Here is a 288,358-nt window from a genome sequence, read left to right on the forward strand (position 1 = left end):
TGCCCTCCTTTCACCCTCCTGCATGTTCAGGCCCCGATCACACAAAATCTTTTTCACTCCATCTTTCCACCTCCAATTTGGTCTCCCTCTTCTCCTCGTTCCCTCCACCTCCGACACATATATCCTCTTGGTCAATCTCTCCTCACTCATTCTCTCCATGTGCCCAAACCATTTCAAAACACCCTCTTCTGCTCTCTCAACCACGCTCTTTTTATTTCCACACATCTCTCTTACCCTTACGTTACATACTCGATCACACCACCTCACACCACACATTGTCCTCAAACATCTCATTTCCAGCACATCCATCCTCCTGCGCACATCTCTATCCATAGCCCACGCCTCGCAACCATACAGCATTGTTGGAACCACTATTCCCTCAAACATACCCATTTTTGCTTTCCGAGATAATGTTCTCGACTTCCACACATTTTTCAAGGCTCCCAAAATTTTCGCCCCCTCCCCCACCCTATGATCCACTTCCGCTTCCATGGTTCCATCCGCTGACAGATCCACTCCCAGATATCTAAAACACTTCACTTCCTCCAGTTTTTCTCCATTCAAACTCACCTCCCAATTGACTTGACCCTCACCCCTACTGTACCTAATAACCTTGCTCTTATTCACATTTACTCTCAACTTTCTTCTTCCACACACTTTACCAAACTCAGTCACCAGCTTCTGCAGTTTCTCACATGAATCAGCCACCAGCGCTGTATCATCAGCGAACAACAATTGACTCACTTCCCAAGCTCTCTCATCCCCAACAGACTTCATACTTGCCCCTCTTTCCAGGACTCTTGCATTTACCTCCCTTACAACCCCATCCATAAACAAATTAAACAACCATGGAGACATCACACACCCCTGCCGCAAACCTTCTGGAAGGAGGTAAATAGGGTGCGTAAGACAAGGGAGCAAATGGGAACTTCAGTGAAGGGCGTAAATGGGGAGGTGATAACAAGTAGCGGTGATGTGAGAAGGAGATGGAATGAGTATTTTGAAGGTTTGTTGAATGTGTCTGATGACAGAGTGGCAGATATAGGGTGTTTTGGTCGAGGTGGTGTGCAAAGTGAGAGGGTTAGGGAAAATGATTTGGTAAACAGAGAAGAGGTAGTAAAAGCTTTGCGGAAGATGAAAGCCGGCAAGGCAGCAGGTTTGGATGGTATTGCAGTGGAATTTATTAAGAAAGGGGGTGACTGTATTGTTGACTGGTTGGTAAGGTTATTTAATGTATGTATGACTCATGGTGAGGTGCCTGAGGATTGGCGGAATGCGTGCATAGTGCCATTGTACAAAGGCAAAGGGGATAAGAGTGAGTGCTCAAATTACAGAGGTATAAGTTTGTTGAGTATTCCTGGTAAATTATATGGGAGGGTATTGATTGAGAGGGTGAAGGCATGTACAGAGCATCAGATTGGGGAAGAGCAGTGCGGTTTCAGAAGTGGTAGAGGATGTGTGGATCAGGTGTTTGCTTTGAAGAATGTATGTGAGAAATACTTAGAAAAGCAAATGGATTTGTATGTAGCATTTATGGATCTGGAGAAGGCATATGATAGAGTTGATAGAGATGCTCTGTGGAAGGTATTAAGAATATATGGTGTGGGAGGCAAGTTGTTAGAAGCAGTGAAAAGTTTTTATCGAGGATGTAAGGCATGTGTACGTGTAGGAAGAGAGGAAAGTGATTGGTTCTCAGTGAATGATAATATATATATATATATATATATATATGGAAGCGGAAGTGGATCATAGAGTGGGGGGGGGGGGGGAATCCTGGGAGCCTTGAAGAATGTGTGGAAGTCGAGAACATTATCTCGGAAAGCAAAAATGGGTATGTTTGAAGGAATAGTGGTTCCAACAATGTTGTATGGTTGTGAGGCGTAGGCTATGGATAGAGTTGTGCGCAGGAGGGTGGAGGTGCTGGAAATGAGATGTTTGAGGACAATGTGTGGTGTGAGGTGGTTTGATCGAGTATGTAACATAAGGGTAAGAGAGATGTGTGGGAATAAAAAGAGCGTGGTTGAGAGAGCAGAAGAGGGTGTTTTGAAATGGTTTGGGCACATGGAGAGAATGAGTGAGGAAAGATTGACCAAGAGGATATATGTGTCGGAGGTGGAGGGAACAAGGAGAAGTGGGAGACCAAATTGGAGGTGGAAAGATGGAGTGAAAAAGATTTTGTGTGATCGGGGCCTGAACATGCAGGAGGGTGAAAGGAGGGCAAGGAATAGAGTGAATTGGATCGATGTGGTATACCGGGGTTGACGTGCTGTCAGTGGATTGAATCAGGGCATGTGAAGCGTCTGGGGTAAACCATGGAAAGCTGTGTAGGTATGTATATTTGCGTGTGTGGACGTGTATGTATATACATGTGTATGGGGGTGGGTTGGGCCATTTCTTTCGTCTGTTTCCTTGTGCTACCTCGCAAACGCAGGAGACAGCGACAAAGAAAAAAAAAAAGAAAAAAAATATATATATATGTGTGTGTGTGTGTGAAAGAGAAAAGAGAGGCATTTGGATGATACAAGAAAGGAGTGCAAGTGATGGAGAGATGTATAAAAGAAAGCAGTACGAGGTCAACTGGAACGTGCAAGGGTTGAAAAAGAGGGCAAATGAGAGTTGAGGTGAGAGAGTATATTTAAACTTTAGGGAGAATAAAAAAGATGCTTGAGAAAGAGGAAAATAGCATGTGCAAAACGAGAGAACAAGTGGGAACATTGGTGAAGGGGACAAGGGGGAAGTGATAACAGGTAGTGATGAAGTGAGAGGGATTTGGAGTGAGTATCTTCAAGGTTTGTGGCATATGTTTGATAATACAGTGGCAGGTGTAGGATGTTTTGGTCAGGGTGGTGTGCGAAGTGACAGGGTCAGGGAGAATGGTTTGGTGAAAAGAGAAGAGGTAGTGAGAGCTTTGTGGAAGATGAAGTCTGGCAAGGCAGCAAGTTTGGATGGTAGTTCAGTTGAATTATCAGGAAAGGCATGACTGTGTTGACTGGTTGGTATGGATATACAATGTATGTATGGATCATGGTGAAGTACCTAAGGATTGGTGAAATGCGTGCATAATGCCACTGTACAAAGGCAAAGGGGAAAAAGGTAAGTGTGTGAACTACAGAGGCATACGTTTGTTGAGCATTACTGGGAAATTGTATGGGAGGGTATTGATTAAGAAGGTGAAGGCATGTAACAGAGCATCAGATTGGGGAGGAGCAGTGTAGTTTCAGAAGTGGTAGAGGATATGTTAGAAATACTTAGAAAAACAGATGGATTTGTATATAGCATTTATTGAATCTGAAGAAGGCATATGATAGGATTGACAGAGATGCTTTATGGAAGGTCTTAAGAGTATATGGTGTGGGAGGTACACTGCTAGAAGTAATGAAAAGTTTTTATCAATAATGTAAGGCATGTGTATGAGTAGGAAGAGAGGAGAGTGAAGGTTCCCAGTGAAGGTCAATCTGCGACAGGGTGTGTGATGTCCCCATGGTCGTTTAATTTGTTTATGGATGGGATGGATAGGGAGGTAAATGCAAGTGTTTTGGAGAGAGGGGCAAGCATACTCTCTGTTGGGGATAAAAGGGCCTGAGAAGTGAGTCCGTTGTTGTTCGCTGATGATACAGCGCTGGTGGCTGATTCTAGTACAAAACTGCAGGAGTTAGTGACTGAGTTTGGAAAGTGTGTGAAAGAAGAAAGTTGAGAGTAAATGTGAATAAGAGCTAGGTTATTAGGTCCAGTAAGGTTGAGGGACAAGTTAGTTGGGATGCAAGTTTGAATGGAGAAAAATTGAAGGAAGGGAAGTGTTTTAGATATCTGGGAGTGGACTTAGCAGCGAATGGAACCGTGCCAGCAGAAGTGAGTCATAGGGTCAGGGAGGGGATCAAGGTTCTAGGAGCAATGAAGAATGTGTGGAAGGAGAGAGTGTTATCTAAGAGAGCAAAAATGGATATGTTTGAAGGAATAGTAGTTCCAACAATATCATATGGCTGCAAGGCATGGGCTATAAATAGGGTTGTACAGAGGGTGGATATGTTGGAAATGAGATGTTTGAGGACAATATGTGGTGTGAGGTGGTTTGATCGTGTAAGTAATGAAAGGGTGAGAGAAATGTGTGGAAATAAAAAGAGTGTGGTTGAGAGAGCAGAAGAGGATGTGTTGAAATGGTTTGGACATATGGAGAGAACGAGTGAGGAAAGGTTGACAAATGGGGATATGTGTCAGAGGTGCAGGAAACAAGGAAAAGTTGGAGGCCAAACTGGAGGTGGGAAGATGGAGTGAACAAGATTATGATTAATTGGGGCTTACATACAGGAGGGTGAGAGGCATGCAAAAAAAAATAGAGTGAATTGGAATGGTGTGGTATACTGGGGTCAACATGCTGTCAATGGACTGAACCAGGGTATGTGAAGCATCTGGGTTAAACCATGGAAAGGTCTGTGGGGCATGGATGTGGATGGGGAGCTGTGGTTTTGGTCATTACACAAGAAAGCAAGAGACTGAGTGTGAACTTTCAAGTGAAAGTTGGTCTGTGACAGGGGTGTTGTGATACCACCATGGTCGTTTAATTTGTTTATGGATGGGGTGGTGAGTGCGGTAAATATTAGTCTTGGAGAGAAGGGTGGGCATACAGTCTGTAAGGAAAGAGAGGGCCTAAGAAGTGAGTCAGTTGTTGTTTGCTGATGGCAGATTCAAGTGAGAAATTGCAAAAGTTGGTGACTGAGTTTGGAGGAGTGTGTGAATGAAGTAAGTTGAGAGAGGAGAATGTGAATAAAAGCAAGGTTATAAGGTTTAGGAGGGTTGAGGGACAAGATGGTTGAGAGTTTGAATGGAGAAAAATTGGAAGAAGTTCAGAGTTTTAAATACATTGGGGTGGACATAGCAGCAAATGGAACCATGGAAAGAAGCAAATCATGGAGTAGATGAGGGGGCAATGAAGAATGTGTGGAAAGAAAATTATTATCTGGGAGGGCAAAAATGGTGTCTAAAGGTATAGTAGTCCTGACAATATTTCCAATATGGTCATGACTCTTCATAAGATAGCAAACCATACTTTATTAACAAGTAGATACTATGATGATGACAAGCTACTGGAGGTACCAAAGTTTCAAAAGGAAAAACTACTCACCAGGAATCTGTACTAGAATACATAGTGGAGAATTTGTCATTAATGTCAGATTTATAAGCCCATCAAATGATCCTGTGTATCAGATGAATTACTTCTTAGTTCTGGCAAGTTTGAGCAACTGGATATGTTGTTTCCAAAACTTAAGGATGAAAAGGGGCCCATATATTGATATTTTCAGTTTGTTATACTTCTTAATAGTTTAGAGCAATATTCAATACCTCAAGTCACAACTATCTCAGATTTAATGGCACAACACAAGTTACTGAAAAATAAGAACTAATTAACCAGTTAACAGATGATATCTTCATCCTCCTCCTGTCAATAAAGGCAGAGGAACTTGGCATCAATCTTACTCCTGCAAAAATATTCTTCATAACACTGATTTCAATCCACATGATAACAAACAAGCTGAAGATCAATGTCATGAGAGTTGGACAGGCTTGAACTGTGAAGGTTATCCTTCTGACTACTGAAGAGGGTATGCTGCAAATTGCCCAAGATAAGCTACAACTGCAGCAAGATGTTACTGGCTTTGAAGATGACCATCAGAAAAAGAGTAATGTCATAATATGTTTGAGGGATACTTTAGGAAGAGCGAAGACAAATCGGCAAAGTAGTTCATCAACTTCACACAGGCCATCATAGTCATATGGAGCTATATTTCTTATGTCAGATATCATGGTTATTACAGGCACTTAAAAAACAACTACAGTCATAAAGTTAGGATTAAAAATCATTGGCATCATTTACATTCATGTAATTATGAGGTTATGAAACTACTGTTCATTAACATTTTTAGTCTTTATAACAAACATACTTCAGCCACCTTACAAATTTTTTCAAGTAACTTTTTTGTAATATTAAGAAATCTAAACAATACCAAATGTCTTGGAAGACGAATTTATATTTGGTTCCAAATAAATTTGTTGTTAATTTACAGCTGCTCATATTTCTATCTAAACAGAATAGTTTGTCTTGGTTGAATAAATCAATAGTTTTAAAGTTGAAGACTACCTCTCTGTCTGGACAACAGTTCACTGAATTTTTTCTTTATTGTTTACTTTTTGTCAGTGCATAACATGCTGATTCATTTCCCAAAACCGCAGTCTATGCAGATCTTTTGCACATTCTTGTATATTAACATCTTTCACTCACAAAATCTTCACTGTTTCATTTTATCTTATGTCATCTGTATCCAACTTTTTTTTCAGTTTTCTTTATCACACCCCTTTTCTGTCTAGCCTACTTTATTTTTAGCTTTCTTTTTCACAGCCATCCTCAGGTTTTCCAGATTTATACTCTGTGTACAGTACTCCACTTTCATGTTTGGGGAAAAGATGATACTGAAAACTTTACTGAAACATTAGGCAGAAGTACAAGGTAGTAATGGCAGTTGGGAGCATTAGGCAAAGTAGTAGGTGGGAACATTAGGCAAGAACATAAGGTATAATTAGTTGGCAGGAGCATTAGGTAGGAGCCTTAAGAAACACTGGGCTTGAGTTGCCTTCTGCCAGTGGCCTGTTGAGGCTAGGAAACAGCACTGGGGTTCACCAATTATGGAGGATCTTCTGCTGTGGCCAGCCCCTTAAGGAAGTTCCTAGAGGGTATGGGCATGAGAGATTCTGATAGATACATAGAACAATCTCTGGGGATAGGGGAGAAAGAATACTTCCTATATGTTCCCTGCATGTCATGAAAGGCAACTAAAAGGGGAGGGAGCAGGTTGCTGGAAATCATCCCCTCCTGTTTTTTTACTTTTCCAAAAAAAGGAACAGCGAAGGAGGCCAAGTGAGGATATGCCCTCTAATGTTCAGTCCTTTGTTGCTAACATACCTCATTAATGTGGGAAATGGCAAATTTGTATAAAAAAAAAAAAGATATATATAGAACATTATTATATGGATGGAAGGCATGGGCTATAAATAAGGTTGTGCAGAGGAGGGTGCATGTGTTGGAAATGAAATGTTTGAGGACATAAGGTGTGAGGTGGTTTGATCATGCATGTAAAGAAAGGGTAAGGCAGAGGTGTGATAATAAAAAGAGTATGGTTGAGAGTGCTGAAGAAGGTGTGCTGAAATGGTTTGGACACATGATGAGAATAAGTGAGAAAGGTTGACAAAGAGAACATATGTATCAAAAGTGAAGGGAACAAGGAAAATGGATAAACCAAATCAGAGATGGAAGGTTGGAGTGAAAAAGAGTGATTGGGGCCTGAACATGCAGCAGGTTGAAAAGTGTGCATGGGATAAGGTGAATTGGAATGATGTGGTATATGGGATTAATGTGCTGCCATTGGACTGAACCAGGGCATTTGAAGCATCCAGGGTAAACTATGGAAAGGTCTGAAGGGCCTGGTTATGGATAGGGAGCTGTGATTTTGGTGCATTACACATTACAGGTAAAGAAAGAATGCAAGCAAATGCGGCCTTTCTCTGTCTGTTCTTGGTGCTACCTCGCTAAAGCACGAAATATACACATGTATGTCTTTGTTAACAGACTCCTCCTGCTTCTGGTTACCCTGCAAGTGAAAAGTCACCTTCAGCAGAGCTGTATTATCACCAAGAAAAGAAAAGTATAGATTTGTTAAGGAACTTCTAATTCCAAAGAAGTCCATTATTTTCCTGCTGTTGATTAGGGCAAAGGCTGGAAACTGAAGAAAAAGAAGATCAATGTTACTAGATGCATGAAGATCTTCACTTAATGAGTTTTCATAAGTTTAATCATATGAAATATCTGACAAGTGTTTATGAAAATTCTGTGCAAAATTTACAAATCTTAGATTACCATAAGTACAACTTTGTCAACAGGGCAGTAACAGTGATGTAAATAAAAGCAAAGATGCCCCTATAAATCATCAACCTCTCTTTTTGGGTATTAGTCAACACTTGTTTACTGGTAACCACAGCCTCACAAAATGCTCTGATGAACTCTGCTAATTATGGTTTACATGAAAAATGTGTGGAAGTCGAGAACATTATCTCGGAAAGCAAAAATGGGTATGTTTGAAGGAATAGTGGTTCCAACAATGTTGTATGGTTGCGAGGCGTGGGCTATGGATAGAGATGTGCGCAGGAGGATGGATGTGCTGGAAATGAGATGTTTGAGGAAAATGTGTGGTGTGAGGTGGTTTGATCGAGTATGTAACGTAAGGGTAAGAGAGATGTGTGGAAATAAAAAGAGCGTGGTTGAGAGAGCAGAAGAGGGTGTTTTGAAATGGTTTGGGCACATGGAGAGAATGAGTGAGGAAAGATTGACCAAGAGGATATATGTGTCGGAGGTGGAGGGAACGAGGAGAAGAGGGAGACCAAATTGGAGGTGGAAAGATGGAGTGAAAAAGATTTTGTGTGATCGGGGCCTGAACATGCAGGAGGGTGAAAGGAGGGCAAGGAATAGAGTGAATTGGAGCGATGTGGTATACAGGGGTTGACGTGCTGTCAGTGGATTGAATCAAGGCATGTGAAGCGTCTGGGGTAAACCATGGAAAGCTGTGTAGGTATGTATATTTGCGTGTGTGGACGTGTGTATGTACATGTGTATGGGGGGGGGGGCATTTCTTTCGTCTGTTTCCTTGCGCTACCTCGCAAACGCGGGAGACAGCGACAAAGTATAAAAAAAAAAAAAAAAAAAAAAAAAAATGAAAATAGAGTATTCATTTCATATTATGATCATAACCAATTGGAAGAAAGAAGAAGAAAGGGAAACATTATGTCACTAACACAGAACATTTCTATGATGTTAAAAGAGTCCAGAATAAGAGGGCACAACCAGAGCTTAGGCAAAAGAAGTCTTGATAGAGGTACTTTTTTAAGCAAAAGAGTTGTGGACTCATGAAATGCTAAGCTAAGAGGGAGTGAGTGTGACTGTTTTCAGAAACTTCAAAATATCATATGACAAAAATAGTTAGACAGAAGAAGGGTTCCTTGAGTGTAAAACTCCCTCTCTCTTTACACAAATAGTTAATAACACTCCCTGTTCAGTATAGCTCTGCCTAAATATTGGGGCAATTACCATAATAACAAATGCAGTGGCCATGAGCCTTGATTTAATTTTCAGTCCTATTAATACTTATACAGTTTCTGTAAACTATAATGCTTAAATCTACTTCATCTTTCAATTCATTTAAACATAAAAATCTGCCAAAAATTTGTTTGCTTTCCTTTGCACCACAGCACTTCTCTTTGTTTGTTTCTCTGTCCCATATCATTATTAGATCTATGAGGAGAAATGCCCATGTGATGAAACAAACAAATTTACTGTCCACAATCGGTCTATAAACATTACTGATTCTTCCCTTGCAATGATAACATAATTTCTGAAATTGTACAGATAATGAAATAATTAGGTACATGATAAAAAATTTACATTTGTTAACCAGTTTATTTGATTCTCTTGGTTTGCTCTGTGCTTCTCCAGTCTCTCTTTCATCCATACCTTCAGTTATCATACCAAATCTGAAAAGAAGATATACATGAGGTAAATTGCATAAAAATTTTCATCAGCATTTGATAATGGTTATCAAACTATATGCTTCATGCTCTTGTCATTTATGCTTAGACATGTATTTAATATTCTGTTAGTATTCAAGAAAAAATCTGATCTCTCTCTCTCTCTCTCTCTCTCTCTCTCTCTCTCTCTCTCTCTCTCTCTCTCTCTCTCTCTCTCTCTCTCTCTCTCTCTCTCTCTCTCTCTCTCTCTCTCTCTTAGGAAAGGTCACTCCAGAGTACATGCTGTCAACAGCAGGGACTGTCCAAACTTTTTTTTTGAGAGGGAGCCAGACACAAAATGCATGACAGATAATTGCACTAAATTCCCACTTCCCTCATAATAATACCAGTCTACCTTCATGATCACACAGGAAAGCTGTTCTGGGTTGGTTGAATCTATCCAATCATGAGTTACATATGCAGGAGGAAGATTTTCAGAGTTATGACCACTTACACGTTTAACAAATAGACTCTGCTATCACGGCAAGTTTCCTATGTAAATACGAAAGTTGCTCCAGAAGACCTGAGTATGCCTGCATACAAGAAAAAGTGGATGATAGACACCATACCCACAATCAGAGGCCAGATCTACAATAGAAATTTTGTACACGAAAGATTGAGACAGTACCTTGAACTAGCAAAAACTGTCAAACTGAACTACAGCTACTAACTATCCATCTATCTATATCTCTGATGCTTGTTCCCTTGTGGAATTCCCTCAAGCAAGTGACCACAGCAATAGAGTCTCCACAACTAGTGAACTCATTTGCTGCTTCTTAGCCTTTAGTGCCTCATCCTTAACAGGCCAATGGCGGAGGGCAAGTCTAGGGCAGTGTTTGCAAAGGCTCTTACCTAATGTTCCTACTCACTACTTCTAATCAATGCTCCTGCTTAATGTTCCTACCAACTACTTCACTACTTCTACCTTATTTTTCTAACTACTGCTCCTACCTACTACCTACTACTTCCATCTATTGCTGCAACCATTTTGCCAAGACAGGTATATTACATGAAGCTCCCCACAGGGAAATCTAGAGTTACAAAGAATGAGCTATGTGAGTTAAGTGTTGTCAAGTGTTGTGTGACAAGGAAAGATTGTTTGTTTGTTGACAGGATGCCAGTAGTCCAAATGTAGGTGAGGTAGAAAGGAAAGATAGCTCCACGGGTCAGAGGAGACCAACTTGACAACTACTGAAGTGCAGGCTTACTATGCAACCATTACTAACACTCCCAATATGCAGGTGGGTTGTACAGGTAGAATACCTTCCTGATCGTTGGATGCTTACCAACTACTACATGGTGAAAAAATGAATCAGGTCTGCTCAATCATCTAAAATAACCTAAGCAAATTCTTACTGGCAAAAATATAAAGACAATACAAAAGGCAATACCTACCACATTTCCTGATCCTTTCTTTTTAATACCTACTTGCTTTTTCGTGCCTAAGCACACTATTCCTTTTATTCTTTTTAATACCTACTTGCTTTTTCCTGCCCAAGCAAGGTAGCTAAAGGCTACTGAGCCCTTATGAGAAAAATCTTCTTAGTTTCTTCTGGTTCTAATGTTTAACAAGATAATACAGGATGGCATGATTTCCTGCCACTTATTCTCTCCTATAACATGCAGGAGAAATGTAGATAGTATCATTTCTCCCCCAAACCCTAAAAATAAGGAGAAATATGTATGACATATGAATTTCTCTTATGCAAGAATAGAAAGCTGATGTAGCTGACACACAAACACCAACCTGGGAATTACTACCTCCTGGGTATCAAGAAAACAAGTAACTGCAACACAGTAAGCCAGAACTAAAGTTGCTGTCACTTCTTTCAACCTCACAGACATGATAGTTGCTGGCATTCAGCCCACAAACTCTCTCTTCTCTCTCTCTCTCTCTCTCTCTCTCTCTCTCTCTCTCTCTCTCTCTCTCTCTCTCTCTCTCTCTCTCTCTCTATCTATCTATCTATCTACAACATAACACTCAAAAATGTGTACTCAACTCTTATCATTAATTCTAAATTTTCCTGTAGTGAGTGCTTCACACTATCCCTGCCTGTGGCAAAATCTGGTCAAATGTAAAGAAAGTTCTGGAGATGGGTTCCTTCAAGTGTGGAAATCATTCTTCATGCTGTACAAATAGGTAATTACACATGAATATCACATATATACTCTAAACACATATTGCAAGTTAATGTAGACAATGTTAATGTGCCTCTATGCACAACCACTCTGTATATCACTGGGTAAGCCAACTACTCAACTGTCATGTAAAAAAAAAAAGCTACATTGTCAAAACTTCCAAAACTGGTGAGTTTTGAAGATTGAAAAACTGATTCTCTCAAGGGTGGTATTCAACAAGCTTTGAGAAAATCTCTAAAATCCCTTGGGTTTTGGGACCTCTTGCCTTCTGATGAGGTAATGCCTCTCACACCTTGCTAACCACATACTCAGTAGTTGCAGCCGACAGCTCATCCTGTTCCACTCTTCTACCAATCAGTACCCCCACTCAGTGAGTTCATTGTCTCACTAGCTGTTCATGATGGTTGCATAATTCTTCAAACACAGACATCAACCCAATGGTAGTCATGACTGTTACGAGAAAAGTCTTTCCAAAGAAAAGAGAAGGCAAGGTAAGGTGAAAGAAAGCAACCTTAAAAATTTGCTCAACACTCTATCTAAGGTCAGTTTGCCCCCATACACTTTGAAAGCACAATAACATGGAGGAGATGGGTTAAAGAAAAATTTTTTAACCAAGATTAAAGTAAGGCAAAATCAGTTACTTTAAAGGTTATGCGTATTGCATGATCCTCTGTCTCACAGGTATGAGAGGTTTCAAGCTTCTAGGACAGACAAAAAAGTGTATCCCTTGATAATCTCTAGTAATCCCAATGAATTCTGCAGAAACAATCACAGTAACAGTACAGGTTGAGTATCCCTTATCCGAAATGCCAAGGACCAGGAGCATTTCAGATTTTGGATTTTTTTGGATTCTGAATTATTTGCACATATACATAATAAGATATCTTGGGGTTGAGACACAAAATCCATTTGTGTTTCATATACACCTTATACACATAGCCTGAGGGTAATTCATTGTATTTTCAATGATTTTGTGCATGAAACAAAGTTTGTATAACAATGAACCATCAAAAAGCTAAAGTGTCACAACCTCAGCCACCCCTGTGAACAATATGTGGTTGTTTGGCATCACCTTCACTGCCAACACTGATTCTATATGCTACTGATAAGCAATCATTTTTCTTACACTTATTAAAAAAATACATACTTAACAATAAAATATGAAATACCATTAATGGCTATGTTTTTCTTTTTTTTTTTTTGCTTTGTCGCTGTCTCCCGTGTTTGTGAGATAGCGCAAGGAAACAGACGAAAGAAGTGGCCCAACCCACCCCCATACACATGTATATACATACGTCCACACACGCAAATATACATACCTACACAGCTTTCCATGGTTTACCCCGGACGCTTCACATGCCCTGATTCAATCCACTGACAGCACGTCAACCCCGGTATACCACATCGAACCAATTCACTCTATTCCTTGCCCTCCTTTCACCCTCCTGCATGTTCAGGCCCCTATCACAACAAATCTTTTTCACTCCATCTTTCCACCTCCAATTTGGTCTCCCACTTCTCCTCGTTCCCTCCACCTCCGACACATATATCCTCTTGGTCAATCTTTCCTCACTCATTCTCTCCATGTGCCCAAACCATTTCAAAACACCCTATTCGGCTCTCTCAACCACGCTCTTTTTATTTCCACACCTCTCTCTTACCCTTACGTTACTTACTCGATCAAACCACCTCACACCACACATTGTCCTCAAACATCTCATTTCCAGCAAATCCATCCTCCTACGCACAACTCTATCCATAGCCCATGCATCGCAACCATACAACATTGTTGGAACCACTATTCCTTCAAACATACCCATTTTTGCTTTCCGAGATAATGTTCTCGACTTCCACACATTCTTCAACGCTCCCAGGATTTTCGCCCCCTCCCCCACCCTATGATCCACTTCTGCTTCCATGGTTCCATCCGCTGCCAGATCCACTCCCAGATATCTAAAACACTTTACTTCCTCCAGTTTTTCTCCATTCAAACTTACCTCCCAATTGACTTGACCCTCAACCCTACTGTACCTAATAACCTTGCTCTTATTCACATTTACTCTTAACTTTCTTCTTTCACACACTTTACCAAACTCAGTCACCAGCTTCTGCAGTTTCTCACATGAATCAGCCGCCAGCGCTGTATCATCAGCGAACAACAACTGACTCACTTCCCAAGCTCTCTCATCCCCAACAGACTTCATACTTGCCCCTCTTTCCAAAACTCTTGCATTCACCTCCCTAACAACCCCTTCCATAAACAAATCAAACAACCATGGAGACATCACACACCCCTGCCGCAAACCTACATTCACTGAGAACCAATCACTTTCCTCTCTTCCTACACATACACATGCCTTACATCCTCGATAAAAACTTTTCACTGCTTCTAACAACTTGCCTCCCACACCATATATTCTTAATACCTTCCACATAGCATCTCTATCAACTCTATCATATGCCTTCTCCAGATCCATAAATGCTACATACAAATCCATTTGCTTTTCTAAGTATTTCTCACATACATTCTTCAAGGCAAACACCTGATCCACACATCCTCTACCACTTCTGAAACCACACTGCTCTTCCCCAATCTGATGCTCTGTACATGCCTTCACCCTCTCAATCAATACCCTCCCATATAATTTACCAGAAATACTCAACAAACTTATACCTCTGTAATTTGAGCACTCACTCTTATCCCCTTTGCCTTTGTACAGTGGCACTATGCACGCATTCTGCCAATCCTCAGGCACCTCACCATGAGTCATACATACATTAAATAACCTTACCAACCAGTCAATAATACAGTCACCCCCTTTTTTAATAAATAATGGCTATGTATGTAGCATTTATGGATCTGGAGAACGCATATGACAGGGTTGATAGAGATGCTTTGTGTAAGGTTTTAAGAGTATATGGTGTGGGAGGTAAGTAGCTAGAAGCAGTGAAAATTTTTTCCAAGGATGTAAGGCATATGCACAAGTAGGAAGAGAGAAGAGTGATTGGTTCCCAGTGAATGTCGATTTGCAGCAGGGGTGTGTGATGTCCCCATGGGTGTTTGATTTGTTCATGGATGGGGTAGTTAGGGAGGTAAATGTGAGAGTTTTGGAGAAAGGGGCGAGTATGCACTTTTGTGGATGAGAAGGTGTGGCAAGTGGGTCAGTTGTTGTTCGCCGATGATACAGCTCTAGTGGCTGATTTGGGTGAGAAATGCAGAGGTTAATGACTGAGTGTGGAAAAGTGTGTGAAAGAAGAAAGTTGAGAGTAAATGTGAATAAGAGCAAGGTCATTTGCTTCAGTAGTGTTGAGGGACAAGTTAATTGCGATGTAAGTTTGAATGGAGAAAAATTGGAGGAAGTGAAGTGCTTTAGATATCTGGGAGTTGATTTAACAGCAAATGGAACCATGGAAGTGGAAGTGAGTCACAGGATGGGGATGGGGGCAAAGGTTCTGGTAGGGATGAAGAATGTGTGCAAGGAGAGAACATTATCTTGGAGAGCAAAAATGGGTATGTTTAAAGGAATAGCAATTCCAACAATGTTATATGGTTGCAAGGCATGGGCTACAGATAGGGTTGTAAGGAGGAGGGTGGATGTGCTGGAAATGAAATGTGGTATGAGGTGGTTTGATCGAGTAAGTAATGAAAGGGCAAGAGTGATGAGTGGAAATAAAAAGAGTGGTTGAGAGAGCAGAAGAGTGTGTTGAAATAGTATGAACACATGGAAAGAATGAGTGAGGAAAGATTGACAAAGAGGATATATGTGTCAGAGGTGATTGGGAACAAAGGAAAGTGGGAGACCAAATTGGAGGTGGAAGGATGGAGTGAAAGAGATTGGAAAAAATGTAGCTTAGATATTGAAGCTTATTGATACAGTGGTCAAATTGATGAGAACTACTATTGACGTTTGTGTAAATAAATTATACATTTCCTTTTTCCATAGCCAGAGGTTGAACCATTATGTGACATCCATTTTTTCATTGCATTTCAAGCTAGAAGTTTCAGTTTTCTAAATTGTTTCTTACATTTTTCATATGTATATATATGTATGTCCTCAAACATCTCATTTCCAGCACATCCATCCTCCTGCGCACAACTCTATCCATAGCCCACGCCTCGCAACCATACAACATTGTTGGAACAACTATTCCTTCAAACATACCCATTTTTGCTTTCCGAGATAATGTTCTCGACTTCCACACAATCTTCAAGGCCCCCAGAATTTTCGCCCCCTCCCCCACCCTATGATCCACTTCCGCTTCCATGTTTCCATCCGCTGCCAGATCCACTCCCAGATATCTAAAACACTTCACTTCCTCCAGTTTTTCTCCATTCAAACTCACCTCCCAATTGACTTGACCCTCAACCCTACTGTACCTAATAACCTTGCTCTTATTCACATTTACTCTTAACTTTCTTCTTCCACACACTTTACCAAACTCAGTCACCAGCTTCTGCAGTTTCTCACATGAATCAGACACCAGCACTGTATCATCAGCGAACAACAACTGACTCACTTCCCAAGCTCTCTCATCCCCAACAGACTTCATACTTGCTGGAAATGAGATGTTTGAGGACAATGTGTGGTGTGAGGTGGTTTGATCGAGTGAGTAACGTAAGGGTAAGAGAGATGTGTGGAAATAAAAAGAGCGTGGTTGAGAGAGCAGAAGAGGGTGTTTTGAAGTGGTTTGGGCACATGGAGAGAATGAGTGAGGAAAGATTGACCAAGAGGATATATGTGTCGGAGGTGGAGGGAACGAGGAGAAGAGGGAGACCAAATTGGAGGTGGAAAGATGGAGTGAAAAAGATTTTGTGTGATCGGGGCCTGAACATGCAGGAGGGTGAAAGGAGGGCAAGGAATAGAGTGAATTGGAGCGATGTGGTATACCGGGGTTGACGTGCTGTCAGTGGATTGAATCAAGGCATGTGAAGCGTCTGGGGTAAACTATGGAAAGCTGTGTAGGTATGTATATTTGCGTGTGTGGACGTATGTATATACATGTGTATGGTGGGGGGGGTTGGGCCATTTCTTTCGTCTGTTTCCTTGCGCTACCTCGCAAACGCGGGAGACAGCGACAAAGTATAATAAAAAATAAAAAAAAATATATGTATGTGTGTGTGTGTGTATATGTGCATATGTATGTGTGTGTGTATGTGTATATATACATATATATATATATCATCCCTGGGGATAGGGGTGAAAGAATACTTCCCACGTATTCCTCGCGTGTTGTAGAAAGCGACTAGAGGGGACGGGAGCGGGGGGCCAGAAATCCTCCCCTCCTTGTATTTTTTTAACTTTCTAAAATGGGAAACAGAAGAAGGAGTCACGCGGGGAGTGCTCATCCTCCTCGAAGGCTCAGATTGGGGTGCCTAAATGTGTGTGGATGTAACCAAGATGTGAAAAAAGGAGAGATAGGTAGTATGTTTGAGGAAAGGAACCTGGATGTTTTGGCTCTGAGTGAAACGAAGCTCAAGGGTAAAGGGGAAGAGTGGTTTGGGAATGTCTTGGGAGTAAAGTCAGGGGTTAGTGAGAAGACAAGAGCAAGGGAAGGAGTAGCAATACTCCTGAAACAGGAGTTGTGGGAGTATGTGATAGAATGTAAGAAAGTAAATTCTCCATTAATATGGGTAAAACTGAAAGTTGATGGAGAGAGATGGGTGATTATTGGTGCATATGGACCTGGGCATGAGAAGAAAGATCATGAGAGGCAAGCGTTTTGGGAGCAGCTGAATGAGTGTGTTAGTGGTTTTGATGCACGAGACCGGGTTATAGTGATGGGTGATTTGAATGCAAAGGTGAGTAATGTGGCAGTTGAGGGAATAATTGGTATACATGGGGTGTTCAGTGTTGTAAATGGAAATGGTGAAGAGCTTGTAGATTTATGTGCTGAAAAAGGACTGATGATTGGGAATACCTGGTTTAAAAAGCGAGATATACATAAGTATACTTATGTAAGTAGGAGAGATGGCCAGAGAGCGTTATTGGATTACGTGTTAATTGACTGGCGAGCGAAAGAGAGACTTTTGGATGTTAATGTGCTGAGAGGTGCAACTGGAGGGATGTCTGATCATTATCTTGTGGAGGCTAAGGTGAAGATTTGTATGGGTTTTCAGAAAAGAAGAGTGAATGTTGGGGTGAAGAGGGTGGTGAGAGTAAGTGAGCTTGGGAAGGAGACTTGTGTGAGGAAGTACCAGGAGAGACTGAGTACAGAATGGAAAAAGCTGAGAACAATGGAAGTAAGGGGAGTGGGGGAGGAATGGGATGTATTTAGGGAATCAGTGATGGATTGCACAAAAGATGCTTGTGGCATGAGAAGAGTGGGAGGTGGGTTGATTAGAAAGGGTAGTGAGTGGTGGGATGAAGAAGTAAGAGTATTAGTGAAAGAGAAGAGAGAGGCATTTGGACGATTTTTGCAGGGAAAAAATGAAATTGAGTGGGAGATGTATAAAAGAAAGAGACAGGAGGTCAAGAGAAAGGTGCAAGAGGTGAAAAAAAGGGCAAATGAGAGTTGGGGTGAGAGAGTATCATTAAATTTTAGGGAGAATAAAAAGATGTTCTGGAAGGAGGTAAATAAAGTGCGTAAGACAAGGGAGCAAATGGGAACTTCAGTGAAGGGCGCAAATGGGGAGGTGATAACAAGTAGTGGTGATGTGAGAAGGAGATGGAGTGAGTATTTTGAAGGTTTGTTGAATGTGTTTGATGATAGAGTGGCAGATATAGGGTGTTTTGGTCGAGGTGGTGTGCAAAGTGAGAGGGTTAGGGAAAATGATTTGGTAAACAGAGAAGAGGTAGTAAAAGCTTTGCGGAAGATGAAAGCCGGCAAGGCAGCAGGTTTGGATGGTATTGCAGTGGAATTTATTAAAAAAGGGGGTGACTGTATTGTTGATTGGTTGGTAAGGTTATTTAATGTATGTATCACTCATGGTGAGGTGCCTGAGGATTGGCGGAATGCGTGCATAGTGCCACTGTACAAAGGCAAAGGGGATATGAGTGAGTGCTCAAATTACAGAGGTATAAGTTTGTTGAGTATTCCTGGTAAATTATATGGGAGGATATTGATTGAGAGGGTGAAGGCATGTACAGAGCATCAGATTGGGGAAGAGCAGTGTGGTTTCAGAAGTGGTAGAGGATGTGTGGATCAGGTGTTTGCTTTGAAGAATGTATGTGAGAAATACTTAGAAAAGCAAATGGATTTGTATGTAGCATTTATGGATCTGGAGAAGGCATATGATAGAGTTGACAGAGATGCTCTGTGGAAGGTATTAAGAATATATGGTGTGGGAGGCAAGTTGTTAGAGGCAGTGAAAAGTTTTTATCGAGGATGTAAGGCATGTGTACGTGTAGGAAGAGAGGAAAGTGATTGGTTCTCAGTGAATGTAGGTTTGCGGCAGGGGTGTGTGATGTCTCCATGGTTGTTTAATTTGTTTATGGATGGGGTGGTTAGGGAGGTGAATGCAAGAGTTTTGGAAAGAGGGGCAAGTATGAAGTCTGTTGGGGATGAGAGAGCTTGGGAAGTGAGTCAGTTGTTGTTCGCTGATGATACAGCGCTGGTGGCTGATTCATGTGAGAAACTGCAGAAGCTGGTGACTGAGTTTGGTAAAGTGTGTGAAAGAAGAAAGTTAAGAGTAAATGTGAATAAGAGCAAGGTTATTAGGTACAGTAGGGTTGAGGGTCAAGTCAATTGGGAGGTGAGTTTGAATGGAGAAAAACTGGAGGGAGTGAAGTGTTTTAGATATCTGGGAGTGGATCTGGCAGCGGATGGAACCATGGAAAGCGGAAGTGGATCATAGGGTGGGGGAGGGGGCGAAAATTCTGGGAGCCTTGAAGAATGTGTGGAAGTCGAGAACATTATCTCGGAAAGCAAAAATGGGTATGTTTGAAGGAATAGTGGTTCCAACAATGTTGTATGGTTGCGATGCGTGGGCTATGGATAGAGTTGTGCGCAGGAGGATGGATGTGCTGGAAATGAGATGTTTGAGGACAATGTGTGGTGTGAGGTGGTTTGATCGAGTAAGTAACGTAAGGGTAAGAGAGATGTGTGGAAATAAAAAGAGCGTGGTTGAGAGAGCAGAAGAGGGTGTTTTGAAATGGTTCGGGCACATGGAGAGAATGAGTGAGGAAAGATTGACCAAGAGAATATATGTGTCGGAGGTGGAGGGAACGAGTAGAAGAGGGAGACCAAATTGGAGGTGGAAAGATGAAGTGAAAAAGATTTTGTGTGATCGGGGCCTGAACATGCAGGAGGGTGAAAGGAGGGCAAGGAATAGAGTGAATTGGAGCGATGTGGTATACCGGGGTTGACGTGCTGTCAGTGGATTGAATCAAGGCATGTGAAGCGTCTGGGGTAAACCATGGAAAGCTGTGTAGGTATGTATATTTGCGTGTGTGGACATATGTATATACATGTGTATGGGGGTGGGTTGGGCCATTTCTTTCGTCTGTTTCCTTGCGCTACCTCGCAAACGCGGGAGACAGCGACAAAGCAAAAAAAAAAAAAATAATAATAATAATTTACCAGGAATACTCAATAAACTTATACCTCTGTAATTTGAGCACTCACTCTTATCCCCTTTGCCTTTGTACAGTGGCACTATGCACGCATTCCGCCAATCCTCAGGCACCTCACCATGAGTCATACATACATTAAATAACCTTACCAACCAGTCAATAATACAGTCACCCCCTTTTTTAATAAATAATGGCTATGTATGTAGCATTTATGGATCTGGAGAACGCATATGACAGGGTTGATAGAGATGCTTTGTGTAAGGTTTTAAGAGTATATGGTGTGGGAGGTAAGTAGCTAGAAGCAGTGAAAATTTTTTCCAAGGATGTAAGGCATATGCACAAGTAGGAAGAGAGAAGAGTGATTGGTTCCCAGTGAATGTCGATTTGCAGCAGGGGTGTGTGATGTCCCCATGGGTGTTTGATTTGTTCATGGATGGGGTAGTTAGGGAGGTAAATGTGAGAGTTTTGGAGAAAGGGGCGAGTATGCACTCTTTTGTGGATGAGAAGGTGTGGCAAGTGGGTCAGTTGTTGTTCGCCGATGATACAGCTCTAGTGGCTGATTTGGGTGAGAAATGCAGAGGTTAATGACTGAGTGTGGAAAAGTGTGTGAAAGAAGAAAGTTGAGAGTAAATGTGAATAAGAGCAAGGTCATTTGCTTCAGTAGTGTTGAGGGACAAGTTAATTGCGATGTAAGTTTGAATGGAGAAAAATTGGAGGAAGTGAAGTGCTTTAGATATCTGGGAGTTGATTTAACAGCAAATGGAACCATGGAAGTGGAAGTGAGTCACAGGATGGGGATGGGGGCAAAGGTTCTGGGAGGGATGAAGAATGTGTGCAAGGAGAGAACATTATCTTGGAGAGCAAAAATGGGTATGTTTAAAGGAATAGCAATTCCAACAATGTTATATGGTTGCAAGGCATGGGCTACAGATAGGGTTGTAAGGAGGAGGGTGGATGTGCTGGAAATGAAATGTGGTATGAGGTGGTTTGATCGAGTAAGTAATGAAAGGGCAAGAGAGATGAGTGGAAATAAAAAGAGTGGTTGAGAGAGCAGAAGAGTGTGTTGAAATAGTATGAACACATGGAAAGAATGAGTGAGGAAAGATTGACAAAGAGGATATATGTGTCAGAGGTGATTGGGAACAAAGGAAAGTGGGAGACCAAATTGGAGGTGGAAGGATGGAGTGAAAAAGATTTTGAGCGATCGTGGCCTGAACATGCAGGAGAGTGAAAGGTGTGCAAGGAATAGAGTGAATTGGAGCAATGTGGTATACCGGGGTGGATGTGCTGTCAATGGACTGATCCAGGGCATGTGAAGCATCTGGGGTAAACCATGGAAAGGTCTGTGAGGCCTGGATGTGGAAAGGGAGCTGTGGTTTCAATGCATTACACATGAAAGCTAGAGACTGAGTGTGAACGAGTGTGGTCTTTTTTTTTTTTTGCCTGTTTTCCTGGCACTACCTCGTTGAAGTGGGGGTTAGCAATGCTGTTTCCTGTGTTGCAGGCTAGCGACAGGAATGGATGAAAGCAAGCAAGTATGAATTTGTGCATGTGTATATATGTATATGTCTGTGTATGTATATGTATGCATATATTGATATGTATATGTACGTATATGTGTAAGTATGGACGTTTATGTACATATATGTGTATATGAGTGGATGGGCCATTCTTCGTCTGTTTCCTGGCGCTACCTCACTGACACAGGAAACAGCGATTAAGTATAATGAATAAATAAATATGCAATGAAAAAATTATGTTTTTAGGGTAACTTGCAATGTTATGTCGCTACTCAAAAGGTTTCAGATTTGGGAGCATTACAGACTTTGGATTTTTGGATTAAGGATGCCCAACCTGTATTACAAAACTTGCATCTCTCTCTCTCCCTCTTTCCCCCACAAAAAAAAACAAAGCTAAGGCCTGGAGTGATCTTGACTCAGGATAAGTCAAGATATGATATCAATTAACCATGGAAAGATCTGTGGGGTCTGGATGTGGATAGGGAGCTGTGGTTTCAGTGCATTACACATGACGGCTAGAGACTGAGTGTGAACGAATGTGGCCTTTTTTTTGTCTGTTTTCCTGACACTACCTCTCAGAAGTGGGGGGTAGCAATGCTGTTTCCTGTGTAATGGGGTAGCAACAGGAATGGATGAAGGCAAGCAAGTATGAATATGAACATATGTATATATTGGAAAGGATCACAATTTTGCGCGTTATCAAGATATTCCTATGAGTCCGAGGGGAAAATGAAACACGATAAGTTCCCAAGAGCACTTTCATGTAATAATCACATCATCAGGGGAGACACAAGAGAGAAATATAAGTCAGTTGATATACATCGAAGAGACGAAGCTATGACGCCATTTGGTAAACATGCCAAGACTGACAACAAGCGTTCATAAACTTATCATCTTACAAATTTCATCAATAATAAAGTTATCTAATTTGTATAGACCATCACTAATATTAAGATTATAATTCTTTGTGTATTTAATAATAGAAGATTCAATGGCATTTCTCGTGGTAACAGAGTTAGAGTTAATAACTGAGATGGCATTACTCCAGTCAATACAATGATCATAGTTTTTAAAGTAACTAAACAAGGCATTTGATTCTTGTCCCGTTCTTATACTATAATGACGTTGCTTAAGTCTAACAGAAAGATCCTTACCAGTCTGCCCAACATAAAATTTATCAAATTTTCCACATGGCACTTCATGGATGCATTCATTTATTATTTTGCTTTGTCGCTGTCTCCCGCGTTAGCCAGGTAGCGCAAGGAAACAGATGAAGGAAATGGCCCAACAAACCCACATACACATGTATATACATACACGTCCACACTCGCAAATATACATACCTATACATCTCAATGTACACATACATATACACACACAGACATTTTTTTTTTTTTTTTTTTTTTTTTTTTTTTTATACTTTGTCGCTGTCTCCCGCGTTTGCGAGGTAGCGCAAGGAAACAGACGAAAGAAAAGGCCCCCCCCCCCCCATACACATGTACATACACACGTCCACACACGCAAATATACATACCTACACAGCTTTCCATGGTTTACCCCAGACGCTTCACATGCCTTGATTCAATCCACTGACAGCACGTCAACCCCTGTATACCACATGACTCCAATTCACTCTATTCCTTGCCCTCCTTTCACCCTCCTGCATGTTCAGGCCCCGATCACACAAAATCTTTTTCACTCCATCTTTCCACCTCCAATTTGGTCTCCCTCTTCTCCTCGTTCCCTCCACCTCCGACACATATATCCTCTTGGTCAATCTCTCCTCACTCATTCTCTCCATGTGCCCAAACCATTTCAAAACACCCTCTTCTGCTCTCTCAACCACGCTCTTTTTATTTCCACACATCTCTCTTACCCTTACGTTACTTACTCGATCAAACCACCTCACACCACACATTGTCCTCAAACATCTCATTTCCAGCACATCCATCCTCCTGCGCACATCTCTATCCATAGCCCACGCCTCGCAACCATACAACATTGTTGGAACCACTATTCCCTCAAACATACCCATTTTCGCTTTCCGAGATAATGTTCTCGACTTCCACACATTTTTCAAGGCTCCCAAAATTTTCGCCCCCTCCCCCACCCTATGATCCACTTCCGCTTCCATGGTTCCATCCGCTGACAGATCCACTCCCAGATATCTAAAACACTTCACTTCCTCCAGTTCTTCTCCATTCAAACTCACCTCCCAATTGACTTGACCCTCACCCCTACTGTACCTAATAACCTTGCTCTTATTCACATTTACTCTCAACTTTCTTCTTCCACACACTTTACCAAACTCAGTCACCAGTTTCTGCAGTTTCTCACATGAATCAGCCACCAGCGCTGTATCATCAGCGAACAACAACTGACTCACTTCCCAAGCTCTCTCATCCCCAACAGACTTCATACTTGCCCCTCTTTCCAGGACTCTTGCATTTACCTCCCTTACAACCCCATCCATAAACAAATTAAACAACCATGGAGACATCACACACCCCTGCCGCAAACCTACATTCACTGAGAACCAATCACTTTCCTCTCTTCCTACACGTACACATGCCTTACATCCTCGATAAAAACTTTTCACTGCTTCTAACAACTTGCCTCCCACACCATATATTCTTAATACCTTCCACAGAGCATCTCTATCAACTCTATCATATGCCTTCTCCAGATCCATAAATGCTACATACAAATCCATTTGCTTTTCTAAGTATTTCTCACATACATTCTTCATATATACATATATATATACACATGTACATAACTCATACTGTCTGCCTTTATTTATTCCCATCGCAACTTCGCCACACATGGAATAACATCCCCCTCCCCCCTCATGTGTGCGAGGTAGCAGTAGGAAAAGACAGCAAAGGCCCCATTCATTCACACTCAGTCTATAGCTGTCATGTACTAATGCACCAAAACCACAGCTCCCTTTCCACATCCAGGCCCCACACAACTTTCCATGGTTTACCCCAGACGCTTCACATGCCCTGGCTCAATCCATTGACAGCACGTCGACCCGGTATAGCACATCATTCCAATTCACTCTATTCCTTGCATGCCTTTCACCCTCCTGCATGTTCAGGCTCCAATCACTCAAAATCTTTTTCACTCCATCTTTCCACCTCCAATTTGGTCTCCCACTTCTCCTTGTTCCCTCCACCCCTGACACATACATCCTCTTGGTCAATCTTTCCTCACTCATTCTCTCCATGTGACCAAACCATTATAAAACACCCTCTTCTGCTCTCTCAACCATACTCTTTTTATTTCCACACCTCTTACTTACCCTTACATTACTTACTTGATCAAACCACCTCACACCACATATTGTCCTCAAACATCTCATTTCCAGCACATCCACCCTCTTGCACACAACTCTATCCATAGCCCATGCCTCGCAACCATACAACATTGTTGGAACCACTATTTCTTCAAACATACCCATTTTTGCTTTCCGAGATAATGTTCTCGACTTCCAAACATTCTTCAAGGCTCCCAAAATTTTCGCCCCCTCCCCCACCCCATGATTCACTTCCACTTCCATGGTTCCATCTACTGCCAGATCCACTCCCAGGTATCTAAAACACTTTACTTCCTCCAGTTTTTCTCCATTCAAACTTATCCCCCAATTGACTTGACCCTCAACCCTACTGTACCTAATAACCTTGCTCTTGTTTACGTTTACTCTTAACTTTCTTCTTTCACACACTTTACCAAACTCAGTCACCAGCTTCTGCAGTTTCTCACATGAATCAGCCACCAGCGCTGTATCATCAGCAAACAACAACTGACTCACTTCCCAAGCTCTCTCATCCAAAAAAGACTTCATACTTGCTCCTCTTTCCAAAACTCTTGCATTCACCTCCCTAACAACCCCATCAATAAACAAATTAAACAACCACGGAGACATCACACACCCCTGCCGCAAACCTACATTCACTGAGAACCAATCACTTTCCTCTCTTCCTACACGTACACATGCTTTACATCCTCGATAAAAACTTTTCACTGCTTCTAACAACATGCCTCCCACACCATATATTCTTAATACCTCCCAAAGAGCATCTCTATCAACTCTATCATATGCCTTCTCCAGATCCATAAATGCTACATACAAATCCATTTGCTTTTCTAAGTATTTCTCACACACATTAAAGCAAACACCTGATCCACATATCCTCTACCACTTCTGAGACCATACTGCTCTTCCCCAATCTGATGCTCTGTACATGCCTTCACCCTCTCAATCAATACCCTCCCATATAATTTACCAGGAATACTCAACAAACTTATACCTCTGTAATTTGAGCACTCACTCTTATCCCCTTTGCCTTTGTACAGTAGCACTATGCAAGCATTCTGCCAATCCTCAGGCACCTCACCATGAATCATACATACATTAAATAACCTTACCAACCAGTCAACAATGCAGTCACCCCCTTTTTCAATAAATTCCACTGCAATACCATCCAAACCTGCTGCCTTGCCAGCTTTCATCTTCCACAAAGCTTTTACTACCTCTTCTCTGTTTACCAAATCATTTTCCCTAACCCTCTCACTTTGCATACCACCTCAACCAAAACACCCTATATCTGCCACTCTATCATCAAACACATTCAACAAACCTTCAAAATACTCATTCCATATCCTTCTCACTTCACGACTACTTCACTGATGCATCCAGGAGAATTTTCTGGTGAATTCCTGATTAAGATATTCTTTAGAGTATTATTGTTGCTGAAGGCAACATTTACATTAGACGATTTAAACAACATGGGAAGTAAAGTAAAATTATTATTAAAAGGGAGAACTAAAAGATTCTTGGTGTCAATGGGAGGTTTGGGCTCAACTCTAAAAGATGATTTCTTTGCTAACTCAAGGGATTTATCAATGAAAGACCTAGGGTACTTTAACTTAGATCCAATGGAATATATCTTCTCAAACTCATCCTCTATAAACTACCAATGTCTGCTCATACATCCATTATTACTCATCTCAACATGACAAAGTTAAATTATCATCATTTCAATCTATGTTCCTTAGGGCATTATGTATTTGCGGTCCAAAGTGTATTGATGATCAGTTTGAGAAGCTATATTCTATTGGATCTAAATTAAAGTACCCTAGGTCTTTCATTGATAAATCACTTCGGTTAACAAAGAAAGCATTTTACAGAGTTGAGCCCAAACCTCCCATTGACACCAAGAATCTTTTAGTTCTCCCTTTTAATAATAATTTTACTTTACTTCCCTTGTTGCTTAAATCCTTTAATGTAAATGTTGCCTTCAGCAACAATAATACTATAAAGAATATCTTAATCAGGAATTCCCCAGAAAATTCTCCTGGATGCATCTATAAAAAGCCATGTGGAAATTGTGATAAATTTTATGTTGGACAGACTGGTAAGAATCTTTCTGTCAAACTTAAGCAACATAAACAATCACATGTTTACCAAATGGTGTCCTAGGATCGTCTCTTCGATGTATATCAACTGACAGAATATTTTTCTCTTGTGTCTCCCCTGATGATGTGATTATTACACGAAAGTGCTCTTGGGAACTTATCAAGCTTCATTTTCCCCGTGGACTCATAGGAATATGTATATATGTATAGGTCTGTCTATGTATATGTACATGTACATATATATTGATATGTATATGTAGACTCAGATTGGGGTGTCTAAATGTGTGTGGATGTAACCAAGATGTGAAAAAAGGAGAGATAGGTAGTATGTTTGAGGAAAGGAACCTGGATGTTTTGGCTCTGAGTGAAACGAAGCTCAAGGGTAAAGGGGAAGAGTGGTTTGGGAATGTCTTGGGAGTAAAGTCAGGGGTTAGTGAGAGGACAAGAGCAAGGGAAGTAGTAACACTACTCCTGAAACAGGAGTGGTGGGAGTATGTGATAGTGTAAGAAAGTAAATTCTCGATTAATATGGGTAAAACTGAAAGTTGATTGAGAGAGATGGGTGATTATTGGTGCATATGCACCTGGGTATGAGAAGAAAGATCATGAGAGGCAAATGTTTTGGGAGCAGCTGAATGAGTGTGTTAGTGGTTTTGATGCACAAGACCGGGTTATAGTGATGGGTGATTTGAATGCAAAGGTGAGTAATGTGGCAGTTGAGGGAATAATTGGTATACATGGGGTGTTCAGTGTTGTAAATGGAAATGGTGAAGAGCTTGTAGATTTATGTGTTGAAAAAGGAATGGTGATTGGGAATACCTGGTTCAAAAAGAGAGATATACATAAGTATACGTATGTAAGTAGGAGAGATGGCCACTGAGCGTTATTGGATTACGTGTTAATTGACAGGCGCGCGAAAGAGAGACTTTTGGATGTTAATGTGCTGAGAGGTGCAACTGGAGGGATGTCTGATCATTATCTTGTGGAGGATAAGGTGAAGATTTGTATGGGCTTTCAGAAAAGAAGGGTGAATGTTGGGGTGAAGAGGGTGGTGAAAGTAAGTGAGCTTGGGAAGGAGACTTGTGTGAGGAAGTACCAGGAGAGACTGAGTACAGAATGGAAAAAGCTGAGAACAATGGAAGTAAGGGGAGTGGGGGAGGAATGGGATGTATTTAGGGAATCAGTGATGGATTGCGCAAAAGATGCTTGTGGCATGAGAAGCGTGGGAGGTGGGTTGATTAGAAAGGGTAGTGAGTGGTGGGATGAAGAAGTAAGATTATTAGTGAAAGAGAAGAGAGAGGCATTTGGATGATTTTTGCAGGGAAAAAATGCAATTGAGTGGGAGATGTATAAAAGAAAGAGACAGGAGGTCAAGAGAAAGGTGCAAGAGGTAAAAAAGAGGGCATAAGAGAGTTGGGGTGAGAGAGTATCATTAAATTTTAGGGAAAATAAAAAGATGTTCTGGAAGGAGGTAAATAAAGTGCGTAAGACAAGGGAGCAAATGGGAACTTCAGTGAAGGGCGCTAATGGGGAGGTGATAACAAGTAGTGGTGATGTGAGAAGGAGATGGAGTGAGTATTTTGAAGGTTTGTTGAATGTGTTTGATGATAGAGTGGCAGATATAGGGTGTTTTGGTCGAGGTGGTGTGCAAAGTGAGAGGGTTAGGGAAAATGATTTGGTAAACAGAGAAGAGGTAGTAAAAGCTTTGTGGAAGATGAAAGCCGGCAAGGCAGCAGGTTTGGATGGCATTGCAGTGGAATCTATAAAAAAAAGGGGGCGACTGTATTATTGACTGGTTGGTAAGGTTATTTAATGTATGTATCACTCATGGTGAGGTGCCTGAGGATTGGCGGAATGCGTGCATAGTGCCATTGTACAAAGGCAAAGGGGATAAGAGTGAGTGCTCAAATTTCAGAGGTATAAGTTTGTTGAGTATTCCTGGTAAATTATATGGGAGGGTATTGATTGAGAGGGTGAAGGCATGTAAAGAGCATCAGATTGGGGAAGAGCAGTGTGGTTTCAGAAGTGGTAGAGGATGTGTGGATCAGGTGTTTGCTTTGAAGAATGTATGTGAGAAATACTTAGAAAAGCAAATGGATTTGTATGTAGCATTTATGGATCTGGAGAAGGCATATGATAGAGTTGATAGAGATGCTCTGTGGAAGGTATTAAGAATATATGGTGTGGGAGGCAAGTTGTTAGAAGCAGTGAAAAGTTTTTATCGAGGATGTAAGGCATGTGTGCGTGTAGGAAGAGAGGAAAGTGATTGGTTCTCAGTGAATGTAGGTTTGCAGCAGGGGTGTGTGATGTCTCCATGGTTGTTTAATTTGTTTATGGATGGGGTTGTTAGGGAAGTGAATGCAAGAGTTTTGGAAAGAGGGGCAAGTATGAAGTCTGTTGTGGATGAGAGAGCTTGGGAAGTGAGTCAGTTGTTGTTTGCTGATGATAAAGCGCTGGTGGCTGATTCATGTGAGAAACTGCAGAAGCTGGTGACTCAGTTTGGTAAAGTGTGTGAAAGAAGAAAGTTAAGAGTAAATGTGAATAAGACCAAGGTTATTAGGTACAGTAGGGTTGAGGGTCAAGTCAATTGGGAGGTAAGTTTGAATGGAGAAAAACTGGAGGAAGTAAAGTGTTTTAGATATCTGGGAGTGGATCTGGCAGCGGATGGAACCATGGAAGCATAAGTGAATCATAGGGTGGGGGAGGGGGCGAAAATCCTGGGAGCCTTGAAGAATGTTTGGAAGTCGAGAACATTATCTCGGAAAGCAAAAATGGGTATGTTTGAAGGAATAGTGGTTCCAACAATGTTGTATGGTTGCGATGCGTGGGCTATGGATAGAGTCGTGCGCAGGAGTGTGGATGTGCTGGAAATGAGATGTTTGAGGACAATGTGTGGTGTGAGGTGGTTTGATCGAGTAAGTAATGTAAGGGTAAGAGAGATGTGTGGAAATAAAAAGAACGTGGTTGAGAGAGCAGAAGAGGGTGTTTTGAAATGGTTTGGGCACATGGAGAGAATGAGTGAGGAAAGATTGACCAAGAGGATATATGTGTCGGAGGTGGAGGGAACAAGAAGTGGGAGACCAAATTAGAGGTGGAAAGATGGAGTGAAAAAGATTTTGAATGATCGGGGCCTGAACATGCAGGAGGGTGAAAGGCGGGCAAGGAATAGAGTGAATTGGATCGATGTGGTATACCGGGGTTGACATGCTCTCAGTGGATTGAATCAGGGCATGTGAAGCGTCTGGGGTAAACCATGGAAAGTTGTGTGGGGCCTGGATGTGGAAAGGGAGCTGTGGTTTCGGGAATTATTGCATGACAGCTAGAGACTGAGTGTGAACGAATGGGGCCTTTGTTGTCTTTTCCTAGCGTTACCTCGCACACATGAGGGAGGAGGGGGATGGTATTCCATGTGTGGCGAGGTGGCGATGGGAATGAATAAAGGCAGACAGTGTGAATTGTGTGAATGGGTATATATGTATGTGTCTGTGTGTGTGTACATTGAGATATATAGGTATGTATATTTGCATGTGTGGACGTGTATGTATATACATGTGTATGGGGGTGGGTTGGGCTATTTCTTTTGTCTGTTTCCTTGCGCTACCTCGCAAACGCGGGAGACAGCGACAAAGCAAAAAAAAAAATAAATAAATAAATAAATAAATATGCAATGAAAAAATTATGCTTTTAGGGTAACTTGCAATGTTATGTCGCTACTCAAAAAGTTTCAGATTTAGGAGCATTACAGATTTTGGATTTATTGATTAAAGATGCCCAACCTGTATCACAAAACTTGCATTTCTCTCTCTCTCTCTCTCTCTCTCTCTCTCTCTCTCTCTCTCTCTCTCTCTCTCTCTCTCTCTCTCTCTCTCTCCAAAAAAAGGCTAAGGCCTGGAGTGATCTTGACTCACAATAAGTCAGGATATGATCTTAATTCATGTGACATTCATTTGTTCATTTCATTACAAGCTAGAAGTTTCAGTTTTCTAAATTGTTTCTTACATTTTTCATATGTATATATATGTATGTGTGTGTGTGTGTATATGTGAGTATGTGTGTGTATGTGTGTGTATGTGTATATGTATATATGTATATTATCCCTGGGGATAGGGGTGAAAGAATACTTCCCACGTATTCCTCGCGTGTCGTAGAAAGCGACTAGAGGGGACGGGAGCGGGGGGCCAGAAATCCTCCCCTCCTTGTATTTTTAACTTTCTAAAATGGGAAACAGAAGGAGTCACACGGGGAGTGCTCATCCTCCTCGAAGGCTCAGATTGGGGTGCCTAAATGTGTGTGGATGTAACCAAGATGTGAAAAAAGGAGAGATAGGTAGTATGTTTGAGGAAAGGAACCTGGATGTTTTGGCTCTGAGTGAAACGAAGCTCAAGGGTAAGGGGGAAGAGTGGTTTGGGAATGTCTTGGGAGTAAAGTCAGGGGTTAGTGAGAGGACAAGAGCAAGGGAAGGAGTAGCAGTACTCCTGAAACAGGAGTTGTGGGAGTATGTGATAGAATGTAAGAAAGTAAATTCTTGATTAATATGGGTAAAACTGAAAGTTGATGGAGAGAGATGGGTGATTATTGGTGCATATGCACCTGGGCATGAGAAGAAAGATCATGAGAGGCAAGTGTTTTGGGAGCAGCTGAATGAGTGTGTTAGTGGTTTTGATGCACGAGACCGGGTTATAGTGATGGGTGATTTGAATGCAAAGGTGAGTAATGTGGCAGTTGAGGGAATAATTGGTATACATGGGGTGTTCAGTGTTGTAAATGGAAATGGTGAAGAGCTTGTAGATTTATGTGCTGAAAAAGGACTGATGATTGGGAATACCTGGTTTAAAAAGCGAGATATACATAAGTATACTTATGTAAGTAGGAGAGATGGCCAGAGAGCGTTATTGGATTACGTGTTAATTGACAGGCGTGCGAAAGAGAGACTTTTGGATGTTAATGTGCTGAGAGGTGCAACTGGAGGGATGTCTGATCATTATCTTGTGGAGGCTAAGGTGAAGATTTGTATGGGTTTTCAGAAAAGAAGAGTGAATGTTGGGGTGAAGAGGGTGGTGAGAGTAAGTGAGCTTGGGAAGGAGACTTGTGTGAGGAAGTACCAGGAGAGACTGAGTACAGAATGGAGAAAGGTGAGAACAATGGAAGTAAGGGGAGTGGGGGAGGAATGGGATGTATTTAGGGAATCAGTGATGGATTGCGCAAAAGATGCTTGTGGCACGAGAAGAGTGGGAGGTGGGTTGATTAGAAAGGGTAGTGAGTGGTGGGATGAAGAAGTAAGAGTATTAGTGAAAGAGAAGAGAGAGGCATCTGGACGATTTTTGCAGGGAAAAAATGCAATTGAGTGGGAGATGTATAAAAGAAAGAGACAGGAGGTCAAGAGAAAGGTGCAAGAGGTGAAAAAAAGGGCAAATGAGAGTTGGGGTGAGAGAGTATCATTAAATTTTAGGGAGAATAAAAAGATGTTCTGGAAGGAGGTAAATAAAGTGCGTAAGACAAGGGAGCAAATGGGAACTTCAGTGAAGGGCGCAAATGGGGAGGTGATAACAAGTAGTGGTGATGTGAGAAGGAGATGGAGTGAGTATTTTGAAGGTTTGTTGAATGTGTTTGATGATAGAGTGGCAGATATAGGGTGTTTTGGTCGAGGTGGTGTGCAAAGTGAGAGGGTTAGGGAAAATGATTTGGTAAACAGAGAAGAGGTAGTAAAAGCTTTGCGGAAGATGAAAGCCGGCAAGGCAGCAGGTTTGGATGGTATTGCAGTGGAATTTATTAAAAAAGGGGGTGACTGTATTGTTGACTGGTTGGTAAGGTTATTTAATGTATGTATGACTCATGGTGAGGTGCCTGAGGATTGGCGGAATGCGTGCATAGTGCCACTGTACAAAGGCAAAGGGGATATGAGTGAGTGCTCAAATTACAGAGGTATAAGTTTGTTGAGTATTCCTGGTAAATTATATGGGAGGGTATTGATTGAGAGGGTGAAGGCATGTACAGAGCATCAGATTGGGGAAGAGCAGTGTGGTTTCAGAAGTGGTAGAGGATGTGTGGATCAGGTGTTTGCTTTGAAGAATGTATGTGAGAAATACTTAGAAAAGCAAATGGATTTGTATGTAGCATTTATGGATCTGGAGAAGGCATATGATAGAGTTGACAGAGATGCTCTGTGGAAGGTATTAAGAATATATGGTGTGGGAGGCAAGTTGTTAGAAGCAGTGAAAAGTTTTTATCGAGGATGTAAGGCATGTGTACGTGTAGGAAGAGAGGAAAGTGATTGGTTCTCAGTGAATGTAGGTTTGCGGCAGGGGTGTGTGATGTCTCCATGGTTGTTTAATTTGTTTATGGATGGGGTGGTTAGGGAGGTGAATGCAAGAGTTTTGGAAAGAGGGGCAAGTATGAAGTCTGTTGGGGATGAGAGAGCTTGGGAAGTGAGTCAGTTGTTGTTCGCTGATGATACAGCGCTGGTGGCTGATTCATGTGAGAAACTGCAGAAGCTGGTGACTGAGTTTGGTAAAGTGTGTGAAGAAGAAAGTTAAGAGTAAATGTGAATAAGAGCAAGGTTATTAGGTACAGTAGGGTTGAGGGTCAAGTCAATTGGGAGGTGAGTTTGAATGGAGAAAAACTGGAGGAAGTGAAGTGTTTTAGATATCTGGGAGTGGATCTGGCAGCGGATGGAACCATGGAAGCGGAAGTGGATCATAGGGTGGGGGAGGGGGCGAAAATTCTGGGAGCCTTGAAGGATGTGTGGAAGTCGAGAACATTATCTCGGAAAGCAAAAATGGGTATGTTTGAAGGAATAGTGGTTCCAACAATGTTGTATGGTTGCGAGGCGTGGGCTATGGATAGAGTTGTGCGCAGGAGGATGGATGTGCTGGAAATGAGATGTTTGAGGACAATGTGTGGTGTGAGGTGGTTTGATCGAGTAAGTAACGTAAGGGTAAGAGAGATGTGTGGAAATAAAAAGAGCGTGGTTGAGAGAGCAGAAGAGGGTGTTTTGAAATGGTTTCGGGCACTTGGAGAGAATGAGTGAGGAAAGATTGACCAAGAGGATATATGTGTCGGAGGTGGAGGGAACGAGGAGAAGAGGGAGACCAAATTGGAGGTGGAAAGATGGAGTGAAAAAGATTTTGTGTGATCGGGGCCTGAACATGCAGGAGGGTGAGAGGAGGGCAAGGAATAGGGTGAGTTGGAGCGATGTGGTATACCGGGGTTTTGACGTGCTGTCAGTGGATTGAATCAAGGCATGTGAAGCGTCTGGGGTAAACCATGGAAAGCTGTGTAGGTATGTATATTTGCGTGTGTGGACGTATGTATATACATGTGTATGGGGGTGGGTTGGGCCATTTCTTTCATCTGTTTCCTTGCGCTACCTCGCAAACGCGGGAGACAGCGACAAAGCAAAAAAAAATATATATATATATATATATATATATATATATAGGGGCAGGCAGTGTGAATTGTGTGCATGGGTACTTATGTATGTTGTGCCATTTCTTTCTTCTGTTTCCTTGCGCTACCTCGCAAACGCGGGAGACAGCGACAAAGCAAAATAAAATAAATAAATAAATAAATGATATTAATTAACTCAGGATATGAACATAAGCACTCATATGATAACTCCCAGTGCCCTGCCACATAAGTCATCATATGATGATTCCCAGGATTCAGTAGCTAAATCACAAGGAACACTTTATCAGACTTTAAATAAACATTATGTCACAAGCAACTGTACTTTATATAAAAAAAAAAAAAAATTCATCACACATATATACAGTTCACCCAAAACATATCAAAAAATGTATGTTCTTCCATGGTACTATGGAAAATCAAGAATAAGGAAGCCTTGCTCATGCATCCAAAAAATCACAGGGCAACCAGCAAGGCAACCTGAGGGACAGTGATGTAACTGGATTGACAAGTGGCAGTTACTGACTAACACAAAAGACCTAAACTGAGCGGTTGGTAGCAGCTACTGAATAGGCGATTCATAAGGGGTGAGAGGTATTTACATCACCAGAAGGCAGAGAATGTAGAGATCTTTCATTCTCTTGATTCTTATGGATTCTATCAAAGCTCCAGGGACAAATCAAACCTGAAAAGAAATAACATCCAACCAAAAACATTCCTCTGTGATAAATAAACTTTCTTTATAAACGAAAATACAGAGGAACAAGAAAAGGAGAGTGCTGTAGTGTAGTTCGCAGTACAAGAACAGTGAACTCATGAACACCTGACTTGTATAGTTGGTCAATGATGACCCAAAAATAGACCAGAATACTAATAGTGAGTATATACTGATCTGACATCTCTAGGAGCCAAAAGTGAAAATCAAAAGGTAAAAACATCACAATATGGCAAGATCAAAAGCAGAAGTCAATAATACTGCATAATGACAATAAGCGAGTCTATGGATTACTTGTTGGAAGAAGCCACCCACAGCTCCATGCCTGTATTGTCCTAGGCCTTGGCTAGCTCCTGTGTGGTTGCTAGGTCTCTACAAGGAAATAGTAGCCAACCTCATTTGCACAATGGTGGTCAAAGAAGATAAGATCCTTGTGGATACTCCCTATCTAAGGATAAAAAGTTTCTCTTTTTCATGTTAGAGGCCTTGGTTGTGGATAAAGGTCCATATCAATGCTTGGCAATATTAATATGATAAGGGATAAAGAAAGGGAGAATTAAGAGACAAACATTATTTCAAGAGTTTTAAAAGAAAATAATCTATTCTTTACAAAAGGGCAGGTCTTACTTGTTATGAAAGACATGAAGGCATAAAGAGTTCCAAAGCTTTGCAGTATATGGAAAGGAACAGATACCATAATGTCCCATCCTTGAGATGCCAATAGCCAATCAATAATCATGCAGTGGGGGCATACAAGCTGCAAGCTCTTTGGAGCAGAAACTACAGGAATATCTACAGAATAGGGAAAGTGAAATAACACCAAGACATAGGGGAAGTGGGTCAAGTCAGACTAGCAGAGTTGGTAAGTCAGACTGCTTTGATTAGATTGTCTGATAAGTATATCGAACTAGAACCTTCCCAAATGTGAGAGCAGTTCCTTGTACAAGAATGGATCAATATCTTCTTAAGTGGCGCAACTTCAGTGGAAAAGAAGTTACAGCACTTGAACGTGACTCCAATTTCTTTAAAGGAAGACTTCATTATTTGTGTAATGTGGAGTTTCCAAGATGGGTTAGACTTTACAAAGATATGAAGAATGCTCATTAACCCCATTAAGAGCAAGTGCTATCTCTGATGACCACAGGGCTCTATCTAGAGGTGGAGAAAGTCATCTGTGAAAATTTAATTTCTTTATCTTATTCATTGAAGTACTTCCACAGGTAACCAAAGCTAACTGGATTACCATATACATACGTTAAATAACTATGACAGAAAAAATCCAGTAACATGCCTCAATATACTTACCAAGCAAGTATTGGTTCCACCTTTCGGTATCTTCATGTACAAGATAAAAAGAGGATTATACCTGCAAAATAATCAGTTCATAATCTGCACACCTTACGTACACAACTTTTCCTCAAAAAATATTTATTTCTAAACTTTCAACTGAAGTAACTTGTTTTACAGTAACTAAAAGTTACTAATATCACAGCTTAACACTGATATTTCTTTATGCATGATTTTATAAAGTCATATACAATTGCTGATTAGGTTAACATCCTACACAAAAAGTCATCCGTAAATAATATTGGATGTTAATATTTTTCATTTAATTCCTCTCACAGCTGAAATCCTAAATGAGAATAAATCAATAAATTCAGTCAATATATCCCTACAAATGAGAAGAATATACTCACAATACAGCATTCAATCATTACTAATCTTCATTCTATGGTTTTCCTTATTGAAGTTTTTTATCATGGACACGAATCATCTGGCATTAGTTCAGTATATGCCTGCAAACATGAAACAGCAAAAGAAGCTGTCTTTCTAACCTGTGGCACAATGTCACTCTCTAGGTTTATCAGGTCACAAATCAGTTTGTGCTGACCCTCAAATAGTTTAGAAACTACGGGACAACACTTAGCCAAGTATCCAATGAAGGTACACAGCCTGGCTCGCACAAGAGGTACCTTGTGAGTGATCAAAGTCCCCAAAAGTAGGATTACTGAATCATTTGTACCAATGATTTGTTCAACGACTGATCGGTTCTCTGGGGTAAACCTTAAAATTTGGTTTAGTATGGCTAGCATGTCAGCAACTAAATCTGGGAGCACATTGTCTAAGGTAAGTATCTTACCAATGACTCTGAAGGCATTTAGTACACAAACACAGTCACAAAATTGTAAAAGGAAATCCTTTTCAACGTGAACAAGGTGACATACCAACACAGTGAGCTGGCCCATAGTATCAATTTGATCCTTGTCAAATTCAACTGTTTTCTGGACCCTCTGAGTCTCAACCTTGAATATCAGTTTACAAGAATAGACCAAATTTGGAACAATTTTACACTCTAGATACACTTTAGCTACATCCACAATTTTGTGCTTCATTTCCTCTAAAGTGAAGGGTAACTGTAGCAAAGTGACTATTTTGTTTGTAACTTGTAGGGAGCATGTTTGATTTCTCAGTGGGGAAATAAACATTGACAACTCATTTTGTTTAAGGAAAATGCTGTAGTTACCATTGAGAGAATCAGCCAATGTTTTATCCAAAAATCTGCACCATTCTTCAGTTTCAATTGGTTTATCATCAGAATTGAAGCTATGAAGTGTAAAAACAGCAGCACTACTAGTCTTGCCACTTATAACTGTTAAAGCCCTATCCTGGGTAAATGGGGTAAAACTTTCTTCATTTATATTTGGCAAACTCGGTCGCCCATCCTGCATTAATTCTGACATTGCATTAGAAGGCCTACTCTCACGCCTAGATGAGTCTGTGGAATTTGCCAAATAATTTACCATGCTATCCTTACGGTCTTCAATAGGTAAGGGACCAAACATCTGAAAGTCTCTTACATCCTCTTCCCTGAATCCAGGCTCCTCAGATAACCTACTCAGCTTTCTAACAGATGCACCAATTGCACATCTGGCATCAGTCTCCATGACCTCTATACCAGCAACAGGAACAGACTCTGCAGATGAGGCACTTTTATGAACTTCTACTTCCACAACAGTTGTATGCAAGGGATTTTTAATTAAGTCTCCTACACTCTTATCTGTACCATCACTCAGACTTGATAAATCAACTTGAATCATTTTCTCTCTTCCTCTAAGCTTCATATGGTATGGAGATGGAGATCTGGAACCAGAATCCTGAGGATTACATGCACCACTTTCAAGATGAACTACAGCAAGTTTCTTGAGAACATGTACATCAATGAGGGGTAGACCACAACTCTCTTCTCTGTCATTCTGACCCTGAACACTCTTAACCACAGTTGATTCAGCTTCTGTACTGGCTCCAACAGCTCCATGCAGATTCAATACTGGTCCAGAACTTAGCTGTGGAATATCTGTCTTTGTGGGAGATACTTTTTTCACGATAGACTTTCCAACCATTCTTGACTGGCCAGCAGCTCTCTGCACAAGTTCTTTGCATTGCTGCTCTTTAACCTGTTGCTGGGACACAGTTAAAGGTTTTGTCAGTGGTGTGTCATTTAAAGACTGCTGAACAAATACTAATCCTTCATGAACCCATGGGTGCTCTAGCAAGTAAGGCCAAGTTAGCCTTTTTCCTGGTTGCTTCTCAAGGAGCCCATGAAGAAAGGTAGAACACTCTTCACTCCATCCCTGTGGCCATGACACTGGCTCTGTTCTCACCATTTTGATAAGCTGAACAATAGATGTAGTGCAGAATGGTGGTTTCCCAGTCAGTAATTCAAAAAGAATACAGCCTAAAGACCAAAGATCAGCAGTATGGTCATAAGGTTTTTCTTCAATCAGTTCTGGTGCCATATATAATGGTGTACCCTTAACAGAAGTAAGTACATACGTGTTGATTCCCATTTTCCTGGAGAACCCAAAATCACAAAGTTTTGCTTCACCAGCTGACGAAAGAAGAATATTCTGAGGCTTTATATCTCTATGGAGAATTCTATGAGCGTGCAAATAATATATGGCAGAAACTAAGTTGCAAGCAATTTGTTGAACTCTCTCTTCTTTTAAAGGCCCATTTGATTCTAAAAGCTGGAAAAGTTGTCCAGGTACATATTCACTGACAGCTACAACTTCATTCTCTGTCTCAAAAGAATCAACCATACGAACAATATTTGGATGTGCCAAACCTCTTTGTATTTCGCATTCACGTCGCAAGCTTCTGAGCTCTCTCTCTTCTTTGTTCCTCTTGGGTATAAATTTCAGAGCCACAATTTGTCCTTTGGCTAAGCACTTTCCTCGGAACACTCTGCCAAAGGAGCCTTGTCCTATAGCTTCTAAAACCTTATACTTGTCCATTCTGAGTAACAACACAATCTGAAAAGAAAATGGGATTTATGTTCCAGGTGACTTTCTGACTTTAAACAAAACAAACAAAGTATGCAAGAGATCACACTTCCTATGCAAGCTCTAATTTAGCAGCACTGTAAATGTAAATATCAAATACCAAACATAAGCTTCCCACAGATTCCATTAATGCTAGTACAATGCTCACGATCATGATAATTTTTCTAACACACTTGACCTCTTTTCACTTTCTGAATTCTTCATTATGAATACACCATTCGTACCCTTTTAGAGTTCTCTGACTATCATCTTATTTCTATCTCTTGTTTTGAGCATGCCTACCCTTTACCTCCCAATGAAATGCCAACTTTGGAAGCTTTACTGACTTTCCCTGGGATGGGCATTGTTTCACTGACTGAGATATCTACCTCATGTTGTACTGAACACAAATGTTATCCTGGCTGGGATAGAGTCTCATGCCCCATCTCCCAATAAACCTGTCTCCATCCAGGCAAGTTTGATCATTCCTGCTTTGATGCCTGTCACATTGGGGAAAGTGCATGCTAAGCCGTGAAACTCTTCCCTTGCCTAAACCTAACTTCACTTTCATTTCTGCCTGGAATCACTGCAAAGCTCTTCTTTGTTAAGTCAAGCTTGAAATCTTTTTAAAGCAGGTCTTTGAAAAATTAAGAGCACCTTCTTAAAATGAAAGTGTGGCGATTTGACTGCTATGGACAAAGCATTCAGGTCCTTATCCAAAGACATTTCCAATAGCTTTTGTGATTCAATCTTTCTTTTTCTCTTCAGATCTGATCAATCCACACCAGTACAGCTACCTCCCTCGTCAACAGAGCAACTCTTTTTGGTACATTAATTTCCTATGATTCAACTTAAGATGATTCTCCAACTAATCCTCTATGCCCATCACCTCCCATAGAAGCTATGCCGTCTTCAGCATTTTCCTTGTGCAAGGTCTTCAAAGTGCTCACTCAGCTCCAGAACAAAACATATGGCCCTGATGGCAAATCTCTCCAAGACCTATGGCTTGTGCTTCTCAGCTGGTTCTGATCTTTGTCTGCCTATTTCACCCATATCTAATAATAGAAATCCTTCCTCATGGAAACATGCCTTGATGCAGCACTGCTTTAACCCTATCCAACTATCTCCCCATTGCTCTTACTTCTGCTATCTGCAAGGTCTTTAAAACTCTCCATAACCCTCATTTTTTTAAACACTTACAATCCTATTCCATTATCTCTTATCACCAGTATGGATTTCAGAGTGCATGGTATACTGGTGATCTTTCCAATGTCACACATCAATGATCCTCCTCACTCAAGGATTTTGGTGAAAAGTTTGTCCTAACCCTCAACATCTTGAAAGTCTCAGACAGGTTATAGTATAGGTTATAGTATGAGTCTTTGCTTTCTAAACCCCATTCCTTTGGTTTCTCTGCGTATTTCTGTTCCCTAACAAAGTTTCCTCTCTGGATGTTCCTTTGCAGTAGTCACTGACAGAGAAACTTTCCCTTCCTATCCTATAAACACTGGTGTTCCAAGGGGTTGTGTACTATTACCTACTCTTTCTGCTTTTTATATATAATATACTTTTATCTACTTCTATTGCTATTCTGATTATTCTACTGTACACACCTCAACTCACTTTCTCTACCCTCCTAATACTCATTTTCTCTCTAGTATCAAAACACATTTCCTATCTCAGTTCAGACCAGCTTCTCAAAACAAGGAAACAGTAACCTAATTAAACCTAATAGTCCTACAATGCAGCTTCACCCAACATCTCTGTCCAAGAGTTATTTGTCTGTTTAACTTCTACAGAATGAAGTTCAACCATGTAATAAAACGGCATGTTAATCATAATCATATTCTCCACTCTGTCCTGGAAACCCCACATAATCACCATCATCAAGTCTGCTTCCCACAACTGGGGCTGTTGCATAAGTCTTACAGAGGACTGATCTATCTTTCATACTGAATAATATTCAATGAAGCAAAAATAGTATACCAAGAAAAAATGTGAGGTTAAAGTAATAGGTAATATTTACTATCTATTATACTTAATCACTGTTTCCTGCGGCAGTGAGGTAGCGCCAGAAAACAGACAAGCAATGGCCCATCCACTCATATACACATATATATACATAAACATCCATACATGCACATATTATACTATTATTCATTTGTTATACTTTGTCGCTGTCTCCCGCATTAGCGAGGTAGCCCAAGGAAACAGATGAAAGAATGGCCCAATCCACCCACATACACATGTATATACATACATGTCCACATATGCACATATAATACCTATACATTTCAGCATATACATATATATATATATACATACACAGACATACACATATATAACATGTACATAATTCATACTTGCTGCCTTTATTCATTCCCGTTGCCAACCCGCCACACATGACATGACAACCCCCTCCCCCTTCATGTGCACAAGGTAGCGCTAGGAAAAGTCAACAAAGGCAACATTCGTTCACACTCAGTCTCTAGCTGTCATGTATAATGCACCGAAACCACAGCTCCCTTTCCACATGCAGGCCCCACAAAGCTTTCCATGGTTTACTCCAGACGCTTCACATACCCTAGTTCAATCCATTGACAGCACATCAACCCCAGTATACGACATCATTCCAATTCACTCTATTCCTGCACGCCTTTCACCCTCCTGCATGTTCAGGCCCCAATCGCTCAAAATCTTTTTCACTCCATCCTTCCACCTCCAATTTGGTCTCCCACTTCTCCTCGTTCCCTCCACCTCTAACACATATATCCTCTTTGTCAATCTTTTCTCGCTCATTCTCACCATGTGACCAAACCATTTCAAAACACCTGCTCTCTCAACCACACTTTTTATTACCACACATCTCTCTTGCCCTTTTGTTACTTACTCGATCAAACCACCTCACACCCTTATTGTCCTCAAACATCTCATTTCCAGCACATCCACCCTCCTCTGCACAACTCTATCTATAGCCCACATTATTTCTTCAAACATACCCATTTTTGCTTTCCGAGATAATGTTCTCGACTTCCACACATTTTTCAATGCTCCCAGAACTTTCGCCCCCTCCCCCACCCTGCGACTCACTTCCACTTCTGTGGTTCCATCCGCTACCAAATCCACTCCCAGATATCTTAAACACTTTACTTCCTCCAGTTTTTCTCCATTCAACCTTATCTCTCAGTTGACTTGTCCCTCAACCCTACTGTACCTAGCAAGCTAGCTCTTATTCACATTTACACTCAGCTTTCTTCTTTCACACACTTTACCAATCTCAGTCACCAGCTTCTGCAGTTTCTCACCCGAATCAGCCACCAGCACTGTATCATCACCGAACAACAACTGACTCACTTCCCAAGCCCTCTCATCCACAACAGACTGCATACTTGCCCCTCTCTCCAAAACTCTTGTATTCACCTCCCCAACAACCCCATCCATAAACAAATTAAACAACCATGGCGACATCACGCAACCCTGCCGCAAACCGACATTCACTGTGAACCAATCACTTTCCTCTCTTCCTACTTGTACACATGCCTTACATCCTCGATAAAAACTTTTCACTTTTCAGGAAAACAGACAAAAAAGGCCACATTCATTCACATTCAGTCTCTGCTGTCATGTGTAATGCACTGAAACCACAACTCCCTATCCACATCCAGGACCCATATACTTTTCCATGGTTTACCCCGAGACACTTCACATGCCCTGGTTTAGTCCATTAACAGCACGTCAACCCCGGTATACCATATCGGTCCAATTCTCTCTATTCCTTGCACGCCTCTCATCCTCCCATATGTTCAAGCCCCGATCGCTCAAAATCTTTTCCACTCCATCTTTCCACCTTCAATTTGGTCTCCCACTTCTCCTTGTTCCCTCCACCTCTGACACATATATCCTCTTTGTCAATCTTTCTTCACTCATTCTCTCCATATGTCCAAACCATTTCAAAACACCCTCCACCACTCGCTCAATCAAACTCTTTATATTTCCACACATCTCTCTCACCCTTTCATTACCTACTTGATCAAACCACCTCACACCACATATTGCCCTCAAACATCTCATTTCCAGCACATCCACCCTCCTCTATACAGTCCTATCTATAGCCCATGCCTCACAACCATACAACATTGTTAGAACCACTATTCCTTCAAACATACCCATTTTTGCTCTCTGAGACAATGTTCTCTCCTTCCACACATTCTTCATCACTCCCAGAACCTTCGCCCCATCCCCCACCCTGTGACTCACTTCCGCTTCCATGGTTCCATTCGCTGCTAAGTCTACTCCCAGATATCGAAAACACTTCACTTCCTTAAATTTTTCTCCATTCAATCTTACATCCCAATTTACTTGTCCCTCAACCCTACTAAACCTAATAACTTTCTTCTTATTCACATTTACTCTCAACTTTCTCCTTTCACATACTTTTCCAAACTCACTCACCAAACTCTGCAGTTTTTCACCCAAATCAGCCTCTAGAGTAGTATCATCAGCAAACAGCTGACTCACTTCCCAGACCTTCTCATCCACAACAGGCTGCATACTCACCTTTCTCCCCAAAACTCATGCATTTACCTCCCTAATGACCCCATCCACAAACAAATTAAATAACCATGGGGACACTACACATCCTTGCCGCAAACCAACATTCACTGGGAACCAATCACTCTTTCCTCTTCCAACTTGAATACAAGCCTTACATTCTTTGTAAAAACTTTTCACTGCTTGTAACAGCTTACCTCTCACACCATATACTCTTAAAACCTTCCACAACCTTGTCATATGCCTTCTCCAGATCCATAAATGCTACATACAAATCTCTGTTTTTCTAAGTATTTCTCACATACATTCTTCAAAGCAAAAATCTGATCCACACACCCTCTATCACTTCTGAAACCACAATGCTCTTCCCCAATCTCATGCTCTGTACATGCCTTCAGCCTCTTAATCAATATAATTTCCCAGGAATACTCAACAAACTTATGTCTCTGTAGTTTGACCACTCACCTTTATCCCCTTTTCCTTTGTACAGAGACACTATGCATGCATTCCACAAATCCTCTGGCACCTCACCATGATCCATACATACATTGAATATCCTCACCAGCCAATCAACAACACAGTCACCCCTTTTTTTAATAAATTCCACAACACCATCCAAACCCAAAGCCTTGCCAGATTTCATCTTCCACAAAGCTTTCACTACCTCTTCTCTCTTTACCAAACCATTCCCCCTGACCCTATCACTTCGCATACCATCCCAACCAAAACACCCTATATCTGCCACTCTATCATCAAATACATAAGCAAACCTTCAAAATACTCACTTCATCACTAACTGTTATTATCTCCCCACTTGCCCTCTTCTGTATGTTTAGGCCCCGATGAACGTAGATGTTCCCATTTGCTCTCTTGTCTTATGCACATAATTTACCTCCTCTTAAAATATCTCTTCATTCTCCCTAAAGCTTAATGATACTCTCTCACCCCAACTCTCAATTGTTCTCTTTTTCACTTCTTGCACCTTTCTCTTGACCTCCTGCTGCTTTCTTTTATATATCTCCCAATCATTTGCATCATTTGCACTCCTTTCCTTCAACTGTTTCCCTTTTTAGACATCTAAATATAAGGAGGGGGGTTTCCAACCCCTAGCTCCCAACCCCTTTAGTCGCCTTCTTCGCGACATGGGGAATACATGAGAAGCATTCTTTCTCCCCTATCCCTAGGGATAAAGGTAATAGGTAATACATTTATAAAAAAAAAAAAGCAAAACCAATGAAAACCACACCTAGTAGTCAGTTTTCAATATTCTATCATAAATATACCATGCAAACTCTTTACTGAGAACTATGGCAGGGGTGCTGCATATCAGCCAACAGGGAACACAGCACCTGGACATGCAATCTATGGCAGCTTCCGAATTAGATGCTGGTATGTTTCAAATATAGCTCCATTAACGAGGTGAGGTTAGGAGAGGATCTGATAAGTTCTCATGATCTCTTTACATTGTACCATATTTTACATATTCTAAAAGGGGAAACAGAAGAAGGAGTCATGAGGGATGTGCTAATCCTCCTTCAAGGCTCAAATTGGGGTGTCTAAATGTGTGTGGATGTAACCAAGAGAGATATACATAAGTATACGCATGTAAGTAGGAGAGATGGCCAGAGAGCGTTAATGGATTACATGTTAATTGCGTAAGTGAGTAAGTGAAAGTAAGTGAGCTTGGGAAGGAGACTTGTGTGAGGGAGTACCAGGAGAGACTGAGTATAGAATGGAAAAAGGTGAGAACAAAGGGCGTAAGAGGAGTGGGGGAGGAATGGGATGTATTTAGGGAAACAGTGATGGCTTGTGCAAAAGATGCTTGTGGCATGAGAAGCATGGAAGGTGGGCAGATTAGAAAGGGTAGTGAGTGGTGGGATGAAGAAGTAAGATTATTAGTGAAAGAGAAGAGAGAGGCATTTGGACAATTTTTGCAGGGAAGAAATGCATATGACTGGGAGATGTATAAAAGAAGGAGGCAGGAGGTCAAGAGAAAGGTGCAAGATGTGAAAAAGAGGGCAAATGAGAGTTGGGGTGAAAGAGTATCATTATATTTTAGGGAGAATAAAAAGATGTTTTGGAAGGAGATAAATAGAGTGTGTAAGACAAGGGAACAAATGGAAATATCAGTGAAGGGGGCTAATGGGGAGGTGATAACAAGTAGTGGTGATGTGAGATGGGGATGGAGAGAGTATTTTGAAGGTTTGTTCAATTGTGTTTGATGACAGAGTGGCAGATATAGGGTGTTTTGGTCGAGATGGTTTGCAAAGTGAGAGAGTTAGGGAGAATGATTTGGTAAACAGAGAAGAGGTAGTAAAAGCTTTGCAGAAGATGAAAGCTGGCAAGCTAGTGGGTTTCGATGGTACTGCAATGGAATTTATTAAAAATGGGGGTGACTGTATTGTTGACTGGTTGGTAAGGTTATTTAATGTATGTATGACTCATGGTGAGGTGCCTGAGGATTGGCGGAATACTTGCATAGTGCCATTGCACACATTGGTCACATGGAGAGAATGAGAGAGAAAAGATTGACAAAAAGGATATATGTGTCAGAAGTGGAGGGAACAAGGAGAAGTGGGAGACCAAACTGGAGGTGGAAAGATGGAGTGAAGAAGATTTTGAGCAATCGGGGCCTGAATATGCAGGAGGGTGAAAGGCGTGCAAGGAATAGAGTGAATTGGAACGATATGGTATACTGGGGTTGAAGCACTGTCAGTGGATTGAACCAGGGCATATCAAGCGTCTGGGGTAAACCATGGAAAGTTTTATGGGGCTTGAATAAGGAAAAGGAGTTGTGGTTTCAGTACATGATACATGACAGCTAAAGAAAGAGTGTGAACGAATGTGGTTTTTGTTGTCTTTTCCTAGCGCTAGCTTGTACGCATGCGGGGGGAGGGGGTTGTTATCTCATGTGTGGCGAGGTGGCAACAGGAATGAATAAAGGCAGTAAGTATGAATTATGTACATGTGTATATACGTGTATATCTGTATATATATATATATATATATATATATATATATATGTATATATATATATATATATATATATATATATATATATATATCATACAAAGCTCCAACAGCCAGGATTGAACCTGAGACCCCTTGTGCAAGAGGCAGACATGCTAACCGCTAGGCTAAGGGACTGTATAATAGGAAACAACTATTCGAAATACTAAGTACTCGAATACCCTTCGTCTCACAATGGTGAGCAACGGGGTCTATCGGTTGTTTCCGAACAACAAGGGGTCCCAGGTTCGATCCTGGCTGTTGGAGCTTTGTATGTTCTGTGAAGGTGCGCGTTCATATACACTTTATTCGTATTCATATAACTCCGTGTTGTACAGTCAGTTTCGGTAAAACGCTATCAGCTGGGTATGTGTTCTGTTCGGAAACAGCCGATAGACCCCGTTGCTCACCATTGTGAGACGAAGGGTATTCAAGTACTTAGTATTTTGAATAGTTGATTCCTATTATACAGTCCCTTAGCCTAACGGTTAGCATGTCTGCCTCTTACGCAAGGGGTCCCAGGTTCGATCCTGACTGTTGGAGCTTTGTATGTTCTATGAAGGTGCGCGTTCATATACACTTTATTCGTATTCATATAACTCCGCGTTTTACAGTCAGGTTCTGTAAAACGCTATCAGCTGGCTATGTGTTCTGTTCGGAAACAACCAATAGACCCCGTTGCTCACCATTGTGAGACGAAGGGTATTCGAGTACTTAGTATTTCGAATAGTTGTGTCCTATTATACAGTCCCTAAGCCTAGCGGTTAGCATGCCTGCCTCTTGCACAAGGGGTCCCAGGTTCGATCCTGGCTGTTGGAGCTTTGTATGTTCTATGAAGGTGCGCGTTCATATACACTTTATTCGTATTCATATAACTCCGCGTTGTACGGTCAGGTTCGGTAAAACGCTATCAGCTGGCTATGTGTTCTGTTCGGAAACAACCGATAGACCCCATTGCTCACCATTGTGAGACGAAGGGTATTCGAGTAATTAGTATTTCGAATAGTTGTTTCCTAATATACAGTCCCTTAGCCTAGCGGTTAGCATGCCTGCCTCTTGAACAAGGGGTCCCAGGTTCGATCCTGGCTGTTAGAGCTTTGTATGTTCTATGAAAGTGCGCGTTCATATACACTTTATTCGTGTGTGTGATCGGGGCCTTAACATGCAGGAGGGTGAAAGGAGGGCAAAGAATAGAGTGAATTGGAGCGATGTGGTATACCGGGGTTGACGTGCTGTCAGTGGATTGAATCAAGGCATGTGTATGGGGGTGGGTTGGGCCATTTCTTTCGTCTGTTTCCTTGCGCTACCTCGCAAACGCGGGAGACAGCGACAAATGTACCCTCCATCATCGTTTTCCAGCACTTCACTTATCTATAAGACCAGTGACGTCAGGAAGCGTTGTTCACCTTGGGGTCACGCTGGCAAAAGGTGGACTTGGTGGTGATGTGGGACTACCTTCACTGGTTTGAATGTGAACCAGAGGGCCTTGTCGGGGAGATGCTTCAGATCTTCGTCAAGCAGCCACCGAGGACATAAGGAACTCGAGGACGGCGAAGGCTGACTCGAAACTGTGCGCGCGAACGCAAAAGAAAGTGAACTACGCGGGAAACGGCGATCAAATTTAAAGAGGGAAGTCAGCACCACGAGTAAAGCATCCTCCTCGAAGGCTCAGAGTGGGGTGCCTAAATGTGTGTGGATGTAACCAAGATGTGAAGACCGTTACTGGAAAAACAATCACTCTTGAAGTAGAACCTTCAGACACAATTGAAAATGTGAAGGAAAATAGTGAAATTGGAAAAAATGTAGCTTAGACATTGAAGATTAGTGATACAGTGGTTAAATTGATGAGAACTGCTATTGACGTTTGTGTAAATAAATTATACATTTCCTTTTTCCATAGCCAGAGGTTTAACCATTAAGTGACATTCTTTTTTTTCATTCATTTCAAGCTAGAGGTTTCAGTTTTCTAAATTGTTTCTTACATTCCTCATATGTATATATATGTATGTGTGTGTGTGTGTATATGTGCATATGTGTGTGTATGTGTGTGTATGTGTATATGTATATATATATGTATATTATCCCTGGGGATAGGGGTGAAAGAATACTTCCCACGTATTCCTCGCGTGTCGTAGAAAGCGACTAGAGGGGACGGGAGCAGGGGGCCAGAAATCCTCCCCTCCTTGTATTAACTTTCTAAAATGGGAAACAGAAGAAGGAGTCACGCGGGGAGTGCTCATCCTCCTCGAAGGCTCAGAGTGGGGTGCCTAAATGTGTGTGGATGTAACCAAGATGTGAAAAAAGGAGAGATAGGTAGTATGTTTGAGGAAAGGAACCTGGATGTTTTGGCTCTGAGTGAAACGAAGCTCAAGGGTAAAGGGGAAGAGTGGTTTGGGAATGTCTGGGGAGTAAAGTCAGGGGTTAGTGAGAGGACAAGAGCAAGGGAAGGAGTAGCAATACTCCTGAAACAGGAGTTGTGGGAGTATGTGATAGAGTGTAAGAAAGTAAATTCTCGATTAATATGGGTAAAACTGAAAGTTGATGGAGAGAGGTGGGTGATTATTGGTGCATATGCACCTGGGCATGAGAAGAAAGATCAAGAGAGGCAAGTGTTTTGGGAGCAGCTGAATGAGTGTGTTAGTGGTTTTGATGCACGAGACCGGGTCATAGTGATGGGTGATTTGAATGCGAAGGTGAGTAATGTGGCAGTTGAGGGAATAATTGGTATACATGGGGTGTTCAGTGTTGTAAATGGAAATGGTGAAGAGCTTGTAGATTTATGTGCTGAAAAAGGACTGATGATTGGGAATACCTGGTTTAAAAAGCGAGATATACATAAGTATACTTATGTAAGTAGGAGAGATGGCCAGAGAGCGTTATTGGATTACGTGTTAATTGACAGGCGTGCGAAAGAGAGACTTTTGGATGTTAATGTGCTGAGAGGTGCAACTGGAGGGATGTCTGATCATTATCTTGTGGAGGCTAAGGTGAAGATTTGTATGGGTTTTCAGAAGAGTGAATGTTGGGGTGAAGAGGGTGGTGAGAGTAAGTGAGCTTGAGAAGGAGACCTGTGTGAGGAAGTACCAGGAGAGACTGAGTACAGAATGGAAAAAGGTGAGAACAATGGAAGTAAGGGGAGTAGGGGAGGAATGGGATGTATTTAGGGAATCAGTGATGGATTGCGCAAAAGATGCTTGTGGCATGAGACGAGTGGGAGGTGGGTTGATTAGAAAGGGTAGTGAGTGGTGGGATGAAGAAGTAAGAGTATTAGTGAAAGAGAAGAGAGAGGCATTTGGACGATTTTTGCAGGGAAAAAATGCAATTGAGTGGGAGATGTATAAAAGAAAGAGACAGGAGGTCAAGAGAAAGGTGCAAGAGGTGAAAAAAAGGGCAAATGAGAGTTGGGGTGAGAGAGTATCATTAAATTTTAGGGAGAATAAAAAGATGTTCTGGAAGGAGGTAAATAAAGTGCGTAAGACAAGGGAGCAAATGGGAACTTCAGTGAAGGGCGCAAATGGGGAGGTGATAACAAGTAGTGGTGATGTGAGAAGGAGATGGAGTGAGTATTTTGAAGGTTTGTTGAATGTGTTTGATGATAGAGTGACAGATATAGGGTGTTTTGGTCGAGGTGGTGTGCAAAGTGAGAGGGTTAGGGAAAATGATTTGGTAAACAGAGAAGAGGTAGTGAAAGCTTTGCGGAAGATGAAAGCCGGCAAGGCAGCAGGTTTGGATGGTATTGCAGTGGAATTTATTAAAAAAGGGGGTGACTGTATTGTTGACTGGTTGGTAAGGTTATTTAATGTATGTATGACTCATGGTGAGGTGCCTGAGGATTGGCGGAATGCGTGCTTAGTGCCATTGTACAAAGGCAAAGGGGATAAGAGTGAGTGCTCAAATTACAGAGGTATAAGTTTGTTGAGTATTCCTGGTAAATTATATGGGAGGGTATTGATTGAGAGGGTGAAGGCATGTACAGAGCATCAGATTGGGGAAGAGCAGTGTGGTTTCAGAAGTGGTAGAGGATGTGTGGATCAGGTGTTTGCTTTGAAGAATGTATGTGAGAAATACTTAGAAAAGCAAATGTATTTGTATGTAGCATTTATGGATCTGGAGAAGGCATATGATAGAGTTGATAGAGATGCTCTGTGGAAGGTATTAAGAATATATGGTGTGGGAGGAAAGTTGTTAGAAGCAGTGAAAAGTTTTTATCGAGGATGTAAGGCATGTGTACGTTTAGGAAGAGAGGAAAGTGATTGGTTCTCAGTGAATGTAGGTTTGCGGCAGGGGTGTGTGATGTCTCCATGGTTGTTTAATTTGTTTATGGATGGGGTTGTTAGGGAGGTAAATGCAAGAGTCCTGGAAAGAGGGGCAAGTATGAAGTCTGTTGGGGATGAGAGAGCTTGGGAAGTGAGTCAGTTGTTGTTCGCTGATGATACAGCGCTGGTGGCTGATTCATGTGAGAAACTTCAGAAGCTGGTGACTGAGTTTGGGAAAGTGTGTGGAAGAAGAAAGTTAGAAAGTTAAGAGTAAATGTGAATAAGAGCAAGGTTATTAGGTACAGTAGGGTTGAGGGTCAAGTCAATTGGGAGGTGAGTTTGAATGGAGAAAAACTGGAGGAAGTGAAGTGTTTTAGATATCTGGGAGTGGATCTGGCAGCGGATGGAACCATGGAAGCGGAAGTGGATCATAGGGTGGGGGAGGGGGCGAAAATTCTGGGGGCCTTGAAGAATGTGTGGAAGTCGAGAACATTATCTCGGAAAGCAAAAATGGGTATGTTTGAAGGAATAGTTGTTCCAACAATGTTGTATGGTTGCGAGGCGTGGGCTATGGATAGAGTTGTGCGCAGGAGGATGGATGTGCTGGAAATGAGATGTTTGAGGACAATGTGTGGTGTGAGGTGGTTTGATCGAGTGAGTAACGTAAGGGTAAGAGAGATGTGTGGAAATAAAAAGAGCGTGGTTGAGAGAGCAGAAGAGGGTGTTTTGAAGTGGTTTGAGCACATGGAGAGGATGAGTGAGGAAAGATTGACCAAGAGGATATATGTGTCAGAGGTGGAGGGAGCAAGGAGAAGAGGGAGACCAAATTGGAGGTGGAAAGATGGAGTGAAAAAGATTTTGTGTGATCGGGGCCTGAACATGCAGGAGGGTGAAAGGAGGGCAAGGAATAGAGTGAATTGGAGCGATGTGGTATACCGGGGTTGACGTGCTGTCAGTGGATTGAATCAAGGCATGTGAAGCGTCTGGGGTAAACCATGGAAAGCTGTGTAGGTATGTATATTTGCGTGTGTGGACGTATGTATATACATGTGTATGGGGGTGGGTTGGGCCATTTCTTTCGTCTGTTTCCTTGCGCTACCTCGCAAACGCGGGAGACAGCGACAAAGTATAAAAAAAAAAAAAAAAAAAAATATATATATATATATATATATATATATATATATATATATATATATATATATATATATATATATGTCATAGAAGGCGACTAAAAGGGAAGGGAGCGGGGGGGCTAGAAATCCTCCCCTCTTCTTTTTTTTTTTTTTTTTCCAAAGGAAGGAACAGAGAAGGGGGCTGGATGAGGATGTTTCCTCAGAGGCCCAGTCCTCTGTTCTTAACGCTACCTCGCTGACGCGGGAACTGGCGAATAGTATGAAAGAAAAGATATATACTTATATATATTATCCCTGGGGATAGGGGAGAAAGAATACTTCCCACGTATTCCCTGCGTGTCGTAGATGGCGACTAAAAGGGGAGGGAGGAGGGGGCTGAAAATCCTCCCCTCTCATTATTTTTTTTAATTTTCCAAAAGAAGGAACAAAGAAGGGGGCCAGGTGAGGATATTCCCTCAAAGGTCCAGTTCCCTGTTCTTAACACTACCTCGCTAATGCGGGAAATGTCGAATAGTTTGAAAAACAAAAGAAAGATATATATATATATATATATATATATATATATATAATAAATAATAATATATATATATATATATATTTTTTTTCTTTTTGCTTTGTCGCTGTCTCCCGCGTTTCGGAGGTAGCGCAAGGAAACAGACAAAAGAAATGGCCCATCCCACCCCCATACACATGTATATACATAGGTCCACACACGCAAATATACATACCTACACTGCTTTCCATGGTTTACCCCAGACGCTTCACATGCCCTGATTCAACCAACTGAAAGCACGTCAACCCTGGTATACCACATCGATCCAATTCACTCTATTCCTTGCCCTCCTTTCACGCTCCTGCATGTTCAGGCCCCGATCACACAAAATCTTTTTCACTCCATCTTTCCACCTCCAATTTGGTCTCCCACTTCTCCTCGTTCCCTCCACCTCCGACACATATATCCTCTTGGTCAATCTTTCCTAACTCATTCTCTACATGTGCCCAAACCATTTCAAAACACCCTATTCTGCTCTCTCAACCACGCTCTTTTTATTTCCACACATCTCTCTCACCCTTACGTTGCTTACTCGATCAAACCACCTCACACCACACATTGTCCTCAAACATCTCATTTCCAGCACATCCATCCTCCTGCGCACAACTCTATCCATAGCCCACGCCTCGCAACCATACAACATTGTTGGAACCACTATTCCTTCAAACATACCCATTTTTGCTTTCCGAGATAATGTTCTCGACTTCCACACATTCTTCAAGGCTCCCAGAATTTTCGCCCCCTCCCCCACCCTATGATTCACTTACGCTTCCATGGTTCCATCCGCTGCCAGATCCACTCCCAGATATCTAAAACACTTTACTTCCTCGAGTTTTTCTCCATTCAAACTTACCTCCCAATTGACTTGACCCTCAACCCTACTGTACCTAATAACCTTGCTCTTATTCACATTTACTCTTAACTTTCTTCTTTCACACACTTTACCAAACTCAGTCACCAGCTACTGCAGTTTCTCACATGAATCAGCCACCAGCGCTGTATCATCAGCGAACAACAACTGACTCACTTCCCAAGATCTCTCATCCCCAACAGACTTCATACTTGCCCCTCTTTCCAAAACTCTTGCATTCACCTCCCTAACAACCCCATCCATAAACAAATTACACACCCATGGAGACATCACACACCCCTGCCGCAAACCTACATTCACTGAGAACCAATCACTTTCCGCTCTTCCTTCAAGCACAAATGCCTTACATCCTCGATAAAAACTTTTCACCGCTTCTAACAACTTGCCTCCCACACCATATATTCTTAATACCTTCCACAGAGCATCTCTATCAACTCTATCATATGCCTTCTCCAGATCCATAAATGCTACATACAAATCCATTTGCTTTTCTATGTATTTCTCACATACATTCTTCAAAGCAAACACCTGATCCACACATCCTCTACCCCTTTTGAAACCACACTGCTCTTCCACAATCTGATGCTCTGTACATGCCTTCCCCCTCTCAATATATATATATATATATATATATATATATATATATATATATATATATATATATATATATATATATATATATATATTGAGGTATAAGTTTGTTGAGTATTCCTGGTAAATTATATGGGAGGGTATTGATTGAGAGGGTGAAGGCATGTACAGAGCATCAGATTGGGGAAGAGCAGTGCGGTTTCAGAAGTGGTAGAGGATGTGTGGATCAGGTGTTTGCTTTGAAGAATGTATGTGAGAAATACTTAGAAAAGCAAATGGATTTGTATGTAGCATTTATGGATCTGGAGAAGGCATATGATAGAGTTGATAGAGATGCTCTGTGGAAGGTATTAAGAATATATGGTGTGGGAGGCAAGTTGTTAGAAGCAGTGAAAAGTTTTTATCGAGGATGTAAGGCATGTGTACGTGTAGGAAGAGAGGAAAGTGATTGGTTCTCAGTGAATGTAGGTTTGCGGCAGGGGTGTGTGATGTCTCCATGGTTGTTTAATTTGTTTATGGATGGGGTTGTTAGGGAGGTAAATGCAAGAGTCCTGGAAAGAGGGGCAAGTAGTCTGTTGGGGATGAGAGAGCTTGGGAAGTGAGTCAGTTGTTGTTCGCTGGTGGCTGATTCATGTGAGAAACTGCAGAAGCTGGTGACTGAGTTTGGTAAAGTGTGTGAAAGAAGAAAGTTAAGAGTAAATGTGAATAAGAGCAAGGTTATTAGGTACAGTAGGGTTGAGGGTCAAGTCAATTGGGAGGTGAGTTTGAATGGAGAAAAACTGGAGGAAGTGAAGTGTTTTAGATATCTGGGAGTGGATCTGTCAGCGGATGGAACCATGGAAGCGGAAGGGGATCATAGGGTGGGGGAGGGGGCGAAAATTCCTTGCGCTACCTCGCAAACGCGGGAGACAGCGACAAAGTATAAAAAAAAAAAAAATATATATATATATATATATATATATATATATATATATATATATATATATATATATATATATATATATATATTATTTATTTTTTTTATTATACTTTGTTGCTGTCTCCTGCGTTTGCGAGGTAGCACAAGGAAAGAGACGAAAGAAATGGCCCAACCCCCCCCCCATACACATGTATATACATACGTCCACACACGCAAATATACATACCTACACAGCTTTCCATGGTTTACCCCAGACGCTTCACATGCCTTGATTCAATCCACTGACAGCACGTCAACCCTGGTATACCACATCGCTCCAATTCACTCGATTCCTTGCCCTCCTTTCACCCTCCTGCATGTTCAGGCCCCGATCATACAAAATCTTTTTCACTCCATCTTTCCACCTCCAATTTGGTCTCCCTCTTCTCCTCGTTCCCTCCACCTCCGACACCTATATCCTCTTGGTCAATCTTTCCTCACTCATTCTCTCCATGTGCCCAAACCACTTCAAAACACCGTCTTCTGCTCTCTCAACCACGCTCTTTTTATTTCCACACATCTCTCTTACCCTTATGTTACTCACTCGATCAAACCACCTCACACCACACATTGTCCTCAAACATCTCATTTCCAGCACATCCATCCTCCTGCGCACAACTCTATCCATAGCCCACGCATCGCAACCATACAACATTGTTGGAACCACAATTCCTTCAAACATACCCATTTTTGCTTTCCGAGATAATGTTCTCGACTTCCACACATTCTTCAATGCCCCCAGAATTTTCGCCCCCTCCCCCACCCTATGATCCACTTCCGCTTCCATGGTTCCATCCGCTGCCAGATCCACTCCCAGATATCTAAAACACTTCACTTCCTCCAGTTTTTCTCCATTCAAACTCACCTCCCAATTGACTTGACCCTCAACCCTACTGTACCTAATAACCTTGCTCTTATTCACATTTACTCGATGTGGATCGATGTGGTATACCGGGGTTGACGTGCTCTCAGTGGATTGAATCAGGGCATGTGAAGCGTCTGGGGTAAACCATGGAAAGTTGTGTGGGGCCTGGATGTGGAAAGGGAGCTGTGGTTTCGGGAATTATTGCATGACAGCTAGAGACTGAGTGTGAACGAATGGGGCCTTTGTTGTCTTTTCCTAGCGCTACCTCGCACACATGAGGGGGGAGGGGGATGGTATTCCATGTGTGGCGAGGTGGCGATGGGAATGAATAAAGGCAGACAGTGTGAATTGTGTGCATGGGTATATATGTATGTGTCTGTGTGAGTGTACATTGAGATATATAGGTATGTATATTTGCATGTGTGGACGTGTATGTATATACATGTGTATGGGGGTGGGTTGGGCTATTTCTTTTGTCCGTTTCCTTGCGCTACCTCGCAAACGCGGGAGACAGCGACAAAGCAAAAAAATAAATAAATAAATATGCAATGAAAAAATTATGCTTTTAGGGTAACTTGCAATGTTATGTCGCTACTCAAAAAGTTTCAGATTTAGGAGCATTACAGATTTTGGATTTATTGATTAAAGATGCCCAACCTGTATCACAAAACTTGCATTTCTCTCTCTCTCTCTCTCTCTCTCTCTCTCTCTCTCTCTCTCTCTCTCTCTCTCTCTCTCTCTCTCTCTCTCTCCAAAAAAAGGCTAAGGCCTGGAGTGATCTTGACTCACAATAAGTCAGGATATGATCTTAATTCATGTGACATTCATTTGTTCATTTCATTACAAGCTAGAAGTTTCAGTTTTCTAAATTGTTTCTTACATTTTTCATATGTATATATATGTATGTGTGTGTGTGTGTATATGTGCGTATGTGTGTGTATGTGTGTGTATGTGTATATGTATATTATCCCTGGGGATAGGGGTGAAAGAATACTTCCCACGTATTCCTCGCGTGTCGTAGAAAGCGACTAGAGGGGACGGGAGCGGGGGGCCAGAAATCCTCCCCTCCTTGTATTTTTTAACTTTCTAAAATGGGAAACAGAAGAAGGAGTCACACGGGGAGTGCTCATCCTCCTCGAAGGCTCAGATTGGGGTGCCTAAATGTGTGTGGATGTAACCAAGATGTGAAAAAAGGAGATAGGTAGTATGTTTGAGGAAAGGAACCTGGATGTTTTGGCTCTGAGTGAAACGAAGCTCAAGGGTAAAGGGGAAGAGTGGTTTGGGAATGTCTGGGCAGTAAAGTCAGGGGTTAGTGAGAGGACAAGAGCAAGGGAAGGAGTAGCAGTACTCCTGAAACAGGAGTTGTGGGAGTATGTGATAGAATGTAAGAAAGTAAATTCTTGATTAATATGGGTAAAACTGAAAGTTGATGGAGAGAGATGGGTGATTATTGGTGCATATGCACCTGGGCATGAGAAGAAAGATCATGAGAGGCAAGTGTTTTGGGAGCAGCTGAATGAGTGTGTTAGTGGTTTTGATGCACGAGACCGGGTTATAGTGATGGGTGATTTGAATGCAAAGGTGAGTAATGTGGCAGTTGAGGGAATAATTGGTATACATGGGCTGCAACTCCAGCAAGGACATGGTCACACCCATCGACAACGGTAACCTCCAGAAGACCGATTTCGACGATGAAGGCCTGCACTGTGGCTGAGAGATTGACTTGAGGAGGCAGAAGTGATATTGTGACAGTGATTGTGTCAGCGTCGCGTCGCCTCGCCGCAGTGTATCGAGACAGACTTCCCCAGAACTTTTAAAGGGGAAGTAAATGTTTATAGTTGTGTTAATGGAGTGATAGTTTTCATGCATGGTGTTTTTGACAAGAAAATAGTGAAGTTGGAGAAAAATGTAGCTTAGACATTGAAGCTTATTGACACAGTGGTGAAATTGATGAAAACTGCTATTGACGTTTGTGTGAATAAATTGTACATTTCCTTTTCCATAGCCAGAGGTTGAACCATTATGTGACATTCATTTTTTTCATTCATTTCAAGCTAAAAGTTTGTTTTCTAAATTGTTTCTTACATTTTTCATATGTATATATATGTATGTGTGTGTGTGTGTGTGTATGTGCATATGTGTGTGTGTGTGTGTGTGTATATGTATATATATATGTATATTATCCCTGGGGATAGGGGTGAAAGAATACTTCCCACGTATTCCTCGCGTGTCGTAGAAAGCGACTAGAGGGGACGGGAGCGGGGGGCCGGAAATCCTCCCCTCCTTGTATTAACTTTCTAAAATGGGAAACAGAAGAAGGAGTCACGCGGGGAGTGATCATCCTCCTCGAAGGCTCAGAGTGGGGTGCCTAAATGTGTGTGGATGTAACCAAGATGTGAAAAAAGGAGAGATAGGTAGTATGTTTGAGGAAAGGAACCTGGATGTTTTGGCTCTGAGTGAAACGAAGCTCAAGGGTAAAGGGGAAGAGTGGTTTGGAAATGTCTGGGGAGTGAAGTCAGGGGTTAGTGAGAGGACAAGAGCAAGGGAAGGAGTAGCAATACTCCTGAAACAGGAGTTGTGGGAGTATGTGATAGAATGTAAGAAAGTAAATTCTCGATTAATATGGGTAAAATTGAAAGTTGATGGAGAGAGGTGGGTGATTATTGGTGCATATGCACCTGGGCATGAGAAGAAAGATCATGAGAGGCAAGTGTTTTGGGAGCAGCTAAATGAGTGTGTTAGCGGTTTTGATGCACGAGACCGGGTTATAGTGATGGGTGATTTGAATGCAAAGGTGAGTAATGTGGCAGTTGAGGGAATAATTGGTATGCATGGGGTGTTCAGTGTTGTAAATGGAAATGGTGAAGAGCTTGTAGATTTATGTGCTGAAAAAGGACTGATGATTGGGAATACCTGGTTTAAAAAGCGAGATATACATAAGTATACTTATGTAAGTAGGAGAGATGGCCAGAGAGCGTTATTGGATTACGTGTTAATTGACAGGCGTGCGAAAGAGAGACTTTTGGATGTTAATGTGCTGAGAGGTGCAACTGGAGGGATGTCTGATCATTATCTTGTGGAGGCTAAGGTGAAGATTAGTATGGGTTTTCAGAAAAGAGGAGTGAATGTTGGGGTGAAGAAGGTGGTGAGAGTAAGTGAGCTTGGGAAGGAGACCTGTGTGGGGAAGTACCAGGAGAGACTGTGTACAGAATGGAAAAAGGTGAGAACAATGGAAGTAAGGGGAGTGGGGGAGGAATGGGATGTATTTAGGGAATCAGTGATGGATTGCGCAAAAGATGCTTGTGGCATGAGAAGAGTGGGAGGTGGGCTGTTTAGAAAGGGTAGTGAGTGGTGGGATGAAGAAGTAAGAGTATTAGTGAAAGAGAAGAGAGAGGCATTTGGACGATGTTTGCAGGGAAAAAATGCAATTGAGTGGGAGAAGTATAAAAGAAAGAGACAGGAGGTCAAGAGAAAGGTGCAAGAGGTGAAAAAAAGGGCAAATGAGAGTTGGGGTGAGAGACTATCAGTAAATTTTAGGGAGAATAAAAAGATGTTCTGGAAGGAGGTAAATAGGGTGCGTAAGACAAGGGAGCAAATGGGAACTTCAGTGAAGGGCGTAAATGGGGAGGTGATAACAAGTAGCGGTGATGTGAGAAGGAGATGGAATGAGTATTTTGAAGGTTTGTTGAATGTGTCTGATGACAGAGTGGCAGATATAGGGTGTTTTGGTCGAGGTGGTGTGCAAAGTGAGAGGGTTAGGGAAAATGATTTGGTAAACAGAGAAGAGGTAGGTAAAAGCTTTGCGGAAGATGAAAGCCGGCAAGGCAGCAGGTTTGGATGGTATTGCAGTGGAATTTATTAAGAAAGGGGGTGACTGTATTGTTGACTGGTTGGTAAGGTTATTTAATGTATGTATGACTCATGGTGAGGTGCCTGAGGATTGGCGGAATGCGTGCATAGTGCCATTGTACAAAGGCAAAGGGGATAAGAGTGAGTGCTCAAATTACAGAGGTATAAGTTTGTTGAGTATTCCTGGTAAATTATATGGGAGGGTATTGATTGAGAGGGTGAAGGCATGTACAGAGCATCAGATTGGGGAAGAGCAGTGCGGTTTCAGAAGTGGTAGAGGATGTGTGGATCAGGTGTTTGCTTTGAAGAATGTATGTGAGAAATACTTAGAAAAGCAAATGGATTTGTATGTAGCATTTATGGATCTGGAGAAGGCATATGATAGAGTTGATAGAGATGCTCTGTGGAAGGTATTAAGAATATATGGTGTGGGAGGCAAGTTGTTAGAAGCAGTGAAAAGTTTTTATCGAGGATGTAAGGCATGTGTACGTGTAGGAAGAGAGGAAAGTGATTGGTTCTCAGTGAATGTAGGTTTGCGGCAGGGGTGTGTGATGTCTCCATGGTTGTTTAATTTGTTTATGGATGGGGTTGTAAGGGAGGTAAATGCAAGAGTCCTGGAAAGAGGGGCAAGTATGAAGTCTGTTGGGGATGAGAGAGCTTGGGAAGTGAGTCAGTTGTTGTTCGCTGATGATACAGCGCTGGTGGCTGATTCATGTGAGAAACTGCAGAAGCTGGTGACTGAGTTTGGTAAAGTGTGTGGAAGAAGAAAGTTGAGAGTAAATGTGAATAAGAGCAAGGTTATTAGGTACAGTAGGGGTGAGGGTCAAGTCAATTGGGAGGTGAGTTTGAATGGAGAAAAACTGGAGGAAGTGAAGTGTTTTAGATATCTGGGAGTGGATCTGTCAGCGGATGGAACCATGGAAGCGGAAGTGGATCATAGGGTGGGGGAGGGGGCGAAAATTTTGGGAGCCTTGAAAAATGTGTGGAAGTCGAGAACATTATCTCGGAAAGCAAAAATGGGTATGTTTGAGGGAATAGTGGTTCCAACAATGTTGTATGGTTGCGAGGCGTGGGCTATGGATAGAGATGTGCGCAGGAGGATGGATGTGCTGGAAATGAGATGTTTGAGGACAATGTGTGGTGTGAGGTGGTTTGATCGAGTAAGTAACGTAAGGGTAAGAGAGATGTGTGGAAATAAAAAGAGCGTGGTTGAGAGAGCAGAAGAGGGTGTTTTGAAATGGTTTGGGCACATGGAGAGAATGAGTGAGGAGAGATTGACCAAGAGGATATATGTGTCGGAGGTGGAGGGAACGAGGAGAAGAGGGAGACCAAATTGGAGGTGGAAAGATGGAGTGAAAAAGATTTTGTGTGATCGGGGCCTGAACATGCAGGAGGGTGAAAGGAGGGCAAGAAATAGAGTGAATTGGAGTCATGTGGTATACAGGGGTTGACGTGCTGTCAGTGGATTGAAGCAAGGCATGTGAAGCGTCTGGGGTAAACCATGGAAAGCTGTGTAGGTATGTATATTTGCGTGTGTGGACGTGTGTATGTACATGTGTATGGGGGGGGGGGTTGGGCCATTTCTTTCGTCTGTTTCCTTGCGCTACCTCGCAAACGCGGGAGACAGCGACAAAGTATAAAAAAAAAAAAAAAAAAAAAAAAAAAACATGGGGTGTTCAGTGTTGTAAATGGAAATGGTGAAGAGCTTGTAGATTTCTTCTTTTCTTTTCTTTCGTACTATTCGCCATTTCCCGCATTAGCGAGGTAGCGTTATCAACAGAGGACTGGGCCTTAGAGGGAATATCCTCATCTGGCCCCCTTCTCTGTTCCTTCTTTTAGAAAGTTAAAAAAAAAACGAGAGGGGAGGATTTCCAGCCACCCGCTCCCTTCCCTTTTAGTCGCCTTCTACGACACGCAGGGAATACGTGGGAAGTATTCTTTCTCCCCTATCCCCAGGGATAAGCTTGTAGATTTATGTGCTGAAAAAGGACTGGTGATTGGGAACACCTGGTTTAAAAGGCGAGATATACATAAGTATACGTATGTAAGTAGGAGAGATGGCCAGAGAGCGTTATTGGATTACGTGTTAATTGACAGACGCGCGAAAGAGAGACTTTTGGATGTTAATGTGCTGAGAGGTGCAATTGGAGGGATGTCTGATCATTATCTTGTGGAGGCTAAGGTGAAGAATTGTATGGGTTTTCAGAAAAGAAGAGTGAATGTTGGGGTGAAGAGGGTGGTGAGAGTAAGTGAGCTTGGGAAGGAGACTTGTGTGAGGAAGTACCAGGAGAGACTGAGTACAGAATGGAAAAAGGTGAGAACAATGGAAGTAAGAGGAGTGGGGGAGGAATGGGATGTATTTAGGGAATCAGTGATGGATTGCGCAAAAGATGCTTGTGGCATGAGAAGAGTGGGAGTTGGGTTGATTAGAAAGGGTAGTGAGTGGTGGGATGAAGAAGTAAGATTATTAGTGAAAGAGAAGAGAGAGGCATTTGGACGATTTTTGCAGGGAAAAAATGCAATTGAGTGGGAGATGTATAAAAGAAAGAGACAGGAGATCAAGAGAAAGGTGCAAGAGGTGAGAAAGAGGGCAAATGAGAGTTGGGGTGAGAGAGTATCATTAAATTTTAGGGAGAATAAAAAGATGTTCTGGAAGGAGGTAAATAAAGTGCGAAAGACAAGGGAGCAAATGGGAACTTCAGTGAAGGGCGCAAATGGGGAGGTGATAACAAGTAGTGGTGATGTGAGAAGGAGATGGAGTGAGTATTTTGAAGGTTTGTTGAATGTGTTTGATGATAAAGTGGCAGATATAGGGTGTTTTGGTCGAGGTGGTGTGCAAAGTGAGAGGGTTAGGGAAAATGATTTGGTAAACAGAGAAGAGGTAGTAAAAGCTTTGCGGAAGATGAAAGCCGGCAAGGCAGCAGGTTTGGATGGTATTGCAGTGGAATTTATTAAAAAAGGGGGTGACTGTATTATTGACTGGTTGGTAAGGTTATTTAATGTATGTATGACTCATGGTGAGGTGCCTGAGGATTGGCGGAATGCGTGCATAGTGCCATTGTACAAAGGCAAAGGGGATAAGAGTGAGTGCTCAAATTACAGAGGTATAAGTTTGTTGAGTATTCCTGGTAAATTATATGGGAGGGTATTGATTGAGAGGGTGAAGGCATGTACTGAGCATCAGACTGGGGAAGAGCAGTGTGGTTTCAGAAGTGGTAGAGGATGTGTGGATCAGGTGTTTGCTTTGAAGAATGTATGTGAGAAATACTTAGAAAAGCAAATGGATTTGTGTGTAGCATTTATGGATCTGGAGAAGGCATATGATAGAGTTGATAGAGATGCTCTGTGGAAGGTATTAAGAATATATGGTGTGGGAGGCAAGTTGTTAGAAGCAGTGAAAAGTTTTTATCGAGGATGTAAGGCATGTGTACGTGTAGGAAGAGAGGAAAGTGATTGGTTCTCAGTGAATGTAGGATTGTGGCAGGGGTGTGTGATGTCTCCATGGTTGTTTAATTTGTTTATGGATGGGGTTGTTAGGGAGGTGAATGCAAGAGTTTTGGAAAGAGGGGCAAGTATGAAGTCTGTTGGGGATGAGAGAGCTTGGGAAGTGAGTCAGTTGTTGTTCGCTGATGATACAGCGCTGGTGGCTGATTCATGTGAGAAACTGCAGAAGCTGGTGACTAAGTTTGGTAAAGTGTGTGAAAGAAGAAAGTTAAGAGTAAATGTGAATAAGAGCAAGGTTATTAGGTACAGTAGGGTTGAGGGTCAAGTCAATTGGGAGATAAGTTTGAATGGAGAAAAACTGGAGGAAGTAAAGTGTTTTAGATATCTGGGAGTGGATCTGGCAGCGGATGGAACCATGGAAGCAGAAGTGGATCATAGGGTGGGGGAGGGGGCGAAAATTCTGGGAGCCTTGAAGAATATGTGGAAGTCGAGAACATTATCTCGGAAAGCAAAAATGGGTATGTTTGAAGGAATAGTGGTTCCAACAATGTTGTATGGTTGCGGGGCGTGGGCTATGGATAGAGTTGTGCGCAGGAGGATGGATGTGCTGGAAATGAGATGTTTGAGGACAATGTGTGGTGTGAGGTGGTTTGATCGAGTAAGTAACGTAAGGGTAAGAGAGATGTGTGGAAATAAAAAGAGCGTGGTTGAGAGAGCAGAAGAGGGTGTTTGAAATGGTTTGGGCACATGGAGAGAATAAGTGAGGAAAGATTGACCAAGAGGATATATGTGTCGGAGGTGGAGGGAACGAGGAGAAGTGGGAGACCAAATTGGAGGTGGAAAGATGGAGTGAAAAAGATTTTGTGTGATCGGGGCCTGAACATGCAGGAGGGTGAAAGGAGGGCAAGGAATAGAGTGAATTGGATCAATGTGGTATACCGGGGTTGACGTGCTGTCAGTGGATTGAATCAGGGCATGTGAAGCGTCGGAGGTAAACCATGGAAAGCTGTGTAGGTATGTATATTTGCGTGTGTGGACGTATGTATATACATGTGTAAGGGGGTGGGTTGGGCCATTTCTTTCGTCTGTTTCCTTGCGCTACCTCGCAAACGCGGGAGACAGCGACAAAGCAAAAAGAAAAAAAGAAGATATATATATATATATATATATATATATATATATATATATATATATATATATATATATATATATATATATATATACCAGTATAATAAATAAATAAATATATATATATATATATATATATATATATATATATATATATATATATATATATATATTTTTTCTTTTAAACTATTTGCCATTTCCCGCGTTAGCAAGGTAGCGTTAAGAACAGAGGGCTGGGCCTTTTTTGGAATATCCTCACCTGGCCCCCTCTGTTCCTTCTTTTGGAAAAAAAAAAAAAAAACGAGAGGGGAGGATTTCCAGCCCCCCGCTCCCTCCCCTTTTAGTCGCCTTCTACGACACGCAGGGAATACGTGGGAAGTATTCTTAATCCCCTATCCCCAGGGATAATATATATATATATATATATATATATATATATATATATATATATATATATATATATATATATATTTTTTTTTTTTTTTTTTGCTTTGTCGCTGTCTCCCGCGTTTGCGAGGTAGCGCAAGGAAACATACAAAAGAAATGGCCCAACCCACCCCCATACACATGTATATACATACGTCCACACACGCAAATATACATACCTACACAGCCCTCCATGGTTTACCCCAGACGCTTCACATGCCTTGATTCAATCCACTGACAGCACGTCAACCCCGGTATACCACATCGCTCCAATTCACTCTATTCCTTGCCCTCCTTTCACCCTCCTGCATGTTCAGGCCCCGATCACACAAAATCTTTTTCACTCCATCTTTCCACCTCCAATTTGGTCTCCCTCTTCTCCTCGTTCCCTCCACCTCCGACACATATATCCTCTTGGTCAATCTTTCCTCACTCATTCTCTCCATGTGCCCAAACCATTTCAAAACACCCTCTTCTGCTCTCTCAACCATGCTCTTTTTATTTCCACACATCTCTCTTACTCTTACGTTACTTACTCGATCAAACCACCTCACACCACACATTGTCCTCAAACATCTCATTTCCAGCACATCCATCCTCCTGCGCACAACTCTATCCATAGCCCACGCCTCGCAACCATACAACATTGTTGGAACCACTATTCCTTCAAACATACCCATTTTTGCTTTCCGAGATAATGTTCTCGACTTCCACACATTCTTCAAGGCTTCCAGAATTTTCGCCCCCTCCCCCACCCTATGATCCACTTCCGCTTCCATGGTTCTATCCGCTGCCATATCCACTCCCAGATATCTAAAACACTTCACTTCCTCCAGTTTTTCTCCATTCAAACTCACCTCCCAATTGACTTGATCCTCAACCCTACTGTACCTAATAACCTTGCTCTTATTCACATTTACTCTTAACTTTCTTCTTTCACACACTTTACCAAACTCAGTCACCAGCTTCTGCAGTTTCTCACATGAATCAGCCACCAGCGCTGTATCATCAGCGAACAACAACTGACTCACTTCCCAAGCTCTCTCATCCCCAACAGACTTCATACTTGCCCCTCTTTCCAAAACTCTTGCATTCACCTCCCTAACAACCCCATCCATAAACAAATTAAACAACCATGGAGACATCACACACCCCTGCCGCAAACCTACATATATATATATATATATATATATATATATATATATATATATATATATATATATATATATATTTTTTTTTTTATACTAATCGCCATTTCCCGCATTAGCGAGGTAGCGTTAAGAACAGAGGATGAGGACTGGGCCTTTGAGGGAATATCCTCACCTGGCCCCTTTCTCTGTTTCTTCTTTTGGAAAAAAAAAAAAAATGAGGGGAGGATTTCCAGCCTCCCCCTCCCTTCCCTTTTAGTCACCTTCTACGACACGCAGGGAATACGTGGGAAGTATTCTTTCTCCCCTATCCCCAGGGATATATATATATATATATATATATATATATATATATATATATATATATGAGAGTTGGGGTGAGAGAGTATCATTAAATTTTAGGGAGAATAAAAAGATGTTCTGGAAGGAGGTAAATAAAGTGCGTAAGACAAGGGAGCAAATGGGAACTTCAGTGAAGGGCGCAAATGGGGAGGTGATAACAAGTAGTGGTGATGTGAGAAGGAGATGGAGTGAGTATTTTGAAGGTTTGTTGAATGTGTTTGATGATAGAGTGGCAGATATAGGGTGTTTTGGTCGAGGTGGTGTGCAAAGTGCGAGGGTTAGGGAAAATGATTTGGTAAACAGAGAAGAGGTAGTGGGGGCTTTGTGGAAGATGAAAGCCGGCAAGGCAGCAGGTTTGGATGGTATTGCAGTGGAATTTATTAAAAAAGGGGGTGACTGTATTGTTGACTGGTTGGTAAGGTTATTTAATGTATGTATGACTCATGGTGAGGTGCCTGAGGATTGGCGGAATGCGTGCATAGTGCCATTGTACAAAGGCAAAGGGGATAAGAGTGAGTGCTCAAATTACAGAGGTATAAGTTTGTTGAGTATTCCTGGCAAATTGTATGGGAGGGTATTGATTAAGAGGGTGAAGGCATGTACAGAGCATCAGATTGGGGAAGAGCAGTGTGGTTTCAGAAGTGGTAGAGGATGTGTGCATCAGGTGTTTGCTTTGAAAAATGTATGTGAGAAATACTTAGAAAAGCAAATGGATTTGTATGTAGCATTTATGGATCTGGAGAAGGCATATGATAGAGTTGATAGAGATGCTCTGTGGAAGGTATTACGAATATACGGTGTGGGAGGCAAGTTGTTAGAAGCAGTGAAAAGTTTTTATCGAGGATGTAAGGCATGTGTACGTGTAGGAAGAGAGGAAAGTGATTGGTTCTCAGTGAATGTAGGTTTGCGGCAGGGGTGTGTGATGTCTCCATGGTTGTTTAATTTGTTTATGGATGGGGTTGTTAGGGAGGTGAATGCAAGAGTTTTGGAAAGAGGGGCAAGTATGAAGTCTGTTGGGGATGAGAGAGCTTGGGAAGTGAGTCAGTTGTTGTTCGCTGATGATACAGCGCTGGTGGCTGATTCATGTGAGAAACTGCAGAAGCTGGTGACTGAGTTTGGTAAAGTGTGTGAAAGAAGAAAGTTAAGAGTAAATGTGAATAAGAGCAAGGTTATTAGGTACAGTAGGGTTGAGGGTCAAGTCAATTGGGAGGTGAGTTTGAATGGAGAAAAACTGAAGGAAGTGAAGTGTTTTAGATATCTGGGAGTGGATCTGGCAGCAGATGGAAACATGGAAGCGGAAGTGGATCATAGGGTGGGGGAGGGGGCGAAAATTTTGGGAGCCTTGAAGAATGTGTGGAAGTCGAGAACATTATCTCGGAAAGCAAAAATGGGTATGTTTGAAGGAATAGTGGTTCCAACAATGTTGTATGGTTGCGAGGCGTGGACTATGGATAGAGTTGTGCGCAGGAGGATGGATGTGCTGGAAATGAGATGTTTGAGGACAATGTGTGGTGTGAGGTGGTTTGATCGAGTTAGTAACGTAAGGGTAAGAGAGATGTGTGGAAATAAAAAGAGCGTGGTTGAGAGAGCAGAAGAGGGTGTTTTGAAATGGTTTGGTCACATGGAGAGAATGAGTGAGGAAAGATTGACCAAGAGGATATATGTGTTGGAGGTGGAGGGAACGAGGAGAAGAGGGAGACCAAATTGGAGGTGGAAAGATGGAGTGAAAAAGATTTTGTGTGATTGGGGCCTGAACATGCAGGAGGGTGAAAGGAGGGCAAGGAATAGAGTGAATTGGAGCGATGTGGTATACCGGGGTTGACGTGCTGTCAGTGGATTCAATCAAGGCATGTGAAGCGTCTGGGGTAAACCATGGAAAGCTTTGTAGGTATGTATATTTGCGTGTGTGGACGTATGTATATACATGTGTATGGGGGTGGGTTGGGCCATTTCTTTCGTCTGTTTCCTTGCGCTACCTCCCAAACGCGGGAGATAGCGACAAAGCAAAAAAAAAAAAAAAAATATATATATATATATATATATATATATATTCCTATGAGTCCACGGGAAAATGAAACATGATAAGTTCCCAAGTGCACTTTCGTGTAATAATCACATCATCAGGGGAGACACAAGAGAGACATATAACAGTCAGTTGATATACATCGAAGAGACGAAGCTAAGACGCCACTTGCTAAACATGTGATTGTCCAAAACATACAACGAGCGTTCATAAATTTATCATTTTACAAATCTTATCAACAATAATGTTATCTAATTTGTACAGACCATCACTAATATTAAGATCATAATTCTTTGTGTATCTAATAATAGAAGATTCAATGATATTTCTCTTGGTAATAGAGTTAGAGTTAACAACTGAGATAGCGTTACTCCAGGCAATACAATGATCATAGTTTTTAACATGATTAAACAAGGCATTTGATTCTTGTCCTGTTCTTATACTATATCTATGTTGCTTAAGTCTAACAGAAAGATCCTTACCAGTCTGACTAACATAAAATTTATCACAGTTTCCACAAGGAACTTTATAGATGCAAGCAAGAGAATTTTCTGGTGAATTCCTGATTAAGACATTCTTTACAGTATTATTGTTGCTAAAGGCAACATTTACATTAAAGGATTTAAGCAACATGGGAAGCAAAGTGAAATTATTATCAAAAGGGAGAACTAAAAGATTCTTGGTGTCAATGGGAGGTTTGGGCTCAACTCTATAAAATGATTTCTTTGCTAAGGGATTTATCAATGAAAGATCTAGGGTACTTTAACTTTGATCCAATAGAATATATCTTCTCAAACTCATCATCAATAAACTCTGGACTGCAAATACGTAATGCCCTTAGGAACATAGATTGAAATGATGATAATTTAACTCTGTCATGTTGAGATGAGTAATAATGGATATATGAGCATACATTGGTGGGTTTTCTGTATATGCTAAACTTAAACTTGTTTCCTTGTCTATGGATCATGCAATCTAAAAATGGTAACATACCATTATTTTCATTTTCTACAGTAAATCTGATGGAAGGTACTAAATTGTTAAGTAAGGGGAGAAATATTTGTAAATTTTCATTTGTTGGCCAAACACAAAGAACATCATCTACATACCTAAACCAAATTACATTAGAAGGTAAGATATCCTTTAGTAATTTTGTTTCAAAAAATTCCGTATAAAGATTACTTAGTACAGGTGAAAGATAGTTACCCATTGTCATACCAAATTTTGAGCATAATAATCTCCATTAAATTGAAATACACAGTCTTTTATACACAATTTTATCAGTTCAATGAAATCAGACTTTGAAAAAAGGTAAATGAATATCATCCAAGACATCAAATAAATATTCTAAAAGGTCATCAACTGGAACTTTAGTCAAAAGTGAGGAAACATAAAGCTAACTAGTTTGAAATCAAAATTAATATTGATATTGTTTAACTTGTTGACTAAATCTACATTGTTCATGATATTAGAATTTGATACCTTACCCACAAAAAGGGCTTAATAAGGAAACTAACCATTTTGATAATTTATATGTGATGGAGCCTACTGAACTCACTATAGGGCTTGCTGGAGTTAAGAGCAAGGTTATTAGGTACAGTAGGGTTGAGGGTCAAGTCAATTGGGAGGTCAGTTTGAATGGAGAAAAACTGGAGGAAGTAAAGTGTTTTAGAGTGGATTTGGCAGTGGATGGAACCATGGAACTATGGAAAGCTGTGTAGGTGTGTATATTTGCGTGTGCATATGCATGTGTATGGGGGTGGGTTGGGCCATTTCTTTCATCTGTTTCTTTGCGCTACCTCGCAAACGCGGGAGACAGCGACAAAGCAGAAAAAAAAATATATATATATATATATATATATATATATATATATATATATATATATATATATCTTTCTTCTTTCGTACCATTCGCCATTTCCCACGTCAGCGAGGTAGCGTTAAGAACAGAGGAATGGGCCTTTGAGGGAACATCCTCACCTGGCCCCCTTCTCTGTTCCTTCTTTTGGAAAATTGAAAAAAACGAGAGGGAAGGATTTCCAGCCACCCGCTCCCTCCCCTTTTAGTCGCCTTCCACGACACGCAGGGAATACGCGGGAAGTATTCTTTCTCCCCTATCCCCAAGGATGACTATATATATATATATATATATATATTTTTTTTTTTTTTTTTTTTATACTTTGTCGCTGTCTCCCGCGTTTGCGAGGTAGCGCAAGGAAACAGACGAAAGAAATGGCCCAACCCCCCCCCCATACACATGTACATACACACGTCCACACACGCAAATATACATACCTACACAGCTTTCCATGGTTTACCCCAGACGCTTCACATGCCTTGATTCACTCCACTGACAGCACGTCAACCCCTGTATACCACATCGCTCCAATTCACTCTATTCCTTGCCCTCCTTACACCCTCCTGCATGTTCAGGCCCCGATCACACAAAATCTTCTTCACTCCATCTTTCCACCTCCAATTTGGTCTCCCTCTTCTCCTCGTTCCCTCCACCTCCGACACATATATCCTCTTGGTCAATCTTTCCTCACTCATTCTCTCCATGTGACCAAACCATTTCAAAACACCCTCTTCTGCTCTCTCAACCACGCTCTTTTTATTTCCACACATCTCTCTTACCCTTACGTTACTTACTCGATCAAACCACCTCACACCACACATTGTCCTCAAACATCTCATTTCCAGCACATCCATCCTCCTGCGCACAACTCTATCCATAGCCCACGCCTCGCAACCATACAACATTGCTGGAACCACTATTCCTTCAAACATACCCATTTTTGCTTTCCGAGATACTGTTCTCGACTTCCACACATTTTTCAAGGCTCCCAAAATTTTCGCCCCCTCCCCCACCCTATGATCCAGTTCCGCTTCCATGGTTCCATCCGCTGACAGATCCACTCCCAGATATCTAAAACACTTCACTTCCTCCAGTTTTTCTCCATTCAAACTCACCTCCCAATTGACTTGACCCTCAACCCTACTGTACCTAATAACCTTGCTCTTATTCACATTTACTCTTAACTTTCTTCTTCCACACACTTTACCAAACTCAGTCACCAGCTTCTGCAGTTTCTCACATGAATCAGCCACCAGCGCTGTATCATCAGCGAACAACAACTGACTCACTTCCCAAGCTCTCTCATCCCCAACAGACTTCATACTTGCCCCTCTTTCCAGGACTCTTGCATTTACCTCCCTAACAACCCCATCCATAAACAAATTAAACAACCATGGAGACATCACACACCCCTGCCGCAAACCTACATTCACTGAGAACCAATCACTTTCCTCTCTTCCTACACGTACACATGCCTTACATCCTCGATAAAAACTTTTCACTGCTTCTAACAACTTGCCTACCACACCATATATTCTTAATACCTTCCACAGAGCATCTCTATCAACTCTATCATATGCCTTCTCCAGATCCATAAATGCTACATACAAATCCATTTGCTTTTCTAAGTATTTCTCACATACATTCTTCAAAGCAAACACCTGATCCACACATCCTCTACCACTTCTGAAACCGCACTGCTCTTCCCCAATCTGATGCTCTGTACATGCCTTCACCCTCTCAATCAATACCCTCCCATATAATTTACCAGGAATACTCAACAAACTTATACCTCTGTAATTTGAGCACTCACTCTTATCCCCTTTGCCTTTGTACAATGGCACTATGCACGCATTCCGCCAATCCTCAGGCACCTCACCATGAGTCATACATACATTAAATAACCTTACCAACCAGTCAACAATACAGTCACCCCCTTTTTTAATAAATTCCACTGCAATACCATCCAAACCTGCTGCCTTGCCGGCTTTCATCTTCCGCAAAGCTTTTACTACCTCTTCTCTGTTTACCAAATCATTTTCCCTAACCCTCTCACTTTGCACACCACCTCGACCAAAACACCCTATATCTGCCACTCTGTCATCAGACACATTCAACAAACCTTCAAAATACTCATTCCATCTCCTTCTCACATCACCACTACTTGTTATCACCTCCCCATTTACGCCCTTCACTGAAGTTCCCATTTGCTCCCTTGTCTTACGCACCCTATTTACCTCCTTCCAGAACATCTTTTTATTCTCCCTAAAATTTACTGATAGTCTCTCACCCCAACTCTCATTTGCCCTTTTTTTCACCTCTTGCACCTTTCTCTTGACCTCCTGTCTCTTTCTTTTATACTTCTCCCACTCAATTGCATTTTTTCCCTGCAAAAATCGTCCAAATGCCTCTCTCTTCTCTTTCACTAATACTCTTACTTCTTCATCCCACCACTCACTACCCTTTCTAAACAGCCCACCTCCCACTCTTCTCATGCCACAAGCATCTTTTGCGCAATCCATCACTGATTCCCTAAATACATCCCATTCCTCCCCCACTCCCCTTACTTCCATTGTTCTCACCTTTTTCCATTCTGTACACAGTCTCTCCTGGTACTTCCCCACACAGGTCTCCTTCCCAAGCTCACTTACTCTCACCACCTTCTTCACCCCAACATTCACTCCTCTTTTCTGAAAACCCATACTAATCTTCACCTTAGCCTCCACAAGATAATGATCAGACATCCCTCCAGTTGCACCTCTCAGCACATTAACATCCAAAAGTCTCTCTTTCGCACGCCTGTCAATTAACACGTAATCCAATAACGCTCTCTGGCCATCTCTCCTACTTACATAAGTATACTTATGTATATCTCGCTTTTTAAACCAGGTATTCCCAATCATCAGTCCTTTTTCAGCACATAAATCTACAAGCTCTTCACCATTTCCATTTACAACACTGAACACCCCATGCATACCAATTATTCCCTCAACTGCCACATTACTCACCTTTGCATTCAAATCACCCATCACTATAACCCGGTCTCGTGCATCAAAACCGCTAACACACTCATTCAGCTGCTCCCAAAACACTTGCCTCTCATGATCTTTCTTCTCATGCCCAGGTGCATATGCACCAATAATCACCCATATATATATATCTTGATTCACAAACGTAGTAGCACGGGGGCGCCTCGTGATGGAGGTCCGTGAGCAGTGTCGGTATGGTGGTGTGGTCTCTACTTCCTCCTGACGGAGTGCTGTCATATTGGCTGACTGTCACTGGTGACGCCAGCTGACAACGGAGGCTGACTGGTCTGTGGGTAGTTACAAACTACCTACTCCCAATTCCGGGGTTTCACTGGAACTCTGCAAATGACCATCTTGCTGGTTTCCTTCAGCTGTCGAGCTTCATCTTCTCCTCCTCTCCCTCACACTTCTACGTGGAGGAGGTACCACCCTCCTTGAGGCAAGACAGCGGGAGACAGCGGCAAAAAAAAAAAAATATATATATATATATATATATATATATATATATATATATATATATATATATATATATATATATATAGGGTATATATATGGTTATGTTTGAAGGAATAGTGGTTCCAACAATGTTGTATGGTTGCGAGGCGTGGGATATGGATAGAGTTGTGCGCAGGAGGATGGATGTGCTGGAAATGAGATGTTTGAGGACAATGTGTGGTGTGAGGTGGTTTGATCGAGTAAGTAACGTAAGGGTAGGAGAGATGTGTGGAAATAAAAAGAGCGTGGTTGAGAGAGCAGAAGAGGGTGTTTTGAAATGGTTTGGGCACATGGAGAGAATGAGTGAGGAAAGATTGACCAAGAGGATATATGTGTCGGAGGTGGAGGGAACGAGGAGAAGAGGGAGACCAAATTGGAGGTGGAAAGATGGAGTGAAAAAGATTTTGTGTGATCGGGGCCTGAACATGCAGGAGGGTGAAAGGAGGGTAAGGATAGAGTGAATTGGAGCGATGTGGTATACCGGGGTTGACGTGCTGTCAGTGGATTGAATCAGGGCATGTGAAGCGTCTGGGGTAAACCATGGAAAGCTGTGTAGGTGTGTATATTTGCGTGTGTGGACGTATGTATATACATGTGTATGGGGGTGGGTTGGGCCATTTCTTTCGTCTGTTTCCTTGCGCTACCTCGCAAACGCGGGAGACAGCGACAAAGCAAAAAAAAAAAAAAATATATATATATATATAAATATATATATATATATATATATATATATATTTTTTTTTTTTTTTTTTTTTTTTTTATACTTTGTCGCTGTCTCCCGCGTTTGCGAGGTAGCGCAAGGAAACAGACGAAAGAAATGGCCCAACCCCCCCCATACACATGTACATACACACGTCCACACACACAAATATACATACCTACACAGCTTTCCATGGTTTACCCCGGACGCTTCACATGCCTTGATTCAATCCACTGACAGCACGTCAACCCCTGTATACCACATCGCTGCAATTCACTCTATTCCTTGCCCTCCTTTCACCCTCCTGCATGTTCAGGCCCCGGTCACACAAAATCTTTTTCACTCCATCTTTCCACCTCCAATTTGGTCTCCCTCTTCTCCTCGTTCCCTCCACCTCCGACACATATATCCTCTTGGTCAATCTTTCCTCACTCATTCTCTCCATGTGCCCAAACCATTTTAAAACACCCTCTTCTGCTCTCTCAACCACGCTCTTTTTATTTCCACACATCTCTCTTACCCTTACGTTACTTACTCGATCAAACCACCTCACACCACACATTGTCCTCAAACATCTCATTTCCAGCACATCCATCCTCCTGCGCACAACTCTATCCATAGCCCACGCCTCGCAACCATACAACATTGTTGGAACTACTATTCCTTCAAACATACCCATTTTTGCTTTCCGGGATAATGTTCTCGACTTCCACACATTTTTCAAGGCTCCCAAAATTTTCGCCCCCTCCCCCACCCTATGATCCACTTCCGCTTCCATGGTTCCATCCGCTGACAGATCCACTCCCAGATATCTAAAACACTTCACTTCCTCCAGTTTTTCACCATTCAAACTCACCTCCCAATTGACTTGACCCTCAACCCTACTGTACCTAATAACCTTGCTCTTATTCACATTTACTCTTAACTTTCTTCTTCCACACACTTTACCAAACTCCGTCACCAGCTTCTGCAGTTTCTCACATGAATCAGCCACCAGCGCTGTATCATCAGCGAACAACAACTGACTCACTTCCCAAGCTCTCTCATCCCCAACAGACTTCATACTTGCCCCTCTTTCCAAGACTCTTGCATTTACCTCCCTAACAACCCCATCCATAAACAAATTAAACAACCATGGAGACATCACACACCCCTGCCGCAAACCTACATTCACTGAGAACCAATCACTTTCCTCTCTTCCTACACGTACACATGCCTTACATCCTCGATAAAAACTTTTCACTGCTTCTAACAACTTGCCTCCCACACCATATATTCTTAATACCTTCCACAGAGCATCTCTATCAACTCTATCATATGCCTTCTCCAGATCCATAAATGCTACATACAAATCCATTTGCTTTTCTAAGTATTTCTCACATACATTCTTCAAAGCAAACACCTGATCCACACATCCTCTACCACTTCTGAAACCACACTGCTCTTCCCCAATCTGATGCTCTGTACATGCCTTCACCCTTTCAATCAATACCCTCCCATATAATTTACCAGGAATACTCAACAAACTTATACCTCTGTAATTTGAGCACTCACTCTTATCCCCTTTGCCTTTGTACAATGGCACTATGCACGCATTCCGCCAATCCTCAGGCACCTCACCATGAGTCATACATACATTAAATAACCTTACCAACCAGTCAACAATACAGTCACCCCCTTTTTTAATAAATTCCACTGCAATACCATCCAAACCTGCTGCCTTGCCGGCTTTCATCTTCCGCAAAGCTTTTACTACCTCTTCTCTGTTTACCAAATCATTTTCCCTAACCCTCTCACTTTGCACACCACCTCGACCAAAACACCCTATATCTGCTACTCTGTCATCAGACACATTCAACAAACCTTCAAAATAATCATTCCATCTCCTTCTCACATCACCACTACTTGTTATCACCTCCCCATTTACGCCCTTCACTGAAGTTCCCATTTGCTCCCTTGTCTTACGCACCCTATTTACCTCCTTCCAGAACATCTTTTTATTCTCCCTAAAATTTACTGATAGTCTCTCACCCCAACTCTCATTTGCCCTTTTTTTCACCTCTTGCACCTTTCTCTTGACCTCCTGTCTCTTTCTTTTATACTTCTCCCACTCAATTGCATTTTTTCCCTGCAAAAATCGTCCAAATGCCTCTCTCTTCTCTTTCACTAATACTCTTACTTCTTCATCCCACCACTCACTACCCTTTCTAAACAGCCCACCTCCCACTCTTCTCATGCCACAAGCATCTTTTGCGCAATCCATCACTGATTCCCTAAATACATCCCATTCCTCCCCCACTCCCCTTACTTCCATTGTTCTCACCTTTTTCCATTCTGTACACAGTCTCTCCTGATACTTCTTCACACAGGTCTCCTTCCCAAGCTCACTTACTCTCACCACCTTCTTCACCCCAACATTCACTCTTCTTTTCTGAAAACCCATACTAATCTTCACCTTAGCCTCCACAAGATAATGATCAGACATCCCTCCAGCTGCACCTCTCAGCACATTGACATCCAAAAGTCTCTCTTTCGCACGCCTGTCAATTAACACGTAATCCAATAACGCTCTCTGGCCATCTCTCCTACTTACATAAGTATACTTATGTATATCTCGCTTTTTAAACCAGGTATTCCCAATCATCAGTCCTTTTTCAGCACATAAATCTACAAGCTCTTCACCATTTCCATTTACAACACTGAACACCCCATGCATACCAATTATTCCCTCAACTGCCACATTATATATATATATATATATATATATATATATATATATATATATATATATATATACATATATATATATATATATATATATATATATATATATATATATATATATATATATATATATATATATATATGATAATGATAAAGAGATAAAGACGTTGCTAATCAAAACTAATGATGCTGGTGTAGTGTGTGTTGTTGCAATGTTGATCATTGCTTCACAGCCTTGGGGTCGCTATCCCCCCCTCAGTGTGGGTGGGGGGGGTCAGGAATTCATGGGTGGAGGTGGGTCAACACAAGGGGGGTTAGGGGGGGAGAGAGGGAGGGAGAGGACGCTCTGAAGTGAGTTTGATCTGTTAATCTATCTATCTATCTATCTATCTATCTATCTATCTATATATATATATATATATATATATATATATATATATATATTTTTTTTTTTTTTCAAACTATTCGCCATTTCCCGTGTTAGCGAGGTAGCGTTAAGAACAGAGGACTGGGCCTTTGAGGGAACATCCTAACCTGTCCCCCTTCTCTGTTACTTCTTTTGGAAAAAAAAAAAAAGAGAGGGGAGGATTTCCAGCCACCCGCTCCCTTCCCTTTTAGTCGCCTTCTACGACACGCAGGGAATACGTGGGAAGTATTCTTTCTCCCCTAACCCCAGGGATAATATATATATATAATATATATATATATATATAATAATAATATATAATATATATATAATATATAATAATAATAATAATATATATATATATATATATATATATATATATATATATATATATATATATATATATATATATAAAATGATATATATATCATCCCTGGGGATATTCCCTGCGTGTCGTAGAAGGCAACTGAAAGGGGAGGGAGCGGGGGGCTGGAAATCCTCCCCTCTCGTTTATGATTTTCCAAAAGAAGGAACAGAGAAGGGGGCCAAGTGAGGATATTCCCTCTAAGACTCACTCCTCTGTTCTTAACGCTACCTCGCTAACGCGGGATAAGGCGAATATGTATAAAAAAAAAAAAAAAAAAATATATATATATATATATATATATATATATTGGTGCATATGCACCTGGGCATGAGAAGAAAGATCATGAGAGGCAAGTGTTTTGGGAGCAGCTGAATGAGTGTGTTAGTGGTTTTGATGCACGAGACCGGGTTATAGTGATGGGTGATTTGAATGCAAAGGTGAGTAATGTGGCAGTTGAGGGAATAATTGGTATACATGGGGTGTTCAGTGTTGTAAATGGAAATGGTGAAGAGCTTGTAGATTTATGTGCTGAAAAAAGACTGATGATTGGGAATACCTGGTTTAAAAAGCGAGATATACATAAGTATACTTATGTAAGTAGGAGAGATGGCCAGAGAGCGTTATTGGATTACGTGTTAATTGACAGGCGTGTGAAAGAGAGACTTTTGGATGTTAATGTGCTGAGAGGTGCAACTGGAGGGATGTCTGATCATTATCTTGTGGAGGCTAAGGTGAAGATTTGTATGGGTTTTCAGAAAAGAAGAGTGAATGTTGGGGTAAAGAGGGTGGTGAGAGTAAGTGAGCTTGGGAAGGAGACTTGTGTGAGGAAGTACCAGGAGAGACTGAGTACAGAATGGAAAAAGGTGAGAACAATGGAAGTAAGGGGAGTGGGGGAGGAATGGGATGTATTTAGGGAATCAGTGATGGATTGCGCAAAAGATGCTTGTGGCATGAGAAGAGTGGGAGGTGGGTTGATTAGAAAGGGTAGTGAGTGGTGGGATGAAGAAGTAAGAGTATTAGTGAAAGAGAAGAGAGAGGCATTTGGACGATTTTTGCAGGGAAAAAATGCAATTGAGTGGGAGATGTATAAAAGAAAGAGACAGGAGGTCAGGAGAAAGGTGCAAGAGGTGAAAAAAAGGGCAAATGAGAGTTGGGGTGAGAGAGTATCATTAAATTTTAGGGAGAATAAAAAGATGTTTTGGAAGGAGGTAAATAAAGTGCGTAAGACAAGGGAGCAAATGGGAACTTCAGTGAAGGGCGCAAATGGGGAGGTGATAACAAGTAGTGGTGCTGTGAGAAGGAGATGGAGTGAGTATTTTGAAGGTTTGTTGAATGTGTTTGATGATAGAGTGGCAGATATAGGGTGTTTTGGTCGAGGTGGTGTGCAAAGTGAGAGGGTTAGGGAAAATGATTTGGTAAACAGAGAAGAGGTAGTAAAAGCTTTGCGGAAGATGAAAGCCGGCAAGACAGCAGGTTTGGATGGTATTGCAGTGGAATTTATTAAAAAAGGGGGTGACTGTATTGTTGACTGGTTGGTAAGGTTATTTAATGTATGTATGACTCATGGTGAGGTGCCTGAGGATTGGCGGAATGCGTGCATAGTGCCACTGTACAAAGGCAAAGGGGATAAGAGTGAGTGCTCAAATTACAGAGGTATAAGTTTGTTGAGTATTCCTGGTAAATTATATGGGAGGATATTGATTGAGAGGGTGAAGGCATGTACAGAGCATCAGATTGGGGAAGAGCAGTGTGGTTTCAGAAGTGGTAGAGGATGTGTGGATCAGGTGTTTGCTTTGAAGAATGTATGTGAGAAATACTTAGAAAAGCAAATGGATTTGTATGTAGCATTTATGGATCTGGAGAAGGCATATGATAGAGTTGATAGAGATGCTCTGTGGAAGGTATTAAGAATATATGGTGTGGGAGGCAAGTTGTTAGAAGCAGTGAAAAGTTTTTATCGAGGATGTAAGGCATGTGTACGTGTAGGAAGAGAGGAAAGTGATTGGTTCTCAGTGAATGTAGGTTTGCGGCAGGGGTGTGTGATGTCTCCATGGTTGTTTAATTTGTTTATGGATGGGGTTGTTAGGGAGGTGAATGCAAGAGTTTTGGAAAGAGGGGCAAGTATGAGGTCTGTTGGGGATGAGAGAGCTTGGGAAGTGAGTCAGTTGTTGTTCGCTGATGATACAGCGCTGGTGGCTGATTCATGTGAGAAACTGCAGAAGCTGGTGACTGAGTTTGGTAAAGTGTGTGAAAGAAGAAAGTTAAGAGTAAATGTGAATAAGAGCAAGGTTATTAGGTACAGTAGGGTTGAGGGTCAAGTCAATTGGGAGGTGAGTTTGAATGGAGAAAAACTGGAGGAAGTGAAGTGTTTTAGATATCTGGGAGTGGATCTGGCAGTGGATGGAACCATGGAAGTGGAAGTGGATCATAGGGTGGGGGAGGGGGCGAAAATTTTGGGAGCCTTGAAGAATGTGTGGAAGTCGAGAACATTATCTCGGAAAGCAAAAAAGGGTATGTTTGAAGGAATAGTGGTTCCAACAATGTTGTATGGTTGCGAGGCGTGGGCTATGGATAGAGTTGTGAGCAGGAGGATGGATGTGCTGGAAATGAGATGTTTGAGGACAATGTGTGGTGTGAGGTGGTTTGATCGAGTAAGTAACGTAAGGGTAAGAGAGATGTGTGGAAATAAAAAGAGCGTGGTTGAGAGAGCAGAAGAGGGTGTTTTGAAATGGTTCGGGCACATGGAGAGAATGAGTGAGGAAAGATTGACCAAGAGAATATATGTGTCGGAGGTGGAGGGAACGAGGAGAAGAGGGAGACCAAATTGGAGGTGGAAAGATGGAGTGAAAAAGATTTTGTGTGATCGGGGCCTGAACATGCAGGAGGGTGAAAGGAGGGCAAGGAATAGAGTGAATTGGAGCGATGTGGTATACCGGGGTTGACGTGCTGTCAGTGGATTGAATCAAGGCATGTGAAGCGTCTGGGGTAAACCATGGAAAGCTGTGTAGGTATGTATATTTGCGTGTGTGGACGTATGTATATACATGTGTATGGGGGTGGGTTGGGCCATTTCTTTCGTCTGTTTCCTTGCGCTACCTCGCAAACGCGGGAGACAGCAAAAAAAAAAAAAAAAATATATATATATATATATATATATATATATATATATATATATATATATATATATATATATATATATATTTTCCTAGCGCTACCTCGCACACATGAGGGGGGAGGGGGTTGTTACTCCATGTGTGGCGAGGTGGCGATGGGAACAAACAAAGGCAGACAGTATGAATTATGTACATGTGTATATATGTATATGTCTGTGTGTCAGTGTGTACATTGAGATGTATAGGTATGTATATTGAGCGTGTGTGGACATGTATGTATATACATGTGTATGTGGGCGGGTTGGGCCATTCTTTCGTCTGTTTCCTTGCGCTACCTTGCTAACGCGGGAGACAGCGACAAAGCAAAATGAATAAGTATATATATATATATATATATATATATATATATATATATATATATATATATATATACTATTGACGTTTGTGTAAATAAATTATACATTTCCTTTTTCCATAGCCAGAGGTTGAACCAGTATGTGGCATTCATTTTTCATTTCATTTCAAGCTAGAAGTTTCAGTTTTCTAAATTGTTTCTTACATTTTTCATATGTATATATATGTATGTGTGTGTGTGTGTATATGTGCGTATGTGTGTGTAAGTGTGTGTATGTGCATATATATATATATATATTATCCCTGGGGATAGGGGTGAAAGAATACTTCCCACGCATTCCTCGCGTGTCGTAGAAAGCGACTAGATAGGATGGGAGCGGGGGGCCAGAAATCCTCCCCTCCTTGTACTTTTTTAACTTTCTAAAATGGGAAACAGAAGGAGTCACGTGGAGAGTGCTCAACCTCCTCGAAGGCTCAGATTGGGGTGCCTAAATGTGTGTGGATGTAACCAAGATGTGAAAAATGGAGAGATAGGTAGTATGTTTGAGGAAAGGAACCTGGATGTTTTGGCTCTGAGTGAAACGAAGCTCAAGGGTAAAGGGGAAGAGTGGTTTGGGAAGGTCTTGGGAGTAAAGTCAGGGGTTAGTGAGAAGAAAGGAGCAAGGGAAGGAGTAACACTACTCCTGAAACAGGAGTTGTGGGAGTATGTGATAGAATGTAAGAAAGTAAATTCTCGATTAATATGGGTAAAACTGAAAGTTGATGGAGAGAGATGGGTGATTATTGGTGCATATGCACCTGGGCATGAGAAGAAAGATCATGAGAGGCAAGTGTTTTGGAAGCAGCTGAATGAGTGTGTTAGTGGTTTTGATGAACGAGACCGGGTTATAGTGATGGGTGATTTGAATGCAAAGGTGAGTAATGTGGCAGTTGAGGGAATAATTGGTATACATGGGGTGTTCAGTGTTGTAAATGGAAATGGTGAAGAGCTTGTAGATTTATGTGCTGAAAAGGGACTGATGATTGGGAATACCTGGTTTAAAAAGCGAGATATACATAAGTTTACTTATGTAAGTAGGAGAGATGGCCAGCGAGCGTTATTGGATTACGTGTTAATTGACAGGCGCGCGAAAGAGAGACTTTTGGATGTTAATGTGCTGAGAGGTGCAACTGGAGGGATGTCTGATCATTATCTTGTGGAGGCTAAGGTGAAGATTTGTATGGGTTTTCAGAAGAGTGAATGTTGGGGTGAAGAGGGAGGTGAGAGTAAGTGAGCTTGGGAAGGAGACTTGTGTGAGGAAGTACCAGGAGAGACTGAGTACAGAATGGAAAAAGGTGAGAACAATGGAAGTAAGGGGAGTGGGGGAGGAATGGGATGTATTTAGGGAATCAGTGATGGATTGTGCAAAAGATGCTTGTGGCATGAGAAGAGTGGGAGATGGGTTGATTAGAAAGGGTAGTGAGTGGTGGGATGAAGAAGTAAGAGTATTAGTGAAAGAGAAGAGAGAGGTATTTGGACGATTTTTGCAGGGAAAAAATGCAATTGAGTGGGAGATGTATAAAAGAAAGAGACAGGAGGTCAAGAGAAAGGTGCAAGAGGTGAAAAAAGGGCAAATGAGAGTTGGGGTGAGAGAGTATCATTAAATTTTAGGGAGAAAAAAAAGATGCTCTGGAAGGAGGTAAATAAAGTGCGTAAGACAACGGAGCAAATGGGAACATCAGTGAAGGGCGCAAATGGGGAGGTGATAACAAGTAGTGGTGATGTGAGAACGAGATGGAGTGAGTATTTTGAAGGTTTGTTGAATGTGTTTGATGATAGAGTGGCAGATATAGGGTGTTTTGGTCGAGGTGGTGTGCAAAGTGAGAGGGTTAGGGAAAATGATTTGGTAAACAGAGAAGAGGTAGTAAAAGCTTTGCAGAAGATGAAAGCCGGCAAGGCAGCAGGTTTGGATGGTATTGCAGTGGAATTTATTAAAAAAGGGGGTGACTGTATTGTTGACTGGTTGGTAAGGTTATTTAATGTATGTATGACTCATGGTGAGGTGCCTGAGGATTGGCGGAATGCGTGCATAGTGCCATTGTACAAAGGCAAAGGGGATAAGAGTGAGTGCTCAAATTACAGAGGTATAAGTTTGTTGAGTATTCCTAGTAAATTATATGGGAGGGTATTGATTGAGAGGGTGAAGGCATGTACAGAGCATCAGATTGGGGAAGAGCAGTGTGGTTTCAGAAGTGGAAGAGGATGTGTGGATCAGGTGTTTGCTTTGAAGAATGTATGTGAGAAATACTTAGAAAAGCAAATGGATTTGTATGTAGCATTTATGGATCTGGAGAAGGCATATGATAGAGTTGATAGAGATGCTCTGTGGAAGGTATTAAGAATATATGGTGTGGGAGGCAAGTTGTTAGAAGCAGTGAAAAGTTTTTATCGAGGATGTAAGGCATGTGTACGTGTAGGAAGAGAGGAAAGTGATTGGTTCTCAGTGAATGTAGGTTTGCGGCAGGGGTGTGTGATGTCTCCATGGTTGCTTAATTTGTTTATGGATGGGGTTGTTAGGGAGGTGAATGCAAGAGTTTTGGAAAGAGGGGCAAGTATGAGGTCTGTTGGGGATGAGAGAGCTTGGGAAGTGAGTCAGTTGTTGTTCGCTGATGATACAGCGCTGGTGGCTGATTCATGTGAGAAACTGCAGAAGCTGGTGACTGAGTTTGGTAAAGTGTGTGAAAGAAGAAAGTTAAGAGTAAATGTGAATAAGAGCAAGGTTATTAGGTACAGTAGGGTTGAGGGTCAAGTCAATTGGGAGGTGAGTTTGAATGGAGAAAAACTGGAGGAAGTGAAGTGTTTTAGATATCTGGGAGTGGATCTGGCAGCGGATGGAACCATGGAAGTGGAAGTGGATCATAGGGTGGGGGAGGGGGCAAAAATTTTGGGAGCCTTGAAGAATGTGTGGAAGTCGAGAACATTATCTCGGAAAGCAAAAAAGGGTATGTTTGAAGGAATAGTGGTTCCAACAATGTTGTATGGTTGCGAGGCGTGGGCTATGGATAGAGTTGTGAGCAGGAGGATGGATGTGCTGGAAATGAGATGTTTGAGGACAATGTGTGGTGTGAGGTGGTTTGATCGAGTAAGTAACGTAAGGGTAAGAGAGATGTGTGGAAATAAAAAGAGCGTGGTTGAGAGAGCAGAAGAGGGTGTTTTGAAATGGTTCGGGCACATGGAGAGAATGAGTGAGGAAAGATTGACCAAGAGAATATATGTGTCGGAGGTGGAGGGAACGAGGAGAAGAGGGAGACCAAATTGGAGGTGGAAAGATGGAGTGAAAAAGATTTTGTGTGATCGGGGCCTGAACATGCAGGAGGGTGAAAGGAGGGCAAGGAATAGAGTGAATTGGAGCGATGTGGTATACCGGGGTTGACGTGCTGTCAGTGGATTGAATCAAGGCATGTGAAGCGTCTGGGGTAAACCATGGAAAGCTGTGTAGGTATGTATATTTGCGTGTGTGGACGTATGTATATACATGTGTATGGGGGTGGGTTGGGCCATTTCTTTCGTCTGTTTCCTTGCGCTACCTCGCAAACGCGGGAGACAGCAAAAAAAAAAAAAAAAAAAATATATATATATATATATATATATATATATATATATATATATATATATATATATATATATATATATATATATTTTCCTAGCGCTACCTCGCACACATGAGGGGGGAGGGGGTTGTTACTCCATGTGTGGCGAGGTGGCGATGGGAACAAACAAAGGCAGACAGTATGAATTATGTACATGTGTATATATGTATATGTCTGTGTGTCAGTGTGTACATTGAGATGTATAGGTATGTATATTGAGCGTGTGTGGACATGTATGTATATACATGTGTATGTGGGCGGGTTGGGCCATTCTTTCGTCTGTTTCCTTGCGCTACCTTGCTAACGCGGGAGACAGCGACAAAGCAAAATGAATAAGTATATATATATATATATATATATATATATATATATATATATATATATATATATATATATATATATATATACTATTGACGTTTGTGTAAATAAATTATACATTTCCTTTTTCCATAGCCAGAGGTTGAACCAGTATGTGGCATTCATTTTTCATTTCATTTCAAGCTAGAAGTTTCAGTTTTCTAAATTGTTTCTTACATTTTTCATATGTATATATATGTATATGTGTGTGTGTGTATATGTGCGTATGTGTGTGTAAGTGTGTGTATGTGCATATATATATATATATATATTATCCCTGGGGATAGGGGTGAAAGAATACTTCCCACGCATTCCTCGCGTGTCGTAGAAAGCGACTAGATAGGATGGGAGCGGGGGGCCAGAAATTCCTCCCCTCCTTGTACTTTTTTAACTTTCTAAAATGGGAAACAGAAGGAGTCACGCGGAGAGTGCTCAACCTCCTCGAAGGCTCAGATTGGGGTGCCTAAATGTGTGTGGATGTAACCAAGATGTGAAAAATGGAGAGATAGGTAGTATGTTTGAGGAAAGGAACCTGGATGTTTTGGCTCTGAGTGAAACGAAGCTCAAGGGTAAAGGGGAAGAGTGGTTTGGGAAGGTCTTGGGAGTAAAGTCAGGGGTTAGTGAGAAGAAAGGAGCAAGGGAAGGAGTAACACTACTCCTGAAACAGGAGTTGTGGGAGTATGTGATAGAATGTAAGAAAGTAAATTCTCGATTAATATGGGTAAAACTGAAAGTTGATGGAGAGAGATGGGTGATTATTGGTGCATATGCACCTGGGCATGAGAAGAAAGATCATGAGAGGCAAGTGTTTTGGAAGCAGCTGAATGAGTGTGTTAGTGGTTTTGATGAACGAGACCGGGTTATAGTGATGGGTGATTTGAATGCAAAGGTGAGTAATGTGGCAGTTGAGGGAATAATTGGTATACATGGGGTGTTCAGTGTTGTAAATGGAAATGGTGAAGAGCTTGTAGATTTATGTGCTGAAAAGGGACTGATGATTGGGAATACCTGGTTTAAAAAGCGAGATATACATAAGTTTACTTATGTAAGTAGGAGAGATGGCCAGCGAGCGTTATTGGATTACGTGTTAATTGACAGGCGCGCGAAAGAGAGACTTTTGGATGTTAATGTGCTGAGAGGTGCAACTGGAGGGATGTCTGATCATTATCTTGTGGAGGCTAAGGTGAAGATTTGTATGGGTTTTCAGAAGAGTGAATGTTGGGGTGAAGAGGGAGGTGAGAGTAAGTGAGCTTGGGAAGGAGACTTGTGTGAGGAAGTACCAGGAGAGACTGAGTACAGAATGGAAAAAGGTGAGAACAATGGAAGTAAGGGGAGTGGGGGAGGAATGGGATGTATTTAGGGAATCAGTGATAGATTGTGCAAAAGATGCTTGTGGCATGAGAAGAGTGGGAGATGGGTTGATTAGAAAGGGTAGTGAGTGGTGGGATGAAGAAGTAAGAGTATTAGTGAAAGAGAAGAGAGAGGTATTTGGACGATTTTTGCAGGGAAAAAATGCAATTGAGTGGGAGAAGTATAAAAGAAAGAGACAGGAGGTCAAGAGAAAGGTGCAAGAGGTGAAAAAAGGGCAAATGAGAGTTGGGGTGAGAGAGTATCATTAAATTTTAGGGAGAAAAAAAAGATGCTCTGGAAGGAGGTAAATAAAGTGCGTAAGACAACGGAGCAAATGGGAACATCAGTGAAGGGCGCAAATGGGGAGGTGATAACAAGTAGTGGTGATGTGAGAACGAGATGGAGTGAGTATTTTGAAGGTTTGTTGAATGTGTTTGATGATAGAGTGGCAGATATAGGGTGTTTTGGTCGAGGTGGTGTGCAAAGTGAGAGGGTTAGGGAAAATGATTTGGTAAACAGAGAAGAGGTAGTAAAAGCTTTGCAGAAGATGAAAGCCGGCAAGGCAGCAGGTTTGGATGGTATTGCAGTGGAATTTATTAAAAAAGGGGGTGACTGTATTGTTGACTGGTTGGTAAGGTTATTTAATGTATGTATGACTCATGGTGAGGTGCCTGAGGATTGGCGGAATGCGTGCATAGTGCCATTGTACAAAGGCAAAGGGGATAAGAGTGAGTGCTCAAATTACAGAGGTATAAGTTTGTTGAGTATTCCTAGTAAATTATATGGGAGGGTATTGATTGAGAGGGTGAAGGCATGTACAGAGCATCAGATTGGGGAAGAGCAGTGTGGTTTCAGAAGTGGTAGAGGATGTGTGGATCAGGTGTTTGCTTTGAAGAATGTATGTGAGAAATACTTACAAAAGCAAATGGATTTGTATGTAGCATTTATGGATCTGGAGAAGGCATATGATAGAGTTGATAGAGATGCTCTGTGGAAGGTATTAAGAATATATGGTGCGGGAGGAAAGTTGTTAGAAGCAGTGAAAAGTTTTTATCGAGGATGTAAGTCATGTGTACGTGTAGGAAGAGAGGAAAGTGATTGGTTCTCAGTGAATGTAGGTTTGCGGCAGGGGTGTGTGATGTCTCCATGGTTGTTTAATTTGTTTATGGATGGGGTTGTTAGGGAGGTGAATGCAAGAGTTTTGGAAAGAGGGGCAAGTATGAAGTCTGTTGGGGATGAGAGAGCTTGGGAAGTGAGTCAGTTGTTGTTCGCTGATGATACAGCGCTGGTGGCTGATTCATGTGAGAAACTGCAGAAGCTGGTGACTGAGTTTGGTAAAGTGTGTGAAAGAAGAAAGTTAAGAGTAAATGTGAATAAGAGCAAGGTTATTAGGTACAGTAGGGTTGAGGGTCAAGTCAATTGGGAGGTGAGTCTGAATGGAGAAAAACTGGAGGAAGTAAAGTGTTTTAGATATCTGGGAGTGGATCTGGCAGCGGATGGAACCATGGAAGCGGAAGTGGATCATAGGATGGGGGAGGGGGCGAAAATTCTGGGAGCCTTGAAGAATGTGTGGAAGTCGAGAACATTATCTCGGAAAGCAAAAATGGGTATGTTTGAAGGAATAGTGGTTCCAACAATGTTGTATGGTTGCGAGGCGTGGGCTATGGATAGAGTGGTGCGCAGGAGGATGGTTGTGCTGGAAATGAGATGTTTGAGGACAATGTGTGGTGTGAGGTGGTTTGATCGAGTAAGTAACGTAAGGGTAAGAGAGATGTGTGGAAATAAAAAGAGCGTGGTTGAGAGAGCAGAAGAGAGTGTTTTGAAATGGTTTGGGCACATAGAGAATGAGTGAGGAAAGATTGACCAAGAGGATATATGTGTCGGAGGTGGAGGGAACGAGGAGAAGAGGGAGACCAAATTGGAGGTGGAAAGATGGAGTGAAAAAGATTTTGTGTGATTGGGGCCTGAACATGCAGGAGGGTGAAAGGAGGGCAAGGAATAGAGTGAATTGGAGCGATGTGGTATACCGGGGTTGACGTGCTGTCAGTGGATTGAATCAGGGCATGTGAAGCGTCTGGGGTAAACCATGGAAAGCTGTGTAGGTATGTATATTTGCGTGTGTGGACGTATGTATATACATGTGTATGGGGGTGGGTTGGGCCATTTCTTTCGTCTGTTTCCTTGCGCTACCTCGCAAACGTGGGAGACAGCGACAAAGCAAAAAAAAAAAAAAAAAATATATGGAGAAGTCATATGATAGAGTTGATAGAGATGCTCTGTGGAAGGTATTAAGAATATATGGTGTGGGAGGCAAGTTGTTAGAAGCAGTGAAAAGTTTTTATCAAGGATGTAAGGCACGTGTACGTGTAGGAAGAGAGGAAAGTGATTGGTTCTCAGTGAATGTAGGTTTGCGGCAGGGGTGTGTGATGTCTCCATGGTTGTTTAATTTGTTAATGGATGGGGTTGTTAGGGAGGTGAATGCAAGAGTTTTGGAAAGAGGGGCAAGTATGAAGTCTGTTGGGGATGAGAGAGCTTGGGGAGTGTCAGTTTGTAAGGTTGAGTTGTCAGGAATGAATACAGATCTTCTTCGTGGATGGTAGTCAATGAAGATCAAGCGGCCTTTGTAGATTTATTACAAAAGAATATGTACATACATCTGTAGTACTCTGGGCTATAGTCTTATGACACACTACGACACACTCTAGTGAACAGTGTGACGATGCTGGCCAGTGTGTACCTCGGGTCACACTGACAGGAGTTATATGGGAGTCTGTCAACACCCATTCAACAACATGTTCAAATAACAGATCAGCTCTTACATGTTCAAACGTCCTGAGTAACAGTAGCCCGTGGGAACAGTGGGCCCGAGGGAACATGCATCTAACTCTATGTAACTCACAGTAAAATGATAATAACAAATAGTTAATGAAAAATTAATGGTTGTATGCGTGAGTCTTACATTTTGTTGTTCGCTGATGATACAGCGCTGGTGGCTGATTCATGTGAGAAACTGCAGAAGCTGGTGACTGAGTTTGGTAAAGTGTGTGAAAGAAGAAAGTTAAGAGTAAATGTGAATAAGAGCAAGGTTATTAGGTACAGTAGGGTTGAGGTTCAAGTCAATTGGGAGGTCAGTTTGAATGGAGAAAAACAGGAGGAAGTAAAGCATTTTAGAGTGGATTTGGCAGTGGATGGAACCATGGAAGCGGAAGTGAGTCAAAGGGTGGGGGAGGGGGCGAAAATCTTGGGAGCCTTGAAGAATGTTTGGAAGTCGTGAACATTATCTCGGAAACCAAAAATGGTTATGTTTGAAGGAATAGTGGTTCCAACAATGTTGTATGGTTGCGAGGCCTGGGCTATGGATAGAGTTGTGCGCAGGAGGGTGGATGTGCTGGAAATGAGAGTTTGAGGACAATATGTGGTGTGAGGTGGTTTGATCGTGTAAGTAATGTAAGGGTAAGAGAGATGTGTGGAAATAAAAAGAGTGCTTGAAAGAGCAGAAGAGGGTGTTTTGAAATGGTTTGGGCACATGGAGAGAATGAGTGAGGAAAGATTGACCAAGAGGATAAATGTGTCGGAGGTGGAGGGAACGAGGAGAAGTGGGAGACCAAATTGGAGGTGGAAAGATGTAGTGAAAAAGATTTTGAGTGATCGGGGCCTGAACATGCAGGAGGTGAAAGGCGGGCAAGGAATAGAGTGAACTGAATCAATGTGGTATACCGGGGTCGATGTGCTGTCAATGGATTGAATCAGGGCATGTGAAGCGTCTGGGGTAAACCATGGATACTTCTGTGGGGCCTGGATGTGGAAAGAAAGCTGTGGTTTCGGGCATTATTACATGACAGCTAGAGACTGAGTGTGAACGAATGGGGCCTTTGTTATCTTTTCCTAGCGCTACCTCGCACACATGAGGGGGGAGGGTGATGTTATTCCAAGTGTGGCGAGGTAGCGATGGGAATAAATAAAGGCAGACTATGAATTATGTACATGTGTATATATGTCTGTGTGCGTATATATGTGTACATTGAGATGTATAGGTATGTATATTTGCGTGCGTGGACGTGTATGTATATACATGTGTATGGGGGTGGGTTGGGCCATTTCTTTCGTCTGTTTCCTTGCGCTAACTCGCAAACGCGGGAGACAGCGACAAAGCAGAATAAAAAAATGAATAAATAAATATATATATATATATATATATATATATATATATATATATATATATATATATATATATATATATATCCCTGGGGATAGGGGAGAAAGAATACTTCCCACGTATTCCCTGCGTGTCGTAGAAGGCGACTAAAAGGGGAGGGAGCGGGGGGCTGGAAATCCTCCCCTCTCACTTTTTTTTTTAATTTTCCAAAAGAGGGAACAGAGAAGGGACCCAGGTAAGGATATTCCCTCAAGGGCCCAGTCCTCTGTTCTCAACGCTACCTCGCTAATGCGGGAAATGGCGAATAGTATGAAAGAAAAAAAAAAGATATATATATATATATATATATATATATATATATATATATATATATATATATATATATATATATATATGTCCCTGGGATAGGGGAGAAAGAATACTTGCTGATGCGGGAAATGGCGAATAGTTTGAAAAAAAAAATATATATATATATATATATATATATATATATATATATATATATATATATATATATATATATATATATATATATATCCCTGGGGATAGGGGAGAAAGAATACTTCCCACGTATTCCCTGCGTGTCGTAGAAGGCGACTAAAAGGGGAGGGAGCGGGTGGCTGGAAATCCTCCCCTCTCGTTTTTTTTTAATTTTCCAAAAGAAGGAACAGAGAAGGGGGCCAGGTGAGGATTTTCCCTCTAAGGCCCAGTCCTCTGTTCTTAACGCTACTCGCAAATGCGGGAAATGGCGAATCGTATGAAAAAAATATATATATATATATATATATATATATTTTTTTTTTCTTTGTCGCTGTCTCCCGCATTTGCGAGGTAGCGCAAGGAAACAGACGAAAGAAATGGCCTAACCCACCCCATACACATGTATATACATACGTCCACACACACGCAAATATACATACCTACACAGCTTTCCATGGTTTACCCCAGACGCTTCACATGCCTTGATTCAATCCACTGACAGCACGTCAACCCCGGTATACCACATCGCTCCAATTCACTCTATTCCTTGCCCTCCTTTCACCCTCCTGCATGTTCAGGCCCCGATCACACAAAATCTTTTTCACTCCATCTTTCCACCTCCAATTTGATCTCCCTCTTCTCCTCGTTCCCTCCACCTCCGACACATATATCCTCTTGGTCAATCTTTCCTCACTCATTCTCTCCATGTGACCAAACCATTTCAAAACACCCTCTTCTGCTCTCTCAACCACGCTCTTTTTATTTCCACACATCTCTCTTACCCTTACGTTACTTACTCGATCAAACCACCTCACACCACACATTGTCCTCAAACATCTCATTTCCAGCACATCCATCCTCCTGCGCACAACTCTATCCATAGTCCACGCCTCGCAACCATACAACATTGTTGGAACCACTATTCCTTCAAACATACCCATTTTTGCTTTCCGAGATAATGTTCTCGACTTCCACACATTCTTCAAGGCTCCCAGAATTTTCGCCCCCTCCCCCACCCTATGATCCACTTCCGCTTCCATGGTTCCATCCGCTGCCAGATCCACTCCCAGATATCTAAAACACTTCACTTCCACCAGTTTTTCTCCATTCAAACTCACCTCCCAATTGACTTGACCCTCAACCCTACTGTACCTAACAACCTTGCTCTTATTCACATTTACTCTTAACTTTCTTCTTTCACACACTTTACCAAACTCAGTCACCAGCTTCTGCAGTTTCTCACATGAATCAGCCACCAGCGATGTATCATCAGCGAACAACAACTGACTCACTTCCCAAGCTCTCTCATCCCCAACAGACTTCATACTTGCCCCTCTTTCCAAAACTCTTGCATTCATCTCCCTAACAACCCCATCCATAAACAAATTAAACAACCATGGAGACATCACACACCCCTGCCGCAAACCTACATTCACTGAGAACTAATCACTTTCCTCTCTTCCTACACGTACACATGCCTTACATCCTCGATAAAAACTTTTCAATGCTTCTAACAACTTGCCTCCCACACCATATATTCTTAATACCTTCCACAGAGCATCTCTATCAACTCTATCATATGCCTTCTCCAGATCCATAAATGCTACATACAAATCCATTTGCTTTTCTAAGTATTTCTCACATACATTCTTCAAAGCAAACACCTGATCCACACATCCTCTACCACTTCTGAAACCACACTGCTCTTCCCCAATCTGATGCTCTGTACATGCCCTCATCCTCTCAATCAATACCCTCCCATATAATTTGCCAGGAATACTCAACAAACTTATACCTCTGTAATTTGAGCACTCACTCTTATCCCCTTTGCCTTTGTACAACGGCACTATGCACGCATTCCGCCAATCCTCAGGCACCTCACCATGAGTCATACATACATCAAATAACCTTACCAACCAGTCAACAATACAGTCACCCCCTTTTTTAATAAATTCCACTGCAATACCATCCAAACCTGCTGCCTTGCCGGCTTTCATCTTCCGCAAAGCTTTTACTACCTCTTCTCTGTTTACCAAATTATTTTCCCTAACCCTCGCACTTTGCACACCACCTCGACCAAAACACCCTATATCTGCCACTCTATCATCAAACACATTCAACAAACCTTCAAAATACTCACTCCATCTCCTTCTCACATCACCACTACTTGTTATCACCTCCCCATTTGCGCCCTTCACTGAAGTTCCCATTTGTTCCCTTGTCTTACGCACTTTATTTACCTCCTTCCAGAACATCTTTTTATTCTCCCTAAAATTTAATGATACTCTCTCACCCCAACTCTCATTTGCCCTTTTTTTCACCTGTTGCACCTTTCTCTTGACCTCCTGTCTCTTTCTTTTATACGTCTCCCACTCAATTGCATTTTTTCCCTGCAAAAATCGTCCAAATGCCTCTCTCTTCTCCTTCACTAATACTCTTACTTCTTCATCCCACCACTCACTACCCTTTCTAATCAACCCAGATTGGGGAAGAGCAGTATGGTTTCAGAACTGGTAGAGGATGTGTGGATCAGGTGTTTGTTTTGAAGAATGTATGTGAGAAATACTTAGAAAAGCAAATGGATTTGTATATAGCATTTATGGATCTGGAGAAGGCATATGATAGAGTTGATAGAGATGCTCTGTGGAAGGTATTAAGAATATATGGTGTGGGAGGCAAGTTGTTAGAAGCAGTGAAAAGTTTTTATCGAGGATGTAAGGCATGTGTATGTGTAGGAAGAGTGGAAAGTGATTGGTTCTCAGTTAATGTAGGTTTGCAGCAGGGGTGTGTGATGTCTCCATGATTGTTTAATTTGATTATGGATGGGGTTGTTAGGGAGGTGAATGCAAGAGTTTTGGAAAGAGGTGCAAGTATTCAGTCTGCTCTGGATGAGAGAGCTTGGGAAGTGAGTCAGTTGTTGTTCGCTGATGATACAGTGCTGGTGGCTGCTTCATGTGAGAAACTGCAGAAGCTAGTAAAGTGTGTGAAAGAAGAAAGCTAAGAGTAAATGTGAATAAGATTAAGGTTATCTGGTACAGTACGGTGGACGGTAAAGTCAATTAGGAGGTAAGTTTGAATGGAGAAAAACTGGAAGAAGTGAAGCGTTTTATATATCTGGGAGTGGATTTGGCAGTGAATGGAACCATGGAAGCGGAAGCGAATCATAGGGTGGGGGAGGGGGCAAAAATTCTGGGAGCCTTGAAGAATGTGTGGAAGTCGAGAACATTATCTCAGAAAGCAAAAATGGGTATGTTTGAAGGAATTGTGGTTCCAACAATGTTATATGGTTGCGAAGCATGGGCTATAGAGAGTTGTGTGGAGGAGGGTGGATGTGCTGAAAATGAGATGTTTGAGGACAATATGTGGTGTGAGCTGGTTTGATCGAGTAAGTAATAATAGGGTAAGAGAGTTGTGTGGTAATAAAAGGAGTGTGGTTGAGAGAGCAGAAGAGGGTGTTTTGAAATGGTTTGGTCACATGGAGAGAATGAGTGAGGAAAGATTGACCAAGAGGATATATGTGTCAGAGGTGGAGGGAACAAGGAGAAGTGCGAGACCAAATTGGAGGTGGAAAGATGGAGTGGAAAGGATTTTGAGTGATCGGGGTCTGAACATGCACGAGGGTGAAAGGAGTGCAAAGAATAGAGTGAATTGGAATGAAGTGGTATACCGGGGTCGACATGCTGTCAATGGATTGAACCAGGGCATGTGAAGCGTCTGGGGTAAACCATGGAAAGTTCTGTGGGGCCTGGATGTGGAAAGGGAGCTGTGGTTTCAGTGCATTATTACATGACAGCTAGAGACTGAGTGTGAACAAATGTGGCCTTTGTTTTTTCCTAGCGCTGCCTCGTACATATGAGGGGGGAGGGGGTTGTCATTTCATGTGTGGCGGGGTGGCGATGGGAGTGAATAAAGGCAGACAGTATGAATTATGTACAAGTGTATATATGTATATGTCTGCGTGTGCACATATATGTATATGTTGAGATGTATAGGTATGTGTATTTGTGTGGGTGGACGTGTATGTATATACATGTGTATGTGGGTGGGTTGGGCCATTCTTTCATCTGTTTCCTTGCACTACCTCGCTAATGCGGGAGACAGCGACAAAGCAAAAAAAAAAAAAAATATATATATATATTCTTTCTTCTTTCATACTATTCGCCATTTCCCACATTAGCGAGGTAGCGTTGAGAACAGAGGACTGGGCCTTTCAGGGAATATCCTCACCTGGCCCCCTTCTCCGTTTCCTCTTTTGGAAAAAAAAAAAAAAAAAAATCAAGAGGGGAGGATTTCCAGCCCCCCGCTCCCTCCCCTTTTAGTCGCCTTCTACGACACGCAGGGAATACGTGGAAGTATTCTTTCTCCCCTCTCCCCATATACACATATATACACATATACTTGCCCCTCTCTCCAACACTCTTGCATTCATCTCCCTAACAACCCCATCCATAAACAATCTACCTCACTAAGGCGGGAGACTGCAACTGATAAATATATAAATATATTCATTTATTTATTTATTTTACTTTGTTGCTGCCTCCCACGTTAGCAAGGTAGCACAAGGAAACAGACGAAAGAAAGGCCCAAACCACCCACACACACAAATATACATACCTATACATCTCAACGTATATATATACATATATACATATATATACACACACAGACATATACATATATACACGTGTACATAATTCATACTGTCTGCCTTTATTCATTCCCATCGTCACCCTGCCACACATTAAATAACAACCCCCTCCCCCCCACATGTGCGCGAGGAAGCGCTATGAAAAGACAACAAAGGGCACATTCCTTCACATTCAGTCTCTGGTTGTCATGTATAATGCACTAAAACCACAGCTTCCTTTCCACATCAAGACCTACAGAACTTTCCATGGTTTACCCCAGACGCTTCACATGCCCTGGTTCAATTCATTGACAGCATGTCAACCCCGGTATACCACATCGTTCCAATTCACTCCATTCCTTGCACACTTTTCTCCCTCCTGCATGTTCAGGCCCTGATCACGCAAAATCTCTTTCACTCCATCTTTCCACTTCCAATTTGGTCTCCCACTTCTCGTTCCCTCCACCTCTGACACATATATCATCTTGGACAATCTTTCCTTACTCATTCTCTCCATGTGACCAAACCATTTCAAAACACCCTCTTCTGCTCTCTCAATCACACTCTATTTATTACCACACCTCTCTCTTACCCTATTATTACTTACTCGATCAAACCACCTCACACCACATACTGTCCTCAAACATCTCATTTCCAGCACATCCACCCTCCTCCGCACATCTCTATCTATAGCCCACGCCTCGCAACCATATAGCATTGTTCGAACCACTATTCCTTCATACATACCCATTTTTACTTTCCAAGATAATGTTCTCGACTTCCACACATTCTTCAACGCTCCCAGAACTTTCGCCCCCTCCACCACCCTATGATTCACTTCCACTTTCATGGTTCCATCTGCTGCCAGATCCACTCCCAGATATCAAAAACACTTTACTTCCTCCAGTTTTTCTCCATTCAAACTTACCTCCCAATTGACTTGTCCCTCAACCCTACTTTACCTAATAACCTTGCTCTTATTCACATTTACTCTCAGCTTTCTTCTTTCACACACTTTACTAAACTCAGTCACCAGCTTCTGCAGTTTCTCACCTAATCAGCCACCATCAGTGTACCATCAGCGAACAACAACTGACTCACTTCCCAAGCTCTCTCATCCACAACAGACTGCATACTTGCTCCTCTTTCCAAAACTCTTGCATTCACCTCCCTAACAACCCCATCCATAAACAAATTAAACAACCATGGAAACATCATGCACCCCTGCCACAAACTGACATTCACTGAGAACCAATCACTTTCCTCTCTTCCCACTCAAACACATACCCCACATCCTCGATAAAAACTTTTCACTGCTTCTAACAACTTGCCTCCCACACCATATATTCTTAATACCTTCCACAGAGCATCTCTATCAACTCTATCATATGCCTTCTCCAGATCCATAAATGCTACATACAAATCCATTTGCTTTTCTAAGTATTTCTCACATACATTCTTCAAAGCAAACACCTGATCCACACATCCTCTACCACTTCTGAGACCACACTGCTGTTCCTCAATCTGATGCTCTGTACATGCCTTCACTCTCTCAATCAATACCCTCCCATATAATTTACCAGGAATACTCAACAAACTTTTACCTCTGTAATTTGAGCACTCACCTTTATCCCCTTTGCCTTTGTACAATGGCACTATGCATGCATTCCGCCAATCCTCAGGCACCTCACCATGAGTCATACATACATTAAATATCCTTACCAACCAGTCAACAACACAGTCACCCCCTTTTTTAAGAAATTCCACTACAATACCATCCAAACCCACTGCCTTGCTGGCTTTTATCTTCCACAAAGCTTTTACTACCTCTTCTCTGTTTACCAAATCATTCTCCCTAACCTTCTCACTTCTCACACCACCTCATCCAAAACACCCTATATCTGCCATTCTATCATCTAACATGTTCAACAAACCTTCCAAATACTCATTCCATCTCTTTCTCACATCACCACTACGAGTTATCACTTCCTCATTGGCCCCCTTCACAGATGTTTCCATTTGTTCTCTTGTCTCACACACTTTATTTACTTCCTTCCAAAACATCTTTTTATTCTCCCAAAAATTTAATGATATTCTCCCACCCCAACTCTCATTTGCCCTCTTTTTCACCTCTCGCACCTTTCTCTTAGCCTCCTGCCTCTTTCTTTTATACATCTCCCACTCATTTGCACTATTTCCCTGCAAAACTCGTCCAAAAGCCTCTCTCTTCTCTTTCACTAATAATCTTACTTCTTCATCCCACCACTCACTACCCTTTCTAATCTGCCCACACTTCTCATGCCACAAGCATCTTTTGCACAAGCCATCACTGCTTCCTAAATACATCCAATTCTTCCCCCACTCCCTTTACGTCCTTTGCTCTCACCTTTTTCCATTCTGCACTCAGTCTCTCCTGGTACTTCCTCACATAAGTCTCCTTCCCAAGCTCACTTACTCTCACCATTCTCTTCACCCCAACATTCTCTTCTTTTCTGAAAACCTCCACAAATCTTCACCTTTGCCTCCACAAGATAATGATCAGGCATCCCTCCAGTTTCACCTCTCAGCACATTAACATCCAAAAGTCTCTCTTTCGCGCACCTATCAATTAATACGTAATTCAATAACATTCTCTGGCCATCTCTCCTACTTACATACATATACTTATGTACATCTCTCTTTTTAAACCAGGCATTCCTAATCACCAGTCCTTTTTCAACACAAATCTACAAGCTCTTCACCATTTCCATTTACAACACTGAACACCCCATGTCCACCAATTATTCCCTCAACTGCCACATTATTCACCTTTGCATTCAAATCACCCATCACTATAACCCGGTCTCATGCATCAAAACTACTAACACACTCACTCAGCTGCTCCCAAAACACTTGCCTCTCAATGTATACATACGTATACATACACAGACATATATAGTTATACACATGTACATATTAACATGCTGCCTTCATCCACTCCCAATGCCTCCTTCTGTTTCCCCTTTTAGAAAGTTAAAATACATGGACGGGTGGGTTTCTAGGCCCATGCTTGCATCCCCTTTCATCACCTTAATCTCCTTGTATTCTAACTTTCTAGAGAGTGGTGAGAGTAAGTGAGCTTGAAAAGGAGACTTGTGTGAAGAAGTACCTGGAGAGACTGAGTGGAGAATGGAAAAAGGTGAGAGCAAATGATGTAAAGGGAACACGGGAGGAATGGGAGGTATTTAGAGAAGCAGTGATGGCTTGCTCAAAAGATGCCCGTGGCATGAGAAAGGTGGGAGGTCGGCAGATCAGAATGGGTAGCGAGTGGTGGGATGAAGAAGTAAGATTGTTAGTGAAACAGAAGAGAGAGGCATTTGAACAATTTATGCAAGGGACGTAAAGCGAATGATTGGGAGATGTATAAAAGAAAGAGACAGAAGGTCATGAGAAAGGGGCAAGAGGTGAAAAAAAAAGGGCAAATGAGAGTTGGGGTGAGAGAGTATCATTGAATTTTAGGGAGAATGGAAAAAGGTGAGAGCAAATGATGTAAAGGGAACACGGGAGGAATGGGAGGTATTTAGAGAAGCAGTGATGGCTTGCTCAAAAGATGCCCGTGGCATGAGAAAGGTGGGAGGGCGGCAGATCAGAAAGGGTAGTGAGTGGTGGGATGAAGAAGTAAGATTGTTAGTGAAACAGACGAGGCACTTGAACAATTTATGCAAGGGAAGTAAAGCGAATGATTGGGAGACGTATAAAAGAAAGAGACAGGAGGTCATGAGAAAGGGGCAAGAGGTGAAAAAAAAGGGCAAATGAGAGTTGGGGTGAGAGAGTATCATTGAATTTTAGGGAGAAGAAAAAGATGCTTTGGAAGGAGGTAAATAAAGTGCGTAAAGCAAGAGAACAAATGGAAACATCGGTGAAGAAGGATAATGGGGAGGTAATAACGAGTAGTGGTGAAGTGAGGAAATGGAGTGAGTATTTTGAAGGTTTGTTGAATGTGTTTGATATAGGGCAGATACAGGGTGTTTTGGTCGAGGTGGTGTGCAAAGTGAGTGGGTAAGGGAGAATGGTTTTGTAAACAGAGAAGGGGTAATGAAAGCTTTGCGGAAGATGAAAGCCAGCTAGGTGGCGGGTTTGGATGGTATTGGAGTGGAAATTATTAAAAAAGAGGGTGACTGTGTTGTTGACTGGTTGGTAAGGATATTCAATATATGTATGGTGCACAGTAAAGTGCCTGAGGATTGGTGGAATGCATGCATCATGCCATTGTACAAAGGCAGGGGGGATAAAGGTGAGTGTTCAAATTACAGAGATATACGTTTGTTGAGTATTCCCAGGAAATAATATGGGAGGGTATTGACTGAGAGGGTAAAGAGCAGTGTGGTTTCAGTAGTAGTAGAGGATGTGTGGATCAGGTGTTTGCTTTGACGAATGTATGTGAGAAATGCTTAGAAAAGCAAATGGATTTGTATGTAGCATTTAAGGATCTGGAGAAGGCATCTGATAGAGGAGATGGAGATGCTCTATGGAAAGTATTAAGAATATATGGTGTGGGAGGCATGTTGTTAGAAGCAGTGAAAAGTTGTTATCGAGGATGTAAGGCATGTGTTTGAGTGGGAGGAGAGGAAAGTGATTGGTTCTCAGTGAATGTTGGTTTGCGGCAGGGGTGTGTGATGTCTCCATGGATGTTTAATTTGTTTATGGGTGGGGTTGTTAGGGAGGTGAATGTTAAGAGTTTTGGAAAGAGGTGCAAGTATGCAGTCTGTTGTGGATGAGAGGGCATTTATGGATCTGGAGAAGGAAAATAATAGAGTTCATAGAGATGCTTTGAGGAAGGTATTAAGAGTATCTAGTGTAGGAGGTAAGTTGCATGAGGCAGTGAAAAGCTTTTATCAAAAATATAATGCATGTGTATGAGAAGAAAAAGAGAAAAGTGATTGATTCCCAGTGAATGTTGGTTTGCGGCAGGGATGCGTGATGTTTCCATGGTTGTTTAATTTGTTTATGGATGGAGTTGTTAGGGAGGTGAATGCAAGAGTTTTGGAGAGAGGGGCAAGTATGCCATCTGTTGTGGATAAGAGGGCTTGGGAAGTGAGTCAGTTGTTGTTCGCTGATGATACAGTGCTGGTGGCTGATTCAGGTGAGAAACTGCAGAAGTTGGTGACTGAGTTTGGTAAAGTGTGTGAAAGAAGAGAGCTGAGAGTAAATGTGAATAAGAGCAAGGTTATTGGTTCAGTAGGGTTAAGGGACAAGTTAACTGGGAGGTGAGTTTGAATGGAGAAAAACTGGAGGAAGTGAAGTGTTTTAGATATCTGGGAGTGGATTTAGCAGCAAATGGAACCATGGAAGCAGAAGTGAGTCACAAGGTGGGGAAGGAGGTGAAGGTTCTGGGAGCGTTGAAGAATGTGTGGAAGGTGAGAACGTTATCTCAGAGAGCAAAAATAGGTATGTTTGAGGGAATAGTGGTTGCAACAATGTTATAAGGTTGCGAGGCATGGTGGGGTAAAGACAGGGATGTGTGGAGGAGGGTGGATGTGTTGGAAATGAGATGTTTGAGGACAATATGTGGCGTGAGGTGGTTTGATCGAGTACGTAATGAAAGGGTAAATGAGATGTGTGGTAATAAAAAGAGTGTGGTTGAGAGAGCAGAAAAGGGTGCATTGAAATGGTTTGGTCACATGGAGAGAATGAGTGAGGAAAGATTGACAAAGAGGATATATGTGTCAGAGGTGGAGGAAACAAGAAGTGGGAGACCAAATTGGAGGTGGATGGATGGGGTTAAAAAGATTTTGAGCGATCGGGGCCAGAAAATACAGGAGGGTGAAACAGACATGAAAGGAATAGAGCGAATTGGAATGATGTAATATACCAGGGTCAACATACTGTCAATGGATTGAACCAGGGGATGTTAAGCATCTGGGGTAAACCATGGAATGTTTTGTAGGGCCTGGATATGGAAAGAGAGCTGTGGTTTCAATGCATTACACATGACAGCTAGAGACATACATGTGTATGGGGGGGGGTTGGGCCATTTCTTTCGTCTGTTTCCTTGCGCTACCTCGCAAACGCGGGAGACAGCGACAAAGTATAATAAATATAAAATAAATACATTAAATATCCTTACCAACCAGTCAACAACACAGTCACCCCCTTTTTTAAGAAATTCCACTGCGATACTATCCAAACCCACCGCCTTGCCGGCTTTCATCTTCCACAAAGCTTTCACTACCTCTTCTCTGTTTACCAAATCATTCTCCCTAACCCTCTCACTTCACACATCACCTCGACCAAAACACTCTATATCTGCCACTCTGCCATCTAACACATTCAACAAACCTTCAAAATACTCACTCCATCTCCTTCTAATATCACCACTACTTATTATTACCTCCCCATTAACCCCTTCACCAATGTTCCCATTTGTTCTCATGTCTTTTTTTTTTCTTTTTTTTTCAAACTATTCGCCATTTCCCGCATCAGCAAGGTAGCATTAAGAACAGAGGACTGGGCCTCTGAGGGAACATCCTCACCTGGCCCCCTTCTCCGTTCCCTCTTTTGGAAAATTAAAAAAAAAAAACAAGAGGGGAGGATTTCCAGCCCCCCACTCCCTCCCCTTTTAGTCGCCTTCTACGACACGCAGGGAATACATGGGAAGTATTCTTTCTCCCCTATCCCCTATCTTACACACTTTATTTACCTCCTTCCAAAACATCTTTTTATTCTCCCAAAAATTTAATGATACTCTCTCACCCAAACTCTCATTTGCCCTATTTTTCACTTCCTGCACCTTTCTCTTAACCTACTGCCTCTTTCTTTTATACATTTCCCAGTCATTTTGAGTGATTGAGACCTGAACATACAGAAGGGTGAAAGGCTTACAAGGAATAGAGTGAATTGGAACAATATGGTATAACAGGTCAACGTGCTGTCAATGGATTAAACCAGGGCATGTGAAGCGTCTGGGGTAAACCATGGAAAGTTTTGTGGGCCTGGATGTGGAAAGGGAGCTGTGGTTTCGGTGCATTATACAAGACAGCCAGAAACCGAGTGTGAACGAATGTGGCCCTTGTTGTATTTTCCTAGCACTAACTCGTGTGTGTGTGGGGGAGGGGGATGCCATTTCATGTGGGGCGGGGTGGTGACGGAAATAAATAAAGGGAGCAAGTATGAACATGTACATGTGTATATATGTATATTTCTGTGTATGTATATGTATATATATGTTGAGATGTATAGGTATGTATATGTACGTGTGTGGGTGTTTATGTATATACATGTGTAAGTGGGTGGGTTGGGCCATTCTTTCATCTGTTTCCTTGCGCTACCTCACTAACGCGGGAGACAGTGACAAAGTATAAGATATATAAACAATATATATATATTACCCTGAATGCTGCACATGCCCTGGTTCAATCCACTGAGAGCACGTCAACCCCGGTATACCACATCATTCCAATTCACTCTATTTCTTGCACGCCTTTCACCCTCCTGCATGTTCAGGCCCTGATCAATCAAAATCTTGTTCACTCCATCTTTCCACTTCCAATTTGGTCTCCCACTTCTCCTCGTTCCCTCCACCTCGGGCACATATATCCTCTTTGTCAATGTTTCCTCACTCATTCTGTCCATGTGACCAAACCATTTCAAAACACCCTCTTCTGCTCTCTCAACCACACTCTTTTTATTACCGCACATCTCTCTTACCCTTTCATTACTTACTCGATCAAACCACCTCACACCACATACTGTCCTCAAGCATCTCATTTCCAGCACATCCACCCTCCTCCACACTACTCTATCTATTGCCCATGCCTCGCAACCTTATAACATTGTTAGAACAACTATTCCCTCAAACATACCCATTTTTGCTTTCCAAGATAACGTTCTCGACTTCCACACATTTTTGTAACGCTACCAGAACTTTTGCCCCCTCCCCCATCCTATGATTTACTTCCGCTTCCATGGTTCTATCTGCTGTCAAATCCACTCCCAGATATCTAAAACACTTCACTTCCTCCAGTTTTTCTCCATTCAAACTTACCTCCCAATTGACTTGTCCCTCAACCCTACTGTACCTAATAACCTTGCTCTTATTCACATTTACTCTCAGCTTTCTTCTTTCACACACTTAACCAAACTCAGTCACCAGCTTCTGCAGTTTCTCACCGAATCAGCCACCAGTGCTGTATCAACAAAGAACAACTGACTCACTTCCCAAGCTCTCTCATCCCCAACAGACTACAAAACTCTTGCATTTACCTCCCTAACAACCCCATCCATAAACAAATTGAACAACCATGAAGACATCACACACCCCTGCCGTAAACCAACATTCACTGAGAACCAATCGCTTTCCTCTCTTTCTACACATACACATGCCTTACAACCTCAATAAAAACTTTTCACTGCTTCTAACAATTTGCCTCCCACACCATATATTCTTAATATTTTTTATGATAAATCTATATTCATAATAAATATAAATATAATGATTTACATATATATATTGTAAATGGGAATGGCGAAGAGCTTGAGGGTTTGTGTGCTGAAAAAGGACTGGTGACTGGGAATACCTGGTTTAAAAAGAAAGATGTACATAAGTGTAAGTATGTGAGTAGGAGAGATGGTCAAAGTGCATTATTGGATTATGAGTAAATTGACAGGCGAGGAAAAGAGAGACTTTTGGATGTTAATGTGCTGAGAAGGGCAGCTACAAAGATCTTGTGGAGGCAAAGGTGAAGATTTGTAGAGGTTACCAGAAAAGAAGAGAGAATGTTGGGGAAAAGAGAGTGGTGTGAGTAAGAGAGCTTTCAAAGTAGACTTGTGTGAGGAAATACCAGGAGACATTGAGTATAAAATGGCAAAAGGTGAGAGCAAATGACGTGATGGGAGTGGGATTGGAATGGGATATATCTAGGGAAGCAGTGATGGCTTGTGCAAAAGATGCAAGTGGCATGAGAAAGGTGGGAGGTGGGCAGATTAGAAAGGGTAGTGAGTGGTGGGATGAAGAAGTAAGGTAGTTAGTGAAAGAGAAGAGAGAGGCATTTGGATGATTTTTGCAGGGAAGTAGTGCACATGACTGGGAGAAGTATAAAAGAAAGTGGCAGGAGGTCAAGAGAAAGGTGAAAGGATTGAAAAAGAGGACAATGAGGAGTTGGGATGAGAGAGTATCATTAAACTTTAGGGAGGGTAAAAAGATGTTCTGGAAGGAGGTAAATAACATGCATAAGACAAGAGAACTTTGGGAACTTTGGAGAAGGGGGCAAGTGGGGAAGTAATAACAGGTAGTGATGAAGTGAGGAGATGGAGTGAGTATTTTGAAGGTTAGTTAAATGTGTTTGATGACAGAGTGGCAGATACAGGTGCTTTTGGTCAGGGTAGTGTGCGAAGTAAGAGGGTCAGGGAGGATGGTTTGGTAAACAGAGAAGAGGGAGTGAAAGCTTTGCGGAAGATGAAAGACGGCAAAGCGGCATGTTTGGATGGTATTGCAGTGGAATTTATTAAAAAACGAGTGAGTGTGTTGTTGATTGGTTGGTAAGGATGGATATGTAATGAATGTATGGATCATGGTGAAGTGCCTGAGGATTAGCAGAATGTATGCATAGTGACATTGTACAAAGGCAGAGGGGATAAAATGTCGTGATCAAATTTCAGAGGCATAAGTTTGTTGAGTATTCCTGGGAAATTATATGGGAGGGTATTGATTGAGATAGTAAAGGCATATATAGAGCATCAGATTGGGGAAGAGCAGTGTGGTTTCAGAATTGGTAAAGGATGTGTGAATCAGGTGTTTGCTTTAAAGAATGAATGTGAAAAATACTTAGAAAAAAAGATGGATCTGTGTGTCGCATCTATGGATCTGGAGAAGACATATGATACGGTTGAAAGAGATGCTTTGTAGGTTTTAAGAGTATATGGTGTGAGAGGTAATTAGAAAGGGTAGTGAGTGGTGCGATGAAGAAGTAAGGTAGTTAGTGAAAGAGAAGAGAGAGGCATTTGGATGATTTTTGCAGGGAAGTAGTGCACATGACTGGGAGAAGTATAAAAGAAAGTGGCAGGAGGTCAAGAGAAAGGTGAAAGAATTGAAAAAGAGGACAATGAGGCGTTGGGATGAGAGAGTATCATTAAACTTTAGGGAGGGTAAAAAGATGTTCTGGAAGGAGGTAAATAACGTGCATAAGACAAGAGAACTTTGGGAACTTTGGAGAAGGGGGCAAGTGGGGAAGTAATAACAGGTAGTGATGAAGTGAGGAGATGGAGTGAGTATTTTGAAGGTTAGTTAAATGTGTTTGATGACAAATGTGTTTGATGACAGAGTGGCAGATACAGGTGCTTTTGGTCAGGGTAGTGTGCGAAGTAAGAGGGTCAGGGAGGATGGTTTGGTAAACAGAGAAGAGGGAGTGAAAGCTTTGCGGAAGATGAAAGACGGCAAAGCGGCATGTTTGGATGGTATTGCAGTGGAATTTATTAAAAAATGGGTGAGTGTGTTGTTGATTGGTTGGTAAGGATGGATATGTAATGAATGTATGGATCATGGTGAAGTGCCTGAGAATTAGCAGAATGTATGCATAGTGACATTGTACAAAGGCAGAGGGGATAAAATGTCGTGATCAAATTTCAGAGGCATAAGTTTGTTGAGTATTCCTGGGAAATTATATGGGAGGGTATTGATTGAGATAGTAAAGGCATATATAGAGCATCAGATTGGGGAAGAGCAGTGTGGTTTCAAAATTGGTAAAGGGATGTGTGAATCAGGTGTTTGCTTTAAAGAATGAATGTGAAAAATACTTAGAAAAAAAGATGGATCTGTATGTCGCATCTATGGATCTGGAGAAGACATATGATACGGTTGAAAGAGATGCTTTGTAGGTTTTAAGAGTATATGGTGTGAGAGGTAAGTTCCTGGAAGCAGAAAAAAGTTTTTACCAAGAACGTAAGGCATGTGTACAAGGAGGAAGAGAGGAAAGTGATTGGTTCCCAGTGAGTATCGGTTTGCGGCAGGGGTGTGTGATGTCTCCATGGCTGTTTAATTTATTTATGGATGGGGTGTTTAGGGAGGTGAATGAAAGAGTTTTAGAGAGAGGGGCAAGTATGCAGTCTTTGTGGATGTGAGGGCTTGAGAAGTGAGTCAGTTGTTGTTCCCTGATGATACAGCAATGGTGGTTGATTCGGGTGAGAAACTGCAGAGGTTGGTGACTAAGTTTGGTAAAATGAGTGAAAGGAGAAAGTTGAGAGTAAAGTAAGGTTATTCGGTTCAATAGAGTGGAGAGACAAGTTAACAGGGAGGTAAGTTTGAATGAAGAAAAACTGGGAGTGTACTCAGCAGTGGATGGAGCCATGGAAGTGGAAGTGATTCACAAGGTGGGGAGGGGCAAAGGTTCTGGGAGTGTTGAAGAATGTGTGGAAGGCGAGAATGTTATCTCAAAGAGCAAAAATGGGTATGGTTGAAGGAATAGTGGTTCCAACAATGTTATATAGTTGCAAGGCATGGTGCTATAGATAGGGCTGTACGGAGGAGGGTGGATGTGTTGGAAATTAAATGTTTCAGGACAATATGTAGTGTGAGGTGGTTTGATTGAATAAGCAATGAAGGGGTAAGGGAGATGTGTGGTAAAAAAAAAAGAGTATGGTTGAAAGAGCAGAAGAGGGTATGTCAAAATGGTTTGGACACTTGGAGAGAATGAGTAAGGAAAGATTGACCAAGAGGATATATGTGTCTGATGTGAAGGGAATACGGAGAAGTGGGAGACCAATTTGTAGGTGGAAGGATAGAGTGAATAAAGATTTTGAGTGATTGGGCCATGAACATACAGGAGGGCGACAGGTGTGCAAGGAATAGAGTGAATTGGAATGATATGGTATACTGGGGTCAACAGGCTGACTATGGACTGAACCAGGGCATGTGAAGCACCTGGGGTTAACCACAGAAAGGCCTGTGGGGCCTCGATGTGGAAAGGGAGCTGTGGTATCGGTCCATTACACATGAGAGTTACAGAGTGAGTGTGAACAAATGTAGCCTTTTTGTCTTTTCCTGGCACTACCTCACTGAAGGGAGGGGGAGCTGTTTCCAGTGTGGCAGGGTAGGGACAGGAAACAATGAACTCAGAAAGTACGAATATGTACAAGTGTATATATATGTATGTATATGTTGATACGTATATGTATGTACCTGTGCATTATTGGGATGTATATATGTATATATATATATATTGTTTGTTTCATACTATTCGCCATTTCCCGCATTAGCGAGGTAGCGTTAAGAACAGAGGACTGGGCCTTTGAGGGAATATCCTCACCTGGCCCCCTTCTCTGTTCCTTCTTTTGGAAAATCAAAAAAAAATGAGAGGGGAGGATTTCCAGCCCCCCGCTCCCTTCCCTTTTAATCGCCTTCTACGACACGCAGGGAATACGTGGGAAGTATTCTTTCTCCCCTATACATATATATATATATATATATATATATATATATATATATATATATATATATATATATATTTTTTTTTTTTCATACTATTCGCCATTTCCCGCGATAGCGAGGTAGCGTTAAGAACAGAGGACTGGGCCTTTGAGGGAATACCCTCACCTGGCCCCCTTCTCTGTTCCTTCTTTTGGAAAATTAAAATAAAAAAATTAGAGGGGAGGATTTCCAGCCCCCGCTCCCTTCCCTTTTAGTCGCCTTCTACGACACGCAGGGAATACGTGGGAAGTATTCTTTCTCCCCTATCCCAAGGGATAATATATATATATATATATATATATATATATATATATATATATATATATATATATATATATATATACACATACATATATATATATATATATATATATATATATATATATATATATATATATATAGAACAGAGATGGCCAGAGAGCGTTATTGGATTACGTGTTAATTGACAGGCGTGCGAAAGAGAGACTTTTGGATGTTAATGTGCTGAGAGGTGCAACTGGAGGGATGTCTGATCATTATCTTGTGGAGGCTAAGGTGAAGATTAGTATGGGTTTTCAGAAAAGAGGAGTGAATGTTGGGGTGAAGAAGGTGGTGAGAGTAAGTGAGCTTGGGAAGGAGACCTGTGTGGGGAAGTATCAGGAGAGACTGTGTACAGAATGGAAAAAGGTGAGAACAATGGAAGTAAGGGGAGTGGGGGAGGAATGGGATGTATTTAGGGAATCAGTGATGGATTGCGCAAAAGATGCTTGTGGCATGAGAAGAGTGGGAGGTGGGCTGTTTAGAAAGGGTAGTGAGTGGTGGGATGAAGAAGTAAGAGTATTAGTGAAAGAGAAGAGAGAGGCATTTGGACGATTTTTGCAGGGAAAAAATGCAATTGAGTGGGAGAAGTATAAAAGAAAGAGACAGGAGGTCAAGAGAAAGGTGCAAGAGGTGAAAAAAAGGGCAAATGAGAGTTGGGGTGAGAGACTATCAGTAAATTTTAGGGAGAATAAAAAGATGTTCTGGAAGGAGGTAAATAGGGTGCGTAAGACAAGGGAGCAAATGGGAACTTCAGTGAAGGGCGTAAATGGGGAGGTGATAACAAGTAGTGGTGATGTGAGAAGGAGATGGAATGAGTATTTTGAAGGTTTGTTGAATGTGTCTGATGACAGAGTGGCAGATATAGGGTGTTTTGGTCGAGGTGGTGTGCAAAGTGAGAGGGTTAGGGAAAATGATTTGGTAAACAGAGAAGAGGTAGTAAAAGCTTTGCGGAAGATGAAAGCCGGCAAGGCAGCAGGTTTGGATGGTATTGCAGTGGAATTTATTAAAAAAGGGGGTGACTGTATTGTTGACTGGTTGGTAAGGTTATTTAATGTATGTATGACTCATGGTGAGGTGCCTGAGGATTGGCGGAATGCGTGCATAGTGCCATTGTACAAAGGCAAAGGGGATAAGAGTGAGTGCTCAAATTACAGAGGTATAAGTTTGTTGAGTATTCCTGGTAAACTATATGGGAGGGTATTGATTGAGAGGGTGAAGGCATGTACAGAGCATCAGATTGGGGAAGAGCAGTGCGGTTTCAGAAGTGGTAGAGGATGTGTGGATCAGGTGTTTGCTTTGAAGAATGTATGTGAGAAATACTTAGAAAAGCAAATGGATTTGTATGTAGCATTTATGGATCTGGAGAAGGCATATGATAGAGTTGATAGAGATGCTCTGTGGAAGGTATTAAGAATATATGGTGTGGGAGGCAAGTTGTTAGAAGCAGTGAAAAGTTTTTATCGAGGATGTAAGGCATGTGTACGTGTAGGAAGAGAGGAAAGTGATTGGTTCTCAGTGAATGTAGGTTTGCGGCAGGGGTGTGTGATGTCTCCATGGTTGTTTAATTTGTTTATGGATGGGGTTGTTAGGGAGGTAAATGCAAGAGTCCTGGAAAGAGGGGCAAGTATGAAGTCTGTTGGGGATGAGAGAGCTTGGGAAGTGAGTCAGTTGTTGTTCGCTGATGATACAGCGCTGGTGGCTGATTCATGTGAGAAACTGCAGAAGCTGGTGACTGAGTTTGGTAAAGTGTGTGGAAGAAGAAAGTTAAGAGTAAATGTGAATAAGAGCAAGGTTATTAGGTACAGTAGGGTTGAGGGTCAAGTCAATTGGGAGGTGAGTTTGAATGGAGAAAAACTGGAGGAAGTGAAGTGTTTTAGATATCTGGGAGTGGATCTGTCAGCGGATGGAACCATGGAAGCGGAAGTGGATCATAGGGTGGGGGAGGGGGCGAAAATTTTGGGAGCCTTGAAAAATGTGTGGAAGTCGAGAACATTATCTCGGAAAGCAAAAATGGGTATGTTTGAAGGAATAGTGGTTCCAACAATGTTGTATGGTTGCGAGGCGTGGGCTATGGATAGAGTTGTGCACAGGAGGATGGATGTGCTGGAAATGAGATGTTTGAGGACAATGTGTGGTGTGAGGTGGTTTGATCGAGTAAGTAACGTAAGGGTAAGAGAGATGTGTGGAAATAAAAAGAGCGTGGTTGAGAGAGCAGAAGAGGGTGTTTTGAAATGGTTTGGGCACATGGAGAGAATGAGTGAGGAAAGATTGACCAAGAGGATATATGTGTCGGAGGTGGAGGGAACGAGGAGAAGAGGGAGACCAAATTGGAGGTGGAAAGATGGAGTGAAAAAGATTTTGTGTGATCGGGGCCTGAACATGCAGGAGGGTGAAAGGAGGGCAAGGAATAGAGTGAATTGGAGCGATGTGGTATACAGGGGTTGACGTGCTGTCAGTGGATTGAATCAAGGCATGTGAAGCGTCTGGGGTAAACCATGGAAAGCTGTGTAGGTATGTATATTTGCGTGTGTGGACGTGTGTATGTACGTGTGTATGGGGGTTGGGCCATTTCTTTCGTCTGTTTCCTCGCGCTACCTCGCAAACGCGGGAGACAGCGACAAAGTATAAAAAAAAAAAAAAAAAAAAAAAAAATATATATATATATATATAGGTATAAGTTTGTTGAGTATTCCTGGTAAATTATATGGGAGGGTATTGATTGAGAGGGTGAAGGCATGTACAGAGCATCAGATTGGGGAAGAGCAGTGTGGTTTCAGAAGTGGTAGAGGATGTGTGGATCAGGTGTTTGCTTTGAAGAATATGTGAGAAATACTTAGAAAAGCAAATGGATTTGTATGTAGCATTTATGGATCTGGAGAAGGCATATGATAGAGTTGATAGAGATGCTCTGTGGAAGGTATTAAGAATATATGGTGTGGGAGGCAAGTTGTTAGAAGCAGTGAAAAGTTTTTATCGAGGATGTAAGGCATGTGTACGTGTAGGAAGAGACGAAAGTGAATGGTTCTCAGTGAATGTAGGTTTGCGGCAGGGGTGTGTGATGTCTCCATGGTTGTTTAATTTGTTTATGGATGGGGTTGTTAGGGAGGTGAATGCAAGAGTTTTGGAAAGAGGGGCAAGTATGAAGTCTGTAGGGGATGAGAGAGCTTGGGAAGTGAGTCAGTTGTTGTTCACTGATGATACAGCGCTGGTGGCTGATTCATGTGAGAAACTGCAGAAGCTGGTGACTGAGTTTGGTAAAGTGTGTGAAAGAAGAAAGTTAAGAGTAAATGTGAATAAGAGCAAGGTTATTAGGTACAGTAGGGTTGAGGGTCAAGTCAATATATATATATATATATATATATATATATATATATATATATATATATATATATATATATATATATATATTTTTTTTTTTCAAACTATTCGCCATTTCCCGCGTTAGCGAGGTAGCGTTAAGAACAGAGAACTGGGCCACTGAGGGAATATCCTCACCTGGCCCCCTTCTCTGTTCCTTCTTTTGGAAAATTAAAAAAAAAAAAAAATTGAGAGGGGAGGATTTCCAGCCCCCCGCTCCCTCCCCTTTTAGTCGCCTTCTACGACACGCAGGGAATACGTGGGAAGTATTCTTTCTCCCCATCCCCAGGGATAATATATATATATATATATATATATATATATATATATATATATATATATATACATATATATATATATATATATATATATTTTTTATACTTTGTCGCTGTCTCCCGCGTTTGCGAGGTAGCGCAAGGAAACAGACGAAAGAAATGGCCCAACCCCCCCCATACACATGTATATACATACGTCCACACACGCAAATATACATACCTACACAGCTTTCCATGGTTTACCCCAGACGCTTCACATGCCTTGATTCAATCCACTGACAGCACGTCAACACCGGTATACCACATCGCTCCAATTCACTCTATTCCTTGCCCTCCTTTCACCCTCCTGCATGTTCAGGCCCCGATCACACAAAATCTTTTTCACTCCATCTTTCCACCTCCAATTTGGTCTCCCTCTTCTCCTTGCTCCCTCCGCCTCCGACACATATATCCTCTTGGTCAATCTTTCCTCACTCATCCTCTCCATGTGCCCAAACCACTTCAAAACACCCTCTTCTGCTCTCTCAACCACGCTCTTTTTATTTCCACACATCTCTCTTACCCTTACGTTACTCACTCGATCAAACCACCTCACACCACACATTGTCCTCAAACATCTCATTTCCAGCACATCCATCCTCCTGCGCACAACTCTATCCATAGCCCACGCCTCGCAACCATACAACATTGTTGGAACCACTATTCCTTCAAACATACCCATTTTTGCTTTCCGAGATAATGTTCTCTACTTCCACACATTCTTCAAGGCCCCCAGAATTTTCACCCCCTCCCCCACCCTATGATCCACTTCCGCTTCCATGGTTCCATACGCTCCCAGATCCACTCCCAGATATCTAAAACACTTCACTTCCTCCAGTTTTTCTCCATTCAAACTCACCTCCCAAATGACTTGACCCTCAACCCTACTGTACCTAATAACCTTGCTCTTATTCACATTTACTCTTAACTTTCTTCTTCCACACACTTTACCAAACTCAGTCACCAGCTTCTGCAGTTTCTCACATGAATCAGCCACCAGCGCTGTATCATCAGCGAACAACAACTGACTCACTTCCCAAGCTCTCTCATCCCCAACAGACTTCATACTTGCCCCTCTTTCCAAAACTCTTGCATTTACCTCCCTAACAACCCCATCCATAAACAAATTAAACAACCATGGAGATATCACACACCCCTGCCACAAACCTACATTCACTGAGAACCAATCACTTTCCTCTCTTCCTACACGTACACATGCCTTACATCCTCGATAAAAACTTTTCACTGCTTCTAACAACTTTCCTCCCACACCATATATTCTTAATACCTTCCACAGAGCATCTCTAACAACTCTATCATATGCCTTCTCCAGATCCATAAATGCTACATACAAATCCATTTGCTTTTCTATATATATATATATATATATATATATATATATATATATATATATATATATATATATATATATATATGATAGAGTTGATAGAGATGCTCTGTGGAAGGTATTAAGAATATATGGTGTGGGAGGCAAGTTGTTAGAAGCAGTGAAAAGTTTTTATCGAGGATGTAAGGCATGTGTACGTGTAGGAAGAGAGGAAAGTGATTGGTTCTCAGTGAATGTAGGTTTGCGGCAGGGGTGTGTGATGTCTCCATGGTTGTTTAATTTGTTTATGGATGGGGTTGTTAGGGAGGTAAATGCAAGAGTCTTGGAAAGAGGGGCAAGTATGAAGTCTGTTGGGGATGAGAGAGCTTGGGAAGTGAGTCAGTTGTTGTTCGCTGATGATACAGCGCTGGTGGCGGATTCATGTGAGAAACTGCAGAAGCTGGTGACGGAGTTTGGTAAAGTGTGTGGAAGAAGAAAGTTAAGAGTAAATGTGAATAAGAGCAAGGTTATTAGGTACAGTAGGGCTGAGGGTCAAGTCAATTGGGAGGTGAGTTTGAATGGTGAAAAACTGGAGGAAGTGAAGTGTTTTAGATATCTGGGAGTGGATCTGTCAGCGGATGGAACCATGGAAGCGGAAGTGGATCATAGGGTGGGGGAGGGGGCGAAAATTTTGGGAGCCTTGAAAAATGTGTGGAAGTCGAGAACATTATCCCGGAAAGCAAAAATGGGTATGTTTGAAGGAATAGTAGTTCCAACAATGTTGTATGGTTGCGAGGCGTGGGCTATGGATAGAGTTGTGCGCAGGAGGATGGATGTGCTGGAAATGAGATGTTTGAGGACAATGTGTGGTGTGAGGTGGTGTGTATGTACATGTGTATGGGGGGGGGGTTGGGCCATTTCTTTCGTCTGTTTCCTTGCGCTACCTCGCAATACGCGGGAGACAGCGACAAAGTATAAAAAAAAAAAAAAAAAAAAAAAAAATAAATATATATATATATATATATATATATATGTAGCATTTATGGATCTGGAGAAGGCATATGATAGAGTTGATAGAGATGCTCTGTGGAAGGTATTAAGAATATATGGTGTGGGAGGCAAGTTGTTAGAAGCAGTGAAAAGTTTTTATCGAGGATGTAAGGCATGTGTACGTGTAGGAAGAGAGGAAAGTGATTGGTTCTCAGTGAATGTAGGTTTGCGGCAGGGGTGTGTGATGTCTCCATGGTTGTTTAATTTGTTTATGGATGGGGTTGTTAGGGAGGTAAATGCAAGAGTCCTGGAAAGAGGGGCAAGTATGAAGTCTGTTGGGGATGAGAGAGCTTGGGAAGTGAGTCAGTTGTTGTTCGCTGATGATACAGCGCTGGTGGCTGATTCATGTGAGAAACTGCAGAAGCTGGTGACTGAGTTTGGTAAAGTGTGTGGAAGAAGAAAGTTAAGAGTAAATGTGAATAAGAGCAAGGTTATTAGGTACAGTAGGGTTGAGGGTCAAGTCAATTGGGAGGTGAGTTTGAATGGAGAAAAACTGGAGGAAGTGAAGTGTTTTAGATATCTGGGAGTGGATCTGTCAGCGGATGGAACCATGGAAGCGGAAGTGGATCATAGGGTGGGGGAGGGGGCGAAAATTTTGGGAGCCTTGAAAAATGTGTGGAAGTCGAGAACATTATCTCGGAAAGCAAAAATGGGTATGTTTGAAGGAATAGTGGTTCCAACAATGTTGTATGGTTGCGAGGCGTGGGCTATGGATAGAGTTGTGCGCAGGAGGATGGATGTGCTGGAAATGAGATGTTTGAGGACAATGTGTGGTGTGAGGTGGTTTGATCGAGTAAGTAACGTAAGGGTAAGAGAGATGTGTGGAAATAAAAAGAGCGTGGTTGAGAGAGCAGAAGAGGGTGTTTTGAAATGGTTTGGGCACATGGAGAGAATGAGTGAGGAAAGATTGACCAAGAGGATATATGTGTCGGAGGTGGAGGGAACGAGGAGAAGAGGGAGACCAAATTGGAGGTGGAAAGATGGAGTGAAAAAGATTTTGAGTGATCGGGGCCTGAACATGCAGGAGGGTGAAAGGAGGGCAAGGAATAGAGTGAATTGGAGCGATGTGGTATACAGGGTTTGACGTGCTGTCAGTGGATTGAATCAAGGCATGTGAAGCGTCTGGGGTAAACCATGGAAAGCTGTGTAGGTATGTATATTTGCGTGTGTGGACGTGTGTATGTACATGTGTATGGGGGGGGGGGGGTTGGGCCATTTCTTTCGTCTGTTTCCTTGCGCTACCTCGCAAACGCGGGAGACAGCGACAAAGTATAAAAAAAAAAAAAAAAAAAAAAAAAAAAAAAAAAAAAAAAAAAAAAAAATATATATATATATATATTTTTTTTTTGCTTTGTCGCTGTCTCCCGCGTTTGTGAGGTAACGCAAGGAAACAGACGAAAGAAATGGCCCATCCCACCCCCATACACATGTATATACATACGTCCACACACGCAAATATACATACCTACACAGCTTTCCATGGTTTACCCCAGACGCTTCACATGCCCTGATTCAATCCACTGACAGCACATCAACCCCGGTATACCACATCGATCCAATTCACTCTTTTCCTTGCCCTCCTTTCACCCTCCTGCATGTTCAGGCCCTGATCACACAAAATATTTTTCACTCCATCTTTCCACCTCCAATTTGGTCTCCCACTTCTCCTCGTTCCCTCCACCTCCGACACATATATCCTCTTGGTCAATCTTTCCTCCCTCATTCTCTCTATGTGCCCAAACCATTTCAAAACACCCTCCTCTGCTCTCTCAACCACGCTCTTTTTATTTCCACACATCTCTCTTACCCTTACGTTACTTACTCGATCAAACCACCTCACACCACACATTGTCCTCAAACATCTCATTTCCAGCAAATCCATCCTCCTGCGCACAACTCTATCCATAGTCCACGCCTCGCAACCATACAACATTTTGGAACCACTATTCCTTCAAAAATACACATTTTTGCTTTCCGAGATAATGTTCTCGACTTCCACACATTCTTCAACGCTCCCAGAATTTTCGCCCCCTCCCCCACCCTATGATCCACTTCCGCTTCCATGGTTCCATCCGCTGCCAGATCCACTCCCAGATATCTAAAACACTTTACTTCCTCCAGTTTTTCTCCATTCAAACTTACCTCCCAATTGACTTGACCCTCAACCCTACTGTACCTAAGAACCTTGCTCTTATTCACATTTACTCTTAACTTTCTTCTTTCACACACTTTACCAAACTCAGTCACCAGCTTCTGCAGTTTCTCACATGAATCAGCTACCAGCGCTGTACCATCAGCAAACAACAACTGACTCACTTCCCAAGCTCTCTCATCACCAACAGACTTCATACTTGCCCCTCTTTCCAAAACTCTTGCATTTACCTCCCTAACAACCCCATCCATAAACAAATTAAACAACCATGGAGACATCACACACCCCTGCCGCAAACCTACATTCACTGAGAACCAATCACTTTCCTCTCTTCCTACACGTACACATGACTTACATCCTCGATAAAAACTTTTCACTGCTTCTAACAACTTGCCTCCCACACCATATATTCTTAATACCTTCCACAGAGCATCTCTATCAACTCTATCATATGCCTTCTCCAGATCCATAAATGCTACATACAAATCCATTTGCTTTTCTAAGTATTTCTCACATACATTCTTCAAAGCAAACACCTGATGCACACATCCTCTACCACTTCTGAAACCACACTGCTCTTCCCCAATCTGATGCTCTGTACATGCCTTCACCCTCTCAATCAATACCCTCCCATATAATTTACCAGGAATACTCAACAAACTTATACCTCTGCAATTTGAGCACTCACTCCTATCCCCTTTGCCTTTGTACAATGGCACTATGCATGCATTCCGCCAATCCTCAGGCACCTCACCATGAGTCATACATACATTAAATAACCTTGCCAACCAGTCAATAATACAGTCACCCCCTTTTTTAATAAATTCCACTGCAATACCATCCAAACCTACTGCCTTGCCGGCTTTCATCTTCCGCAAAGCTTTTACTACCTCTTCTCTGTTTACCAAATCATTTTCCCTAACCCTCTCACTTTGCACACCACCTCGACCAAAACACCCTATATCTGCCACTCTATCATCAAACACATTCAACAAACCTTCAAAATACTCACTCCATCTCCTTCTCACATCACCACTACTTGTTATCACCTCCCCATTTGCGCCCTTCACTGAAGTTCCCATTTGCTCCCTTGTCTTACGCACTTTATTTACCTCCTTCCAGAACATCTTTTTATTCTCCCTAAAATTTAATGATACTCTCTCACCCCAACTCTCATTTGCCCTCTTTTTCACCTCTTGCACCTTTCTCTTGACCTCCTGTCTCTTTCTTTTACACATCTCCAACTCAATTGCATTTTTTCCCTGCAAAAATCATCCAAATGCCTCTCTCTTCTCTTTCACTAATAATCTTACTTCTTCATCCCACCACTCACTACCCTTTCTAATCAACCCACCTCCCACTCTTCTCATGCCACAAGCATCTTTTGCGCAATCCATCACTGATTCCCTAAATACATCCCATTCCTCCCCCACTCCCCTTACTTCCATTGTTCTCACTTTTTTCCATTCTGTACTCAGTCTCTCCTGGTACTTCCTCACACAAGTCTCCTTCCCAAGCTCACTTACTCTCACCACCCTCTTCACCCCAACATTCACTCTTCTTTTCTGAAAACCCATACAAATCTTCACCTTAGCCTCCACAAGATAATGATCAGACATCCCTCCAGTTGCACCTCTCAGCACATTAACATCCAAAAGTTATAGTGATGGGTGATTTGAATGCAAAGGTGAGTAATGTGGCAGTTAAGGGAATAATTGGTATACATGGGGTGTTCAGTGTTGTAAATGGAAATGGTGAAGAGCTTGTAGATTTATGTGCTGAAAAAGGACTGGTGATTGGGAATACCTGGTTTAAAAAGCGAGATATACATAAGTATACGTATGTAAGTAGGAGAGATGGCCAGAGAGCGTTATTGGGTTACGTGTTAATTGACAGGCGCGCGAAAGAGAGACTTTTGGATGTTAATATATATATATATATATATATTTCTATTTATTTATTTTGCTTTGTCGCCGTCTCCTGCATTAGCGAGGTAGTGCAAGGAAACAGACAAAAGAATGGCCCAACCCAACCACATACACATGTATATACATACACGTCCACACACGAAAATAAAAATACCTATACATCTCAACATATATACACACATACAGACATACATATATACACATGTACAGAGTTCATACTGTCTCCCTTTATTCATTCCCATCGCCACCCCGCCACACATGAAATAACAACCCCCTCCCCATTCATGTGCGCGAGGTAGCACTAGGAAAAGACAACAATGGCCATATTCGTTCACACTCAGTCTCTAGCTGCCATGTAATAATGCACCAAAACCACAGCTCCCCTTCCACATCCAGGCCCGACAGAACTGTCCATGGTTTACCCCAGACACTTCACATGCCCTGGTTCAATCCATTGACAGCACGTCGAAACCGGTATACCACATCGTTCCAATTCACTCTATTCCTATATATATATATATATATATATACATACATATATATATATATATATATATATATATATATATATATATATATATATATATATATATATATTCTTTCATACTATTCGCCATTTCCCGCATTAGCGAGGTAGCGTTAAGAACAGAGGACTGGGCCTTTTTTGGAATATCCTGACCTGGGATTAAGAATACTTCCCACGTATTCCCTGCGTGTCGTAGAAGGCGACTAACAGGGGAGGGAGCGGGGGGCTGGAAATCCTCCCCTTTCGTTTTTTTTTTTAATTTTCCAAAAGAAGGAACAGAGGGGGCCAGGTGAGGATATTCCAAAAAAGGCCCAGTCCTCTGTTATTAACACTACCTCGCTAATGTGAGAAATGGCGAATAGTTTAAAAAAAAAAAAATATATATATATATATATATATATATATATATATATATATATATATATATAATATATATATATATATATATATATATATATATATATATATATATATATATATATATATATATATATCCCTGGGGATAGGGGATTAAGAATACTTCCCACGTATTCCCTGCGTGTCATAGAAGGCGACTAAAAGGGGAGGGAGCGGGGGGATGGAAATCCTCCCCTCTCGAGGTTTTTTTTTTTTCTTTTTTTTTTTCCAAAAGAAGGAACAGAGAATTGAGCCAGGTGAGGGTATTCCCTCAAAGGCCCAGTCCTCTGTTCTTAACGCTACCTCGCTAATGCGGGAAATGGCGAATAGTTTGAAAGAAAGAAAGATATATATATATATATATATATATATATATATATATATATATATATTCTTTCTTTTTCTTTCAAACTATTTGCCATTTCCCGCATTAGCGAGGTAGCGTTAAGAACAGAGGACTGGGCCTTTAAGGGAATACCCTCACCTGGCCCAATTCTCTGTTCCTTCTTTTGGAAAATTGAAAAAGAAAAAAAAAAAAAAAAAAAACCGAGAGGGGAGGATTTCCAGCCCCCCGCTCCCTCCCCTTTTAGTTGCCTTCTACGACACGCAGGGAATACGTGGGAAGTATTCTTAATCCCCTATCCCCAGGGATAATATATATATTATAGGAAAATAAAAAATAATAAAATAATATATATATAAATATATATATATATATATATATATATATATATATATATATATATATATATATTATTTTATTATTATTTTTTATTTTCCTTTGTCGCTGTCTCCCGCGTTTGCGAGGTAGCGCAAGGAAACAGACGAAAGAAATGGCCCAACCCACCCCCATACACAATGTATACACACACACATCCACACACGCAAATATACCATGGAAAGCTGTGTAGGTATGTATATTTGCATGTGTGGACGTGTATGTATATACATGTGTATGGAGGTGGGTTGGGCCATTTCTTTTGTCTGTTTCCTTGCGCAACCTCGCAAACGCGGGAGACAGCGACAAAGCAAAAAAAAAATATATATATATATATATTCATTTATTTATCTTGCCTTGTCGCTGTCTCCCGCGTTAGCAAGGTAACGCAAGGAAACAGACGAAAGAATGGCGCCCCCACCCACATACATATGTATATGCGTACACGTCAACATGCACATATACATACCCATACATCTCAACGTATACATATATATACACACACAGACATATACATATATACACATGTACATAATTCACACTGTCTGCCTTTATTCATTCCCATCGCCACCCCGCCACACATGGAATAACAACCCCCTCCCCCCTCATGTGTGCGAGGTAGCGCTAGGAAAAGACAACAAAGCCACATTGGTTCACAGTCAGTCTCTAGCTGTCATGTAATAATGCACCGAAACCACAGCTCTCCTTCCACATCCAGGCCCCACACAACTTTCCACGGTTTACCCCAGATGCTTCACATGCCGTGGTTCAATCCATTCACAGCATGTCGACCCCAGTATACCACATCATTCCAATTCACTCTATTCCTTGCACGCCCTTCACCCTCCTGCATGTTCAGGCCCCGATCACTCAAAATCATTTTCACTAAATCTTTCCACCTCCAATTTGGTCTCCCACTTCTCGTTCCCTCCACCTCTGACACATATATCCTCTTAGTCAATCTTTCCTCACTCATTCTCTCCATGTGCCCAAACCATTTCAAACATCTTCTTCTGCTCTCTCAACCACACTCTTTTTATTACCACACACCTCTCTTACCCTTTCATTACTTACTCGAGCAAACCACCTCACACCATATATTGTCCTCAAACATCTCATTTCCAGCACACCCACCATCCTCCGCACAACTCTATCCATAGCCCACGCCTCGCAACCATACAACATTGTTGGAACCACTATTCCTTCAAACATACCCATTCTTGCTTTACGAGATAATGTTCTTGACTTCCACTCATTCTTCAACGCTCCCAGAATTTTTGCCCCCTTCCCATCCTATGATTCACTTCCACTTCCATGGTTCCATTCGCTGCCAAATCCACTCCCAGATATCTAAAACACTTCACTTCCTCCAGTTTTTCTCCATTCAAACTTACTTCCCAATTGACTTGTCCCTCATCTCTACTGTACCTAATATTATCACCTTGCTCTTATTCACATTTACTCTCAACTTTCTTCTTTCACACACTTTACCAAACTCAGTCACCAGCTTCTGCAGTTTCTCACATGAATCAGCCACCAGCGGTGTATCATCAGCGAACAAAAACTGACTCACTTCCCAAGCTCTTTCATCCACAATAGACTGCATACTTGCCCCTCTTTCCAAAAACTCTTGCATTCACCTCCCTAACAACCCCATCCATAAAAAAATTATACAACCATGGAGACATCACACACCCTTGCTGCAAACCTACATATATATATATATATTGGGAGGTGAGTTTGAATGGAGAAAAACTGGAGGAAGTGAAGTGTTTTAGATATCTGGGAGTGGATCTGTCAGCGGATGGAACCATGGAAGCGGAAGTGGATCATAGGGTGGGGGAGGGGGCGAAAATTTTGGGAGCCTTGAAAAATGTGTGGAAGTCGAGAACATTATCTCGGAAAGCAAAAATGGGTATGTTTGAAGGAATAGTGGTTCCAACAATGTTGTATGGTTGCGAGGCGTGGGCTATGGATAGAGTTGTGCGCAGGAGGATGGATGTGCTGGAAATGAGATGTTTGAGGACAATGTGTGGTGTGAGGTGGTTTGATCGAGTAAGTAACGTAAGGGTAAGAGAGATGTGTGGAAATAAAAAGAGCGTGGTTGAGAGAGCAGAAGAGGGTGTTTTGAAATGGTTTGGGCACATGGAGAGAATGAGTGAGGAAAGATTGACCAAGAGGATATATGTGTCGGAGGTGGAGGGAACGAGGAGAAGAGGGAGACCAAATTGGAGGTGGAAAGATGGAGTGAAAAAGATTTTGTGTGATCGGGGCCTGAACATGCAGGAGGGTGAAAGGAGGGCAAGGAATAGAGTGAATTGGAGCGATGTGGTATACAGGGTTTGACGTGCTGTCAGTGGATTGAATCAAGGCATGTGAAGCGTCTGGGGTAAACCATGGAAAGCTGTGTAGGTATGTATATTTGCGTGTGTGGACGTGTGTATGTACATGTGTATGGGGGGGGGGGGGTTGGGCCATTTCTTTCGTCTGTTTCCTTGCGCTACCTCGCAAACGCGGGAGACAGCGACAAAGTATAAAAAAGAAAAAAAAAAAAAATATATATATATATATATATATATATATATATATATATATATATATATATATATATATATTGTTACGAACTCAGTACTTAGTGGAGCAAGGTCGCCAGTAACATATATATGTTACAAATACTATACTGGTCCTCGTCTTTGTAAGGACGGTAGATCTGTAATATAGCACAACTCAGGATAACGCAATCTTAACGTAAGGGGTTAAAACAAACACCAAGGTTAGAATTACTTATAATGAAAAGAATTCAAATGTACAAGGTGAACACATAAATCAGGCACGAATCATTTACGTTAACACTGAACATGAGTTTAACATTGAACATGGGTTAACATTCCAGATAAGATTTCAAACCAGGAGATCTCTTTCCGTTGACACTTTGTTCGATAGCATTACATTCAGTTAGATTCTGACGTGACACAGTAAACATAATCGTTGCACTTACCTAACCCGACGTGACACAATAAACATATCGTTACACTTAGTTAAGCTTGAATTGACACAGTAACATCTTACAACCTAGGGCAGCGGTGGCTACGGGGTTCGAGACAGGGAAAGCCTACATTACCTTACTGGGCTCGGAACTGTTGAAGGAATCAAAGTCTCAGACGATCGTCTGAGCTTTCATCTGAATGACCAGCAAGGCAGGAACAGCTGGCCACGCCTCGACCCGCCACCTAGTTCTACTATAGGTCACAATGACACAATTGCCCTTGATAGGTCAAGAGACTGGTTGTCACGCCCTCTCCTTGACGTGATTGGCTGAAGGAGGCCTAAGGTCCGGCCTACACATGTGGCGTGCATTCAAAATCCTCTGTTCCTTTGTCCACGCCGGCAGCGAACGCACGTGACAACATACCGTAGCTGTTCCCATGATTGGACCTGACGCCGTTGACCTGACGCCGTTGACCTAATGTTTGGGTGCTTGAGGACCGGTCAAGATCTGGGTCAAAACATGATTACTAAGGCAATCCAAACGGTCAGGGAGGGTGAGATACGAGCCGGTAGCAACCGCTCCCTACACCCAGGCACGCCATACACAGAGATACACCAAGGCACATATACGAACCATATGGACACAAACACACGCGTTCGTAACACCCCCCTCCTTAAAGGAGAAAATTCCTAGAAGAGGAATTTTCTAGCGTTAAGAGCGGGGTAAACAATCGGCTAACACATTATGTGCGCCAGCAATATGGTGAATGTCTAAGTTATACTCTTGGAAAGAAACAAGGCCCACCTGATTAGTTTCTGACTCCGATCCCATAACTTGTTAACATTTTGAAGGGTTGGTAGTCAGTACATTCTAAATTAATTGGCTGAAGGACACAAATATGCAAAGAGTTATAACACAAAGAACAGACAAAGGTTCCTTCTCCATGGTGGGGCTATCTGTTTGGGCTCAACCTTCTCTCTGTCCTCCTGCATGAGGACCTCACCAGCGTCAGCATCGCTGGCATTCACAGCTGATCTGGTTGGAGCCTGCAAAATATAACAGTTAAAAAAAGTAGTGTTCCTAATTGATGAGAGAGACTGTCTCACACTGCTCATTCCAAACATCTGATATAATTCTTCAATAAATCTGTGGGACGAGTTGCGAGTGTTGCAAAATTTACAATGACATCCTGTAGTATCCAACCATATCCAAGTAGCACTTCAGTTCTCTCACGCCTCCGCCCGGGTCCCAGGTCTCCGAGACACTCGCAGCTACGTCGTCGATTTCGTCACACACAGCTGCCGCTGGACGTGGGATGATGCAGACTGGCACCGTCGGTTCCAAGGGGGGAGGATCACGACTGAAACATGGCTCAGGCATGTTGATGTGGCATAAACTCTGACCTCTGCGCCTGCCGGGGATACAGACAAGGTAATTTGAGTCTCCTACACTCCGAATAATGGTGTAGGGACCCTGAAACCGGGCAGCCAAGGGTTGACCTGGCTGCGGTAGTTGAAGCAACACCTCGTCCCCCACCTCAAACCTTCTTAAACGAGATCGTTTGTCAGGCCATATTGTCCTCCGTTCCTGAATCTCTCTTGAATGGGTGCGAGACAAATCCTCAGTCTCACCCGCTGACTCTCGTACGGACTCGTAACCAGCACAGGAGGTATCACACATCTCGTCACTCATTTCATCCTCAGGGAGAATCTTCTCTCTTGAATGGGCGCGAGACAAGGTCTCAGTCTCACCCACTGAATCTCGTTCGGACTCGAAATCAGCACGGGAGGTATCATACATCTTCTCCTCACTAATTTCATCCTCAGGGAGAGTCTTCTCTCTTGAATGGGAGCGAGACGAACCCTCAGTCTCAACTGAGTCTACACCAGGGGAGAGGGTATCACAGAGCTCCCTCTCACTAGACTCACTCATAGGGAGAGACTTCACTTCGTCTTAACGGAGTCTATACCAGGGGAGAGGGTATCACACAGCTTCCTCTCGCTGGCCTCACTCTCATGAAGAGTCTTTAAGTCATCTGTCTCAACGGAGGCTACACCAGGGGAGAGGATATCACACAGCTTCCTCTCGCTGGCCTCACTCTCATGAAGAGTCTTTAAGTCATCTGTCTCAACGGAGGCTACACCAGGGGAGAGGATATCACACAGCTTCCTCTCGCTGGCCTCACTCTCATGAAGAGTCTTTAAGTCATCTGTCTCAACGGAGGCTACACCAGGGGAGAGGATATCACACAGCTTCCTCTCGCTGGTCTCAGTCGGGGGGAGAGTCTTAACTTCCTGCGTTTCAACCGAGTCTGTACCAAGGGAGAGGGTATCACACAGCCTCCTCTCGCTGGTCTCACTCTCGGGCAGTGACTGTATTTTCCCCACCTCACGCTCTGTCTCCTGGGGCTTGCAACTTGCTTTCGTAGCGGACATGGACCGGGTAACTGCGCACACGAGGGATAGGTCCGGTACCTCTTCCTCAAGCTGCACTGCCTCCGTGGACTCCACCGAACCCGTAGGCAACACCGGCACTGGGTTCATCTTCCGTCCCGCTAAGTCACTGCCTAACACAAAGTCCACGTCTAAGACAGGTAACTTATCTACGACCCCTACAAGGGCATGGTCCGTGAAGAGATCTGTTCCTACTCTCACATCAACTAGTGGAGCTTCCTTGGAACCCGACTGTCCATCCGGCAAGACTCGGTCTCCAAACTCTTCTCGCGGCACCAAGCCATCCAACCTCGGGGACTGCTGCGCACCAGAATCCCGTGATACGGTTACTTTTCGTCGTACACCACATCTACTGACACAACCCTCAGACAGGAACGCATTATAGTTCCCACAAAACGGATCCTTAACTACCGATTGTTCAACACTCTCGCAACCCCTTACTTTCCTAAGAGCAGGGATAGCCTTACCTACTTTACTAAGTGGACCTAAAGCTGAGAAGAGACTTACCCGCCTACTTTTGGTAAAGTCTCTGGATTCCTTCGCTCGAGCCCAGCAATCCTTCACTTGGTGCCCAGTCTTGCCACAATTATAACAACTCTTAACTCTGTTGGAGTATTTCCCCTGACTTTTATGAGTTACCGGCAAGGTAGCAGATTCAGGTGGGATTACATTACCATTGGTCCTCCCTCTGCCGTCGTAGCCCTTTGAACGTCTGCCCACGTCAAGTTTACTGAACTTTGGTACGAGATGTAAGTTACCCAATTGGGACGACCCTAGTCCCGATGGTGAAGCGTTAAGTCCAAGTCTTTCACGTTCGCGAGCGATCCACTCCCTTTGCATTTGTGCAATGATCTTAGCTATCTCTAGCTGCTTTCGCCAATAATTGAGGTCAACATTAACATTACTGGGGATATGGAGAAGGATCGAGACTTTGGCCGACGTTAATGATTGAGCGGTATTGTCAACACTGATCAACGACATGATTAATGAATCAAGGAAAGAGATTCCGTTAAGGCAAGAAATATCCTGGCAGGGTCGCCAATTTATATGTTAGGAACTCAGTACTTAGTGGAGCAAGGTCGCCAGTAACATATATATGTTACTATACTGGTCCTCGTCTTTGCAAGGACGGTAGATCTGTAATATAGCACAACTCAGGATAACGCAATCTTAACGTAAGGGGTTAAAACAAACACCAAGGTTAGAATTACTTATAATGAAAAGAATTCAAATGTACAAGGTGAACACATAAATCAGGCACGAATCATTTACGTTAACACTGAACATGAGTTTAACATTGAACATGGGTTAACATTCCAGATAAGATTTCAAACCAGGAGATCTCTTTCCGTTGACACTTTGTTCGATAGCATTACATTCAGTTAGATTCTGACGTGACACAGTAAACATAATCGTTGCACTTACCTAACCCGACGTGACACAATAAACATATCGTTACACTTAGTTAAGCTTGACTTGACACAGTAACATCTTACAACCTAGGGCAGCGGTGGCTACGGGGTTCGAGACAGGGAAAGCCTACATTACCTTACTGGGCTCGGAACTGTTGAAGAAATCAAAGTCTCAGACGATCGTCTGAGCTTTCATCTGAATGACCAGCAAGGCAGGAACAGCTGGCCACGCCTCGACCCGCCACCTAGTTCTACTATAGGTCACAATGACACAATTGCCCTTGATAGGTCAAGAGACTGGTTGTCACGCCCTCTCCTTGACGTGATTGGCTGAATGAGGCCTAAGGTCCGGCCTACACATGTGGCGTACATTCAAAATCCTCTGTTCCTTTGTCCACGCCGGCAGCGAACGCACGTGACAACATACCGTAGCTGTTCCCATGATTGGACCTGACGCCGTTGACCTGACGCCGTTGACCTAACGTTTGGGTGCTAGAGGACCGGTCAAGATCTGGGTCAAAACATGATGACTAAGGCAATCAACACGGTCAGGGAGGGTGAGATACGAGCCGGTAGCAACCGCTCCCTACACCAAGGCACGCCATACACAGAGATACACCAAGGCACATATACGAACCATATGGACACAAACACACGCGTTCGTAACAATATATATATATATATATATATACATATATATATATATATATATATATATATATATATATATAATATATATATATATATATATATATATATATATATATAATATATATATATATATATATATATATATATATATATATATATATATATATATTCTTTTTTTCTTTTAAACTATTCGCCATTTCCCGCGTTAGCGAGGTAGCGTTAACAACAGAGGAATGGGCCTTTTTTGGAATATCCTCACTTGGCCCCCTCTGTTCCTTCTTTTGGAAAATTAAAAAAAAAACGAGAGGGAAGGATTTCCAGCCCCCCGCTCCCTCCCCTTTTAGTCGCCTTCTACGACACACAGGGAATACGTGGGAAGTATTCTTAATCCCCTATCCCCAGGGATATATATATATATATATATATATATATATATATATATATATATATATATATATATATATATATATATATATCCCTCTTGCACAGGGATCCCAGGTTCGATTATGGCTGTTGGAGGTTTGTATGTTCTATGAAGGTGCGCGTTCATATGCACTTTATTCGTATATATATATATATATATATATATATATATATATATATATATATATATATATATATATATATATATATATATATTTATATATATATATATATATATATATATATATATATATATATATATTTATTTATTTATTTATAAATTCATTTTGCTTTGTCGCTGTCTCCCGCGTTTGCGAGGTAGCGCAAGCAAACAGACGAAAGAAATGGCCCAACCCACCCCCATACACATGTATATACATACACGTCCACACACGCCAATATACATACCTATACATCTCAATGTACACGTATATATACACACACAGACACATACATATATACCCATGCACACAATTCACACTGTCTGCCTTTATTCATTCCCATCGCCACCTGGCCACACATGGAATACCATCCCCCTCCCCCGTCATGTGTGCGAGGTAGCGCTAGGAAAAGACAACAAAGCCCCATTCGTTCACACTCAGTCTCTAGCTGTCATGCAATAATGCCCGAAACCACAGCTCACTTTCCACATCCAGGCCCCACACAACTTTCCATGGATTACCCCAGACGCTTCACATGCCCTGATTCAATCCACTGACAGCAGGTCAACCCTGGTATACCAAATCGATCCAATTCACTCTATTCCTTGCCCGCCTTTCACCCTCCTGCATGTTCAGGCCCCGATCACTCAAAATCTTTTTCACTCCATCTTTCCACCTTCAATTTGGTCTCCCACTTCTCCTCGTTCCCTCCACCTCCGACACATATATCCTCTTGGTCAATCTTTCCTCACTCATTCTCTCCATGTGCCCAAACCATTTCAAAACACCCTCTTCTGCTCTCTCAACCACGCTCTTTTTATTTCCACACATCTCTCTTACCCTTACATTACTTACTCGATCAAACCACCTCACACCACACATTGTCCTCAAACATCTCATTTCCAGCACATCCACCCTCCTGCGCACAACTCTATCCATAGCCCACGCCTCGCAACCATATAACATTGTTGGAACCACTATTCCTTCAAATATACCCATTTTTGCTTTCCGAGATAATGTTCTCGACTTCCACACATTCTTCAAGGCTCCCAGGATTTTCGCCCCCTCCCCCACCCTATGATTCACTTCCGCTTCCATGGTTCCATCCGCTGCCAGATCCACTCCCAGATATCTAAAACACTTTACTTCCTCCAGTTTTTCTCCATTCAAACTTACCTCCCAATTGACTTGACCCTCAACCCTACTGTACCTAATAACCTTGCTCTTATTCACATTTACTCAACTTTCTTCTTTCACACACTTTACCAAACTCAGTCACCAGCTTCTTCAGTTTCTCACATGAATCAGCCACCAGTGCTGTATCATCAGCGAACAACAACTGACTCACTTCCCAAGCTCTCTCATCCACAACAGACTTCATACTTGCCCCTCTTTCCAAAACTCTTGCATTCACCTCCCTAACAATCCCATCCATAAACAAATTAAACAACCATGGAGACATCACACACCCCTGCCGCAAACCTACATTCACTGAGAACCAATCACTTTCCTCTCTTCCTACACGTACACATGCCTTACATCCTCGATAAAAACTTTTCACTGCTTCTAACAACTTGCCTCCCACACCATATATTCTTAATACCTTCCACATAGCATCTCTATCAACTCTATCCTATGCCTTCTCCAGATCCATAAATGCTACATACAAATCCATTTGCTTTTCTATGTATTTCTCACATACATTCTTCAAATCAAACACCTGATCCACACATCCTCTACCACTTCTGAAACCACACTGCTCTTCCCCAGTCTGATGCTCTGTACATGCCTTCACCCTCTCAATCAATACCCTCCCATATAATTTACCAGGAATACTCAACAAACTTATACCTCTGTAATTTGAGCACTCACTCTTATCCCCTTTGCCTTTGTACAATGGCACTATGCACGCATTCCACCAATCCTCAGGCACCTCACCATGAGTGATACATACATCAAATAACCTTACCAACAGTCAACAATACAGTCACCCCCTTTTTTAATACATTCCACTGCAATACCATCCAAACCTGCTGCCTTGCCGGCTTTCATCTTCCGAAGAGCTTATATATATATATATATATATATATATATATATATATATATATATATATATATATATATATATATATATATATGTATATATATATATATATATATATATATATATAAATATATATATATATATATATATATATATATATATATATATATATATATATATATATATATATATATATATGTTAATTGACAGGCACGCAAAAGAGAGACTTTTGGATGTTAATGTGCTGAGAGGTGCAACTGGAGGGATGTCTGATCATTATCTTGTGGAGGCTAAGGTGAAGATTTGTATGGGTTTTCAGAAAAGAAGAGTGAATGTTGGGGTGAAGAGGGTGGTGAAAGTAAGTGACCTTAGGAAGGAGACTTGTGTGAGGAAGTACCAGGAGAGACTGAGTACAAAATGCTAAGAGGTGAGAACAATGGAAGTAAGGGGAGTGGGGGAGGAATGGGATGTATTTAGGGAATCAGTGATGGATTGCGCAAAAGATGCTTGTGGCATGAGAAGAGTGGGAGATGGGTTGATTAGAAAGGGTAGTGAGTGATGGGATGAAGAAGTAAGATTATTAGTGAAAGAGAAGAGAGAGGCATTTGGACGATTTTTGCAGGGAAAAAATGCAATTGAGTGGGAGATATATAAAAGAAAGAGACAGGAGGTCAAGAGAAAGGTGCAAGAGGTGAAAAAGAGGGCAAATGGGAGTTGGGGTGAGAGAGTATCATTAAATTTTAGGGAGAATAAAAAGATGTTCTGGAAGGAGGTAAATAAAGTGCGTAAGACAAGGGAGCAAATTAGAACTTCAGTGAAGGGCGCAAATGGGGAGGTGATAACAAGTAGTGGTGATGTGAGAACGAGATGGAGTGAGTATTTTGAAGGTTTGTTGAATGTGTTTGATGATAGAGTGGCAGATATAGGGTGTTTTGGTCGAGGTGGTGTGCAAAGTGAGAGGGTTAGGGAAAATGATTTGGTAAACAGAGAAGAGGTAGTAAAAGCTTTGCGGAAGATGAAAGCCGGCAAGGTAGCAGGTTCGGATGGTATTGCAGTGGAATTTATTAAAAAAGGGGGTGACTGTATTATTGACTGGTTGGTAAGGTTATTTAATGTATGTATGACTCATGGTGAGGTGCCTGAGGATTGGCGGAATGCATGCATAGTGCCATTGTACAAAGGCAAAGGGGATAAGAGTGAGTGCTCAAATTACAGAGGTATAAGTTTGTTGAGTATTCCTGGTAAATTATATGGGAGGGTATTGATTGAGAGGGCGAAGGCATGTACAGAGCATCAGATTGGGGAAGAGCAGTGTGGTTTCAGAAGTGGTAGAGGATGTGTGGATCAGGTGTTTGCTTTGAAGAATGTATGTGAGAAATACTTAGAAAAGCAAATGGATTTGTATGTAGCATTTATGGATCTGGAGAAGGCATATGATAGAGTTGATAGAGATGCTCTGTGGAAGGTATTAAGAATATATGGTGTGGGAGGCAAGTTGTTAGAAGCAGTGAAAGGTTTTATCGAGGATGTAAGGCATGTGTACGTGTAGAAAAGAGGAAAGTGATTGGTTCTCAGTGAATGTAGGTTTGCGGCAGGGGTGTGTGACGTCTCCATGGTTGTTTAATTTGTTTATGGATGGGGTTGTTAGGGAGGTGAATGCAAGAGTTTTGGAAAGAGGGGCAAGTATGAAGTCTGTTGGGGATGAGAGAGCTTGGGAAGTGAGTCAGTTGTTGTTCGCTGATGATACAGCGCTGGTGGCTGATTCATGTGAGAAACTGAAGAAGCTGGTGACTGAGTTTGGTAAAGTGTCTGAAAGAAGAAAGTTAAGAGTAAATGTGAATAAGAGCAAGGTTATTAGGTACAGTAGGGTTGAGGGTCAAGTCAATTGGGAGGTAAGTTTGAATGGAGAAAACTGGAGGAAGTAAAGTGTTTTAGATATCTGGGAGTGGATCTGGCAGCGGATGGAACCATGGAAGTGGAAGTGGATCATAGGGTGGGGGAGGGGGCGAAAATCCTGGGAGCCTTGAAGAATGTGTGGAAGTTGAGAACATTATCTCGGAAAGCAAAAATTGCTATGTTTGAAGGAATAGTGGTTCCAACAATGTTGTATGGTTGCGAGGCGTGGGCTATGGATAGAGTTGTGCGCAGGAGGATGGATGTGCTGGAAATGAGACGTTCGAGGACAATGTGTGGTGTGAGATGGTTTGATCGAGTAAGTAACATAAGGTTAAGAGAGATGTGTGGAAATAAAAAGAGCATGGTTGAGAGAGCAGAAGAGGGTGTTTTGAAATGGTTTGGGCACATGGAGAGAATGAGTGAGGAAAGATTGACCAAGAGGATATATGTGTCGGAGGTGGAGGGAACGAGGAGAAGAGGGAGACCAAATTGGAGGTGGAAAGATGGAGTGAAAAAGATTTTGTGTGATCGGGGCCTGAACATGCAGGAGGGTGAAAGGAGGGCAAGGAATAGAGTGAATTGGATCGATGTGGTATACCGGGGTTGACGTGCTGTCAGTGGATTGAATCAGGGCATGTGAAGCGTCTGGGGTAAACCATGGAAAGCTGTGTAGGTATGTATATTTGCGTGTGTGGACGTATGTATATACATGTGTATGGGGGTGGGCTGGGCCATTTCTTTCGTTTGTTTCCTTGCGCTACCTCGCAAACGCGGGAGACAGCGACAAGGCAAAAAAAAAAAAATATATATATATATATTTATTTACTTATTTTGCTTTCTCACTGTCTCCCACGCCTGCGAGTTATCGCAAGGAAACAGACGAAAGAAATAGCCCAACCCACCCCCACACACATGCACACACACACACGTCCACACACGCAAACATACACATCCACACATCCCAACGTACACACATATATACAAACAGAGACACACACATATACACACATGCACACAATTCACACTGTCTGCCCCTACTCACCCCCATCTACACCCTGCCACACAGGGAATAACATCCCCCTCCCCTCTCATGTGCGCAAGGCAGTGCTAGGAAAAGACAACAAAGGCCCCATTCGCTCACACTCAGTCTCTAGCTGTCATGCAATAATGCCCGAAACCACAGCTCCCTTTCCACATTCAGGCCCCACAGTACTTTCCATGGTTTACCCCAGACGCTTCACATGCCCTGATTCAATCCATTGACGGCATGTCAACCCCAGTATACCACATCAATCCAATTCACTCTATTCCCTGCACGCCTTTCACCCTCCTGCATGTTCAGGCCCTGATCAATCAAAATCTTTTTCACTCCATCTTTCCACCTCCAATTTCGTCTCCCACATCTCCTCGTTCCCTCCACCTCCGACATTTATATCCTCTTGATCAATCTTTCCGCACTCATTCTCTCCATGTGCCCAAACCATTTCAAAACACCCTCTTCTGCTCTCTCAACCACACTCTTTTTATTTCCACACATCTCTCTTACCCTTACAATACTTACTCGATCAAACCACCTCACACCACATATTGTCCACAAACATCTCATTTCCAGCACATCCACCCTCTCTCCGCACAACTCTATCATAGCCCACGCCTCGCAACCATACAACATTGTTGGAACCACTATTCCTTCAAACATACCCATTTTTGCTTTCCGAGATAATGTACTCGACTTCCACACATTCTTCAAGGCTCCCAGGATTTTCGCCCCCTCTCCCACCCTATAATTTACTTCCGCTTCCATGGGTCCATCCGCTGCCAGATCCACTCCTAGATATCTAAAACACTTTACTTCCTCCAGTTTTTCTCCATTCAAACTTACCTCCCAATTGACTTGACCCTCAACCCTACTGTACCTAATAACCTTTCTCTTATTCACATTTACTCTTAACTTTCTTCTTTCACACACTTTACCAAACTCAGTCACCAGCTTCTGCAGCTTCTCACATGAATCAGCCACCAGCGCTGTATCATCAGTAAACAACAACTGACTCACTTCCCAAGCTCTCTCATCCACAACAGACTGCATACTTGCCCATCTTTCCAAAACTCTTGCATTCACCTCCCTAACAACCCCATCCATAAACAAATTAAACAACCATGGAGACACCACACACCCCTGCTGCAAACCTACATTCACTGAGAACCAACCACCTTCCTCTCTTCCTACACGTACACATGCCTTACATCCTCGATAAAAACTTTTCACTGCTTCTAACAACTTGCCTCCCATACCATATATTCTTCGTACCTTCCACAGAGCATCTCTATCAACTCTATCATTTGCCTTCTCCAGATCCATAAATGCTACATACAAATCCATTTGCTTTTCTAAGTATTTCTCACATACATTCTTTAAAGCAAACACCTGATCCACACATCCTCTACCACATCTGAAACCACACTGCTCTTCCCAATCTGATGCTCTGTACATGCCTTCACCCTCTCAATCAATACCCTCCCATATAATTTACCAGGAATACTCAACAAACTTATACCTCTGTAATTTGAGCACTCACTCTTATCCCCTTTGCCTTTGTACAATGGCACTATACAAGCATTCCGCCAATCCTCAGGCACCTCAACATGAATCATACCTTACCAACCAATCAGCAATACAGTCACCCCCTTTTTTAATAAATTCCACTGCAATACCATCCAAACCTGCTGCCTTGCCGGCTTTCATCTTCTGCAAAGATTTTACTACCTCTTCTCTGTTTACCAAATCATTTTCCCTAAACCTCTCACTTTGCACACCACCTCGACCAAAACACCCTATATCTGCCACTCTATCATCTACCACATTCTTCAAACCTTCAAAATACTCACTCCATCTCCTTCTCACATCACCACTACTTGTTATCACCTCCCCATTAGTGCCCTTCACTGAAGTTCCCATTTGCTCCTTGTCTTACGCTCTTTATTTACCTCCTTCCAGAACATCTTTTTATTCTCACTAAAATTTAATGATACTCTCTCACCCCAACTCTCATTTGCCCTCTTTTTCACCTCTTGCACCTTTCTCTTGACCTCCTGCCTCTTTCTTTTATACATCTCCCACTCATTTGCATTTTTTCCCTGCAAAAATTGTCCAAATGCTTCCCTCTCTCCTCTTTCACTTATAATCCTACTTCTTCATCCCACTACTCACTACCCTTTCTAATCAACCCACCTACCACGCTTCTCATGCCACAAGCATCTTTTGCGCAATCCATCACTGATTCCCTAAATACATCCCATTCCTCCCCCACTCCCCTTACCTCCTTTGTTCTCACCTTTCTCCATTCTGTACTCAGTCTCTCCTGGTACATCCTCACACAAGTCTCCTTACCAAGCTCACTTACTCTCACCACCATCTTCATCCCAACATTTTCTCTTCTTTTCTGAAAACCCATACAAATCTTCACCGTTGCCTCCACAAGATAATGATCAGACATCCCTCCAGTTGCACCTCTCAACACATTAACATCCAAAAGTCTCTCTTTCGCGCGCCTGTCAATTAACACGTAATCCAATAACGCTCTATGGCCATCTCTCCTACTTACATACGTATACTTATGTAAAGTGTGTGAAAGAAGAAAGTTAAGAGTAAATGTGAATAAGAGCAAGGTTATTACGTACAATAGGGTTGCGGGTCAAGTCAATTGGGAGGTAAGTTTGAATGGAGAAAAACTGGAGGAAGTAAAGTGTTTTTAGATATCTGGGAGTGGATCTGGGAGCGGATGGAACCATGGAAGTGGAAGTGGATCATAGGGTGGGGGAGGGGGCGAAAATTCTGGGAGCCTTGAAGAATGTGTGGAAGTCGAGAACATTATCTCGGAAAGCAAAAATGGGTATGTTTGAAGGAATAGTGGTTCCAACAATGTTGTATGGTTGTCAGGCGTGGGCTATGGATAGAGTTGTGTGCAGGAGGATGGATGTGCTGGAAATGAGATGTTTGAGGACAATGTGTGGTGTGAGGTGGTTTGATCGAGTAAGTAACGTAAGGGTAAGAGAGATGTGTGGGAATAAAAAGAGCGTGGTTGAGAGAGCAGAAGAGGGTGTTTTGAAGTGGTTTGGGCACATGGAGAGAATGAGTGAGGAAAGATTGACCAAGAGGATATATGTGTCGGAGGTGGAGGGAACGAGGAGAAGAGGGAGACCAAATTGGAGGTGGAAAGATGGAGTGAAAAAGATTTTGTGTGATCGGGGCCTGAACATGCAGGAGGGTGAAAGGAGGGCAAGGAATAGAGTGAATTGGAGCGATGTGGTATACCGGGGTTGACGTGCTGTCAGTGGATTGAATCAAGGCATGTGAAGCGTCTGGGGTAAACCATGGAAAGCTGTGTAGGTATGTATATTTGCGTGTGTGGACGTATGTATATACATGTGTATGGGGGGGGGTTGGGCCATTTCTTTCGTCTGTTTCCTTGCGCTGCCTCGCAAACGCGGGAGACAGCGACAAGGTATAAAAAAAAAAATAAAATATATATATATATATATATATATATATATATATATATATATATATATATATATATCCTGTCTGCTCCTGTCCCCTTTAGTCGCCTTCTATGACACATGAGGAATGCGTGGGAAGTATTCTTTCTCCCCTATCCCCATGAATCATACATACATTAAATAACCTTACCAACCAGTCAACAATACAGTCACCCCTTTTTTGATAAATTCCACTGCAGTTCCATCCAAACACGCTGCCTTGCCGGCTTTCATCTTCCGCAAAGCTTTTACTACCTCTTCTCTGTTTACCAAATAATTTTCCTCAACCCCCTCGTTTTCCACACCACCTCGACCAAAACACCCTATATCTGCCACTTTATCATCAAACACATTCAACAAACCTTCAAAATACTCACTCCATCTCCTTCTCACATCACCACTACTTGTTATAAAGATCAGACATCCCTCCAGTTGCACCTTTCAGCATATTAACATCCAAAAGTCTCTCTTTTGCGCGCCTATCAATTAACACGTAATCCAATAACTCTCTCTCGCCATCTCTCCTACTTACATACGTATACTTATGTATATCTCTTTTTTTAAACCATGTATTCCCAATCACAATCCTTTTTCAGCACATAAATCTACAAGCTCTTCACCATTTCCATTTACAACACTGAACACCCTATGTATACCAATTATTCCTTCAGCTTCCACATAACTCACCTTTGCATTCAAATTACCCATTAATATAACCTGATTTCGTGCATCAAAACTACTAACACACTCATTCAGCTGCTCCCAAAACACTTGCCTCTCATGGTCTTTCTTCTCATGCCCAAGTGCATATGCACCAATAATCACCCATCTCTCTCCATCAACTTTCAATTTTACCCATATCAATCAAGAGTTTACTTTCTTACACTCTATCACATACTGCTACAACTCCTGTTTCAGGAGTAGTGATACTCCTTCCCTTGCTCTTGTCCACTCACATACCCCTGACTTTACTACCAAGATATTCCCAAACCACTCTACCCCTTTACCCTTGAGCTTCGTTTCACTCAGAGCCAAAACATCCAGGTTCCTTTCCACAAACATACTACCTATCTCCTTTTTTCTCATCTTGGTTACATCCACACATATTTAGACACCGCAATCTGAGCCTTCGAGGAGGATGAGCACTCCCTGCGTGACTCCTTCTGTTTCCCCTTTTAGAAAGTTAAAATACAAGGAGGGGAGGGTTTCTAGCCCCCCGCTCCCGTCCACTTTAGTCGCCTTCTACGACACGTGAGGAATGCGTGGGAAGTATTCTTTCTCCCCTATCCCCAGTGATATATATATATATACTATCATTTTTTTTTATTATACTTTGTCGCTGTCTCCCGCGTTTGCGAGGTAGCGCAAGGAAACAGACAATGAAATGGCCCAACCCCCCCCGATACACATGTATATACATACGTCCACACACGCAAATATACATACCTACACAGCTTTCCATGGTTTACCCCAGACGCTTCACATGCCTTGATTCAATCCACTGACAGCACGTCAACCCCGGTATACCACATCGCTCCAATTCACTCTATTCCTTGCCCTCCTTTCACCCTCCTGCATGTTCAGGCCCCGATCACACAAAATCTTTTTCACTCCATCTTTCCACCTCCAATTTGGTCACCCTCTTCTCCTCGTTCCCTCCACCTCCGACACATATATCCTCTTGGTCAATCTTTCCTCACTCATTCTCTCCATGTGCCCAAACCACTTCAAAACACCCTCTTCTGCTCTCTCAACCACGCTCTTTTTATTTCCACACATCTCTCTTACCCTTACGTTACTCACTCGATCAAACCACCTCACACCACACATTGTCCTCAAACATCTCATTTCCAGCACATCCATCCTCCTGCGCACAACTCTATCCATAGCCCACGCCTCGCAACCATACAACATTGTTGGAACCACTATTCCTTCAAACATACCCATTTTTGCTTTCGAGATAATGTTCTCGACTTCCACACATTCTTCAAGGCTCCCAGGATTTTCGCCCCCTCCCCCACCCTATGATCCACTTCCGCTTCCATGGTTCCATCCACTGCCAGATCCACTCCCAGATATCTAAAACACTTCACTTCCTCCAGTTTTTCTCCATTCAAACTCACCTCCCAATTGACTTGACCCTCAACCCTACTGTACCTAATAACCTTGCTCTTATTCACATTTACTCTTAACTTTCTTCTTCCACACACTTTACCAAACTCAGTCACCAGCTTCTGCAGTTTCTCACATGAATCAGCCACCAGCGCTGTATCATCAGCGAACAACAACTGACTCACTCCAAGCTCTCTCATCCCCAACAGACTTCATACTTGCCCCTCTTTCCAAAACTCTTGCATTCACCTCCCTAACAACCCCATCCATAAACAAATTAAACAACCATGGAGACATCACACACCCCTGCCGCAAACCTACATTCACTGAGAACCAATCACTTTCCTCTCTTCCTACACGTACACATGCCTTACATCCTCGATAAAAACTTTTCACTGCTTCTAACAACTTTCCTCCCACACCATATATTCTTAATACCTTCCACAGAGCATCTCTATCAACTCTATCATATGCCTTCTCCAGATCCATAAATGCTACATACAAATCCATTTGCTTTTCTAAGTATTTCTCACATACATTCTTCAAAGCAAACACCTGATCCACACATCCTCTACCACTTCTAAAACGACACTGCTCTTCCCCAATCTGATGCTCTGTACATGCCTTCACCCTCTCAATCAATACCCTCCCATATATATACATATATATATACATACATATATATATATATACATATAATACATATATATACATATATATATATAATTTTTTTTTTTTTTTGCATTGTCGCAGTCTCCGACATTTGCGAGATAGCGCAAGGAAACAGACGAAAGAAATGGCCCAAACCACACCCATACACATGTATATACATACGTCCACACACGCAAATATACATACCTACACAGCTTTCCATGGTTTACCCCAGACGCTTCACATGCCCTGATTCAATCCACTGACAGCACGTCAACCTCGGTATACCACATCGATCCAATTCACTCTATTCCTTGCCCTCCTTTCACCCTCCTGCATGTTCAGGCCCCGATCACACAAAATCTTTTTCACTCCATCTTTCCACCTCCAATTTGGTCTCCCACTTCTCCTCGTTCCCTCCACCTCCGACACATATATCCTCTTGGTCAATCTTTCCTCACTCATTCTCTCCATGTGCCCAAACCATTTCAAAACACCCTCTTCTGCTCTCTCAACCACGCTCTTTTTATTTCCACACATCTCTCTTACCCTTACATTACTTACTCGATCAAACCACCTCACACCACATATCGTCCTCAAACATCTCATTTCCAGCACATCCATCCTCCTGCGCACAACTCTATCCAGAGCCCACGCCTCGCAACCATACAACATTGTTGGAACCACTATTCCTTCAAACATACCCATTTTTGCTTTCTGAGATAATGCTCTCGACTTCCACACAATCTTCAAGGCTCCCAGGATTTTCACTCCCTCCCCCACCTTATGATCCACTTCCGCTTCCATGGTTCCATCCACTGCCAGATCCACTCCCAGATATCTAAAACACTTTACTTCCTCCAGTTTTTCTCCATTCAAACTTACCTCCCAATTGACTTGACCCTCAACCCTACTGTACCTAATAACCTTGCTCTTATTCACATTTACTCTTAACTTTCTTCTTTCACACACTTTACCAAACTCAGTCACCAGCTTCTGCAGTTTCTCACATGAATCAGCCACCAGCGCTGTATCATCAGTGAAGAACAACTGACTCACTTCCCAAGCTCTCTCATCCCCAACATACTTCATACTTGCCCCTCTTTCCAAAACTCTTGCATTCACCTCCCTAACAACCCCATCCATAAACAAATTAAACAACCATGGAGACATCACACACCCCTGCCGCAAACCTACATTCACTGAGAACCAATCACTTTCCTCTCTTCCTACACGTACACATGCCTTACATCCTCGATAAAAACTTTTCACTGCTTCTAACAACTTGCCTCCCACACCATATATTCTTAATACCTTCCACAGAGCATCTCTATCAACTCTATCATATGCCTTCTCCAGATCCATAAATGCTACATACAAATCCATTTGCTTTTCTAAGTATTTCTCACATACATTCTTCAAAGCAAACACCTGATCCACACATCCTCTACCACTTCTGAAACCACACTGCTCATCCCCAATCTGATGCTCTGTACATGCCTTCACCCTCTCAATCAATACCCTCCCATATAATTTACCAGGAATACTCAACAAACTTATACCTCTGTAATTTGAGCACTCACTCTTATCCCCTTTGCCTTTGTACAATGGCACTATGCACGCATTCCGCCAATCTTCAGGCACCTCACGATGAGTCATACATACATTAAATAACCTTACCAACCAATCAATAATACAGTCACCCCCTTTTTTAATAAATTCCACTGCAATACCATCCAAACCTGCTGCCTTGCCAGCTTTCATCTTCCGCAAAGCTTTTACTACCTCTTCTCTGTTTACCAAATCATTTTCCCTAACCCTCTCACTTTGCACACCACCTCGACCAAAACACCCTATATCTGCCACTCTATCATCAAACACATTCAACAAACCTTCAAAATACTCACTCCATCTCCTTCTCACATCACCACTACTTGTTATCACCTCCCCATTTGCGCCCTTCACTGAAGTTCCCATTTGCTCCCTTGTCTTACGCACTTTATTTACCTCCTTCCAAAACATCTTTTTATTCTCCCTAAAATTTAATGATACTCTCTCACCCCAACCCTCATTTGCCCTCTTTTTCACCTCTTGCACCTTTCTCTTGACCTCCTGTCTCTTTCTTTTATACATCTCCCACTCAATTGCATTTTTTCCCTGCAAAAATCGTCCAAATGCCTCTCTTCTCTTTCACTAATAATCTTACTTCTTCATCCCACCACTCACTACCCTTTCTAATCAACCCACCTCCCACGCTTCTCATGCCACAAGCATCTTTTGCGCAATCCATCACTGATTCCCAAAATACATCCCATTCCTCCCCCACTCCCCTTACTTCCATTGTTCTCACCTTTTTCCATTCTGTACTCAGTCTCTCCTGGTACTTCCTCACACAAGTCTCCTTCCCAAGCTCACTTACTCTCACCACCCTCTTCACCCCAACATTCACTCTTCTTTTCTGAAAACCCATACAAATCTTCACCTTAGCCTCCACAAGATAATGATCAGACATCCCTCCAGTTGCACCTCTCAGCACATTAACATCCAAAAGTCTCTCTTTCGCACGCCTGTCAATTAACACGTAATCCACTAACGCTCTCTGGCCATCTCTTTCGCACGCCTGTCAATTAACACGTAATCCACTAACGCTCTCTGGCCATCTCTCCTACTTACATACGTATACTTATGTATATCTCGCTTTTTAAACCAGGCATTCCCAATCACCAGTCCTTTTTCAGCACATAAATCTACAAGCTCTTCACCATTTCCATTTACAACACTGAACACCCCATAATTTGTTTATGGATGGGGTTGTTAGGGAGGTGAATGCAAGAGTTTTGGAAAGAGGGGCAAGTATGAAGTCTGTTGGGGATGAGAGAGCTTGGGAAGTGAGTCAGTTGTTGTTCGCTGATGATACAGTGCTGGTGGCTGATTCATGTGAGAAACTGCAGAAGCTGGTGACTGAGTTTGGTAAAGTGTGTGAAAGAAGAAAGTTAAGAGTAAATGTGAATAAGAGCAAGGTAATTAGGTACAATAGGGTTGAGGGTCAAGTCAATTGGGAGGTAAGTTTCAATGGAGAAAAACTGGAGGAAGTAAATTGTTTTTGATATCTGGGAGTGGATCTGGCAGCGGATGGAACCATGGAAGCGGAAGTGGATCATAGGGTGGGGGAGGGGGCGAAAATCCTGGGAGCCTTGAAGAATGTGTGGAAGTCGAGAACATTATCTCGGAAAGCAAAAATGGGTATGTTTGAAGGAATAGTGGTTCCAACAATGTTGTATGGTTGCAAGGCGTGGGCTATGGATAGAGTTGTGTGCAGGAGGATGGATGTGCTGGAAATGAGATGTTTGAGGACAATGTGTGGTGTGAGGTGGTTTGATCGAGTAAGTAACGTAATGGTAAGAGAGATGTGTGGAAATAAAAAGAGCGTGGTTGAGAGAGCAGAAGAGGGTGTTTTGAAATGGTTTGGGCACTGGGAGAGAATGAATGAGGAAAGATTGACCAAGAGGATATATGTGTCGGAGGTGGAGAGAACGAGGAGAAGTGGGAGACCAAATTGGAGGTGGAAAGATGGAGTGAAAAAGATTTTGTGTGATCAGGGATTGAACATGCAGGAGGGTGAAAGGCATGCAAGGAATAGAGTGAATTGGAACGATGTGGTGTACCGGGGTCAACGTGCTGTCAGTGGATTGAACCAGGGCATGTGAAGCGTCAGGGGTAAACCATGCAAAGTGTGTGGGGCCTGGATGTGGAAAGGGAGCTGTGGTTTCAGTGCATTATTACAGGACAGCTAGAGAATGAGTGTGAACGAATGGGGCCTTTGGTGTTTTTCCTAGCGCTACCTCACACATATGAGGGGGGAGGGTGTTGTTATTCCATGTGTGGCGAGGTGGCGATGGGAACAAATGAAGGCAGACAGTATGAATTATGTACATGTGTATATATGTATATGTCTGTGTGTGTATATATATGTGTACATTGAGATTTTTTTTTTTTTTTTCCAAAAGAAGAAACAGAGAAGGGGGCCAGGTGAGGATATTCCCTCAAAGGCCCAGTCCTCATCCTCTGTTCTTAACGCCAGCTCGCTAATGTGGGAAATGGCAATTAGTATAAAAAAAAAAAAGAAAAAAAAATTGAGATGTATAGATATGTATATTGTACATGGGTGGACATGTATGTATATACATATGTATGTGGGCGGGTTGGGCCATTCTTTCATCTGTTTCCTTGCGCTACCTCGCTAACGCGGGAGACAGCGACAAAGCAAAATAAATAAATAAATATATATATAAAAAGCGAGATATACATAAGTATACATATGTAAGTAGGAGAGATGGCCAGAGAGCGTTATTGGATTACGTGTTAATTGACAGGCACGCGAAAGAGAGACTTTTGGATGTTAATGTGCTGAGAGGTGCAACTGGAGGGATGTCTGATCATTATCTTGTGGAAGCAAAGGTGAAGATTTGTATGGGTTTTCAGAAAAGAAGAGAAATTGTTGGGGTGAAGAGGGTGGTGAGAGTAAGTGAGCTTGGGAAGGAGACTTGTGTGAGGAAGTACCAGGAGAGACTGAGTACAAAATGGAGAAAGGTGAGAACAAAGGAGGTAAGGGGAGTGGGGGTTGGAATGGGATGTATTTAGGGAAACAGTGATGGCTTGCGTAAAAGATGCTTGTGGCATGAGAAGCGTAGGAGGTGGGCAGGTTAGAAAGGGTAGTGAGTGGTGGGATGAAGAAGTAAGATTATTAGTGAAAGAGAAGAGAGAGGCTTTTGGACAATTTTTGCAGGGAAAAAATGCAAATGAGTGGGAGATGTATAAAAGAAAAAGGCAGGAGGTCAAGAGAAAGGTGCAAGAGGTGAAAAAGAGGGCAAATGAGACTTGGGGTGAGAGAGTATAATTAAATTTTAGGGAGAATAAAAAGATGTTTAGGAAGGAGGTAAATAAAGTGCGTAAGACAAGGGAACAAATGGGAACTTCAGTGAAGGGGGCTAATGGGGAGGTGATAACAAGTAGTGGTGATGTGAGAAGGAGATAGAGTGAGTATTTTGAAGGTTTGTTGAATGTGTTTGATGATAAAGTGGCAGATATAGGGTGTTTTGGTCGAGGTGGTGTGCAAAACGAGGGGGTTGAGGAAAATTTTTTGGTAAACAAAGAAGAGGTAGTAAAAGCTTTGTGGAAGATCAAAGCCAGCAAGGCAGCGGGTTTGGATGGAATTGCAGTGGAATTTATCAAAAAAGGGGTGACTGTATTGTTGACTGGTTGGTAAGGTTATTTAATGTATGTATGATTCATGGGGATAGGGGAGAAAGAATACTTCCCACGCATTCCTCAAGTGTCGTAGAAGGCGACTAAAGGGGACGGGAGCAGTGGGCCAGAAACCTTCCCCTCCTTGTATTTTGACTTTCTAAAAGGGGAAACAGAAGAAGGAGTCATGCGGGGAGTGCTCATCCTCCTCGAAGGCTCAGATTGGGGTGTCTAAATATGTGTGGATGTAACCAAGATGAGGAAAAAGGACAGCTAGGTAGTATGAAAAAAGGAACCTGGATGTTTTGGCTCGATGTTTTGGCTCTGAGTGAAACAAAGCTCAAGGGTAAAGGGGAAGAGTGGTTTGGGAATGTCTTGGGAGTAAAGTCAGGGGTTAATGAGAGGACAAGAGCAAGGGAAGGAGTAGCACTACTCCTAAAACAGGAGTGGTGGAAGTATGTGATAGAGTGTAAGAAAGCATATTCTAGATTGATATGGGTAAAACTGATAGTTGATGGAGAGAGATGGGTGATTATTGGTGTATATGCACCTGGGCATGAGAAGATCATGAGAGGCAAGTGTTCTGGGAGCAGCTGAATGAGTGTGTTAGTGGTTTTGATACACAAGACCGGGTTATAGTGATGGATAATTTGAATGCAAAGGTGAGTAATGTGGCAGATAAGGGAATAATAGGTATACATGGGGTGTTTAGTGTTGTAAATGGATATGGTGAAGAGCTTGTAGATTTATGTGCTGAAAAAGGACCGGTGATTGGGAATACCTGGTTTAAAAAGCGAGATATACATAAGTATACGTATGTAAGTAGGAGAGATGGCCAGAGAGCGTTATTGGATTACGTGCTGATTGATAGGCGTGCGAAAGAGAGACTTTTGGATGTTAATGTGCTGAGAGGTGCAACTGGATGGATGTCTGATCATTATCTTGTGGAGGCGAAGGTGAAGATTTGTAGGGATTTTCAGAAAAGAAGAGAGAATGTTGGGGTGAAGAGAGTGGTGAGAGTAAGTGAGCTTGGGAAGGAGACTTGTGTGAGGAAGTACCAGGAGAGAATGAGTACAGAATGGAAAAAGGTGAGAACAAAGGAGGTAAGGGGAGTGAGGGAGGAATGGGATGTACTTAGGGAAGCAGTGATGGCTTGCGTAAAAGATGCTTGTGGCATGAGAAGCATGGGGGGGGTGGGTTGATTAGAAAGGGTAGTGAGTGGTGGGATGAAGAAGTAAGATTGTTAGTGAAAGAGAAGAGAGAGGCATTTGGACAATTTTTGCAGAGAAAAAATGCAAATGAGTGGGAGATGTATAAAAGAAAGAGGCAGGAGGTCAAGAGAAAGGTGCAAGAGGTGAAAAAGAGGGCAAATGAGAGTTGGGGTGAGAGTATCATTAAATTTTAGGGAGAATAAAAAGATGTTTTGGAAAGAGGTAAATAAAGTGCATAAGACAAAGGAGCAATTGGGAACTTCAGTGAAGGAGGCTAATGGGGAGATGATAACAAGTAGTGGTGATGTGAGAAGGAGATGGAGTGAGTATTTTGAAGGCTTGTTGAATGTGTTTGATGATAGGGTGGCAGATATAGGGTGTTTTGGTCGAGGTGGTGTGCAAAGTGAGAGGGTTAGGGAAAATGATTTGGTAAACAGAGAAGAGGTAGTAAAAGCTTTGTGGAAGATGAAAGCCGGCAAGGCAGCAGGTTTGGATGGTATTGCAGTGGAATTTATTAAAAAAGGGGGTGACTGTATTGTTGACTGGTTGGGTAGGTATGATTCATGGTGAGGTGCCTGAGGATTGGCGGAATGCTTGCATAGTGCCATTGTACAAAGGCAAAGAGGATAAGAGTGAGTGCTCAAATTACAGAGGTATAAGTTTGTTGAGTATTTCTGGGAAATTATATTGGAGGGTATTGACTGAGAGGGTCAAGGCATGTACAGAGCATCAGATTGGGGAAGAGCAGTGTGGTTTCAGAAGTGGTAGAGGATGTGTGGATCAGGTGTTTGCTTTGAAGAATGTATGTGAGAAATACTTAGAAAAGCAAATGGATTTGTGTGTAGCATTTATGGATCTGGAGAAGGCATATGATAGAGTTGATAGAGATGCTCTGTGGAAGGTATTAAGAATATATGGTGTGGGAGGCAAGTTGTTAGAAGCAGCGAAAAGTTTCTATCGAGGATGTAAGGCATGTGTACGTGTAGGAAGAGAGGAAAGTGATTGGTTCTCAGTGAATGTAGGTTTGCAGCAGGGGTGTGTGATGTCTCCATGGTTGTTTAATTTGTTTATGGATGGGGTTGTTAGGAAGGTGAATGCAAGAGTTTTGGAAAGAGGGGCAAGTATGAAGTCTGTTGTGGATGAGAGAGCTTGGGAAGTGAGTCAGTTGTTGTTCACTGATGATACAGTGCTGGTGGCTGATTCATGTGTGAAACTGCAGAAGCTGGTGACTGAGTTTGGTAAAGTGTGTAGAAGAAGAAAGTTAAGAGGAAATGTGAATAAGAGCAAGGTTATTAGGTACAGTAGGGTTGAGGGTCAAGTCAGTTGGGAGGTAAGTTTGAATGGAGAAAAACTGGAGGAAGTAAAGTGTTTTAGATATCTGGGAAAGGATCTGAGAGCGGATGGAACCATGGAAATGGAAGTGAATCATAGGGTGGGAGAGGGGACGAAAATTCTGGGAGCATTGAAGAATGTTTGGAAGTCGAGAACATTATCTCGGAAAGCAAAAATGGGTATGTTTAGAGAAATAGTGCTTCCAACAATGTTGTATGGTTGCGAGGCGTGGGTTATGGATAGAGTTGTGCGCAGGAGGGTGGATGTGCTGGAAATGAGATGTTTGAGGACAATATGTGGTGTGAGGTGGTTTGATCGAGTAAGTAACGTAAGGGTAAGAGAGATGTGTGGAAATAAAAAGAGCAGAAGAGGGTGTTTTGAAATGGTTTGGTCACATGGAAAGAATGAGTGAGGAAAGATTGACTAAGAGGATATATGTGTCAGAGGTGGAGGGAACAAGAAGTGGGAGACCAAATTGGAGGTGGAAAGATGGAGAGAAAAAGATTTTGAGTGATCGGGGCCTGAACATGCAGGAGGGTGAAAGGCGGGCAAGGAATAGAGTGAATTGGAACGATGTGGTATACCGGGGTCGACGTGCTGTCAGTGGGTTGAACCAGGGCATGTGAAGTGTCTGGGGTAAACCATGGAAAGTTCTGTGGGGCCTGGATGTGGGAAGGGAGCTTTGGTTTTGGTGCATTATTACATGACAGCTAGAGACTGAGTATGAACAAATGGGGCCTTTGTTGTCTTTTCCTAGCGCTACCTCACACACATGAGGGGGGAGGGGGTTGTTATTCCATGTGTGGCGAGGTGGTGATGGGAATAAATAAAGGCAGACAGTATGAATTATGTACATGTGTATATATGTATATGTCTGTGTGTGTATATATTTGTGTACATTGAGATGTATAGGTATGTATGTTTGCGTGTGTGGGCAAGTATGTATATACATGTGTATGTGGGTGGGTTGAGCCATTCTTTCGTCTGTTTCCTTGTGCGACCTCACTAATGCGAGAGACAGCGACAAAGCAAAATAAATAAATGAATAAACAAATGATTCATGGTGAGGTGCCTGAGGATTGGCGGAATGCTTGCATAGTGCCATTGTACAAAGGCAAAGGGGATAAGAGTGAGTGCTCAAATTATAGATGTACACGTTTGTTGAGTATTCCTGGGAAATTATATGGGAGGGTATTGATTGAGAGGGTCAAGGCATGTACAAAGCATCAGATTGGGGAAGAGCAGTGTGGTTTCAGAAGTGGCAGAGGATGTGTGGATCAGGTGTTTGCTTTGAAGAATGTATGTGAGAAATACTTAGAAAAGCAAATGGATTTGTGTGTAGCATTTATGGATCTGGGGAAGGCATATGATAGAGTTGATAGAGATGCTCTGTGGAAGGTATTAAGAATATATGGTGTGGGAGGCAAGTTGTTAGAAGCAGCGAAAAGTTTCTATCGAGGATGTAAGGCATGTGTACGTGTAGGAAGAGAGGAAAGTGATTGGTTCTCAGTGAATGTAGGTTTGCAGCAGGAGTGTGTGATGTCTCCATGGTTGTTTAATTTGTTTATGGATGGGGTTGTTAGGGAGGTGAATGCAAGAGTTTTGGAAAGAGGGGCAAGTATGCAGTTTGTTGTGGATGAGAGAGCTTGGGAAGTGAGTCAGTTGTTGTTCGCTGATGATACAGTGCTGGTGGCTGATTCATGTGTGAAACTGCAGAAGCTGGTGACTGAGTTTGGTAAAGTGTGTGAAAGAAGAAAGTTAAGAGGAAATGTGAATAAGAGCAAGGTTATTAGGTACAGTAGGGTTGAGAGTCAAGTCATTTGGGAGGTAAGTTTGAATGGAGAAAAACTGGAGGAAGTGAAATGTTTTGGATATCTGGGGGTGGATTTGGCAGCGGATGGAGCAATGGAAGCGGAAGTGAATCATAGGGTGGGGGAGGGGGCGAAAGTTCTGGGAGCCTTGAAGAATGTGTGGAAGTCGAGAACATTACCTCGGAAAGCAAAAATGGGTATGTTTGAAGGAATAGTGGTTCCAACAAATTTGTATGGTTGCGAGGTGTGGGCTATGGATAGAGTTGTGTGCAGGAGGGTGGATGTGCTGGAAATGAGATGTTTGAGGACAATATGTGGTGTGAGGTGGTTTAATCGAGTAAGTAATAATAGGGTAAGAGAGATGTGTGGTAATAAAAAGAGTGTGGTTGAGAGAGCAGAAGAGGGTGTTTTGAAATGGTTTGGTCCCATGTAGAGGATCAGTGAGGAAAGACTGACCTAGAGGATATATGTGTCAGAGGTGGAGGGAACGAGGAGAAGTGGGAGACCAAATTGGAGGTGGAAAGATGGAGTGAAAAAGATCTTGAGTGATCAGGGCCTGAACATGCAGGAGGGTGAAAGGCATGCAAGGAATAGAGTGAATTGGAACGATGTGGTATACCAGGGTCGATGTGATGTCAATGGATTGAACCAGGGCATTTGAAGCGTCTGAGGTAAACCATGGAAAGGTCTGTGGGGCCTGGAAGTGGAAAGGAAGCTGTGGTTTCGGTGCATCAGTACATGACAGCTAGACTGAGTATGAACGAATTTGGCCTTTGTTGTCTTTTCCTAGCACTGCCTCGCGCACATAAGGGGGAGGGGTTGTTATTTCATGTGTGGTGGGGTGGCGATGGGAATGAATAAAGGCAGACAGTATGAACTATGTACATGTGTACATATGTATATGTCTGTGTGTGCATATATATGTATACGTTGAGATGTATAGGTATGTATTTTTGAATGTGTGGACATGTATGTATATACATGTGTATGTGGGTGGGTTGGGCCATTCTAATGTCTGTTTCCTTGCGCTACCTTGCTAACACAGGAGACAGCGACAAAACAAAATAAATAAAAAAAAATATATATGTGTGTGTGTGAGTGTGTGTGTGTGTGTGTGTGTACTTGACGGGTTGGGCCATTCTTCATCTGTTTCCTTGCGCTACCTCACTGATGTGGGAAACAGCGATTAGTATAATAATAACTAATAATAATGATAATATATTCATTCATTTATTCATCATACTTTGAACGAATGAGGCCTTTGTTGTCTTTTCCTAGCGATACCCCGCACACATGAGGGGGGAGGGGGATGGTATTCCATGTGTGGTGAGGTGGCGATGGGAATGAATAAAGGCAGACAGTGTGAATTGTGTGCATGGGTATATAGGTATGTGTCTGTGTGTGTATATATATGTGTACATTGAGATGCATAGGTATGTATATTTGCGTGTGTGGACGTGTGTGTATATACATGTGTATGGGGGTGGGTTGGGCCATTTCTTTCGTCTGTTTCCTTGCGCTACCTCGCAAACGCGGGAGACAGCGACAAAGCAAAAAAAAAAAAAAAAAAAAAAAAATATAAATGAATCATGTAATATTGTTTAATATAATGCTCAAATTCAAGCTTAAAACTGCTCTCAAATTATCTAAATACTTCAACGGCACTGCAGAACTTAATCAGTATAGACACTGTTCCAAATAATGATGTAAAGCTACACTAATTTTCACCATTAATTCTATGGTGCAGAGTGACTATGCAGAAATTATTTCCTCTAATTTGTATCTGTGAATGCATACTCATTTGAAGCACCTGATTTCATCTCTTTACTGAAGCCCATCTGTACAGGGTGTCCCTGAGAAACTACTGTTCACCCAAATGGGGCACAGGTTTGATCTGCAAGGGTCAAATGTCATTTCTGTTTTTTGCTGTCATTTGTGTATGCCCTGAGAATCTGAAGCTATGAATGTGTTTGATATACACATTACAATCAAGGAGGCACTACCATACATACGGTTCAGCATGAATTTGCAAGTGAAAGGCAATGTCAAGTGCACAATGATAAAAATGCTCTGAAAAATGCATTGGCAGATAAAGATACATGAGTGATGATACACTGTGAAGCGTACATAAGTATGACATATAGAAAATGGCGAGAGTATGGGCGATCAAAAATGACAAAGTAAAGTTGGGCATCAATCTACAATTTGGTGGCACTCGCAGTTTATGGAATTATATATCTTTATAACCCAACTATTTTCAGTGAAGAAGGAAATCATTTTGTTTGCATCTTACATATAGTCTCTATAATTTGTATCCCTGGGGATAGGGGAGAAAGAATACTTCCCACGTGTTCCCTGCGTGTCGTAGAAGGCGACTAAAAGGGGAGGGAGCGGGGTGCTGGAAATCCTCCCCTCTCATCATTATTTTTTTCTTTTTTTAATTTTCCAAAAGAAGGAACAGAGAAGGGGGCCAGGTGAGGATATTCCCTCAGAGGCCCAGTCCTCCTGTTCTTAACGCTACCTCGCTAATGCGGGAAATGGCGAATAGTTTGAAAGAAAAGAAAGAATTTGTAAAGAATATATTTGCATGAGAAAAATATGCTTAATTGTACAGTGATGCTTTTTACATGAAAATGAGGAAAAAAAAATAACTTACAGTACACTTTCTATGGGAAATCTTGAACAAAATGATAACCAAATTTATTCATATAGAGGAAAAAATCATAATAAAAAATAAATCTACCCTTGTTTATATCATAATTTCCAGTTGCTTAAAAAATGAATTCAAAATCAGGTAAGAGAGTGTACAAAAGAGGATTGTGACACCTTTACATTACTCTGTGCAGTAAATCTAACCATACCCAGCAGGCACAGGGTCCACATGAATAGTGAAAGTGTATGTGGTCTTGGAATTATCTTTAACACCCAGAGAAGGTGTTAAAGATTTTTTGGTTTGTGGATATAGCTTACACTGATGGCCTTAATGACCCTGGTAGTGATAGGCCTAAGGGAATAACCACCAACCAACCATCCAATGGAAATATATAATCAGATATTTTCACAAATCAGTGTTCTAAGCTAAGCTGGTCAAGTTGCACTGTCAAACACATGTTACTAGATAAAAATCATCATTACCTTTAATTTTGGTACATGATATATGTGAAGTTTAAGGATGTGTTACATCCATAAACTACACTTTTAACTAATATTGATTCCATTAATCTTACCTCAGTGATTTTGTTATATCAGTGTTGACTAATCTAAACTAACTTAGAAAAGCCTGGCATAACCTACCTTACCAAAAACAAACCTTACTCGGTAAAAGGCCCTGTATTGCTATTAGCTTTGGATATTGCAGGACTTTGTTGTGAAATGCTTGTGTTGTGTTTAGATCATAGACAAAAAAAGTTGTAGTGTATGAACTTGAGCATTATACATTTTTAACCAATACTGAATATAGTTGTTGTAAACAAGGGAAAATTTGGGTCTAGTTAAAACAGGTGTAATCATTATATTAATAAAAGAAGCACAAAACTTTAAAAACCTTACCTAACCTTCCATGCCATCAAGCCTTATTTTGACATTCATCATTCTAGTCTGAATACACTAGTTATACCCTGACTGAGTACGGTGCAAATGGAGCTGGATAGCAAACACATGACACAGTAATCAATCACATGATCCTCATTCAATGTTAGTTATTTCTACTGTTATTTTGGCTACCTGGTGAGGTTAGGTGAAGTGTTATACTTTTTTCTCTAGTGCAGAATCTACTTTTACATGAACTCCACATATTTTGTTATACATTACCTGTAACAATAATGTCATTTAACATTCAATGAAATGCCCATTCATAATCCTCAAATACTACTGTAGTCTCTAGCATTTAACAAAATCATTAAATGTCCCAAGATAATATCCGCGCAGAGCCAAAATACTGTGATTTATCCCATATTTTCCAGAGTAAAGAACTCTGATGCAAAAGTAAGCCTATAATAATTCAATGTTAGTTTCAATTTAACCCTATAACTGAGTTTTAACCCTAACTAACCATGGGTTTATTATTTTCTTTTGATTGATTCAATAGGTTTCTGTATGATACTACTGCTTTATATCCACGTGAATGCTGTCATTTGTATAATAATAGTCATTATTCACAGTTGAAAAAAAGATCATATCACTGGTACTTAACCTTTCAGAGTGATGTCATGTATGGTTTGCTTCTCTCTTCTGTATATAATGTTGAAGATATTCTTCTGTCACTAATTCATTCATATTAATGCATCCTCTTTGTTTTGAAAGTATTACAAGAAGTCTTGCAATCCGGATCTTAATTCGTCTTGATAAATCCGGTTCCATTTTATCTATAAATAATTCATAATAAACAATATTTACGCCTACAACTTCAAAGGGACTCCAACTCAGAATCCGAAATACATTTGAAGTTATAAGTCAGATTAAAAGCTGGAGCTCTTAGGGGTAACTTCTTCTGCCCTTCATTGTCAGGAGACATTGTAAATACTTTTAAAGATATTGTGATGAAACATCTTATTGTATTTTACATATTTTTTCAGCATTTGATATCTGAAGTTACATTAGCGAAAAGAATTATCATGAAGAATTATTGCTCCCAACTTCACCCAAGGACAATTCAGACACCTCACTATCTTAAGCTAGTTTATAAAAATAAGTCATTAAAAGCTGGGGCTTGTATGGCCGATCTCTTCTAGCCTTCATTACCAGGGAGTCTTATCATTTTTCAAGAACATTGTCATGAAATCTATCCGTACATCAGTGGTACCTCCACCCTCAACCATGCCAGTGGCTCATTTCACCATGGATAAGTTCCTTTAGCAAGAAAAGCCCATGAATATTCTGAACTTGATACTGCAGATGATGACTAGCTCCACTGGCACTGAGTATTAAGGAGAAAAACTGAGTTTTAGTTTTGAATTTATTTGTTAGAAAAAAAATATTTTTATATATTTATTTTCCTTTGTAGCTGTCTCCCGCGTTAGCGAGGTAGCGCAAGCAAACAGAAGAAAGAATGGCCCAACCCGCCCACATACACATGTATATACATACACGTCCACACACGCAAATGTACATACCTTTACATCTCAATGTACACATATATATACACACACAGACATATACATATATACACATGTACATAATTCATACTGTCTGCCTTTATTTGTTCCCATCGCCACCCCGCCACACATGGAATAACAACCCCCCCCCCCCCTCATGTGTGCGAGGTAGCGCTAGGAAAAGACAACAAAGGCCCCATTCGTTCACACTCAGTCTCTAGCTGTCATGTAATAATGCACCGAAACCACAGCTCTCTTTCCATATCCAGGCCCCACACAACTTTCCATGGTTTACCTCAGACGCTTCACATGCCCTGGTTCAACCCACTGACAGCACGTCGACCCCGGTATACCACATCGTTCCAATTCACTCTATTCCTTGCACGCCTTTCACCCTCCTGCATGTTCAGGCCCCGATCACTCAAAATCTTTTTCACTCCATCTTTCCACCTCCAATTTGGTCTCCCACTTCTCCTCGTTCCCTCCACCTCTGACACATATATCCTCTTAGTCAATCTTTCCTCACTCATTCTCTCCATGTGACCAAACCATTTCAAAACACCCTCTTCTGCTCTCTCAGCCACACTCTTTTTATTTCCACACATCTCTCTTACCCTTACATTACTTCCTCGATCAAACCACCTCACACCACATATTGTCCTCAAACATCTCATTTCCAGCACATCCACCCTCCTGCGCACAACTCTATCCATAGCCCACGCCTCGCAACCATACAACATTGTTGGAACCGCTATTCCTTCAAACATACCCATTTTTGCATTCCGAGATAATGTTCGCGACTTCCAAATATTCTTCAATGCTCCCAGAATTTTCGCCCCCTCCCCCACACTATAATTCACTTCCGCTTCCATGGTTCCATCCGCTGCCAGATCCACTCCCAGATATCTAAAACACTTTACTTCCTCCAGTTTTTCTCCATTCAAACTTACCTCCCAATTGACTTGACCCTCAACCCTACTGTACCTAATAACCTTGCTCTTATTCACATTTCCTCTTAACTTCCTTCTTTCACACACTTTACCAAACTCAGTCACCAGCTTCTGCAGTTTCGCTGTATCATCAGCGAACAACAACTGACTCACTTCCCAAGCTCTCTCATCCACAACAGACTGCATACTTGCCCCTCTTTCCAAAACTCTTGCATTCACCTCCCTAACACCCCCATCAATAAACAAATTAAACAACCATGGAGACATCAAACACCCCTGCCGCAAACCTACATTCACTGAGAACCAATCACTTTCCTCTCTTCCTACACGTACACATGCCTTACATCCTCGATAAAAACTTTTCACTGCTTCTAACAACTTGCCTTCCACACCATATATTCTTAAAACCTTCCACAGAGCATCTCTATCAACTCTATCATATGCCTTCTCCAGATCCATAAATGCTACATACAAATCCATTTGTTTTTCTAAGTATTTCTCACATACATTCTTCAAAGCAAACACCTGATCCACACATCCTCTACCACTTCTGAAAACACACTGCTCTTCCCCAATCCGATGCTCTGTACATGCCTTCACCCTCTCAATCAATACCCTCCCATATAATTTACCAGGAATACTCAACAAACTTATACCTCTGTAATTTGAGCACTCACTCTTATCCCCTTTGCCTTTGTACAATGGCACTATGCAAGCATTCCGCCAATCCTCAGGCACCTCACCATGAGTGATACATACATTAAATAACCTTACCAACCAGTCAATAATACAGTCACCCCCTTTTTTAATAAATTCCACTGCAATACCATCCAAACCTGCTGCTTTGCCGGCTTTCATCTTCCGCAAAGCTTTTACTACCTCTTCTCTGTTTACCAAATCCTTTTCCCAAACCCTCTCACTTTGTACACCACCTCCACCAAAACACCCTACATCTGCCACTCTATCATCAAACACATTCAACAAACCTTCAAAATACTCACTCCATCTCCTTCTCACATCACCACTACTTGTTATCACGTCCCTATTAGCCCCCTTCACTGAAGTTCCCATTTGCTCCCTTGCCTTACGCACTTTATTTACCTCCTTCCAAAACATCTTTTTATTCTCCCTGAAAGTTAATGATACTCTCTCACCCTAAGTCTCATTTGCCCGCTTTTTCACCTCTTGCACCTTTCTCTTGACCTCCTGCTTCTTTCTTTTATACCTCTCCCACTCATTTGCATTATTTCCCTGCAAAAATCGTCCAAATGCCTCTCTCTTCTCTTTCACTGATAATCTTACTTCTTCATCCCACCACTCACTACCTTTTCTAATCAACCTACCTCCCTCGCTTCTCATGCCACAAGCATCTTATCCCTGGTGATAGGGGAGAAAGAATACTTCTCACGCATTCCTCACGTGTCGTGGAAGGCGACTAAAGGGGACGGGAGCGGGGGGCCAGAAACCCTCCCCTCCTTGTATTTTAACTTTCTAAAAGGGGAAAAACACACACACACACACACACACACACACACATATATATATATATATTTATATATATATATATATATATATATATATATATATATATATATATATATATATATATATATATATATATATATTTAACATCTTAAATAGTAGTGTTCCATAATATATATGTAACATTAATGACTTATAATCACCAAATGTATGGAACAAGAGTTAGTACTTTATTAGGTTATCTACCGACAGTAGGGTTTGAGAAGAGTTCGAATATGTATACCGGTTTAGTATTGTACAAAAAGGTCTCCCACAGCCAGTTTGTTAAGGTAATAAGATTTTTTTGATAAGTTAGGTAATGACGATATTAAATTGCATGCAGCTAAATTCTAAATCTTCTACATTGGTACTAGTAAATGTGCTCCATTCTTTGATATTAGTTTTCAATCATAATAAATCTTTCATGTATTTATTTCAGATGTGCTCTTTTACTCTCCTACTGTTACTGTCTACCTTGGGCCATCAATCAATTGAATGCATTTTGGGAAGCACATTAGAGATAATTATTTGTATATACTTATGTGATATCCTCAATGGAATACTCATATCTAAATCATGTATTTATTTTCTAATAATTTCAGTCATTCAATTAATCATGAATTTATTCATTTGTAAATAAATGCGGTGAGCTACTTCATTGTCCGATTCCTGATCGGATCTTTTATCTATACATTTATTCATCATTATCCATCTAGAATAAAATAAATGCTCTTTAATTATCGAATAAAGGTATAAAGCATCAAGAAATTAATTCTACATTGTTTTTGAAAACTTTTATATTAGTTCTATCGTCATACAGTACTCACAATTCAACTATTCGGACAAGTTGTGTATTTGTTAACGTTTGTGTATTGAAGACAAAATTTACATGTGACGTAGACTAGTAAAGAACAAATACTGCCAGTTGTCTAATCCCACCAGGATACCGATGATAAGAAGTGGAATGGAAGGCGACTTCGAAAAGTATTATTCTTATAATATGTTTTAAGGTAAGTTATCACAATCTTCAACTGAGATATCGTTGCCAGTGTGGTCGGCAGTAGATGAAGATATAAACGCTATCTGGCTTTTAGCAGTACGAAAAGCAAATTGTTGCTGAGATCAAACCCACGTTATCTTTGGACCTAAAGCAGAAGCCTTACTTTGAACTTACCATTCCTGCTTCAGCTCAGGATTAGATGCTAGCCAAGACCTCAGAGGAATTATATCGAGGTACAAAGTTTCTTTCGGGGCCCCTTTCCTTCTTCAGTAGTCATTCTACTTTTATCCACTACGTTTTATGCCAAGAACTGTAAGGCCGAAAAGGGTATGGAAGATGAGAGACGGGTGGAATGCTCGTCTTCAATATATTCAAACATTTTCTAAGATCCCAGGATTCCCGGCCTCCTTTTTATACCCCCGGGCTTAGGGACGATGTACACCCTGCTCCCCCTTCTCATTGGCCATGATGCTAGTGGCATGGCCCACTTAGTAGGTGCCAAAGTGCATGCCACTACATACCATTTCCATATACCTTTCATCAGTTGCCAATCAGGGTTGGGGCAATTAAGTTACAACTACAAATACCTCCCATTCTTGTAATTGCAATTATAATTACATACTTTTGGGAATGAAAATTACATTACAATTGCCACAAACCAAAATCACTTATAAGTACAGCTTCCCAAACTTGGAAAATAAGATTGGTTAAAAAAAGCACTAATTTTGCATTGTAAGGTTATCCTTTATTTACAAACAAATTTCATAAACCATTTTGAAAACAAAAATATAGATTTCATTTCAGCAGAAGTTGCAGATGGTAACGAAAAAGCTGGTAGATTTTGAAGCAATTTATTATTGCACTTTTTCAGTGACATTGAACGGAAAGAAGTGACACCAAGTTTAGCTCTGTTAGCACTGAAAAAAATTCCAGCATTGTTGAAAACTCACTTTGATGGAGCAGACGTAGAAGTACACCCAATCTTTAGTGGATGCAAAGTTTGGATCACTTGAAAATAACACGAGATCCTTTCTCTACATTATGCTTCAACAAAAGTGACATTTAACGGAAAGAAGTGACACCAAGTTTAGCTCTGCGAGCACTGAAAAAATTTCCAGCATTGTTGAAAACTTGCTTTGATGGAGCAGATGTAGCAGTACACCCAATCTTTAGTGGACGCAAAGTTTGGATCACTTGAAAATGATACGAGTTCCTTTCTCTACATTATGCTCCAACAAAAGACTCTCTGGCAATATGCTTCTCTCTGATCCCATTGATTTTGGAATTTCACTGAACATTTTGGTGTGAAGGAGAAAAGTCTAGTCTTTTTGATTCATGTAATTCTTCTGCAAGATCATCCTTGTTACTTTTTTGTCCAATAAAGATGCTGACTCCTGAACTACCTCCAATTCATCAAGCATTTCATTTACATATACCAGCACTTGGTCCATCTGCTCTTGTAATGGAAGCCAGTCCAGTTTGAACCTAGGATCCAAAAATGCCATTCCTTGAACATCTCTCATATCCATGTATGGATCCAATCTATTTTTCAGAGTCCAATAGGACTTTATCAAGTTCACAGAACTGTAATGGGTGTTATGATTATGAATTAGATTCTCCAGTGAGCATTAAATCCCTGAATCATTGGTCCAATAGCCTTGTGAAAAGGTTCGAGGACAATCACAAGCTCCTATAAGGCAGAAGTCTCCACTGGCATGATTTTCTTACATTTTTTGCTCTCCCTGGGACAGAAGGTCAACTACCTGGGACTGAAGATCAGTTGCATTATTCACCTCTGTAGGGTTCCTGAGTTCGTATAATGTTTTGTTTTTGTTATTATCAGATTGATATTTTTGTTTGGATCAGGTCAAGGGATCAATAGGGTGAACTCAAAGGGTTGATAATGAAAAGGTACCACAAGCAAGTACTGCTACTGCTACCGGCTATACTTTTCATGAAATGTACTACTGCCAACTACTACCACTACTGCCATTATTTTTTTGGACCAGTACCACCCAGTACTGCTTGCCCACCTTTGCATTAACAAGGTTATGAACACCACTTTCCTCCCCTTTCACAATTACAATTACATGATCACAATTGCAATTACAGTTACTTGATCACAATTAATTAGTTACAATTGATTACTTAAATTCTATTTTCAATTACAGTTACAGTATTGCTGTAATTAATTACATTTCAGTTGAATTACGACAACAACCCTGGTGCCTGTAGCATTTCCCACCTAACAGGTGCCAGAAGCACCTTTTTCTTCTTTTACGTTGGAGGCTCCAGTCACAAACAAGAGTCCACATTAAGGCCAGGCCTTAATTGAAATATAGATAGGATCTTAAAGGAAAAAGAAGAGACAAGGGAAAGTATTTTAAAAATTTTGGAGGAAGCGAAAAAAAAAAACTGTCATTGAAAATGTGTCAGGTCATGGTAATTGGGAAAGACATGAAAGGATAGAGGGTTCTGAAGCTTTGACTGTAGGGGAAGAAGTAGTGATCAAAAAGGCTAACTTAAATTGCCAAAGGCCATATAGCAATCATGTTACAGCAGTTTGTTGAGTATTGCATGGTCTAGCTAGTGGTGGGGGCACACAAGCAGCCAGGTCTTGGGAGCAGTATCCAAAGTAATACATATAGAAGAGGGAAGTGAACCAACATTGCAGCATAAGGCTAATGGATCAAGTTTTGAAGATAGCCTGAGAGTTGGACCGTTTTTTACTCAACTCTGTCAAGTAAGGATGCAGAGCTATAACCACCTCATGCGATAACTGTATCTGAACTAGGATGAATCAGTACTTTTTGTAAATGAAGCAACTGTTTGGAAGAAAAGAAATTTTGACATCTAAGCAGGACTCCCAGTTAATTAGAGGCGGATTTAAGTATTTCTGTAATGTGAGGTTTCCAAGAAAGAGTGGTTGTTACAGTAATACCAAGTATATTTATTGAGTTAAGAGATGGAATTATAGAAGTGTGACTGATAAGAGAAAAGTTAAGGAATTTTGGTAGAGAAATGGGTCGAAGCTGGGTCTTGGGGGAAGTAAACAAGCAGATTTCCTCTACCCCGTTGAGATATCCTGTCAAAGCTTGAGTTTATTGAGGAAGTTGTGTTGAGATGAAATGCAGATCAAGTAAGAGAAGAAGGAGCAGAATTGAAGAATGTGGAGGAATTCAGTGTTGAGTCATCAGCATATGAGTGCATTTAGTTATTTGTGGAAGAGAGGAAGTAGTCGACAAAAAGGAAAAAAAAGTTTTGGGGGACAGGACACCACTGTTGATGGAGAAAGTGAGGGAAACATCCATCAACAATCACTAGGGATTCCCTAAGTCTTTCAGGAATGATGACCAGCCTTTAGTAAGATTGGAAAAATTATCACCTGTAGATCTCACCTTACAGAATCCATACTGGTGATCAGAGAAGAGTGTGAGTTTCAAGGTGTCTAAGGATATTGGAGATGAGGAGTGATTCAGAGACTTTGCAAATGGTAGATGTCAAAGCAATAGGATGATTGTTAAAGGGGTCAGCATGGTCACCCTTCTTGGAAATGGGATGTATCAATACATGCCTCCAAAGAGAAGAAAAAGTTTTAGTTTTTATACAGAAATGGAACAGATGAGCAAGCACGGTGCAAGTTCAGAGGCACAGTTATTCAGTATATGGGGATGGATGCCATCAGGACCATAATCCTTGCATGTGTCCAGAAAAAGAAGGGCTTTTTGGACAGTCCAAAAAGAGATTACTGGGAGGGGCATAGGATTAGTAAGAGGAGCACCGGGGGTGAAGGAATGTTAGAGTCATCTAAGGTGGAGTAAGAGGAGAAACGGGAACTACAGAAAAGTTGCTTTGTCTGTGAGAGGGACTGCTACAGTGTCATCAGAACAGAAAAGTGAAGGAAATGTAGAGCGACAGAAGTTGTTGGAGATGCCTTTGCTACAGGGCAAGAAGACTTCTGAATTCACCCAACATATCTGCAAAACTCAGATTAGTTTGTATTCATACCTTACATGGCATGACATCATTCTGTGGATTACATTATTTATAGAGGATATTTGGCTTTTTTTTTACTCTGCAGGTAAGTTCTGGTGTTTTATTACAGCATCATTGACTTGTGTTTACCAATACACAAAGTGAATATAGACGCGTTTGGTCAACCAATTTTGATGGTTACTATTTCAAACTCCTCATACATTTTTTTTCTTGATATTAGCTAAGACAGCACAGGCAGCTGAAGCCCTAATGAAGGCCATCCCATTAACACTCTTTCTCTCTCTCTCTGAGGACAATATGTGGTGTGAGGTGGTTTGATTGACTAAGTAATGAAAGGGTAAGAGAGATGTGTGGAAATAAAAAGAGCGTGGTTGAGAGAGCAGAAGAGGGTGTTTTGAGATGGTTTGGGCACATGGAGAGGATGAGTGAGGAAAGATTGACCAAGAGGATATATGTGTCGGAGGTGGAGGGAACGAGGAGAAGTGGGAGACCAAATTGGAGGTGGAAAGATGGAGTGAAAAAGATATTGAGTGATCGGGGCCTGAACATGCAGGAGGGTGAAAGGCGGGTAAGGAATAGAGTGAATTGGATCGATGTGGTATACTGGGGTTGACGTGCTGTCAGTGGATTGAATCAGGGCATGTGAAGCGTCTGGGATAATCCATGGAAAGTTGTGTGGGGCCTGGATGTGGAAAGGGAGCTGTGGTTTCGGGCATTATTGCATGACAGCTAGAGACTGAGTGTGTACGAATGGGGCCTTTGTTGTCTTTTCCTAGCGCTACCTCGCACACATGAGGGGGGAGGGGGATGGTATTCCATGTGTGGCGAGGTGGCGATGGGAATGAATAAAGGCAGACAGTGTGAATTTTGTGCATGGGTATATATGTATATGTCTGTGTGTGTATATATATGTGTACATTGAGATGTATAGGTATGTATATTTGCGTTTGTGGGCGTGTATGTGTGTACATTGTGTATGGGGGTGGGTTGGGCCATTTCTTTCTTCTGTTTCCTTGCGCTACCTCGCAAACGCGGGAGACAGCGACAAAGAAAAATAAAAAAATAAATTATATATATATATATATATTTTTTTTTTTGCCGCTGTCTCCCGCGTTTGTGAGGTAGCGCAAGGAAACAGACGAAAGAAATGGCCCAACCTACCCCCATACACATGTATATACATACGTCCACACACGCAAATATACATACCTACACAGCTTTCCATGGTTTACCCCAGACGCTTCACATGCCTTGATTCAAGCCACTGAAAGCACGTCAACCCCAGTATACCACATCGCTCCAATTCACTCTATTCCTTGCCCTCCTTTCACCCTCCTGCATGTTCAGGCCCTGATCACACAAAATCTTTTTCACTCCATCTTTCCACCTCCAATTTGGTCTCCCTCTTCTCCTCGTTCCCTCCACCTCCGACACATATATCCTCTTGGTCAATCTTTCCTCACTCATTCTCTCCATGTGACCAAACCATTTCAAAACACCCTCTTCTGCTCTCTCAACCACGCTCTTTTTATTTCCACACATCTCTCTTACCCTTACGTTACTTACTCGATCAAACCACCTCACACCACACATTGTCCTCAAACATCTCATTTCCAGCACATCCATCCTCCTGCGCACAACTCTATCCATAGCCCACGCCTCGCAACCATACAACATTGTTGGAACCACTATTCCTTCAAACATACCCATTTTTGCTTTCCGAGATAATGTTCTCGACTTCCACACATTCTTCAAGGCTCCCAGGATTTTCGCCCCCTCCCCCACCCTATGATTCACTTCCGCTTCCATGGTTCCATCCGCTGCCAGATCCACTCCCAGATATCTAAAACACTTCACTTCCTCCAGTTTTTCTCCATTCAAACTCACCTCCCAATTGACTTGACCCTCAACCCTACTGTACCTAATAACCTTGCTCTTATTCACATTTACTCTTAACTTTCTTCTTTCACACACTTTACCAAACTCAGTCACCAGCTTCTGCAGTTTCTCACATGAATCAGCCACCAGCGCTGTATCATCAGCGAACAACAACTGACTCACTTCCCAAGCTCTCTCATCCCCAACAGACCTCATACTTGCCCCTCTTTCCAAAACTCTTGCATTCACCTCCCTAACAACCCCATCCATAAACAAATTAAACAACCATGGAGACATCACACACCCCTGCCGCAAACCTACATTCACTGAGAACCAATCACTTTCCTCTCTTCCTACACGTACACATGCCTTACATCCTCGATAAAAACTTTTCACTGCTTCTAACAACTTGCCTCCCACACCATATATTCTTAATACCTTCCACAGAGCATCTCTATCAACTCTATCATATGCCTTCTCCAGATCCATAAATGCTACATACAAATCCATTTGCTTTTCTAAGTATTTCTCACATACATTCTTCAAAGCAAACACCTGATCCACACATCCTCTACCACTTCTGAAACCACACTGCTCTTCCCCAATCTGATGCTCTGTACATGCCTTCACCCTCTCAATCAATATCCTCCCATATAATTTACCAGGAATACTCAACAAACTTATGCCTCTGTAATTTGAGCACTCACTCTTATCCCCTTTGCCTTTGTACAATGGCACTATGCATGCATTCCGCCAATCCTCAGGCACCTCACCATGAGTCATACATACATTAAATAACCTTACCAACCAGTCAATAATAGTCACCCCCTTTTTTAATAAATTCCACTGCAATACCATCCAAACCTGCTGCCTTGCCGGCTTTCATCTTCCGCAAAGCTTTTACTACCTCTTCTCTGTTTACCAAATCTTATATATATATATATATATATATATATATATATATATATATATATATATATATATATATATATATATATATTCACTGAGAACCAATCACTTTCCTCTCTTCCTGCACGTACACATGCCTTACATCCTCGATAAAAACTTTTCACTGCTTCTAACAACTTTCCTCCCACACCATATATTCTTAATACCTTCCACAGAGCATCTCTATCAACTCTATCATATGCCTTCTCCAGATCCATAAATGCTACATACAAATCCATTTGCTTTTCTAAGTATTTCTCACATACATTCTTCAAAGCAAACACCTGATCCACACATCCTCTACCACTTCTGAAACCACACTGCTCTTCCCCAATCTGATGCTCTGTACATGCCTTCACCCTCTCAATCAATACCCTCCCATATAATTTACCAGGAATACTCAACAAACTTATACCTCTGTAATTTGAGCACTCACTCTTATCCCTTTGCCTTTGTACAATGGCACTATGCACGCATTCCGCCAATCCTCAGGCACCTCACCATGAGTCATACATACATTAAATAACCTTACCAACCAGTCAACAATACAGTCACCCTCTTTTTTAATAAATTCCACTGCATTTACCATCCAAACCTGCTGCCTTCCCGGCTTTATTTCCGCAAAGTTTTTATCCTCTTTTGTTTACCAAATCAATTATATATAAAATATTATATTTTTTATATAATTATATATATTAAAATATATATTTTTAATATTTATAAAATTAATTATATTATATTTTGCTGTGTGGGGGATAATAGGGGGGGAAATTTCTGTTTTTTTTTTTTTTTTTAAAAGGGGGGGGGCCATTTTTTCCCCCCCTTTTTGTTTTTGCTACCTCGAACGCGGGAAAGGGAAAAAATTTTTAAAAAAAAAAAAAAATTTTAAATTATTTTTTTATTTTATAATTTTTATAAAAATTTATTTTTATCCATCCACCATCCTCACGATTCCCTAAATACATCCCTTCCTCCCCCACTCCCCTTAAATTTCCTTGTTCTTTTTTTTCCCTTTCGTCTAAGTTTCTCTGGTCTTCCTCACACAAGTCTCCTTCCCAAGCTCACTTACTCTCACCCCCCTTTTCCCCCAACATTCACTTTCTTTTTGAAACCATACAAATTTTCCCCTTTACCTCCCAAGATAATGACAGAATCCTCCAGTTGACCTCTCAGCACATTAACACCCAAAAAAGCCTTTTTTCGCGCCTGTCAATTAACATGAACCAATAACGCTCTTTGGCCATCCCCTCCCTTACTACGTTGTTTATGTATATCTCGCTTTTTAAACCGGTTTCCCCAATCCCAGTCCTTTTTAGACATAAATCTAAAAGCTCTTCACCATTTCCATTTACAACACTAAAACCCCATTTTTTACCAATTTTCCCCAACTGCCACTTTTTACTCACCTTTGCATTCAAATACCCATCCAAAACCCGGTCTCTGCATAAAAAAACCCTAACACACTATTCAGCTGCCCCCCCAAAACCTTGCCTCTCATGGTCTTTCATCTTTCAGGTGCAATGGAGGGATGTCGATCATTTCTTGTGGGGCGATGGTGAAGATTTGTATGGGTTTTTTCAGAAAAGAAGAGAGAATGTTGGGGTGAAGGGAGTGGTGAGAGTAAGTGAGCTTAGGAAGGAGACTTGTGTAAGGAAGTCCCAGAGAGACTGAGTACAGAATGGAAAAAGGTGAAAACAAAGGAGGAAAGGGGGAGTGGGGGAGAATGGGATGTATTTAAGGAAGCGTGATAGTTTCCCGCAAAAGATGCTTGTGGCATGAGAAGCGGGGGAGGTGGGATGATTAGAAAGGGTAGTGAGTGGTGGGATGAAGAAGTAAGATTATTAGTGAAAGAGAAGAGAGAGGCATTTGGACAATTTTTGCAGGGAAAAATGCAGATGAGTGGGAGATGTATAAAAGAAAGAGGCAGGAGGTAAGAGAAAAGTGCAAGAGGTGAAAAAGAGGCAAATGAGATTGGGGTAGAGGTACCATTAAATTCTAAGGAGGATAAGATTTTTGGAAGGGGGGTAAATAAAGTCCGTAAGACAAGGGAACAAATGGAAATTCAGTGAAGGGGCAAATGGGGAGGTGATAACAAATAGTGGTGATGTGAGAAGGAGATGGAGTGATATTTTGAAGGTTGTTGAAAAAGTGTTTGATGATAGAGTGGCAGATTAGGGTGTTTTAGTCGAGGTGGTGTGCAAAGTAAGAGAGTAGGGAAAAGGATTTGATAAACAGAGAAGAGGGAGTAAAAGCTTGTGGAAGATGAAAGCTGGTAAGGCAGCAGGTTTGGATGGTATTGCATAGTGGAATTTTTTTAAAAAAAGGGGTGACTGTATTGTTGACTGTTGGTAAGGGTTATTTAATGTGTGTATGACTCATGGTGAGGTGCCTGAGATTGGCGGAATGCTTGCATAGTGCCATTGTACAGAGGAAGGGGATAAGAGTGAGTTTCTCAAATTACAGGTTATAAGTTTGTTTAGTAATCCTGGGAAATTATATTTGGGGGGGTATTGATTGAGAGGGTGAAGGCATGTACAAAGCATCAGACTGGGAAAGAGCATGTGTGGTTTCAGAAGTGGTAGAGGATGTGTGGATCAGGTGTTTGCTTTGAAGAATTATTGAGAAATACTTAGAAAAGCAAATGGATTTGTATGTAGCATTTATGGATCTGGAGAAGGCATATGATAAAGAGTTGATAGAGATGCTCTGTGGGAAGGTATTAAGAATATATGGTGTGGGAGGGAAGTTGTTTAAGCAGTAAAAGTTTTTATCGGGACGAGGTATGTGTACGTGTAGGAAGAGAGGAAAGTGATGGGTTCTCGGTGAATGTAGGGTTTGCGGCAGGGTGTGTGATGTCTCCATGGTTTTAATTTGTTTATTGATGGGTTGTTAGGGAGGTGAATGCAAGAGTTTTGGAAAGAGGGGCAAGTATGAAATCTGTTGTGGATAGAGGCTTGGGAAGTGAGTCATTTGTTGTTCGTTGATGATACAGCACTGGTGACTGATTCATGTGAGAAACTGCAGAAGCTGGTGAAATGAGTTTGGTAAAGTGTGTGAAAGAAGAATGCTGAGAGTAAATGCGAATAAGAGCAAGGTTATTAGGACAGTAGGTTGAGGGTCAAGTCAATTGGGAGGGAAATTGAATGGAGAAAAACTGGAGGAAGTGAAGTGTTTTAGATATCTGGAGTGGATCTGGCAGCGGATGGAACCTGGAAGGGAAGTGGGAATCATAGGGTGGGAGAGGGGGTGAAAATTCTGGGAGCTTGAAAATGTGTGGGGAAATCGGAACAAATTTTCTCGGAAAGCATAAATGGGTATGTTTGAGGGAAAAGTGGTTCCAACAATGTTATATGGTTGCGAGGTGTGGGCTATGGATAGAGTTTTTGCGCAGGAGGGTGGATGTGCTGGAAAAGAGAGTTTTAGGATGATATGTGGTGTGAGGTGGTTTATTCGGGTAAGTAATGTAAGGGTAAGAGAGATGTGTGGTGATAAAAGAGTGTGGTTTAGAGAGCAGAAGAGGGTGTTTTGAGATGGTTTGGGCACATGGAGAGGATGAGTGAGGAAAGATTGACCAAGAGGATATATGTGTCGGAGGTGGAGGGAACGAGGAGAAGTGGGAGACCAAATTGGAGGTGGAAAGATGGAGTGAAAAAGATATTGAGTGATCGGGGCCTGAACATGCAGGAGGGTGAAAGGCGGGCAAGGAATAGAGTGAATTGGATCGATGTGGTATACCGGGGTTGACGTGCTGTCAGTGGATTGAATCAGGGCTGTGAAGCGTCTGGGATAATCCATGGAAAGTTGTGTGGGGCCTGGATGTGGAAAGGGAGCTGTGGTTTCGGGCATTATTGCATGACAGCTAGAGACTGAGTGTGTACGAATGGGGCCTTTGTTGTCTTTTCCTAGCGCTACCTCGCACACATGAGGGGGGAGGGGGATGGTATTCCATGTGTGGCGAGGTGGCGATGGGAATGAATAAAGGCAGACAGTGTGAATTTTGTGCATGGGTATATATGTATATGTCTGTGTGTGTATATATATGTGTACATTGAGATGTATAGGTATGTATATTTGCGTGTGTGGGCGTGTATGTGTGTACATTGTGTGTGAGGGTGGGTTGGGCTATTTCTTTCTTCTGTTTCCTTGCGCTACCTCGCAAACGCGGGAGACAGCTACAAAGAAAAATAAAAAAATAAATTATATATATATATATATTATATATATATATATATATATATATATATATATATATATATATGTATATATATATATATCTTTTCTTTCTTTCATACTATTCGCCATTTCCCGCATTAGCGAGGTAGCGTTAAGAACAGAGGACTGGGCCTTAGAGGGAATATATATATATATATTTTTTTTTTTTTGCCGCTGTCTCCCGCGTTTGTGAGGTAGCGCAAGGAAACAGACGAAAGAAATGGCCCAACCTACCCCCATACACATGTATATACATACGTCCACACACGCAAATATACATACCTACACAGCTTTCCATGGTTTACCCCAGACGCTTCACATGCCTTGATTCAATCCACTGACAGCACGTCAACCCCGGTATACCACATCGCTCCAGTTCACTCTATTCCTTGCCCTCCTTTCACCCTCCTGCATGTTCAGGCCCTGATCACACAAAATCTTTTTCACTCCATCTTTCCACCTCCAATTTGGTCTCCCTCTTCTCCTCGTTCCCTCCACCTCCGACACATATATCCTCTTGGTCAATCTTTCCTCACTCATTCTCTCCATGTGACCAAACCATTTCAAAACACCCTCTTCTGCTCTCTCAACCACGCTCTTTTTATTTCCACACATCTCTCTTACCCTTTCGTTACTTACTCGATCAAACCACCTCACACCACACATTGTCCTCAAACATCTCATTTCCAGCACATCCATCCTCCTGCGCACAACTCTATCCATAGCCCACGCCTCGCAACCATACAACATTGTTGGAACCACTATTCCTTCAAACATACCCATTTTTGCTTTCCGAGATAATGTTCTCGACTTCCACACATTCTTCGAGGCTCCCAGGATTTTCGCCCCCTCCCCCACCCTATGATTCACATCCGCTTCCATGGTTCCATCCGCTGCCAGATCCACTCCCAGATATCTAAAACACTTCACTTCCTCCAGTTTTTCTCCATTCAAACTCACCTCCCAATTGACTTGACCCTCAACCCTACTGTACCTAATAACCTTGCTCTTATTCACATTTACTCTTATCTTTCTTCTTTCACACACTTTACCAAACTCAGTCACCAGCTTCTGCAGTTTCTCACATGAATCAGCCACCAGCGCTGTATCATCAGTGAACAACAACTGACTCACTTCCCAAGCTCTCTCATCCCCAACAGACTTCATACTTGCCCCTCTTTCCAAAACTCTTGCATTCACCTCCCTAACAACCCCATCCATAAACAAATTAAACAACCATGGAGACATCACACACCCCTGCCGCAAACCTACATTCACTGAGAACCAATCACTTTCCTCTCTTCCTACACGTACACATGCCTTACATCCTCGATAAAAACTTTTCACTGCTTCTAACAACTTGCCTCCCACACCTTATACTCTTAATACCTTCCACAGAGCATCTCTATCATCTCTATCATATGCCTTCTCCAGATCCATAAATGCTACATACAAATCCATTTGCTTTTCTAAGTATTTCTCACATACATTCTTCAAAGCAAACACCTGATCCACACATCCTCTACCACTTCTGAAACCACACTGATGCTCTGTACATGCCTTCACCCTCTCAATCAATATCCTCCCATATAATTTACCAGGAATACTCAACAAACTTATGCCTCTGTAATTTGAGCACTCACTCTTATCCCCTTTGCCTTTGTACAATGGCACTATGCACGCATGGTTCCATCCGCTGCCAGATCCACTTCCAGATATCTAAAACACTTCACTTCCTCCAGTTTTTCTCCATTCAAACTCACCTCCCAATTGACTTGACCCTCAACCCTACTGTACCTAATAACCTTGCTCTTATTCACATTTACTCTTAACTTTCTTCTTTCACACACTTTACCAAACTCAGTCACCAGCTTCTGCAGTTTCTCACATGAATCAGCCACCAGCGCTGTATCATCAGTGAACAACAACTGACTCACTTCCCAAGCTCTCTCATCCCCAACAGACTTCATACTTGCCCCTCTTTCCAAAACTCTTGCATTCACCTCCCTAACAACCCCATCCATAAACAAATTAAACAACCATGGAGACATCACACACCCCTGCCGCAAACCTACATTCACTGAGAACCAATCACTTTCCTCTCTTCCTACACGTACACATGCCTTACATCCTCGATAAAAACTTTTCACTGCTTCTAACAACTTGCCTCCCACACCTCATACTCTTAATACCTTCCACAGAGCATCTCTATCATCTCTATCATATGCCTTCTCCAGATCCATAAATGCTACATACAAATCCATTTGCTTTTCTAAGTATTTCTCACATACATTCTTCAAAGCAAACACCTGATCCACACATCCTCTACCACTTCTGAAACCCCAATCTGATGCTCTGTACATGCCTTCACCCTCTCAATCAATATCCTCCCATATAATTTACCAGGAATACTCAACAAACTTATGCCTCTGTAATTTGAGCACTCACTCTTATCCCCTTTGCCTTTGTACAATGGCACTATGCACGCATTCCGCCAATCCTCAGGCACCTCACCATGAGTCATACATACATTAAATAACCTTACCAACCAGTCAATAATACAGTCACCCCCTTTTTTAATAAAGTCCACTGCAATACCATCCAAACCTGCTGCCTTGCCGGCTTTCATCTTCCGCAAAGCTTTTACTACCTCTTCTCTGTTTACCAAATCATATATATATATATATATATGTATATATATATATATATATATATATATATATATATATATGTATATGTATATGTATATATATATTAAGAGTACTTCCCACGTATTCCCTGCGTGTCGTAGAAGGCGACTAAAAGGGGTGGGAGCGGGGGGCTGGAAATCCTCCCCTCTCGTTTTTTTTTTTAATTTTCCAAAAGACGGAACAGAGAAGGGGGCCAGGTGAGGGTATTCCCTCAAAGGCCCAGTCCTCTGTTCTTAATGCTACCTCGCTAACGCGGGAAATGGCGAATAGTTTAAAAGAAAAGAAAAGAAAAGATATATATATATATATATATATATATATATATATATATATATATATATATCCATCCATCCATCCATCCATCACTGATTCCCTAAATACATCCCATTCCTCCCCCACTCCCCTTACTTCCATTGTTCTCACCTTTTTCCATTCTGTACTCAGTCTCTCCTGGTACTTCCTCACACAAGTCTCCTTCCCAAGCTCACTTACTCTCACCACCCTCTTCACCCCAACATTCACTCTTCTTTTCTGAAAACCCATACAAATCTTCACCTTAGCCTCCACAAGATAATGATCAGACATCCCTCCAGTTGCACCTCTCAGCACATTAACATCCAAAAGTCTCTCTTTCGCGCGCCTGTCAATTAACATGTAATCCAGTAACGCTCTCTGGCCATCTCTCCTACTTGCATACGTATGCTTATGTATATCTCGCTTTTTAAACCAGGTATTCCCAATCACCAGTCCTTTTTCAGCACATAAATCTACAAGCTCTTCACCATTTCCATTTACAACACTGAACACCCCATGTATACCAATTATTCCCTCAACTGCCACATTACTCACCTTTGCATTCAAATCACCCATCAGTATAACCCGGTCTCGTGCATCAAAACCACTAACACACTCATTCAGCTGCTCCCAAAACACTTGCCTCTCATGGTCTTTCATCTTTCAGGTGCAACTGGAGGGATGTCTGATCATTATCTTGTGGAGGCGATGGTGAAGATTTGTATGGGTTTTCAGAAAAGAAGAGAGAATGTTTGGGTGAAGGGAGTGGTGAGAGTAAGTGAGCTTAGGAAGGAGACTTGTGTGAGGAAGTACCAGGAGAGACTGAGTACAGAATGGAAAAAGGTGAAAACAAAGGAGGTAAGGGGAGTGGGGGAGGAATGGGATGTATCTAAGGAAGCAGTGATAGTTTGCGCAAAAGATGCTTGTGGCATGAGAAGCGTGGGAGGTGGGTTGATTAGAAAGGGTAGTGAGTGGTGGGATGAAGAAGTAAGATTATTAGTGAAAGAGAAGAGAGAGGCGTTTGGACAATTTTTGCAGGGAAAAAATGCAGATGAGTGGGAGATGTATAAAAGAAAGAGGCAGGAGGTCAAGAGAAAAGTGCAAGAGGTGAAAAAGAGGGCAAATGAGTGTTGGGGTGAGAGAGTACCATTAAATTTTAGGGAGGATAAGATGTTTTGGAAGGAGGTAAATAAAGTGCGTAAGACAAGGGAACAAATGGGAACTTCAGTGAAGGGGGCAAATGGGGAGGTGATAACAACTAGTGGTGATGTGAGAAGGAGATGGAGTGAGTATTTTGAAGGTTTGTTGAATGTGTTTGATGATAGAGTGGCAGATGTAGGGTGTTTTAGTCGAGGTGGTGTGCAAAGTAAGAGAGTTAGGGAAAAGGATTTGATAAACAGAGAAGAGGTAGTAAAAGCTTTGCGGAAGATGAAAGCTGGTAAGGCAGCAGGTTTGGATGGTATTGCAGTGGAATTTATTAAAAAAGGGGGTGACTGTATTGTTGACTGGTTGGTAAGGTTATTTAATATGTGTATGACTCATGGTGAGGTGCCTGAGTATTGGCGGAATGCTTGCATAGTGCCATTGTACAAAGGCAAAGGGGATAAGAGTGAGTGCTTAAATTACAGAGGTATAAGTTTGTTGAGTAATCCTGGGAAATTATATGGGAGGGTATTGATTGAGAGGGTGAAGGCATGTACAAAGCATCAGACTGGGAAAGAGCAGTGTGGTTTCAGAAGTGGTAGAGGATGTGTGGATCAGGTGTTTGCTTTGAAGAATTTATGAGAAATACTTAGAAAAGCAAATGGATTTGTATGTAGCATTTATGGATCTGGAGAAGGCATATGATAAAGAGTTGATAGAGATGCTCTATGGAAGGTATTAAGAATATATGGTGTGGGAGGGAAGTTGTTTGAAGCAGTGAAAAGTTTTTATCGAGGACGTAAGGTATGTGTACGTGTAGGAAGAGAGGAAAGTGATTGGTTCTCGGTGAATGTAGGTTTGCGGCAGGGGTGTGTGATGTCTCCATGGTTGTTTAATTTGTTTATTGATGGGGTTGTTAGGGAGGTGAATGCAAGAGTTTTGGAAAGAGGGGCAAGTATGCAGTCTGTTGTGGATGAGAGCGCTTGGGAAGTGAGTCATTTGTTGTTCGTTGATGATACAGCACTGGTGACTGATTCATGTGAGAAACTGCAGAAGCTGGTGACTGAGTTTGGTAAAGTGTGTGAAAGAAGAATGCTGAGAGTAAATGCGAATAAGAGCAAGGTTATTAGGTACAGTAGAGTTGAGGGTCAAGTCAATTGGGAGGTAAGTTTGAATGGAGAAAAACTGGAGGAAGTGAAGTGTTTTAGATATCTGTGAGTGGATCTGGCAGCGGATGGAACCATGGAAGCGGAAGTGAATCATAGGGTGGGAGAGGGGGTGAAAATTCTGGGAGCATTGAAGAATGTGTGGAAGTCGAGAACATTATCTCGGAAAGCATAAATGGGTATGTTTGAGGGAATAGTGGTTCCAACAATGTTATATGGTTGCGAGGTGTGGGCTATGGATAGAGTTGTGCGCAGGAGGGTGGATGTGCTGGAAATGAGATGTTTGAGGACGATATGTGGTGTGAGGTGGTTTATTCGGGTAAGTAATGTAAGGGTAAGAGAGATGTGTGGTGATAAAAAGAGTGTGGTTGAGAGAGCAGAAGAGGGTGTTTTGAAATGGTTTGGTCACATGGAGAGAATGAGTGAGGAAAGATTGACCAAGAGGATATATGTGTCAGAGGTGGAGGGAACGAGAAGTGGGAGACCAAATTGTAGGTGGAAAGATGGAGTGGAAAAGATTTTGATTGAATGGGGCCTGAACATGCAGGAAGGTGAAAGGTGTGCAAGGAATAGAGTGAATTGGAACGATGTGGTATACTGAGGTCGACGTGACTTCAATGGATTGAACCAGGGCATGTGAAGCGTCTGTGGTAAACCATGGAAAGTTGTGTAGGGCCTGGATGTGGAAAGGGAGCTGTGGTTTCGATTCATTATTACATGAAAGCTAGAGACACAGTGTGTGAACGAATGTGGCCTTTGTTGTCTTTTCCCAGCACTACCTCGCACACATGAGGGGGAAGGTGGTTGTTATTTCATGTTTGGCGAGTTGGCGATGGGAATGAATAAAGGCAGACAGTATGTATTATGTACATGTGTATATATATATATGTCTGTGTGTGTATATATATGTATACGTTGAGATGTATAGGTATGTATATATGTGTGTGTGGACGTGTATGTATATACATATGTATGTGTGTGGGTTGGGCCATTCTTTCATCTGTTTCCTTGCACTACCTCGCTAACGTGGGAGACAGCGACAAAGCAAAATAAAAGAAATATGTAATATATATATATATATTGGAAAGGATCACAATTTTGCACATGATCAAGATATTCCTATGAGTCCACCGGGAAAATGAAACACGATAAGTTCCCAAGTGCATTCGTATGTAATAATCACATCAGGGGAGACACAAGAGAAAAATATAAGTCAGTTGATATACATCGAAGAGATGAAGCTAGGACGCCATTTTGTTAAGAAGCCCATGGATCTCTCAGCTATCAAGAAAAAGCTAGATGACAATGTGTACAAGACTCGGGAAGAATATTGTGATGATTTACGACTTATGTTTAACAACTGTGAAATGTTCAATGAAGACGATTCTCCAGTTGGTAAGGCTGGTCATAACCTCCGATCCATCTTTGAAACTAAGTGGAACGAACATTTCCCTCCTACATGAGGTAATCACCAAGAATCATAAGGTTTGGAGATAAATTTTATTGTTAATAACACTGAAAAGATGTGTGGCATACTAGCAAAGAGTAGATTCCAGGTATTTTTTTTTTTTTTTTTGTGTGTGTGTGTGTGTGTGTGTGTGTGTGTGTGTGTGTGTGTGTGTGAAATTCAAGTTAACATTAAAGAATTCAAAATTTGGTAAACATATGCATAAGTTGTATATATAATATATATAATATACAACTGTCTTCCCCCATTTCTTTCCCTCCACTATTTTTCCACTTTGTTTCCCCATGTCACAGGTAGTTTCGTCTCACATTATCCTCTTTAATCATACTATCATACATTCTCCTTGTAAACTCCCCATCTTGCATTCTTTCCACATTCCCAAAGTATTATATTTCACCCTTTCTCCTGCTCCTTAATTCATTTCCTTTGCATTCTGTCCTACCATATCTTCATACACCCCATCATTACTTCATTTCTTTCCATCTAGTCATACCACATTCTCCTCTAAGATACCTCATTTCTACAGCCTGGGTTCTTGACCTTTCTGACTCATTCTTTGTCCATATTTTGACTGCATATGTCAATATAGAGAGGACTATGCATTTGCTCAATCTTGTCTTCATTTCCACACTTACACTCCAACATTACACTTTTATATTAAGGGACCCAGTGACTCTTATGACCTACATTGCTCTCTCCTGTATCTTTCCTTCAATATCAACGAACTCACCTAGGATTGCTCCCAAATACTTAAAGTGCATCACCTCTTCTAGTCTTTCTTCCTCAATATCTTTAACACAGTTTAGTATAGTTTTTTTATCTCACTCTGTAGGGCTTTGCAGGAGCTATACTTTCATTGTTTCCTTTCAGACAATATTACTTTACAGGACTGAAAAAGAAGGCGATTGAGAGTTGGGGCGAGTGAGTATCAACAGCTATAGGTAGAAAGGTAGAATGTTTTAGAAGGTTAATAGTGTGAGAAAAATAAGAGAACAGATGAGAACATCAGTAAAGGCAGCAAATGGGAAAGTGCTAACAGGCATTGATGAGGTGAAGAGATGGAGTGAGTTGAACATGTTTGATGATATGATGGCAGATGTAGGGTATTTAGGTCAAGTAAGTATGCAGAGTGAGAGAGTCATGGCAAATGGTTTATTAAAGAGAAAAGAGGTTGGTAAAGCCTTGCATATGATGAATTGTGGCAATGCAGTTGAATTGGATGGTACTACAGTTGAATATTCTAAGGAAGGAGGTGACTTTGTTGTTGATTGGTTAGTTAGGATTTTCAGTGTATGTATTGTTCATGATGAGGTGCCTGAGGACTGGTGGAATGCATGTATATTGCCATTGTAGAGGTGCAAAGGGGTCAAAGGTGAGTTTTTAAATTAAAGAGGTATAAGTTTGTCAAGTGTACCCAGTAAGTTATATGGGAGAGTGATGATTAATAGGATGATGACATGTGCAAAGCATCAAATTGGGGAGGAGCAATGTGGTTTTAAGAGAGGTACAGGATATATGGTATAGATGTTTACTTTGAAGAATGTGTTTGAGAAATGATTGGAGAAACAGAAGGATTTGTATGTGACATTCATGGATCTGGAGAGAGCACATGATAGGGTAATTAGGATTCTTTGTGGAAGGTGTTATGATTAAATGGTGTGGAAGCAAGGTTATATGAAGAGGTAAGGAGTTTTTATCAAGAGAGTAAGGCTTGTGTGTGAGTAGGTAAAGAGGAGGGTTCCAGGTGAAGGTGGGTCTTCAGCAAGGGTGTGTGATACTATGACTGTTTAGGTGGTAAGGGAGGTGAATACTAGATTCTAAGAGAGAGTAGTAAATATGCAATGTAGTGGTTGATGGGTCTTGTGAAGTGATTCAGTTGTTATTTGCTAATGCCACAGAACTGGTGGTAAAATTGAGTGGGGAACTGCAGAAGATGGTGCTTGAGTTTGAGAGAGTTTGTTAGAGGAGAAATTGAGAGCAAATGTGAATGAAAACTAGGTTAAATGGTTTACCAGTGTAATTAGAAAGGTTAGTTGGGATGCGAGTTTAAATGGAGAACATTTGGAGGAAGCAAAGTGGTTTAGAAAGTTGGGAGTGGCCATGGCCGCAAAGGGAACCATTGAAATGGAGGTGAGACAGTGAGGAAGCAAAGGTTCTGGGAACATTGAGGAATGTATGGAAAGAGAATTTGCTGTTTGGGAGAGTGAAAATGGATATGTTTGAAGAAAAAGTGGTCCCAACAATGCTGTATGTATTATGTGAGGCATGGGCTAAAGATGAGACTGTAAGAAGAGTGTGAATGTGTTGTAAATGAAATGTTTGAGGACTACGTGGTGTGAGTTTTGATCAGATAGGTAATTATAGGGTAAGAGAGATGTTTGGTAATATGAAGGGTGTGGCTGGGAGAGCTGAAGTTGGTGTGCAAAAATGGTTTGGATATGTGGAGAGAATGAGAGAGATGTTGAGAAAGGATACATTTGTCATAAGTGGAGCTGACAAGGTGAAGTGGGGAGACCAAACTGGAGATGAAAGGATGGGGTGACAAGATTATGAGTGAGTGTCTGAACATGCAGGAGGGTGATAGGCATGGACGAGATAGTGTGAATTGGAGAAATTTGGTGTACAAGGGACAATGTGCTATCATTAGAATGAACCAGGGTATGAGGCAGCCAGGGGAAACAATGGAAAGGTCTTTGGGGCCTGCTTGTGGATAGAGGGCTGTGGTTTCAATGCATTACACATGGTAGTCACAGAATGGGTGTGAGCGGATAGGCCTTTCTTTGTCTTTTCCTGCTGCTGCAGGACCTGGCATACAAGTATGAAGGAAAGGAAATTGATAGAAAGGTGTTACAGGACTCTGCCTGCTGAAAGGTTACCTTTGACAAAGCTATATCATTGGTTGTAGTTGTCAAAGAACTTTTCTCTCCTTAGGAGTCTACATTTCCCTGCTACTGGAGGTAGTCCAGCCCTGAGCTGAACGATCCTTTTAAAAGGTTCAGGGTTACACCAGGACTTTTTCATCGAAATTGATCCTGGGGTAATTATGAATAAGAAGTAAAGTATACCCTATTCTAAGCAAGGAACTTGGTGTATTGACCAGTGTCAAGGGAAGAATTAACAGCTGTGTTGATTGCAGGCCAGTTACCTTCCCCTTGTCTCTTAATTTTTCCTTTCGAAATCCTCTCTCAATTTCATTTAAGTCCTGACCTGGGGACTTTTGTCCATCAATGAATCCTCCAATGTGTATTAGAAAAAATAAAATGTGGGCCCAATTCCATGCAGCCTGTAAATGCATCACAGTCAGGAGCCCTAACTGCTGCACCATGAAGGTGGTATCTTATTTTAACTTGATCCTATACAACATTATTTTATGCCATTATTAGTAAGTCTAGATTTACTTCTTTCAAAATCAGTCAAGATCAAAACACGTGTTTGTTTGATTATGAATTTTCATGGTACACTTTATGGTCATGTCAGAATTTTACTTTGATTTTTTTTCATTATTATTATACTTATTATACTATTATTATATATATATATATATATATATATATATATATATATATATATATATATATATATATATATATATATATATATCCCTGGGGATAGGGGAGAAAGAATACTTCCCACGTATTCCCTGCATGTCGTAGAAGGCGACTAAAAGGGGAGGGAGCGGGGGGCTGGAAATCCTCCCCTCTCGTTTTTTTTTGATTTTCCAAAAGAAGGAACAGAGAACGAGGCCAGGTGAGGATATTCCCTCAGAGGCCCAGTCCTCTGTTCTTAACGCTACCTTGCTAACACGGGAAATGGCGAATAGTATGAAAGAAAGAAAGATTATACTTTGTCACTGTCTCCTGCGTAAGCGAGGTAGCTCAAGGAAATAGACGAAAGAATGGCCCAACCCACCCACATACACATGTATATACATAAACGTCCACACATGCACATATACATACCTATACATTTCAATGTATACATACATTTACATACACAGACATATACATATATACGCATGTACATATTTATACATGCTGCCTTTATCCATTCCTGTTGCTATCCCGCCACACATGAAATGGCACCCCCCTTTCCCCGCGCGTGTGCGAGGTAGCGCTAGAAAAAGACAACAAAGGCCACATTTGTTCACACTCAGTCTCTAGCTGTCATCTGTAATGCACCAAAACCACAGCTCCCTTTCCACATGCAGGCCCCACAAAACTTTCTATGGTTTACCCCGGATGCTTCACATGCCCTGGTTCTATCCATGGACAGCACTTCAACCGCAGTATACCACATCGTTCCAGTTCACTCTATTCCTTGCACGCCTTTCACCCTCCTGTATGTTCAGGCCCTGATAACTCAAAATCTTTTTCACTCCATCCTTTCACCTCCAATTTGATCTCCCACTTCTCCTCGTTCCCTCCACCTCTGACACATATATCCTCTTTGTCAATCTTTCCTCTCTCATTCTCTCCATGTGACCAAACCATTTCAATACACCCTCTTCTGCTCTCTCAACCACACTCTTTTTATTACCACACATATGGTCCTCAAACATCTCATTTCCAACACATCTACCCTCCTCCACATAACCCTATCTATAGCCCATGCCTCACAACCGTATAACATTGTGAAACTACTATTCCTTCAAACATACCCATTTTTGCCCCGAGATAACCTTCTCCTTCCACACATTCTACAGTGCTCCCAGAACCTTCAAAGCCTTCCCTACCATGTGACTCACTTCCACTTCCATGGTTCCATCTGCTGCAAATTCCACTCCCAGATATCTAAAACACCTCACTTCCTCCAGTTTTTCTCCATTTAAACTTACCTCTCAATTGACTTGTCCCTCAACCCTACTGAACCTAATAACCTTGCTCTTATTCACATTTACTCTCAGCTTTCTTCTTTCACACACTTTACCAAAATCAGTCACCAACTTCTGCAGTTTCTCACCCAAATCAGCCACCAGTGCTGTATCATCAGGGAAAAACAACTGACTCACTTCCCAAGCCCTCTCCTCCACAACAGACTGCATACTTGCCCCTCTCTCCAAAACTCTTGCATTCACCTCCCTAACAACTCCATTCATAAACAAATTAAACAACCATAGAGACATCATACACTCCTGCCACCAACCAACATTCACTGAGAACCAATTACTTTCCTCTCTTCCTACTAATACACATGCCTTACATCCTCGATAAAAACTTTTAACTGCTTCTGTCAACTTGCCTCCCACTCCATATACTCTTAATACCCTTCACAGAGCATCTTTATCAACTTTATCATGTCTTCTCCAGATCCATAAATGCTACATACAAATCCATCTGTTTTTCCAAGTATTTCTCACATACATTCTTTAAAGCATACACCTGATCCACACATCCTCTGCCACTTCTGTAACCACACTGCTCTTCCCCAATCTGATGCTCTGTACATGCCTTAATCAATACCCTTCCATATAATTTCCCAGGTGATTTCCCAGGAATACTCAACAAACTTATACCTCTGTAATTTGAACACTCACGTGGCTCTATGCATGCATTCCGCCAATCCTCAGGCACTTCATCACCATGAACCATACATACATTGAATATTCTCACCAACCAGTCAGCAGCACAGTCACCCCCTTTTTTAATAAATCCACTGCAATACCATCTAAACCCGCTGCCTTGCCGGCTTTCATCTTCTGCAAAGCTTTCACTACCCCTTCTCTATTTACCAAACCATTCTCCCTGACCCTCTCACTTCACACACCACCTCGACCAAAACACCCTGTGTCTGCCACTCTCATCAAACACATTCAACAAACCTTCAAAATACTCATTCCATCTCCTTCTCACATCACCACTACTTGTTATTACCTCCCCATTAGCCCCCTTCACTGATGTTCCCATTTGTTCTCATCTTATGCACTTTATTTACCTCCTTCCGAAACAACTTTTTAATCTCCCAAAAATTTAATGATACACTCTCACCCCAACTCTCATTTGCCCTCTTTTTCACCTCTTGCACTTTTCTCTTGACCTCCTGTCTCTTTCTTTTATACACCTACCAGTCATTTGCACTATTTCCCTGCAAAAATCATCCAAATGCCTCTCTCTTCTCTTTCACTAACAATCTTACTTCTTCATCCCACCACTCACTACCTTTTCTTATCTGCCCACCTCCCACCTTTTCATGCCCCAGGCATCTTTTGCACAAGCCATCACTGCTTCCCTAAATACATCCCATTCCTCCCCCACTCCCCTTACATCATTTGCTCTCACCTTTTTCCATTATGCACTCAATCTCTCCTGGTAAGTACTTCCTCACACATGTCTCCTTTCCAAGCTCACTTACTATCATCACTCTCTTCATCCCAACATTCTCTCTTCGTTTCTGAAGACCTCTACAAATCTTCACCTTCACCTCCACAAGATTATGATTAGACATCCCTCCAGTTGCCCCTCTCAGCACATTAACATCCAAAAGTCTCTCTTTCACGCGTCTATCAATCAACATGTAATCCAATAATGCCCTCTGGCCATCTCTCCTACTTACATACGTATACTTATGTATGTCTCTTTTTAAACCAGGTATTCCCAATCACCAGTCCTTTTGTAGCACACAAATCTACAAGCTCTTCACCATTTCCATTTACAACACTGAACACCCAATGTACATTATTTTATACCCTCAACTGCCACATTACTCACCTTTGCATTGAAATCACACAACATTATAACCCGGTCTCATGCATTAAAGCTGCTAACACACTCAGCTGCTCCCAATACACTTGCTTCTCATGATCTTTCTTCTCATTTGCCTCTCATGATCTTTCTTCTCATGACCAGGTGCACAGGCACCAATAATCACCCATCTCTCTCCATCAACTTTCAGTTTTACCCATATTAATCTAGAGTTTACTTTCTTACACTCTATCACATACTCCCACAACTGCTTCAGGAGTAGTGCTACTCCTTCCTTTGCTCACATCCTCTCACCAACCCCTGACTCTACTCCTAAGACAATCCCAAACCACTCCACTCTTCCACTTTACCCTTGAGCTTCGTTTTACTCAGAGCCAAAATATCCAGGTTCCTTTTCTCAAACATACTACCTATCTCCTTTTCTCATCTTGGTTGCATCCACACATTTAGACACCCCAATCTGAGCCTTCGAGGAGGATGAGCACTCCCCGCATGACTCTTCTTGTTTCCTCTTTTAGAAAGTTAAAATACTTTGAAGTATTAGAATGATAAAACATACTGGTATGTAAATCATTACCATAAGTAATAAATTCTTGTTGAAATGAGCATATTGTTATGCAACACACACAACGTCACTCCAAATTTAAGGGATGAAATTAAACACAGGGATAAAAACTATTTACATTAAAAGAAACAAATGATACAAAAGGGAATAATTACTTACAGGGAACAAAAGTAACTTTAAACATAATCCACATAAGTTTTCAAATCAAGAAATCTCTTCCTCTACACAAACACAGTTTTAAAAATGATAATACTAGTACACTTTACACATAGGCAAAATATAACCAACCAAAGTTAGCACTTAGATAGATGCCATACAATGCAATACAATACATTGGCTACAAATTATGGGCAAGGGAAAATTACACAAATTATCTGGGTGCTGTCAGTTGAAGGAATCAATAACACAACCCCTCTCAGAGTATTTTTAGGAGGATGTAACTAAACAGGGTCAATTCTGATTGGTTGACAAAGCAGAATTTGCAAATGACATCATCCAGGCAGGCCCATGTCTCAACTGTGACTGGCTAGAAATTTAGAACAAGAAACATGTGAGAAATGCTGACACCATAGTCGAGACTGACGCCACCTGGGCAGGCCCACACCTCAACTGTGATTGGCTAGAGGTCCCCTACTGTCCATCACTCCACTCATCTCTGACGTAAATAAGATGCTTACCTCACAGTCAAGACATGATTGACACATGGTCACTTACCAGCTGTCATGCCAATGAAGTCTAACAGCTAAGCAGTGGACATGTACTTGTTTCACAATACAAGGTCTATACAATATGATACAAACCTACACCAACAGAACAACACAATTTTGTAACAATATAGATAGTTCATTTACATTTGCAGATGTCTGATTTGATATGGTTCTAGTGATAAAGTTATCAGTACAAATATACTGCTAGTATTACATATATGGAATATATTCTGGAAGAAGAGAATTGTATTACTCTCTCTCTCTCTCTCTCTCTCTCTCTCTCTCTCTCTCTCTCTCTCTCTCTCTCTCTCTCTCTCTCTCTCTCTCTCTCTTCCAATACTTGATCACCATTTCTCACATTAGTGAGGTAGCCCCAGGAACAGATGAAGAAAGGTTGCATTTGCTCACATCTATTCTGTTGCTGACATGTGCAGTGTACCCAGAACCGCAGCCCCCTGTCCACAACCAGGCACCACAGACCTTTCCATGGTTTCCACCAGCCACTTCACATGTCCTTTTACTGTCCATTGACAGCACATTAACCCCTCTACACCATATAATTCCAATTACACTATCCCATGCATGCTGTTCACCCTCCTGGATGCTCATGTCCCAGTTACACAGAATCTTTTTCACTTCATCCTTCCATCTCCAATTGGTTTCTCCCTTCTCCCTTCCCCTTCATTTGTGACACATATATCCTCACTGTCAACCTTTCCTCACTCATTTTCTCCATATGTCCAAACCATTTCAGCTCTCTATTATACACTTTTTATCACCACACCTCTTTGTTGCCCCTTTTATTGCATCATGTAATGTCCTCAAACATTTCATTTCCAACACAACTTCATCTGCATATCTTTGTCTATATCCCATGTGTCACTTCCGTACAACATTGTTGGGACTATTATACCTTCAAACATAACTAGTTTTGATCACCATTTCCTACATTAGCAAGGTATCACAAGGAACAGATAAAGAAAGACTACATGTGCTTACATCTATTCTGTAGCTGTGTTTTGCAGCATACCCAAAACCGTAGTCCCTGTCCGCCATCAGGCACCACAGACCTTTCCATAGTTTCTCCCAGCCGCTGCACCTGGTTTAATCCCTTGACAGCACGTCAACCCTTGTTCATGACATCATTCCAATTTACACTATCCTGTACACACCATTAACCCTTCTGCATGTTTAGCCCCTAACCACTCAAGATCTTTTTCTCTCCATCCTTCCTGTCTCCAGTTTGTTCCTCCTATCTCCTTATCCCCCCTACTTGTGACACATATATCCTCATTGTCAACCTGTCCTCACTCATTCTGTTTATATGTCCAAACCATTTTTGCACACCCTCTTCATCTCTCTCATTTACTCTTTTTATTACCATGGCTCTCTGTCTTACCCTTTTATTACTCACTCGATTAAACCACCTCAGATCACATTGTCCTCAAACATTTCATGTCCAATACATCTATCTTTGTATGCATGTCTTCATCTATAGCCCATGTGTAACTTCCATACAGCATTGTTGGCTATTATACCTTCAAACATACCTAGTTTTGCCCTTTCAGAACCTTTGTCCCCCTCACCCACCTTATGACTTCCCTCTACATTCCTGTGGTTCCATTTGCTGCCATTTTCACTCCCAGGTTTCTGCAACACTTCACTTCCTCCAAATTTTCTCCATTCAGACTGACACCCCAACTGTCTAGTCCCTTTACCTAGCTAAACCTAAAAACCATGCTTTTATTTACATTTACTTGCAATTTCCTCTTATCACACTTTTCGAGCCTCAGTCACCAACTTGTGCAGTTTCTCAATCGAATCTGCCACCAGTGCTTTGTTATCAGCAAACTCATTACCCAGATCCCCTCATCTCTTACAGATTGCATGTTTGCCCCCTCTCTCCAAGGCTCTGGTATATACCTCCCTCACCACCCCATCTGTAAACAAATTAAACAGCCATGATAACATCAGCTAACAACAACTGACTCATTAACCCATCTATAAACAAATTAAACAGCCATGATGACATCACCCACTCCTGCTGCAGACCATCCTTCACTTGAACCACTCACTTTCCTCTATTCCTGCACACACATGCCTTACACCCTTTATAAAAACTTCTCTGCTTTTAGCAGCTTTTCTCCCACTTCATATATTCTTAATGACTAGGCATCTCTATCAAGCTCTATGATATGCTTTCTCCATATTCTTAATTGCTACATACAGATACTTTTGTCTTTTGTTTCCCTAGGTATTTTCCTCACATTCTTTAAAGCAAACATGTGATCCACACATACTCTACCACTTTTGGAACCACATTTTTCCCTCCCAGTCTGATGCTTGGAACATGCCTTCACCTTCGCAGTCACAATTCTCCCATACAATTTACCAGGTGCATTCAGCAAACTTACACCTCTGTAGTTTGATCACTTGCCTTTGTCCCCTTGCCTTTATACACTGGCACTATACATACATTCCCTCAATCCTCAAGCATATCTTTATGATTCATACAGACATTGAAAATCCTAACTAATCAATCAACAACACAGTCACCCCCTTTCTTCAGTAATTCATCTGCAGTATCATCCACTCCAGCCTCCTTGCCATATTTCATCTTATGCAAACCACTCTCACTTCACCAAACCACTGTGCGACTCACTTCACATACCACTCCAACTCAAACACCCTACATCTGCCACCCTTTCTTCAAACACATTCAGCAATCCTTCAAAATACACCATCTCCTCTTTTCATGACTTCCTGTTACCACTTCCCTATTTGCCCCCTTCACCAATGTTTCCGTGTGTTCTCTTGTTTTTTGCACACAAGTAACCTCCTTCCATGAAGTTTACTAATACTCACCACACCTCTCATTTACCTGTGACTTTCTCACTTCACATACCACTCCAGCCCAAACACCCTACATCTGCCACCTTGTCTTCAAACACATTCAACAATCCTTCAGAATTGTTTTTTGCACACAAGTAACCTCCTTCCATGAAGTTTACTAATACTCACCACACCTCTCATTTACCTGTGACTTTCTCACTTCGCATACCACTCCAGCCCAAACACCCTACATCTGCCACCTTGTCTTCAAACACATTCAACAATCCTTCAGAAACTCACGCCATCTCTTTTCATGACTTCCTGTTAATACTTCCCCATTTGCCCCCTTCACCAATGTTTTCATATGTTCTCTTGTTTTTTGCACACAATTAACCTCCTTCCATGAAGTTTACTAATACTCACCACACCTCTCATTTACCACTCCAACCCAGACACCTTACATCTGCCACCCTGTCTTCAAACACATTCAACAATCCTTCAAAGACTCATGCCATCTCCTCTTTTAATGACTTCCTGTTAATACTTCCCCATTTTTCCCCTTCACCAATGTTTCCATGTGTTCTCTTGTTTTTTGCACACACTTAACCTCCTTCTATGAAGTTTACTAATACTCGCTCACCATACCTCTCATTTACCTTCTTTTTATCCCTGTACATTCCTTTTGACCTTCTGCTTACTTTTACTCATCTTCCAATTATCTTAACTTCATTCTTGTAAGTACCACCCATGTATCTGTTTTCTCTTTCACTATCATCCCAGTACTCACAGCCCTGTCTAACCTGCCCACCTTTCACATTACTTATGCTACGTACATCTCTTGCTCATGCCAATATTGTTTAAACCTCGCCCATTGTGCTTCATTAAAGCCTCCCATTCCTCACCCACTCCCCTAGTTTTGTATGTTTCAGCTTTAAGCATTCTAAACTTAATTTTTCTTGGTATCTCTTCACACTCTTCTAAACTCACTCACTTTCACCACTCTTTTCTAACCCATAATATTTCCCTTTTTCTGAAAACCCTTACAAATCTTCATCCTTGCTTCCACAGGGTAAAGATCAGAAATACCACCAGCTGCCCCTCTCAGCTCATTCACATCCAAAAGTGTCCCTTTGACATGCCTATCAGTTAGTATGTTATCCAACGATGCCTGCTAACCATCTTTCCTACTGACATGCTAGTACTTTTGTATGTACTCTTTTTAAATCAGATACTGCCAAACATCAGCCCTGTTTCAGCACACATCTCCACAAGCTGTTCACCATTTCCATTCACATTATTGAATACCTCATCCCCCCCCAATTATACCCTCAACTGCTATATTAGTTACCTTCACAATTAAATCACCTGTCGTTGATAAGTGGGCTCTTGCATCGAAACTGCTCACATACATCCTCTGCTACTTCCAAGACACTTTCTTCTCAAGATCTTTCTCCTCGTGGTCTCTTGCAACAAAACTGCTCACATACATCCTCTGCTACTTCCAAGACACTTTCCTCTCAAGATCTTTCTTCTCATGGCTAGGTACATAAGTACCAATAAACATCCATTTCTTGTAATCCACTTTCATTTTTATCTACCCGTATCAGTCTGGAGCTCCCTTCCTTACACTCTTTCACACATTCCCACAACTGCTTCAGGAGTATTGCTACCCCTTCCATGGCTTTTGCCTTCACACCAACCCCTGCCTTTGTTTCTAAGACATTTTCAAACCATTCTTCTATTTTACTTTGACCTTTGTCTTGCTCTGCCAGAACATCTACATTCCTTTCCCCAAACATGCTACCCATCTCTGCTGTCTTCTTATCTTGGTTACATCCACACATTTTCTAGAAATTTAAATTCAAGAAGGGTGGGTTTCCAGCCCCCAAACTCTAGCTGCATTTATTTACCTTCTGTGACACGCAGGAAATACGGATATAGAATTCTTTCTCCCCATCACAGGGATTACAACTATATTTACTGATATTATTGTATTATGAAGACAAATATTTTACACTATTTAATAGAAATATGGTAAGTATATGATTGGTTTTATTTTATTAGTGTTTTATTTTATAACTTGAAATTTGATAAATCCCAAAATACCCTTTTTAGTAATATTTGATTGGTAATGAAAAAATGCCTTTGCAGTACCATTGCTGTTTCCAAAAGTATTTATGTATATTTAAGGTGATACAAAAATAATTGTGCAGTGAAATATTGACTTGATAATGTAAATGTTAATGCTTAACCTAAAACAAAGGTATCTTTTACTCATACATAACATTGAAAAATTCTCTGTGTTTCCCGAAGTCTTGATATTATGGTTAACCATACTTTCTTTTTCAGGAAACCTGCATATTCTTTACACCTTGCAGTTAAGTGTACTCTTTGAAGAAACAGAATAATGAAGGGACTCACTGTTGACCAGATCAGTGCTGATCGGGTGACATTCCTTGCACAGCAGTACTGGTCACCAGATACCAGAGACTCTCACCTTCCATTTGATCCCCAAGTGATTGATGATGTCTATGAAAGTGAAGTACGAGCTACAGATTTTGCCACTCGCCGTATTGTTGTGTTAGAATTAAGTCAGTACTTAGAAAATTATCTTTGGCCAAACTACTCTGAGAATGCTACCTCATCTCATCTTATGTCTGTTGTTATTCTTGTGAATGAGAAGTTTCGTGAGCGTGTTCCTGCCTGGGACTCATTTGTAAAGCACCCAGGACCCTTTAGTGACTTTCTTCGCCATCTCATGAAAGCATGCCTGGACACTACAAAAGCATTTTCTCAGAAAGAACAAACTCACATGATAGTGTTTCTTAACCACCTTTATAATAGTATTGAAACGGATCTCATACGTAATGGGATTAGCCATACTGTATCTTATAATATCCTGGAGTGTCTTTCTGAAGGTCAGCTACAAAATGTACTTAGGGAATTCCCAAATTGGTCTAAAGCATTAAAGAGAACTGCACGACACAGAAAAAAACTAAAAGATAAAGAATTAGAGAATTTTGACTTTGACACTAACTTTTTGTATTCTCTCATGCAGCAGTTCTTGGAAAAGCTATCATCTATACCTGCAGGAGATGAGGGTGTTAATGAAGATGTTGTACATTACTGTGAAAGGTTTTTAGAACTTATGATTGATCTTGAATCTCAGTTACCCACAAGGAGATTTTTTAACACTCTCCTGCACTGTTGCAACCTCCTTGTTCAGTGTCAGTTATCTGCACTTGCATCAAGAGAAGAGGGCAAGCTGTTTTCACAGCTACTGCATATTCTCAAGGTTTTTGGGCAGTTTGAGATAAATGATAACACTGGACAGCCGCTCTCTGACTTAGATGTAATGAAAATTCACTACAACCAAGTGAAAGTACTGCAGAGCATCACTTTTAAAAATTTTCCACAATTGACACAATTCAGCTTCTCAAGTGTGGCAGCAGTTGATGACACAGAAACTTTAAGACAGCATATTGAACAGCTAGAGGATGAAGAATTGCAGAAACTATGCCATTTACTTCACCTTCTTCCAAAAGATGATGAAAATAAGACGAACAACAAATATATGATAGAAATTATACTCTGGAAGTATCAGCGTCGCATTTCACAGTTGGAAGCAATTAATCGAATGCCTTTGTATCCCACTGAGCATATAATTTGGGATGATAATATTGTTCCATCAGAATATTACTCTGGTGATGCTTGTCTGGCTTTACCTAAACTGAATCTGCAGTTCCTGACCTTGCATGATTATCTGCTGAGGAACTTTGATCTTTTTAGATTAGAATCAACATATGAAATTCGTCAGGATATAGAAGATGTTGTGATGAGATTAAACCCATGGGCAGCAGAAGATGGAAGTGTCATTTTCAGAGGATGGGCTCGTATGGCACAACCCATTGTTAATTTTGCTGTGTGTGAGGTTGCAAAGCCCAATGTCGGAGAGGATAAACCATCAAGGGTACGGGCAGATATCACAGTTAACTTGAGTGTAAGAAGAGAGATTAAAAGTGAGTGGGAGGCTCTAAGGAAGCATGATGTGTGTCTCTTACTCTCCATCTTCCATCCTAAGGCTTACCCCAATCCTGAGGGATATTTCCCTGGTGAATGGGGCCTGAGATGTGTTCGTGGTTGCGAAGTGGAAGGAATGCTGGATGAAAATGGTCGGGTTATAGAGGAAGGGCCTGAGCCTAAGCCGGAGCTGAAGGGAGAAACTAGAACCTTCCGTGTTTGGCTTGACTGCAATCAATATAAAATTGACATGGACAATATAAAAGCCAGTGATGGTATTGAAGATGTGTATGAAACATTCAATATCTTAATGAGAAGAAAACCGAAGGAGAACAATTTTAAAGCTGTTCTAGAGACTATTCGTGACTTGATGAACACTAAATGTGTTGTACCTGATTGGTTGTTGGATATCATTCTTGGATATGGTGATCCTGGAGCTGCTCATTATTCTCAAAGGGAAAATGCTTTGGCCACTCTGGATTTTAATGACACATTCCTTGATTTTGATCATTTGAAGAAGAGCTTTCCAGACTATACTATTAGACATAACCCCAAGGCCAATATGCATCCACCTTTCAAATTAACTTTTGAAGGTCAAAAGTCAAGTAAACGACTAGCTGAGGGGGAAGACAACAAGGTATCTAAAGTGATTCATATAGAGCCATATGTTGTACCGAGTCGTGGTCCATATCCATATACTGTACCACGTAAGAATAGGGTACAGTTTACACCTACACAGGTTGAAGCTATTCGGTCTGGCATGCAGCCTGGCCTTACAATGGTTGTGGGACCTCCAGGTACAGGCAAGACTGATGTTGCTGTTCAGATTATTTCTAATATATATCACAACAACCCAGCAGAGCGAACCCTTGTTGTTACTCACTCTAATCAAGCTCTCAACCAGCTCTTTGAGAAAGTCATTGCACTAGATGTTGATGAACGTCATCTTTTACGTTTAGGCCATGGTGAGGAGGCTTTGGAAACAGAGAAAGACTTTAGCCGGTATGGACGTGTTAACTATGTACTGAGTAAGCGGCTTGAACTACTGGATGAGGTAACACGACTCAAGGAGTCACTAGGTGTAGCTGGTGAGATGGGAGCTTCTTGTGAGACTGCTGGCTACTTTTTCTTGCAGCACGTTCTTGCTCGCTGGGAACGTTACATAAGTCAGGTTACTGCTACTCCTGGAAAGTCTGTCAATGTGCAACAGGTGAATGAATTGTTTCCATTTCATGTTTTTTTCAGTAATGCACCGCAGCCATTATTTAAAGGATTGACTTATGAAGAGGATATGGAAATTGCAGAGGGCTGCTTCCGATACCTTGAAAATATTTTTACACAGTTGAAAGAATTTCGTGCCTTTGAAATGTTAAGGAGTGGCCTTGATCGTACAAGGTATTTACTTGTGAAGGAGGCAAAGATTATTGCAATGACTTGCACACATGCTGCACTCAAACGACGAGAACTTGTGGATTTGGGTTTTCAGTTTGATAACATTTTAATGGAAGAAAGTGCTCAGATTTTAGAAATTGAAACATTCATTCCATTACTATTACAGAATCCTGAAGATGGACGGAATCGTCTTAAACGTTGGGTTATGATTGGTGACCATCATCAGTTACCTCCTGTCATCAAGAATATGGCATTTCAAAAGTACAGCAACTGTGAGCAGAGCTTATTTACACGATTCGTACGGTTAGGTGTTCCAACCGTCCAGCTTGATGCCCAGGGGCGTGCTCGACCATCCATTTGTGCACTGTATAACTGGCGATACAACAATTTGGGTGATTTACCTCATGTGATATCCTGGCCTGAATTTCAAGTAGCTAATGCTGGAATATTTTATGAGTACCAGCTGATTAATGTTGATGACCTTGAGGGACGTGGGGAGACAGAACCACGAAAATACTTTTACCAGAACTTAGCTGAGGCAGAATACGTAGTGCACTTATATATGTATATGAGGCTTATTGGATATCCTGCTTCAAAAATATCTTTGCTAACAACTTACAATGGGCAAAAAGAGTTACTACGTGATGTAGTTGAACAGAGGTGTGCTCGAAATCCGCTATTTGGTCGTCCTCACAAGATAAGTACTGTAGACAAATATCAAGGACAGCAGAATGATTATATCTTATTGTCACTTGTCAGGACACGTGCTGTAGGTCACTTGAGGGATGTAAGACGTCTTGTTGTAGCCATGTCCCGTGCCAGGCTTGGCCTTTACATATTTGCACGTGTTTCACTCTTTAAAAATTGTTATGAGCTTCAACCAGCATTTTCCCTGCTCACAAAGCGGCCACTACAATTGCATTTGGCTCCATGGGAGCATGTACCTACAGAACGACTGTACACTCAGCATCCACTTGAGAAGCCAGTTGCGGTGAAGGATGTAACGCAGATGAGTGGCCTGGTGCACCAGTTGTACTCTGAAGTGTGTTCCACTATTCAAGCCATTGCTGGGTTGGGTGAGGCACCTGGTGTCATGCAAACCCATGAACTGCCTCCAGATACAGGAGCACGGTATGACTCCGATGAAGAGACAACAAATGAGAAAGAAGAGACAGAGAATTCAATGCTCATTGTTAATGAGGTTGACAGCTGAACTTATGACAGCAAATCATAGATTAATAGATTTGAATTTCATTTATGAAAAAGCTAATATTGTTAATGTTTTATGAAGTACTTCGTAAAAATTTATGAAATACAGTTCATTTTATGTTTTGGTTGAAAGGATATTTATTTGTATATTGGACTGGACAATTCACTTGTTGCCATGCAGACTTATTAACTCCTTCCTTGTATTTATGGGAGGAAATCATTATTTTCAATGGAAAGATAACGACAGCGAACAGATTCAGTGTTTTTTGTTGATAAAGTTAACAGTAACTGAATTTAAGGCAATGAATCATATAAATAGGTAATGCTAATTATTTATAGTAGAAAGCTACTACTGTAAAAAAAAATTGTCATGTTTGATGTGTAAATTTATGTACAATCATTTTTTTATGAAACTAAAGTGTAGGAGCAGATATTTATTTATTTGTAAATAAAATCTTTTTAATTTACTTTATAATAGCTTTACACTGTTAGACTAAGAATTCAGCATTTATATGCAGTTTATAAAGGCCACTTTTTTCTAGTTATGAATTTCATAATAAAATTTTCATACCACACCATTAATAAGCATGCTGTTTATCCATTAATTAAGAATGTTTGTGGGTTTAAGTAATGTACATTTGGAATTTTTAATTCATCTCTACAACTCTACACTATAATTTATGTTGTTTGCCAGTCTTTAGGATTGAGCTTAAACCAGTCATAAATATGAAGATGGGTATTTGTGATGGTACCTGTAGGTGCACTTTTTATGCCCTGTTCTCAGTTGGGCATATTTTTATATGTTCAGTGTTCTGATGTGGTTCGTAAAGCCCATGTTTTTATTTTCTTTCATAGGAGGAAAATGTTCCTTTAGTTTCTTCATCTGCTATCTGTTTTATTCTATCCAAGATTCACTATACTTTCCCTAGATTTGCAAAGATGCATATGACCTGTCCTGTGAGAGAAGGGTCAAATCATCTTAATTAACTCTTGGTGTTTTTCCCATAACTCCCATAACAGCTAGAGACTGAGTGTAAACGAATGTGGCCTTTTTTGTCTGTTTTTGTGGCACTACCTCGCTGATGCAGCAGGGGGTGGCGATGCTGTTTCCTGTGGGGCGGGCTGGCTCTGGGAATGGATGAAGTATGTGCATGAATGTACATGTTGATATATATGTGTAAAGTTCCCCACAGTCCTGGATGGTACTGTAAGTATTGTCAATCCAAACATTCTGGTAGGTATGAATTCCTCGAAGATCGACTCGTATTCGAATCATTCATAAGGAAGAGGGAGGCGAAAGGAGTCACGGGGTGACTGATGGCGGAGGGATCAGGGAGTTAGACATGTTACGATACCATCACCCATGGAATCGATTACGATTTCTTGGGAAGACTGTGATTAAGATTATGGTTCCACCCACAAAGCGTTGGAATCAATTACAATTCCAAAGGTTTCTAATTGATTACAATTACAAGTTACATTATCAGATGAAAGCAGGACCAAGGAGATGTTTTATTGGATATGTGACTATGAATATCAGCATAATAAGTTCAAGTTAGTATCAAAATAATCAAGTTAGTATCTTCAAAATAATGCCAAAACCACAAGGCTATATCTAGATCAACAATGTAAAAGAAAAAAATAATTTCCCACCCACAGTATCTAGTTGAACAGCTGTTGAAACCATCTGAACGTAATTAGTTCTCGTCCCCAGCCCTTCCGTACTCTGCTGATAGTGTAGCACTTGCATTGTAGACTTTCCTTGGGTACTTTTTATATAATCTATATAGTTAGACTTTCCTCAGGTACTTTTTATATAATCTATATAGTTAAGTCCCACTCACGACCTTAGTATAGGTCTATTCCATTTTTTATTCCCCAAATTTTCTCTTTTCTGTGTAGAGCATAAATTTGAGCTTCACAGCCGGCAAGTAATCATAAGGTAATCATGATTACGATTACTTTTGCAGTGGAATCGATTACGATTTCTTGGCTTTGAAGACACTGGAATCTATAACAATTACAGTCCCTCAAAAAACATGGAATCGATTCCAATGATTACGATTCCTGATTACATCATGTCTAACATAGTGCTAAATGAAAGTGTAAGTAATAATTACGAGCAAAACAATAATGAATTGTGACAGGTATTAAATATTATACGTACTTTGCTCTTATCTGCAGTATAGAAATACTATGGTACATCGACATCAAATTCTTCCTCCGCCTGCCTCTCTCTCTCTCTCTCTCTCTCTCTCTCTCTCTCTCTCTCTCTCTCTCTCTCTCTCTCTCTCTCTCTCTCTCTCCATGTTCGTGCATGTTTTTCTGTACATTTGGAGTTTAAAAATACTGCTTCCTATTCGAAGGGTGATAATGATAGAGGGTTGCTCTTTCTGCAACAGTATGACAAACTAATGAGAAAATTGTTTACAGTTTACATAATCCTCGTAGCTGTAATACTTTTCATCTTGATCATCCATAATGAGCGACTATATACCTGTTTTCGCAGTGACCACCACACTGCAACAACCTTATCACGGCACTACAGTAGTTATTGTATTATTGTTGCACCTGTGCATTTGTCCAACAACTTTTGCAGTGCCTCATACCCCAAATAAGCTTCCTAGACTGTCAATTACAAGCTCATCATTAAGGCTCAGTAGATTAAAGGATGTGGTTGACCGCCCGGGTCTCTCTCTTTTTCTCTTTCATTGTAGCGGTGTGCCCGTTTGCACTTTAATATTGAACCACTCTGGTGTTCCTTTTGAATAGATAGCAATCATGAAACCAGCTAATAGTATTTTGAAACCATTTCCGTAAATAACAGACCTCGAAGAAAAATAAACCCCATTTGCCATTAGAACCTCATCCTTTCCTTATGATAACGTTCAAGTATTTGCATCAACTTTGTTTAGTGATTTTCCAGTTAGCCGAGTATCCATGAAAGTAAGATATTAATCGTTTTCTTTAGGTCGTCCATCACTCCGTGAAATTGTGTTGGATATCAATAACAGAGCGGCGGTCACGACCGATTCATGATTATCCTTGTTGGTATTAGTTGATGAAATTAGATATTTCAAGTACTGACTCACCTGGAGATGAAGTTCACCGTAACATTTTAGATCTACTTCACTTTGATATAATTCAACTTTGTCACAAGAATCTACCCTACGCTTCGGAGACAATGTGTAAAGCTTGGTCAGTTGCTGTGTTGACTGACAACTTATCCATTATACTGTGGTCTACCCGAGGCAAATACAGCAGTGCGAACATATAGGCATAATTATGGTATCCGAGGTTAGTGGTAGGTGATAAGGATTATTGTTTGTGTATCAGCAAACCATTTAAAAACTAAATTTTTGAAAGGCCAGAGTGATCGATCAGACGAATCTATCGACTGTAATTGCTCAGCAATTTTGATTTTTTCTTAGACATTTATTTTTTTTTCCTTACCATTGGCAAACACTGAAAGATGGGCAAAAACTATTTTGTTAGTGACGGTACAAACAGTGAGGACTGGAAGATTCAAACTCATATATTTATAGCTCAAACTAGTACAGTGCACTCAGCAGTTGAGGGAAGTGGGATGTATACGTAGAGAACACACGATCTGCTGCTCTATGTCTCAATATAGGCAGTAAGAGAATGGAAAACTGCCATGATGAGAGGCGCCGCACGACTACCAACATTATTCCCACCTGGAATAGACTTTAAATAGGCATAGTTTAAAGAATTGCCAACTTGCCTATTAACATTGTTCGATGAACTCTAAACTGGTAACCAGCTGATGGGATGGAAAGTTTTGAATAATTCAAATACTTTACAAAGTCTTTCCTTACCCAATAGTAGTGTTGTAATGCCATTGCTAGAAGAAAATATTACACCAATTTCTCTCGTTCATGAAATGTCAATTGGAAAGAAAAACAATTGAAGCAGGAAGTAGCCCAAGGGCAGCAGTGCTAAAATGAAACTTCTACAGGAGTGTCGTAGCAGCAACCGTCAAATTTAGATTTCTTTATATCACCGTTGTTTTGTAGTACTGGCACCGGCCGCTGGACCTAGCACTCCACTCTAACTAGGTCACACAGGGAGGCATGAAAGATGTTTTATTTGCTTCTCGACGTAATTATTAATACGATTATATTACGTCTGCTAAGATGTGACGTATTCGTTATTTAATTCTATTCATAGTGTTAATTACTCTTTTCAATGAAACATCTAAGGTTTAAAAATTTTCAATCAAGTTCAGTAGGAGACTCAGACAACTTAGTATTTTTTTTTTTTTTCCACCATTTGCTTTTCTTAGTAGCGAGTCCAACCACACTCCTCGAGCAGAGACCTGAATCTGTTTGACATAGAGGAGTCATAAACAGTTCCCACTGATGACTAGTGTGGGCCAAAAGTTCGTTTGGTGTCCGCTCCCTCCCTGGCTCCTAGAAGTTTACGATATTTACCCAAATTTTCGATGGAATTCATATCGCACCCCTTGCTTGGCCTCTCGAGCAACTGTGGTTACTCTGCAAGCAAACCATTGCTGAACACACCGGGCCGTGTGGACAGGGCAGCGATATTGAAGAAAGGGGATGAGGCCGGCGGAGAATGGGAAGTTCCGCTCCTAAAGTGAGGGTCGGGAAAAAATCCTGCAAAAATAGATATTTTGCAGTATTAGGTCTCCCAAACCATGCTCACTCTTCGTCGGTGTTCCTACGTTCGTATATGCACAGAAATACATATGTTGTGATGGTTGCACATCCTGTTTCATAGCAATGTTTCAGGGTATTATTATTAAGTGTACAGTTAGTTAACTTTTAAACTTTTCTTATGAGAGATCTCTTCCTTTTCAATCAACCGAACTTAAAATACTATAAAGAAGGATTTTGAACTTATGTTTCTCTTAGTTTTTACACATACTGCCGGTCTCGCCTGCAGAATGACATGAACGAAAATAAAAGATCAGATGAATGAAAAACAGTCACTATCCTCTTCCGTCATCAGTTCACATATAGACTAAATATTGAAACAGCCAGGTTCATCCATATGATTGTTTAGGAAAGTACACCAAATAACATACTATTTTTGTATGTATATTAGTAATATATGAATTATGCTTACCAGGTATTATTGAGTCTCCACAAGTGCATATCATCATGGTTGTTGCTGGTAAAAGTCTTCTCATCAGTGAAGACCACACGGGACCAAAACCCACACCCTTTGCGACATGCCGTCCAGCAAAGGCGAGGCGGCGCGAGCGTTATTGGTGGGTGGGTGAGGCGGCCGATGCTTCACAGGAGGAACCCTGTAGTGAAGTACCCCCTCGTGTAAGCGTCGCCGGATAACCTTCGCTGACACTGGCAATGTTGTTTGTTAGGTTTAACGGCCATCAACTTATGAGGAAGGTCATTAGGCCTGCAACTCTATTTAATGCACGATGGAAGTCATCATTTCTAAATATTTATTCCTAAAAAAAAAATAGTAAATAAATGAATTAGAAAAAATATAAATAAGTGCGAGAAGATAGGACACACTAGTCTTCCACCACGACATGCACGTAGAATAAATAGTTTGTTGGAGGTCCGCCCGCTCAGCCCCAGGTGGTAAAACCACCTTCCCGCGAGGCCCGACCGCCTGCTGTTCTTTGTTGGGTTTTACAGCCATCGACCTATGAGGAAGATCATTCGGTCTGCAACCCTCTTTAATGTATGACTGAGGTCATCATTCTTAAAAAAAAAAAAAAGATATATGTAATTTTGACATGATGATGATAAAGATTAATAATAATAAATATAAGTAATGTAAAGAAAAGATTTGTGAGTATTGGGCCGACGTGGCGGCAAAAACCACCCAGTCGGCACAGTATCCTCGGTTGCATTTGACCCAAGAATGCGAGAAGATAGAACAGGTTAGGGACAGGCTTCCACCATGACATGCACACAGAGTAGATAGTTAGTCGGAGTTCCACCGACTCAACACCATGGCGCAGCCGACCCGCAGGTTGACCACCTCCCTCCGACGCCGACCGCTTTGTGACCAGCCCAAGTAGGAGGAGCCTCACACCAAGCCAACCCCGCCACAGAGAACAACCCAAGAACCACCTTACATCAGCATGATTAATTCTGTTTCTCTGAGGAAGATCATCAATTTGTCAATAGTACTCGGGTTATCCCCGAGTACATTAATGATGTTAAAGGAAACGTTTTTCATGTTGCAGTGATTTATTAGTTTTCTTCTATATTGTTGAAATCTATTGCATCGTAGTAGCAAATTGTGGAGAGTTGTTCGCAATGTTGTCATACGGGTAGAAAGATCTTGTTTATGTATGGCTGCAGATGGGTAGTGTAAGTACAATTCATTCTGAGGCGGGCCAGCACGACCGCTTCTCTTCTGTTCATGCGGTATGAGGTCGGTCAGTTCGCCACTTCTTGCTTGTACTTCCTGTTGATTGTCAGGCCGGTCCACTGACTCTGCCACAGAGGATAGATTAATCTCTTCCCTAAGGAAAGGCAGGACCCCAGCTCCCGGGGGATCGGAACGACCTCCTCGAGTTCTGAGGTCAACTTAGCCAAGCTGTCTGCCTGCTCATTGTTGACGTATATATTACAATGACCAGCCAGGCACCCAGATCAACATGATATCTTTCTCACATGAACTTAGTTTATCAATAATATTGCCCTGTAATTCACAGGACTCTGTATATTCAGAGCCTATTGCTTTAAGAGTAGAAAGAGAATCAGAAAAAGTTATGGCTTTGCTGTAATTTGAATTTATCATATAGTCTATGGCTCGATCAATGGCAAACAATTCAGCGCAAAATACAGATGTATGGTTCGGCAAGCGGTATCTGAGGGCACACTCCATCGACCATACACTTGCACCCACACATTCATCCCTCTTGGAGCCATCAGTGTAGAAGTGAACAACTTCCAATCGTGGAACTCTGGTACAGGTTAAGGCTCCAAAACACATTCGCAAGCATTTATCCTGTATCACATCCAACCTCCTCAGTGTATACTCGCTCGCCGAAGCGTACACCTAAAAGCCATAGTCTAATTTACATCTGATTAGGGACATAAATCATTAATGAAGATCTGTCAGCTCCCCAGAATGAACTCGAAAGGCGTTTAAGAACATTTAATCTTTTACTGCAATTAGTTACTGGTCAACATGACTTTTCCAATTGAGTCTTAAATGTCAAAATTTATGCCCAGGAATTGAACTATTTCGAAATGGGACCGGGTTGTTGTCTTAAGGTTAAAAGCAAATTCGGGATATTAATTTTTAAGGTGAAGACAACCGCGATACTTTTGTTGGGTGAGAACTTAAATCCCCACAGTAGCGCCCAACGATGAACAGACTCAAACGCAGCTTGAACCCGCTCAGTCGAAAATTGTGCGCTAGGCGATGAGTGCCATAGCGCACAATCATCAGCATAAAGCGAGTATTTAATATGTCGCGGGACGGAACTTGGAGACAGAATATCATTAATCATAATATCAAATAATGTTGGGCTAAGAACGCTGCCTTGCGGTACCCCATTCTCTTGGACAAATGTGTCCGAAGTGACTTCGAGTGCTGTAAGTTTCACAGCAAAAGTTTCTCTTACGACGGAAAGCACACTGTTCATCATTCAATAAACCCTTCGATTGTAGAAAAAAAAAAGTAGCCTTCTGTTAACCATTCTCCCCATGACCTTACAAATGCAGCTCGTCAGCGCAATAGGTCGAAACGAATTTATATTCGTAAGGCGTCCGGAGCCTTTTGGGATGGAGATGACGTGCGCAAAGTGCCATGAGTTTGGAAACGTTCGAGACGTCCAAATCTCATTGTACAATGCTAACAACTTAGCCAGGTTAGCCTGACTAAGGTGCTGGATCATCCGGTAAGTGATCCCGCTGGGTCCCGGGCTCGAACCTTTACAGGATTTCAGGGCAAGAAGCAGTTATTTCATTGTGAATATTTTGTAATAATCAAAATTATCTTTTGTGGCAAAGTCTGGTAACTGCAGGTCGGCCTGTTCGCTTGTGGTGTAGGAAGCGCGGGTCGTAATTGGCCGAGCTGCTTGTTTCTGAGAATCTCCTGGCGAGTGTGTTGGCCATGTCCACCGGGTCGTCGATTATTTGATCTTGGTGGAGGTTTTGTGGAGGAAGTGGCGGCTTGTATTTTCGATTTTATTGATTGTTGACCAGACCTGACTTACTGGTGTGTCCTTGTTCACGGCAAAGACAAAGCCGCGCCAGGAGTCTCGTTTGGCTTGTTTGATAGTTCTACTTGCCTGAGCCTCGCATGTATGTATGCCATAAAGTTATTATCTGAAGGCTCGTTGTCGACCATCCTGTATCTCCTATTGCGCTCACGCAGTGCATGTCGGCAATCTGGTGTCCACCAAGGAACTCTATATGTTTGTGGAAATTATAGATACCTTAGGTATAGAGTTCTCAGCAGCCTGAGCTCAGTATGGTGGAGGTAACCTTGAGGACTTTTGCATCAATGTCACCACCGGATATATCAAGGACGGCTTGCCTTGTAAATGACACCCAGTCTGCTTTCTTATAGTTAAATTTAGGCGGAGACGAGACAGGTTGGTAATAATGTCGCATGACTAAGAAAGACAGATCAGGAAATGGTCACTTCCCAGGGAGTCGTCATAAATACCCCAGGTGATGTCGTTAAGTATATCCGGCGATGATAAGGATAAATCAAGTGCAGAGATATTGCCAGTTCGGTCATCTACAAGAGTTCCACTACCATGGTTCAGAAGAGCGAGGTTGGCATTGATCATAAAATTAATCATTTGTTCTCCCATGGCGTTTGGCCGGATACTTCCCCACTGATAATGATGAGCATTGAAGTCTCCTAAAACTACTTTACGGTGATTAACAAACAAATTTCACTCATCATTATCAAGTGCATTGGAACCAGAACAATTTATTGAACAGATGGCCAGGTATGAGTCATCAAATTTCACTCTACATGCGACAGTGTCTAGAGTAGAATTTAAAGTCACTCGTGTGTGAGGTAAACTTTGGTGTACATAGATAGCTACCTCACGATTCTCGTCTCTTCTATACGAGTGATAGCTATCTAAAGCGGACCAGTCTTCGACTGTGCCGTTTAGAAGGGTCTCCTGTTGACATATCACGGCTGGCCTATACAGTGCAAGCAACAGTTGTAGTTGTGCTTGCCTTATGCCTTAGGTCTCTACAATTCCACTGGATGATATTGGACGTATTAGTTTAAGGGTTATTTAACCGACCAGTTTTCTTAGCCTGTTTATGTCGGGACTTGGGCGAGTCCCCAGGGGAACATGTGTAAGGTTGCGTCGTCGACAGGAATGAATACAGGTCTTCTTCATGGATGGTAGTCAATGAAGATCAGGCGGCCTTTGTAGATTTATTACAAAAGAATATGTGCGTCCATCTGTAGTACTCTGGGCTATAGTCTTATGACACACTACGACACACTCTAGTGAACAGTGTGACGATGCTGGCCAGGTGTGTCCCCTCGGGTCACACTGACAGTAGTTATATGGGAGTCCGTCAACACCCATTCAACAACGTGTTCAAATAGCAGATCAGCTCTTACGTGTTCAAACATCCTGAGTAACAGTAGCCCGTGGGAACAGTGGGCCCGTGGCAACATGCATCTAACTCTATGTAACTCACAGTAAAATGATAATAACAAATAGTTAATGAAAAATTAATGGTTGTGTGCGTGAGTCTTACATTTTGCTCGGCCACAACCTGGCTCAAGCTCCTGCGAGCCATGAAAAGTTATGGTTATTTATGAAATAATACTGAGTACAGAAATAAGCAAATTATAGTTAGTAACAAGAGTTACTCCTATATCAACTAGTATTCTTGATAAGGTAGATAATACACTCTACAATTGTTAGAGGAATAATATATATATATATATATATATATATATATATATATATATATATATATATATATATATATATATATATATATATATATCTGGGAGTGGATCTGGCAGCGGATGGAACCATGGAAGCGGAAGTGGATCATAGGGTGGGGGAGGGGGCGAAAATTCTGGGGGCCTGAAGAATGTGTGGAAGTCGAGAACATTATCTCGGAATGCAAAAATGGGTATGTTTGAAGGAATAGTGGTTCCAACAATGTTGTATGGTTGCGAGGCGTGGGCTATGGATAGAGTTGTGCGCAGGAGGATGGATGTGCTGGAAATGAGATGTTTGAGGACAATGTGTGGTGTGAGGTGGTTTGATCGAGTGAGTAACGTAAGGGTAAGAGAGATGTGTGGAAATAAAAAGAGCGTGGTTGAGAGAGCAGAAAAGGGTGTTTTGATGTGGTTTGGGCACATGGAGAGAATGAGTGAGGAAAGATTGACCAAGAGGATATATGTGTCGGAGGTGGAGGGAACGAGGAGAAGAGGGAGACCAAATTGGAGGTGGAAAGATGGAGTGAAAAAGATTTTGTGTGATCGGGGCCTGAACATGCAGGAGGGTGAAAGGAGGGCAAGGAATAGAGTGAATTGGATCGATGTGGTATACCGGGGTTGACGTGCTGTCAGTGGATTGAATCAAGGCATGTGAAGCGTCTGGGGTAAACCATGGAAAGCTGTGTAGGTATGTATATTTGCGTGTGTGGACGTATGTATATACATGTGTATGGGGGGGGGGGGGGTTGGGCCATTTCTTTCGTCTGTTTCCTTGCGCTACCTCGCAAACGCGGGAGACAGCGACAAAGTATAATACAAAAAAAAATAAAATATATATATATATATATATATATATATATATATATATATATATATATATATGTATATATATATATATATATATATATATATATATATATATATATATATATATATATATATATATATATATATATTATAAACAAAATCAGTATGCAAAAAAAAATTCAAGCAACTCATTCAATACATATTATTCTGGAGTTAGATTCCTCCTTAAATAAGGAAGTGCTGCTGCGACTACCTTCTGAACATCCAATGTGGCTGTAGGGAATTCTATATTAGACACCCTATGTCGTAGATGACAATATAAGAGGAATATTATGAATGATAATATGAGTGCAATAGACAACGAAATAATTGAAAATCCAGAAACATGAGAAGTGTACTTAAAAGGTAGAAAAGCCAAAACATCTATTGCAGAATCTAAATCTTCTTGAACCATAGATGGAAGGTGTTGGATATTTACTTCACTAATGATTGATAAGTTGATGTTTTGGGGGATTCGTTCTATACTCGGGATAGCTCTATCAATCTGGCCCAAAAAATGATCATGAGTGCCGAACAATTTGAAACTTGAACTGATAACAGTACATTGCTGTCCTAACTGAATGTGTCCCAGAAACAAATAAGATTTGGGATGATTGGGTGGGCAATGAATGAGAACATTTTGTGGTTCTAGAAAAAACAGTAAGTGATACTTGTCCATACTTTCAATCCAAGGTTCAGTAACAGTAATTTCCTTAAAGGAACAGGAATGAAGAACATTTTGTTGATGCCCTAAAAGTAGTTGGTACTCACATGAGTTTGTTTGTAAATCATGAAAAACCAAGGTATTGGGGGGGGCAAATCAAGTTGTCAAGCAATGGTTTATGGCACAATGCTAAATCATGCAAGGAGAGATGTGCAATCAACGAGGAATTAATATTATATAAGAGAAAGTTCATGTTATCAGCAAGGATGATAGTCTTTTGCAACTCTTTTGCATAATTAAAAGGGAATGGTATTACGTTCACAAGGCTGTAAATATTGGAGTCAGGGAATGGTATGTGGATAATGACCGCTTCGAGGATCACGTCAACCGTTAGTAAGGAGTAATAACTGGCCACGTGATGCAGAGGGAGAGCTGGTGTGTAACCGAATTTCGTCATCGCTTGTTTAATAGTACATGTGAGTTCCGAGAAGGGAAAAAACGATGGTGTGACAACTTGGTTTACCAGATTATTAACATCTTCCAATAAGTCAGTGAAATAATGTGCATGATAAGTGATTTGGGTATATAAACTATCAACATATGTGGAAATAGTCACTATAGCATATATAGTATTAACAGACTTTGACAGTAGTGCTACTTGTTGTGTCAGGTTATTAACAGTTAACATCATGTCATTCAAATATCTAGAATGTTGTTTTAAGACCTTAGCTTCAGCTTTAATAAACCTGTTGTTAAGAAGTTGTTGAAATTGTAAAGATGCAATCTGATTCCTAACTGAATTAAGTTCTTCCTGAGTAGCAGTACCAAACAACTATGATTGGAGGGACCCTACAAAATTAAGCAGACCTCTCTTGCTTCTCCTCTGCTTTTCCGTGTTCATCCTGGTATTAGTATTTACTGGAGATTCAATGTCTTGTATTATGTCATACAGAATCACACAGGTACTATTCAATTTCCAGGTCCACTGGTTTAACAAAGTTGGAGGAGGAGCAACACTAGAGTTTCTGATGGACGCACTGTTGTAAAACTTGAGTAAGGTAGACCGTAAGCGAGGTACGGCCTCCATTAGTTTCACTAGATTATCGTAAGTGTAGGGTAGACCCTCCAGGCCCAACTTAACCGAGACTGTGTCCCTCACGAGGCGGGCCCCGCGGGGAGTCGTGAGAAGGGCGCCTGGTACTGCCATGGTGTCATATACAGGAAGACACCATAAGGACATGAGAAGGAAGAACCTGGAAAATGATAAACTTAGCAACTTCTTAAAGGCGAGGTCTTAATGAATACTGATGTGTGTGTGGTGGTGATGTTGGGGTATTCGGTTCTGGTGTGGGGACAGTCTGAACAGTTGTAGAAGTTGTTTGGGTGACACTGTTTGGGGTTTGAGGAGTACTTTCTGTTGTGGTACCGGAATGATCATGTTCAGAATACTGTAAAACTTTCAAGTGGTCCTCATGTTCTTCACGAATGTCACCTGTATTTAGATGTCGAACCCTGAACTTATGTCCCTTTAAATGAGCTAAGACTCTATAGGGGCCAGAACATTTTGGGTCAAATTTAGGAACCTCACTTCTAGAGTTAAATTCCTGCACCATTACCAAGAGTCCGGGAGCCACCTTTGATGGTTTCGTGGATTTATTAGCCTGGTTTGTGAAGGTTGTAATGGCTTCACCTAGATTTTCCTTGATTCTTTGATGAATCAATTGAGTCGTGCGATATTTTTCCGCTACAACTGATTTCTGGACCGCTGGACATGAAGGAAGGGGCGCTATTATGTCATACGGCAACACTTTATCAAAACCGTGTAAGGCGTGGAAGGGAGTGTCTCCAATTGACTTATGATAAACTGAGTTTAATGAACATTGGACATCAGACAGGTATTCATCCCACTCATCACGATCAAAATTAATGTTGTTGCGAAGACACTGGAGGATCTTACGGTTCAACCTTTCTGCCAGGCCATTCGAGGCTGGATGATGTGCCATTATGTTACATTTATTTATGTTATACAATTTACAGAGTTCTTCTAATAATGAGTTATTAAATTCGCCACCATTATCTGTAACCAGAATCTTAGGAGCATTATGTCTGTCTAAGATATATTTTTTGAACGCCTTAGCACCGTGGCTGCGTCTTTATTTTGAACTGGGACTAATTCACAATATCTCGTGAAGGCATCAGTAATTACTAAAATGTATCTGTAGCCTGCCATGGACCTAGGGAAACCTCCTAATATGTCCATATGAACTCTTTCCCATGGGTATGTAGGTAAAGGATATTTCAACACAGTTTGCGGGGTAGTGGGACTTCCCTTGTATGTGTTACATGTTTGGCACCTCAAAATATAATCCTTAATGCTTTTCTGCATTCTTGGCCAGAAATACCTCAAACGAGTTTGCTTATAGCATTTATCTGCGCCTGGGTGTGCGGCCTGCGGTGAATCATGTGCTAACTTCAAGAAATCCTGTACTAATGTTGTTGGAATTATTGTTTGCTTAACAACACGGGCGGGTACTCCTAATTTCGCGTCCCTGCACAAGACTCCCTGCGCTAAATACAATTCTCTGACTGGAACAACTGTTTTAGCATCCAATGAAGATCTTAAACCCTCTAGGTATTCTATGACAGGACCCCAGACTGGGTCATCTCGTTGATGTCGTGTCAACCTTTCTACATCAAAATCTACGGGGCTATTACCTACAGTGACTGTACCCACTCTGCGGGAGAGTGCGTCTGCAACTACATTGGATGAACCCGAAACAAATCGAAAATCTGGGTCAAATGCTTGTATAGTTAAAAACCACCTCTGTAACTTTCCTGTAGGATCTTGTCTTTGAAAAATACCTAACAGTGCTCTGTGATCTGTATAAACTGTAATAGAGTAACCATATATGTATTCCTTAAAATGTTTGAGTGCCCAAACAACTGCAAGGCCTTCCAATTCTGTTATTGAGTATTTCGATTCCGTCGTCGAACATGTACGGCTCGCATAAGCTATGGGAAAAAGTCTACCCCTATTTGACTCCTGCATAAGTACAGCTCCAAGACCCTGTTTACAAGCATCTGTGTGCAAAGTGAAGGGTTTCTCAAAGTTGGGAAATCGAAGGATAGGTGCTTCTATCAAGTGTCGCTTGAGTAAGTTAAACGCATTGTCTTGCGCTGTTGACCACTGGAATGTAACTCCCTGTTTCAGAAGTGAAGTGAGTGGGTTTGCGATCTTCGCGAAATTAGCGATAAATCTTCGATAATTTCCTGCTAAACCAAGGAAGGATTTGACCTTGTCTGTTGTGGAAGGGACTGGCCATTCCACAATTGTTTTTACTTTATCTGCATTAGGTTGAATACCGTTTTCGTCAACGGTGTGACCTAAGTAATTAATTCTTGTCTGTAGAAAGGAACATTTGGATAACTTGACTTTTAGGTTTGCATCCTTAAGTCGCAGAAATACTCTCTCAAGACTTTTGAAATGAGAAGCAATATCTGTAGACATGACAATTATATCATCAAGATAGACCAATACTTTTTTGCCCAACATGTGACGAAAAATGTTAGTCATTAACCTTGAGAAGGTGATTGGTGAGGAATGAAGACCAAAGGGCATGCATATGAACTGCCAATGACCATCTGGCGTACTGAACGCAGTCAGGGGGTGGCTTTCCTCTGACAAGGGAATCTGCCAAAATCCGCTTAGTAAATCCAAAGTTGAAAGTACCTTATTGTTACCGAGGCTATGAAGAAGCTCTGATACTACTGGTAATGGGAAACCATCTTTCAAAGTGACCTTGTTGAGTTTTCTAAAATCTATGACTGGTCTAAAAGTTCCGTCCTTTTTCGGAACGATCAGAAGTGGTGAATTCCATGGTGATCGTGATTCTTCTATGACCTTATCTTTCAACATGTCCTGAACCAGTTTGCTTGCTATGTCTCTGTGTGCGTGTGGCAAGCGATAGGCTGGGACGTAAATGGGACGTGTGTTTTTCTCTAAGTTAATAGCGTGAACATCCAAATGAGTTCTACCGAGTGGTTCTCCCGATAAGGCAATAGTAGACCTATACTGGTTAAGTAGGTCTGTTAACTGGTCAACATGCTTGGTTAATCCTACCTTGGGTATCATGTCAGGGGTGATGGTGGGGAGCTGACTCGAGCCGTGCACTGCTGAGTCAGGGGCAGGAGGAGTAGGTGGTGGTGGGTTAATGGAATGTGAGACTAGACGGATGTTAAACTCATGTAACTCCTCGTCTTGAATTCCGGACTTCAAAACGGAGAATTCCACAAGCTTGGTCCCTCTACAGAGACGGACAGGAGTGGGTCCCGTATTGGCAATGTATACGGTAACCTCTTCATCCGCGGTCTCATGAATAGAGGCATCCATCGATAGTCCTTTAACAGTTAGTGATGAAGGTTCAGCAACTACTCTTAGTACGAGATCACCCTGACTATGTCTCAGTCCATGATCAGTCATCCACTTTCGAGAGAGTGAGAGAGGAACCTTCGTTAACGTGTTACTATGCAGAGTCATATTTGTTGGAAGTTTACCAGGGCAATGAGTAGAAAAATAAAAGGGGTGGGTATTAGCCTTCGTGAAGCAGGACGTGGGAGCAGATGTATTAATGACCCTGACTGAGTGAGAACTCTTCTCTGACAACGGCAGGAACGTATTATCAACACAGACAACATTTTCATGATAAATAGGACAGATCTTATGTTGTGCCATAGAATGGCGTCCTAGTAACAAGTTAGCAGGAAAAGTTACACCACGAACAATGTAAGGGGTTATGGTAATGACCGAGTCGCCAATGCCAATGTTCATTTTAATAGTGCCCCTTACGTCGAGAATTTCATTTGAGATACTTTGAAGGGGTGGGTAAAAGTCCGAGTATTTAACAAGTTGAGTGCGCATTAATGGTTGAATAAAATCATAATGAATGACATCTGCTTCCACGACACTGTCTAGAAAGATTGTGATTGGCTTATTCTGGAAAGAACCCACTAAATCGAAACTTGTAATGTGAGAAAATGGCGAAGAACGAAAATGTCTTAAGAGTTCCTTATGTGACGGAGTCTTGTCATGAGCGAGAGATTGTCATTGTTGATGATGACATGATGAACCTGTGTTAGATGACGTCTGTCTAGCTAATGCTCGGCATTCCGCTGAAGTGTGTCTAGCGTTCTTATGATATGAACACATGTCTGGTGTTGTGGGGCGCGAGCGGGTGAAGGTCAGCTTGGTGTCTGACTGCAGGAAATTATGACACGGTCTGCAGCATTGTGACGACCGAGGGTGTGATGCCATGGGTCGTTGACTGCGTTTGTTGTTCTGGTCGAGGCGTGAGAAAGAGTCCGATGTGTAAGTACACACATTCGCTTTATGTCCTGTTTGGTGACACCGGAAACACGTAACCTTATGTGAGTGCTTGTCATCACTGCATCGCTTTAATTGACCTTGAGAGGAATGATTGTGTTGATCACTAGAATGTTTCCTCATACATTGGGAAGCTGACACCCTCCCCAGTGTCTTGGTGTTGTGATATCCACCTTTATTTTTAGTGTAACTCAATACTTTCGTTACTGACCATGATGGGTCGATGTCTTCATCAAGTAACCGCCGAGCTACGTTTGGAGGTCAGGTCCTTGAGAATGAAGAGTATGTGTAATAAACGCACGAGTGTTTGCACATGAGTTTCAGGCTTCATCATGGCCGACATCCAGGGTGAGGATTCGTAAGCCTGCCTAAATAACCTCATTCTTCCATGTAAGGTACTCCAGTGATCAGGGATTGACGTATCATCCGTGTATGTAGTGTTAAGAGCACGTAAAAGGACGTTTAGTAGATTATCTGAGAATGATTGCTCACAACCTAATTTAAACAACGTTTTAAATTCCTCCCAAGATGTACAGTTTTGAACATCATCTGAGTCATAAACAACCCTAGCGTAATTGTTAGGCTGGTTGAAATCAATGAGATTTTTAGCAGCCGATATAAGCGCTCTGTCTACTGACTCACCATTATGTTCAACACTGTCCTCTACGTTCCTGATCCACCAATCAAAATTTGACAGTTTACCATCAAATAGCTCGTATGGTTTCCTAGCTTGTTTTAGTGTGAAAACTGTTTTGTGTGAAGTATCTGATTGTCCTGAGTTTTCGTGAGGTGGAGGGCGAGGTGGGTGTGGATGTGGTAGCGTATGGGAAGGTTTCTGTGGGTCATCTGTGTCACCAGAATCTGTCAAAACAACTTTGTGCGACGTCGCCATTTTAGAAGGTTGGTTCCGTTTATAGTAAGGGATCCTAGGTAATTTCCTAAGTACATATGAACCTTTACGATTACCGCATGGAATATCTTCGGACATGTAATACAATCAGACTTAAAGTGTGTAAGTAATAAACCTCTCGAAAAAATCAAAATACAATGAACACTATTGTCCTAATCCAAAATACTTAACCTGAATATTATTTGAAAATATTGTACTGAAATAAAGGCAATAAAAAGTATGGGATAACAATATAACATATCAATACAAGATTCTGTATGCGAAAGTAATCATCACTAAAAACAACAGTATCAATGTATGAAAACATAAGAATATATAAAAACCCTTAGATTAATTTGCTAAACTACAAGGACGAATAGTCATATTACCCAAAAGTATATATATATATATATATATATATATATATATATATATATATATATATATATATATATATATATATATATATATATATATATATATATGTCTATATTGATAGACTAGGGACTAGTAACACACAAAAGGAGCATACCTCACAGAGTGAACCAATTTGACGCAGTTCTTCTCTGAATGGGAGATTCGTTCGCTTAGACGTCTCGGGTGTGGCGTAGCGAGGAGGAGACGTGTGCAGAGGAGCGGCTCGCTAGCAGGAAAGTTGAGTGAGCAACAAGGGCCGGACCACGCGATGCTGACGTCTGGGATGTCGCCACGGCTGATGATGACGCGTCTCTGGAGTGGTCGACCGGATGACCTCCACGTTGGTGTTGGCAGGATCGCTGACCTTGCTGGAGACACGTGGATGTGATGACAACACTCCACGTTGGTGTTGGCAGGATCGCTGACCTTGCTGGAGACGCGTGGATGTGATGACAACACTCCACGTTGGTGTTGGCAGGATCGCTGACCTTGCTGGAGACGCGTGGATGTGATGACAACACTCCACGTTGGTGCTGGCAGGATCGCTGACCTTGCTGGAGACGCGTGGATGTGATGACAACACTCCACGTTGGTGTTGGCAGGATCGCTGACCTTGCTGGAGACGCGTGGATGTGATGACAACACTCCACGTTGGTGTTGGCAGGATCGCTGACCTTGCTGGAGACGCGTGGATGTGATGACAACACTCCACGTTGGTGTTGGCAGGATCGCTGACCTTGCTGGAGACGCGTGGATGTGATGACAACACTCCACGTTGGTGTTGGCAGGATCGCTGACCTTGCTGGAGACGCGTGGATGTGATGACAACACTCCACGTTGGTGTTGGCAGGATCGCTGACCTTGCTGGAGACGCGTGGATGTGATGACAACACTCCACGTTGGTGTTGGCAGGATCGCTGACCTTGCTGGAGACGCGTGGATGTGATGACAACACTCCACGTTGGTGTTGGCAGGATCGCTGACCTTGCTGGAGACGCGTGGATGTGATGACAACACTCCACGTTGGTGTTGGCAGGATCGCTGACCTTGCTGGAGACGCGTGGATGTGATGACAACACTCCACGTTGGTGTTGGCAGGATCGCTGACCTTGCTGGAGACGCGTGGATGTGATGACAACACTCCACGTTGGTGTTGGCAGGATCGCTGACCTTGCTGAGACGCGTGGATGTGATGACAACACTACACGTTGGTGTTGGCAGGATCGCTGACCTTGCTGGAGACGCGTGGATGTGATGACAACACTCCACGTTGGTGTTGGCAGGATCGCTGACCTTGCTGGAGACGCGTGGATGTGATGACAACACTCCACGTTGGTGTTGGCAGGATCGCTGACCTTGCTGGAGACGCGTGGATGTGATGACAACACTCCACGTTGGTGTTGGCAGGATCGCTGACCTTGCTGGAGACGCATGGATGTGATGACAACACTCCACGTTGGTGCTGGCAGGATCGCTGACCTTGCTGTAGACGCGTGGATGTGATGACAACACTCCACGTTGGTGTTGGCAGGATCGCTGACCTTGCTGGAGACGCATGGATGTGATGACAACACTCCACGTTGGTGTTGGCAGGATCGCTGACCTTGCTGAGACGCGTGGATGTGATGACAACACTCCACGTTGGTGTTGGGGGGGGGGGGGGGGGGGGGGGGGGGGGGGGGGGGGGAGACGCGTGGATGTGATGACAACACTCCACGTTGGTGTTGGCAGGATCGCTGACCTTGCTGGAGACGCGTGGATGTGATGACAACACTACACGTTGGTGTTGGCAGGATCGCTGACCTTGCTGGAGACGCGTGGATGTGATGACAACACTCACGTGGTTTTGGGCAGATCGCTGCCTTGCTGGAGACTGCGGGGATGTGATGACAACACTCCACTTGGTGTTGGGAGGATCGCTGACCTTGCTGGAGACGCGTGGATGTGATGACAACACTCCACGTTGGTTTGGCAGGATCGCTGACCTTGCTGGAGACGCGTGGATGTGATGACAACACTCCACGTTGTGTTGGCAGGATCGTGACCTTGCTGAGACGCTTGGATGTGATGGCAACAACTACACGTTGGTGTTGGCAGGATCGCTGACCTTGCTGGAGACGCGTGGATGTGATGACAACACTCCACGTTGGTGTTGGCAGGATCGCTGACCTTGCTGGAGACGCGTGGATGTGATGACAACACTCCACGTTGGTGTTGGCAGGATCGCTGACCTTGCTGGAGACGCGTGGATGTGATGACAACACTCCACGTTGGTGTTGGCAGGATCGCTGACCTTGCTGGAGACGCGTGGATGTGATGACAACACTCCACGTTGGTGTTGGCAGGATCGCTGACCTTGCTGGAGACGCGTGGATGTGATGACAACACTCCACGTTGGTGTTGGCAGGATCGCTGACCTTGCTGGAGACGCGTGGATGTGATGACAACACTCCACGTTGGTGTTGGCAGGATCGCTGACCTTGCTGGAGACGCGTGGATGTGATGACAACACTCCACGTTGGTGTTGGCAGGATCGCTGACCTTGCTGGAGACGCGTGGATGTGATGACAACACTCCACGTTGGTGTTGGCAGGATCGCTGACCTTGCTGGAGACGCGTGGATGTGATGACAACACTCCACGTTGGTGTTGGCAGGATCGCTGACCTTGCTGGAGACGCGTGGATGTGATGACAACACTCCACGTTGGTGTTGGCAGGATCGCTGACCTTGCTGGAGACGCGTGGATGTGATGACAACACTCCACGTTGGTGTTGGCAGGATCGCTGACCTTGCTGGAGACGCGTGGATGTGATGACAACACTCCACGTTGGTGTTGGCAGGATCGCTGACCTTGCTGGAGACGCGTGGATGTGATGACAACACTCCACGTTGGTGTTGGCAGGATCGCTGACCTTGCTGGAGACGCGTGGATGTGATGACAACACTCCACGTTGGTGTTGGCAGGATCGCTGACCTTGCTGGAGACGCGTGGATGTGATGACAACACTCCACGTTGGTGTTGGCAGGATCGCTGACCTTGCTGGAGACGCGTGGATGTGATGACAACACTCCACGTTGGTGTTGGCAGGATCGCTGACCTTGCTGGAGACGCGTGGATGTGATGACAACACTCCACGTTGGTGTTGGCAGGATCGCTGACCTTGCTGGAGACGCGTGGATGTGATGACAACACTCCACGTTGGTGTTGGCAGGATCGCTGACCTTGCTGGAGACGCGTGGATGTGATGACAACACTCCACGTTGGTGTTGGCAGGATCGCTGACCTTGCTGGAGACGCGTGGATGTGATGACAACACTCCACGTTGGTGTTGGCAGGATCGCTGACCTTGCTGGAGACGCGTGGATGTGATGACAACACTCCACGTTGGTGTTGGCAGGATCGCTGACCTTGCTGGAGACGCGTGGATGTGATGACAACACTCCACGTTGGTGTTGGCAGGATCGCTGACCTTGCTTGAGACGCGTGGATGTGATGACAACACTCCACGTTGGTGTTGGCAGGATCGCTGACCTTGCTGGAGACGCGTGGATGTGATGACAACACTCCACGTTGGTGTTGGCAGGATCGCTGACCTTGCTGGAGACGCGTGGATGTGATGACAACACTCCACGTTGGTGTTGGCAGGATCGCTGACCTTGCTGGAGACGCGTGGATGTGATGACAACACTCCACGTTGGTGTTGGCAGGATCGCTGACCTTGCTGGAGACGCGTGGATGTGATGACAACACTCCACGTTGGTGTTGGCAGGATCGCTGACCTTGCTGGAGACGCGTGGATGTGATGACAACACTCCACGTTGGTGTTGGCAGGATCGCTGACCTTGCTGGAGACGCGTGGATGTGATGACAACACTCCACGTTGGTGTTGGCAGGATCGCTGACCTTGCTGGAGACGCGTGGATGTGATGACAACACTCCACGTTGGTGTTGGCAGGATCGCTGACCTTGCTGGAGACGCGTGGATGTGATGACAACACTCCACGTTGGTGTTGGCAGGATCGCTGACCTTGCTGGAGACGCGTGGATGTGATGACAACACTCCACGTTGGTGTTGGCAGGATCGCTGACCTTGCTGGAGACGCGTGGATGTGATGACAACACTCCACGTTGGTGTTGGCAGGATCGCTGACCTTGCTGGAGACGCGTGGATGTGATGACAACACTCCACGTTGGTGTTGGCAGGATCGCTGACCTTGCTGGAGACGCGTGGATGTGATGACAACACTCCACGTTGGTGTTGGCAGGATCGCTGACCTTGCTGGAGACGCGTGGATGTGATGACAACACTCCACGTTGGTGTTGGCAGGATCGCTGACCTTGCTGGAGACGCGTGGATGTGATGACAACACTCCACGTTGGTGTTGGCAGGATCGCTGACCTTGCTGGAGACGCGTGGATGTGATGACAACACTCCACGTTGGTGTTGGCAGGATCGCTGACCTTGCTGGAGACGCGTGGATGTGATGACAACACTCCACGTTGGTGTTGGCAGGATCGCTGACCTTGCTGGAGACGCGTGGATGTGATGACAACACTCCACGTTGGTGTTGGCAGGATCGCTGACCTTGCTGGAGACGCGTGGATGTGATGACAACACTCCACGTTGGTGTTGGCAGGATCGCTGACCTTGCTGGAGACGCGTGGATGTGATGACAACACTCCACGTTGGTGTTGGCAGGATCGCTGACCTTGCTGGAGACGCGTGGATGTGATGACAACACTCCACGTTGGTGTTGGCAGGATCGCTGACCTTGCTGGAGACGCGTGGATGTGATGACAACACTCCACGTTGGTGTTGGCAGGATCGCTGACCTTGCTGGAGACGCGTGGATGTGATGACAACACTCCACGTTGGTGTTGGCAGGATCGCTGACCTTGCTGGAGACGCGTGGATGTGATGACAACACTCCACGTTGGTGTTGGCAGGATCGCTGACCTTGCTGGAGACGCGTGGATGTGATGACAACACTCCACGTTGGTGTTGGCAGGATCGCTGACCTTGCTGGAGACGCGTGGATGTGATGACAACACTCCACGTTGGTGTTGGCAGGATCGCTGACCTTGCTGGAGACGCGTGGATGTGATGACAACACTCCACGTTGGTGTTGGCAGGATCGCTGACCTTGCTGGAGACGCGTGGATGTGATGACAACACTCCACGTTGGTGTTGGCAGGATCGCTGACCTTGCTGGAGACGCGTGGATGTGATGACAACACTCCACGTTGGTGTTGGCAGGATCGCTGACCTTGCTGGAGACGCGTGGATGTGATGACAACACTCCACGTTGGTGTTGGCAGGATCGCTGACCTTGCTGGAGACGCGTGGATGTGATGACAACACTCCACGTTGGTGTTGGCAGGATCGCTGACCTTGCTGGAGACGCGTGGATGTGATGACAACACTCCACGTTGGTGTTGGCAGGATCGCTGACCTTGCTGGAGACGCGTGGATGTGATGACAACACTCCACGTTGGTGTTGGCAGGATCGCTGACCTTGCTGGAGACGCGTGGATGTGATGACAACACTCCACGTTGGTGTTGGCAGGATCGCTGACCTTGCTGGAGACGCGTGGATGTGATGACAACACTCCACGTTGGTGTTGGCAGGATCGCTGACCTTGCTGGAGACGCGTGGATGTTATGACAACACTCCACGTTGGTATTGGCAGGATCGCTGACCTTGCTGGAGACGCGTGGATGTGATGACAACACTACATGTTGGTGTTGGCAGGATCACGGACGTTGCTGGAGACGCGTGGATGTGATGGCAACACTCCACGTTGGTGTTGGCAGGATCGCTGCCCTTGCTGGAGACGCGTGGATGTGATGACAACACTCCACGTTGGTGTTGGCAGGATCACTGACCTTGCTGGAGACGCGTGGATGTGATGACAACACTCCACGTTGGTGTTGGAAGGATCGCTGACGTTGCTGGAGACGCGTGGATGTGATGAAAACACTCCACGTTGGTGTTGGCAGTAGCGCTGACCTTGCTGGAGACGCGTGGATGTGATGACAACACTCCACGTTGGTGCTGGGAGGATCGCTTACCTTGCTGGAGACGCGTGGAATATGATGACAACACTCCACGTTGGTGTTGGCAGGATCGCTGACATTGCTGGAGACGCGTGGATGTGATGACAACACTCCACGTTGGTGTTGGCAGGATCGCTGACCTTGCTGGAGACGCGTGGATGTGATGACAACACTCCACGTTGGTGTTGGCAGGATCGCTGACCTTGCTGGAGACGCTTGGATGTGATGACAACACTCCACGTTGGTGTTGGCAGGATCGCTGACCTTGCTGGAGACGCGTGGATGTGATGACAACACTCCACGTTGGTGCTGGCAGGATCGCTGACCTTGCTGGAGACGCGTGGATGTGATGACAACACTCCACGTTGGTGTTGGCAGGATCGCTGACCTTGCTGGAGACGCGTGGATGTGATGACAACACTCCACGTTGGTGTTGGCAGGATCGCTGACCTTGCTGGAGACGCGTGGATGTGATGAAAACACTCCACGTTGGTGCTGGCAGGATCGCTGACCTTGCTGGAGACGCGTGGATGTGATGACAACACTCCACGTTGGTGTTGGCAGGATCGCTGACCTTGCTGGAGACGCGTGGATGTGATGACAACACTCCACGTTGGTTCTGGCAGGATCGCTGACCTTGCTTTAGACGCGTGGATGTGATGACAACACTCCACGTTGGTGTTGGCAGGATCGCTGACCTTGCTGGAGACGCGTGGATGTGATGACAGCACTCCACGTTGGTGTTGGCAGGATCGCTGACCTTGCTGGAGACGCGTGGATGTGATGACAACACTCCACGTTGGTGTTGGCAGGATCGCTTACCTTGCTGGAGACGCGTGGATGTGATGACAACACTCCACGTTGGTGTTGGCAGGATCGCTGACCTTGCTGGAGACGCGTGGATGTGATGACAACACTCCACGTTGGTGTTGGCAGGATCGCTGACCTTGCTGGAGACGCGTGGATGTGATAGCAACACTCCACGTTGGTGCTGGCAGGATCGCTGACCTTGCTGGAGACGCGTGGATGTGATGACAACACTCCACGTTGGTGTTGGCAGGATCGCTGACCTTGCTGGAGACGCGTGGATGTGATGACAACACTCCACGTTGGTGTTGGCAGGATCGCTGACCTTGCTGGAGACGCGTGGATGTGATGACAACACTCCACGTTGGTGTTGGCAGGATCGCTGACCTTGCTGGAGACGCGTGGATGTGATGACAACACTCCACGTTGGTGTTGGCAGGATCGCTGACCTTGCTGGAGACGCGTGGATGTGATGACAACACTCCACGTTGGTGTTGGCAGGATCGCTGACCTTGCTGGAGACGCGTGGATGTGATGACAACACTCCACGTTGGTGTTGGCAGGATCGCTGACCTTGCTGGAGACGCGTGGATGTGATGACAACACTCCACGTTGGTGTTGGCAGGATCGCTGACCTTGCTGGAGACGCGTGGATGTGATGACAACACTCCACGTTGGTGTTGGCAGGATCGCTGACCTTGCTGAGACGCGTGGATGTGATGACAACACTCCACGTTGGTGTTGGCAGGATCGCTGACCTTGCTGGAGACGCGTGGATGTGATGACAACACTCCACGTTGGTGTTGGCAGGATCGCTGACCTTGCTGGAGACGCGTGGATGTGATGACAACACTCCACGTTGGTGTTGGCAGGATCGCTGACCTTGCTGGAGACGCGTGGATGTGATGACAACACTCCACGTTGGTGTTGGCAGGATCGCTGACCTTGCTGGAGACGCGTGGATGTGATGACAACACTCCACGTTGGTGTTGGCAGGATCGCTGACCTTGCTGGAGACGCGTGGATGTGATGACAACACTCCACGTTGGTGTTGGCAGGATCGCTGACCTTGCTGGAGACGCGTGGATGTGATGACAACACTCCACGTTGGTGTTGGCAGGATCGCTGACCTTGCTGGAGACGCGTGGATGTGATGACAACACTCCACGTTGGTGTTGGCAGGATCGCTGACCTTGCTGGAGACGCGTGGATGTGATGACAACACTCCACGTTGGTGTTGGCAGGATCGCTGACCTTGCTGGAGACGCGTGGATGTGATGACAACACTCCACGTTGGTGTTGGCAGGATCGCTGACCTTGCTGGAGACGCGTGGATGTGATGACAACACTCCACGTTGGTGTTGGCAGGATCGCTGACCTTGCTGGAGACGCGTGGATGTGATGACAACACTCCACGTTGGTGTTGGCAGGATCGCTGACCTTGCTGGAGACGCGTGGATGTGATGACAACACTCCACGTTGGTGTTGGCAGGATCGCTGACCTTGCTGGAGACGCGTGGATGTGATGACAACACTCCACGTTGGTGTTGGCAGGATCGCTGACCTTGCTGGAGACGCGTGGATGTGATGACAACACTCCACGTTGGTGTTGGCAGGATCGCTGACCTTGCTGGAGACGCGTGGATGTGATGACAACACTCCACGTTGGTGTTGGCAGGATCGCTGACCTTGCTGGAGACGCGTGGATGTGATGACAACACTCCACGTTGGTGTTGGCAGGATCGCTGACCTTGCTGGAGACGCGTGGATGTGATGACAACACTCCACGTTGGTGTTGGCAGGATCGCTGACCTTGCTGGAGACGCGTGGATGTGATGACAACACTCCACGTTGGTGTTGGCAGGATCGCTGACCTTGCTGGAGACGCGTGGATGTGATGACAACACTCCACGTTGGTGTTGGCAGGATCGCTGACCTTGCTGGAGACGCGTGGATGTGATGACAACACTCCACGTTGGTGTTGGCAGGATCGCTGACCTTGCTGGAGACGCGTGGATGTGATGACAACACTCCACGTTGGTGTTGGCAGGATCGCTGACCTTGCTGGAGACGCGTGGATGTGATGACAACACTCCACGTTGGTGTTGGCAGGATCGCTGACCTTGCTGGAGACGCGTGGATGTGATGACAACACTCCACGTTGGTGTTGGCAGGATCGCTGACCTTGCTGGAGACGCGTGGATGTGATGACAACACTCCACGTTGGTGTTGGCAGGATCGCTGACCTTGCTGGAGACGCGTGGATGTGATGACAACACTCCACGTTGGTGTTGGCAGGATCGCTGACCTTGCTGGAGACGCGTGGATGTGATGACAACACTCCACGTTGGTGTTGGCAGGATCGCTGACCTTGCTTGAGACGCGTGGATGTGATGACAACACTCCACGTTGGTGTTGGCAGGATCGCTGACCTTGCTGGAGACGCGTGGATGTGATGACAACACTCCACGTTGGTGTTGGCAGGATCGCTGACCTTGCTGGAGACGCGTGGATGTGATGACAACACTCCACGTTGGTGTTGGCAGGATCGCTGACCTTGCTGGAGACGCGTGGATGTGATGACAACACTCCACGTTGGTGTTGGCAGGATCGCTGACCTTGCTGGAGACGCGTGGATGTGATGACAACACTCCACGTTGGTGTTGGCAGGATCGCTGACCTTGCTGGAGACGCGTGGATGTGATGACAACACTCCACGTTGGTGCTGGCAGGATCGCTGACCTTGCTGGAGACGCGTGGATGTGATGACAACACTCCACGTTGGTGTTGGCAGGATCGCTGACCTTGCTGGAGACGCGTGGATGTGATGACAACACTCCACGTTGGTGTTGGCAGGATCGCTGACCTTGCTGGAGACGCGTGGATGTGATGACAACACTCCACGTTGGTGTTGGCAGGATCGCTGACCTTGCTGGAGACGCGTGGATGTGATGACAACACTCCACGTTGGTGTTGGCAGGATCGCTGACCTTGCTGGAGACGCGTGGATGTGATGACAACACTCCACGTTGGTGTTGGCAGGATCGCTGACCTTGCTGGAGACGCGTGGATGTGATGACAACACTCCACGTTGGTGTTGGCAGGATCGCTGACCTTGCTGGAGACGCGTGGATGTGATGACAACACTCCACGTTGGTGTTGGCAGGATCGCTGACCTTGCTGGAGACGCGTGGATGTGATGACAACACTCCACGTTGGTGTTGGCAGGATCGCTGACCTTGCTGGAGACGCGTGGATGTGATGACAACACTCCACGTTGGTGTTGGCAGGATCGCTGACCTTGCTGGAGACGCGTGGATGTGATGACAACACTCCACGTTGGTGCTTGGCAGGATCGCTGACCTTGCTGGAGACGCGTGGATGTGATGACAACACTCCACGTTGGTGTTGGCAGGATCGCTGACCTTGCTGGAGACGCGTGGATGTGATGACAACACTCCACGTTGGTGTTGGCAGGATCGCTGACCTTGCTGGAGACGCGTGGATGTGATGACAACACTCCACGTTGGTGTTGGCAGGATCGCTGACCTTGCTGGAGACGCGTGGATGTGATGACAACACTCCACGTTGGTGTTGGCAGGATCGCTGACCTTGCTGGAGACGCGTGGATGTGATGACAACACTCCACGTTGGTGTTGGCAGGATCGCTGACCTTGCTGGAGACGCGTGGATGTGATGACAACACTCCACGTTGGTGTTGGCAGGATCGCTGACCTTGCTGGAGACGCGTGGATGTGATGACAACACTCCACGTTGGTGTTGGCAGGATCGCTGACCTTGCTGGAGACGCGTGGATGTGATGACAACACTCCACGTTGGTGTTGGCAGGATCGCTGACCTTGCTGGAGACGCGTGGATGTGATGACAACACTCCACGTTGGTGTTGGCAGGATCGCTGACCTTGCTGGAGACGCGTGGATGTGATGACAACACTCCACGTTGGTGTTGGCAGGATCGCTGACCTTGCTGGAGACGCGTGGATGTGATGACAACACTCCACGTTGGTGTTGGCAGGATCGCTGACCTTGCTGGAGACGCGTGGATGTGATGACAACACTCCACGTTGGTGTTGGCAGGATCGCTGACCTTGCTGGAGACGCGTGGATGTGATGACAACACTCCACGTTGGTGTTGGCAGGATCGCTGACCTTGCTGGAGACGCGTGGATGTGATGACAACACTCCACGTTGGTGTTGGCAGGATCGCTGACCTTGCTGGAGACGCGTGGATGTGATGACAACACTCCACGTTGGTGTTGGCAGGATCGCTGACCTTGCTGGAGACGCGTGGATGTGATGACAACACTCCACGTTGGTGTTGGCAGGATCGCTGACCTTGCTGGAGACGCGTGGATGTGATGACAACACTCCACGTTGGTGTTGGCAGGATCGCTGACCTTGCTGGAGACGCGTGGATGTGATGACAACACTCCACGTTGGTGTTGGCAGGATCGCTGACCTTGCTGGAGACGCGTGGATGTGATGACAACACTCCACGTTGGTGTTGGCAGGATCGCTGACCTTGCTGGAGACGCGTGGATGTGATGACAACACTCCACGTTGGTGTTGGCAGGATCGCTGACCTTGCTGGAGACGCGTGGATGTGATGACAACACTCCACGTTGGTGTTGGCAGGATCGCTGACCTTGCTGGAGACGCGTGGATGTGATGACAACACTCCACGTTGGTGTTGGCAGGATCGCTGACCTTGCTGGAGACGCGTGGATGTGATGACAACACTCCACGTTGGTGTTGGCAGGATCGCTGACCTTGCTGGAGACGCGTGGATGTGATGACAACACTCCACGTTGGTGTTGGCAGGATCGCTGACCTTGCTGGAAGCGCGTGAATGTGATGACAACACTCCACGTTGTGTTGTTGAAACACCCGTTGTTGGCTCGCTGCTGCGACCGTGAGAAATCACTTGTGTTGGGATGTCCTCTGACGATTGACAACATCAGGGTGCAGATCTGCTTTGAGCCGGGAGTATGACAACCACTGTTTGAGAGTCCTTGAGACGAGTGATGACAACGTGAGGATTTGCTTGTGGGGGATATACACTCGTGGTGTTGCAGGATCGGGTGGACGCTGGTGTGAGAACACTGGTGTTGGCAGACTCTTGTGACGTGGAAAACGTGTGTGCAGAGCTGACCTTGCTGAGACTGGTGTGAACACTCATTGGTTGGAGTCGGACCTGCTGAGAGATGTGAGAAAAAACTCCCTGGGTGGAGCTGACTGCTACCGATTAGAAACACTATTGGTGTAGTGTGACCTTGCTGGAGACGCGTGATTGATGAACTCCACGTGGTGTGCAGGTCGTGACCTGCTGAGACGGTGATGTGAAACACTCACGTGTGTTGGCAGGATCGTACTTGGGAGAGCTGGATGTGATGACAAACTCCCGTTGGTTGAGGTCGTGACCTTGTTGACGCGTGGATGTGATGACAACATCCACTGTGTTGCAGGATCGCTGCTTGGGGACCGTGATGTATGCAACATCCTGTGTGGCGGATCGCGACCTTCAACGCTGGATTGATGACAACACTCACGTTGTGTTGGATCGTATGCTGAACCGTGGATGTGAGACAACATCAGTGTTTGCAGATCGCGACCTTGCTGGGTGTGATGTGATGAAACACTCACGTGGTGTTGGCAGGATCGCACTTGCTGGAGACGCGTGGATGTGAGACAACCTCGTTGGTGTTGGCAGATCGTGACCTGCTTGAGACGGATTGATACAAATCCATGTGTGGCAGGTGTGACTTCTAGACGCGATTGATGAACACCAGTGGTGTGAGATCGCTGACTTGTGAGCGCGTGATTGATGACAACACCCAGTTGTTGGTGGCTGTGGCAGGATCGCTGACCATTGCTGGAGACCCGTGGGATAGTGATGACAACCTGCCCACGTTTGTGCTTGGCAGGATCGCTGACCTTGCTCGGACGGCGTGGATGTGATCGACACACTCCACGCTTTGTGTCTGGCAAGGATCGCTGACCTTGACTGGAGACGCGTGGATGGACTACCAACACTCACAGTTGGTTGTTGCAGATCGCTGACTTGCTGGAGGACCCGTGGATGTGATGAAAACACTCACGTTGGTGTTGGCAGGATCGGCTGGACCTTGCGGAGACGCGTGATGTGCTGACAACACTCCACGTTGGTGTTGGCAGGATCGCTGACCTTGCTGGAGACGCGTGGATGTGATGACAACACTCCACGTTGGTGTTGGCAGGATCGCTGACCTTGCTGGAGACGCGTGGATGTGATGACAACACTCCACGTTGGTGCTGGCAGGATCGCTGACCTTGCTGGAGACGCGTGGATGTGATGACAACACTCCACGTTGGTGCTGGCAGGATCGCTGACCTTGCTGGAGACGCGTGGATGTGATGACAACACTCCACGTTGGTGCTGGCAGGATCGCTGACCTTGCTGGAGACGCGTGGATGTGATGACAACACTCCACTTTGGTGTTGGCAGGATCGCTGACCTTGCTGGAGACGCGTGGATGTGATGACAACACTCCACGTTGGTGTTGGCAGGATCGCTGACCTTGCTGGAGACGCGTGGATGTGATGACAACACTCCACGTTGGTGCTTGGCAGGATCGCTGACCTTGCTGGAGACGCGTGGATGTGATGACAACACTCCACGTTGGTGCTGGCAGGATCGCTGACCTTGCTGGAGACGCGTGGATGTGATGACAACACTCCACGTTGGTGCTGGCAGGATCGCTGACCTTGCTGGAGACGCGTGGATGTGATGACAACACTCCACGTTGGTGTTGGCAGGATCGCTGACCTTGCTGGAGACGCGTGGTGTGATGACAACACTACACGTTGGTGCTGGCAGGATCGCTGACCTTGCTGGAGACGCGTGGATGTGATGACAACACTCCACGTTGGTGTTGGCAGGATCGCTGACCTTGCTGGAGACGCGTGGATGTGATGACAACACTCCACGTTGGTGTTGGCAGGATCGCTGACCTTGCTGGAGACGCGTGGATGTGATGACAACACTCCACGTTGGTGCTGGCAGGATCGCTGACCTTGCTGGAGACGCGTGGATGTGATGACAACACTCCACGTTGGTGTTGGCAGGATCGCTGACCTTGCTGGAGACGCGTGGATGTGATGACAACACTCCACGTTGGTGTTGGCAGGATCGCTGACCTTGCTGGAGACGCGTGGATGTGATGACAACACTCCACGTTGGTGCTGGCAGGATCGCTGACCTTGCTGGAGACGCGTGGATGTGATGACAACACTCCACGTTGGTGTTGGCAGGATCGCTGACCTTGCTGGAGACGCGTGGATGTGATGACAACACTCCACGTTGGTGTTGGCAGGATCGCTGACCTTGCTGGAGACGCGTGGATGTGATGACAACACTCCACGTTGGTGTTGGCAGGATCGCTGACCTTGCTGGAGACGCGTGGATGTGATGACAACACTCCACGTTGGTGCTGGCAGGATCGCTGACCTTGCTGGAGACGCGTGGATGTGATGACAACACTCCACGTTGGTGTTGGCAGGATCGCTGACCTTGCTGGAGACGCGTGGATGTGATGACAACACTCCACGTTGGTGTTGGCAGGATCGCTGACCTTGCTGGAGACGCGTGGATGTGATGACAACACTCCACGTTGGTGTTGGCAGGATCGCTGACCTTGCTGGAGACGCGTGGATGTGATGACAACACTCCACGTTGGTGTTGGCAGGATCGCTGACCTTGCTGGAGACGCGTGGATGTGATGACAACACTCCACGTTGGTGTTGGCAGGATCGCTGACCTTGCTGGAGACGCGTGGATGTGATGACAACACTCCACGTTGGTGTTGGCAGGATCGCTGACCTTGCTGGAGACGCGTGGATGTGATGACAACACTCCACGTTGGTGTTGGCAGGATCGCTGACCTTGCTGGAGACGCGTGGATGTGATGACAACACTCCACGTTGGTGTTGGCAGGATCGCTGACCTTGCTGGAGACGCGTGGATGTGATGACAACACTCCACGTTGGTGTTGGCAGGATCGCTGACCTTGCTGGAGACGCGTGGATGTGATGACAACACTCCACGTTGGTGTTGGCAGGATCGCTGACCTTGCTGGAGACGCGTGGATGTGATGACAACACTCCACGTTGGTGTTGGCAGGATCGCTGACCTTGCTGGAGACGCGTGGATGTGATGACAACACTCCACGTTGGTGTTGGCAGGATCGCTGACCTTGCTGGAGACGCGTGGATGTGATGACAACACTCCACGTTGGTGTTGGCAGGATCGCTGACCTTGCTGGAGACGCGTGGATGTGATGACAACACTCCACGTTGGTGTTGGCAGGATCGCTGACCTTGCTGGAGACGCGTGGATGTGATGACAACACTCCACGTTGGTGTTGGCAGGATCGCTGACCTTGCTGGAGACGCGTGGATGTGATGACAACACTCCACGTTGGTGTTGGCAGGATCGCTGACCTTGCTGGAGACGCGTGGATGTGATGACAACACTCCACGTTGGTGTTGGCAGGATCGCTGACCTTGCTGGAGACGCGTGGATGTGATGACAACACTCCACGTTGGTGTTGGCAGGATCGCTGACCTTGCTGGAGACGCGTGGATGTGATGACAACACTCCACGTTGGTGTTGGCAGGATCGCTGACCTTGCTGGAGACGCGTGGATGTGATGACAACACTCCACGTTGGTGTTGGCAGGATCGCTGACCTTGCTGGAGACGCGTGGATGTGATGACAACACTCCACGTTGGTGTTGGCAGGATCGCTGACCTTGCTGGAGACGCGTGGATGTGATGACAACACTCCACGTTGGTGTTGGCAGGATCGCTGACCTTGCTGGAGACGCGTGGATGTGATGACAACACTCCACGTTGGTGTTGGCAGGATCGCTGACCTTGCTGGAGACGCGTGGATGTGATGACAACACTCCACGTTGGTGTTGGCAGGATCGCTGACCTTGCTGGAGACGCGTGGATGTGATGACAACACTCCACGTTGGTGTTGGCAGGATCGCTGACCTTGCTGGAGACGCGTGGATGTGATGACAACACTCCACGTTGGTGTTGGCAGGATCGCTGACCTTGCTGGAGACGCGTGGATGTGATGACAACACTCCACGTTGGTGTTGGCAGGATCGCTGACCTTGCTGGAGACGCGTGGATGTGATGACAACACTCCACGTTGGTGCTGGCAGGATCGCTGACCTTGCTGGAGACGCGTGGATGTGATGACAACACTCCACGTTGGTGTTGGCAGGATCGCTGACCTTGCTGGAGACGCGTGGATGTGATGACAACACTCCACGTTGGTGTTGGCAGGATCGCTGACCTTGCTGGAGACGCGTGGATGTGATGACAACACTCCACGTTGGTGTTGGCAGGATCGCTGACCTTGCTGGAGACGCGTGGATGTGATGACAACACTCCACGTTGGTGTTGGCAGGATCGCTGACCTTGCTGGAGACGCGTGGATGTGATGACAACACTCCACGTTGGTGTTGGCAGGATCGCTGACCTTGCTGGAGACGCGTGGATGTGATGACAACACTCCACGTTGGTGTTGGCAGGATCGCTGACCTTGCTGGAGACGCGTGGATGTGATGACAACACTCCACGTTGGTGTTGGCAGGATCGCTGACCTTGCTGGAGACGCGTGGATGTGATGACAACACTCCACGTTGGTGTTGGCAGGATCGCTGACCTTGCTGGAGACGCGTGGATGTGATGACAACACTCCACGTTGGTGTTGGCAGGATCGCTGACCTTGCTGGAGACGCGTGGATGTGATGACAACACTCCACGTTGGTGTTGGCAGGATCGCTGACCTTGCTGGAGACGCGTGGATGTGATGACAACACTCCACGTTGGTGTTGGCAGGATCGCTGACCTTGCTGGAGACGCGTGGATGTGATGACAACACTCCACGTTGGTGTTGGCAGGATCGCTGACCTTGCTGGAGACGCGTGGATGTGATGACAACACTCCACGTTGGTGTTGGCAGGATCGCTGACCTTGCTGGAGACGCGTGGATGTGATGACAACACTCCACGTTGGTGTTGGCAGGATCGCTGACCTTGCTGGAGACGCGTGGATGTGATGACAACACTCCACGTTGGTGTTGGCAGGATCGCTGACCTTGCTGGAGACGCGTGGATGTGATGACAACACTCCACGTTGGTGTTGGCAGGATCGCTGACCTTGCTGGAGACGCGTGGATGTGATGACAACACTCCACGTTGGTGTTGGCAGGATCGCTGACCTTGCTGGAGACGCGTGGATGTGATGACAACACTCCACGTTGGTGTTGGCAGGATCGCTGACCTTGCTGGAGACGCGTGGATGTGATGACAACACTCCACGTTGGTGCTGGCAGGATCGCTGACCTTGCTGGAGACGCGTGGATGTGATGACAACACTCCACGTTGGTGTTGGCAGGATCGCTGACCTTGCTGGAGACGCGTGGATGTGATGACAACACTCCACGTTGGTGTTGGCAGGATCGCTGACCTTGCTGGAGACGCGTGGATGTGATGACAACACTCCACGTTGGTGTTGGCAGGATCGCTGACCTTGCTGGAGACGCGTGGATGTGATGACAACACTCCACGTTGGTGTTGGCAGGATCGCTGACCTTGCTGGAGACGCGTGGATGTGATGACAACACTCCACGTTGGTGTTGGCAGGATCGCTGACCTTGCTGGAGACGCGTGGATGTGATGACAACACTCCACGTTGGTGCTGGCAGGATCGCTGACCTTGCTGGAGACGCGTGGATGTGATGACAACACTCCACGTTGGTGCTGGCAGGATCGCTGACCTTGCTGGAGACGCGTGGATGTGATGACAACACTCCACGTTGGTGTTGGCAGGATCGCTGACCTTGCTGGAGACGCGTGGATGTGATGACAACACTCCACGTTGGTGTTGGCAGGATCGCTGACCTTGCTGGAGACGCGTGGATGTGATGACAACACTCCACGTTGGTGTTGGCAGGATCGCTGACCTTGCTGGAGACGCGTGGATGTGATGACAACACTCCACGTTGGTGTTGGCAGGATCGCTGACCTTGCTGGAGACGCGTGGATGTGATGACAACACTCCACGTTGGTGTTGGCAGGATCGCTGACCTTGCTGGAGACGCGTGGATGTGATGACAACACTCCACGTTGGTGTTGGCAGGATCGCTGACCTTGCTGGAGACGCGTGGATGTGATGACAACACTCCACGTTGGTGTTGGCAGGATCGCTGACCTTGCTGGAGACGCGTGGATGTGATGACAACACTCCACGTTGGTGTTGGCAGGATCGCTGACCTTGCTGGAGACGCGTGGATGTGATGACAACACTCCACGTTGGTGTTGGCAGGATCGCTGACCTTGCTGGAGACGCGTGGATGTGATGACAACACTCCACGTTGGTGTTGGCAGGATCGCTGACCTTGCTGGAGACGCGTGGATGTGATGACAACACTCCACGTTGGTGTTGGCAGGATCGCTGACCTTGCTGGAGACGCGTGGATGTGATGACAACACTCCACGTTGGTGTTGGCAGGATCGCTGACCTTGCTGGAGACGCGTGGATGTGATGACAACACTCCACGTTGGTGTTGGCAGGATCGCTGACCTTGCTGGAGACGCGTGGATGTGATGACAACACTCCACGTTGGTGTTGGCAGGATCGCTGACCTTGCTGGAGACGCGTGGATGTGATGACAACACTCCACGTTGGTGTTGGCAGGATCGCTGACCTTGCTGGAGACGCGTGGATGTGATGACAACACTCCACGTTGGTGTTGGCAGGATCGCTGACCTTGCTGGAGACGCGTGGATGTGATGACAACACTCCACGTTGGTGTTGGCAGGATCGCTGACCTTGCTGGAGACGCGTGGATGTGATGACAACACTCCACGTTGGTGTTGGCAGGATCGCTGACCTTGCTGGAGACGCGTGGATGTGATGACAACACTCCACGTTGGTGTTGGCAGGATCGCTGACCTTGCTGGAGACGCGTGGATGTGATGACAACACTCCACGTTGGTGTTGGCAGGATCGCTGACCTTGCTGGAGACGCGTGGATGTGATGACAACACTCCACGTTGGTGTTGGCAGGATCGCTGACCTTGCTGGAGACGCGTGGATGTGATGACAACACTCCACGTTGGTGTTGGCAGGATCGCTGACCTTGCTGGAGACGCGTGGATGTGATGACAACACTCCACGTTGGTGTTGGCAGGATCGCTGACCTTGCTGGAGACGCGTGGATGTGATGACAACACTCCACGTTGGTGTTGGCAGGATCGCTGACCTTGCTGGAGACGCGTGGATGTGATGACAACACTCCACGTTGGTGTTGGCAGGATCGCTGACCTTGCTGGAGACGCGTGGATGTGATGACAACACTCCACGTTGGTGTTGGCAGGATCGCTGACCTTGCTGGAGACGCGTGGATGTGATGACAACACTCCACGTTGGTGTTGGCAGGATCGCTGACCTTGCTGGAGACGCGTGGATGTGATGACAACACTCCACGTTGGTGTTGGCAGGATCGCTGACCTTGCTGGAGACGCGTGGATGTGATGACAACACTCCACGTTGGTGTTGGCAGGATCGCTGACCTTGCTGGAGACGCGTGGATGTGATGACAACACTCCACGTTGGTGTTGGCAGGATCGCTGACCTTGCTGGAGACGCGTGGATGTGATGACAACACTCCACGTTGGTGTTGGCAGGATCGCTGACCTTGCTGGAGACGCGTGGATGTGATGACAACACTCCACGTTGGTGTTGGCAGGATCGCTGACCTTGCTGGAGACGCGTGGATGTGATGACAACACTCCACGTTGGTGCTGGCAGGATCGCTGACCTTGCTGGAGACGCGTGGATGTGATGACAACACTCCACGTTGGTGTTGGCAGGATCGCTGACCTTGCTGGAGACGCGTGGATGTGATGACAACACTCCACGTTGGTGTTGGCAGGATCGCTGACCTTGCTGGAGACGCGTGGATGTGATGACAACACTCCACGTTGGTGTTGGCAGGATCGCTGACCTTGCTGGAGACGCGTGGATGTGATGACAACACTCCACGTTGGTGTTGGCAGGATCGCTGACCTTGCTGGAGACGCGTGGATGTGATGACAACACTCCACGTTGGTGTTGGCAGGATCGCTGACCTTGCTGGAGACGCGTGGATGTGATGACAACACTCCACGTTGGTGTTGGCAGGATCGCTGACCTTGCTGGAGACGCGTGGATGTGATGACAACACTCCACGTTGGTGTTGGCAGGATCGCTGACCTTGCTGGAGACGCGTGGATGTGATGACAACACTCCACGTTGGTGCTGGCAGGATCGCTGACCTTGCTGGAGACGCGTGGATGTGATGACAACACTCCACGTTGGTGTTGGCAGGATCGCTGACCTTGCTGGAGACGCGTGGATGTGATGACAACACTCCACGTTGGTGTTGGCAGGATCGCTGACCTTGCTGGAGACGCGTGGATGTGATGACAACACTCCACGTTGGTGTTGGCAGGATCGCTGACCTTGCTGGAGACGCGTGGATGTGATGACAACACTCCACGTTGGTGTTGGCAGGATCGCTGACCTTGCTGGAGACGCGTGGATGTGATGACAACACTCCACGTTGGTGTTGGCAGGATCGCTGACCTTGCTGGAGACGCGTGGATGTGATGACAACACTCCACGTTGGTGTTGGCAGGATCGCTGACCTTGCTGGAGACGCGTGGATGTGATGACAACACTCCACGTTGGTGCTGGCAGGATCGCTGACCTTGCTGGAGACGCGTGGATGTGATGACAACACTCCACGTTGGTGTTGGCAGGATCGCTGACCTTGCTGGAGACGCGTGGATGTGATGACAACACTCCACGTTGGTGTTGGCAGGATCGCTGACCTTGCTGGAGACGCGTGGATGTGATGACAACACTCCACGTTGGTGCTGGCAGGATCGCTGACCTTGCTGGAGACGCGTGGATGTGATGACAACACTCCACGTTGGTGTTGGCAGGATCGCTGACCTTGCTGGAGACGCGTGGATGTGATGACAACACTCCACGTTGGTGTTGGCAGGATCGCTGACCTTGCTGGAGACGCGTGGATGTGATGACAACACTCCACGTTGGTGCTGGCAGGATCGCTGACCTTGCTGGAGACGCGTGGATGTGATGACAACACTCCACGTTGGTGTTGGCAGGATCGCTGACCTTGCTGGAGACGCGTGGATGTGATGACAACACTCCACGTTGGTGTTGGCAGGATCGCTGACCTTGCTGGAGACGCGTGGATGTGATGACAACACTCCACGTTGGTGTTGGCAGGATCGCTGACCTTGCTGGAGACGCGTGGATGTGATGACAACACTCCACGTTGGTGTTGGCAGGATCGCTGACCTTGCTGGAGACGCGTGGATGTGATGACAACACTCCACGTTGGTGCTGGCAGGATCGCTGACCTTGCTGGAGACGCGTGGATGTGATGACAACACTCCACGTTGGTGTTGGCAGGATCGCTGACCTTGCTGGAGACGCGTGGATGTGATGACAACACTCCACGTTGGTGTTGGCAGGATCGCTGACCTTGCTGGAGACGCGTGGATGTGATGACAACACTCCACGTTGGTGTTGGCAGGATCGCTGACCTTGCTGGAGACGCGTGGATGTGATGACAACACTCCACGTTGGTGTTGGCAGGATCGCTGACCTTGCTGGAGACGCGTGGATGTGATGACAACACTCCACGTTGGTGTTGGCAGGATCGCTGACCTTGCTGGAGACGCGTGGATGTGATGACAACACTCCACGTTGGTGTTGGCAGGATCGCTGACCTTGCTGGAGACGCGTGGATGTGATGACAACACTCCACGTTGGTGTTGGCAGGATCGCTGACCTTGCTGGAGACGCGTGGATGTGATGACAACACTCCACGTTGGTGTTGGCAGGATCGCTGACCTTGCTGGAGACGCGTGGATGTGATGACAACACTCCACGTTGGTGTTGGCAGGATCGCTGACCTTGCTGGAGACGCGTGGATGTGATGACAACACTCCACGTTGGTGCTGGCAGGATCGCTGACCTTGCTGGAGACGCGTGGATGTGATGACAACACTCCACGTTGGTGCTGGCAGGATCGCTGACCTTGCTGGAGACGCGTGGATGTGATGACAACACTCCACGTTGGTGCTGGCAGGATCGCTGACCTTGCTGGAGACGCGTGGATGTGATGACAACACTCCACGTTGGTGTTGGCAGGATCGCTGACCTTGCTGGAGACGCGTGGATGTGATGACAACACTCCACGTTGGTGTTGGCAGGATCGCTGACCTTGCTGGAGACGCGTGGATGTGATGACAACACTCCACGTTGGTGTTGGCAGGATCGCTGACCTTGCTGGAGACGCGTGGATGTGATGACAACACTCCACGTTGGTGTTGGCAGGATCGCTGACCTTGCTGGAGACGCGTGGATGTGATGACAACACTCCACGTTGGTGCTGGCAGGATCGCTGACCTTGCTGGAGACGCGTGGATGTGATGACAACACTCCACGTTGGTGTTGGCAGGATCGCTGACCTTGCTGGAGACGCGTGGATGTGATGACAACACTCCACGTTGGTGTTGGCAGGATCGCTGACCTTGCTGGAGACGCGTGGATGTGATGACAACACTCCACGTTGGTGTTGGCAGGATCGCTGACCTTGCTGGAGACGCGTGGATGTGATGACAACACTCCACGTTGGTGCTGGCAGGATCGCTGACCTTGCTGGAGACGCGTGGATGTGATGACAACACTCCACGTTGGTGCTGGCAGGATCGCTGACCTTGCTGGAGACGCGTGGATGTGATGACAACACTCCACGTTGGTGTTGGCAGGATCGCTGACCTTGCTGGAGACGCGTGGATGTGATGACAACACTCCACGTTGGTGTTGGCAGGATCGCTGACCTTGCTGGAGACGCGTGGATGTGATGACAACACTCCACGTTGGTGTTGGCAGGATCGCTGACCTTGCTGGAGACGCGTGGATGTGATGACAACACTCCACGTTGGTGTTGGCAGGATCGCTGACCTTGCTGGAGACGCGTGGATGTGATGACAACACTCCACGTTGGTGTTGGCAGGATCGCTGACCTTGCTGGAGACGCGTGGATGTGATGACAACACTCCACGTTGGTGTTGGCAGGATCGCTGACCTTGCTGGAGACGCGTGGATGTGATGACAACACTCCACGTTGGTGTTGGCAGGATCGCTGACCTTGCTGGAGACGCGTGGATGTGATGACAACACTCCACGTTGGTGTTGGCAGGATCGCTGACCTTGCTGGAGACGCGTGGATGTGATGACAACACTCCACGTTGGTGTTGGCAGGATCGCTGACCTTGCTGGAGACGCGTGGATGTGATGACAACACTCCACGTTGGTGTTGGCAGGATCGCTGACCTTGCTGGAGACGCGTGGATGTGATGACAACACTCCACGTTGGTGTTGGCAGGATCGCTGACCTTGCTGGAGACGCGTGGATGTGATGACAACACTCCACGTTGGTGTTGGCAGGATCGCTGACCTTGCTGGAGACGCGTGGATGTGATGACAACACTCCACGTTGGTGTTGGCAGGATCGCTGACCTTGCTGGAGACGCGTGGATGTGATGACAACACTCCACGTTGGTGTTGGCAGGATCGCTGACCTTGCTGGAGACGCGTGGATGTGATGACAACACTCCACGTTGGTGTTGGCAGGATCGCTGACCTTGCTGGAGACGCGTGGATGTGATGACAACACTCCACGTTGGTGTTGGCAGGATCGCTGACCTTGCTGGAGACGCGTGGATGTGATGACAACACTCCACGTTGGTGTTGGCAGGATCGCTGACCTTGCTGGAGACGCGTGGATGTGATGACAACACTCCACGTTGGTGTTGGCAGGATCGCTGACCTTGCTGGAGACGCGTGGATGTGATGACAACACTCCACGTTGGTGTTGGCAGGATCGCTGACCTTGCTGGAGACGCGTGGATGTGATGACAACACTCCACGTTGGTGTTGGCAGGATCGCTGACCTTGCTGGAGACGCGTGGATGTGATGACAACACTCCACGTTGGTGTTGGCAGGATCGCTGACCTTGCTGGAGACGCGTGGATGTGATGACAACACTCCACGTTGGTGTTGGCAGGATCGCTGACCTTGCTGGAGACGCGTGGATGTGATGACAACACTCCACGTTGGTGTTGGCAGGATCGCTGACCTTGCTGGAGACGCGTGGATGTGATGACAACACTCCACGTTGGTGCTGGCAGGATCGCTGACCTTGCTGGAGACGCGTGGATGTGATGACAACACTCCACGTTGGTGTTGGCAGGATCGCTGACCTTGCTGGAGACGCGTGGATGTGATGACAACACTCCACGTTGGTGTTGGCAGGATCGCTGACCTTGCTGGAGACGCGTGGATGTGATGACAACACTCCACGTTGGTGCTGGCAGGATCGCTGACCTTGCTGGAGACGCGTGGATGTGATGACAACACTCCACGTTGGTGTTGGCAGGATCGCTGACCTTGCTGGAGACGCGTGGATGTGATGACAACACTCCACGTTGGTGTTGGCAGGATCGCTGACCTTGCTGGAGACGCGTGGATGTGATGACAACACTCCACGTTGGTGTTGGCAGGATCGCTGACCTTGCTGGAGACGCGTGGATGTGATGACAACACTCCACGTTGGTGTTGGCAGGATCGCTGACCTTGCTGGAGACGCGTGGATGTGATGACAACACTCCACGTTGGTGTTGGCAGGATCGCTGACCTTGCTGGAGACGCGTGGATGTGATGACAACACTCCACGTTGGTGTTGGCAGGATCGCTGACCTTGCTGGAGACGCGTGGATGTGATGACAACACTCCACGTTGGTGTTGGCAGGATCGCTGACCTTGCTGGAGACGCGTGGATGTGATGACAACACTCCACGTTGGTGTTGGCAGGATCGCTGACCTTGCTGGAGACGCGTGGATGTGATGACAACACTCCACGTTGGTGTTGGCAGGATCGCTGACCTTGCTGGAGACGCGTGGATGTGATGACAACACTCCACGTTGGTGTTGGCAGGATCGCTGACCTTGCTGGAGACGCGTGGATGTGATGACAACACTCCACGTTGGTGTTGGCAGGATCGCTGACCTTGCTGGAGACGCGTGGATGTGATGACAACACTCCACGTTGGTGTTGGCAGGATCGCTGACCTTGCTGGAGACGCGTGGATGTGATGACAACACTCCACGTTGGTGTTGGCAGGATCGCTGACCTTGCTGGAGACGCGTGGATGTGATGACAACACTCCACGTTGGTGTTGGCAGGATCGCTGACCTTGCTGGAGACGCGTGGATGTGATGACAACACTCCACGTTGGTGTTGGCAGGATCGCTGACCTTGCTGGAGACGCGTGGATGTGATGACAACACTCCACGTTGGTGTTGGCAGGATCGCTGACCTTGCTGGAGACGCGTGGATGTGATGACAACACTCCACGTTGGTGTTGGCAGGATCGCTGACCTTGCTGGAGACGCGTGGATGTGATGACAACACTCCACGTTGGTGTTGGCAGGATCGCTGACCTTGCTGGAGACGCGTGGATGTGATGACAACACTCCACGTTGGTGTTGGCAGGATCGCTGACCTTGCTGGAGACGCGTGGATGTGATGACAACACTCCACGTTGGTGTTGGCAGGATCGCTGACCTTGCTGGAGACGCGTGGATGTGATGACAACACTCCACGTTGGTGTTGGCAGGATCGCTGACCTTGCTGGAGACGCGTGGATGTGATGACAACACTCCACGTTGGTGTTGGCAGGATCGCTGACCTTGCTGGAGACGCGTGGATGTGATGACAACACTCCACGTTGGTGCTGGCAGGATCGCTGACCTTGCTGGAGACGCGTGGATGTGATGACAACACTCCACGTTGGTGTTGGCAGGATCGCTGACCTTGCTGGAGACGCGTGGATGTGATGACAACACTCCACGTTGGTGTTGGCAGGATCGCTGACCTTGCTGGAGACGCGTGGATGTGATGACAACACTCCACGTTGGTGTTGGCAGGATCGCTGACCTTGCTGGAGACGCGTGGATGTGATGACAACACTCCACGTTGGTGTTGGCAGGATCGCTGACCTTGCTGGAGACGCGTGGATGTGATGACAACACTCCACGTTGGTGCTGGCAGGATCGCTGACCTTGCTGGAGACGCGTGGATGTGATGACAACACTCCACGTTGGTGTTGGCAGGATCGCTGACCTTGCTGGAGACGCGTGGATGTGATGACAACACTCCACGTTGGTGCTGGCAGGATCGCTGACCTTGCTGGAGACGCGTGGATGTGATGACAACACTCCACGTTGGTGTTGGCAGGATCGCTGACCTTGCTGGAGACGCGTGGATGTGATGACAACACTCCACGTTGGTGTTGGCAGGATCGCTGACCTTGCTGGAGACGCGTGGATGTGATGACAACACTCCACGTTGGTGTTGGCAGGATCGCTGACCTTGCTGGAGACGCGTGGATGTGATGACAACACTCCACGTTGGTGTTGGCAGGATCGCTGACCTTGCTGGAGACGCGTGGATGTGATGACAACACTCCACGTTGGTGTTGGCAGGATCGCTGACCTTGCTGGAGACGCGTGGATGTGATGACAACACTCCACGTTGGTGTTGGCAGGATCGCTGACCTTGCTGGAGACGCGTGGATGTGATGACAACACTCCACGTTGGTGTTGGCAGGATCGCTGACCTTGCTGGAGACGCGTGGATGTGATGACAACACTCCACGTTGGTGTTGGCAGGATCGCTGACCTTGCTGGAGACGCGTGGATGTGATGACAACACTCCACGTTGGTGTTGGCAGGATCGCTGACCTTGCTGGAGACGCGTGGATGTGATGACAACACTCCACGTTGGTGTTGGCAGGATCGCTGACCTTGCTGGAGACGCGTGGATGTGATGACAACACTCCACGTTGGTGCTGGCAGGATCGCTGACCTTGCTGGAGACGCGTGGATGTGATGACAACACTCCACGTTGGTGTTGGCAGGATCGCTGACCTTGCTGGAGACGCGTGGATGTGATGACAACACTCCACGTTGGTGCTGGCAGGATCGCTGACCTTGCTGGAGACGCGTGGATGTGATGACAACACTCCACGTTGGTGTTGGCAGGATCGCTGACCTTGCTGGAGACGCGTGGATGTGATGACAACACTCCACGTTGGTGTTGGCAGGATCGCTGACCTTGCTGGAGACGCGTGGATGTGATGACAACACTCCACGTTGGTGTTGGCAGGATCGCTGACCTTGCTGGAGACGCGTGGATGTGATGACAACACTCCACGTTGGTGTTGGCAGGATCGCTGACCTTGCTGGAGACGCGTGGATGTGATGACAACACTCCACGTTGGTGTTGGCAGGATCGCTGACCTTGCTGGAGACGCGTGGATGTGATGACAACACTCCACGTTGGTGTTGGCAGGATCGCTGACCTTGCTGGAGACGCGTGGATGTGATGACAACACTCCACGTTGGTGTTGGCAGGATCGCTGACCTTGCTGGAGACGCGTGGATGTGATGACAACACTCCACGTTGGTGCTGGCAGGATCGCTGACCTTGCTGGAGACGCGTGGATGTGATGACAACACTCCACGTTGGTGTTGGCAGGATCGCTGACCTTGCTGGAGACGCGTGGATGTGATGACAACACTCCACGTTGGTGTTGGCAGGATCGCTGACCTTGCTGGAGACGCGTGGATGTGATGACAACACTCCACGTTGGTGTTGGCAGGATCGCTGACCTTGCTGGAGACGCGTGGATGTGATGACAACACTCCACGTTGGTGTTGGCAGGATCGCTGACCTTGCTGGAGACGCGTGGATGTGATGACAACACTCCACGTTGGTGTTGGCAGGATCGCTGACCTTGCTGGAGACGCGTGGATGTGATGACAACACTCCACGTTGGTGTTGGCAGGATCGCTGACCTTGCTGGAGACGCGTGGATGTGATGACAACACTCCACGTTGGTGCTGGCAGGATCGCTGACCTTGCTGGAGACGCGTGGATGTGATGACAACACTCCACGTTGGTGCTGGCAGGATCGCTGACCTTGCTGGAGACGCGTGGATGTGATGACAACACTCCACGTTGGTGCTGGCAGGATCGCTGACCTTGCTGGAGACGCGTGGATGTGATGACAACACTCCACGTTGGTGTTGGCAGGATCGCTGACCTTGCTGGAGACGCGTGGATGTGATGACAACACTCCACGTTGGTGTTGGCAGGATCGCTGACCTTGCTGGAGACGCGTGGATGTGATGACAACACTCCACGTTGGTGCTGGCAGGATCGCTGACCTTGCTGGAGACGCGTGGATGTGATGACAACACTCCACGTTGGTGTTGGCAGGATCGCTGACCTTGCTGGAGACGCGTGGATGTGATGACAACACTCCACGTTGGTGTTGGCAGGATCGCTGACCTTGCTGGAGACGCGTGGATGTGATGACAACACTCCACGTTGGTGTTGGCAGGATCGCTGACCTTGCTGGAGACGCGTGGATGTGATGACAACACTCCACGTTGGTGTTGGCAGGATCGCTGACCTTGCTGGAGACGCGTGGATGTGATGACAACACTCCACGTTGGTGTTGGCAGGATCGCTGACCTTGCTGGAGACGCGTGGATGTGATGACAACACTCCACGTTGGTGCTGGCAGGATCGCTGACCTTGCTGGAGACGCGTGGATGTGATGACAACACTCCACGTTGGTGTTGGCAGGATCGCTGACCTTGCTGGAGACGCGTGGATGTGATGACAACACTCCACGTTGGTGCTGGCAGGATCGCTGACCTTGCTGGAGACGCGTGGATGTGATGACAACACTCCACGTTGGTGTTGGCAGGATCGCTGACCTTGCTGGAGACGCGTGGATGTGATGACAACACTCCACGTTGGTGCTGGCAGGATCGCTGACCTTGCTGGAGACGCGTGGATGTGATGACAACACTCCACGTTGGTGTTGGCAGGATCGCTGACCTTGCTGGAGACGCGTGGATGTGATGACAACACTCCACGTTGGTGCTGGCAGGATCGCTGACCTTGCTGGAGACGCGTGGATGTGATGACAACACTCCACGTTGGTGTTGGCAGGATCGCTGACCTTGCTGGAGACGCGTGGATGTGATGACAACACTCCACGTTGGTGTTGGCAGGATCGCTGACCTTGCTGGAGACGCGTGGATGTGATGACAACACTCCACGTTGGTGTTGGCAGGATCGCTGACCTTGCTGGAGACGCGTGGATGTGATGACAACACTCCACGTTGGTGTTGGCAGGATCGCTGACCTTGCTGGAGACGCGTGGATGTGATGACAACACTCCACGTTGGTGTTGGCAGGATCGCTGACCTTGCTGGAGACGCGTGGATGTGATGACAACACTCCACGTTGGTGCTGGCAGGATCGCTGACCTTGCTGGAGACGCGTGGATGTGATGACAACACTCCACGTTGGTGTTGGCAGGATCGCTGACCTTGCTGGAGACGCGTGGATGTGATGACAACACTCCACGTTGGTGCTGGCAGGATCGCTGACCTTGCTGGAGACGCGTGGATGTGATGACAACACTCCACGTTGGTGTTGGCAGGATCGCTGACCTTGCTGGAGACGCGTGGATGTGATGACAACACTCCACGTTGGTGTTGGCAGGATCGCTGACCTTGCTGGAGACGCGTGGATGTGATGACAACACTCCACGTTGGTGCTGGCAGGATCGCTGACCTTGCTGGAGACGCGTGGATGTGATGACAACACTCCACGTTGGTGTTGGCAGGATCGCTGACCTTGCTGGAGACGCGTGGATGTGATGACAACACTCCACGTTGGTGTTGGCAGGATCGCTGACCTTGCTGGAGACGCGTGGATGTGATGACAACACTCCACGTTGGTGTTGGCAGGATCGCTGACCTTGCTGGAGACGCGTGGATGTGATGACAACACTCCACGTTGGTGTTGGCAGGATCGCTGACCTTGCTGGAGACGCGTGGATGTGATGACAACACTCCACGTTGGTGTTGGCAGGATCGCTGACCTTGCTGGAGACGCGTGGATGTGATGACAACACTCCACGTTGGTGCTGGCAGGATCGCTGACCTTGCTGGAGACGCGTGGATGTGATGACAACACTCCACGTTGGTGTTGGCAGGATCGCTGACCTTGCTGGAGACGCGTGGATGTGATGACAACACTCCACGTTGGTGCTGGCAGGATCGCTGACCTTGCTGGAGACGCGTGGATGTGATGACAACACTCCACGTTGGTGTTGGCAGGATCGCTGACCTTGCTGGAGACGCGTGGATGTGATGACAACACTCCACGTTGGTGCTGGCAGGATCGCTGACCTTGCTGGAGACGCGTGGATGTGATGACAACACTCCACGTTGGTGTTGGCAGGATCGCTGACCTTGCTGGAGACGCGTGGATGTGATGACAACACTCCACGTTGGTGTTGGCAGGATCGCTGACCTTGCTGGAGACGCGTGGATGTGATGACAACACTCCACGTTGGTGCTGGCAGGATCGCTGACCTTGCTGGAGACGCGTGGATGTGATGACAACACTCCACGTTGGTGTTGGCAGGATCGCTGACCTTGCTGGAGACGCGTGGATGTGATGACAACACTCCACGTTGGTGCTGGCAGGATCGCTGACCTTGCTGGAGACGCGTGGATGTGATGACAACACTCCACGTTGGTGTTGGCAGGATCGCTGACCTTGCTGGAGACGCGTGGATGTGATGACAACACTCCACGTTGGTGTTGGCAGGATCGCTGACCTTGCTGGAGACGCGTGGATGTGATGACAACACTCCACGTTGGTGTTGGCAGGATCGCTGACCTTGCTGGAGACGCGTGGATGTGATGACAACACTCCACGTTGGTGTTGGCAGGATCGCTGACCTTGCTGGAGACGCGTGGATGTGATGACAACACTCCACGTTGGTGCTGGCAGGATCGCTGACCTTGCTGGAGACGCGTGGATGTGATGACAACACTCCACGTTGGTGTTGGCAGGATCGCTGACCTTGCTGGAGACGCGTGGATGTGATGACAACACTCCACGTTGGTGTTGGCAGGATCGCTGACCTTGCTGGAGACGCGTGGATGTGATGACAACACTCCACGTTGGTGTTGGCAGGATCGCTGACCTTGCTGGAGACGCGTGGATGTGATGACAACACTCCACGTTGGTGTTGGCAGGATCGCTGACCTTGCTGGAGACGCGTGGATGTGATGACAACACTCCACGTTGGTGCTGGCAGGATCGCTGACCTTGCTGGAGACGCGTGGATGTGATGACAACACTCCACGTTGGTGTTGGCAGGATCGCTGACCTTGCTGGAGACGCGTGGATGTGATGACAACACTCCACGTTGGTGTTGGCAGGATCGCTGACCTTGCTGGAGACGCGTGGATGTGATGACAACACTCCACGTTGGTGCTGGCAGGATCGCTGACCTTGCTGGAGACGCGTGGATGTGATGACAACACTCCACGTTGGTGTTGGCAGGATCGCTGACCTTGCTGGAGACGCGTGGATGTGATGACAACACTCCACGTTGGTGTTGGCAGGATCGCTGACCTTGCTGGAGACGCGTGGATGTGATGACAACACTCCACGTTGGTGTTGGCAGGATCGCTGACCTTGCTGGAGACGCGTGGATGTGATGACAACACTCCACGTTGGTGTTGGCAGGATCGCTGACCTTGCTGGAGACGCGTGGATGTGATGACAACACTCCACGTTGGTGTTGGCAGGATCGCTGACCTTGCTGGAGACGCGTGGATGTGATGACAACACTCCACGTTGGTGCTGGCAGGATCGCTGACCTTGCTGGAGACGCGTGGATGTGATGACAACACTCCACGTTGGTGTTGGCAGGATCGCTGACCTTGCTGGAGACGCGTGGATGTGATGACAACACTCCACGTTGGTGTTGGCAGGATCGCTGACCTTGCTGGAGACGCGTGGATGTGATGACAACACTCCACGTTGGTGCTGGCAGGATCGCTGACCTTGCTGGAGACGCGTGGATGTGATGACAACACTCCACGTTGGTGTTGGCAGGATCGCTGACCTTGCTGGAGACGCGTGGATGTGATGACAACACTCCACGTTGGTGCTGGCAGGATCGCTGACCTTGCTGGAGACGCGTGGATGTGATGACAACACTCCACGTTGGTGCTGGCAGGATCGCTGACCTTGCTGGAGACGCGTGGATGTGATGACAACACTCCACGTTGGTGTTGGCAGGATCGCTGACCTTGCTGGAGACGCGTGGATGTGATGACAACACTCCACGTTGGTGTTGGCAGGATCGCTGACCTTGCTGGAGACGCGTGGATGTGATGACAACACTCCACGTTGGTGTTGGCAGGATCGCTGACCTTGCTGGAGACGCGTGGATGTGATGACAACACTCCACGTTGGTGTTGGCAGGATCGCTGACCTTGCTGGAGACGCGTGGATGTGATGACAACACTCCACGTTGGTGTTGGCAGGATCGCTGACCTTGCTGGAGACGCGTGGATGTGATGACAACACTCCACGTTGGTGTTGGCAGGATCGCTGACCTTGCTGGAGACGCGTGGATGTGATGACAACACTCCACGTTGGTGTTGGCAGGATCGCTGACCTTGCTGGAGACGCGTGGATGTGATGACAACACTCCACGTTGGTGCTGGCAGGATCGCTGACCTTGCTGGAGACGCGTGGATGTGATGACAACACTCCACGTTGGTGTTGGCAGGATCGCTGACCTTGCTGGAGACGCGTGGATGTGATGACAACACTCCACGTTGGTGTTGGCAGGATCGCTGACCTTGCTGGAGACGCGTGGATGTGATGACAACACTCCACGTTGGTGCTGGCAGGATCGCTGACCTTGCTGGAGACGCGTGGATGTGATGACAACACTCCACGTTGGTGTTGGCAGGATCGCTGACCTTGCTGGAGACGCGTGGATGTGATGACAACACTCCACGTTGGTGTTGGCAGGATCGCTGACCTTGCTGGAGACGCGTGGATGTGATGACAACACTCCACGTTGGTGTTGGCAGGATCGCTGACCTTGCTGGAGACGCGTGGATGTGATGACAACACTCCACGTTGGTGTTGGCAGGATCGCTGACCTTGCTGGAGACGCGTGGATGTGATGACAACACTCCACGTTGGTGTTGGCAGGATCGCTGACCTTGCTGGAGACGCGTGGATGTGATGACAACACTCCACGTTGGTGTTGGCAGGATCGCTGACCTTGCTGGAGACGCGTGGATGTGATGACAACACTCCACGTTGGTGTTGGCAGGATCGCTGACCTTGCTGGAGACGCGTGGATGTGATGACAACACTCCACGTTGGTGCTGGCAGGATCGCTGACCTTGCTGGAGACGCGTGGATGTGATGACAACACTCCACGTTGGTGTTGGCAGGATCGCTGACCTTGCTGGAGACGCGTGGATGTGATGACAACACTCCACGTTGGTGTTGGCAGGATCGCTGACCTTGCTGGAGACGCGTGGATGTGATGACAACACTCCACGTTGGTGCTGGCAGGATCGCTGACCTTGCTGGAGACGCGTGGATGTGATGACAACACTCCACGTTGGTGTTGGCAGGATCGCTGACCTTGCTGGAGACGCGTGGATGTGATGACAACACTCCACGTTGGTGCTGGCAGGATCGCTGACCTTGCTGGAGACGCGTGGATGTGATGACAACACTCCACGTTGGTGCTGGCAGGATCGCTGACCTTGCTGGAGACGCGTGGATGTGATGACAACACTCCACGTTGGTGTTGGCAGGATCGCTGACCTTGCTGGAGACGCGTGGATGTGATGACAACACTCCACGTTGGTGTTGGCAGGATCGCTGACCTTGCTGGAGACGCGTGGATGTGATGACAACACTCCACGTTGGTGCTGGCAGGATCGCTGACCTTGCTGGAGACGCGTGGATGTGATGACAACACTCCACGTTGGTGTTGGCAGGATCGCTGACCTTGCTGGAGACGCGTGGATGTGATGACAACACTCCACGTTGGTGCTGGCAGGATCGCTGACCTTGCTGGAGACGCGTGGATGTGATGACAACACTCCACGTTGGTGTTGGCAGGATCGCTGACCTTGCTGGAGACGCGTGGATGTGATGACAACACTCCACGTTGGTGTTGGCAGGATCGCTGACCTTGCTGGAGACGCGTGGATGTGATGACAACACTCCACGTTGGTGCTGGCAGGATCGCTGACCTTGCTGGAGACGCGTGGATGTGATGACAACACTCCACGTTGGTGTTGGCAGGATCGCTGACCTTGCTGGAGACGCGTGGATGTGATGACAACACTCCACGTTGGTGTTGGCAGGATCGCTGACCTTGCTGGAGACGCGTGGATGTGATGACAACACTCCACGTTGGTGTTGGCAGGATCGCTGACCTTGCTGGAGACGCGTGGATGTGATGACAACACTCCACGTTGGTGCTGGCAGGATCGCTGACCTTGCTGGAGACGCGTGGATGTGATGACAACACTCCACGTTGGTGTTGGCAGGATCGCTGACCTTGCTGGAGACGCGTGGATGTGATGACAACACTCCACGTTGGTGTTGGCAGGATCGCTGACCTTGCTGGAGACGCGTGGATGTGATGACAACACTCCACGTTGGTGCTGGCAGGATCGCTGACCTTGCTGGAGACGCGTGGATGTGATGACAACACTCCACGTTGGTGTTGGCAGGATCGCTGACCTTGCTGGAGACGCGTGGATGTGATGACAACACTCCACGTTGGTGTTGGCAGGATCGCTGACCTTGCTGGAGACGCGTGGATGTGATGACAACACTCCACGTTGGTGTTGGCAGGATCGCTGACCTTGCTGGAGACGCGTGGATGTGATGACAACACTCCACGTTGGTGTTGGCAGGATCGCTGACCTTGCTGGAGACGCGTGGATGTGATGACAACACTCCACGTTGGTGTTGGCAGGATCGCTGACCTTGCTGGAGACGCGTGGATGTGATGACAACACTCCACGTTGGTGTTGGCAGGATCGCTGACCTTGCTGGAGACGCGTGGATGTGATGACAACACTCCACGTTGGTGTTGGCAGGATCGCTGACCTTGCTGGAGACGCGTGGATGTGATGACAACACTCCACGTTGGTGTTGGCAGGATCGCTGACCTTGCTGGAGACGCGTGGATGTGATGACAACACTCCACGTTGGTGTTGGCAGGATCGCTGACCTTGCTGGAGACGCGTGGATGTGATGACAACACTCCACGTTGGTGCTGGCAGGATCGCTGACCTTGCTGGAGACGCGTGGATGTGATGACAACACTCCACGTTGGTGTTGGCAGGATCGCTGACCTTGCTGGAGACGCGTGGATGTGATGACAACACTCCACGTTGGTGCTGGCAGGATCGCTGACCTTGCTGGAGACGCGTGGATGTGATGACAACACTCCACGTTGGTGTTGGCAGGATCGCTGACCTTGCTGGAGACGCGTGGATGTGATGACAACACTCCACGTTGGTGTTGGCAGGATCGCTGACCTTGCTGGAGACGCGTGGATGTGATGACAACACTCCACGTTGGTGTTGGCAGGATCGCTGACCTTGCTGGAGACGCGTGGATGTGATGACAACACTCCACGTTGGTGTTGGCAGGATCGCTGACCTTGCTGGAGACGCGTGGATGTGATGACAACACTCCACGTTGGTGTTGGCAGGATCGCTGACCTTGCTGGAGACGCGTGGATGTGATGACAACACTCCACGTTGGTGTTGGCAGGATCGCTGACCTTGCTGGAGACGCGTGGATGTGATGACAACACTCCACGTTGGTGTTGGCAGGATCGCTGACCTTGCTGGAGACGCGTGGATGTGATGACAACACTCCACGTTGGTGCTGGCAGGATCGCTGACCTTGCTGGAGACGCGTGGATGTGATGACAACACTCCACGTTGGTGTTGGCAGGATCGCTGACCTTGCTGGAGACGCGTGGATGTGATGACAACACTCCACGTTGGTGTTGGCAGGATCGCTGACCTTGCTGGAGACGCGTGGATGTGATGACAACACTCCACGTTGGTGCTGGCAGGATCGCTGACCTTGCTGGAGACGCGTGGATGTGATGACAACACTCCACGTTGGTGTTGGCAGGATCGCTGACCTTGCTGGAGACGCGTGGATGTGATGACAACACTCCACGTTGGTGTTGGCAGGATCGCTGACCTTGCTGGAGACGCGTGGATGTGATGACAACACTCCACGTTGGTGTTGGCAGGATCGCTGACCTTGCTGGAGACGCGTGGATGTGATGACAACACTCCACGTTGGTGTTGGCAGGATCGCTGACCTTGCTGGAGACGCGTGGATGTGATGACAACACTCCACGTTGGTGTTGGCAGGATCGCTGACCTTGCTGGAGACGCGTGGATGTGATGACAACACTCCACGTTGGTGTTGGCAGGATCGCTGACCTTGCTGGAGACGCGTGGATGTGATGACAACACTCCACGTTGGTGTTGGCAGGATCGCTGACCTTGCTGGAGACGCGTGGATGTGATGACAACACTCCACGTTGGTGTTGGCAGGATCGCTGACCTTGCTGGAGACGCGTGGATGTGATGACAACACTCCACGTTGGTGTTGGCAGGATCGCTGACCTTGCTGGAGACGCGTGGATGTGATGACAACACTCCACGTTGGTGCTGGCAGGATCGCTGACCTTGCTGGAGACGCGTGGATGTGATGACAACACTCCACGTTGGTGCTGGCAGGATCGCTGACCTTGCTGGAGACGCGTGGATGTGATGACAACACTCCACGTTGGTGTTGGCAGGATCGCTGACCTTGCTGGAGACGCGTGGATGTGATGACAACACTCCACGTTGGTGCTGGCAGGATCGCTGACCTTGCTGGAGACGCGTGGATGTGATGACAACACTCCACGTTGGTGTTGGCAGGATCGCTGACCTTGCTGGAGACGCGTGGATGTGATGACAACACTCCACGTTGGTGTTGGCAGGATCGCTGACCTTGCTGGAGACGCGTGGATGTGATGACAACACTCCACGTTGGTGCTGGCAGGATCGCTGACCTTGCTGGAGACGCGTGGATGTGATGACAACACTCCACGTTGGTGTTGGCAGGATCGCTGACCTTGCTGGAGACGCGTGGATGTGATGACAACACTCCACGTTGGTGTTGGCAGGATCGCTGACCTTGCTGGAGACGCGTGGATGTGATGACAACACTCCACGTTGGTGTTGGCAGGATCGCTGACCTTGCTGGAGACGCGTGGATGTGATGACAACACTCCACGTTGGTGTTGGCAGGATCGCTGACCTTGCTGGAGACGCGTGGATGTGATGACAACACTCCACGTTGGTGTTGGCAGGATCGCTGACCTTGCTGGAGACGCGTGGATGTGATGACAACACTCCACGTTGGTGTTGGCAGGATCGCTGACCTTGCTGGAGACGCGTGGATGTGATGACAACACTCCACGTTGGTGTTGGCAGGATCGCTGACCTTGCTGGAGACGCGTGGATGTGATGACAACACTCCACGTTGGTGTTGGCAGGATCGCTGACCTTGCTGGAGACGCGTGGATGTGATGACAACACTCCACGTTGGTGTTGGCAGGATCGCTGACCTTGCTGGAGACGCGTGGATGTGATGACAACACTCCACGTTGGTGTTGGCAGGATCGCTGACCTTGCTGGAGACGCGTGGATGTGATGACAACACTCCACGTTGGTGTTGGCAGGATCGCTGACCTTGCTGGAGACGCGTGGATGTGATGACAACACTCCACGTTGGTGTTGGCAGGATCGCTGACCTTGCTGGAGACGCGTGGATGTGATGACAACACTCCACGTTGGTGTTGGCAGGATCGCTGACCTTGCTGGAGACGCGTGGATGTGATGACAACACTCCACGTTGGTGTTGGCAGGATCGCTGACCTTGCTGGAGACGCGTGGATGTGATGACAACACTCCACGTTGGTGTTGGCAGGATCGCTGACCTTGCTGGAGACGCGTGGATGTGATGACAACACTCCACGTTGGTGTTGGCAGGATCGCTGACCTTGCTGGAGACGCGTGGATGTGATGACAACACTCCACGTTGGTGTTGGCAGGATCGCTGACCTTGCTGGAGACGCGTGGATGTGATGACAACACTCCACGTTGGTGTTGGCAGGATCGCTGACCTTGCTGGAGACGCGTGGATGTGATGACAACACTCCACGTTGGTGTTGGCAGGATCGCTGACCTTGCTGGAGACGCGTGGATGTGATGACAACACTCCACGTTGGTGTTGGCAGGATCGCTGACCTTGCTGGAGACGCGTGGATGTGATGACAACACTCCACGTTGGTGTTGGCAGGATCGCTGACCTTGCTGGAGACGCGTGGATGTGATGACAACACTCCACGTTGGTGTTGGCAGGATCGCTGACCTTGCTGGAGACGCGTGGATGTGATGACAACACTCCACGTTGGTGTTGGCAGGATCGCTGACCTTGCTGGAGACGCGTGGATGTGATGACAACACTCCACGTTGGTGTTGGCAGGATCGCTGACCTTGCTGGAGACGCGTGGATGTGATGACAACACTCCACGTTGGTGTTGGCAGGATCGCTGACCTTGCTGGAGACGCGTGGATGTGATGACAACACTCCACGTTGGTGCTGGCAGGATCGCTGACCTTGCTGGAGACGCGTGGATGTGATGACAACACTCCACGTTGGTGTTGGCAGGATCGCTGACCTTGCTGGAGACGCGTGGATGTGATGACAACACTCCACGTTGGTGTTGGCAGGATCGCTGACCTTGCTGGAGACGCGTGGATGTGATGACAACACTCCACGTTGGTGCTGGCAGGATCGCTGACCTTGCTGGAGACGCGTGGATGTGATGACAACACTCCACGTTGGTGTTGGCAGGATCGCTGACCTTGCTGGAGACGCGTGGATGTGATGACAACACTCCACGTTGGTGTTGGCAGGATCGCTGACCTTGCTGGAGACGCGTGGATGTGATGACAACACTCCACGTTGGTGCTGGCAGGATCGCTGACCTTGCTGGAGACGCGTGGATGTGATGACAACACTCCACGTTGGTGCTGGCAGGATCGCTGACCTTGCTGGAGACGCGTGGATGTGATGACAACACTCCACGTTGGTGTTGGCAGGATCGCTGACCTTGCTGGAGACGCGTGGATGTGATGACAACACTCCACGTTGGTGTTGGCAGGATCGCTGACCTTGCTGGAGACGCGTGGATGTGATGACAACACTCCACGTTGGTGTTGGCAGGATCGCTGACCTTGCTGGAGACGCGTGGATGTGATGACAACACTCCACGTTGGTGTTGGCAGGATCGCTGACCTTGCTGGAGACGCGTGGATGTGATGACAACACTCCACGTTGGTGTTGGCAGGATCGCTGACCTTGCTGGAGACGCGTGGATGTGATGACAACACTCCACGTTGGTGCTGGCAGGATCGCTGACCTTGCTGGAGACGCGTGGATGTGATGACAACACTCCACGTTGGTGTTGGCAGGATCGCTGACCTTGCTGGAGACGCGTGGATGTGATGACAACACTCCACGTTGGTGCTGGCAGGATCGCTGACCTTGCTGGAGACGCGTGGATGTGATGACAACACTCCACGTTGGTGTTGGCAGGATCGCTGACCTTGCTGGAGACGCGTGGATGTGATGACAACACTCCACGTTGGTGTTGGCAGGATCGCTGACCTTGCTGGAGACGCGTGGATGTGATGACAACACTCCACGTTGGTGCTGGCAGGATCGCTGACCTTGCTGGAGACGCGTGGATGTGATGACAACACTCCACGTTGGTGTTGGCAGGATCGCTGACCTTGCTGGAGACGCGTGGATGTGATGACAACACTCCACGTTGGTGCTGGCAGGATCGCTGACCTTGCTGGAGACGCGTGGATGTGATGACAACACTCCACGTTGGTGTTGGCAGGATCGCTGACCTTGCTGGAGACGCGTGGATGTGATGACAACACTCCACGTTGGTGTTGGCAGGATCGCTGACCTTGCTGGAGACGCGTGGATGTGATGACAACACTCCACGTTGGTGTTGGCAGGATCGCTGACCTTGCTGGAGACGCGTGGATGTGATGACAACACTCCACGTTGGTGCTGGCAGGATCGCTGACCTTGCTGGAGACGCGTGGATGTGATGACAACACTCCACGTTGGTGTTGGCAGGATCGCTGACCTTGCTGGAGACGCGTGGATGTGATGACAACACTCCACGTTGGTGCTGGCAGGATCGCTGACCTTGCTGGAGACGCGTGGATGTGATGACAACACTCCACGTTGGTGTTGGCAGGATCGCTGACCTTGCTGGAGACGCGTGGATGTGATGACAACACTCCACGTTGGTGTTGGCAGGATCGCTGACCTTGCTGGAGACGCGTGGATGTGATGACAACACTCCACGTTGGTGTTGGCAGGATCGCTGACCTTGCTGGAGACGCGTGGATGTGATGACAACACTCCACGTTGGTGTTGGCAGGATCGCTGACCTTGCTGGAGACGCGTGGATGTGATGACAACACTCCACGTTGGTGCTGGCAGGATCGCTGACCTTGCTGGAGACGCGTGGATGTGATGACAACACTCCACGTTGGTGTTGGCAGGATCGCTGACCTTGCTGGAGACGCGTGGATGTGATGACAACACTCCACGTTGGTGTTGGCAGGATCGCTGACCTTGCTGGAGACGCGTGGATGTGATGACAACACTCCACGTTGGTGTTGGCAGGATCGCTGACCTTGCTGGAGACGCGTGGATGTGATGACAACACTCCACGTTGGTGTTGGCAGGATCGCTGACCTTGCTGGAGACGCGTGGATGTGATGACAACACTCCACGTTGGTGCTGGCAGGATCGCTGACCTTGCTGGAGACGCGTGGATGTGATGACAACACTCCACGTTGGTGTTGGCAGGATCGCTGACCTTGCTGGAGACGCGTGGATGTGATGACAACACTCCACGTTGGTGTTGGCAGGATCGCTGACCTTGCTGGAGACGCGTGGATGTGATGACAACACTCCACGTTGGTGTTGGCAGGATCGCTGACCTTGCTGGAGACGCGTGGATGTGATGACAACACTCCACGTTGGTGCTGGCAGGATCGCTGACCTTGCTGGAGACGCGTGGATGTGATGACAACACTCCACGTTGGTGTTGGCAGGATCGCTGACCTTGCTGGAGACGCGTGGATGTGATGACAACACTCCACGTTGGTGCTGGCAGGATCGCTGACCTTGCTGGAGACGCGTGGATGTGATGACAACACTCCACGTTGGTGTTGGCAGGATCGCTGACCTTGCTGGAGACGCGTGGATGTGATGACAACACTCCACGTTGGTGTTGGCAGGATCGCTGACCTTGCTGGAGACGCGTGGATGTGATGACAACACTCCACGTTGGTGTTGGCAGGATCGCTGACCTTGCTGGAGACGCGTGGATGTGATGACAACACTCCACGTTGGTGTTGGCAGGATCGCTGACCTTGCTGGAGACGCGTGGATGTGATGACAACACTCCACGTTGGTGTTGGCAGGATCGCTGACCTTGCTGGAGACGCGTGGATGTGATGACAACACTCCACGTTGGTGCTGGCAGGATCGCTGACCTTGCTGGAGACGCGTGGATGTGATGACAACACTCCACGTTGGTGTTGGCAGGATCGCTGACCTTGCTGGAGACGCGTGGATGTGATGACAACACTCCACGTTGGTGCTGGCAGGATCGCTGACCTTGCTGGAGACGCGTGGATGTGATGACAACACTCCACGTTGGTGTTGGCAGGATCGCTGACCTTGCTGGAGACGCGTGGATGTGATGACAACACTCCACGTTGGTGTTGGCAGGATCGCTGACCTTGCTGGAGACGCGTGGATGTGATGACAACACTCCACGTTGGTGTTGGCAGGATCGCTGACCTTGCTGGAGACGCGTGGATGTGATGACAACACTCCACGTTGGTGCTGGCAGGATCGCTGACCTTGCTGGAGACGCGTGGATGTGATGACAACACTCCACGTTGGTGTTGGCAGGATCGCTGACCTTGCTGGAGACGCGTGGATGTGATGACAACACTCCACGTTGGTGCTGGCAGGATCGCTGACCTTGCTGGAGACGCGTGGATGTGATGACAACACTCCACGTTGGTGTTGGCAGGATCGCTGACCTTGCTGGAGACGCGTGGATGTGATGACAACACTCCACGTTGGTGCTGGCAGGATCGCTGACCTTGCTGGAGACGCGTGGATGTGATGACAACACTCCACGTTGGTGTTGGCAGGATCGCTGACCTTGCTGGAGACGCGTGGATGTGATGACAACACTCCACGTTGGTGTTGGCAGGATCGCTGACCTTGCTGGAGACGCGTGGATGTGATGACAACACTCCACGTTGGTGTTGGCAGGATCGCTGACCTTGCTGGAGACGCGTGGATGTGATGACAACACTCCACGTTGGTGTTGGCAGGATCGCTGACCTTGCTGGAGACGCGTGGATGTGATGACAACACTCCACGTTGGTGTTGGCAGGATCGCTGACCTTGCTGGAGACGCGTGGATGTGATGACAACACTCCACGTTGGTGTTGGCAGGATCGCTGACCTTGCTGGAGACGCGTGGATGTGATGACAACACTCCACGTTGGTGTTGGCAGGATCGCTGACCTTGCTGGAGACGCGTGGATGTGATGACAACACTCCACGTTGGTGTTGGCAGGATCGCTGACCTTGCTGGAGACGCGTGGATGTGATGACAACACTCCACGTTGGTGCTGGCAGGATCGCTGACCTTGCTGGAGACGCGTGGATGTGATGACAACACTCCACGTTGGTGTTGGCAGGATCGCTGACCTTGCTGGAGACGCGTGGATGTGATGACAACACTCCACGTTGGTGTTGGCAGGATCGCTGACCTTGCTGGAGACGCGTGGATGTGATGACAACACTCCACGTTGGTGTTGGCAGGATCGCTGACCTTGCTGGAGACGCGTGGATGTGATGACAACACTCCACGTTGGTGCTGGCAGGATCGCTGACCTTGCTGGAGACGCGTGGATGTGATGACAACACTCCACGTTGGTGTTGGCAGGATCGCTGACCTTGCTGGAGACGCGTGGATGTGATGACAACACTCCACGTTGGTGTTGGCAGGATCGCTGACCTTGCTGGAGACGCGTGGATGTGATGACAACACTCCACGTTGGTGCTGGCAGGATCGCTGACCTTGCTGGAGACGCGTGGATGTGATGACAACACTCCACGTTGGTGTTGGCAGGATCGCTGACCTTGCTGGAGACGCGTGGATGTGATGACAACACTCCACGTTGGTGTTGGCAGGATCGCTGACCTTGCTGGAGACGCGTGGATGTGATGACAACACTCCACGTTGGTGCTGGCAGGATCGCTGACCTTGCTGGAGACGCGTGGATGTGATGACAACACTCCACGTTGGTGTTGGCAGGATCGCTGACCTTGCTGGAGACGCGTGGATGTGATGACAACACTCCACGTTGGTGCTGGCAGGATCGCTGACCTTGCTGGAGACGCGTGGATGTGATGACAACACTCCACGTTGGTGTTGGCAGGATCGCTGACCTTGCTGGAGACGCGTGGATGTGATGACAACACTCCACGTTGGTGTTGGCAGGATCGCTGACCTTGCTGGAGACGCGTGGATGTGATGACAACACTCCACGTTGGTGTTGGCAGGATCGCTGACCTTGCTGGAGACGCGTGGATGTGATGACAACACTCCACGTTGGTGTTGGCAGGATCGCTGACCTTGCTGGAGACGCGTGGATGTGATGACAACACTCCACGTTGGTGTTGGCAGGATCGCTGACCTTGCTGGAGACGCGTGGATGTGATGACAACACTCCACGTTGGTGTTGGCAGGATCGCTGACCTTGCTGGAGACGCGTGGATGTGATGACAACACTCCACGTTGGTGCTGGCAGGATCGCTGACCTTGCTGGAGACGCGTGGATGTGATGACAACACTCCACGTTGGTGTTGGCAGGATCGCTGACCTTGCTGGAGACGCGTGGATGTGATGACAACACTCCACGTTGGTGTTGGCAGGATCGCTGACCTTGCTGGAGACGCGTGGATGTGATGACAACACTCCACGTTGGTGTTGGCAGGATCGCTGACCTTGCTGGAGACGCGTGGATGTGATGACAACACTCCACGTTGGTGTTGGCAGGATCGCTGACCTTGCTGGAGACGCGTGGATGTGATGACAACACTCCACGTTGGTGTTGGCAGGATCGCTGACCTTGCTGGAGACGCGTGGATGTGATGACAACACTCCACGTTGGTGTTGGCAGGATCGCTGACCTTGCTGGAGACGCGTGGATGTGATGACAACACTCCACGTTGGTGTTGGCAGGATCGCTGACCTTGCTGGAGACGCGTGGATGTGATGACAACACTCCACGTTGGTGTTGGCAGGATCGCTGACCTTGCTGGAGACGCGTGGATGTGATGACAACACTCCACGTTGGTGTTGGCAGGATCGCTGACCTTGCTGGAGACGCGTGGATGTGATGACAACACTCCACGTTGGTGCTGGCAGGATCGCTGACCTTGCTGGAGACGCGTGGATGTGATGACAACACTCCACGTTGGTGTTGGCAGGATCGCTGACCTTGCTGGAGACGCGTGGATGTGATGACAACACTCCACGTTGGTGTTGGCAGGATCGCTGACCTTGCTGGAGACGCGTGGATGTGATGACAACACTCCACGTTGGTGCTGGCAGGATCGCTGACCTTGCTGGAGACGCGTGGATGTGATGACAACACTCCACGTTGGTGTTGGCAGGATCGCTGACCTTGCTGGAGACGCGTGGATGTGATGACAACACTCCACGTTGGTGTTGGCAGGATCGCTGACCTTGCTGGAGACGCGTGGATGTGATGACAACACTCCACGTTGGTGTTGGCAGGATCGCTGACCTTGCTGGAGACGCGTGGATGTGATGACAACACTCCACGTTGGTGTTGGCAGGATCGCTGACCTTGCTGGAGACGCGTGGATGTGATGACAACACTCCACGTTGGTGTTGGCAGGATCGCTGACCTTGCTGGAGACGCGTGGATGTGATGACAACACTCCACGTTGGTGTTGGCAGGATCGCTGACCTTGCTGGAGACGCGTGGATGTGATGACAACACTCCACGTTGGTGTTGGCAGGATCGCTGACCTTGCTGGAGACGCGTGGATGTGATGACAACACTCCACGTTGGTGCTGGCAGGATCGCTGACCTTGCTGGAGACGCGTGGATGTGATGACAACACTCCACGTTGGTGCTGGCAGGATCGCTGACCTTGCTGGAGACGCGTGGATGTGATGACAACACTCCACGTTGGTGCTGGCAGGATCGCTGACCTTGCTGGAGACGCGTGGATGTGATGACAACACTCCACGTTGGTGTTGGCAGGATCGCTGACCTTGCTGGAGACGCGTGGATGTGATGACAACACTCCACGTTGGTGTTGGCAGGATCGCTGACCTTGCTGGAGACGCGTGGATGTGATGACAACACTCCACGTTGGTGTTGGCAGGATCGCTGACCTTGCTGGAGACGCGTGGATGTGATGACAACACTCCACGTTGGTGCTGGCAGGATCGCTGACCTTGCTGGAGACGCGTGGATGTGATGACAACACTCCACGTTGGTGTTGGCAGGATCGCTGACCTTGCTGGAGACGCGTGGATGTGATGACAACACTCCACGTTGGTGTTGGCAGGATCGCTGACCTTGCTGGAGACGCGTGGATGTGATGACAACACTCCACGTTGGTGTTGGCAGGATCGCTGACCTTGCTGGAGACGCGTGGATGTGATGACAACACTCCACGTTGGTGTTGGCAGGATCGCTGACCTTGCTGGAGACGCGTGGATGTGATGACAACACTCCACGTTGGTGTTGGCAGGATCGCTGACCTTGCTGGAGACGCGTGGATGTGATGACAACACTCCACGTTGGTGTTGGCAGGATCGCTGACCTTGCTGGAGACGCGTGGATGTGATGACAACACTCCACGTTGGTGCTGGCAGGATCGCTGACCTTGCTGGAGACGCGTGGATGTGATGACAACACTCCACGTTGGTGCTGGCAGGATCGCTGACCTTGCTGGAGACGCGTGGATGTGATGACAACACTCCACGTTGGTGCTGGCAGGATCGCTGACCTTGCTGGAGACGCGTGGATGTGATGACAACACTCCACGTTGGTGTTGGCAGGATCGCTGACCTTGCTGGAGACGCGTGGATGTGATGACAACACTCCACGTTGGTGTTGGCAGGATCGCTGACCTTGCTGGAGACGCGTGGATGTGATGACAACACTCCACGTTGGTGTTGGCAGGATCGCTGACCTTGCTGGAGACGCGTGGATGTGATGACAACACTCCACGTTGGTGTTGGCAGGATCGCTGACCTTGCTGGAGACGCGTGGATGTGATGACAACACTCCACGTTGGTGTTGGCAGGATCGCTGACCTTGCTGGAGACGCGTGGATGTGATGACAACACTCCACGTTGGTGTTGGCAGGATCGCTGACCTTGCTGGAGACGCGTGGATGTGATGACAACACTCCACGTTGGTGTTGGCAGGATCGCTGACCTTGCTGGAGACGCGTGGATGTGATGACAACACTCCACGTTGGTGTTGGCAGGATCGCTGACCTTGCTGGAGACGCGTGGATGTGATGACAACACTCCACGTTGGTGTTGGCAGGATCGCTGACCTTGCTGAGACGCGTGGATGTGATGACAACACTCCACGTTGGTGTTGGCAGGATCGCTGACCTTGCTGGAGACGCGTGGATGTGATGACAACACTCCACGTTGGTGTTGGCAGGATCGCTGACCTTGCTGGAGACGCGTGGATGTGATGACAACACTCCACGTTGGTGTTGGCAGGATCGCTGACCTTGCTGGAGACGCGTGGATGTGATGACAACACTCCACGTTGGTGTTGGCAGGATCGCTGACCTTGCTGGAGACGCGTGGATGTGATGACAACACTCCACGTTGGTGTTGGCAGGATCGCTGACCTTGCTGGAGACGCGTGGATGTGATGACAACACTCCACGTTGGTGCTGGCAGGATCGCTGACCTTGCTGGAGACGCGTGGATGTGATGACAACACTCCACGTTGGTGTTGGCAGGATCGCTGACCTTGCTGGAGACGCGTGGATGTGATGACAACACTCCACGTTGGTGCTGGCAGGATCGCTGACCTTGCTGGAGACGCGTGGATGTGATGACAACACTCCACGTTGGTGTTGGCAGGATCGCTGACCTTGCTGGAGACGCGTGGATGTGATGACAACACTCCACGTTGGTGTTGGCAGGATCGCTGACCTTGCTGGAGACGCGTGGATGTGATGACAACACTCCACGTTGGTGTCTGGCAGGATCGCTGACCTTGCTGGAGACGCGTGGATGTGATGACAACACTCCAAGTTGGTGTTGGCAGGATCGCTGACCTTGCTGGAGACGCGTGGATGTGATGACAACACTCCACGTTGGTGTTGGCAGGATCGCTGACCTTGCTGGAGACGCGTGGATGTGATGACAACACTACACGTTGGTGTTGGCAGGATCGCTGACCTTGCTGGAGACGCGTGGATGTGATGACAACACTCCACATTGGTGCTGGCAGGATCGCTGACCTTGCTGGAGACGCGTGGATGTGATGACAACACTCCACGTTGGTGTTGGCAGGATCGCTGACCTTGCTTTAGACGCGTGAATGTGATGACAACACTCCACGTTGGTGCTGGCAGGATCGCTGACCTTGCTGGAGACTCGTGATGTGATGACAACACTCCACGTTGGTGTTGGCAGGATCGCTGACCTTGCTGGAGACGCGTGGATGTGATGACAACACTCCACGTTGGTGCTGGCAGGATCGCTGACCTTGCTGGAGACGCGTGGATGTGATGACAACACTCCACGTTGGTGTTGGCAGGATCGCTGACCTTGCTGGAGACGCGTGGATGTGATGACAACACTCCACGTTGGTGTTGGCAGGATCGCTGACCTTGCTGGAGACGCGTGGATGTGATGACAACACTCCACGTTGGTGTTGGCAGGATCGCTGACCTTGCTGGAGACGCGTGGATGTGATGACAACACTCCACGTTGGTGTTGGCAGGATCGCTGACCTTGCTGGAGACGCGTGGATGTGATGACAACACTCCACGTTGGTGTTGGCAGGATCGCTGACCTTGCTGGAGACGCGTGGATGTGATGACAACACTCCACGTTGGTGCTGGCAGGATCGCTGACCTTGCTGGAGACGCGTGGATGTGATGACAACACTCCACGTTGGTGCTGGCAGGATCGCTGACCTTGCTGGAGACGCGTGGATGTGATGACAACACTCCACGTTGGTGCTGGGCAGGATCGCTGACCTTGCTGGAGACGCGTGGATGTGATGACAACACTCCACGTTGGTGCTGGCAGGATCGCTGACCTTGCTGGAGACGCGTGGATGTGATGACAACACTCCACGTTGGTGTTGGCAGGATCGCTGACCTTGCTGGAGACGCGTGGATGTGATGACAACACTCCACGTTGGTGCTGGCAGGATCGCTGACCTTGCTGGAGACGCGTGGATGTGATGACAACACTCCACGTTGGTGTTGGCAGGATCGCTGACCTTGCTGGAGACGCGTGGATGTGATGACAACACTCCACGTTGGTGTTGGCAGGATCGCTGACCTTGCTGGAGACGCGTGGATGTGATGACAACACTCCACGTTGGTGCTGGCAGGATCGCTGACCTTGCTGGAGACGCGTGGATGTGATGACAACACTCCACGTTGGTGTTGGCAGGATCGCTGACCTTGCTGGAGACGCGTGGATGTGATGACAACACTCCACGTTGGTGTTGGCAGGATCGCTGACCTTGCTGGAGACGCGTGGATGTGATGACAACACTCCACGTTGGTGTTGGCAGGATCGCTGACCTTGCTGGAGACGCGTGGATGTGATGACAACACTCCACGTTGGTGTTGGCAGGATCGCTGACCTTGCTGGAGACGCGTGGATGTGATGACAACACTCCACGTTGGTGTTGGCAGGATCGCTGACCTTGCTGGAGACGCGTGGATGTGATGACAACACTCCACGTTGGTGCTTGCAGGATCGCTGCCCTTGCTGGAGACGCGTGGATGTGATGACAACACTCCACGTTGGTGTTGGCAGGATCGCTGACCTTGCTGGAGACGCGTGGATGTGATGACAACACTCCACGTTGGTGTTGGCAGGATCGCTGACCTTGCTGGAGACGCGTGGATGTGATGACAACACTCCACGTTGGTGTTGGCAGGATCGCTGACCTTGCTGGAGACGCGTGGATGTGATGACAACACTCCACGTTGGTGCTGGCAGGATCGCTGACCTTGCTGGAGACGCGTGGATGTGATGACAACACTCCACGTTGGTGTTGGCAGGATCGCTGACCTTGCTGGAGACGCGTGGATGTGATGACAACACTCCACGTTGGTGTTGGCAGGATCGCTGACCTTGCTGGAGACGCGTGGATGTGATGACAACACTCCACGTTGGTGTTGGCAGGATCGCTGACCTTGCTGGAGACGCGTGGATGTGATGACAACACTCCACGTTGGTGCTGGCAGGATCGCTGACCTTGCTGGAGACGCGTGGATGTGATGACAACACTCCACGTTGGTGTTGGCAGGATCGCTGACCTTGCTGGAGACGCGTGGATGTGATGACAACACTCCACGTTGGTGTTGGCAGGATCGCTGACCTTGCTGGAGACGCGTGGATGTGATGACAACACTCCACGTTGGTGTTGGCAGGATCGCTGACCTTGCTGGAGACGCGTGGATGTGATGACAACACTCCACGTTGGTGTTGGCAGGATCGCTGACCTTGCTGGAGACGCGTGGATGTGATGACAACACTCCACGTTGGTGTTGGCAGGATCGCTGACCTTGCTGGAGACGCGTGGATGTGATGACAACACTCCACGTTGGTGCTGGCAGGATCGCTGACCTTGCTGGAGACGCGTGGATGTGATGACAACACTCCACGTTGGTGTTGGCAGGATCGCTGACCTTGCTGGAGACGCGTGGATGTGATGACAACACTCCACGTTGGTGTTGGCAGGATCGCTGACCTTGCTGGAGACGCGTGGATGTGATGACAACACTCCACGTTGGTGTTGGCAGGATCGCTGACCTTGCTGGAGACGCGTGGATGTGATGACAACACTCCACGTTGGTGCTGGCAGGATCGCTGACCTTGCTGGAGACGCGTGGATGTGATGACAACACTCCACGTTGGTGTTGGCAGGATCGCTGACCTTGCTGGAGACGCGTGGATGTGATGACAACACTCCACGTTGGTGTTGGCAGGATCGCTGACCTTGCTGGAGACGCGTGGATGTGATGACAACACTCCACGTTGGTGTTGGCAGGATCGCTGACCTTGCTGGAGACGCGTGGATGTGATGACAACACTCCACGTTGGTGTTGGCAGGATCGCTGACCTTGCTGGAGACGCGTGGATGTGATGACAACACTCCACGTTGGTGCTGGCAGGATCGCTGACCTTGCTGGAGACGCGTGGATGTGATGACAACACTCCACGTTGGTGTTGGCAGGATCGCTGACCTTGCTGGAGACGCGTGGATGTGATGACAACACTCCACGTTGGTGTTGGCAGGATCGCTGACCTTGCTGGAGACGCGTGGATGTGATGACAACACTCCACGTTGGTGCTGGCAGGATCGCTGACCTTGCTGGAGACGCGTGGATGTGATGACAACACTCCACGTTGGTGTTGGCAGGATCGCTGACCTTGCTGGAGACGCGTGGATGTGATGACAACACTCCACGTTGGTGTTGGCAGGATCGCTGACCTTGCTGGAGACGCGTGGATGTGATGACAACACTCCACGTTGGTGTTGGCAGGATCGCTGACCTTGCTGGAGACGCGTGGATGTGATGACAACACTCCACGTTGGTGTTGGCAGGATCGCTGACCTTGCTGGAGACGCGTGGATGTGATGACAACACTCCACGTTGGTGTTGGCAGGATCGCTGACCTTGCTGGAGACGCGTGGATGTGATGACAACACTCCACGTTGGTGTTGGCAGGATCGCTGACCTTGCTGGAGACGCGTGGATGTGATGACAACACTCCACGTTGGTGTTGGCAGGATCGCTGACCTTGCTGGAGACGCGTGGATGTGATGACAACACTCCACGTTGGTGTTGGCAGGATCGCTGACCTTGCTGGAGACGCGTGGATGTGATGACAACACTCCACGTTGGTGTTGGCAGGATCGCTGACCTTGCTGGAGACGCGTGGATGTGATGACAACACTCCACGTTGGTGCTGGCAGGATCGCTGACCTTGCTGGAGACGCGTGGATGTGATGACAACACTCCACGTTGGTGTTGGCAGGATCGCTGACCTTGCTGGAGACGCGTGGATGTGATGACAACACTCCACGTTGGTGTTGGCAGGATCGCTGACCTTGCTGGAGACGCGTGGATGTGATGACAACACTCCACGTTGGTGTTGGCAGGATCGCTGACCTTGCTGGAGACGCGTGGATGTGATGACAACACTCCACGTTGGTGCTGGCAGGATCGCTGACCTTGCTGGAGACGCGTGGATGTGATGACAACACTCCACGTTGGTGTTGGCAGGATCGCTGACCTTGCTGGAGACGCGTGGATGTGATGACAACACTCCACGTTGGTGTTGGCAGGATCGCTGACCTTGCTGGAGACGCGTGGATGTGATGACAACACTCCACGTTGGTGTTGGCAGGATCGCTGACCTTGCTGGAGACGCGTGGATGTGATGACAACACTCCACGTTGGTGTTGGCAGGATCGCTGACCTTGCTGGAGACGCGTGGATGTGATGACAACACTCCACGTTGGTGTTGGCAGGATCGCTGACCTTGCTGGAGACGCGTGGATGTGATGACAACACTCCACGTTGGTGTTGGCAGGATCGCTGACCTTGCTGGAGACGCGTGGATGTGATGACAACACTCCACGTTGGTGCTGGCAGGATCGCTGACCTTGCTGGAGACGCGTGGATGTGATGACAACACTCCACGTTGGTGCTGGCAGGATCGCTGACCTTGCTGGAGACGCGTGGATGTGATGACAACACTCCACGTTGGTGTTGGCAGGATCGCTGACCTTGCTGGAGACGCGTGGATGTGATGACAACACTCCACGTTGGTGTTGGCAGGATCGCTGACCTTGCTGGAGACGCGTGGATGTGATGACAACACTCCACGTTGGTGTTGGCAGGATCGCTGACCTTGCTGGAGACGCGTGGATGTGATGACAACACTCCACGTTGGTGTTGGCAGGATCGCTGACCTTGCTGGAGACGCGTGGATGTGATGACAACACTCCACGTTGGTGTTGGCAGGATCGCTGACCTTGCTGGAGACGCGTGGATGTGATGACAACACTCCACGTTGGTGCTGGCAGGATCGCTGACCTTGCTGGAGACGCGTGGATGTGATGACAACACTCCACGTTGGTGCTGGCAGGATCGCTGACCTTGCTGGAGACGCGTGGATGTGATGACAACACTCCACGTTGGTGCTGGCAGGATCGCTGACCTTGCTGGAGACGCGTGGATGTGATGACAACACTCCACGTTGGTGTTGGCAGGATCGCTGACCTTGCTGGAGACGCGTGGATGTGATGACAACACTCCACGTTGGTGTTGGCAGGATCGCTGACCTTGCTGGAGACGCGTGGATGTGATGACAACACTCCACGTTGGTGTTGGCAGGATCGCTGACCTTGCTGGAGACGCGTGGATGTGATGACAACACTCCACGTTGGTGTTGGCAGGATCGCTGACCTTGCTGGAGACGCGTGGATGTGATGACAACACTCCACGTTGGTGTTGGCAGGATCGCTGACCTTGCTGGAGACGCGTGGATGTGATGACAACACTCCACGTTGGTGTTGGCAGGATCGCTGACCTTGCTGGAGACGCGTGGATGTGATGACAACACTCCACGTTGGTGTTGGCAGGATCGCTGACCTTGCTGGAGACGCGTGGATGTGATGACAACACTCCACGTTGGTGTTGGCAGGATCGCTGACCTTGCTGGAGACGCGTGGATGTGATGACAACACTCCACGTTGGTGTTGGCAGGATCGCTGACCTTGCTGGAGACGCGTGGATGTGATGACAACACTCCACGTTGGTGTTGGCAGGATCGCTGACCTTGCTGGAGACGCGTGGATGTGATGACAACACTCCACGTTGGTGTTGGCAGGATCGCTGACCTTGCTGGAGACGCGTGGATGTGATGACAACACTCCACGTTGGTGTTGGCAGGATCGCTGACCTTGCTGGAGACGCGTGGATGTGATGACAACACTCCACGTTGGTGTTGGCAGGATCGCTGACCTTGCTGGAGACGCGTGGATGTGATGACAACACTCCACGTTGGTGTTGGCAGGATCGCTGACCTTGCTGGAGACGCGTGGATGTGATGACAACACTCCACGTTGGTGTTGGCAGGATCGCTGACCTTGCTGGAGACGCGTGGATGTGATGACAACACTCCACGTTGGTGTTGGCAGGATCGCTGACCTTGCTGGAGACGCGTGGATGTGATGACAACACTCCACGTTGGTGTTGGCAGGATCGCTGACCTTGCTGGAGACGCGTGGATGTGATGACAACACTCCACGTTGGTGTTGGCAGGATCGCTGACCTTGCTGGAGACGCGTGGATGTGATGACAACACTCCACGTTGGTGTTGGCAGGATCGCTGACCTTGCTGGAGACGCGTGGATGTGATGACAACACTCCACGTTGGTGTTGGCAGGATCGCTGACCTTGCTGGAGACGCGTGGATGTGATGACAACACTCCACGTTGGTGTTGGCAGGATCGCTGACCTTGCTGGAGACGCGTGGATGTGATGACAACACTCCACGTTGGTGTTGGCAGGATCGCTGACCTTGCTGGAGACGCGTGGATGTGATGACAACACTCCACGTTGGTGTTGGCAGGATCGCTGACCTTGCTGGAGACGCGTGGATGTGATGACAACACTCCACGTTGGTGTTGGCAGGATCGCTGACCTTGCTGGAGACGCGTGGATGTGATGACAACACTCCACGTTGGTGTTGGCAGGATCGCTGACCTTGCTGGAGACGCGTGGATGTGATGACAACACTCCACGTTGGTGTTGGCAGGATCGCTGACCTTGCTGGAGACGCGTGGATGTGATGACAACACTCCACGTTGGTGTTGGCAGGATCGCTGACCTTGCTGGAGACGCGTGGATGTGATGACAACACTCCACGTTGGTGTTGGCAGGATCGCTGACCTTGCTGGAGACGCGTGGATGTGATGACAACACTCCACGTTGGTGTTGGCAGGATCGCTGACCTTGCTGGAGACGCGTGGATGTGATGACAACACTCCACGTTGGTGCTGGCAGGATCGCTGACCTTGCTGGAGACGCGTGGATGTGATGACAACACTCCACGTTGGTGTTGGCAGGATCGCTGACCTTGCTGGAGACGCGTGGATGTGATGACAACACTCCACGTTGGTGTTGGCAGGATCGCTGACCTTGCTGGAGACGCGTGGATGTGATGACAACACTCCACGTTGGTGTTGGCAGGATCGCTGACCTTGCTGGAGACGCGTGGATGTGATGACAACACTCCACGTTGGTGTTGGCAGGATCGCTGACCTTGCTGGAGACGCGTGGATGTGATGACAACACTCCACGTTGGTGTTGGCAGGATCGCTGACCTTGCTGGAGACGCGTGGATGTGATGACAACACTCCACGTTGGTGTTGGCAGGATCGCTGACCTTGCTGGAGACGCGTGGATGTGATGACAACACTCCACGTTGGTGTTGGCAGGATCGCTGACCTTGCTGGAGACGCGTGGATGTGATGACAACACTCCACGTTGGTGCTGGCAGGATCGCTGACCTTGCTGGAGACGCGTGGATGTGATGACAACACTCCACGTTGGTGTTGGCAGGATCGCTGACCTTGCTGGAGACGCGTGGATGTGATGACAACACTCCACGTTGGTGTTGGCAGGATCGCTGACCTTGCTGGAGACGCGTGGATGTGATGACAACACTCCACGTTGGTGTTGGCAGGATCGCTGACCTTGCTGGAGACGCGTGGATGTGATGACAACACTCCACGTTGGTGTTGGCAGGATCGCTGACCTTGCTGGAGACGCGTGGATGTGATGACAACACTCCACGTTGGTGTTGGCAGGATCGCTGACCTTGCTGGAGACGCGTGGATGTGATGACAACACTCCACGTTGGTGCTGGCAGGATCGCTGACCTTGCTGGAGACGCGTGGATGTGATGACAACACTCCACGTTGGTGTTGGCAGGATCGCTGACCTTGCTGGAGACGCGTGGATGTGATGACAACACTCCACGTTGGTGTTGGCAGGATCGCTGACCTTGCTGGAGACGCGTGGATGTGATGACAACACTCCACGTTGGTGCTGGCAGGATCGCTGACCTTGCTGGAGACGCGTGGATGTGATGACAACACTCCACGTTGGTGTTGGCAGGATCGCTGACCTTGCTGGAGACGCGTGGATGTGATGACAACACTCCACGTTGGTGCTGGCAGGATCGCTGACCTTGCTGGAGACGCGTGGATGTGATGACAACACTCCACGTTGGTGCTGGCAGGATCGCTGACCTTGCTGGAGACGCGTGGATGTGATGACAACACTCCACGTTGGTGTTGGCAGGATCGCTGACCTTGCTGGAGACGCGTGGATGTGATGACAACACTCCACGTTGGTGTTGGCAGGATCGCTGACCTTGCTGGAGACGCGTGGATGTGATGACAACACTCCACGTTGGTGTTGGCAGGATCGCTGACCTTGCTGGAGACGCGTGGATGTGATGACAACACTCCACGTTGGTGTTGGCAGGATCGCTGACCTTGCTGGAGACGCGTGGATGTGATGACAACACTCCACGTTGGTGTTGGCAGGATCGCTGACCTTGCTGGAGACGCGTGGATGTGATGACAACACTCCACGTTGGTGTTGGCAGGATCGCTGACCTTGCTGGAGACGCGTGGATGTGATGACAACACTCCACGTTGGTGCTGGCAGGATCGCTGACCTTGCTGGAGACGCGTGGATGTGATGACAACACTCCACGTTGGTGTTGGCAGGATCGCTGACCTTGCTGGAGACGCGTGGATGTGATGACAACACTCCACGTTGGTGTTGGCAGGATCGCTGACCTTGCTGGAGACGCGTGGATGTGATGACAACACTCCACGTTGGTGCTGGCAGGATCGCTGACCTTGCTGGAGACGCGTGGATGTGATGACAACACTCCACGTTGGTGTTGGCAGGATCGCTGACCTTGCTGGAGACGCGTGGATGTGATGACAACACTCCACGTTGGTGTTGGCAGGATCGCTGACCTTGCTGGAGACGCGTGGATGTGATGACAACACTCCACGTTGGTGTTGGCAGGATCGCTGACCTTGCTGGAGACGCGTGGATGTGATGACAACACTCCACGTTGGTGTTGGCAGGATCGCTGACCTTGCTGGAGACGCGTGGATGTGATGACAACACTCCACGTTGGTGTTGGCAGGATCGCTGACCTTGCTGGAGACGCGTGGATGTGATGACAACACTCCACGTTGGTGTTGGCAGGATCGCTGACCTTGCTGGAGACGCGTGGATGTGATGACAACACTCCACGTTGGTGTTGGCAGGATCGCTGACCTTGCTGGAGACGCGTGGATGTGATGACAACACTCCACGTTGGTGTTGGCAGGATCGCTGACCTTGCTGGAGACGCGTGGATGTGATGACAACACTCCACGTTGGTGTTGGCAGGATCGCTGACCTTGCTGGAGACGCGTGGATGTGATGACAACACTCCACGTTGGTGTTGGCAGGATCGCTGACCTTGCTGGAGACGCGTGGATGTGATGACAACACTCCACGTTGGTGTTGGCAGGATCGCTGACCTTGCTGGAGACGCGTGGATGTGATGACAACACTCCACGTTGGTGTTGGCAGGATCGCTGACCTTGCTGGAGACGCGTGGATGTGATGACAACACTCCACGTTGGTGTTGGCAGGATCGCTGACCTTGCTGGAGACGCGTGGATGTGATGACAACACTCCACGTTGGTGTTGGCAGGATCGCTGACCTTGCTGGAGACGCGTGGATGTGATGACAACACTCCACGTTGGTGTTGGCAGGATCGCTGACCTTGCTGGAGACGCGTGGATGTGATGACAACACTCCACGTTGGTGTTGGCAGGATCGCTGACCTTGCTGGAGACGCGTGGATGTGATGACAACACTCCACGTTGGTGTTGGCAGGATCGCTGACCTTGCTGGAGACGCGTGGATGTGATGACAACACTCCACGTTGGTGTTGGCAGGATCGCTGACCTTGCTGGAGACGCGTGGATGTGATGACAACACTCCACGTTGGTGTTGGCAGGATCGCTGACCTTGCTGGAGACGCGTGGATGTGATGACAACACTCCACGTTGGTGTTGGCAGGATCGCTGACCTTGCTGGAGACGCGTGGATGTGATGACAACACTCCACGTTGGTGTTGGCAGGATCGCTGACCTTGCTGGAGACGCGTGGATGTGATGACAACACTCCACGTTGGTGTTGGCAGGATCGCTGACCTTGCTGGAGACGCGTGGATGTGATGACAACACTCCACGTTGGTGTTGGCAGGATCGCTGACCTTGCTGGAGACGCGTGGATGTGATGACAACACTCCACGTTGGTGTTGGCAGGATCGCTGACCTTGCTGGAGACGCGTGGATGTGATGACAACACTCCACGTTGGTGTTGGCAGGATCGCTGACCTTGCTGGAGACGCGTGGATGTGATGACAACACTCCACGTTGGTGTTGGCAGGATCGCTGACCTTGCTGGAGACGCGTGGATGTGATGACAACACTCCACGTTGGTGTTGGCAGGATCGCTGACCTTGCTGGAGACGCGTGGATGTGATGACAACACTCCACGTTGGTGTTGGCAGGATCGCTGACCTTGCTGGAGACGCGTGGATGTGATGACAACACTCCACGTTGGTGTTGGCAGGATCGCTGACCTTGCTGGAGACGCGTGGATGTGATGACAACACTCCACGTTGGTGTTGGCAGGATCGCTGACCTTGCTGGAGACGCGTGGATGTGATGACAACACTCCACGTTGGTGTTGGCAGGATCGCTGACCTTGCTGGAGACGCGTGGATGTGATGACAACACTCCACGTTGGTGTTGGCAGGATCGCTGACCTTGCTGGAGACGCGTGGATGTGATGACAACACTCCACGTTGGTGTTGGCAGGATCGCTGACCTTGCTGGAGACGCGTGGATGTGATGACAACACTCCACGTTGGTGTTGGCAGGATCGCTGACCTTGCTGGAGACGCGTGGATGTGATGACAACACTCCACGTTGGTGTTGGCAGGATCGCTGACCTTGCTGGAGACGCGTGGATGTGATGACAACACTCCACGTTGGTGTTGGCAGGATCGCTGACCTTGCTGGAGACGCGTGGATGTGATGACAACACTCCACGTTGGTGCTGGCAGGATCGCTGACCTTGCTGGAGACGCGTGGATGTGATGACAACACTCCACGTTGGTGTTGGCAGGATCGCTGACCTTGCTGGAGACGCGTGGATGTGATGACAACACTCCACGTTGGTGTTGGCAGGATCGCTGACCTTGCTGGAGACGCGTGGATGTGATGACAACACTCCACGTTGGTGTTGGCAGGATCGCTGACCTTGCTGGAGACGCGTGGATGTGATGACAACACTCCACGTTGGTGTTGGCAGGATCGCTGACCTTGCTGGAGACGCGTGGATGTGATGACAACACTCCACGTTGGTGTTGGCAGGATCGCTGACCTTGCTGGAGACGCGTGGATGTGATGACAACACTCCACGTTGGTGTTGGCAGGATCGCTGACCTTGCTGGAGACGCGTGGATGTGATGACAACACTCCACGTTGGTGTTGGCAGGATCGCTGACCTTGCTGGAGACGCGTGGATGTGATGACAACACTCCACGTTGGTGTTGGCAGGATCGCTGACCTTGCTGGAGACGCGTGGATGTGATGACAACACTCCACGTTGGTGTTGGCAGGATCGCTGACCTTGCTGGAGACGCGTGGATGTGATGACAACACTCCACGTTGGTGTTGGCAGGATCGCTGACCTTGCTGGAGACGCGTGGATGTGATGACAACACTCCACGTTGGTGTTGGCAGGATCGCTGACCTTGCTGGAGACGCGTGGATGTGATGACAACACTCCACGTTGGTGCTGGCAGGATCGCTGACCTTGCTGGAGACGCGTGGATGTGATGACAACACTCCACGTTGGTGTTGGCAGGATCGCTGACCTTGCTGGAGACGCGTGGATGTGATGACAACACTCCACGTTGGTGTTGGCAGGATCGCTGACCTTGCTGGAGACGCGTGGATGTGATGACAACACTCCACGTTGGTGTTGGCAGGATCGCTGACCTTGCTGGAGACGCGTGGATGTGATGACAACACTCCACGTTGGTGTTGGCAGGATCGCTGACCTTGCTGGAGACGCGTGGATGTGATGACAACACTCCACGTTGGTGTTGGCAGGATCGCTGACCTTGCTGGAGACGCGTGGATGTGATGACAACACTCCACGTTGGTGTTGGCAGGATCGCTGACCTTGCTGGAGACGCGTGGATGTGATGACAACACTCCACGTTGGTGTTGGCAGGATCGCTGACCTTGCTGGAGACGCGTGGATGTGATGACAACACTCCACGTTGGTGTTGGCAGGATCGCTGACCTTGCTGGAGACGCGTGGATGTGATGACAACACTCCACGTTGGTGTTGGCAGGATCGCTGACCTTGCTGGAGACGCGTGGATGTGATGACAACACTCCACGTTGGTGCTGGCAGGATCGCTGACCTTGCTGGAGACGCGTGGATGTGATGACAACACTCCACGTTGGTGTTGGCAGGATCGCTGACCTTGCTGGAGACGCGTGGATGTGATGACAACACTCCACGTTGGTGTTGGCAGGATCGCTGACCTTGCTGGAGACGCGTGGATGTGATGACAACACTCCACGTTGGTGTTGGCAGGATCGCTGACCTTGCTGGAGACGCGTGGATGTGATGACAACACTCCACGTTGGTGCTGGCAGGATCGCTGACCTTGCTGGAGACGCGTGGATGTGATGACAACACTCCACGTTGGTGCTGGCAGGATCGCTGACCTTGCTGGAGACGCGTGGATGTGATGACAACACTCCACGTTGGTGTTGGCAGGATCGCTGACCTTGCTGGAGACGCGTGGATGTGATGACAACACTCCACGTTGGTGCTGGCAGGATCGCTGACCTTGCTGGAGACGCGTGGATGTGATGACAACACTCCACGTTGGTGCTGGCAGGATCGCTGACCTTGCTGGAGACGCGTGGATGTGATGACAACACTCCACGTTGGTGTTGGCAGGATCGCTGACCTTGCTGGAGACGCGTGGATGTGATGACAACACTCCACGTTGGTGTTGGCAGGATCGCTGACCTTGCTGGAGACGCGTGGATGTGATGACAACACTCCACGTTGGTGTTGGCAGGATCGCTGACCTTGCTGGAGACGCGTGGATGTGATGACAACACTCCACGTTGGTGCTGGCAGGATCGCTGACCTTGCTGGAGACGCGTGGATGTGATGACAACACTCCACGTTGGTGTTGGCAGGATCGCTGACCTTGCTGGAGACGCGTGGATGTGATGACAACACTCCACGTTGGTGTTGGCAGGATCGCTGACCTTGCTGGAGACGCGTGGATGTGATGACAACACTCCACGTTGGTGTTGGCAGGATCGCTGACCTTGCTGGAGACGCGTGGATGTGATGACAACACTCCACGTTGGTGCTGGCAGGATCGCTGACCTTGCTGGAGACGCGTGGATGTGATGACAACACTCCACGTTGGTGTTGGCAGGATCGCTGACCTTGCTGGAGACGCGTGGATGTGATGACAACACTCCACGTTGGTGTTGGCAGGATCGCTGACCTTGCTGGAGACGCGTGGATGTGATGACAACACTCCACGTTGGTGCTGGCAGGATCGCTGACCTTGCTGGAGACGCGTGGATGTGATGACAACACTCCACGTTGGTGCTTGGCAGGATCGCTGACCTTGCTGGAGACGCGTGGATGTGATGACAACACTCCACGTTGGTGCTGGCAGGATCGCTGACCTTGCTGGAGACGCGTGGATGTGATGACAACACTCCACGTTGGTGTTGGCAGGATCGCTGACCTTGCTGGAGACGCGTGGATGTGATGACAACACTCCACGTTGGTGTTGGCAGGATCGCTGACCTTGCTGGAGACGCGTGGATGTGATGACAACACTCCACGTTGGTGTTGGCAGGATCGCTGACCTTGCTGGAGACGCGTGGATGTGATGACAACACTCCACGTTGGTGTTGGCAGGATCGCTGACCTTGCTGGAGACGCGTGGATGTGATGACAACACTCCACGTTGGTGTTGGCAGGATCGCTGACCTTGCTGGAGACGCGTGGATGTGATGACAACACTCCACGTTGGTGTTGGCAGGATCGCTGACCTTGCTGGAGACGCGTGGATGTGATGACAACACTCCACGTTGGTGTTGGCAGGATCGCTGACCTTGCTGGAGACGCGTGGATGTGATGACAACACTCCACGTTGGTGTTGGCAGGATCGCTGACCTTGCTGGAGACGCGTGGATGTGATGACAACACTCCACGTTGGTGTTGGCAGGATCGCTGACCTTGCTGGAGACGCGTGGATGTGATGACAACACTCCACGTTGGTGTTGGCAGGATCGCTGACCTTGCTGGAGACGCGTGGATGTGATGACAACACTCCACGTTGGTGCTGGCAGGATCGCTGACCTTGCTGGAGACGCTTGGATGTGATGACAACACTCCACGTTGGTGTTGGCAGGATCGTACCTTGTGAGACGCGTGGATGTGATGAACACTCAGTTGTGTGGCAGATCGCTGCCTTGCTGGAGACGCGTGGTGTGATGAACATCACGTTGGTGTGGCAGGATCGTGACCTTGCGGGCTGGTGACAGTTGTTGAGTCGTCCTTGAGAGGTGGATGGATGCAAATGTTGGTGCAGACGTGACCTGGCGGTTGATACATCCGTGTGGAGATCGTGACTTGTGAGAGTGGATGACGTTGTGTGGCGATCGTACTCTGAGACGCGTGGAGTGAATCATGTGTGCGGATCGCTGCCTGCGGAGACGCTGATGTGAGAACCTCTGTTGAGATCTACTGTGAACGTGGATGTCACACCCGTGGTTGAGATGTCTTGTAGCGGGGATATGACACACCGTGGTGGACTGCTGGCGTGGATTGATGACTCGTGTGTGAGATGCTGACTGCGGGATGGTGAAATGTGTGCGACACTGACCTTGTGGAGACGCGTGATTGTGAACCCGATTGTGTGCAGATCGCTGCTTTGAGACGTGATTGTGAAGACCTCATTGTGTTCAGGATCGTGCTGGGATCGTGGATGCTGAAACTCATGTGTTGGAGATCCTACTTGTGAGGCAGGATGTGCCTCAGAGCGTGGAGGTGAACACTGGTGGGTGGAGGATCGACACTTTTTGGGTGGAGTGTAACATCAGTTGGTGTGAGACACTACTCGGGATGTTGGAGACAAACTCCTGGTGTGGCGGATACTGCACCTTGTGGAGACGCTGGAGTATGAAACATCACTTGGTGTTGGCAGGATGTGACCTTGCTGGAGACGCGTGGATGTGAGACAACACTCACGTTGGTGTTGGCAGGATCGCTGACCTTGCTGGAGACGCGTGGATTGATGACAACACTCCACTTGGGTGCAGGATCGCGACCTTGTGGACCGTGGATGATGACAACACTCCACGTTGGGTTTGCAGGATCGCGACCTTGCTGGAACGCGTGGATGTGATGACAACACTCCACGTTGGTGTTGGCAGGATCGCTGACCTTGCTGGAGACGCGTGGATGTGATGACAACACTCCACGTTGGTGTTGGCAGGATCGCTGACCTTGCTGGAGACGCGTGGATGTGATGACAACACTCCACGTTGGTGTTGGCAGGATCGCTGACCTTGCTGGAGACGCGTGGATGTGATGACAACACTCCACGTTGGTGTTGGCAGGATCGCTGACCTTGCTGGAGACGCGTGGATGTGATGACAACACTCCACGTTGGTGTTGGCAGGATCGCTGACCTTGCTGGAGACGCGTGGATGTGATGACAACACTCCACGTTGGTGTTGGCAGGATCGCTGACCTTGCTGGAGACGCGTGGATGTGATGACAACACTCCACGTTGGTGTTGGCAGGATCGCTGACCTTGCTGGAGACGCGTGGATGTGATGACAACACTCCACGTTGGTGTTGGCAGGATCGCTGACCTTGCTGGAGACGCGTGGATGTGATGACAACACTCCACGTTGGTGTTGGCAGGATCGCTGACCTTGCTGGAGACGCGTGGATGTGATGACAACACTCCACGTTGGTGTTGGCAGGATCGCTGACCTTGCTGGAGACGCGTGGATGTGATGACAACACTCCACGTTGGTGTTGGCAGGATCGCTGACCTTGCTGGAGACGCGTGGATGTGATGACAACACTCCACGTTGGTGTTGGCAGGATCGCTGACCTTGCTGGAGACGCGTGGATGTGATGACAACACTCCACGTTGGTGCTGGCAGGATCGCTGACCTTGCTGGAGACGCGTGGATGTGATGACAACACTCCACGTTGGTGTTGGCAGGATCGCTGACCTTGCTGGAGACGCGTGGATGTGATGACAACACTCCACGTTGGTGTTGGCAGGATCGCTGACCTTGCTGGAGACGCGTGGATGTGATGACAACACTCCACGTTGGTGCTGGCAGGATCGCTGACCTTGCTGGAGACGCGTGGATGTGATGACAACACTCCACGTTGGTGTTGGCAGGATCGCTGACCTTGCTGGAGACGCGTGGATGTGATGACAACACTCCACGTTGGTGCTGGCAGGATCGCTGACCTTGCTGGAGACGCGTGGATGTGATGACAACACTCCACGTTGGTGTTGGCAGGATCGCTGACCTTGCTGGAGACGCGTGGATGTGATGACAACACTCCACGTTGGTGTTGGCAGGATCGCTGACCTTGCTGGAGACGCGTGGATGTGATGACAACACTCCACGTTGGTGTTGGCAGGATCGCTGACCTTGCTGGAGACGCGTGGATGTGATGACAACACTCCACGTTGGTGCTGGCAGGATCGCTGACCTTGCTGGAGACGCGTGGATGTGATGACAACACTCCACGTTGGTGTTGGCAGGATCGCTGACCTTGCTGGAGACGCGTGGATGTGATGACAACACTCCACGTTGGTGTTGGCAGGATCGCTGACCTTGCTGGAGACGCGTGGATGTGATGACAACACTCCACGTTGGTGTTGGCAGGATCGCTGACCTTGCTGGAGACGCGTGGATGTGATGACAACACTCCACGTTGGTGTTGGCAGGATCGCTGACCTTGCTGGAGACGCGTGGATGTGATGACAACACTCCACGTTGGTGCTGGCAGGATCGCTGACCTTGCTGGAGACGCGTGGATGTGATGACAACACTCCACGTTGGTGTTGGCAGGATCGCTGACCTTGCTGTAGACGCGTGGATGTGATGACAACACTCCACGTTGGTGTTGGCAGGATCGCTGACCTTGCTGGAGACGCGTGGATGTGATGACAACACTCCACGTTGGTGTTGGCAGGATCGCTGACCTTGCTGGAGACGCGTGGATGTGATGACAACACTCCACGTTGGTGCTGGCAGGATCGCTGACCTTGCTGGAGACGCGTGGATGTGATGACAACACTCCACGTTGGTGCTGGCAGGATCGCTGACCTTGCTGGAGACGCGTGGATGTGATGACAACACTCCACGTTGGTGTTGGCAGGATCGCTGACCTTGCTGGAGACGCGTGGATGTGATGACAACACTCCACGTTGGTGCTGGCAGGATCGCTGACCTTGCTGGAGACGCGTGGATGTGATGACAACACTCCACGTTGGTGTTGGCAGGATCGCTGACCTTGCTGGAGACGCGTGGATGTGATGACAACACTCCACGTTGGTGTTGGCAGGATCGCTGACCTTGCTGGAGACGCGTGGATGTGATGACAACACTCCACGTTGGTGTTGGCAGGATCGCTGACCTTGCTGGAGACGCGTGGATGTGATGACAACACTCCACGTTGGTGTTGGCAGGATCGCTGACCTTGCTGGAGACGCGTGGATGTGATGACAACACTCCACGTTGGTGTTGGCAGGATCGCTGACCTTGCTGGAGACGCGTGGATGTGATGACAACACTCCACGTTGGTGCTGGCAGGATCGCTGACCTTGCTGGAGACGCGTGGATGTGATGACAACACTCCACGTTGGTGTTGGCAGGATCGCTGACCTTGCTGGAGACGCGTGGATGTGATGACAACACTCCACGTTGGTGTTGGCAGGATCGCTGACCTTGCTGGAGACGCGTGGATGTGATGACAACACTCCACGTTGGTGTTGGCAGGATCGCTGACCTTGCTGGAGACGCGTGGATGTGATGACAACACTCCACGTTGGTGTTGGCAGGATCGCTGACCTTGCTGGAGACGCGTGGATGTGATGACAACACTCCACGTTGGTGTTGGCAGGATCGCTGACCTTGCTGGAGACGCGTGGATGTGATGACAACACTCCACGTTGGTGTTGGCAGGATCGCTGACCTTGCTGGAGACGCGTGGATGTGATGACAACACTCCACGTTGGTGTTGGCAGGATCGCTGACCTTGCTGGAGACGCGTGGATGTGATGACAACACTCCACGTTGGTGTTGGCAGGATCGCTGACCTTGCTGGAGACGCGTGGATGTGATGACAACACTCCACGTTGGTGTTGGCAGGATCGCTGACCTTGCTGGAGACGCGTGGATGTGATGACAACACTCCACGTTGGTGTTGGCAGGATCGCTGACCTTGCTGGAGACGCGTGGATGTGATGACAACACTCCACGTTGGTGTTGGCAGGATCGCTGACCTTGCTGGAGACGCGTGGATGTGATGACAACACTCCACGTTGGTGCTGGCAGGATCGCTGACCTTGCTGGAGACGCGTGGATGTGATGACAACACTCCACGTTGGTGTTGGCAGGATCGCTGACCTTGCTGGAGACGCGTGGATGTGATGACAACACTCCACGTTGGTGTTGGCAGGATCGCTGACCTTGCTGGAGACGCGTGGATGTGATGACAACACTCCACGTTGGTGTTGGCAGGATCGCTGACCTTGCTGGAGACGCGTGGATGTGATGACAACACTCCACGTTGGTGTTGGCAGGATCGCTGACCTTGCTGGAGACGCGTGGATGTGATGACAACACTCCACGTTGGTGCTGGCAGGATCGCTGACCTTGCTGGAGACGCGTGGATGTGATGACAACACTCCACGTTGGTGTTGGCAGGATCGCTGACCTTGCTGGAGACGCGTGGATGTGATGACAACACTCCACGTTGGTGTTGGCAGGATCGCTGACCTTGCTGGAGACGCGTGGATGTGATGACAACACTCCACGTTGGTGTTGGCAGGATCGCTGACCTTGCTGGAGACGCGTGGATGTGATGACAACACTCCACGTTGGTGTTGGCAGGATCGCTGACCTTGCTGGAGACGCGTGGATGTGATGACAACACTCCACGTTGGTGTTGGCAGGATCGCTGACCTTGCTGGAGACGCGTGGATGTGATGACAACACTCCACGTTGGTGTTGGCAGGATCGCTGACCTTGCTGGAGACGCGTGGATGTGATGACAACACTCCACGTTGGTGCTGGCAGGATCGCTGACCTTGCTGGAGACGCGTGGATGTGATGACAACACTCCACGTTGGTGTTGGCAGGATCGCTGACCTTGCTGGAGACGCGTGGATGTGATGACAACACTCCACGTTGGTGTTGGCAGGATCGCTGACCTTGCTGGAGACGCGTGGATGTGATGACAACACTCCACGTTGGTGTTGGCAGGATCGCTGACCTTGCTGGAGACGCGTGGATGTGATGACAACACTCCACGTTGGTGTTGGCAGGATCGCTGACCTTGCTGGAGACGCGTGGATGTGATGACAACACTCCACGTTGGTGTTGGCAGGATCGCTGACCTTGCTGGAGACGCGTGGATGTGATGACAACACTCCACGTTGGTGTTGGCAGGATCGCTGACCTTGCTGGAGACGCGTGGATGTGATGACAACACTCCACGTTGGTGTTGGCAGGATCGCTGACCTTGCTGGAGACGCGTGGATGTGATGACAACACTCCACGTTGGTGTTGGCAGGATCGCTGACCTTGCTGGAGACGCGTGGATGTGATGACAACACTCCACGTTGGTGTTGGCAGGATCGCTGACCTTGCTGGAGACGCGTGGATGTGATGACAACACTCCACGTTGGTGTTGGCAGGATCGCTGACCTTGCTGGAGACGCGTGGATGTGATGACAACACTCCACGTTGGTGTTGGCAGGATCGCTGACCTTGCTGGAGACGCGTGGATGTGATGACAACACTCCACGTTGGTGTTGGCAGGATCGCTGACCTTGCTGGAGACGCGTGGATGTGATGACAACACTCCACGTTGGTGTTGGCAGGATCGCTGACCTTGCTGGAGACGCGTGGATGTGATGACAACACTCCACGTTGGTGTTGGCAGGATCGCTGACCTTGCTGGAGACGCGTGGATGTGATGACAACACTCCACGTTGGTGTTGGCAGGATCGCTGACCTTGCTGGAGACGCGTGGATGTGATGACAACACTCCACGTTGGTGTTGGCAGGATCGCTGACCTTGCTGGAGACGCGTGGATGTGATGACAACACTCCACGTTGGTGTTGGCAGGATCGCTGACCTTGCTGGAGACGCGTGGATGTGATGACAACACTCCACGTTGGTGTTGGCAGGATCGCTGACCTTGCTGGAGACGCGTGGATGTGATGACAACACTCCACGTTGGTGTTGGCAGGATCGCTGACCTTGCTGGAGACGCGTGGATGTGATGACAACACTCCACGTTGGTGTTGGCAGGATCGCTGACCTTGCTGGAGACGCGTGGATGTGATGACAACACTCCACGTTGGTGTTGGCAGGATCGCTGACCTTGCTGGAGACGCGTGGATGTGATGACAACACTCCACGTTGGTGTTGGCAGGATCGCTGACCTTGCTGGAGACGCGTGGATGTGATGACAACACTCCACGTTGGTGTTGGCAGGATCGCTGACCTTGCTGGAGACGCGTGGATGTGATGACAACACTCCACGTTGGTGTTGGCAGGATCGCTGACCTTGCTGGAGACGCGTGGATGTGATGACAACACTCCACGTTGGTGTTGGCAGGATCGCTGACCTTGCTGGAGACGCGTGGATGTGATGACAACACTCCACGTTGGTGTTGGCAGGATCGCTGACCTTGCTGGAGACGCGTGGATGTGATGACAACACTCCACGTTGGTGTTGGCAGGATCGCTGACCTTGCTGGAGACGCGTGGATGTGATGACAACACTCCACGTTGGTGTTGGCAGGATCGCTGACCTTGCTGGAGACGCGTGGATGTGATGACAACACTCCACGTTGGTGTTGGCAGGATCGCTGACCTTGCTGGAGACGCGTGGATGTGATGACAACACTCCACGTTGGTGTTGGCAGGATCGCTGACCTTGCTGGAGACGCGTGGATGTGATGACAACACTCCACGTTGGTGCTGGCAGGATCGCTGACCTTGCTGGAGACGCGTGGATGTGATGACAACACTCCACGTTGGTGTTGGCAGGATCGCTGACCTTGCTGGAGACGCGTGGATGTGATGACAACACTCCACGTTGGTGTTGGCAGGATCGCTGACCTTGCTGGAGACGCGTGGATGTGATGACAACACTCCACGTTGGTGTTGGCAGGATCGCTGACCTTGCTGGAGACGCGTGGATGTGATGACAACACTCCACGTTGGTGTTGGCAGGATCGCTGACCTTGCTGGAGACGCGTGGATGTGATGACAACACTCCACGTTGGTGTTGGCAGGATCGCTGACCTTGCTGGAGACGCGTGGATGTGATGACAACACTCCACGTTGGTGTTGGCAGGATCGCTGACCTTGCTGGAGACGCGTGGATGTGATGACAACACTCCACGTTGGTGTTGGCAGGATCGCTGACCTTGCTGGAGACGCGTGGATGTGATGACAACACTCCACGTTGGTGTTGGCAGGATCGCTGACCTTGCTGGAGACGCGTGGATGTGATGACAACACTCCACGTTGGTGTTGGCAGGATCGCTGACCTTGCTGGAGACGCGTGGATGTGATGACAACACTCCACGTTGGTGTTGGCAGGATCGCTGACCTTGCTGGAGACGCGTGGATGTGATGACAACACTCCACGTTGGTGTTGGCAGGATCGCTGACCTTGCTGGAGACGCGTGGATGTGATGACAACACTCCACGTTGGTGTTGGCAGGATCGCTGACCTTGCTGGAGACGCGTGGATGTGATGACAACACTCCACGTTGGTGTTGGCAGGATCGCTGACCTTGCTGGAGACGCGTGGATGTGATGACAACACTCCACGTTGGTGTTGGCAGGATCGCTGACCTTGCTGGAGACGCGTGGATGTGATGACAACACTCCACGTTGGTGTTGGCAGGATCGCTGACCTTGCTGGAGACGCGTGGATGTGATGACAACACTCCACGTTGGTGTTGGCAGGATCGCTGACCTTGCTGGAGACGCGTGGATGTGATGACAACACTCCACGTTGGTGTTGGCAGGATCGCTGACCTTGCTGGAGACGCGTGGATGTGATGACAACACTCCACGTTGGTGTTGGCAGGATCGCTGACCTTGCTGGAGACGCGTGGATGTGATGACAACACTCCACGTTGGTGTTGGCAGGATCGCTGACCTTGCTGGAGACGCGTGGATGTGATGACAACACTCCACGTTGGTGTTGGCAGGATCGCTGACCTTGCTGGAGACGCGTGGATGTGATGACAACACTCCACGTTGGTGTTGGCAGGATCGCTGACCTTGCTGGAGACGCGTGGATGTGATGACAACACTCCACGTTGGTGTTGGCAGGATCGCTGACCTTGCTGGAGACGCGTGGATGTGATGACAACACTCCACGTTGGTGTTGGCAGGATCGCTGACCTTGCTGGAGACGCGTGGATGTGATGACAACACTCCACGTTGGTGTTGGCAGGATCGCTGACCTTGCTGGAGACGCGTGGATGTGATGACAACACTCCACGTTGGTGCTGGCAGGATCGCTGACCTTGCTGGAGACGCGTGGATGTGATGACAACACTCCACGTTGGTGTTGGCAGGATCGCTGACCTTGCTGGAGACGCGTGGATGTGATGACAACACTCCACGTTGGTGTTGGCAGGATCGCTGACCTTGCTGGAGACGCGTGGATGTGATGACAACACTCCACGTTGGTGTTGGCAGGATCGCTGACCTTGCTGGAGACGCGTGGATGTGATGACAACACTCCACGTTGGTGTTGGCAGGATCGCTGACCTTGCTGGAGACGCGTGGATGTGATGACAACACTCCACGTTGGTGCTGGCAGGATCGCTGACCTTGCTGGAGACGCGTGGATGTGATGACAACACTCCACGTTGGTGTTGGCAGGATCGCTGACCTTGCTGGAGACGCGTGGATGTGATGACAACACTCCACGTTGGTGTTGGCAGGATCGCTGACCTTGCTGGAGACGCGTGGATGTGATGACAACACTCCACGTTGGTGTTGGCAGGATCGCTGACCTTGCTGGAGACGCGTGGATGTGATGACAACACTCCACGTTGGTGTTGGCAGGATCGCTGACCTTGCTGGAGACGCGTGGATGTGATGACAACACTCCACGTTGGTGTTGGCAGGATCGCTGACCTTGCTGGAGACGCGTGGATGTGATGACAACACTCCACGTTGGTGTTGGCAGGATCGCTGACCTTGCTGGAGACGCGTGGATGTGATGACAACACTCCACGTTGGTGTTGGCAGGATCGCTGACCTTGCTGAGACGCGTGGATGTGATGACAACACTCCACGTTGGTGTTGGCAGGATCGCTGACCTTGCTGGAGACGCGTGGATGTGATGACAACACTCCACGTTGGTGTTGGCAGGATCGCTGACCTTGCTGGAGACGCGTGGATGTGATGACAACACTCCACGTTGGTGTTGGCAGGATCGCTGACCTTGCTGGAGACGCGTGGATGTGATGACAACACTCCACGTTGGTGTTGGCAGGATCGCTGACCTTGCTGGAGACGCGTGGATGTGATGACAACACTCCACGTTGGTGTTGGCAGGATCGCTGACCTTGCTGGAGACGCGTGGATGTGATGACAACACTCCACGTTGGTGTTGGCAGGATCGCTGACCTTGCTGGAGACGCGTGGATGTGATGACAACACTAAATATTGGTGTTGGCAGGATCGCTGACCTTGCTGGAGACGCTTGGATGTGATGACAACACTCCACGTTGGTGTTGGCAGGATCGCTGACCTTGCTTTAGACGCGTGGATGTGATGACAACACTCCACGTTGGTGTTGGCAGGATCGCTGACCTTGCTGGAGACGCGTGGATGTGATGACAACACTCCACGTTGGTGTTGGCAGGATCGCTGACCTTGCTGGAGACGCGTGGATGTGATGACAACACTCCACGTTGGTGTTGGCAGGATCGCTGACCTTGCTGGAGACGCGTGGATGTGATGACAACACTCCACGTTGGTGTTGGCAGGATCGCTGACCTTGCTGGAGACGCGTGGATGTGATGACAACACTCACGTTGGTGTTGGCAGGATCGCTGACCTTGCTGGAGACGCGTGGATGTGATGACAACACTCCACGTTGGTGTTGGCAGGATCGCTGACCTTGCTGGAGACGCGTGGATGTGATGACAACACTCCACGTTGGTGCTGGCAGGATCGCTGACCTTGCTGTAGACGCGTGGATGTGATGACAACACTCCACATGGTGTTGGCAGGGTTGCTGACCTTGCTGGAGTCGCGTGGATGTGATGACAACACTCCACGTTGGTGCTGGCAGGATCGCTGACCTTGCTGGAGATGCGTGGATGTGATGACAACACTCCAGGTTGGTGCTGGCAGGATCGCTGACATTGCTGGAGACGCATGGATGTGATGACAACACTCCACGTTGGTGTTACCAGGATCGCTGACCTTGCTGGAGACGCGTGGATGAGATGACAACACTCCACGTTGGTGTTGGCAGGATCGCTGACCTTGCTTTAGACGCGTGGATGTGATGACAACACTACACGTTGGTGTTGGAAGGATCGCTGACCTTGCTGGAGACGCGTGGATGTGATGACAACACTCGACGTTGGTGTTGGCAGGATCGCTGACCTTGCTGGAGACGCGTGGATGTGATGAAAACACTCCACGTTGGTGTTGGCAGGATCGCTGACCTTGCAAGTGACGCGTGGATATAATGAAAACACTACACGTTGGTGTTGGCAGGATCGCTGACCTTGCTGGAGACGCGTGGATGTGATGACAACACTCCACGTTGGTGTTGGCAGGATCGCTGACCTTGCTGGAGACGCGTGGATGTGATGACAACACTCCACGTTGGTGTTGGCAGGATCGCTGACCTTGCTGGAGACGCGTGGATGTGATGACAACACTCCACGTTGGTGTTGGCAGGATCGCTGACCTTGCTGGAGACGCGTGGATGTGATGACAACACTCCACGTTGGTGCTGGCAGGATCGCTGACCTTGCTGGAGACGCGTGGATGTGATGACAACACTCCACGTTGGTGTTGGCAGGATCGCTGACCTTGCTGGAGACGCGTGGATGTGATGACAACACTCCACGTTGGTGCTGGCAGGATCGCTGACCTTGCTGGAGACGCGTGGATGTGATGACAACACTCCACGTTGGTGCTGGCAGGATCGCTGACCTTGCTGGAGACGCGTGGATGTGATGACAACACTCCACGTTGGTGCTGGCAGGATCGCTGACCTTGCTGGAGACGCGTGGATGTGATGACAACACTCCACGTTGGTGTTGGCAGGATCGCTGACCTTGCTGGAGACGCGTGGATGTGATGACAACACTCCACGTTGGTGTTGGCAGGATCGCTGACCTTGCTGGAGACGCGTGGATGTGATGACAACACTCCACGTTGGTGCTGGCAGGATCGCTGACCTTGCTGGAGACGCGTGGATGTGATGACAACACTCCACGTTGGTGTTGGCAGGATCGCTGACCTTGCTGGAGACGCGTGGATGTGATGACAACACTCCACGTTGGTGTTGGCAGGATCGCTGACCTTGCTGGAGACGCGTGGATGTGATGACAACACTCCACGTTGGTGTTGGCAGGATCGCTGACCTTGCTGGAGACGCGTGGATGTGATGACAACACTCCACGTTGGTGTTGGCAGGATCGCTGACCTTGCTGGAGACGCGTGGATGTGATGACAACACTCCACGTTGGTGTTGGCAGGATCGCTGACCTTGCTGGAGACGCGTGGATGTGATGACAACACTCCACGTTGGTGCTGGCAGGATCGCTGACCTTGCTGGAGACGCGTGGATGTGATGACAACACTCCACGTTGGTGTTGGCAGGATCGCTGACCTTGCTGGAGACGCGTGGATGTGATGACAACACTCCACGTTGGTGCTGGCAGGATCGCTGACCTTGCTGGAGACGCGTGGATGTGATGACAACACTCCACGTTGGTGTTGGCAGGATCGCTGACCTTGCTGGAGACGCGTGGATGTGATGACAACACTCCACGTTGGTGTTGGCAGGATCGCTGACCTTGCTGGAGACGCGTGGATGTGATGACAACACTCCACGTTGGTGTTGGCAGGATCGCTGACCTTGCTGGAGACGCGTGGATGTGATGACAACACTCCACGTTGGTGTTGGCAGGATCGCTGACCTTGCTGGAGACGCGTGGATGTGATGACAACACTCCACGTTGGTGTTGGCAGGATCGCTGACCTTGCTGGAGACGCGTGGATGTGATGACAACACTCCAAGTTGGTGTTGGCAGGATCGCTGACCTTGCTGGAGACGCGTGGATGTGATGACAACACTCCACGTTGGTGTTGGCAGGATCGCTGACCTTGCTTTAGACGCGTGGATGTGATGACAACACTCCACGTTGGTGATGGCAGGATCGCTGACCTTGCTGGAGACGCGTGGATGTGATGACAACACTCCACGTTGGTGCTGGCAGGATCGCTGACCTTGCTGGAGACGCGTGGATGTGATGAGAACACTCCACGTTGGTGTTGGCAGGATCGCTGACCTTGCTGGAGACGCGTGGATGTGATGACAACACTCCACGTTGGTGTTGGCAGGATCGCTGACCTTGCTGGAGACGCGTGGATGTGATGACAACACTCCACGTTGGTGTTGGCAGGATCGCTGACCTTGCTGTAGACGCGTGGATGTGATGACAACACTCCACGTTGGTGCTAGGCAGGATCACTGACCTTGCTGGAGACGCGTGGATGTGATGACAACACTCCACGTTGGTGTTGGCAGGATCGCTGACCTTGCTGGAGACGCGTGGATGTGATGACAACACTCCACGTTGGTGCTGGCAGGATCGCTGACCTTGCTGGAGACGCGTGGATGTGATGACAACACTCCACGTTGGTGCTGGCAGGATCGCTGACCTTGCTGGAGACGCGTGGATGTGATGACAACACTCCACGTTGGTGCTGGCAGGATCGCTGACCTTGCTGGAGACGCGTGGATGTGATGACAACACTCCACGTTGGTGCTGGCAGGATCGCTGACCTTGCTGGAGACGCGTGGATGTGATGACAACACTCCACGTTGGTGTTGGCAGGATCGCTGACCTTGCTGGAGACGCGTGGATGTGATGACAACACTCCACGTTGGTGCTGGCAGGATCGCTGACCTTGCTGGAGACGCGTGGATGTGATGACAACACTCCACGTTGGTGTTGGCAGGATCGCTGACCTTGCTGGAGACGCGTGGATGTGATGACAACACTCCACGTTGGTGTTGGCAGGATCGCTGACCTTGCTGGAGACGCGTGGATGTGATGACAACACTCCACGTTGGTGTTGGCAGGATCGCTGACCTTGCTGGAGACGCGTGGATGTGATGACAACACTCCACGTTGGTGTTGGCAGGATCGCTGACCTTGCTGGAGACGCGTGGATGTGATGACAACACTCCACGTTGGTGTTGGCAGGATCGCTGACCTTGCTGGAGACGCGTGGATGTGATGACAACACTCCACGTTGGTGTTGGCAGGATCGCTGACCTTGCTGGAGACGCGTGGATGTGATGACAACACTCCACGTTGGTGTTGGCAGGATCGCTGACCTTGCTGGAGACGCGTGGATGTGATGACAACACTCCACGTTGGTGTTGGCAGGATCGCTGACCTTGCTGGAGACGCGTGGATGTGATGACAACACTCCACGTTGGTGTTGTCAGGATCGCTGACCTTGCTGGAGACGCGTGGATGTGATGACAACACCACGTTTGTTCTGACAGGATCGCTGACCTTGCTGGAAACGTGTGGATATGATGACGACACTACAAATTGGTGTTGGCAGGATCGCTGACCTTGCTGGAGACGCGTGGATGTGATGACAACACTCCACGTTGGTGTTGGCAGGAACGATGACCTTGCTGGAGACGCGTGCATGTGATGACAAAACCCCACTTTGGTGTTGGGAGGATCGCTGACCTTGCTGGAGACGCGTGGATGTGATGACAACACTCCACGTTGGTGTTGGTAGGATCGCTAAGCTTGCTGGAGACGCGTGGATGTGATGACAACACTCCACGTTGGTGTTGGCAGGATCGCTGACCTTGCTGGAGAAGCATGGACGTGATGACAACACTCCACGTTGGTGCTGGCAGGATCGCTGATCTTGCTGGAGACGCGTGGATGTGATGACACTTCACGTTGGTGCTGGCAGGATCGCTGACCTTGCTGGAGACGCGTGGATGTGATGACAACACTCCACGTTGGTGCTGGCAGGATCGCTGACCTTGCTGGAGACGCGTGGATGTGATGACAACACTCCACTTTGGTGTTGGCAGGATCGCTGACCTTGCTGGAGACGCTTGGATGTGATGACAACACTCCACGTTGGTGTTGGCAGGATCGCTGACCTTGCTGGAGACGCGTGGATGTGATGACAACACTCCACGTTGGTGCTGGCAGGATCGCTGACCTTGCTGGAGACGCGTGGATGTGATGACAACACTCCACGTTGGTGTTGGCAGGATCGCTGACCTTGCTGAGAC

The 288,358-nt window shown here is 45.5% G+C and overlaps 2 protein-coding genes across 6 annotated transcripts; one reads left to right on the forward strand and one right to left on the reverse strand.

Moving 5' to 3' along the window:
* Positions 1 to 5,905: 5,905 nt before the first annotated feature.
* On the reverse strand, positions 5,906 to 154,773 carry fu (STKc_STK36 domain-containing protein fused). 5 transcript variants are annotated; one of them, XM_071672264.1, is made up of 5 exons: positions 154,062 to 154,773; positions 37,016 to 39,631; positions 36,624 to 36,684; positions 11,604 to 11,731; positions 5,906 to 9,570 (listed from the first exon to the last, which is right to left on the reverse strand). In XM_071672264.1, the coding sequence occupies exon 2, from the start codon at positions 39,611 to 39,613 to the stop codon at positions 37,076 to 37,078; it is 2,538 nt and encodes an 845-aa protein (XP_071528365.1). In that variant the 5' UTR covers positions 39,614 to 39,631; positions 154,062 to 154,773; the 3' UTR covers positions 5,906 to 9,570; positions 11,604 to 11,731; positions 36,624 to 36,684; positions 37,016 to 37,075. The 5 variants fall into 5 exon arrangements, with proteins under 5 accessions (XP_071528365.1, XP_071528366.1, XP_071528363.1 ...); XM_071672265.1 differs by lacking the exon at positions 11,604 to 11,731; XM_071672262.1 differs by lacking the exons at positions 11,604 to 11,731; positions 36,624 to 36,684 and having other exon boundaries at positions 154,062 to 154,772.
* A 3,494-nt stretch (positions 154,774 to 158,267) lies between these two features.
* Positions 158,268 to 194,230, forward strand: LOC139754698 (RNA helicase aquarius). Its single transcript, XM_071672268.1, has 2 exons — positions 158,268 to 158,443; positions 189,380 to 194,230. The coding sequence occupies exon 2, from the start codon at positions 189,438 to 189,440 to the stop codon at positions 193,653 to 193,655; it is 4,218 nt and encodes a 1,405-aa protein (XP_071528369.1). The 5' UTR covers positions 158,268 to 158,443; positions 189,380 to 189,437; the 3' UTR covers positions 193,656 to 194,230.
* Positions 194,231 to 288,358: the final 94,128 nt, after the last annotated feature.

Source organism: Panulirus ornatus, chromosome 17 (assembly GCF_036320965.1).
Source record: "Panulirus ornatus isolate Po-2019 chromosome 17, ASM3632096v1, whole genome shotgun sequence".
Classification (NCBI taxonomy): domain Eukaryota; kingdom Metazoa; phylum Arthropoda; class Malacostraca; order Decapoda; family Palinuridae; genus Panulirus; species Panulirus ornatus.

What these genes read in the sequence shown, in the direction of transcription:
- fu (XM_071672265.1), bottom strand. Translation starts at nt 39,613, where the DNA reads ATGGACAAGTATAAGGTTTTAGAAGCTATAGGACAAGGCTCCTTTGGC.
- LOC139754698 (XM_071672268.1), top strand. Translation starts at nt 189,438, where the DNA reads ATGAAGGGACTCACTGTTGACCAGATCAGTGCTGATCGGGTGACATTC.